The sequence below is a fragment of the Schistocerca cancellata genome, chromosome 8 (genome assembly GCF_023864275.1).
Source record: "Schistocerca cancellata isolate TAMUIC-IGC-003103 chromosome 8, iqSchCanc2.1, whole genome shotgun sequence".
Classification (NCBI taxonomy): domain Eukaryota; kingdom Metazoa; phylum Arthropoda; class Insecta; order Orthoptera; family Acrididae; genus Schistocerca; species Schistocerca cancellata.
This window is the reverse complement of record NC_064633.1, coordinates 434868253-435156610: the sequence shown is the minus strand read 5'-3', so window position 1 is coordinate 435156610 and position 288358 is coordinate 434868253. Positions and strand designations below refer to the sequence as shown.

Sequence of the window (288358 nt, the reverse complement as noted above, 5' to 3'; positions counted from 1 at the left end):
ACGGAGCTAAGCATTCCAACATTTACATTGCTACCCAGTATTTCAGTCCCTTTATCGTCCGTAAGTGACTGGACAATAACTTTTGTACTATGTACAGCCTTTATATGTGACTAAAATTTATTTGAGTTTTTTGAAAGAACGTGGCCGCCTGCTTCGTTTAAACTTATTATGCAGTAGTGTTTGTTTCCTTAGGGGTTTATTTACAGTGAGTGTATACCATGGAGGATCACTAATTGTTCTACATGTGCATACCTGCCCATTGAATGGTCAACTGTCCTTTTAAACTGGAGTGATAGTCCCTCTACGTGCTTCTGCCCTGAGTTAACAGTTACAGGTTGCTCAGTGACACGAGACACTACTGGTTTATTGTATGTTTTATTGAACATACAGATCTTTCTAATTGTATTCGTTGAGCTTTGCAGTTTGGCAGTCACTGTTACTACAGCTGCCTCGAGGTCACTGATACCACTTTCGATGTCGACATCCTCAAAGATATCGTGTATAGTAGCTGCTATTAGATCTAATATATCTCAGTATTGAGTGGGCTTCCAAACCATATACTTGTTGCCATTAGATTTTATAAATTTCAATCATTAGTGGGTTTACGAACTATCTGTTCTAGGTATGTTTTAGAGAAGCTTTTTAGTAATGTTTCACAGGTTCTCTTGACACGCCAACAACCAACAAGAGTGTTGTCACGCTTCTTGACAGTTGGATGATTAAAGCCCCCTCCGAAAACCAGCGTTTGATCGGTGAACATATGCGATAGTAAACTAGGATTTTCTCTAAAGTTTTCGAATACATCAGGATGGTGAGTGTGGTGATCGATAAAATGATGGAATTACAATGTTATTGGCTTGCCACATTCTTATGACCTGACGTTATTCATATTTTCGGGTGACATGGGTGTATGAAAGGCACACTTTTAATTAGTCCAGTATTTTGATTTAAGCTAGACGTGCAGTGTCAATAGTTTATTACGTCGTAGTTAATCTGTGAGATTAACATTAACATATTAACATTAAGATATTAAAAATTAATATTATTCTATGCTTCTTACATTAAGATTTTAATGTTACCTTCTTCATAACTCTCTGACTGAGAGTTTCGGGTAGTATTGAGTTAGAACTCATTACGAATTATGAGACTGCGACGTATATACTGAGAGATTTGTCTCCAGGGCTAGTGAACTACTGGTAATACTATTTCGTCCAATGAACATTATTTTTATTATTGCTTTAGGAATTCTTTTTACTTATTTTAAACCAGTAAGATATTGCTTCTGTTATTGTGACCTTTTAAAGTAGTTATTTCTAAAAAAATCTTATGTACTCGGAGAGTGACTGTGATCAATAGTAGTGTGTTAATAAACAGTAACACAGCAAAACCGTCGTTATATCTTCACAAGCTCCAGCTTCCTCCAACCCATTGACATTGTTGCTGCTAACGCCAATTCCTCGGCATTAGCCGAGATTTTTCATTATTGTACTTACGATTGAAATAGTGGCCAGGAAAGTCAAATACCAATATAGATAAATAGGTAAAATGAGAGTAATTCGTGGGGATTTGTACTCAATCAGTTTTACATAGCACGTAAATGGAAAGAAGTCGCAGAATGCTAAAACATTTTTATTTTCTATAACTTTTTGAAAACTGTGTTATCAGCAACAGTCGTCGTTGACTGATAAATTGCTCAGTGTGGGAGAGTCTCTATGTAATTTTGTAAGCCGTCTGCAAACTGTCTTATTAACATTTCCATTTCGCCGCCCACCAATGAACTGAAGCTACCCAGGCCTGTGTACGAAAGTTTTTCACTGACCCAGCTATTCACATGTGACCCGTAGTTCTTCAATATGTCGTTCACCATCTTCGCAGTCAATTTCACTCCTTGTCGCACCATGAAGTCCTGCGTCCTCGGTGACATGTTCAGATATTTGTCGATGACGGACCTCACAAGCTGGTACCTTGCAATAAGATCCTCCACACTCCTCCGACTTCGCGGATGCGGGTCATCCAAGTGTTGTAGGCCCTCTAGTTCAAACGAACGTGTTATTAGTGACTACGGTAACGGTTAAAGTGTAAAATTCTCATCAGTGAAACACATATAACCACGCATTTACTCACCAGGTGAAGGGTAATTCACATCTTCAGTGAGAGGTTCGGTGTTATCTTCCGTGTGGAAGCTTCTACCAGAACCGAATAGATACTTCGGTTTGTATTGTAATTTATTCAGCAATAAAGCGCTGATGGGTGCGAGGTACTGGTCCATAGGAATGCCCGGTGGTAAATGTGACAACGTTTGAATAAGATCTGTAAAAAATAACAACACTGCTTTAGCATCTCCTGATGTCGCTATGAGGCGAAATGAAATTGAAAAAAAAGGATCTAGTTTAATATCCTGTACTGTGTAACATTTGCGAGTTGACTATCACAGAAGCCGATTGGGAGAGATATGACAGAAATGAGGCGACATATGGCGATAATCTTCTACATTGGTGCTCAGCAGCTTGTAACAACTGACAAAATGTTCAGGTTTTATTTCATCAGTAAATGCGAATTTCACGACCGCATTAATGAGATCCAAGACACAGGGAAGAGCATCATAAACAGTAAATTTTTAAGGTGTTTAATGAAGATCGATTTCAGTTATTGTACAGCTATTTTCACTGCAGTCATATCCAAGTCATGACGACTGATCGTAAATAATATCGCACGTGGCTCCACATTGCCATTACAGATAACAAACTCGATGAGTTTAACTGTTTGTTATCTATAACGGCAATGTGGTGTCACGTGCGATTTTTCTTTTAAGACGAGTCATCTTGACTTAGATGTAATTGCACTGAATATAGCTACGGACAGCTGAAATCTATCTGCATTAAAGTGATGCCCTTCCTCCTGCCTTGGCTCTGATTGAAAATATGTAAGTTTACGTAAGCTGCCCAGTTGACAGAATTTTTTCTATCGGTTGTTCAGCTAGTATAGGGCGCACATGTCCAACATCAGTGACAAGTCATACATTGACTGACAAAAAAAGTGAAGCAACCAGAAGACATGGTCGGATTTCAATTAAGTTTCGTATACATACACATCATCGGCAGTAATGCCAATTATTATAGAGTTCTAAACACATATAACAATGCATTTACTCACCAAGTGAAGGGTAATCCATATCATTAGTGAGAGGTTCAGTATTTCTTTCCGGGTCAAAGCGTCGTCCGGAATTGAATCGGTACTGTGGTTTATTTTGTAATCCATTCAGTAATAAAGAACTGGTGGCGGGTGCGAGGTACTTAGCCTCAGGAACGCTCGGTAGGAAACGTGGTAATATAGGAACAAAATCTGTAAAGAACAGAACCGCTTTAGCATCTCCTTATGTCGCTACGGGATGAAATAAAATTGCAAACTAAGATTATGGTTTAATATCCCATACTGCGTAACATTTGAGAGTTAACGTTCCCAGAAGCCAGTTTGGAGAGACACGACAGTAATGAGAAATGAATGACGTTCGAGACGAAATGTGGTGACAGTCTTCTACATAGGTGCTCAACAACTTTGCAACAACTGAAAAATCTTTGATTGCATCAGTAACTGTGTATTCCACTACCGTATTAATGGTATTCAAGATAGGAGGTAAGACATTATTAATAGCAAATTTTTTATCTGTTTAATGGAGATCGATTACAGTTACTGTGTAGCTATCTTCAGAGCCGTCATATCCAAGTCATGATGACTGATCCTAAATAAAATCGCACATGGTATCACTTTGCCGTTACGGGCAATAAACAGTTAATCTCAATGAGTTTAATTGTTTGTTATCTGTAACGGGAATGTGGTACCACGAGTGATTTTTATTTTTAAGATGAGTGGCCTTGACTTGCATGTAATTGCACTGAAGATAGCTACACATAGCTGAAATCAATCTGCATTAACGTTTATGACAAACGGTGCCCTTCCTCCTGTCTTGGCTCTAATTGAAAATGTGTAAGTTCACGTAAGCTGCGTAGTTGACAGAATTTCTTTCTATTGGTTGTTCAGCTAGTATCGGGTGCACATGTCCATCATTAGCGAAAAGTTATACATTCACTGAAAAAAAAGCGAAGCATCCAGAAGATATGGTCGGATTTCAATGAAACTCCGTATACGCACACACCATAGGCAGTTGTGTAAATTATTATAGAAAAAATGGCTCTGACCACTACGGGACTTAACATCTGAGGTCATCAGTCCCCTAGAACTTAGAACTACTTAAACCTAACTAACCTAAGGACATCACACACATCCATGCCCGAGGCAGGATTCGAACCTGCGACCGTAGCGGTCGCACGGTTCCAGACTGAAGCGCCTAGAATCGCTCGGCCACTCCGGCCGCCCAAATTATTATAGAGTGGTTATCCTTTATTAGATGTATATTTATTAAATGAACAGTACGAGGTATCAGTCGGCCGCAACCGTAAACAAACCCCGCCTCCCTCCTGAAGGGAGCGGTGATTCGTTTTGTTGTGGCGAGAGTCACATTCGAATCCCTTTATGCTCCAGAATTAGTCTCTTCACTCATTTCAAAATGAGAAAAAAAGCAGTATGCAGTTCAAATCAAATCTGAGTAACAACGTATTTGTTAGCAGCTATAGCGCAACTGTCTGGTGCGGTTGGCATTGGTAGTTTAGGACCGACCTCTACCTTTATCTTACGCAACTGTAGTTCAAAACACCTAAAACTGCCACGGTGTCCGTATAGCAGTCTTGTTCGCGTTTGCTGTTGGTACTATGCCTGGCAGGGTGTATACAGGGCGTAATCCGCGTCAGGTGTTGAGTGTTCATTGTGAAGAATGCGTACGAGCTGCGCACTCGTTTGAGGCAGTACTATCAACAACTGACAACGTTTGGAAGAGGCCTGGTTGGGAATCTCCAATTGGCCAGCTGGTCCAGTAGTCCAGTATGAGGCGTTCGGATGTGACAGTGGACCGATTTTCGAATGCGTGGGAACGCGAAAAAACGTTGCGGGCTACCGATCGTGTTGGCCTAGTGATTAGCACACTGGATTCCCATTCGGGAGGACGGTGGTTCAAATCCGCGTCTGGCCATTATGATTTAGTGTTTCCTTGATTTGCCTAAACTGCACAACCAAATGTTGCGATGGTTTCTTTGAAAGGACACGGCCGACTCCCATCTTCATCATTCCCTAATCCGATGGGACCGATGACCTAGCTGTTGGTCCGCTCCCCCAAATCAGCCAAGGAAGCAACCAAGGCTCCAGTCGACCACATATGATCACGACAAGGGAGGGTAGCCTTACTGTGCACGAGCATATCGTAAGCCATTCACACTGGCGTTTTCATCCGGGAACAGATGAAGGCCTTTGTACAGCTATGCTCAAAAGTATCCGAACGGCTTGAATTGCTTTTCACCTGATTCGTATGCAACCCACACAACGCAGCTGTCTAGCAGGTCCTCTAATCACTCCTCGGTACAGTCGTCTGACTATTGAAAATTGTTCCAACAAGTCACCACTAGAAAACACTGCTCTGTATCGCAATATCTCAGGAAGTAACGATATACCACGATACTACAAATATCAGGGAACACCTTATCACAAATAAGACTGTCCTTAAGGCTTGTAAGCTCACAGTTATTACAATAAATGACATACCTGAAATGTTACCACTCTCATTATTACGTCAGATAGGTAATGCACGTAGTAAGTTCGTCGTATTCATGATTTGCTCTACAAAGTAACGTACCGTACTTATTATTTAGCACAATTTGACATTAAAAATTGTAATTATTCACGAGCAGCTAGTTCAGAATATGTATGAACTTCAAATGACACGAAGAACCGTCTCGTTCTGCATATGGATTCAAACCCAGGTCATGCAGACTAAGCAAAGATTTCGTGACTGACGGAAACTAACAGTCATTCCTGACTATGCATACAGAGAGTGATATACCTCGATTTTAGACAGTATCAGTTAGCAAATATCAACTTTAAATTACATAATGTAAACATTTTTAATGGACAGAAATTCCTACCAAGCATCTGTTGTCGCTGTTAACGAACTACGGAAGATTTAAATATTGTTTCTTCACAAGTAACTTACTTGAAATGGCTTGAGGTAAAGCTTTTTGTCGGACAGGGATTCGAACCCAGAACCTAATCAGTTTGCTATCGAAGCACAATCAACTGTGCGTATCGGATTTTCTCGGCAGTAGGTAGATGTTTGAACTGAAATGACGAGACAAAACATTAATTTTTTCCTTCCCAGGACTCCACCCCGACACCTATCGCTGTTATATTCTAGAGAAAACGAACGTTAAATATGGGCTTGTTACAGCAGCAGCGACATGTGAGCAAGTTTGAACTAGAAATAATATGACGAAGAGTTCAGTGCAGACTGGGAATCGAACCCCACACATATCAAAATGGTTCAAATGGCTCTGAGCACTATGGGACTCAACATCTTAGGTCATAAGTCCCCTAGAACTTAGAACTACTTAAACCTAACTAACCTAAGGACATCAGGCACACCCATGCCCGAGGCAGGATTCGAACCTGCGACCGTAGCAGTCCCGCGGTTCTGGACTGCAGCGCCAGAACCGCTAGACCACCGCGGCCGGCCCACACATATCGTTGTTGACTACACACAAAGGGTCGTCAACTACCGAATTTTTCTCCACCAGCATCCCTGAATTTACAGTGATCTCGCAAATTGTCCTGTGTCTCACTGGGAGTCAAAAACGTCAGATATCGTTAGTGTTGACAACGAATGAAAATACATTAAAAATGAAAATTATTATCCACCAGCAGATAGGTGTTCTCATACTACAGCTTCATAATGCATAATGGAAACTTTAGTGCTGGGTCATGATTCGAACCCATTCACGCGCAATATGTGGAGATGTTGAAGAATATGCAGTTCTGAACAAACAACAATTTGTAGTCGAGCTGTATTGTCATGAAGGAATCAAATTCCGCGTTAAGAGCGGTCTGAGTTTCATTCCCAGTTCAGAACCAGATTTATCGACCTACAGAAGCTCAAACAGAAGATGTAAAAAGCGTCCTGTGACCCTACATAACGTATGTTTCGTCACTATAAATAAATAACTAGTATAATAATGGTTACTGGTGACAGAGTATCTATAAAGTCGCCACTCCTGACTTTATTGTGGTTCAACCTAACGTCTACTTGGTAGAGAACGGATATCATGATTAATGTAAACTTTAGACCACAATGGTGTTATACCTTCTCCACTTGGCGTAGCCAGAAGAGAATAGAATCTGTCTCCCTCTATCAAAAATCATCAGCAGAAGCTGGTATCGATCCCAGCCCAGAAGTATATGAAATTATTATCAATCCAACAGACCACCGAATTCTCTGCGCAGAAGGCCACACTCAACCAGAATTCTGCTACACAGGCTCACTGTAGTGGTTTGTAGCATGTTCAGTACATTCATTTACTTGATTGACCGAATCGCCATGCACTAGCTGCCACAGCTACCCAGTGCATACATTCGACTCTATTTTGTTATCACCGAAATAAAATCACGTAACTGCCACCTACACAGAACTGCCTACAGTGTAGGATGCAGAAATTTAAATAAGAAGTGTTCCTTTCCACTTGAGCTACTCTATTGTGCTATCTGTTTGTGGAAAATATCATGGAGTGCAAAAGAATAGCTGTAACTGTCTGTCTCTCCGAAGTCTAGATCCATTCATATGCATTATCTCACAGCACTGTGTAATGCGGAAGTTCTGGAGGAATTCTTATTGACCTCTGGAATATATAGAGTTACGTGTCAGTCAGTCTGCTTTCGGCCAGTGAGCGGCGAGGACGTCTTGTTTACGCAGAGTCGCGAGCGCGCGTAGTTTGTTTACTTCCTCGCCGCAGCTAATACTCGCGTCCGTTAACATTGTGTCGCCATGGCTCATTCGTACAGAAAAGCTACCATCAAGATTAGCTTCCAGCCCGACTACGCATGGTCACGAGCCTTTGAAGTCGAACGATTAATCCGTGACGAAGTTCAAATACCAACACCACACATCATCGGTATCCACCCACCCATCACAAGTAGCGTCGTTTACGTCAAGATGGCGGATGACGAGTGATGTCACGCAGTTGTAAACAGATGCGCGAACACTCTCCAATGGTCACATCAGAGAGGTTACTGTTGCTGGACTAGGATTACGCACACTAAGAGTCTTCGAACTCCCTTTCGAAGTGCCACCTGAAGTCGTTACCTCGGCTTTCCGCCCTTACGGGACGGTAAGTAGCCACGTGACCGAAAAATGGAACACCTTCGAGACGTACCAGGTCCTCCACGGCGTCCTACAAGTGAAAAATTAATTAAAGAAACATGTGGCATCCTGCTTAGTCATAGGTGGCTGTCGAGCAATAGTAATGTACGACGGCCAACCTCGTACTTCTTCTGCTTGCGGCCAGGAGGGTCATGTGCGCTCGGCGTGTATTCAACGTCGAGTTACACAACTTCCATTAGATGACACGACACCATCTCCTACGCTCACGGCCCTCCCCCTCAATTACGCAGAGGTGACACGATCGACCGTCATGACAGACGACAAATCCCCTGGACGACTGGAAGCGTTAGAGTGCACACCTGTCGCCAGTCCTAGATTGACCAACACAATTACGTTGTCCACAGAGATTGAAGAACGCCGCCCATCGACTCCACATGAAGTTTAGGACGAGAGATTGGAACTCGACACTAGGGTTGTACCGATCTCTGCCTTTCTACCTGAGGGGGATGCGATACGGGAACCACAAACTCTTTCGGACACAGAAACCGACGTCCGCAAACAAAGGTCACCGATAAAACATAAAAAGCGACGTCGCACACCATCAGACGATTGCCTCCAGCGGACGTCTTCTCCAGTTGACGACCGGACGGCCGACGAAACGACGAGGAAAATGGATGACACGAGATCGCCCTCACCTGTCACTTTGTCTGATTTTGACAAACCCGATTCCGCTCTCTCGGGCAAACGGATGGTGAGCACAGCGCCCGCCGTTGGTACACAACCGGAAACAACTGCGGATTCTCCTTTAGTCACTCAGCCCACAAGTGTTCTATTGCAGCCACCGTTAACTTACGGACTTTGGGCGGATGACACTGAAGACGATTCTACGGCCGCTGTGTGGATGAGGGGAGGGGTCTCTCCTTCCACACCTCTGCCCCTCCCGAGTAGCAACAGATGACGGCGCGGACGCTGCCAGCAGATCACAGGCCCCACCTTTTACGGCGACAATGACGGCGGCCCCCACCGTAGGAGACGATCTACAGACCTATCGCTTAACGACCATCAACATTAACAGCATTCGGACACGTACGAAGTTGTCGCTGCTCCAAGACATGCTCAATGCAACAGACGTTGACATTGTCATTCTCCAAGAAGTCTTCGTCGCCAATTTCCCGCGTATGTATGGTTATACGGCTCATGTGTCCCACGCCTCGCCAACTAATAGTGGAGTCGCATTTCTCCTCAGAGAGAGCCTCGAGGCGGAGGAAGTCCGATATCACCCCGACTCCGGAGGAATGGCCGTAACGGTGCAATGCGTCCTGTTTACCAATGTGTACGCCCCTTCCGGAACAAATCACCGTCGTGACCGATCGCTCTTCTTCGCAGAAGGAATAGCACCGCATTTTCAGGGCAGGCACGATGACTTGATATTAGGGGGCGATTTCAATTGCACCCAAGCACCTAAAGATCAGCTGCCACGCCATTCACCGTGTCCCGAACTTGGGACAGTCATCGGCGATCTCCATCTGGTAGACACATGGGAATATATCCGAGGAACTAGACCGGGATACAATTTCACGAGTCACTTGTCTAGTCGCATCGATAGGATATACGTCTCCCGTTCTCTCGCAGCAACGGTGAGTGACGTGCAGGTGCGGCCAGTAGCCTTTTCTGATCACGAGGCCTGTATATGTGCTGTCACCCTTCGTCGCCAACCGGTGTGGCACAGCCGACATCCCTGGAACTTAAACCTTGCTCATCTTGCTTCTCCGAATTGTCGACGCGCCATCGAAGACACGTGGAGTTTGTGCGTCCGCCGCCTCCCAACGTATCCTACGTCGATTAGTTGGTGGTTAACCTGCGCCAAGCCGGCCCTACGGAGAACCTTTATTACGTATGGTCGAGAGACTGCTGCTTGGAGTGATTTTTATTTCACCGTCCTTAGCGAATGCGCCTCATTGCCACCCACACCGGAACGACAGTTGACAGTTCAGCGTGCGAAAGCACAGATCGTAGCCAATATGCGCCGACACCTCGAAGGGATGATCGTCCGAGCGCGAACACAAGACAGACTCGCAACGGAGCGACCCACCATGTACTACGTCAGCCGAGAACATACACTGCGAAGACGGGCGCTGATACATGCCATCGCCACTGAGGACGGCCGTCATCACACCACACAACGCGATATTGCTGCAGCCTTCTTCGACCATTACGCACGACTTTATTCTGCTCAATGTTCCGACCCGACGACGGTGACAGCAGTCTCTCAACTGGTTTACGGCATTGTGCCACCGTATTTCCAAACTGAATTATTGAACGACATTACGCAAGACGAAGTTATCGACGCCATCGGTAAAGGAGCGGCGAATAAGTCTCCTGGCCCCCACGGGCTCCCTGTGGAGTTTTATAGAACTTTCCAGTATTTACTGGCTCCCAAGTTAACAGACATCTGTCGGGAGCTTATGTCCCCCGCGGTGCCGCTCCCTGCGACCTTCGTAGAAGGAATAATTATACCGGTTCACAAACCTAAAGGTGGGGCTCGAATAAAAGATTACCGCCCGCTAACACTCGTCAACTGCGACATGAAGATATTCCCCAGACTATTAGCAAACCGTCTACGACCAACCCTGCCTTATGTCATCTCACCAGATCAGACTTCCCTAGGGGGTATCAACAACATCCACACAGCACTATGTCGATACCGTGACTTAATTGCCCTAGCCAGGGCACGCCGCATCCCGGGAGCGCTGGCATCACTAGATTTTAGCGAAGCTTTTGATCGAGTGGATCACGCGTACCTAACGTCCGTTCTCCAGCACATGCAGTACCCACAGCAATTCACAGACGTCGTAATGCGCCTCCTCCGAGGGGCGACTTCCGAAGTGCTCGTTAACGGGCGTCTCTCGCAGTCCCTCCCGATTTTCCGCTCCGTGCGTCAAGGCTGCCCCTTGTCGACGTTACTATATGCTCTGGCACTGGAACCGCTCCTCTGTGACCTCCGTCAACTCCTCACCGGTCTTACCCTGCGTGACGTCACATTTCGCTGTACAGCAAATGCAGACGACCTGGTGCTCGTGTTCCGCAATCGCGACGATGTCATCAGAGCACTAGAATGGATTACCACGTACGGTGTGGCTTCCGGCAGCTGTCTCAACGTCGCCAAACGGGTCGCCATGGCCATAGGAGACGGCTTGACCCCAGCGTGTGTCGAACCTCTACAGCTTCGTGGCACTATCAAATGTCTCGGAATAGAGTTTCACGACGACATACGGCGCACTGCGGCTCTTAACTACCGCCGCTTATTACAACAAATTCGGGTCCAGATCTTCAAACTTCGTCTGCGGACCCTCGACATTCTCCAAAGGACATACTTCGTCAATGTTTACGTCACATCGCGCGTGTTCTTCCAATACCTTTACTGATGGCTCGACGTCTATTAGCGGCATTCGGAGCCTACGTCAGTACAGGCATGCTCTTCAAAGTCAGTTATGAGTCGCTGACCTTTCCTCCAGAAAGGGGAGGTCTTGGCCTAGTCCATGTCCACGACAGATCTGTCGCCCTGTATGTCAGCTCACACATCAAGCTGTGGCGCCACCACCCGGGAAGTTTGACAGGTTTGCTGTTGGAGTCCTTAGCTCCACCCTCCCTTTTGCCCCCACTGATGACGCAAGACATACCTCCATCCTTCTACTACTTCGGGAACATTTACATTGAACACAGCTATGTCCGTATCGCAGTACCACTGACGAAACAGGCGTCGGCGTGGGATATAAATCATGTCCTACGGCAGAGGCGCCCACCAAACATCGTGGAGACCAAAAGCCCTCAGGTTAATTGTAAGGTGGTGTGGAAGACGATTGACGCGGTTACATTGAACACAGCCGTCCGATTCACATGGTGCATCACAGTCAACGGTATACAGATAACCCGATCACGCCTCCACAAGATAAACATGGCGCAATCTCCTCTTTGCGTAGACTGCGGGATGCCAGACACGGATGAACACCGTCTCACATGTCACGCGGCGGAAGACGAATGGCGCTTGGTGCGACAAATCTTGTCGTATTTTGTACAAGTGACTCCGGAACACATTACACCCCGGTTTCTACTTTTTCCGGATCAACAGTATTACCCGCGCGCCAAGACCAACGCTGTCACGTGGATCCGTGCGCATGCGGTACACTACTTATTTCACGATGGACCTAAAGATGTATTCGACTTTTAGAACTACCTACAAGAACGTCATTGCAAGATCGTACGGAACCCAAAATACAGACAGTATTTTTCTAATTACAAAGGGAGTGCCCTACGCGACCCTCCACGCAGCTGGATCATCGACAGGTAGGAGAAGACACCCATTGAGTGAGCTGAGAAGACTATGTTCGATTCTCGGTGGAATAACATGACATACGTGAATACGTACCTGGATGATGAAGCGTAAGGAGAGTAGCGACACATCCTTCTGCATCATGTATGCAGCACTTTTATTTTTCGTTTTCTCCATATACTCGTACATTACCTCGGTTTAGAAACGTGCCGAGATATTGTTTCCTTTACTCAGAGCACGATGCGGTGCTAGATACATTTATTTTTGTTGTGGTATAAAGCAGAACCAAATTAAGAATGTATTAAAAACAGTGAATAAAAAAATGTAGCGTAATGGTAAGCGTCGAGCGCCATAGATAAAACGTCGCGAGTTCGAGTACATTCACTGCCACATTTTTTTGAACGCAATTCTGCTGTCTGCTGAAGTTATCGATCTCATAGAACTTTGAACATAATTCCCTTCACTTCTCAACCCAAAATAGTCGCATGTGGAAAACCGGCAAACTTCTGCGGCAATTTGTTCTTCGCAGGTTTAATAGACGACCAGGCAGCAGATGCATCTCGAAACTTTTGTATTATGTATGGGGAGAGCGCATTGTGCCAAAATACGTCAGAAAAGTATTTTCTACATTAGCTGTCGTGTGGTAGTGGCATTTTATTCTTCTTCAAACATGTTTGACAGCTTTAACTCAGAACAAGTTTTCTACATGCATCTAATCAATAAACTGCATGTGCGTTGTCACACTGTTATAAAGAACATCAGAGAATTCGCATATATCACTGATGATTAATTTATCTCTCATGTTTACTATTGTTTTAACAGCACTAAAAGAAACCTTACGAAAATTTTGCACTGTATTATAAGAAATGAAATTAAACTACCCACAATAACCTTACGACGAAAGTCTGTTTTAATAAAACTGAGTATGTGTACACAAGCGTGCGCCAATCGGCACGAATTAGAAAAACACTACTCACATAGATTTCAATTGGGACTGTATTTAATTAGAAGGCTGTGTCATACTCAAGACGTAGGCTAACGTGGCATTTCATAAATAAAGTTATGTATTCCTAGAAGCCCAAAATCAGCTTGCTAGCAGCGGAAAGAGGCGTTACCTGTAGTGCAGCATTGTAAGTTTTTCACCATTGCAGTATGAGCCGAAAGTATTTTCTTGTGATTTCCTCATCGGTATTTAATCTGACTGCTTGTAACTCTTCACAGAATGGATAAAAACGATATTGCTTACGAGACTGGAACCGCGAACCATAACTAACTCTTTTTCAGAGGTCAGCGTGTAACCACAGAGCCAACGAAGACGTATGTCTTTTGTGTTCCTTTACGAGGCCAATAACGCCTAGAACTCGTGGACAGCTATTCAAAGGACGTGATTAGTTGCGATTTCCACGTGCAACGACTTTCCAGGACTGAAAACCGTAAATTTACAATCTTTTGTTACACCTCAAGTTATAATATCTCAGATTATTCAATGGAAATGACAGGAAAAATCAAGTGAACTTTGAGTCTTAATTCCATGCACATCAGGAAGTAATTCGTCGATCACAGAGCTGCCAAACATACCCTGCCGTGTTGCCAAATCTCAGTTACAGTACCACCAGGAAGAAGACGAACCGATGTGAGGCTACAGTGGGCTGGGAAGTGACCATAGCTGGCGTCTCAAAGACGCAGCTGCTATGGCTTGGAATACGTAATGCGTCTGATTTGCATTTCAGTAACCAGGTTTGGGGACTGGAGCGTAGTTACCAATAATGCTCAGAACTGACTGCAAACTAAGCATCATTAATCAGTAACTCTCATAGTTGCTTTTACACTCCTGGAAATGGAAAAAAGAACACATTGACACCGGTGTGTCAGACCCACCATACTTGCTCCGGACACTGCGAGAGGGCTGTACAACCAATGATCACACGCACGGCACAGCGGACACACCAGGAACCGCGGTGTTGGCCGTCGAATGGCGCTAGCTGCGCAGCATTTGTGCACCGCCGCCGTCAGTGTCAGCCAGTTTGCCGTGGCATACGGAGCTCCATCGCAGTCTTTAACACTGGTAGCATGCCGCGACAGCGTGGACGTGAACCGTATGTGCAGTTGACGGACTTTGAGCGAGGGCGTATAGTGGGCATGCGGGAGGCCGGGTGGACGTACCGCCGAATTGCTCAACACGTGGGGCGTGAGGTCTCCACAGTACATCGATGTTGTCGCCAGTGGTCGGCGGAAGGTGCACGTGCCCGTCGACCTGGGACCGGACCGCAGCGACGCACGGGTGCACGCCAAGACCGTAGGATCCTACGCAGTGCCGTAGGGGACCGCACCGCCACTTCCCAGCAAATTAGGGACACTGTTGCTCCTGGGGTATCGGCGAGGACCATTCGCAACCGTCTCCATGAAGCTGGGCTACGGTCCCGCACACCGTTAGGCCGTCTTCCGCTCACGCCCCAACATCGTGCAGCCCGCCTCCAGTGGTGTCGCGACAGGCGTGAATGGAGGGACGAATGGAGACGTGTCGTCTTCAGCGATGAGAGTCGCTTCTGCCTTGGTGCCAATGATGGTCGTATGCGTGTTTGGCGCCGTGCAGGTGAGCGCCACAATCAGGACTGCATACGACCGAGGCACACAGGGCCAACACCCGGCATCATGGTGTGGGGAGCGATCTCCTACACTGGCCGTACACCACTGGTGATCGTCGAGGGGACACTGAATAGTGCACGGTACATCCAAACCGTCATCGAACCCATCGTTCTACCATTCCTAGACCGGCAAGGGAACTTGCTGTTCCAACAGGACAATGCACGTCCGCATGTATCCCGTGCCACCCAACGTGCTCTAGAAGGTGTAAGTCAACTACCCTGGCCAGCAAGATCTCCGGATCTGTCCCCCATTGAGCATGTTTGGGACTGGATGAAGCGTCTTCTCACGCGGTCTGCACGTCCAGCACGAACGCTGGTCCAACTGAGGCGCCAGGTGGAAATGGCATGGCAAGCCGTTCCACAGGACTACATCCAGCATCTCTACGATCGTCTCCATGGGAGAATAGCAGCCTGCATTGCTGCGAAAGGTGGATATACACTGTACTAGTGCCGACATTGTGCATGCTCTGTTGCCTGTGTCTATGTGCCTGTGGTTCTGTCAGTGTGATCATGTGATGTATGTGACCCCAGGAATGTGTCAATAAAGTTTCCCCTTCCTGGGACAATGAATTCACGGTGTTCTTATTTCAATTTCCAGGAGTGTATATTTCTTTCGTAAGTGTACTCAAAACTAAGAAACTCATTCACGGACGTTTTCGATCCTCACCAACAGTCGAGCACAACAAACAAACAAAAAATAATGTGTGTGCGTGTGTGCGTGTGCTTGTGTGTGTGTGTGTGTGTTTGTGTGTGTGTGTATGTGTGTGTGTGTGTGTGTGTGTGTGTGTGAGAGAGAGAGAGAGAGAGAGAGAGAGAGAGAGAGAGATAAAAATAAAAAAGAATGAGAGAGAGAGTGAAAAACTTTTCTAAAGAAATTGAATCATGGTATGTAAAGAAATCTTTCAATAAAATGAAACGTTCCGCATCATTTCAAAATGTCGCATTCCCGATCTATGGAAGATGTATTAATGTAATGTAATTTAATCGAATCTAATCATATCACATTGCTAACTAGTCATGAAAAGTCTTGAATTACCGAAATTTTTGCCAATATCACTAACCAAATTTAAACATGAAAATAAAAGACCACAGTTTTTGTAATAAACGTGGACTCCTATCAAGACCCTTTCGTCCCTGTTAGCTAACCACGAAAGATGTCTGATATACCTCCATTCAGAAGAACAAAGTGAGCATGCATTTAAATATGAAGCGCATGATGTGAAGTTCTGTGATGGAGATACGAACCAAACACATAATCGTATTGTTAACTAAGTAAAATCAGATGTTACTTATTGGTTTTTCTTACCAGCTGCTAGGTGTTTGAATCTAAAATAAGTATACAAATAATTGTGCTTGAGCGACAATCGAACCGCACACCAATCTTCCTTCATTATCATCCACGAATATGTGCGTCTTTGACCAGAAATAACGAAACCTATTGCGATTGTTGGCAACACATGAACAGACATTAAGAATGCACGTTAATTTTCACTAGCAGGCCGGTGTGCACGTGATAGGGCCTGAAATGAAATGACGAATATTTTTATACCGGATCAGGATTCGGACCCACATAGTTATCTTTGGAGGAGACCTAGAGAAGATTGCAGTCTTGTGAAAAGGAACGAAATGATTGAACTATACTGTTCCAAGTGATTGAAATGGCTCTGAGCTCTATGGGACTTAACTTCTGAGATCATCAGTCCCCTAGAACTTAGAAATTCTTAAACCTAACTAACCTAAGGACATCACACACATCCATGCCTGAGGCAGGATTCGAACCTGCGACCGCAGCGGTCGCGCGATTCCAGACTGTAGCGCATAGAACCGCTGGGCACCCAGGCCGGCCGAGAGATTGAGATCCCTGAAAGAGGATATACGAATTCGAATCCCAGTCCAGCACCATATTTTTCAACGACTCTAGTTCAATCAATTACAAGTAAAATAAGAGCTCCCTTCCTTTAAATGCCTATCAGTTCATAAAATAAAATAAAATTTTCTAATGTAACTAAGTTTACTGGCGACAGTATTTCTGTTTACCATTACTTCCGCCTATGTCACTGACCTGCGTTAACCGGCTCTACCCAGTTGGTAATGAAGAAACGTGATGTTTAATGCGGATTATGGATTATAACGTGTTTCTCTCGAGGTTCTCAGAGGTAGAGTAAATAAGTTTGTGGCTCTTAAAAGTAAATGTCTGCACCCACGCATTTAACCTGTGATAGCTCGTTCCACCAGAACATTGTGGCCACATTTGCCAGCCCCTGGAGTGTGCCGTAACGGATGATGTGCTTAGCTTACAATAATAGTCACGGTGAAAAAAATGCGAGTCTATTAAATGGTTAATTAGAAGCAAGCTTCTGACGCGGAGATTATGCTATTCTCATGTCAGCACTATGGAAAGACTCTTGTGAAGCCAATTTGAAATTTTCACTAGTCCAGCAAATTTCTTAGTTCCAGAAAATCCACTGTGAAGTGTGAAGTTACCGGATAACTCGATAGCACCGACATTATTACTATCGTTTTCTTCATACTGCTGCTGGAACACATCTGCTTGAAGATCGTTTATAGACTTTTGGTCATTATAGAAGTAGTTGCGCAAGAACAGGTCCTTTTCCTGTCTACGGAATCCTTTTGATGTTAATATAAAACATCAGCAATTACTCGTAGATTACATTAAAACTAAAGTAATAGATGAACACAATATCTCATAACAAAAACTCGCTGCCTTTCTTCATTTACTTGAGACGAGAAATGGCCGTCGAATACTGCTAAACAAAAAGCCAAGGGAACTTGCTGCTTTGCGATATACGTCGCTGTCAGTTCTTCCATATGATTTGGTCGACGTGATTTGCTTCAAGTTGTATATGACAGAGAATGTTTTTGAAAATCAATTATTTTCCTTTGCAATAAACAGAAAGATTAACATTCTAAGCTATCCAAATTCAACATTTGCGCAATGTTAGTTCAACCTTAATATTCGCTTCTATAATGAAGGAAAGTATTTCACAGTTGCAAAACCCACATCCGACTAGTTTACCTTACACTTAGTAGCTGACCATAAAGTCTAGCTCATAGTGACACTAAATTAAGAAACCTAACGTAACGTAGACTGTCTGTCCGTGCTCTTTCTCACCGGAAAATAAGCAATTCTCTCATTGGCTTCCGTAAGTACACTGTAACAGTAATTTCTGTGTGTATGCAATGTATACAAACTGCAGTCAAGACATCCTCCAGGAAATACTGCAGTCTACAAAGTTGCCAGATCGAGTATGTTGCCGGACATAGAATTCTGAGCGGAGGACGACTGTATTTCCACCTTACGTGATCGACTCGACGGACAAATTTTTGGTGTAAGACTGTTTTTACAGCTCATATTGCACGCCGAAGGCCCAGCAGAATTAAAAAAAAATTAGTTTATGACAGCAACGTTAACTATAGCGTTCGAAGTATTCATAGTATTGTATACGTGTGTGTAAACGCCCTCCAATGACCACTCAAGGAAGACTAGGATACACAGTCTAGCTTCAATATTATAAATACGCCTCAGTTTGTGGATGAACTCAGACTTAGGCTGATAATCATTTTGAATATTTAACAGTACTGTACCCATTGGTGTTAAACTCTTTTTCAACCAATGATTCCCACAGTTACAGTAACACTACTTGTGATGCCTCTTAGACAAAAAACTTACGGAGTGCTATCAGACGAAAAGATCAACCTGACACAAACTGTGTGAAGATTGTTTTACAACCTTCGTACCTGGATAAAGAGTTTTTCCTATTTGAGATATCTGTGAACGTTGGTGCATAAGACGATTTAAGAAGAAACTAAATTCCTTCAGCTACGTCAATGTTTAAGGAAATTGTCTCAACGGCACTAAATCGTGGTTTGTGAATCGTTTACCGGCAGTACTCTGCCGAATTTCGCAGTTTGGAAGACAAAAAAGCTTAGTGACAAATTTCACAGAAGGAAAAGGGGGACGAAATGTCTCTCTCTGGAAGGTCATGTTGTTTTATTTAAATGATTACAAAATCAGCTAAAACGAACAGTGAGGTTGTCAGTATAAGCATATGAATGTTATCAGTATGATGTAGCACTGCCAGGGGCCTGTAATGATAAAGGGGCCATTTAGGTAAGTCATATCGTATACAAGAGTGGAAGAGAGGGCACCACTAAATTCTACAATCCGTATGCATTGCATACACACAGAAATTACTGTTACAGTGTCCTTATGGAGCCCAGTGAGTCAACTGCATGACATAACTCGTCATCCACCATCTTGACGTACACGACGCTACTTGTGATGGATAGGTGGATACCGATGATGTGCAGTGTTGGTATTTAAACTTGGTCACGGATGAATCGTTCGACTTCAAAGGCTCGTGGTCGTGCGTAGTTGGGCTGGAAGCTGATCTTGATGGAAGCTTTTCTGTACGAATGAGCCATGGCTACCCAATGTTAACGGACGCGAGTATTAGCTGCGGCGAGGAAGTAAACAAACTACGCGCGCTCGCGACTCTGCGTAAACAAGACGTCCTCGCCGCTCACTGGCCGAAAGCAGACTGACTGACACGTAACTCTATATATTCCAGAGGTCAATAAGAATTCCTCCAGAACTTCCGCATTACACAGTGCTGTGAGATAATGCATATGAATGGATCTAGACTTCGGAGAGACAGACAGTTACAGCTATTCTTTTGCACTCCATGATATTTTCCACAAACAGATAGCACAATAGAGTAGCTCAAGTGGAAAGGAACACTTCTTATTTAAATTTCTGCATCCTACACTGTAGGCAGTTCTGTGTAGGTGGCAGTTACGTGATTTTATTTCGGTGATAACAAAATAGAGTCGAATGTATGCACTGGGTAGCTGTGGCAGCTAGTGCATGGCGATTCGGTCAATCAAGTAAATGAATGTACTGAACATGCTACAAACCACTACAGTGAGCCTGTGTAGCAGAATTCTGGTTGAGTGTGGCCTTCTGCGCAGAGAATTCGGTGGTCTGTTGGACTGATAATAATTTCATATACTTCTGGGCAGGGAACGATACCAGACTCTATTCTCTTCTGGCTACGCCAAGCGAAGAAGGTATAACGCCATTGTGGTCTGAAATTCACATTAATCATGATGTCCCTTCTCTACCAAGTAGACGTTAAGTTGAACCACAATAAAGTCAGGAGTGGCGACTTGTAGAAAATCTGTCACCAGTACACTTTATTATACTATTTATTTATTTATAGTGACGAAACATACGCTATGTAGTGTCACAGGACGCTTCTTACATCTTCTATTGGAGCTTCTGTATGTCGATAAAACTGGTTGTGCACTGGGAATGCAACTCAGACCGCTCTTAACGCGGAATTTGATCCCTTCGTGACAATAAAACTCGAATACAATTTGTTGTTTGTTCAGAACTGCAGATTCTTCAACATATCCACATATTGCGCGTGAATGGGTTCGAATCCTGGCCCAGAACTAAAGTTTCCATTATGTATTATGAAGCTGTATCATGAGAACACCTATCTGCTGGTGGATAATAATTTTCATTTTTAATGTATTTTCATTCGTTGTCAACACCATCGGTATCTGACGTTTTTGACTCCCAGTGAGACACAGGACAATTTGCGATATCACTGTAAGTTCAGGGATGCTGGTGGAAAAAAATTCGGTAGCTGACGACTCTTTGTGTGTCGTCTACAACGATATGTGTGGGGTTCGATTCCCAGTCAGCACTGAATTCTTCGTCATATTATTTCTAGTTTAAACTTGCTCACATGTCGCTGCTGGTGTAACAAACCCATATTTAACGTTCGTTTTCTCTAGAATATAACAGCGATAGGTGTCGGGTTGGAGTCCTGGGAAGGAAAAAATTAATGTTTCGTCTCGTCATTTCAGTTCAAACATCTAGCTACTGCCGAGAAAATCCGATATGCACAGTTGATTGTGCTTCGATAACAAACTGATTAGGTTCTGGGTTCGAATCTCTGTCCAATACAAAGCTTTACCTCAAGCCATTTCAAGTAAGTTACTTGTGAAGAAACAATATTTAAATCTCCCGTAGTTCGTCAACAGGGACAACAGATGCTTTTTAGGAATTCGTGTAAATTAAAAATGTTTACATTATGTTATTTAAGGTTGATATTTGCTAACTGATACTGTCTAAAATCGAGGTACATCACTCTCTGTATGCATAGTCAGGAAAGACTGTTAGTTTCCGTCAGTCAGGAAATCTTTGCTTAGTCTGCATGACCTGGGTTTGAATCCATATGCAGAACGAGACGGTTCTTCGTGTCATTTGAAGTTCGTACATATTCTCAACTAGCTGCTCGTGAATAATTAAAATTTTTAATGTCAAATTGTGCTAAATAATAAGTACGGTACGTTACTGTGTAGAGCAAATCATGTATACGACGAACTTACTACGTGCAACGACTGTACCGAGGAGTGATTAGAGGACCTGGTAGACAGCTGAGTTATGTGTGTTGCATACGAATCAGGCGAAATGCAATTCAGGTCTTTCGGATACTTTTGAGCATGACTGTACAATACTCTGTACCGTCGCGCATCGTTGGAGAGAGACCGGCGGCAGATACGCAACGGAATTATCGTCACACGAGTAGGCTGTTGCTAACGCCATAAAGCAGACGACTGCATTGCAAGTGGTGCTGTGACCAAGAAAAATGGATTACTAATTGTGTTCAACGATTAATCGCTATTCTGAACTGTCTCAGATCACTAGAGTCGACGTGTATAGTGGCGATCTTGGGAGAGGTCCCAGTATCCCAACGATTTATAAAGACACAGGCGTGTTACTTCTCGCAGTGTGTGCAACTAAGACTTCAGGTTGCGGCTGGCGAGGGTTGAGACAAATCACACATCACAATGGTACATCTCGGACACCCTGGAACTCCTTGAATTACCTCTCATGAGAGAGTATTGTGATGCCATTTTTCAATTCGACGGTGGTTGTCCTCTCATGGCATGTTTCCATATGAACACTCTCCTGATGATTCATGACCAGATCTTCAGACCTGTCCCCGATACAATACTTGTGGGAACAAGTGTGGACGTCTCCACAACTCCATCACCAGTAACCAGGATATTACAGACCTGTTACAACAGTTTTAAGCCAGCGTACCTCACAAGGCGTAAACCTACCCATTCGAAACAGCGAATCAGAACATGCATCCCATATAATTGTTTCTTCCTTATATTGTACGATCTATGTTATTGTATGTTGGCAAATAGCATCTTTGTGTTTCTGTCCACGGCCGGCCGTGGTGGCCGAGCGGTTCTAGACACTTTAGTTTGGAACCGCGCGACCGCTACGGTCGCAGTTTCGAATCCTGCCTCGGGCATGGATGTGTGTGATGTCCTTAGGTTAGTTAGGTTTAAGTAATTCTTAGTTCTATGGGCCTGATGGCCGCCGATGTTGCGTCCCTTAGTGCTCAGAGCCATTTGAACCATTTCTTTTTTCTGTTCGCATGCGAAACTATACCAAAGATGTTCATCAAAGATAGTCCAGTCCCCTGCATTTAACAAGAAACAACTCCTAGTCATGGTTTCCTGCCATATATACATTCTTAAGATCATTGCACAATTGTAAGCATTATGCCTCTCATCTTCTCTTCTGTACTACTCTGTTTACACATGTTACTAGTGTATTTGTCTTTAAAAGTCTCATGTTGTACAATGGAATTCATGATGTGCTCTACATATGAGACGTGGCCATTATTTAAGTAAAGGACGATGTGATGTTGTGGCTTACACTGTTTTAACCTGATAAATATGCATGTATATTGTGCACTTCCTTGGAAAATAATTCGTAACATTTCCTGTATGCTACACGTATATTATTATATGTTTGGATAGAAGCTGTGGAGATGGTCTGTGACTGAAGCCGGTCTATAATTGGGTTTTAATTAAAAAAAACAGCTGATGGTCAAATATGGTAGGTTGGTTTAAAAAAAAGGTGGAGGGAACCCAACTGATATGTCACCGCTCCCAGTCAAATATGCATATATCTGTGTGTGTGTGTGTGTGTGTGTGTGTGTGTGTGTGTGTGTGTGTGTGTGCGTGTGTGTGTGTAGCAAAAATTCTGTCACAGATAGGCGTAGTTGACCATCACCTGCATTTTTAAGTAAGTTATAGACTGTTTTTGTCACATGATGATGTTTGGTTTGGGGGGCGCTCAACTGCTAGGTTATCAGCGCCCGTACAAATTCCGAACCTTTGCTAAGCCCAATCTCGCCACTCTCATGATGATGATGAAATGATGAGGATAACACAGACACCCAGTCATCTCGAGGCAGGTGAAAATATCTGACCCCGTCGGGAATCGAACGCTCGACCTCGTGGTCGGGAAGCGAGAAAGCGATCGCGAGACCACGACCTGCGGACTGTTTTCTGTCACAGACCATATCCACAGATTCTACGCAAAGATACCAACAACAAAAAAAAAAAAGAAATACATGTGCATACAGGAAATGTTACAAATTATTTTCGAAGGAAGTGCAATATATACATGCGTACTTAACAGATTAAAACTGAGCCGCAACATCACATCTTCCATAACTTAAGTAATGGCCACGTGTTATATGTAGAGCACAGCGTGAATTGCAGCATATCACATGGGACACTCAAAGACGAACATATTAGTAACATGTGTAAACAGTAGTACAAAAGAGAATATCAGAGGTACAATTTTTACAATTGTACAAATATTTTTAGAAAGTATTTTCGTCATATGGCAGAAAAACATCTACATGAGTTCTTTCTTGCTAAACGCAGGCGATTGGACTATGTTTGGTGAACATCTTTGGATAGTCTCCCATGTAAACAGAAAAACAAAGATTCTTTGTGCTAACACAATAACATATATCTTACAATATAAGGTAGAAACTATTACAAAGTCCTAATGTTAGCAGCAGGATAATCATTGCATATACTCGATGAAATGTATGCAAATAAAAGTCGATTATATCTTAATCGAATAATGGCAATGATTAAACTACTGTTTAACGTTAGGGTTTTATAACGGTTTCTGCCTTACATTGTAAGATCGGTGTTGTATGTTTGTGGACAGAAACTTCGTTTTTCTGTTTACATGTGAAACTATATGAAAGAAGTTCACCAAAGATAGTCCAGTTTCCTACATTTAGTAAGAAACTTCTCATCCAGATATTTTTGTGTCACATGACGAAAATACTTTCTAAAGATCTTTGGTCAACTCCTCGATATTTTGTACAATTGTAACACTTATACCTCTGATCTGGCTTTCGGTACTAGTCTGTTTACTAATGTTATTAGTATGTTTACCTTTAAAACTCCTGTGTTGTATACTGGGACTGGTGCCATGCTGGACATATGAGACGTGGCCATTATTTAAGTAATGACTGATGTGATGTTGTAGTTTAAACTGCTTTAACCCTGTAAGTATCCATGTATATTTTGCATTTCCTTAGAAAAGAATTCGTAACATATCCTGTACACTACATATATTTTTTGTATCTGTGGATAGAACCGTTGAACAAGGTCCGTAACCGAAACGAGTCGACATTTGGGTTTTAAATAAACAAGTAGCTGATGGTCAAACATGCATTTTGTATACAAAACAACACATTTTTCGCTACTCACTGCTTTATTTTCCTGCCTACTGTCTGCCTACAGTACAATTAGTGACAAAAATGTAAACAAAAGTGGGTGCACCTAATTGTGGAATATATACAAACAGTTAATCGTTAGACTGATGATGCTTTCACTAATGGCGAAATCTTTCTGATACAGGACTGACACAGGACAAGAACCGCTACTGGTACTATCCCGAAATACTTCATGGAAAAATGCTTTCAAGGAAAATGAACATGCGCGTGCGTTGCGACCGGGTGAAGAATTATCTAAAGAAGTGTTGCAACAAATGATGATTTTGCCTACAACTTAGTTACTTGAGGAGACCTTTTCTGCCCATTTCAGTATTAAAATATTAAAGTGAAATCGTCTTGATATGGAATCAAGCGTAATATTGATTGTGTCAAAACATATTCCAAATTTCAGTGGAATCGTGGAAAATCAAAAAGAAGTTCGTTCCTGACAAGAGTGAGCCCACAAATCAGAACATTGTTTATCAAGTACATTTCTTTATAAAAATAGATCGATTTCCAGTTACTGTACTTACTGTGTTACATTACTGTATTTCCTGTGTTAGTACACTGTTACTCTGTAACTGTAAGTTACTATATTTTCAATTGAAATTTCATTCAGTACGCCACAATCATGTAACTTATAAATTACTTATCGCGTTATTTTTCTTGATGCTGTGGTCACCGGTGATTCTAATAAGCACATTTTCATTGCCACGTGAAATTTTGGATAGCGTTGCAAGGAGGTCCGCAGATCACTTTCCGAATAAACAGGCGGACCATGTTACCGCAATGCTTGAAAATCAACGGTATTATATTGTTCATACCATTCAAAAGAACCTGTAATTCCTCTTCACCTTCATTGACAATGTCAGTATTATCAATGAATATCATCAGTGATATAATTTCACGTAGAATTCCTATCCCTCTCTTACTTTTCTTTTATTTACGTTATTAGTTCTTCGATGTATAGATTTAACAGTGGGGGCGAGGGAGCTCTTCGTGCTTGGTCTTCCAGTCTTATTGTTTCCTCTTGGTTCTCGTAAATGTTGTACGTTATCCATCTTCTCTGTAGCTCACTTCTATTATGCTCAGAGTTTCAAACACTTTACACTATCGAGAGCTTCTTCTAAGTCAGATATTTCGATGTTGCTCCAGTCTTGTTTCCATTATCAAGCACAACATCGGGACTGCCTCTGTAGTGCCTCTTCATTTTCTAAACCAAAACTGATCGTTATCTAGCAGATCCTTAATTTTCATTTTCATTCTTCTGTATATTTTTCTTTTCAGGAACTTGGATAACTTAGTTGTTAAGCTGATTGTGCGATAGTCCCAAGATGTAGGCTCCATTAAGCATAAGTCATTATTGCTAAATGCTAACGTAGTACCTACGACGATTCGTGGTACCTTGGAGAAGACACCTAATTATTACTGCGTAGTACCATCATGTTAACCGCGCGGGGTAGCCGCGTGGTTTAGGGCGTCCTATCACGATTCGCGAGGCTCTCCCGTCGGAAGTTCGAGTCCTCCCTCGGGCATGGGTGGATGTGTTGCCCTTATCGTACATTAGATTAAGTAGTGTGTTAGCTTAGGGACCGATGACCTCAGCAGTTTGGTCATATCAGGTCTTACCACAACCATCCATCATGTTATGCTCAGTGACCTTGTACGCGAATTGTTTCCGAGACCTATTTTCCCCGTTATCCTATTCATAGTTGCCCTTGGTATTTCCATTGGTTTATCCTATATTTGTCACCATTTCACAAGTGTAATGCCATATCTGACACATCCAGTACCATGGCTGTACTTGTACGTGACCCTAAACCAGGGTCAGCCACGGCGCGCCTAACTTAACGCGTGCAGCGTGTGTTAGCCGTGGGTGTCTCCGTTTTGTTCGATTGATCCGGAAGTATTGCGGTGTAGCATTTTCGCGTCGCCACAACTCTCTGCAGCTCGGCAGAATGGTAGTATGAACGATGTTTACCCTTCGATATTTCTTCGTGATATGGAGGACAATCACAGGTCTACTTTGCAAAACACAGGCATTGTAGCAGTCTGTCGGGACAAGCCTTAAAAATTTATAGCTATGACAGAAAGGAGAGATGAGATTCTCAATAAACAGGGTGATTTTTCCACCGTGTACAAACTCTAAAAATTGATCGATGAGAGGATACGCAACAAAAAAGGTCAATGAAGTTATGTCCCCAAATGCATGGTTTCCATGCTAGAGACCATTTGTCCAATCACACTTTGTTACAGAGACTACGGATTAACACGCGCTGTACTACGCAGCCACAGTTACAGTACGCGTGATTTCCTCCTGGAGGGTCGTACTACTCCTCATGCGTTATGCCTATCGTCCTCTCGTGCCATGGTAATTGGCAATGTTGTGTCCGTTTCACTTCTCTGGCTAACTCACACTGTAGTGGATGTGATGCAGCGTTGTACACCATAAGTTGGTTTCGTATTCGAATAGAGAGCTTGTTACCACGGTATTCACATGCGGAAAGGCAAATGGCAATGGACGGTATGTAACAAGATTGTATCAGGCGACCTATCGCAGCCGATATCAGCTGCAGCATTCCACGTTAGCTATATGGTTTCGCCGTTTGTCAGAGTTAGGGTCGTTTCAGGAAGCAGGAAACCATGAAGGGCATACCCGAAATGGTCGGACACCAGACCTGGTGGAAAATGTGATTAACTCTGTAGAAGGCGACCATCGCGTTAGTACCAGGCAGTTGGTCCGCCAGTACAAGGTAAATCATGCGACCGTGTGGAACATTCTCCGTTACTACCCTTGTCACTTACAGCGTGAGGGCCTACTAGCGACAGACTTTCCACATCGGAAGTAGTTTTGTCAGTGGTTTCTTCACCAGGCGAATACGATTGGGTGTCGGTGCCACCCATCGTATTCACAGATTCACGGAGTGGTATCTTCAACATTCATAACAGTCATCTGTGTAATAGTATGCAGATCCCCCATGGTAAGGTGACAACATCGGTGCAGTCGGACTGTGTGCACCGGGATAATTGGCGACCATATTTTGGGACCAGCTACGTAGCATATCAGGCCGAAACTATCGGCGTTCCTTGTGGGTGACTTTGCGTCCCCTGCTGGAAGAAGTGCCATTGATGATTCGAAGGGTTATGGGGCTGGCACCTGACGGTGCTCCTGTCCACTTCGCCGTTAATGCCCGGACGCATGTAAATCGTGTCTTTCCTGGTCGATGAATCGGACGAGAGGATCCCGTTGCAAGGCACGCTCGTTCACCGGATCTCAACCAGTGTGATTTCTGCTTAGGAGGCCATCTCAAAAGTATCGGGTATGCAGAGCGCATTCCAGATGTGGAGACACTGGAGCAGCGTATTCATGCTGCCTTTGCCACTGTTCGGATGCAGCCTTGCCGATGTGAACGTGTGAGATAGAACGTGCCATGGCTGATGCAGACATGTGTTGAGGCATATGCAAACCATTTTGGACACATACTGTAACTGTACCTGCATGGTACAGCGCGTAACAATATATGATTGAATAAATGGTCTCTAGCATGCAAACCATGTAATTCCAGACGTAAGTTCATCAGACCTTTCTTGTTCCATATTCTCTTATCGATCAATCCCTAAAGTTTGTACGCGGTGGAAAAAATCACTCTCTATGTTATGTAGTCGCATAAGTGACGGATATTCCGGATTTGCTATAAAATGACGTTGCAATACCATGTAGTCAGAATTTACAGATTTAACTGCCAGTGAGAGGGCAAAAATTTACAGAGGTTGACAGACGGAAATAATTGTTCTATGCATCAAGAAGCAATATGCGCTAAATCCGCAGGCATGGAGGACGTGAACAAATTAGTGTTACAAATAGTTAAATTTCTAACAACGCACCCATTATTCCACTATCAGTGGTAATAGTTTTCGATGGAACAAAACAAATGGTATGGACACCATATAGTGCTGCAAAGTATGTTTATAAAGTCAAGCGGCATGCCTGGAGTGATTTTTCAAGTTAAAACACGCTACTGTTGATTTTACTAAGGGAAAAGGAGTGCAGGAATGGAAATGAGAACATCCGAAATCGATTGCCAACCTTGCCCTGAAGTGGACTTGACCGCACCGTACCCAGGTAACACATTGCAAGGACAGAAACAACAAATTTCTGATTTGATGGAGATCGTGATGTGGAAGAAACACATTGTGACACATAGTCCAGTTCCCTAAGTTCACTGGCGTTAAAGGAAATACAAGATTTGAAAAATTCATTGTGGCCTCAAATTATTACAAGGATAGTTTAGTAAACGTTTTGAGGACACTGCCAGTCATATATCATTTTCCTAGTTGTTTTCGAGACATTTTTGCGGCTTCCGTTGAAAGCACCCCTGTACATGCGCAGATGTAATTGATCGGTCTGCAAGGCACACGTCATTCCTTATCTTTAAAAAAGACAAATCCCTTTAAAGATAAAACTGTCAAGGTTGTCTACGTAGCTTTCCTCAAATACACTTTCCACGTCGTAATAATGAGGTTGCAAAGGTGCTATATAATTTCGAGCGATATTTGTGTGGTAGAGGTTTCAGCGATTATGAAACGAAATAAGAAACAATTATGTGGCAACCTGAGGGAGAAAATATGTGAAATTTCCTGTGTCTGTCCGTGTGCCTACAATTCGCACCAGATCGAAATTATGTGTCTGCAGGGCACCAAAAGAAATAATACTGAAAACTAGTTTTGTTTGTGTTCCATGCTTTCGATAAGCTTGAAATATAAAATCAAGTCTTATACAATGCGACTGCATTGCCATTTAAACGCGGCGCGTTCGGAGTCCCCCCCCCCCTTCTCGTTCACCCTCATCATGCTCAGACAGACTGGGGTGACAGTGGGACAAATGTGCCAAGCTGGCTGAGTGTTATGAATCTCACTCTCGTGCCAGGATAGAGCCTGCGAGTGAAGTTCTTGGCCACACCTGCTCTAAAACTTTCTTCACCTATTTCTCCATTTCACTCGCAGGTCTCTGAAACAAGATTCCCAGAAACTCGCATCAGTTCCAAAATCACCTATCATCCTTTAGCTTAGTAAATATCAGCACTCTGTGATCATTATTAGTATAGGCCTTGATCATACACTGAAGAGTCAAAGAAATTGGTACACCTGCCTAATATTGTGCAGGGCCTAAGCGAGTACGCCGACATGCCGCAACTCGACGTGGCATGGACTCGACTAACGTCTGCAGTAGTGCTGCAGGGCTGTCCATAAATCCCTAAGAGAACGAGGGATTGGAGATCTCATCTGAACAGCACGTTGCAAGGCATCCCAGGTATTCTCAATCATGTTGAGTCTGGGGAGTATGGTGGCGAACGGAAGTGTTTAAACTCCGAAGAGTGTTCCTGGAGCCACTCTGTAGCAACGATGGACGTGTGGGGTGTCGCACTGTTCTGCTGAAAATGCCCAAGTCCGTTTGAATGCACAACGGACATGAATGGATGCAGGTGATGTCACAGGATTCTTGCGTACATGTCACCGGTCAGAGTGGTATCTAGACGTAGCACTGGTCCCAATTACACCCCCCCTCCCCCCACACCATTACAAGGCCTCCACCTACTTGAAAAGTCCCCTGCTGACATGCAGGGTCCATGGATTCATGAGGCTGTCTCCATACCAGTACACGTCCAACCGCTCGATAGAATTTTAAAGAAGACTCGTCCGACCAGGCAATACGTTTCCAGTCATCAACAGTACAATGTGGGTGTTGGCGGACCCAGGCGAGGAGTAAAGATTCGTGTCGTGCAGTCATCAATGGTACACGAGTGGGCCTTCGGCTCCGAAAGCCCATATCGATGATGTTTCGTGGAACAGTTGCACGCTGATACTTTCTGATATGCCATCATTGGCGTATGCAGCAGTTTGCGAAAGGGCTGCGTTTTTGTCACGTTGAACGATTCTCTTCAATCGTCTTTGGTCCCGTTCTTGCCGGATCTTTTTCACGCTGCAGCGATGTCGAGGATTTGATATTTTACCAGATTCATAATATTCACGGCACCCTCGTGAAATTAATTGGTCGTACGGGAAAATCCCTACTTCAACGCTACCACGAAATGCAGTGTGCCATCGCTTGTGCAAGTTAAAACGCACTTCAGTCTTGATAACCTGCTATTGTAGCAGCAGTAACCGATCTAACAACTGCGCCAGACACATTTTGTCTTACATAGGCGTTGCCGACTGCAGCGCCGTATTCTGCCTGTTCACTTATCTCTGTATTGGAATGCATATATCTGTACTAGTTTCTTTGGCGCTACAGTTTGTATCTGTCTTTGTAAGCTAAGCAACCGAGTATATATTCCTTTACCTAATGATCATGTAATGGAGACGAGATCTTACTGCAACTCGTACTATTCTTCATCACGAGTAATATCAATAGATGATTCGCACAATCAGATGGAATTTGTCACAGGCCTCGAGAAGCGTGTCATCTCATTTATTTCCCTGAAGCCTGCCTACATTCATTAAACATTGTGCCATTAACTCTCTTGTTTGTTACGAGTTCCATCATTTTTGGCGCATTATTGTTCTTCAGTTTTCTCTGTTCTCTCATAGGTACTGGAGGAAGAGAGGAGGACAACTGTGTCATTAGAGACGGATCACAAGCTCGGATTAGGGAAGAGTGGAGACGCTATGCGGCCATGCCCTTCAGGAGGATTCACCCTGGCATTTGACTTAAGCGATTTAGGGAAATCGCGGGAAACATAAATTAAGATGGCCAACTGCATGTTTGAACCACCGTCTTCCGGAATGCGTGTCCAATGAGCTAACCATTGCGCTAACCTCCTCTATCTCGTGTATACTGTACAAATCAACAAAGATTTGGCATTAGCATTATGTCGGGTGTTTGTGTTGCTATTGTGAATTCCTGTACTGATCGGATGGGCCACCTGACGTACGTAGTTTCGAAACACACATACCGTTTCCTTAAAGGCCTAGTTCGCGTAGAACGTAAAGCACCGAGAGGAACGCATTATAGACACCTGTGGAACAATATAATTAACATCAATAATGCCACGAAGGACAGTTCTGAACAATGACGGCGTTCACGTCATCAAGTAATGCGTAGTACGCTTGTCAACAGCTAAATTTGATCGAGGTGTGGTAGCAATTGACAGGTGTTGTCGAACACATAAACGTCACAGTTCGTTCTAGTTCGGCCACATTCGACTAGTGCACAAAATGATTGATATCTACAACTTTTGATTGACTGTAAGCCTGGGCAGATCGCTCAAGAACGGCTTTCGTCATTCTGTGAGACTACAGGACGTCATATATCTGATCAAAGTGTTAGACGATACGACGGTGCGACTCTCCATTCCTCACGACTATGGAGAGCACTACGTCGTGCACTACACCACCACGGACTCAGAGATGGACACGAAATCATGCATAACATACGTCCCAATACTGGCGTACTGTTTTGTTCACGTCTGACACTCGGAAGTGTTGGTACCCTGATTATGAAAGACAATGTGTTTGGAGACAACCAGGTAATTTCTGACACCTACAACTATATGTTTTACATGTGCTACAAGCTGGTGCCGGACTGATGTTCGGGGTTGGCATTATCTGAGGCTACCGTACTTCCCTCTTCGTTGTTGAGGGAAATTTTACTGCTCTAGAATACAGGGACAAGTCTGTGTATCCAATAGTGCCATCGAAGAACCAACATTTTGCTGACACCTTTACCTTGATGGGTGGTAACTTGTTTCGTCTTCATCATGTTCTCGTAAAACTTACCTAGGATTACAAGAACGGAGTGCTTGCGTATTCTCCAGACAAGACCCCAATCAACCACTTGTGAGATCGATTGAGACGAAATGTTTTTGGATGTCAACAGCGACCATGTACACTGCACTACTCACGCAGAATAGACAATGAAGAATGGACGATTTGTCGCAGGGCTCTAACTTGACGATCTCAAGGACGATATAACACGAGAGATTCAAGTCTACATCCGAGCAAGGGGACGTTCTACCACGTATTGACGTTTCTTAGGAGTGCTGTGAAACCCCTGTCCTGCCCCCATGATTCTTCAATTTCACACATATCAAATTAATATATACGCAAGTCTCACAGCCAGTTTTAGTTTTCTGTGCCATGAATATCGGAAAGATAGGAAGGATGCAAAACTTTCGTTGCTGTATTTGTGATGTGGGTATCATGCCATGGCGTATCATTGTCATCAAGAAGAGGAAAGTGAGTGCTACGCTGTGGAATGTACATAAAACTAATTAAAATCTGAGTTTGTATCCTTCGCCATTGGTAGTGGGAGGTAAGAGACGAAGCCGATGTAGAGCTTGTATAAGATTCATACGTAATGACGTTAATCATTGCAAGAAATGATACTTATTGTGGTCAGTGAGTGAGCCTTTAACTATTTCATGTGGTACCTGGTTTACGCCCCTGTGGCCGTAGTGGAAGTCCTAATTTGGCACCTTCAGCTGACACTAGCGATGATGGCCTCGTAACTCCAGCAGACAATCCAGGCCGATTATGAGAAGTGTGTGTGACTTTACCTGTAACTAATAACATAAAAATTAGTTACTGAATCCTTCAAATATTGCTGAGTCTATACTTTTCTCAGTTTGCAGACGAGACGAAGTTCAAACAGAGTAAGATTAACAACACTACTATACAAAGCTTAAGGTCGAAACAGCTCAAGTAACGTAAGTTACGAACAAGTAGCCGGAAATTAATGACACTGCGGCAGAACGTTGCCAGAGGTCTCCCACTCGTGCACAGAAAACTGGATGACTCATGGCGCGAGGTCATACTTAAAATAGCGCCAAACGGGGCTGGACCCACAACACAAGGCAGTAGAAGGAACAGGGAAAGACAGTGTCATCAGCGAGTAGATGCGGTGTACTGTAATGGTGTTCATTACAAAAAGGCCCGGAGACAGCATTTGGTTGACTTAATGTGGGGAAGAATCATCAAGAAGCTAGAGGAAGGACGAAGTGTTACGGGTGTCTCCCAGGAAAGTGGTATTGCTCAAATTATTATTGTTTCACGTGTATGAGCAGCGTTCCAAACTGAAGGCACTGCTGCCCGAAGCAGACGAGGTGGTCGGCTGCTGTTAATTACAGCGGCGCATGATCGCTAATTGTGCAGCGGGCATAGAGGAACCCACGCCAAACCGCTGGTGCAACTGCAATCGCAACAGAACCACAAAGCACTCTATGTCATTTGCACGGTGACTGCGGCCGTCGGTCTCTCTACCCGACGACCTGTAGTTTGTGCTCCGGTGATACCCGCGTATCAGTGACACCGGATATGATGGAGCGAAGTGCTTGGGGACTGGACCAAAAAGGACTGGAGTGGCATGGGGATCACATACCCTGTTAAGCACAATGTTCCTCCTTCTGCCGTGTACAGGAGACCACCATTAATCCCGGTGACTTCAATATAATTAAAGTCTCCGAATAAAAATATCATTTGTGTTCGTCTCGTTCTTCTCTACTATAATGTAGCTGGTCTCTCTGTGTATGATACAAAGTTCATCGAGATATAATAGTTGGCAGTGACACAACAAGTGAAAATTACTTTCATCCCTGAGTCCCGCTATCCATCGTATTTTCTGGTGATTACATTTATCCTGGGACGAAGTGTCACATTATTACAGGATGGTGGACGAATATAAGACTATTCAGTATCATACCTGGACGTGGTTTTTGTGTGCGTTTTCCTTGCTTTGATGGACCCAGTATAATGTCTGCACTCGTCAGTCGTGATGGTTTTGCCATAAATCCTGGAATAGTTTCAGGGATTTTCGCAGATGTCGGGATGGTGATATCTGAAATAATGCATATCACATATTAAAAAAGATTACTTGAATACGGGATTAAACACACCGAAAATCTGCAGCATGCTATATTATCACGTAGTCACCACTTCTCCAACATTCTACGACCGATAAAATGTTAGGAAAAAAGATTGTTTCGACATTTTCTCATTATCGACAGTAGTCCTTCTAAATGTATATAATCCATTAATTGTCACAATGATAATCCTGTTTTTACTTTCAGTGTCCTTTTAAAAATTATAATTACGTTGCCAGCATTTGTTGAAAGTGAGAACAGTGAGGTATTCGTTATTAGGTAGAATGCAGCTCTTCTGATCTGTTAGGATCGACTGAGAAACACCTGTGAAGCGTGATGTTCTTTCTGTTTCTTTCTTGTCCACTTTACCTCAACACTCGTCAGAAATGTGATAGCCTTTGAAAAAAAAAATCCTTCATTGTACTGCTCATCTGTCGTCTTAGAGTACCCTGGATATCGAGGAGTCAAACATTAAATTAGTTATCCAAGCTTTAGGTGCGGGTTCTAGGATTTTTACGTGCCGCTATGTTAAGACTGTACTGTGAGTTCTTTGATTCGAAGGAAACAGACACCATCAGCTTAAATTGCCGTAAAACGCTACGAGTTGCTGAGATGGGTCACCGTCAGCCATCCCAGACTCTTACTGCGGGGATACTTGCCACAGTGATGACATTTCATTGTTTGATGACAAGTAGTAGCGAGTAACCGTACCGTACATAATCATCGCGCTAGCGGGTGTAGATGCCACTCACCGCTCGTCTTACGGCTCAAAGGTAAGTAAGAGTGCCCGACCACTTCTAATGGTCCTCGAACCATGGAAAAATGTCACTGCATTGCATTTCGGTACACATTGTCGGTAGGACACTAGTGCACCGAAAACTTCATCACCTTAACAAAAAAGGCAGCTGACGTTGCTGCGCTGTTGTGGAACACATATACACTACGTTTTTTCGGGTGCTAGGTACTGTATGTATACCTACAGGGGTTGGATCCAAATATGGAAACACTGCAAGAAATACATGCTTCATCATAAATGCAGGTATAAACCAAGCCTGTAGGTTTCACTACGAACCGCACTTGTGCAATATCCACAACATGTTGCAATTGTGTCAGTCGTGTACAGAACACTGATGTCTGCAGTTGAGAGTGTATTATATCAGTTCTAAGTGAATTCGAAAGTGGGCGAATTGTTGGTGGTCGTATGGTGTGTGCTCTCGTAAACAAGGTAGGGACGGTGTTTTGTGTTTCTAGAGACAGCGTACTGAGGATCTATACCCCATTCAGTGAAAGTGGAACTTCATCATCCGCTCTGTGACAACGCGGACGAAAGTATGCGCTGATTGACCGTGACAGTCACTGAAGTGAATTATGACGAAAAACAAGAGGACGACAGCTGCAAGAGTCACTGCATAGTTGAATTTTGCTCTCCCGAAACCTGTTTTTTTATTATTAAATAAAGTAACGGCAAAGGGAGTTCCAGAAGCAGGGAACTGGTGGGCGAGCTGTGATTCGAAAATTACTCATAGTGCTGCAAATGCCCCTAATAGGAAGACTGACTGTCGAAGGCATAAAATCTGAACTAAGGAGCAATGAAAGGCGGTAACTTGGATGCACGAGTATTGTTTCATATTTCTCCCACATCTGGCCGTGTTTACGTCCCAACAGTGAAACACGCGGGAGTTCGGTGAAGAATTAGGCAGCCATATCGTCTTATTCCATAGACCACGTGGTTATTCTCCAAGGACACACTACTGCCAAGAATTGTGTGACTATGTTGTCTGCCCAAGTGCATCCAATGATACAACCTCTGTTCCTCAATGGCGAATCTTTGGTCTAAGAGGACAGCGACCCGGTTCACACGGCTCTTCCCATTTTACCACAGCCCACAGGATCGCTGTAATATTGAGATCTGGTGACTACTTTTGAGAAGGGTGAGTGATTACTGTACACATAGATCATCGTCACCTGAACTTGACGCTATTTGGCAGAGAGAATGATACAAGATTCCCTAAACTACGCTACTGGCCATTAAAATTGCTACACCAAGAAGAAATGCAGAAGATAAACGGGTATTAATTGGACAAATATATTATACTAGAACTGACATGTGATTATATTTTCACGCAGTTTGGGTGCATAGATCCTGAGAAATCAGTACCCAGAACAACCACCTCTTGCCGTAATAACGGCCTTGATACGCATGGGCATTGAGTCAAACAGAGCTTGGATGGGGTGTACATGTACAGCTGCCCATGCAGCTTCAACACGATACCACAGTTCATCAAGAGTAGTGACTGGCGTGTTTTGACGAGCCGGTTGCTCGGCCACCATTGACCAGTCGTGTTCAATTGGTGAGAGATCTGGAGAATGTGCTGGCCAGGGCCGTAGTCGAACATTTTCTGTTTCCAGAAAGGCCCGAACAGGACCTGCAACATGCGGTCGTGCGTTATCCTGCTGAAATGTAGGGTTTCGCAGGGATTGAATGAAGGGTAGAGCCACGGGTCGTAACACATCTGAAATGTAACGTCCATTGTTCATAGTGCCGTCAATGCGAACAAGAGGTGGACGAGATGTGTAACCAATGGCACCGCATACCATCACGCCGGTTGATACGCCAGTAAGGCAATGACGAATACACGCTTCAAATGTGCGTTCACCGAGATGTCGCCAAAGACGGATGCGACCATCATGATGCTATAAAAAGAACCTGGGTTCATCCGAAAAAATATCGTTTTGCCGTTCGTGCACCCATGTTCGTCGTTGAGTACACCATCGCAGGCGTTCCTGTCTGTGATGCAGCGTCAAGGGTAACCACAGCCATGGTCTCCGAGCTGATAGTCCATGCTGCTGCAAACGTCGTCGAACTGTTCGTGCAGATGGTTGTTGTCTTGTAAACGCCCAATCTGTTGACTCAGACATCGAGATGTGGCTGCACGATCCGTTACAGCCACGCGGATATGATGCATGTCATCTCGATTGCTAGTGATACTAGGCCGTTGGGATCCAGCACGGCGTTCCGCATTACCCTCCTGAACCCACCGATTACATATTCTGCTAACAGTCATTGGATCTCGACCAACGCGAACATCAATGCCGCGATACGATAAACCGCAATCGCGATAGGCTACAAACCGACGTTTATCAAAGTCGGAAACGTGATGGTATGAATTTCTTCTGCTTACACGAGGCATCACTACAACGTTTCACCAGGCAACGCCGGTCAACTGATGTTTGTGTATGAGAAATCGTTTGGAAAGTTTCCTCATGTCAGCACGTTGTAGGTGTCGACACTGGCGCCAACCTTATGTGAATGCGCTGAAGAGCTAATCATTTGTATATCACAACATCTTCTTCCTGTCGGTTAAATTTCGCGTATGTAGCACGTCATCTTCGTGGTGCAGCAATTTTAATGGCCAGTAGTGTACCATACTGGTATCTCTCCTTTGGCAAAAGATTCCCGACTAGTCCCTCATTCGGATTTCCAGGAAGGGACTTTCAAGGAGGTGGTGGCCATGAGAAAAGTTTGGATAACCAACGACATTAAAACCTTCTTCGAGTTAGGGCGTGGACCGTAAGAGGTTTCATCGTAGTATGGAAGCTATAAAATCTGAAAAAAAAACAAAAGCCATGACACAATTTAGATATAGTGAAGGTCAGTGAAATGAAAATAAGACAAGGATTTCTCATCAGATGAGTATAGGGTACTATCAAAGGAAACAGCTATTGGTATAATCGGAGTAGAATTCCTTACGGATAGGTAGGTAGAACGGAGAGTGTGTTACTGCGAGCAGTTCAATAATAGGTTTGTTCTCGTCAGAATCGGCGGGAAACCAGCATCGATAACGATAGCTTACGTATACATGCCGACGTTGCAAGCCAAAAATGAAGAAATGGGGGAAGCGTTTGAGGATATTGAACGGGTAATTCAGAACGTAAATGGGTGATAAGCTAATAGTCATTGGTAACTGGAATGCGGTTGCAGAGGAAGGAGCAGATGAAAACATAAAGTGATAATATGGGCCTGATATTAGGAAAGAGTGTGGTGAAAAAAATAATTAAGTTTGGCAGTGAACTTCAGCCAGTTATAGCGAATACTCTGTTCAAGAATCACATGAGGAGGAGGTATACTTGCAAACGGCCAGGAGATACGAGAAGATTTCAATTAGATTACACCATGGTCAGGTAAAGACTCCGAAATTAGGTACAGGATTTTCGGGAGTACGACGGAGTGTGCTTCTGATACCACTAACTGATCCACCCATTTCTGTTCCATTCTGTTTAGCGCGTCGTCTACCGGTATCTGCAAGTGTGTCCCACTTCAAACTTTTTATGAGATTTGTAACGCTCTCGCGATGGCTAAGTGTACCAGTCAAGAATCTTGCCGCTCTTCTTTGGACCTTCTCAACCTCTTGAATCACACCTAACTGACAGTACTCTAAGACTGGACGAACTAACGTACTGAAGCTGTTTCCTTTGTTGAAGGACTGCATCGCCTCGGGATTCTACCAATAAACCGCACTCCAGAGGTCGCCTTGCCCATACTTGTTTAATCTAATCATTCCTTTTGAGATCATTTCGAATAGTCACATCCAGAAACTTGACTGATGTTACCGCTTCCAAAGAGTGACCATTTATTTTCTACTCATACATTAATGGGGATTTTCGCCTTGTTATGCGCAGTAAGTTACACTTACTAATATTGAGAGATACCGTCTGGGCCAGATGCCTTTCTGGCGTCTAAGGATCTTAACTGTTTTACAATCCTAGATACACGAAACACTGTCAGCCATCTTTTCGTTTGTTCGATAGTTGAAAGGGGGGATGGAGCTGCAGTCCTCTATCGTAAACGAGTATTTGAAAGCTAGGTTTAGAATTTCTGCCTTCTGTTTATCATCACCAGTTACATAACCCGTACTGTCAGCAAGAGAAGGTATTGAATTATTTGTAGCGTTCACAGACTTTACGTACGACCAAAATTTTTTGGGGTTAATTTTAGAATCTGCAGATAAAATATTGCTTTCAAATTCGTTAAAAGACTCTCTCATTGCCCTTCTGACAGCTGCTTTCATTTCGCATAATTTCTGTTTCTCAGCGGGGCAGTGACTACGTTTAAAACGACTGTCCAAATTTCTCCGCTTTCTCAGCAACTTCCTCATATGTTGTATCAAGGTGGATCCTTTCCCTCCCCAATGCTTTTGCTAGGCACATACTTCTCTAGCACATGCTGGACAATACCTTTAATTCCGACCAAAGATGCTTAATATCATTGTGTCCCACAGTGAATTCTTGGAGCTGACTACGAAGATATTCATTAATGACACTTTTATTTGCTTTCCCAAACAAGAAAACTCAAAATATTTTATTTTTTTTAATTTTATTTTTTTTTTTTTTTTCCTTGCAACTTCCACTGACATAGAAGCCACAATGACTCTAATACCTTCTTCTAGGTTAACTTCCTGAAAAATATCAGGTCTGTTTGTCGCCAAGATATCTAATATGTTCCCATCTCGAAATGATTTTCTAACGAATTGCTGACGGTTGTATGTTGAGAGCGCTCCTAGAATAACTTCACACGAATCTTTGTTTCTGCCCCCTGTGAAAGACGTGTAATTTTCCCAGTCAATGGATGCTAGATTAAAGTCTCCACCTTTTAGTAATCGATAATTTGGATATTTACTTCCTATGTACTGAAGACTTTCCCTGAAACGTTGTGCGACGCTCGATTGCCGACGGAAGAGCCTTTTCCACATCCTGGACAATGCCCCCCGGCAAACACACCGAGTGAACATTGGACTTCTTCCCCGCCCAAGCCGCTATGTTCCTAAGGGACTCCATGACCCACCTAACATTGGAGCTAACAAATCCCAAATCCCTACCCCCACGTGCCTGTCCGGCCCTTGCTGAAGTAGCAGCCACTATCCTGGCTGAAGGTTCAGTCTGATCCGGCTCAGCCCCCCCCCCCCCCCCAGCATCAGATAGCACACTGAATCTATTAGCAAAGTGCATGGGATATGGCACGAGCCTGCTTCCCCCATGCAGCTCTAGCCTTGAGGCTCGTGACCTCGACACTGTCCGCCACCCACACTGAGGTGAGAGTGGGCCGACCGGCTCAGCCGCACCTGAGGTCGGCTCAGCGACAGAGAGCTGTGACATCCCCCCCCCCCCCCCCTACACACTGCACATCTAGTACAGCAGAGGCTGCCCCACCGCACCCGATCCCCACCGCACCTCAAGGTGGCACTCTGGAGCTTGTTGACTGTGGCCAACAAAGCTTCCAGCTGCGTTTGGACTTCAACCAACTCCTCCTGCATCCGCACACAACAGACACAGTCCCTATCAATCTAGCTACTAGCTGATTTACTATAAAAAACTTAAGGAAACCTACTGTCACACAAGGTTAAAGGCTACACTCTAGTTGGCAGAAAGAACACTCAATAATCAAAATAAAAAATTATGGTAGAAAGGAGATCTGGTGCTTATTTTTATGCTAGGAGCTATTTAGTGAATATTAAGAATAAGACAGTGACCTACAGTAAACTGCTAGGGGTTATCTAGTGAATATTGTAAACGAATTAAATAGTGACCTACAGTAAGCTGCACCTTCTGCTTTCCATAAATTATAGAAAGGGAAAGCTAATTTCAGTGTAAACCGAGCACCACTGAATGACTCAATTTACTTTATACGGCCACTGTGGGTTTAAATATTAACATAGCAAATATGAGGACACAACATTTCGCACATCTGTCGTTGACTGTAAGGAAGCGAGTCGAGTTAAGTTATTCATAGTTCATCACACATTTGTGATCACATACGTTTCTTTTTGTCTTTTAAAACCATTTTCAGTAACAGACAGACATCATGATCGATGACTACTAACTAATTCAGGATGGGTCGATCGCGCGCAAAACAGATATGGAACTCTAAGAAGACATTAAGGCTCCGCCTATGACTTCATCAAAGTGTCCACGGTTTATAACATTCTGGAAGTGAGCCTGGAGAGAAAGACCAGACAAATAACGTGTTACACTCTTGTAAACACCATTTATTGCGGAATCTCTGAGCCTTTTTGCATCTATGGGAATGTTAGACATGGGGTATATCACTACCCCCACTGCAATTTTTCTTCCAGTGCTCTCATGTGGAAGATACGCACATGATTAGGAATCAGGGTCTCTGATACGTCAGGGACGCGCACAGCCTCGAAATTTTTACACAACAATGGGTTACCAGTTTTCATTACAATCGCCCAGCAGATACATGTGTACTTTTCGAAAGTAAGTGCATAAACTTGCATTTTTAACTTTGTGTTAGAATTGCTTGATAAACGCCGACCGGGGTGGCCGAGTATTTCTAGACATTACAGTCTGGAACCGCATGACTTCTACGGTCCCATGTTCGAATCCTACCTCGGGCATGGATGTGTGTGATGTCCTTAGGTTAGTTAGGTTTAAGTAGTTCCAAGTCTAGGAGACTGATGACCTCAGATGTTAAGTCCCATAGTGCTCAGAGCCATTTGAACCATTTCTTTGGTTGAGAAACAATTGTTGTTTATGAGGTTCGTTCTAGAGCCTTCCTAGTCGTCTGGCTGAAACCCAACTGAGGAATTGGAATGCCACCATGTGACAAGCCATGGTTCAATCGCCAAGCTAGTTTTTTGAATTGGGATCGATGTTTATGTGACTGCGATTAAGTGTCTCATGGCATAAAGTGTGTGCTGCATACTAAAGTGTAGAAATATTTAATGTAAATGCTCAATTGCATAGAACTCGTAGTGCTCATAAGGCGCTGGTGTGCAACAGTCATGAGTTGGAGCTCGTACAGAAACTAAAGTTATATGTATGTCATCACATTAACCTTGGTACAAAATGAAGGATACTCATACACCTACAAATGAGTAGCAAACTGTTACACGCCGTACCCAGTGCTGGTTGTTGTCCCAGTGTTTCTTGTTGTGAAGCCCCTGCATTAAGGTTTTCAGTCAGAACCTGCGGTTTTTCTACCGTAAGTACAGGAGTTAATACAGGGATCTCCGCAGATAACAGTCCCGTGGCACCTGAAATAAGAAAAATTAAATAATAATTTTGATTTTATTAAAAATGGGAAGAAACTCTTATTAATGTTGAACAAAACTTCATTTATTTGCTCACGAACTGTCTTTCGGCTTCTCAGGCCACCTTCCGGTGACAACTGAATGTCGCAAACATCGATAAATATGATGTGCGTCGTAAGACAGATATAATTAGTATAGAAGATACAAAAATGACAGGGTGTTTACACATGAAAACGTTAAAGTCTTTGTCACATAAATTTAAATATATTAATAAAAAAGAAGTAAACAAGGTTATCATGTGGAGGTGTATTTATAACTGATAAGACATAAGTTCAATCTACTATTCCTAATGAAAAATTAATTGAACGCTGGGAAATACGTAGATTGCACCTGATCATTTAATACTGTTATCGTTGACTTCCAGTAATTCCAACAGGGTAATGACGTAGAATGTGAAGTTTTACATTCTATCAAGAAAAACAGAAAGACAAACCTACAGGATATACTAAAAATCAACAAACATGTGACGCACAATGCCACATGTTGTCACCTGAAGATGGTCTGAAAGCCAAAAGGCGTTTCATGACCAAATGAGTATAATTAAATAGAACATTAGTAAGATTTTTGCTTATTTTTTTAATGTTATCATGTTCTGCCAAGCACCGAGAGATAATTGTGTTAATAAATATTAACTGCTGAATCCTTTGAATCAAGAGACAACGTGTAAGCAATGCTAAGCATTTTGATAAATTCTCAGAAATATGAAGGATTTAACTTTCGGAAATCGATAGTAAGTTTTTGTTCGATATCTGATGGATAGGTTATGATGACAGCATCTCTGATACTCTATTCTCCCGTTAAATGTAGGCACTCATACTGTTTCAGAAATTCCTTCAATTGAACGCAGTTTTCCGAAATTCCTTCACCAGGGAAGACGAATGGAATATTCCAAAATTTGAAACACGAACAGCTGCTAGCATGAGTTTCTTAGAAGTAGATACCTTAGGGGTTGCGAAGCAACTCAAATTGCTTGATACGGGCAAGTCTTCAGGTCCAGATTGTATACCGATTAGGTCCCTTTCAGATTACGCTGATACAATAGCTCCCTACTTAGCAATCATATACAACCACTCGCTCACTGATAGATCTGTACCTGCAGACTGGAAAATTGCGCAGGTCGCACCAGTGTTTAAGAAGGGTAGGGGTAATCCATCGAACTACAGACCTATATCATTGACGTCGGTTTGCAGTAGGCTTTTGGAGCATATACTGTATTCAAACATTACGAATCACCTCGAAGGGAACGACCTGTTGATACGTAATCAGGATGGTTTCAGAAAACATCGTCTTGAGCAATGCAGCTAGCTCTTTATCCGCACGAAGTAATAGCCGCTATCGACAGGGGATCTCAAGTTGATTCCGTATTTCTAGATATCCGGAGAGCTTTTGACACCGTTCCTCACAAGCGACTTCTAATCGAGCTATGGGCCAATGGGGTATCGTCTCAGTTGTGCGACTGGATTCGTGATTTCCTGTCAGGAAGGTCGCAATTCGTAGTAATAGACGGCAAATCATCGAGTAAAACTGAAGTGATATCATGTGTTCCCCAGGGAAGCGTCCTGGGACCTCTGCTGTTCCTGATTAATGTAAATGACCTGGGTGACAATCTGAGCAGTTCTCTTAGGTTGTTCGCAGATGATGCTGTAATTTACCGTCTAGTAAGGTCATCCGAAGACCAGTATCAATTGCAAAGCGATTAAGAAAAGATTGCTGTACGGTGTGGCAGTTGGCAGTTGACGCTAAATAACGAAAAGAGTGATGTGATCCGCATGAGTTCCAAAGGAAATCCGTTGGAATTCGATTACCCGATAACTAGTACAATTCTGAAGGCTGTCAATTCAACTAAGTACCTGGGTGTAAAAATTACGAACAGCTTCAGTTGGAAAGACCACATAGACAATACAGTGGGGAATGCGAACCAAAGGTTTCGTTTCATTGGCAGGACACTTAGAAGATGAAACAAGTCTACTAAAGAGACAGCTTACACTACACTCGTCGTCATCTGTCAGAATATTGCTGCGCGGTGTGGGATCCTTACCAGGTGGGATTGACGGAGGACATCGAAAGGGTGCAAAAATGGGCAGCTCGTTTTGTATTATCACGTAATAGGGGAGAGAGTGTGGCAGATGTGATACGCGAGTTGGGATGGAAGTCATTAAAGCAAAGACGTTTTTGGTTGCGGCGAGATCTATTTACGAAATTTCAGTCACCAACTTTATCTTCCAAACGCGAAAATATTTTGTTGAGCCCAACCTAAATAGTTAGTAATGAGCGAATCTTGATTGTATAGTGATAAGCTAAAGAAAATTATAACTGCCATGAAAGAATTACTAACCTATACACATAGCGCACACTTTCAATCTCTTGCGTGCAGCAGGTAATACGTAGGTCAAGAGATTCATGAAAGCACCCTGGTGGCACAAATTTGTGTTAGCTTCACTGTTATAGCAATCCGCTGTTCAACGGGGCCTCTTCGTAAAAATACAGTCTGTTCACAGAAAATGCAATAGTTAAGCATCGGCATTAAAATAATTCCGATGCCCTTCCAGATTTCTCATACGGTAAATGAATAGAATTCCCTGTTCTTGTGACACTACACATAGATATGTAACTCACAACATGTAGCTACATGTGTAGCAACGATAATCCTCTTTACCTTACCTTATTTTTTGGCTTAAAATAACTAACGGCTTTGCATAGATGGTGCCACAATACATATCATTGGTTATTTTCTTGGATTCTTGGTATGTAGCTTGAACAAAGAAACATTCTTTTTGACCAGAAATAGTCTAACCTTAGGTCGACAAGATGGCAGCGCCGTATCTTCAGACAGTTTAAATACAATATGGAAAGACAAAATCATCTGTCTAGAAACAATTCTTCAACACGCGCTGTTAAAAGCGGGAGTATTGCTCTTCATAAACATGGACACAAGTTACAAATTTGCTATGAAAGATGTGTGCATATTGAGTCCCACTAAACAAACTTACTTCATCGGAACCACAGTCCAATATAATCTCGTAAACTTACCTCCTCTTTCTCATAAAAGTTAAAGTGTAAGAATTGTAAACAAAATAGAATGACAATAACATAAACATGATGAAGTATGTGACTTCGCAGTACTTGATAAATTCGTACCCTCTCACAGCCTATAACACTACAGTTGAAATTGTGTAAAACAATATAATGTGAGAATACGAAGTCACGACCTAATTCACCTCGTATAGCACCCTGGAATTTAGCACAATGAAATAACATTGAACAGTTTCACCGCTAATTTTGCGCTATGGATAAAGTTTTCAACATCACAGTTTTACAGCAGGGAATGATAATTTCATTAGATTAGTACGTTCTATCAAAAGTAGATCGAAAACTAGCTGTGCCTTAACGCTCCTAACACTGTACGCGGGAGATGCAACTAGAACCAGAATTAACAGTTAATAACATAATTCCAGGCTATTATAACGTGGTCGTTTTGATTACTCTTTAAAGCCCAACGTCTCGTCCCCATGTGTGTTGTCGGTTGCCGTCATTCAGTGTTGCTGTGACCCCAGGGTGGGAGACTAGTACATGTCTTAATATGCTCCGGGATGCAGATGTCATTCAAAATGACATACTCGCCAGCATCCCTCTTCCCGAAATACTTGGGGTGTTTAATAATCTCTATACAGCCTTGCATGGTATCGGCTTCTAGCTGCCAGTACTTGCGTCTGATGATCAGCTGATCTTCAGTTCTGTTAAGGTCAGCTAAAGGAATATCAGCTCCTGCTGTGAGACTAGCCGCAAAATAAATGCCTTGATCAATAAGCATGGTCCCATGAGCAGCGACGAAAAAGAAACTATTAGAAGTGGAAGACTTTTAGAAAGTTACAGGGGAGACAACCGTATACATCTCAAAATTTCACATATATATACAGGGTGGTCCATTGATAGTGACTGGGCCAAATATCTCACGAAATAAGCATCAAACTAAAAAACTACAAAGAACTAAACTCGTCTAGCTTGAAGGGGGAACCAGTTGGCGCTATGGTGGCCTTCTAGATGTTGTTGCCATAGGTCAAACGGATGTCAACTGCGTTTTTTTTAAATAGGAGTCCCCATTTTTTATTACGAATTCGTGTAATACCTAAAGAAATATGAATGTTTTAGTTGGAACACATTTTTCGCTTTGTGATAGATGGTGCTGCAATAGTAAGAACCGTATAAGTACGTGGTATCACGTAATATTCCGACAGTGCGGACGGTATTTGCTTCGTGATACATTACCCATGTTAGAATGGACCATTTACCAACTGCGGTAATGGTAGATATCGTGTTGATGTATGGCTATTGTGATCAAAATTTCCAACGGGCGTGTGCTATGTATGCTGCTCGGTATCCTGGACGAAATAATTCAAGGTCCGGACCGTTCGCCGGATGGTTACGTTATTTAAGGAAACAGGAAGGGTTCAGCCACATGTGAAATGTCAGCTACGAACTGCAACAAATGATGATGCCCAACTAGGTGTTTTAGCTGCTGTCGCGGCTAATCCGCACATCAAATTGCGCGAGAATCGGGAATCTCAAAAACGTCAGTGTTGAGAATGCTACATGAACATCGACTGGACTCGTACCATATTTCTATGCACCAGGAATAGCATGGCGCCGACTTTGAACGTCGTGTATACTTCTGCCACTGGGCACAAGAGAAATTACGAGACGATGGCAGATGTTTTGCACGCATTCTATTTAGCGACGTAGCGTCATTCACCAACAGCGGTAACGTAAGCCGGCACAACATGCACTATTGGGCAACGGGAAATCCTCGATAGCAGCGACAAGTGGAACATCAGCGACCTTGGCGGGTTAATGTATGGTGCGGCATTATTGGAGGAAGGATAATTGGCCACAATTTTATCGATGGCAATCTAAATGGTGCAATGTATGCTGATTTCCTACGAAATGTTCTACTGATGTTACTATAAGATGTTACACTGCATGACAGAATGGCGATGTACTTCCAACATGGTGGACGTCTGGCACAAAGCTCGTGTGCGGTTGAAGCGGTATTGAATAGCATATTTCATGACAGGTGGACTGGTCGTCGAAGCACAATACCATGGCCCGCACGTTCGCCGTATCTGACGTCCCCGGATTTCTTCTGTGGGGAAAGTTCAAGGATATTTGCTATCGTGATCCACCGACAACGCCTGACAACGTTCGTCAGCGCATTGTCAATGCACGTGCGAACATTACCGAAGGCGAACTACTCGCTGTTGAGAGGAATGTCGTTACTGGTATTGCCAAATGAATTGAGGTTGAGTACGTACGTTCTGTATTTTAATTTAAAAAACCTACCTGTTAACAACTGTTAGTCTACAATTGTGAGCCATATATTGGTGACTATTACAGCGCCATTATCACCAAGCGAAAAAAGTGGTCAAACTAAAACATTCATATTTCTTTACGTACTTCACGAATGTGTAATAAAAAGGGGGGTTCCTATTAAAAAAAAACAGTTGATATCCGTTTGTCCTATGGCAGCGTCATCCAGAGGGCCAGCTGTAGTGCCATCTGGTTTCCCCCTTCAAGCTAGACGAGTTTCGTTCTTTGTAGTTTTTTAGTTTGACGCTTATTTCGTGAGATATTTGGACCGGTTACGATGAATGGACCACCCTGTATAACTTGAAAACCTACGCAAGACTAGGAAAGTACGTAGATAGTGTCGTTACATAGGAAAGGTAACCCTAACAACAACCACTGTCACTTATCTCTTTTGCCAGTCATATAAATTCTTATTTCTTAAGTTATATTAAAGCGTTTCAAACACCGACTTAGGAGTTGAGTGGTGACACGCACGATTCATGAACAGTCAGATATATGTAGTGTGGTGATCGACACCAGCCTTCAGTGTAGGAAGGTTGGTAATAGAATGGCATGTTTCCGTTAGATGCCCATAGTAGTCGCTTGGGTGCTGATGGACGCAGTGGTGCACGTCCACTGAGCCATACTGCCAGCAGCTCTTTACTGTAGGCGCCCTTTGCCGGCACAGTATAGGATGGCCTGGAGTATCTGCTCAGCCCAATTGGGCTAGTAGTCACTACACAAAGACCCCTTCGTTCATGCTTCATCCTTGTTGACAATGAGGTAGCTGCACTTAATGTCTTGTTCAATATTTAAATTTGCCCTCTTACACTCGGGGAAATACAAGTTAAGTATATCTTCTATTTGTTATTTTAACTTTATCACTAATCATTGCTACTCCTGTCCAGCTTTTATACGACAGTTGACGTACAACACTGTGACCAACATATCCGCGGTTTATAACATTTCAGAAGTTAGCTTGGAGAGAATGATCAGACAACTAATGCGTTACACTCTTGTAAACACCATTATATTGCGGAATGTCTAAGTCTTTTTGCATGTATGGGAGTGTTAGACATGGGGAGTATCTCTTCCCCTGCTGGAATTTTTCTTCCAGTCCTCTCATGTGAAAGATACGTATACGATTAGGAATCAGGGTCGCTGATATGTCAGAGATGCCCTCAACCACAAGATTTTTACACAACAATGGGCTACCAATTTTCTTTAGAATCGTCCAGCAGATAAATGTGTACTTTTCGAAAGTTAGTGCAACACCCTGCACTTTTAATTTTGTGTTAGAATTGGTTGAGAAACAGTTCTTGTACACGATGTTCGTTCTAGAGCCTTCCTCGTCGCCTGGCTTAAATCCAACTGAGAAATTGGAATGCTACCGTGCGGTAAGCCATGGTTCAATCGCCAAGCTAGTTTTGTGAATTGGGATGGATGTTTATGTGAGTGTGATTAAGTGTCTCGTGGCATAAAGTGTGTGCTATATACTAAAGTATGCAAATATTTAATGTAAAGGCTCGATAGCATAGAACTCGTAGTGGTCATAAGGCGATGGTGTGCAACAGTCATGAGATGGAGCTCGTACAGAAACTAAAGTTATATGTATGTCATCACATTAACCTTGGTACAAAATAAAGGATACTAATACATCTACAAATGAGTAGCAAACTGTTACACGCCGTACCCAGTGCTGGTTTTTTCCGTAGTGTTTCTTGTTGTGAAGCCCCTGCATTAAGGTTTTCAGTCAGAACCTGCGGTTTTTCTACCGTAAGTACAGGAGTTAATACAGGGATCTCGGCAGATAACAGTCCCGTGGCACCTGAAATAAGAAAAATTAAATATTAATTTCAGCTTTATTAAAAGCAGGAAGAAACCCTTCCTAATGTTGGCAAAACTGCATTTATTTGCTCACGAACTGGCTTTCCGCTTCTCAGGCCACCTTCAGGTGACAACTGAATGTCGCAAACATCGATAAATGTGATGTGCGACGTAAGACAGATATTATTAGTAGGGGAGATACAAAAATGACAGGGTGTTTACACTGGAAAACTTTACAGTCCTTGTCACATAAATTTAAATACATTTAAAAAAAGGAAGTAGACAAAGTTATCACGTGGAAGTAAATTTATAACTGACAAGAAATAAGTTGAATCTACTATTCGTCATGAAAAATTAATTGAAGAATGGAAAAAAATGTTAATTGCAGCTGATCATTTAATACTATATTCGTTGACTTCCAGTATTTCCAACAGGGTAATGATGTTGAATTCGAAGCTTTACATTCTATCAAGAAAAACAGAAAGATGAACCTACAGGATATACTGAAAATAAACAAACACGTGACGCACAATGCCACATGTTATCACCTGAAGATGGTCTGAAAGACAAAAGGCGTTTCGTGACCTAATGAGTATAATTACATAGAACATTAGAAGGGATTTTCCCTATCTTTTTTAATGTTATCATGTTCTGCCAAGCACCGAGACAAATTTAAGTTATTAAATATTAACTGCTGAATGAATAGACAACGTGTAACCACTGCTAAACATTTTGATAAATTATCAGAAATTCACAACATTTAACATTCGAAAATCGGTAACAAGTTTCTATTCGATGTCTGATGGACAGTTTCTGATGAAAGCATCTCTGATACTCTATTCCTCGGTTAAAACTTCGTTTTCATGCTATTTAAGAAATTCAGTCGACATCTATATTTTATAGTTGGATTATAACGGCTATGAAAGAATTACCAACCCATCCACATAGCCCACACTTTCAATCTATTGTGTACAACAGGTAATAAGGGGCCTGCATGACCATTCTTATTTACAGTATACGTATGTCAAGAGATTCATGAAAGCATGCGGGTGTCACAAATTTGTGATAGCTTCACGGTTATGGCAATATTCAGGTCAACGGGGCCTCTTCCGTAAAAATGCCTTCTATTCACAGAAAAGGCAATAGTTAAGCATCAGCATTAAAACCATTCCAATACCCTTCAAGATTTCTCTCGCGGTAAGTGATTAGAATTCCCTGATGCTGTGTCACTACACTTAAATACGTAACTCACAACATGTAGCAACATATGTAGCAACGGGAACCCTCCTTACCTTACCTTATTTAATGGCTGAAAATAAGTAACTGCTTTGCAGAGATGGTGCCCCAATACCTATGATTTGTTACTTGCTTGGATTCTTGGTATGTAGTTTAAACAAAGAAACATTCTTTTTGACCAGAAATAGTCTACCTTACGTCTACAGGATGGCAGCGCTGTATGTTCAGACGATATAAACACAGTATGGAAAAACAAAATCATCTGTCTAGAAATAATTCTGCAACACGGGCTGTTTAAAACGAGAATATTGCTCTTCATAAACATGGACACAAATTACAAATTTGCTATGTAAAATGTGTGCATATTCAGTATCACTAAACAAACGTAAATCATCGGAACCACAGTCCAATATAAACTTACCTCCTCTTTCGCATAAACGTTATAATGTAAAAATTAAAAATAAAACAGAATGACAATAATTTAGAAATGATGAAGTAAGTAACTGCGCAATGCTTGATAAATTCGCACCCTCTCTCATCCCATAACACTGCAACTGAAGATGTGTGAAAGAATATAATGTGAGAATACAAAGTCACGACCTAATTCACCTCAAATAGCATCCTCGAATTTAGCACAATGAAATACCTTAGAAAAGTTTCACCGCTAATCTTTCGCAATGAACAAAGTATTCAATAACACAGCTTTACTTCAGGGAATGATAATTACATTAGAATCGTACGTTCTATCAAAAGTAGATCGAAAACTAGCCGTGCCCTCACGCTCCTAACACTGTACACTAGAGATGCTACTAGAACTAGAATTAATGGTTAGTAAAAAATTGCAAGCTGTTATAACGTCGTCGACTGGATTACTCTTTAAAGCCCAACATTTCGTCCCCATGTGCGTTGTCGGTTGGCGCCATCAAATGTTGCTGTCACCCCAGGGTGGGAGACTATTACACGTCTGAGTCTGCTCCAGGATGCAGATGTCATTCAATTACCCGCCATCCTCCATCTTCCCGAAATATTTGTGGTGTTTAGTAATCTCTAAGTTCTTTCAGCATTGCTTCGCATGGTATCCGCTTGTAGCTGCCAGTATTTGCGTCTGATGATCAGCTCATCTTCAGTTCAGTTGAGGTCAGGTAAAGGAATACCAGCTCCTGCTGTGATACCAGCCGACAAAATATATTCCTGTCGCTGTGGCCGAGCGGTTCTAGGCACTTCAGTCTGGAACCGCACGTTTGCTACAGTCGCAGGTTCGAATCCAGTCTTCGGCTTGGATGTGTGTGATGCCTTAGGTTAGTTAAGTTTAAGTAGTTCTAAGTTCTAGGGCACTGATGACTTGAGATGTTCTAAAGATTTCCCTAGTGCTCAGAGCCATTTGATCCATTTGAACAAAACACGTATAATCTGGGCAGCTCGTTTACCTACCTGCACAAGAGTGGAAATATACGTTGATAGGCTCGTTGCTTAGGAACGCTGACTCTAACAACAACCATTGTCGCTTATCTTTTTTGCCAGTCATAATTTCTTATTTCTAAAGTTTATAAAGGGTTTTAAACACAGACTGAGAACTTGATTGGTGACAGGCTCAGTTCATGTACAGTCAGTCATACGTAGTGTGGTGTCACGTAATCGATACCATCCTACAGTGCATGAAGGTTGGTAATAGAATGGCAAGTTTCTGTCTGATGCCCATAGTAGTCGCTTTGGATGCTGATGGACCCAGTGGTGCACGTCTACTGAGCCATACTGCCACCATCTCAGCCCACTTGCGCTAGTAGTCACTACACAAAGACCCCTTCGTTCATGCTTCAGCCTTGTTGACATTGAGGTAGCTGCACTTCTTGTCTTGTTGCCATGTTTAAATTAGCCTTCTTACACTTGGAAAAATACAAGTTAAGTATATCTTCCATTGGTTATTTTAACTTTTTCTTTAATGATTTCTGCTCCTGACAAGTATTTCTACGGCAGTTGCCGTACCACTCTGTAGCCAACATATTCTTACCATTGTGTATGGTCTCATACATAACACATAGAGATGGAACCAGAAGACGATGTTAACGATCAATGGGTGTACCAGCAGGATTTCCACCTTCAAGAATCCCTCTGAGTCTATCGATCGACAGACCGATTTTGACACAACGTACTGCTGAAATGCCACAGGAAGACTGGGGAACTAATGCCAGTCAGTTACACTTACGACTGTGGGCGCTTATGGATAACGAAAATCTTTCCAGCTAGGCGACTCTACCGGATTTCGGAGTCTACCTGCCATTCATTCCATACGAATTTATTTATTTATACGTCTAGATAATATGAAAATGGACAGTAGTGAATAAGGTTTGCGTATTGACGTTCATGAATATTTATGAGAGATGAGTCGGAATTTCACCTAACTGAGGCCTTATCAAATAATGGTTAACGGATCGACCAGTGATACGCGTAAAGGAAATTTTCGTTTAGAATAAAGTGATTAATTTCTGTAAGTTATAGAAAGTGAAAGGTAATTTCAGTGCAAACCGAGCACCACTGAATGACTGAATTTACATTATTCTGCCACTGTATGTTTTAATATTATCATCGTAAATATGAGGACACATTATTTCGCACATCTGTAGTTGACTCGAAGAAAGCGAGCCGACCTAAGTGTTTCATAGCTGATCACACACTTATGATCACAGACGTTACTTTTTCTCTTTTAAAACGAATTTCTGAAACAGACAGACATTATGATCGAAGACTACTAACTAACTCCCAATGGGTCGATCACGCGCGTAGTAGATATGGAACGTAAAGAAGACATTAACGCTCCACTTATGACTTCGTCAACCTGTCCACGGTTTCCAACATTCTAGAAGTGAGCCTGGAGAGAAAGACCAGACTACTAATACGTTACACACTTGTAAAAACCATTTATTGCGGAATCTCTAAGCCTTTTTGCATGTATGGGAGTGTTAGACACGTGGAGTAAGTCTTCCACCCTGGAATTTTTCTTCCAGTGCTCTCATGTAGTAGATACGTACAAGATTTGTAATCAGCGTCTCTGATATGTCAGGGATGCGCTCACCCCCAAAATTTTTACACAACAATGGGCAACCAATGTTCTTTAGAAGCACCCAGCAGATAAATGTGAACTTTTCAAAAGCTAGTGTAACACTCTGCACTTTCAACATTGTGTTAGAATCGGTTGAGAATCATTTCTTGTATATGAAGTTCGTTCTAGAGCATTCCTCGTCGCCTGGCTTAAATCCTACTGAGAAATTGGAATGCCACCGTGTGGAAAGCCAGTGTTCAATAGCCAAGCCAGTTTTGTGAGTTGGGATGGATGTTTATTTGACTGCGATTAAGTGTCTGGCGGCACAAAGTGTGTGCTATATACTGCAGTGTACAGATGTTTAACGTAAATACTCAACTGCATAGAATTCGTGGTGGTCATTAGACGCTGGTGTGCAATAACCATGAGACGCAGCTCGTACGGAAACTATAGCCATATATAAGTATGTAATCACATTAACCTTCGACCAAAATAAAGTTTACTCATATATCTGCAAATGAGTCCCAAACTATTACACGCCGTACCCAATGCTGGTTTTTGTCCTAGTGTTTCTTGTTGTGAAGCCCCTGCATTAAGGTTTTCAGTCAGAACCTGCGGTTCTGCTACCGGAACTACAGGATTTAAGACAGGGATATCGGCAGATAACAGTTCCGTTGCACCTGAAATAAGATAAATTAAATATTAATTTTAATTTTATTAAAAATGATAACATACTTTTCCTAATGTTGAGAAAAGCTCACGAACCTGCTTTCGGCTACTCAGGCCACTTTCAGGTGACAACTGAATGTCGCAAACATCGATAAATATGACGTGCGACGTAACACAGATATAATTAGTACAGGAGATACAAAAATGTCAGGATGTTTACATTGGAAAACGTTACAGTCTGTCTCACTTAAAATTAAAGATATTAAAAAAATATAGGTAAATAAAGTAATCATGTATAGATAAATCTATAACTGACATACAATTAGTTGAATCCACTATCCGTAATGAAAAATTAATTGAACAATGGGAAAAATGCTGATTGCCGCTGATCATTTAATACTGTATTCCTTGACTTGTATTTCCAACAGTGCAATGATGTATAACATGAATTTTTACGTTCTATCAAGAAAAACAGAGAGATGAACCTACAGGATATACTGAAAATAAACATACACGTGGCGCACAATGCCACATGTTGTCACCTGAAGATGGTTTTAAGAAAAAATGCATTTCGTGACCATATCAGTATAATTTAGTAGAAGATTAGAAATATTCTTCCCTAATTTTGTTTTGTTATCATGTTCTGCCAAGCACCGAGAGATATTTAAGTTATTAAATATTATTTGCTGAATCCTAGAATCAAGAGACAACGTGCAAGTAGTGCTAAGCATTTTGATAAATTCTCAGAAATTTGCTGCATTTAACATTCGGAAATCGACAGCAAGTTTCTGTTCGATGTCTGGTAGATAGGTTCTTATGACAGCTTCTCTGGTACTCTATTCTGCCTTTAAAATTAGGTTCTCATACTATTTAAGTAATTCTTTCCACATCAAAAAAGATTACATGGACTTGAAAGAAACGTATATATGTATAAATGACTATCAGAGATATTGATGAGCGAATCTTGATTTTATAGCGATATACAAAACAAAATTATAATGGCCATAGAAGATTTATTAAATTATACATTCGAACTAATCTGCTAAGCTGTTATAAACACATCAGGAGTAATGTTCCTTGGTGATGTTACACTAAAAACGTTGGACAATTTTCCAGTATAACCATTCAGTTACCAGCTACTCAACAACATAGTTGTTTTAACTGAAGCACTACATGCGTCACAGTCCACATAGTTGCTGGAGGGCAGTATACAATTACAGGCATTGGAGAAAAGGAAGGAAACTTGGAAAATGGAAGGAAACATTGTTTGGGAAATGGAAATTTTATGATGAGGAGTGGAGTTCACCACTGAAAGTAAATTTATAGCTTCTGCTCAAAATTGGCTGGTTAGTAAAAGCTAAGAAAGAGTTATTAGACTTGAACTTAACATAAGGAAACATAATACATCTCACAGCCTTTGGAACACTAATGCCGATGAGCAGATTCATGGTCATGGCTGCAAAAAGAGAGGCGAAAAGTAACTAGAAGAACGGTAAAAAAATCTTGATGAGATTTCGGGAGGATTAGAAGGCTGCAACCGTCAAGCGGAATGGCAACAAGAACTCTCGTTATTCGAAGAAAATAAATAAATAAACAGAAATAAAATATCTCGCTATTCTGACACGTAGATTCCCAGAAAAATGACACCATAGTAAATTTAAACTCTAACACCGCTAGCCGGCTCATGCAGGTCCCCGCCTGATGACAGCAGAACCGCTGCAATCACTGCAAGTAGATGTTTCAACATTACTCCAATTATCAGCTCACAGAACGTTTGTACAATCACCATTGGACAACCAGCGGATATTTGGGCTGCGGCTTCAGTATTACGACAGGGTGACAATGTGAATGCTGAGATGGTCTAAAAAAGAATACTCCTCGTAGGTTTAGCGTCTTTGATCCATAATCGAAACTTTTTCGATCCCGGGTTCGAATTCCGCCGCTGCTTAATTGTGTATTAATAATCAGCATTGTCGGCCAAAGACTTCCGGCATGAGAAGTCACCCTCGTTCTGCCAACGGCCTTGTCAAAGAGGGTGGAGGAGCGGACAGAGGACCAGGGCACTCTTGTCTTAGAGGTGGGAAACTGCCCATAAAGGTGGAAGAATGAGCAGTAATCAACGGCATGAGGATGCAGATGGCAATGGAAACCACTGCATTAAAGAAACGTAACGTGTATCCACAGAACCTGAGTCTTATAACTGAAAAATATCATTATGATATCTCCACTGGCAGAAGTTCCCAGAATAGTCCCCCATTCGAATCGCTGGTAGGGGACTGCCAAGGGGGAGGTGACCATGAGAAAAAGATTGAATAATCAACGGAAGGATAACGTTCTACGAGCCGGGGCGTGGAATGTCAGGAGCTTGAACGTGGTAGGGAATCTAAAAAATCGGAAAAGGGAAATGCAAAGGCTCAATCTAGATATAGTAAGGGTCAGTGAAGTGGGAAGAAGACAAGGATTTTTGGACAGATGGATATAGAGTGATATCAACAGCAGCAGAAAATGGCATAACAGAAGTAGGATTCGTTATGAATAGGAACGTAGGGAAAAGAGTGTGTTAATGTGAACAGTTCAGAGACAGGGTCGTTCTTATCAGAATCGACAGCAAACCAACACCGACAACGATAGTCCAGGTATACATCACTAAGTCGCAAGCTAGAGATGAAAAGATAGCGAAAGTGTATAAGGATACTGAAAGGGTGATACAGTATGTACAGGGGGATGGAAATCTAATAGTAGAGGGGGACTGTAATGTCGTTGTAGGGGAAGGTGTAGAAGAAAAGGTTACAGGAGAATATGGGAATGGGACCAGGAATGGGAGAGGAGAAAGTCTAATTGAGTTCTGTAACAAGTTTCAACTAGTAATAGCGAATACCCTGTTCAAGAATCAAAAGAGGAAGAGATATACTTGGAAAAGGCCAGGTGATACGGGAAGATTCCAGTTAGATTACATCATGGTCGAACAGAGATACCTAAATCAGTAAGGCATACGCAGGAGCAGATATAGACTCAGACTACAATATAGTAGTGATGAAGAGAAGGCTGAACTTTACGACATTAGTCAGGAAGAATCAATACACAAAGAAGTTGTATATAGAAGTCTAAGGAATCACAAGATACGCTTGAAGTTCTCTAATGCTAAAGATACAGCTATAAGGAATAATTTACAGAAGAATGGGAATGAAAATTGAGGATGCGCTAGGTGACGATCACTTTGGCTTTAGGAAAAGTAAAGACACGAGAGAGGCAATTCAGACTTTGCGGTTAATAATGGAATCAAGCCTGAAGAAAAATCAACACACGTTCATAGGATTTGTCAACCTGGAAAAAGCGTTCGACAATGTAAAATGGTGCAACATGTTTGAATTCTGAAAAAAAGTAGGGGAAAGCTATAGGGAGACATGGGTCATTTATAATATGTGTAACAGTCAAGAGAGAATAATAAGAGTGGACGACCAAGAACGAAGAGCTACGATTAAAGGCGGTATTTGATAGGGATGTAGCCTTTCGCCACTTCTGTTCAATCTGTACATCGAGGAACCAGTGATGGAAATAAAATAAATGTTCAGGAGTGGAATTAAAATTCAAAGTGAAAGGATATCATCGATACGATTCGCTGATAACATTGCTGACCTGAGTAAAAGTAAAGAAGAATTACATGATCTGCTGAACGGAATGAACAGTCTAATGAGTACACAGTATGGACTGAGAGTAAATCGAAGAAAGACGAAGGCAATGAGAAGAAGTAAAAATGGAAACAGCGAGAAACTAAATATCAGAATTGATGGTCACGAAGCAAACAAAATTAAGGTATTCTGCTACCTAAGCCGTAAAATAACCAATGATGGACGGAGCAAGGAGGGCATCAAAAGCAGGCGAGCAATGGGAAAAAAAGGCATTCCTGGCCAAGAGAAGTCTACTGATATCAAACATCGGCCGTAATTTGAGGAAGAAATTTCTCAGAATGTACATCTGGAATATAGCATTCTATGGACTGCGTGAAAACCGGAACAGAAAGAATCTAAGCATTTGAGATGTGGAGCTACAGACGTCTGTTAGAAATTAGGTGGACTGATAAGTTAAGGAATTAGGAGGTTCTACGCAGAATCGGAGGGGAAAGGTATATGTGAAAAACACTGATAAAGAGAAGGGACGGGATGACAGGACATCTGTTAAGCCATGAGGGAATGACTTCCATGGTACTAGCGGGAGCTGTAGAAGGCAAAAATCGTAGAGGCAGACAGAGATTGGAATACATCCAGCAAATAATGGGGGACGTAGGTTGCAAGCTGAAGAGGTTACCACAGGAGAGAAATTCGTGGCGGCCCACATCAAACCAGTCAGAAGACTAATGATAAAAAAGGGGGTACGTATAAACAATAAACAAAGCCGGTCTGACTGGAAACCGACTGACTCTCGCTATGGTCCACAGTAGCATTGCCTCTCGATCACAATCCGATGGCGCAGCGTTTAGGCTGCTGCCGAGGCTGCCTGCTCGGCAAGCGCTTTACGCTCGTAGTCACAGTGTGTTGTTTACAAGCGTAGCCTGGACTGCTTGAACATACCATCACGAATGACCATATGTTCGACGCCCTTTCTGCCTCCTCGGTGTGAGTCTGCAGCAACACTGTACTCACTTGGAATCTAATGAATGGGCAGGGTGTCCCACAAAGGGCTTTACACTGTTTTAACTTTAATAACTCGAAAAAAATAAGAAACTGACAATTTTTTGTCCCGTTGGGGTCACGATATTACTAATGCTGTTTTACTACTGAATATGTTCAAAATGTTCTCCTTCGGCAGCAAAACATCTTCTGAAAAACTGCGGAACAGGTTGACGCGTATGTGTGATAGTTGCCATTTGCAGGCAGTCACAATCGCCCGTCTCCTATCACTCGTAGTATATGGCCTCATGGCGTAGATGATGTCCACGCAGAAGGAAACCTGACGGTGGTTAGGCAAGGACGCTTCCTCGTCGGCCTGTCCTCCTCTCAACAAATTGACGCACGTTTGGATGATAATGCGACGTTGCACCATCTTGATGGAACAAATCATTTTCATCTTGGTAAAGTTGGTGATGAACTGGTATCATTCGTTCCTGTAACATGGTAAGGTACTTCACACCAGCCAGTGCTCCTTGAAAACAGAATTATATCTTTCCCAGTATACGCAGTTATGACGATTGATAGTTCCATTCAATTTGAACGTCGTCTCATCGGACCAAACAGTTCATTACCACAAATCCATTCATAAAGTTGGAGGTGACTATCCAGAACATCCTCGTTCGTAGCCTGAGGCAACCTGAGGATTTCTATTTTCCACACTGCTTGCTTTAAAACGCGATGAATACTTGATTACAGTGTACTGATTAGGACACCGACATCGACATCTGCCACATGCGACAATGTCCAGTCAATCAAGGAACCGATTCATGGCCACAGCAGATCATTCTTTGATCAAAAGTTTCACGAGGGGATTCTCTAATTGCTCCAATATCAAAGTGGGGATTTGTAATGTCGAGAAATTGAACAAATTCCAGAATGTTCCAACTGTTTTTTTACAGAGACCTCGTGAATGTATTGAAATTTAGTGTCATGTGGCCGTGTTAGAAGCGTAGAGCTGAATCCGATTAAACTTATCTGGCCTGCCAAAATGATAAGTAACTTCCTTTCTGAAGTCACCTTGAATGAAAAATTTTGTGACTGAATTTCGGTATCGAAATTAAAATAAAATTTCGTGGTGCTTACATAAATATATTAATTTGTTTCAGGTATCAGCTCATAAATAAAATCCAGCAAAGTAATCCCTGAAAACAAGTCATTAGTAGGACTTAAAACCTGTTAGGGTTCAAATGTGGCATGGGTGCTACTAGCCCTATTATTTTGGTGAATCGCTGCAGTTTTAAATATGGTATTTTAGGCTTAGTTTATTCCAGAAGTTCGCACTGGATACCAATATAAATTTTTCATTCAAAAAGTGTAACCTCAGGACAGAAGGATAAGAAATCATCAAGCAGAAACTTTACAGTTTCTTTTCCAATTCAGCTTTGCTCTCTATCAGACGTTTTATAACACAAAGTGATATAACATTTTGGTCTCAGTGTTCTGCACCTATTTATATGCTAAAGACAAACACAATATGGAATAATGAATGTTTTTTTTTCTTCTGGTGTTGTGATCATGTACATCACTGATGCGTTTCAACTGAAGTGGTATACTTGGAATACTAAAGATTATGAGGAAAAAATATAGTGTGCAGCAGTATCCAAAATGCCTAAAGCCTAGAACAATAGTAGCAATGAAAATTTCTTTTTTTAAGATGAGTTATCACAGAGCATTATTATATAAGATATTACTGAATGAAAATGCAGAAAATATGTTAACTTTGATATTTGTCTCTCTCTAAGTTTTGCAGTGAATCTAAGTGAATTTATCGCTGAAGTGTTTCATCTTAGGAGCAGAAAATTGTAATATTTTAAGTTAAAATCTCATCATTATGAATGCCTAAAACTTTTGAAATGTGCACCATCATTATTTAACCATGTGTAACATTTATCTTTGGTGTAGTACCTCTTTATGTGTAGTACTGAACATGTCACGACCTTTCCGAAGTTGGGTGGAGACCATTTGCAGAAAAATACTCAACATAGTTTAATGAACATTATTTGCCATTCCTTCTGCATGTTAAAGTTGATTACAATATTTGTTTCCTCTTATAAAATAACAAATTATGGTTGTTGAATATTAATTTGAGGATTGCTTACATATTTAAATAAAAAAATGCACCTAAAATTGAGGTTTGTGCAAACCCGTTGGTGGTAACTCTTCAATATGGAGAATCTCTCCTGTTTTCATTGGTTGAATTATTAAGCAAAATTTTCTACTTTCTTGTGGTCAGTACCACATTTCCCATTTTAAGCTGTACTACTAGTTCCATAAAACCTAAGTTGGTTTAGAGAGAGATTGTGATTCACACAAACAAATATCTCGGATAGAGGAAAGCAATTACCAACCGATTCCTTTTTGTTCCTTAATATCTGTAAAACTCCTCCGAAATCCAGAGAGAGTTGGTGTGAGGCTAGTGTCCAATTTTTTAATGTGCTATATTTAGTGACAAATATAATTATGCCCAAGTGAAATGATGTAAAGAAAGCAATAACAAGTAATATTTCATTAAAATATGCTTAGGGAAAAAGTGAAGCTAAAAGAAAATTGAATCGGTCTGTGGAGAAAGGAACTAAGTTATTTTTCACCTAAATGTATTAAACGTCCAGGACACACTTTACTGTCAGGAAAGAAACTATATTAGGCTTCTTCGTATGAGAATAACACGAGGTAAATTTGTTACGTGCTGAAGAGAAACGAATGAACTCAGTGACTTAGTTCCTTTGTCCACCGCACGTCGCGTCCTGCCAACAGACTGTACTGTATTATCGGTGAGCCTGTACTACGCCACATTCGAACTAGATGGCGTTGGCTTGTATCGTGCAGGCGCAGAAGTCGTCACCAAACACAAAGTTGGCGCCAACTTCGTGATTTGTCATGGTTATTGTTCATTGTTGTTGTAAGTAATTGAACGCCATCTTTCGAAATGTCTCTCAAACGAAAGCGAAATAAACGTGAGTACTAGAAGAAGAGAATCAAGGAGGCTAGAGTTCGCGGGTTGTCTTATAATGACTACAGTGGGAAAGCAGCTCCTGGAAAATTTATCGCTGCTGATTGCAGGTAAGATATCATTACTGACATTTACCCATTGAAGAAGTTCAGTGATCCACAAATTTCATAGCATGTGCTACATGCTTTGCGATTACTTAATAAGTTACAGATGCCGAATGGAATGTTTCCAAGGTATCAGTGAGGATAATCGCATCGATATACTTTCAAACTTTTTATACATGAAAGAAAAAATAATGAGCATATTCATCTACAAGGGTTAATTGTGGAGGTTGACATTAAGAAAAGAAGCTCAAGAAAAGTTGTGAGTGACAACTATAGCATCAAGAAACAACTTTCCTCTGTTTACCAATTCATTGTTCATGGTAGAAGAGGTCAAGTCTACAAACGTTCTCTTCTTAGTCTTCGTGCTGTATCACAGAAACGTGTTTTTCGTATTTGCTATTTAACAGTTAAAGGTAAAACTCCAAAGGACATGCGTGGAACAAATCCAAGCACAATTAAAATTTCGGAAAATGTAATAAATTTAATAAATACTCACATCAAATCCTACCCACTCAAAGAAAATCATTATGCTGGTCAGGAAATGAAACACCTAGATGCACCCTTGGATCTGAAAACTAAGCACGAAATATTCCTTACAAAGTATCCAGAAGTAAATGTGAAATACGACTTCTATGGCAATCATATTCGTGACAATTATAAATTCCCTTTCGGTCGTCCCCAAACTGATGTACGTGGCAAATGTGAGGAACTTCAGGCTAAGTTAAAAGGTCCGTATATCTTTGACAGTAGTAAAAGAGCTGCACAACTTGAGTTCAATATTCACAAGCGGCGCAGCAGGGCATTTTACAAATTCATTAAAATAACTGAGCAATAATGTATGATCAGGGATGACACTGTTGGACTAGATTTCGACTTCATGCAAAACTTGCCTCTGCTATACATACCAATGCAGGAAACATCCGAGTTACGTTAGCTGTTGGTTCACTACTTCTGCATTTACGATATAAACTCCTGGCGTTCCACGGTGTGCCTGCATCCTGAAGGTGAAGCGAAAAAAATGAAGTCCCTTCATACCTGTACCACTACATTGAAAACTATGTATCGAAGAATGTCACAGAAGTACACCTGTTCTCAGACTGAGCAACTGGTTAAAATAAGAGTAATACCGTAGTAAGGATGTGCCTTCCATTGACAAACACTGAAAAACTTTAAAAAATCACTCACAAATTTCCCGACAATGGTTACTCTTTTCTCCCTTGTGACCGTGTATTTGGAGCACTGAAGAGACAAATACGGAAATGTGACGGAGTTTTCACTCAGAAAGAATAGGTGGAGATCATAGCAAACAGCATTTATGAAGTTGCAGTCGTTATGGTGGCTGGTGAAGACTTAATGGTCTTTGACACGTGGTGGTCTCGTCATTACAACAAAAAAACGCAGTCTACGGAAATTGCACATCTCAAGACGCCTCGTCAAGTAAAACAACATTTTTCTGTGGCAATGTTCAAAGAATATCGTTATGAAATACCGAAACTGAGTCGTGACTGCCAACTCTTTCATAAACCGTTGCGTCAGTAACTCCTTTAGTCTGGCAGAAACTAAACTTGCTTCGTTTCAAATTGGGTTGCAAAGCATATGTGAAGGGAAAGGTTAGAATGAATAAAAAAAACTGAAGAGATTCGGAAACTGGTTAAGTACATCCGTGAAGAGGCTGAGATTTTTTTATGAGGAGATATTGCAATGACCGACTACGATTTATATCTCACTATGATAAATTATGAACTATGCTGAACTTTGAATTCTATGTAGTTGTTTTCATGTTCAGTAGCAGATCATTTTCCATTAGTTAATCAATAAATTTGTGATTTAGGCCAGAAATATGTAATTTTCAGTATGTTATACTCACGAAACGTGCTAAATTCCGTTGTTAACTGGAGAAAAGAACTGTGTCATATATTTTCAATTTTTTTTCTGAAGACACTTTTTAGAATTCATGGAAACTATTTTCATTCTCAGCATGTATGGTTAGCGTGCAACAAATGTCGAAAGTTTCACTATTATCTGTCAATTAGTTTAACAATAAGACAATTTCTTGTCTCTCCTGAAAAGTAAGGAAAAGTGATATAGTTCCTTTCTTCATCGACCGATTCAATTCTAATGGTATCCGAATGATATATTCCATCGCTACTGACGCCAGAGATTAGCCATTAGATGAAAGATGCGAGATTTAAAAGAGGATGCACGAAATGAGTGGCAAAACTGTTAATATATCAATGCATTGTAACTATTTTTAAAAGTTAATAGGAGGATCTTAAATAATATCTGTAGAAAATAATATTATCAGTCGTTTTTTTGAGATATTCTGCCTCGTTTGAGAGTTATATCGGTGGTCAGGACATAATGTTTTAGTCTGTTGTATTTAGTGATAAATACAACAGCCACTGTGAGACCCAGAAGGAGACCGAAACATTGATTTTTCTCCAACAGCAGTAATTTTATACGTTATGACGCGGTACTATACCCAGAAAACTTTTACGTCGACTCACTCCGGTCGCGAAAGCCTACGCAGTCTTAATACAATTATGTCCTAGCTAACGGTCTTGCCGCAGTGGTGTCACTGTTTCCCGTCAGATCAGCGAAATGAAGCACTGTCAGGCTTGGCTAAAACTTGGATTAGTGACCGTCTGGGTCTATCGAGCGCTGTTAGCAAGTCGGGTGCACTCAGGCCTTTGTGAGACTTACTGAGGACCTAACAGACTGAGAAATAGCGGCTCTGGTTACGAAAATTGACAACGGCCGAGAGACCGCTGTGCTCACCGTAGTCCCCTCCGTACCTGCATGCAGTCACGCCTGTCGGCTGAGGATAACACGGCGGTCGGTCGGTGTCGTTGGAGATGGAAGGAAAGCAGTAACAGGTAATGTTTACATACCGCAAATTGTTTTACGAACAGTCTGTAAACTCCGAACATCTAAATGTTGTCTTTCATTACTTGTTTATTGCCGTGAGTAATTTTTAAATATATCACTTAAGACATCTCTATTTAATAGGAAGAACTTACTAAATTTTTTATTGATATAAGAAAGATAGAGTAACTGGTATTACAGCATTTTTCCTAGTTTTTGTATGATAACTGAAGATTTCAGATCCATTCGTGTCCTTTTATAGTTGTCTAAGAAGGTTCTTGATAGGAAAGTTAAATTCCATTCTTTAATTACTAAACCGGTTTTAAGTTTTAAATTTTCAGTACCTTTACTACCAAAGTAATATCGGATTTCTATCTTTAGCTCACCCAATATTTTCGTAAAGAGCGGAACACAAAGTAATTGAGGATTAGCAAAAATATTTTCAGTTTGTTACAATAATTTGAAATTACTGAATTTACCAAGAGAGTTGACTACAATAATTTGTTGAAGACACACTAAAAGACGCGAAAAACGCTGACTACTTGCTCAGAATCTGACTCACATAAAATTATTCACTGAGTTGAATGCAGAGAGTGCTCAAGACTGTTAAGCGTTCTTCTTGATAAACAGTGATTCCAGATCCACCGACCGAAATCCATGTCACTTGTGTGGACACTTGAAAGCTCGTGTTATCAAGGGACTCTTACTAGTATAAAGTATATCATACGACGATATATCGCTCTGATTACTCCGAATATGCAGTCGAACATGCCGTCTTAGTGATGTAGCATTCTTCTGAGTCGGTAGACCATATTGTACACATGTTTTCACTTATCACCATATCCTAGAATTACCTTTATCATATGTTTGATTGTTCCTCCTCTTTTCCTGTACAGACATTACATCCTAACTGCTTATTTCGCCATTTTTACCTGTTGGCAATAATGGGAACTATTTATTTTTCGGGATACTTCTCGATCGGACTAACTAATGAACGTACGTACGATGTTTCAGCTTCTTGGGATGCATACAGCCCGCAATTTCGACATCGTTGGCTGATCACAATAAAAGTTGGCAAATGAATGAATTTTTTTTCTTTTTTGGAGATCAGAAATTTCGACATCGTTTGACTGAACACAATAAAAGTTGGTGAATGTGTGAATTATTTTACAGGATTTATGCTGTCCTCCTTTCTTCAACTAGCCACTAGATGTCGCTGCAGCACATCAACATCTACATCGTTCAATCGATTGCAAAAATCATATCGATCCCTCAGTCCTCCATAATAACAAATAGTGATTGCGAGGAATGTGATTCATACATTGCCACTGAGTTTGAAATGAAATACGATTTTCATTTTGTTGAGTGCTGGACGTCGATATGAATAACAATTCTACTTTTGTTTGTAGGCGAATGACATTCCATTCTTCTTTGTTTACAAGGCAAAGAAACTGGTATCACACACAACTTAACTACCTTTGGACTACTCAGTTGTCAACAAGCATGCAGTAATAGAAATTACTTGAAATGACACCCAAAAATTCTATTTATACCTATGCAAATATTTTAATTTCATCAATTTGAACTATTATTCATATTTCGAAATTTTTCTGCAACGAATTGTAGGTTGTAGAATACACAGAGATTATCTTTTTTAGACACTGGGAAGAAAAAAGTCATTGGATAGCGATATCCACTTACACAAATACCGGTACTATTTCGTACACAAGGTATAAAAGGGCAGTGTATTGGCGGAACTGTTATTTACACCCCGATCGTTGAAGTGAAAAATATTTGCAACGTGATTTAGGCCACTCGATGGGAATTATCAGACTTCGGATGAGGAATGATAGCCGCGCGGGATTAGCCGAGCGGTCTAGGGGCGCTGCAGTCATGAACTGTGCGGCTGGTCCCGGCGGAGGTTCGAGTCCTCCCTCGGGCATGGGTGTGTGTGTTAGTCCTTCGGATAATTTAGGTTAAGTAGTGTATAAGCTTAGGGACTGATGACCTTAGCAGTTAAGTCCCATAAGATTTCACACACATCTGAACTTTATTTTTTGAGCAATGATAGTTGGATATATTTAGGGAATCTATTATCCCGAGTTCCACAGTGTCCAGAGTGTACCGTGAATATAAAATTTAAGTCATTACCTGTCACTACGGACAACGCAATGGCCGAGAACCGCCCCATAACGACCGAGAACAGCGACGTTTACACAGAGTTGTCAGTCCTAAAAGACAAGCAACAGTACGTGAAACAATAGCAGAAATCCATGTGGGACTTGTGGTAAATGTATTCGTTATGACGGTGGGGCAAAATTTGCATTAATAAGCTAGAGGCGTGTTCTAGGCGTAGCGCCTTTAATTTGCAATCAAAACCTTCTCGTCCGTGGGTTCAAAACTCGCCACCGCTTAAATTCTGATTAGTGATGAGCTTTGATGGCCGAAGACTTCTAGCAAGAAGTTACTTATTCTGCGGAAGGTCTTGTCAAAGATGGAGGAGGAGTGGACAGAGGTTCTAGGTACTCTCTTGTCTTTGGGGTGGGAAACTGCCCCTAATGGCGGAAGAATCAACCATGATCAACGGCATGAGGATGCAGAAGTCAATGCAAACCACTGCATGAAAGACACATATCGTGTATCCGTAGAACATGTGGTCAGTAATTGAAAAAAGTGCTATGGCGATCTCTCTCTTGGAAAAAGATTCCGTAATATTCCCCATTCAGATATCCAGAAGCGGACTACGAAGGTGGCCGTGACAGTGAGGAAAACACTGAATAACCATCGAAAGAATAACGCTCCACTAGTCGGGGCGTGGAATGATGTATAAGGTTGAACATGGTAGGGGTCCTAGAACTTTTTAAAATGTTCGAACTAGATACAGTAGGGGTCAGTGAAGTGAAATGGAAAGAAGGCAAGAATTTCTGGTCAGATGAGTATATGGTAATATCAACAGCAGCGGTAAATGGTGTAACGAGAGTAGGATTCGTTATGAACAGGAAGATAGGCGACATAGTATGTTACTCTGAACATTTCAGTGACAGGATTGTTCTTATCAGAATCGACAGCGAAACGAACACCAACAACTATAGTTTAGATATACATACCGATGTCACAAGCTGAAGATGAAGAGATATAGGAAGGATATTGAAAGGGTAATACAGTACGAAATGAGACATGAAAATGTAGTAGTCATGTGGGAGCGGAACGCAGTTGTTGGGTAAGGAGTAGGAGTAAAGGTTGCTGGAGGATACGAGTTTGGGACAAGGGATGGGAGAGGAGAAAGAGTAACTGCGTTCTGTAATAAATTCTAAATAGTTATAGCGATAAGTCGGTCAAGAATTACAGTTATAGCAAAAGTCGGTCAATAATTACAAGAGAAGGATGTATGTTTGGAAAAGACCGAGTGTTACGGGAAGATTTCAGTTAGGTTACATCGTTGTCACACAGGGTTCTGAAAGTGAATACTAGGTTGTAAGGTGTACCCAGGAGCAGATGTACCCTCAGATCACAATGTAGTAGTGATGAAGAGTACAATAAAGTTCAAGAGATTATACAGGAAGAATCTATACGCAAGGGAGTGGGATACGCAAGTGCTAATGAATGACGAGATACACTTGAAGATCTCTAATTCTGTACATACAGCAATAATGAGTAGCTCAGTAGGCAGTGCGGTTGAAGACATGTGGACATCTCTAAAAAGGGCAATCGCAGAACTTGTAAAGAAAAACATAGGTACAAAGAAGGTAACTGCGAAGAAACACTAGCTAGCAGAAGAAATACTTCAGGTGATAGATGGAGGAGGCAGGGAAATTCAGGAATATAGAAATATAAGTCGCGGAGGAATGAAATAAATAGGATGTGCAGTGAAGTAAGATGAGATGGGTGCATGAAAACTGTGCGGAAATCGAAAACGAAATGGTTGTTGGAGGAACTGATTCAGTATATGGGAAAATCAAAACAACCTTCGGTGAAATGAAATGCAAGGGTGGCAACATTAAGAGTGGAACGATAATTCCACAACTACACGCAGAGGAGAGAACGGTTAGGTGGGAAGAGTACATTGAAAGCCTCTGTGAGGGGGAATATTTGTATGATGTGATAGAAGATGCAAAAGGAGTCGATGTAGAAGAGATAGGGGATCCCGTATTAAAATCAATATTTATAAGAGCTTTGGAGGACTTAAGTTGTAATAATACAGAAGGGATACATAACATTCCACCGGAATTTCTAAAATAATTGGAGGATGTGGCAAAAAACGACTGTTCACGTTGGTGTGTCGAAAGTATGAGCCGGGTGATACACAATATAACTTTCAGAAAAATGTCATCCTCGTAATTCCGAAGGCTCCAAGAGCTGACAAGTGTGATAAATATAGCACAATCACCTTAACAACTCACGCATTGAAGTTGTTCACAAGAAAAATACACAGAGGAATGAAACCGAAAATTGAGGATGCGTTAGATGATGATCAGTTTGACTTTAGGAAAAGTAAAGGCACCAGAGAGGCAACTCTGCAAAAATGGTTCAAAAGGTTCTGAGCAGTGTGGGACTTAACGTCAGAGGTCATCAGTCCCCTAGAACTTAGAACTACTTAAACCTAACTAACCTAAGGACACCACATACATTCATGCCCGAGGCAGGGTTCGAACCTGCGACCGCAGCGGTCTCGCAGTTCCAGACTGTAGCGCCTAGAACCGCACGGCCACACACGGCCGGCGAGACAACTGTGACGTTGAGGTTGATAATGGAAGCAAGACTAAAGAAAAATCAAGACACGTTGTTAGGATTTGTCGAACTGGTAAAAGCGAATGACCGGGTAAAATGGTGAACGAAGCGCTAGAATTAAAAAGGGTGTAAGACATTTATATAGTCTTTTGCCTCTATTGTTCAATCAGTACACCGAGGAAGCAAGGATGGAAATAGGAAAAGTGCATGAGTGGAACTAAAAATTATGGTGAAAGGATATCTTTAATATGGCTCGCTGGCGACATTATTATCCTGAGTGAAAGTGAAGCTGAATTACACTACGTGCTGAATGGAATTAACAGTCTAAGGAGTACAGAATACGGATTGATGGTAAATCGCAGAAAGAAGAAAGGAATGAGAAGTAGCAGAATTGCCAACAGCGAGAAACTTAACATCAGTATTGATTGCCATCAAGTAAATGGAGTTAAAGAATTCTGTTACCTAGGCAGCAAAATAACCAGCTATGGACAGAGCTAGAACATCAAAAGCAGATTAGCACTGGCAATGAGAACTGCTAGTACCAAACATACGCCTTAATTTGTGGAAGATATTTCTGAGGCTGTGAGTTTGGAGCACAGCATTGTATGATAGTGAGATATGGACTATGAGAAAACAGAAATAGAAGAGAATCGAAGCGTTTAAGATTTAGTGCTATAGCCGAATGTTGAAAATTAGGTGGACCCATAACATGACGAATGAGGAGGTTCTGCGTAGAATCGGAGAGGGAAATAATATGTGCAAAACACTGACAACAGAAGAGAATCGAAGCGTTTGAGATTTAGTGCTATGGCCGAGTACTGAAAATTAGGTGGACCAATAACGTGACTAATGAGGAGATTCTGTGCAGAATCGGAGAGGGAAAGAATATGTGTACAACACTGACAAGGGGAAGGCGCAGGATGGTGAGACATCTGTTAAGACAAGGACTGTCTTCCATGGTACTAGAGGGGGCTACAGATGGAAAAACTATAGAGGAAGACAGATATTGCAATACATCGGGCAAACAATTGGGGACTTTGGCTGCAATAGCTACTCTGGGGTGAGAGGTTGGCACAGAAGAGGAAATCGTGGCGAGTTGCTTGAAACCATTCAGAACACTGATGACTGAAAACAAAAGAAAAAGGATAAGGCAGCAGATGACAGACACGAGTACCTCTGCTAACAAACAGCACAACAACGCTTGATGCGCATCTCCTGGCCACGCACCAATCGGTTGCAGCCTGTAAGACTGAAAAGCAGTGTCATGGTCAGATGAGCCCCGATTTCAGTTGGTAAGAGGTGATGCTAGGTTTCGAGTTTGAGCACACCTCACGAAGCCGTGTACTCAAGTAGTCAACAGAGCACCATGCAATTTGGTGGTTCAGATGTGTGTATATTACTATGGGACCAAACTGTTGAGGTCACCGATCCCTAGACTTACACACTACTGAAACTAACTTAACTAATAACAGCACACACACCCATGCCCAAGAGAGGACTCGAACATCCGGCGGGAGTGGCCGCGTAGTCCATGACATGGCGCCTCAAACCCCACGGAATTTGGTGGTGGCTTCATAACGGAGTGAGTTGTGTTTACGTGGAGTACACTCGGTCCTCTAGTTCAACTGAAACGATCACTGACTGGAAACGTTTATTTTGGGGTACTTGGAGACCACTTGCAACCATTAATGGATTTCACGCTGTTAAACAATAATGGAATTTTGTGGGATGCTAATGTGCCATTTCACCGCGCCACAATTGTTCGCAATTGGTTTGGAGAACATTTTGGACAATTTGAGTGAGACAACCATCCAGAATATCTGACATGAATCCCATCGAACATTACAGGACACAATAGGAGTTCAGTTCCTGTAGAATATGCTGCACCGCCAAAATTTTCACAATTGTGGAAAAAATATAGAGGTAGTATGGCTCAATATTTGCGTAGGGTACCTCCAGCGACTTGTTGAGTGACTGACGACCTTAGCAGTTAAGTACCATAAGATTTCACACACATTTTAACATTTTGAACTTGTTGAGTCCATGTCACATCGACTTCCTGCAGTATACCGGGCAAAAGAAGTCACGCGCTGTATTAAGAATATTCCACGTCATTTGTCTATTCAGCGTATATGCAGAAGTAAACAACGAAACAAGGGTACAACAATGTCCACCGGGTTTTGCTAGCAGTCATTATCTTATGAAAATAATTTACACGTGCAAAAATAGCTTCTCTTCCCTCTCATTTTATTTCCTCACAATCCATATACTCACTTAGTGAAATAATGTTCATACGTTTGAACTATTTCTTCATTTAATCTCGTTGCTTATTACCAGATCCTAATTTTGGCAGCTGAACGTGTTAAATGGCCCTCAGTGTTATCTTACTTTTAGTTGTCAAATTAATAATTTGATCTCTATTTAGCTCATAGTAACTCATACTGTTAACAAAATTGCTGGTCATGAAAATTTACCATTCATTCACACTGTAAGTATTACCCTATTATTATCTGAGCAGTTATTTATGTTCACTAGCTTTCCTTTCCAGTCATCCGTTCCTAGTACAAATTCCTCGTTCTTTCTGATATGCTCCAAATTTCCCACAAGAGCCATTTTCCTACTTTACTTGATCGGTTTCGTGAGAAATTTGCCTATTTTGTTGTTATCTGACATCGTTAAAGATGGAAACAATCGATAGGTAATTTAGAAAGCAGGGATTAAAAATCCTTGGTCAAGATCGCTAAAATATCTATATCGATAATTAGTTCCACCTCAATGACGAACCATCTTGAAATCCAAAAAACAGAAACATGCCTATAAGAGATTACCTATAATAAAATTCATTTGATAAATGCACTTGTATTGTACAATATACAGGCTGAGTCACCTAACATTACCGCTGGATATATTTCGTAAACCACATCAAATACTGACGAATCGATTCCACAGACCGAACGTGAGGAGAGGGGCTAGTGTAATTAATTAATACAAACCATAAAAAAATTAACGGAAGTATGTTTTTTAACACAAACCTACGTTTTTTAAAATGGAACCCCGTTAGTTTTGTTAGCACATCTGAACATATAGACAAACACGTAATCAGTGCCGTTTGTTGCATTGTAAAATGTTAATTACATCCGTAGATATTGTAACCTAAAGTTGACGCTTGAGTACCACTCCACCGCTGTTCGATCGTGTCTATCGGAGAGCACCGAATTACGTAGGGATCCAAAGGGAACGGTGATGGACCTTAGGTACAGAAGAGACTGGAACAGCACATTACGTCCACATGCTAACACCTTATTATTGGTCTTTTTCACTGACGCACATGTACATTACCATGAGGGGTGAAGTACACGTACACAGGTGGTTTCCGTTTTCAATTACGGAGTGGAATAGACTGTGTCCCGACATGTCAGGCCAATAGATGTTCAATGTGGTGGCCATCACTTGCTACACACAATTGCAATCCCTGGCGTAATGAAAGTCGTACACGCCGCAGTGTATCTGGTGTAATGTCGCCGCAGGCTGCCACAATACGTTGTTTCATATCCTCTGGGTTTGTAAGCACATCACGGTACACATTCTCCTTTAACGTACCCCACAGAATGAATTCCAGAGGTGTAAGATCAGGAGAACGGGCTGGCCAATTTATGCGTCCTCCACATCCTATGAAACGCCCGTCGAACATCCTGTCAAGGGCCAGCCTTGTGTTAATTGCGGAATGTACAGGTGCACCATCATGCTGATACCACATACATCGACGCGTTTCCAGTGGGACATTTTCGAGCAACGTTGGCAGATCATTCTGCAGAAACGCGATGTATGTTGCAGCTGTTTGGGCCCCTGCAATGAAGTGAGGACCAATGAGGTGGTCGCCAATGATTCCGCATCATACATTTACAATCCACGGTCGCTGTCGCTCTACCTGTCTGAGCCAGCGAGAATTGTCCACGGACCAATAATACATGTTCCGTAGATTCACTGCCCCGTGGATTGTGAAACCCGCTTCATCGGTAAACAGGTAGAACAGCAACGAACGCATTCTCTGTTAATGCCCATTGACAGAATTACACTCGATGATTAAAGTCATCACCATGCAATTGCTGATGTAGTGACACATGAAACGGGTGAAAGCGGTGACGATGAAGTATGCGCATGACACTACTTTGACTCAGTCCACCGGCTCTCGCAATGTCCCGTGTAAACACGTGTGGGTTCGTGGCAACAGCAGCTAACACACCAACTGCACCCGCTTCTCCTGTGACGGGCCTGTTACGGACCCGTTTGCGTGCTGCGACCATACCTGTTGCATACAGTTGGCGGTAGATGTTTTGCAATGTGCGGCACGTTGGATGCTCTCTGTCCGGGTACCGTTCTGCATACACCCTGCAGGCTTCAGCTGCATTTCGTCGACACTCGCCATAGATGAGTATCATCTCCGCCTTTTCAGAGTTCGAATACACCATGGTCACAGTTCGTACAACACTACACTATCACAGACGTCTGGTAACACGGTATACTACAGTTGGTCTGCGTGCGGAGACGAATTCAGAATAACAATAGCAGCAAGCGCTACATGCGGACACTGCGACAGCTAGACCAAACCACAAGAGTGCACTACAGCCACACTCGTAAACACGGTCGTCATCGTAAACATGTCCCTGCAGATGCTGCTCACCTACCGTGGCCCGTGTTTGTTACAACACGCAACTGAACGTCGGAGGTTTCAAGCGTCAACTTTAGGTTACAATATCTACGGATGTAATTAACATTTTACAATGTAACAAACGGCACTTATTATATTTGTTTATATGTTCAGATGTGCTAACAAAACTAACGTGGTTCCATTTAAAAAAAAACGTAGGTTTGTGTTAAAAAACATACTTCCGTGCATTTTTGTATGGTTTGTATTAAATAGTTACACTAACCTCTTTCCTCACGTTCGGTCTGTGGAATCGGTTCGTCAGTATTTGATGTGGTTTACGAAATATATCCAGCGGTAACGTTAGGTGACTCACCCTGTATATGAATATGAAATTATAATTTTGTTCGGTGTGCGTATTAGCCAGTAGGCATTACATATCGTCATAATCTGTTGAGCTAGATCACCCTTATTGAACTGAAAGCCATATGGGTTTTTACATACAGAAAAATGTATTAAATCGTAACAAAAGTAAAGAAGTACAAACTTATATTAGGTCAATTGTGAGAAACTATTTTCTTATCTATTGTAAAAGGTTGTCATTGGTTTTCTATGACGTTTGCCATTTGTCATATATAGATCCATTGCTCTTATTGCCACACTTTTTCGTTAACACACGGTAACTGACAGCGGTAACAGTTACATATCCCGTATGGGGCTGTAAAGAAGACGTGTCGTTCGCAGTGTTAGCTAAAACAAGTACTAAAAGTTTCCTGTAGCTGGCGTTGCGAGAGAAATGTCTCTTTTACAGCCCTATTGGAGTACGTAACTGTTAGCGCTATCAGACACTGTGTATTAACACGTAAGTGTGGCAATATGGACACTGGATGTATACATGGGAAATGGCTAACATCGTACATTTTCTCTCACACACATTATTGTTTAATATTTTACACAGTGACAACTTTTTATTTTAAGTAAGTAACAGCTTGCTGCCATTTGCTATAATAGTATAATGCAGTATGTCTTAGTTTTGGTCTCGATGTAATATATTATTCACTATCTTCATACCCATAAGAGACGTCAGTTTAGTAAGAGAAACTGGCAGTGGCAACAGATTATGACTTCGTGTAATGCATGCTTCCTAATACACAAAGCATCAAACAATAATTTCATTTTGTATTTTTCGTATTGTACACTTTCATATAATATACATGTGTTGTTATCATTGCACTCTTATATAAAAGTTCCGGAATTTTCGATGTGAAGTTGGCTCGTCAGTGACCTGAAACAAATTATAAATATATTTTTGCGATCTTTACATAGGATATGTAGTCCACATATTTTGCCCCGAAATTGTTGAGTCTCTTAACAAACCACATCGTGGACTACGCTTACAAAAAGATTTCAGCGAGACCCTAGCTTACTTCAGGAGGTTTTTGTGAAGGAACTGGTCCTTATACGAATGACGTAGAGAACATAAAACTTTTTATTATTGGCATACTGTTTGTTTCCTCGATACGGTTTAGTCTTCCATGAAAGACAAGTACCTGCTTGTGAATTTGATAGCCTAATGTTCCTCTCATAATACTGGACTCCAGCGCCCTAGATCATTGACGCACCGTCCTCATTTAGGAGCAGTATTCGTTACATAAAAACTATTTGACGGCCACAAAAGCGTTTAATTAGAATTGGTTATAATGGAGCACGCTGTCTCCTGATTGCCACTGATATACGCTAACTCAAAAGCTACTACCCCAGAGTCTATGACTAATTAATTTTAGAATGTTAAGCACTTGCGAAGTATTGTTTTTGTCTTCAATGCAGAATACACGTATTCTAAAGCAGAGACACGTTCGTTATTTACATTCCTTCTTCAATGGGGAATGACTTTCTGTATCAAAGCCTCTTTTTTGGCCGTAACCAGTTGTATTAGCGATGCTCGACCGAGAAATCAGTAATGTAAACGGGATATCCTGAGGTTTATAATTTGAGTCTGAAAGAAGATCGAGCACATATCACCCAAGAGGCCCGAAACCTACCCAGTTCAAGAATGAATCACATTCCTGTAGACTGCGCGCTGTTTTCTGAACTTTCTGACAGATTAAAACTGCGTGCCCGACTGCAACTCAAATAAATAATCTTGCCATTCGTTGGGAGTGCTATAACCGAACGATCCATCCACACACGCTTCACCATCCGTTGTCACAGCTTTACTTCCATTAAAACCCCTCCCATATTCTCCAAAATTCATTTAAGTTCTCTTACACCCCTTGCTGTTCTATCACGTACTCGTGGATCCGTATTGGCAGATTGTGAGTCTGGTCTAGTGGGTGAGAATTTAGCTGGACAACAGTATGGCCGGAGGTTACAATTCTGGTCCGACAGAGAGTTTCAGTCCGCGAGGAAGTTTAATCCGTCCACTTGATTCTGCATGCCCAACAACGGCGTAACTCCATTTGACGAATTCCTATGGTACTGGGGTTTCTACGTCTCTTTCCATCAAATGGGTCATGAGTACCTCCGTTCGAGGAAAAGTGTTGCTGTTTGAGTGACGTGCCGTGATATATAATTTTGGGTTATAGTGGCCGCCGACAGCTGTCTTAGGTAATTATTGTAGACAGACGGTCCACATTGTTCCTAATCACTCACTACTTCAACATATGAGTAATCGTAACATCATGTACCCATTAATATATAGAGGGTTCAGACCATCTCGCACATACCGCGAAGATAACATGGGTCTACAAACACTACCATAGGACGCTGGAAGATTAGACAAAGTCCAATGTGCTTCCCATTGGTGCAGTGTTCAGAGATGGTACAAGATGATGGCACGTTACGAGCACCTAGGAAACCTTATGGCACGCAATTCGCACACTACACTCTCAAACGCAGGCGTTTACGGATTCTCGTAAAATCGCCTACATGCAAGCACTGGTTGGAGAGGTTGTCCTCCAGATGGACCCTATTGCGCTCATTGTGTGCATGTGATAGCCACTTGATCTGCCACGTCCCTGTCACCGTTTCATAGGCTATGGCCAGGCTGTGGGATTTCTAGGGTCTCAGTTGTCTTCCTATCCCCGCCCATAGCAGGGCACAGCAAGTGTAAAAGCGAGTCTTGTGACATGATCCAACGCCATTTGCCGAAAGGTGGAGGATGTCACATTAATGCGGCCACCTGTGAAAAAGCTAGACTGTTCACCTTTTGGAGCTCGGACGAGCAGGAAAAGAATCCACTAGTTCCGAAGGTACCGACAGGGATGTAGAGCCATTGTGGCTCCAGTGCTGCTGCCCGCTGTACCATGCTTCTTGTTTGAGGATCCGTTTTGCGAACAGCCCGATCGAGGTGGTCCAAGAGATTCTCAATTGGGATTAAATCCGAGGAGTTTGGTAGGCAGAGGAGTAAGCTACACTGAATCTAGCACTCTTGAATCCACGGTCGAATATTGAGAGGTGTGTTCGTTCTGAACCCATGGGGCTTCGTAGCTAAGACATGCAGTGATACCCGGCTGCTTCAAGCTCCTTTATGATAATCTCTCATTTATGGTCCAGACAGTACTATTGTTACCTCGTCATCGGTATAGGATGGCTCCATATTGCTATCCGCGGTGTACTTCAACCACAGCAGCATGCGAACAATTTACTAACTCAGCCATTTTGGAAATGGTTCCACCCTTGTGCAGAAAGCCAGTGTTCACGATGTTTTTGTCGTCAGACAGATCGTTGTGTTTCCTCAATGCAAAAACGGCTGCGCCGTATTCCCTCCCACACTGCTAGTGCTACCACCAGTCGTCTGTGAGTGGCTAATGCACATTGACATCGAACATTTACGGCAGTGACATTAATGTGAGTACACCATGTATTATGTGCTTGCTATTAAATAGGCCTTCTGTTACCTTTTCCATTGAATGTCACCACAGAACAGTAAGGGCATTCGATGAGGAGCAAGCTGTCGTCCTCAGCAGCACCCTGCCTTGAGCTGTATCTACAGAGAGATAACCGCAGTAATTACGTAGAAACGTATACGAAACACTGAACATAACGTTACGCCTTCTCCTCACTAGGAACGCAACGTCATTTACATTGACATATTTGTAAGACATCGAGTGATAGATAGGCCGAGATCCTATTGCCGATCAGACTTTTCCTGTATTAGCAGATATTGAGATATCATGGATTAGAATATATATACGTTGGCTGTAGGTGTTTCAGATCATGTTACGTCCCCATTGCCATCGGAACAAAAGTGAGTGTTTCAAAGTAAATGTAGATTTGTATAATTCCAACGGTCATAAATACATACAACTCGAGATTAAGTATATGAGTCATTGTGAAATATTTTCACATTCAGAACCGATACAGATACTGAAAAGCGAACCAAACGCAATGACATTAGTCCTTGAGAAAGCTAGGGTGCTCATTGCTGCTGAATGAGTCTCAAACTATACTATGAGGTACCAGATCCTGGTTCTAGTCCCAGTGTGCCTGGTTGTGCAAGTCCTGGTGTAATGTCTCCAATCAGCACGGGGGACGGTGCTGCCACAGCTCCAGGAGTAGATTCAGGCACATTAGCGGGTGATGGTGTAGCTGCATCTGAAATAAAGACTATTATCATTAACTTGAATAAGTACATGTACCTAGAGTTATATGTGTCGACAAGGCGAAGTACTGTGACTAATCTTTCCGCTTTCCGCGTGCCGTTACTTGCTCGATTGCTTCAAGTTTCTTTACTTCTTACACCTAAATTGATTAATGTCTGCAAGTGTACTACGGGGTGTTAATTTAGGTACATTTGCAGATTCCGGCATGATTGTATCTGATACACGCAATAATAAATCTTAATAAATGAATCCATGAACTCAGGATGAGGAACTTTGACAGGATGGAGTATTGTGATAAATTCGCTTGATGTCACAGCTGCTAACATTCGATGTGCAGAAACATGCACTCGATCAACATCTGTACAGCTTCTGTTAACTGCTGTAATTCTTTTCTCTGAGTTAAAATTTCATACTTTATTCTATGGTTCCAGTGCTATGTACGTAGAATAGACACTTTCGATTATAAAATGGAATGTCGTAATATGTTTTGTTTCTGTCAATGAGCAAATTTAGACTACATTTACTAAATCAATTGTCGTTATATGATTCAAATATTTCTTTCGATTTCTATTGTAGCTTGTACCAAACGTTTTTAACCTTCATTGACAAGCATAACAAAATTCATTCGTCGTAGGATAATACACATGGGGAAGAATAGTGCCCAGTTGTATCCCCTTGAAACTGGAAACACAGTGAAACTCGAAAAAAATGCGTTCAGACAGTTTTTATATATTATTGACTTATTTACATAAGCCAGTCGAAGTTTCTTAGCATTCCTGCACTCTGGAATTTTGTTGTGGTATGACAACACATGTCAATAATGACAACGAATCTTTACCATTTCTGCTTCAATAACTTTTTATCGAATACAGCATTTTAAATCAGAAATAAATCTAGTATTGATAACGTCGCGGCAGTTGCGGTACCAGTTCCAGATAAAACTATGCTCAAGGTTACGCCGTCCACTGCTGTTTCAGCCGTTCCAGATAAAAGCGGTGTATTTTCGTCTGTATCTACATCTATTGCAGTGTGACCTTCCTCGCCGTACTGATATGGATGACGCTGGCGCAGTCCAGTTTTAACTTCTTCTCATGGCATTGTCTCCAACTCAAATTCGACGACTTCTTCGTCTAAATCATCATATGCTGGATTTTCTCCGTATCTAATTTTATCTGCGGCATCTTGTCGAAACATTGTCCGTATACAATTATCTCTATTAACATTAAAGGTGTTTCCATGTTCCGCCATTTCAATATCGTCCACTGGTTCTGGATATAAAGTTCCTCTGTCGTACTGAATTGAACTATGTGATCCTGTGCTTAAATACTGATTTAACCACGACATTGTGCTGACTGAATAAAATATAGGAGATTCTGCAATTATATACATATTGAACAAAAAGGGGGCACTGCATGACGCTCGAAAACGAAAACTTTTACACGTGCCAACCTTTTGTTGGCGTGGGTGCTTGCTCAGATAATTGTCCTAAAAGGACAAATTATCTCAGCGGGCAGGGACCGCCGCCATGCTGACACTGGGGGCCCCGGTGGGTAAATGACCTTGGGCGCTCACGAAACGAAGACACGACGACTCGTCTTGTTGAGAGGAGAAGCTCAAACAATGTTCAAATTGCAATTAAATTTCTTGACAGACTTATACATCAAAGAAAAACAGGGAATGAACTCTATAGATGTAGCAGTCAGAGCGAACAGGCTTAGATGGTGGGGTCATGTTACACGCATGGGAGAAGCAAGGTTACCCAAGAGACTCATGGGTTCAGCAGCAGAGGGTAGGAGGAGTCGGGGCAGACCAAGGAGAGGGTACCTGGATTCGGTTAAGAATGATTTTGAAGTAATAGGTTTAACATCAGAAGAGGCACCAATGTTAGCACTGAATAGGGGCTCGTGGAGGAATTTTATAAGGGGTTTATGCTCCAGACTGAACGCTGAAAGGCATAATCAGTCTTAAATGATGATGATAATGATGATGACTTATACATCAGAAGAAGCTGACACTGTACAAGCCAGTTTTGTAAGATTTACATGCGATAGTCGAAAGTAATATAGCTGAACCATCCTCCCTGAGATATTGTAATTGATAATCCAAAGGTTCATTAATAAGTATCATCTTTTCATATGTGAGATCAATTTCTGAAAATACATTAAAGCATATTCGTTCCTGATATTCAAATTGTGCCAAGAAAATGGCTTCATGATGAATGCTAATTTTGTATGAATCACTGAAACTTGAACAGAGTAACTATAGGTACTTTTATTCTGGAGAAAGCACTGCAATATCTGAAGCAAGTTATCATTTCTCTATCATAGAATTCGTATCTTTATCAGAAAGTTTCTCTGCCTTTTGCTAATTGTTTGGGACTGTAGCTAGCCCTGAAAAAAGAGAAGAGTCTTGTTTCTACTTTCTGTTTGAGAGTGCCGGCATTTTTGCTGAATCTTAACATTATGTAGGTTGCTAGATGCCTGATCAGTTATAATTGATTGTGATTCTCCACTGCTAGCGCAGGCTCGCCAGTCTTTCGGGTCTAGTGAATAATCATAGAAGTTTAACTGCCCCCACACAGCAATTTTCTTAGGACAAGTGCATCATGTTGTGTTGCCGACGGCGCCAAGATTCTCCTTAAGTGAACCCCTCCATCTTCTTCAGACCACCACCAAACCACAGGCTGTTGTCTGCCTTCAGTCTTCTTACAAAAGCAAGTGAGATTTCAGTTCACCATGGAATGGTACGTTCAAGGTAATTAAAATTTATTCAAGTGATTCATTGCCCTTATTATAGATTTCATTTCAGTGTTAGTATCGTATCATCAACTTTCGTTGTCAGATGGAACACATTTGAGTGTGTAAATACGAATTATAGGAATTTCTATGGCAGACTGCTTTCAACCTTGTTCCCTTCCAATATAAAGTTACCATGCCTTTGATTACTAATTTTCAAACTAATTTCACTATCAGTGCACAGAGGAATCTAAAAGAAATAACTGTTGTTACCATGGTATCTTTATCCACGATACTTTCGCGTACTGGGGAGCTTGGGAGACTAGGACTTTGTTCAATCCGATTTTCACCTCAGAATATTAGAGGTTATGGGGTGTGATTTCAAAACAGTAACAAGTGGTCTATTTTTTACGTTTGTGAGTTGAGTGTTTGCATATCCGTTTTAAACGTAGTTTTGTGGTGAATAAGTTAGCTGCTGTATTTCTCAGACGCTGATGTGCTCCCACATGTCCAATAAAGTTTGTGTAACCATCAACAGTGGCGTCAGACAATTAGATCACAGCCGGCCGCGGTGGTCTAGCAGTTCTGGCGCTGCAGTCCGGAACCGCGGGACTGCTGCGGTCGCAGGTTCGAATTCTGCCTCGGGCATGGGTGTGTGTGATGTCCTTAGGTTAGTTAGGTTTAAGTAGTTCTAAGTTCTAGGGGACTTATGACCTAAGATGTTGAGTCCCATAGTGCTCAGAGCCATTTGAACCATTTGTGAAATTTCTTGTGAGTCTAGATATCCCACTCTCATGTTCCTGCACATGTTGCCCCTTCTTTTAACTTACTGGTTCTAACCGGATAGAAACGTACAGCAAATTTATCAGGACTACCTCTTGCCTACATGCGGTCAGTGTGTAAGTCGTTATCCTTTGCCTCTTTTAAATTCATTACACTGTATTCTCACTAACTGAACTAGCGAGTCCTATTACGGTAGTTGTGCATTTGAATTTCGGTCGTAACAATCAAGCTGTTTCGAAAACATCTTTTCTCTTTTATGAGATGCGGCAAATAAGTCAACCATAGTTGTTGGTTACGTATTATTTGTAAATGTCTCTTTGGCTAGACTTTTTCCGTACAGTCTACTAATTGATTCCTGTCTTTGACTTTGCCTTACCCTGTAACGTTTCGTATTGTTTATGTGGCAGCAATTTGCGTGTCCTGCCAGGATCTTCCGTAAGCTAGACGGTCCTCATCGTTAGGAAGCAGGTATCTTTTACTCTTCATGTGATGGCTATCTTAAATTTGTCGAGACGTGCCAAGACGTGTTATACCTACCAAAATGAAATCACTAGTTATGTTTTCTCGGACGCTCAGTCAGGAATATACGGTTATATCATTCAGTTCTTCTGATAAGCAGCCAGACACAGACGTATCTGTCTGTGAACAATGTATGGCTAATAGATTCCATTTCACATGTATATTAGCGTTGTTTATTTTTTCCAATGTTTTGGTGTGGTTTTATGTGTCTTGGCGTATATGTTGCTACAGTTTGGTGGATTTTGTGTAACTGAGGGGGACATTATATGTGTGATGAATTTCGGAAGTGAGAAAAATGTGGTTAGGATAATTCTGAGCAAATGGCTTCGACAGCTTTTTCTCTTAGAGAACTAGTTGAGGTTTTACAATTTTTTTTCTTTTTCTGTGACTAAATTGTTTGAGATGGCCTTTCATCATAGGTTAAAGACCAGCTGTAGGAGAGTAAGAGATGAGGATGTGGAAGAGATTGTATGCATTGAAGTAGGGGTTTAGTAAACCCTCTGGTACGTATGAGTAGAGCTGTCCCAGTTAACAGACAAATAACACTACGTGAAACAACCGGAGAAATCAATGTGGGTCATATAATTAACGTATCCGTTATGAGAGGGCGGCGAAATTTGACGTTAACAAGCCAGCGAATGGTCTAGGGGTGGCGTCTTTGATTAGTATTCAAAACGTCCTCAGTTCCAGAATCGTAATCCACCATTGCTTAATTTTTGATTAATAATCAGCTTTGGCGGCGCATCTGCAAGACCAAGAACTCCGGCACAGAAGTTACCATCTTTCTGCCAACGGCCTCGTCGATGAGGTCGAAGGAGCGGTCAGAGTTTCTGGGCACTCATTCCTCCTTGGGCTGGAAAACTGCCCCTACACGCGGAAGAATCAACAATGATCAACGGCAAGTCGATTCAGAAGGCTACGGAAACCACAGCTATAAAGACACGTGGATTTATCCTCCAAGCGTAGCATTTGCAACCAACGTCCTCAGTTATTTGCGGGATGTATTCCAGACTTTTCCTTCTTCTACTCCGAGGATACTTACTTCTACGTTACTCCTGTTGGCAGCTGTTCTCTATTCGAATTCTGGAATATTCACTTCGTCTTCTTTTGTGAAGCCATTTCAGAAGGCTGTGTTTAGTAACTCTGCTTTGGCAGCACTGTCTTCGACAGTACCTCCATTGCTATCGCGCAGAGAAGACATTCATTGTGTCTTGCCGCTGACATACTTCATATAGACCACAATCTCTTTGGATTTCCTGCCAGGTTTCGAGAAAAAGTTTCGTTGTGGAAACTGTTATAAGCATCTCGCATTGAAGTCCGCGCAAAATTTTGAGCTTCTGTAAAAAAAAATTCCAATTTTGGGGATTTTGCGTCTGTTTAAATTTGGCATGTTTGTTTCCTTGTTTCTGCAACAGTGTTCTAGCTTGTTTCGTGTACCAAGGAGAATCAGCTCCGTGTTTTGGTATAAATGTCTCAACTGCTGCCGATACTATTTCTTTGAATTCAATCCATATCAGATCTACACTGATACTATTAGTTTGGAATGAGTGGAGATCGTCTCTCAGAAAGGCGTCAAGCGAATTTTTATCTGCTTTTTGAACAGGTATGTTTTTCGCTTATTTTTGTAGGATTTGGGGCTTACAATATTCAACTTCGCTACAACAACCCTGTGTTTACTAATCCTTGTATCGGTTTTGATGTTCGTTATTAACTCAGGATTATTTGTTACTAAGAGGTCAACTGTGTTTTCACAACCGTTTACAATTGCGTGGGTTCCTGAACTGACCGCTCGAAATAATTTTCAGAGAATGCGTTAGCACAATTTCGGATGATATTTTATGCGTACCTCCGGAATGAAACATGTATTTTCGCCAACATATCGAGGGTAAAATATAGTCACCATCAACTATTATCGTATGATTCGGGTACGCGTTTGAAATCAAACTCAAGTTTTCTTTGAACCTTTCAGCAACTGTACCATCTGAATTGGGAGGTCGGTAAAAGGATCCAATTATTATTTTATTCCGGTTGCCAACAATGACCTATGCCCATACTAACTCACAGGAAGTATCTACTACAATTTCGCGACAAGTTAAACTACTTCTAACAAACACGCCACCACCAACCGTGTTTAGCCTATCCTTTCGGAACACCGTTAGGTTCATCCCAAAAATTTCGGCTAAGCTTATAACCGGCTTGAGCCAGCTTTCAGTGCCTAAGACGATTGAAGCAGCAGTGCTTTCCATTAGCTCTTGGAGCTCTGGTACTTTCTCAACACAGCTACGACAATTTACAACTGTTATACCAATGGTTCCTGTATCTACGTTCTTCCGGTGTTCCGCCTGAACCCTTTGTGACTGAGACCACTCTTGTGTTTTCCCGAGATCCTCTAACCTAAGAAAACGCCCAGTCCACGCCACACAGCCCATGCTACTGATAAACTGGAGGTGACCAAGAGAAAAAGATTGAATCACCCACGTAAGGATAACGTTCTATGAGTCGGGGCGTGGAATGTCAGAAGCTTGAAAGTGGTAGCGAAGCTAGAAAATTTGAAAAGAGAGATGCAAAGGCTCGATCTGGATATAACAGGGGTCGGTGAACTGAATTGGAATGAAGACCAGGATTTCTGGTCAGATGAGTGTAAATTATTATCAACAGCAGCAGAAAGTGGTATAACGGCAGTGGAATTCGTTATGAATGGGAAGGTACAGCAGAGAGTGTGTTACTGTTAAGAGTTTAGAGACAGGGTCGTTCTCATCACAATCGACAGCAAACCAACACCGACAACAATAGTTCAGGTATACATGCCGACGTCGCAAGCTGAAGATGAAGAGGTAGTGATAGTATATGAAGTTACTGAAAGGCTAATACAGTACGTGAGGGGAGATGAAAAACTAATAGTTATGGGGGGCTGGAGTGCAGACGTAGAGGAAGGAGTAGAAGAAAACAGGTTACCGAAGAATATGGGTTTGGGACAAGGAATAAGAGAGGGGAAAGACTAATTGAGTTCTGTAATAAATTTCAGCTAGTAATAGCGAATACTCTGTTCAAGAATCACAAGAGGAGGTGGTATACTTTGGAAAGACCGGGTTGTACGGGAAGATTTCATATACGTTACGGCATGGTCAGACAGAGATTCCGAAATCAGGTACTGGATTGTAAGATGTAACCAGGAGCAGGTATAACCTCAAGTCACTATGTAGCTGTTATGGAGAGGAGGCTGAAGTTTGAGAAATTAGTGAGGAGGTATAAATACGCAGAAAAGTGGGATAAGAAAGTACTAAGGAATGACGAAACACGCTTGAAATTCTGTATTGCTACAGATACAGCTGTGAGGAATAGCTCAGTAGGCAGTGTAGTTAAAGAGGAATGGACACCTCTAAAAAGCGTATTACAAAAGTCTGAGATAGAAACACAGGTACAAACAAGGTAACTGCGAAGAAATAATGGACAACAGAAGAAATATCTCAGTTGATCGATGAAAGAAGTGAGCACAAAAATGTTTAGTGAAATTGAAGAACACATAACTGTGATTGACGTAGGAAGCAAATGCGAAATTGTTGTGTGAAGTGAAGAAATGATTGTCGGAAGGACTGCCTCTGCATAAGAAAAAATTAAAACAACCTTCGAAAGAAATTAAAAGCAAGGATGGTTACCATTAAGGCTGAAATGCCTCTCTTAAATCCAGAGGAGAGAGGAGAGGTGAAGAGATTACACTGAAGTCATCTGTGAGGGGGAAACACTTGTCTGATGACGTGATAGGAGAAGAAACAGGAGTCGGTATAGAAGAGATAGGGGATCCAGAATTAGAATTAGAATGTAAAACAACTTTGGAAGACTTAAGGTCAAGTAAAGCAGAAAGGATAGATAACATTCCATCATAATTTCTAAAATCGTCGGAGAAGTGACAACAAACTGAATATTCACGTTGCTGTGTAGAATGTATGAGTCCGGCGACGTACCATCTGACTTTCGGAAAAATATCATCCACGCAATTCCGAAGACTGCCAAAGTTGACAACTGCGAGAACTATGCCACAAATAGCTTCACAGCTCACGCATCCAAGTTACTTACGAGAATAATATACATAAGAATGGGAAAGAAAACTGAGAGTTTGTTAGATCATGATCAGTTTGCCTTTAGGAAAGGCAAAGGCACAAGAGAGGCAATTCAGACGCTGGGGTCGATAATGGAAGCAAGACTAAGGATATGTGAAGACACGTTTATAGCATTTGCCGACTGGAAAAAACGTTCGACAATGTAACAAGGCGCAAGATGTTCGAAATTATGAAAAAAATGGGGGTAAGCTATAGGGAGAGATGTATGATATACAATATGTACAAGAGCCAAGAGGGAATAATCAGACTGGATGAACAAGAATGAAGTGCGCGGATTAAAAAGGGTGTAAGAGAAGGACGTAGTCTGTACATCGAAAAAGCAATCATGGGAATAATAGAAAGGTACAGTACTGGAATTTAAATTCAAGATGAAAGGAAATCAGTGATACGATTCGCTGGTGATAAGGAAAGTGGAGAAGAATTACATGATCTCCTGAATGGAATGAACAGTCAAATGAGTATATAACACGGATTGAGAGTAAATCGAAGAAAGTCGAAATTAATGAGAAGTAGCAGAAACGAGAAGATGGAGAAAGTTAACATTAGTATTGATGGTCACGAAGTAGACGAACTGAAGGGATTGTACTACCTAGGCAGAAAAATAACCAATGACGGACGGAGCAAGGAGGACATCGAAGACAGACTAGCACTGTTAAATAGGGAATTCCCGGCCAAGAAAAGTCAACCAGCATGAAACCTAAGGCTTAATTTTAAGGAAGAAATTTCTGAGAGTCTGCGTTTGGAGCATAGCCTGGTACGGTAGTGAAACATTGACTGTTGGAGAACCGGAACAGAAGAGAATGGTAGCGTCTGAAATGAGGTGCCATAGGCGGATGCAGAAAGTTAGGTGCACTACTTAGGGGACGAATGTGGAGGTTCTGCGCAGAATCGGGGAAGAAAGGGATATATGGAAAACACTGACAAGGAGAAGGCACAGGATGATGTGGCAGCTGTTATGAGTATGACATCATTGATACTAGATGGAAATGCAACAGGAAGAAACAGTAGAAGAAGAAAGAGACTGGAATACATCCAGCAAATAACTGAGGACGTAGGTTGCAAATGCTACGCTGGGAGGAGGTGGTTGGCACAAGAGAGGAACTGGTTTCGTGAACCATCAAACCAGTTAGAATACTGACGACTCAAGTTACAAACAAGGAAAAGGATTAATGTGAGTAGACCATGCACTATGCGGAATATAAAATGTGCATGCTGCGAATTCGGCCTTCTGATATGTTTTCCAATGAATGTCACCACACAACAATAAGGGCTGTCGATGAGGAGTAATCTTCCGTCTTCAGCAGCACTCTGCCGTGTACTATACCTACAGAGAAATAACGCAGTAGTTTGGTAGAAACGTATACGAAACACTGAACATAACGTTTCTGCTTATCCTCAGTAGGTAAGCAACGTCATTTACGTTCAGATATTTGTATGGCAAAGAGTGATAGGCGCAGATCCTATCGGCGATAACTGTTCCAGTATTAGCAGATACAGAAATATCATGTATGAGAATATATGCATTTTCGCCCATCCTCACTGTAATCGGGTCGAAAGTGACTCTTTCAACAACGATCTAGATCTGTATAATTCCAGTGGTCATAAATACATAAGTGAGACATTGTGAAATATTTTCACAGGCGGAACGGATACAGATACTGAAAAGCGAGCCAAACGCAATGATATTAATCCTTGAGAAAGCGAGGATTGCTCATTGCTGGGGAATGTGTTTCAAACTGTACTATAAGGTACCTGATCCTGGTTCTAGTCCCAGTATGCCTTGTTGTGCAAGTCCTGGTGTAGTGTCTGCAATCAGCACTGGTAAAGGTGTTGCCACAACTCCAGGAGTAGAGTCAGGCAGATTAGCGGCTGACGGTGTAGCTGCATCTGAAATAAGAACTACAATCATTAACTTTACTGAATCCATGGACCTAGAATTATGCGTATCGACAAGGCGAAGTACTGCGATAAATACTTCCGATTTGCCCGCACCTAATACTCTCCCAATAACTGCAAGATAGTTTACTTCTGTCATCTAAATTAATTAATGTCTGCACGTGGAATACTGTTCCATAACTCAGGGTGTTAATTTAGGTACATTTGCAGATTCCGGCACGATTGCATCTGATACACGCAATAATAAATCTTAATAACTGAATCCATGAACTCAGGATTAAGCATATTAACAGGATGGAGCATTTTGATAAATTCGCTTGATATCATAGCTGCCAAGATTCGAGGTCCAGATGCAAGCACTCAATCAATATCTGCACAGCTGCTGTTAACTGATCTAATTTTATTTCTCTAAACTAAGTTTCTGTATGTTACTATTTGGATCCAAAGCTATATACGTTGAACAGACACTTTCGATTATAAAATGGGATGCCTGAATGTTTTTTTTTTCTTTCAATGTCTAAAATTTGACTACACTTACCCAGTCAATTTTCGTTATAAGATCCAAATATTTATTTTGATTTCTATTGAAATTTGTACAAAACGTTGGTAACCTTGATTGAGAAGCGTTGTAGGATAATAGACATGGTGACGGATAGCACCTAACTCTATTTGACTGGGACCGATGACCTTTGCAGTTTGGTCCCTTTAATCCTCAAACCAACCAACCAACCATCTATATGACTGAAACAGGAAGAACATGGGTTCAGATTATTTTTATATATTACTCAGTAATTTAAATATACCAATGGAACAAAACTGTTGAGGCTTTCGTGGCCACTTGTTGACAAATTGCCTATTGGCTTCTGTCTCGGGTTCTTCGGCCGAAGTTCATCTAATGATTTTACTGACGTTTCACCAGCACGTGTGGCTGGCATTGTGGAGCTTCACCCTCCATTGCCGGTGGTGTACTGGAGCCGAGCTCGCGGCCGCAGACTGTATGTACCTGGCGCGCCAACGTCCGAGGGCTTCCTGCGGTCATTTCCGGTGCGTTTCTCCTCTTGCTACCTGCGACGGTCGTTCGCTGCAGTACGGGATGCCATGATCCGTTTACCTTAAGGTTCAAATGGTTCAAATGGCTCTGAGCACTATGGGACTCAACATCTTAGGTCATAAGTCCCCTAGAACTTAGAACTACTTAAACCTAACTAACCTAAGGACATCACACACACCCATGCCCGAGGTAGGACTCGAACCTGCGACCGTAGCAGTCCCGCGGTTCCGGACTGCAGCGCCAGAACCGCTAGACCACCGCGGCCGGCTTACCTTAAGGCTTTCCTCTTTCTTGTTGAAGCTCTTCGCGCGTTTTTGTATTTCTACAAGCGCGTGTGATAGTGCTTCTCTATAGTCAGAACTTCCGTGTCGGCGAATTTTGTTACGTGGTCCGTCTCACTCAGTGCGTGCTCTGCCACGGCCGATTTCTCCACCTGCCCTAACCTGCAATGTCGCTTATATTCTTTGATCCTGGTGTTGACTGACCGTCCTGTCATTCCGACATCAACTTTTCCGCATGTGCATGGTATACGTTACATTCCCGACATTGCAAGTGGGTCCCTTTTCTCCTTTGCCGTTCTAAGTCACTCTTTGATCTTCCTTGCCTGTTTGAAAATCGTCTTTACGCCATGTTCACGCAATATACGGCCGATTCTGTCCGTCACTGTGGGAATGTATGGCAGAAAGGCCGTACCCGAGATTTATTTTTCTGATTCCTTATTTCGCCAAGTGTTTGAGTCTGTTCCACTTCTAATATAATTTGTGGAGTACCCATTGCTCCTCAGAACACTCTCCAGGTGTTTCATTTCGCGTCTTTGGTGCTGCGACCCACATATTCGTCCTGCTCGCCTTTCGAGCGTATTAATCATGTATCTTTTCTGGCTCGGGGGGTTTGATAGTTTGTGCAGGTATCGGTCCGTGTGTGCTGGTTTTCTATACACGCTGTGTCCCAGGTTGTCACCATCCCTTGTGACCAGCACTTCTAGAAATGGCAGTTTTTAGTCCATCTCTACTTCCACGGTAAAGTTTATGTTTATATGGAGGCTGTTCAAGTGACTTAGGAAGTCTTCAACATGGCTCCACACAACGAAAGTTTTATCGACATATCTGTACCAAACCTTAGGTTTGCAAGTCGCCCATTCCAGTGCCTGTGCCTCGAATTGTTCCATGAAGAAGTTGGCCACCGCTGGACTAAGAGGACTGCCCATGGTGACGCCTTCCTGCTGCTCGTAGAAATCACCATTCCACGTGAAATAGCTCGTGGTGAGACATGCATGGAAGAGCTTTGTGATGTCTTGCGAGAAACTCGAACCGATATGTTCCAGTGCGTCACTGAGTGGCACTTTCGTAAACAAAGAAACAACATGAAAGCTGACCAGGATGTCGTTTGGTGCAAGTTTCTTAAGCTTGTCAATGAAATGTCCTGAGTCCTTTATGTATGCGTCAGTCTTCCCCACGTGTGGCTGGAATGGAGAGGCAAAGTGTTTTGCCAGTTTATTTGTTGGTGAGCCAGGAGCGCTAACAACTGATCTTAGTGGAACATTGTTTAATGGATCTCGGATAATCCATACAGTCGAGGTGGTAGGGCTTCTGTGTTGCGCAGGTTTCTCTGTATTTCAGCCGGCAGAGAAGACGCCTTGATTAATAGATTCGTATTCCGTGTGATACGCTGCGTCGGATCTGCGCTTAGTTTGCGGTACGTCGTCGGATCTAATAGGTCTCGGATCGCCAGTTTCGTAAAATCTTCATGCAATAGTTGAAACAAATAGAGTTGAACCATCATTGCTGATCTCTGGTAGCAGATACACTCTACAGAGGGAAAATCTCATTCTGGAAACATCCCTCAGGCTGTGGCTCAGCAATGTCTGCGCAATATCCTTTCTTTCAGGAGTGCTAGTCCTGCAAGGTTCGCAGGAGAGCTTCTGTAAAGTTTGGAAGGTAGGAGACGAGGTACTGGCAGAAGTAAAGCTGTGAGGACGGGCCGCGAGTCGTACCAGGGTAGCTCAGTTGGTAGAGCATATGTCCGCGAAAGGCAAGGGTCCCGAGTTCGAGTCTCGGTCCGGCACACAGTTTTAATCTACCAGGAAGTTTCATATTCTTTAATGATTTTCAAATGGTGCCAACAAAATTGCTTAATGATGAAGACTAATTCCTGGAACATCACTGAAACTTGTACGTAATGAGTGAACTTCAGTTACTCTTATTCTTGAGAAAGCATTGACATATTTTAAATACATCTGTCAGATTTCTTTCATAGAATTCGTCCTGTTTTCGGAGAATTTCTCTGCATTTTGCTAACTGTTTGAGACTGTAGCTAGTCTTGAGGAAATAAAATGAATCTTTTTTTTTCACTTCTACCCTCTGCTTGAGAGTTCCAGCATATTTGCTGATTCCTAACCTGATGTGGGTTGCCAGAGGCCTGACAAATTGCAGTTGAATGCGACTCTCTCATTGCTTGAGCAGGATTGCCAATTTTTTGTGATGTGGTGAATAGGCATAGAAGCTTAACTGCACCCATAGGGCAATTTTCTTTGGTCTTGTGTATTGTGTTACGTTGCCGACGGTGCGAAGATTCTCCTTAAGTGAACCCATCCATCTTCTTCAGATTAGCATCTAACGGAAGGCTGTTGACCGGGTCAAGTCTTGTTACGAAAGGTAAGTGAAGCAAATGATGTTGCAGTTCATCATGTAATGATACGACGAAGGAAATAAAATGTTATTTAAGAGATTCATTACTCTGATTAACGATTGCAGTTCAGCGTTAGTATCGTAGCATCAACTTCATTTGTCAGCTGGAGCACATTTGAGTGTGTAGATACTAATTATAGGACACTGAGGGACACTACTTTCAACTACCTTCCCTTTTAGAATTAAGTTACCATGCCTTTGAGTAATGATTTTCAAAATAACTTCACAGTGATCGTACGAAGGAATATAGAAGAAATTACCGCTCTTAACATGGTACCTTAATCCATGATATTTCCGGGTATTGGGGAACTTGGAAGAGAAGTAATTGGTGCTAATCTTATTTTCACTTCAGAATATTAGAGGTCATGGGGCTTGATCTTAAAATCAGTAACAAGTGGCCGCATTTTATGCGTTTGTGAGTTGAGTGTGTGCCAATCTGGTTTTAACGTAGTTTTGTGGTGAACATGCCCACCAAAGTACGTTTAACCACCTACAATGGTGCAGAACATTAGATCATAATTTTCTGAGCATAACTAATACCTGTACTCCTGACAATTTTTTTATTGATTTCCGATATACAAATTAAGACTTTTCATTAAGTTTTGCTCAAATTCTCACACATGTGCACCCACTAAATGGAGCTATCAATATTGTTGCTAAATGAATACATCACGCCCAATTTCACCGTTTTCATGATTTTTACATTAAATTAATGAAATCTTCTGCATCTTACCACTTGTAAGGAAACATAAACAAGCTTCCTGCCGATGGCACTGTAGCGTTCTTATTCTGGTCTGAAAAACGGAAAACTCCTTTGCAGTTCAGTTTGTATGTATGACTGTTTACTACTTTTCGAGGGTAATACACTTTACCACATGGTTATCTTAGAAGACACGATGCAGTCTGGTACTGTGAATGATAATGCGTAACTTGGAGATACATTCCCCGAATTTTACTGCGTAGCTGACTGTTTCTTTCCATGTTGAGAACAGACTGAATTGTCAAACTACTGTTTTTTTATGCTGCAAACTCGTTTATTGTTTAATGCATCTTGTTTGAAATTTCTTGAAAATCATGATCTCCTATTTTCATGTTCCTGAGCCTGTTGCTCTTCTTTTTTCAACTTACTGGTTCCTACCGCTTTGTGTAGTTTGAAAAGAATGTCAATTCAGAGACTACTGGCTGCTCTAGAAGAAAAGCAAACGTTTCAGGACTACCTTTTGCTCCATGAAGTCAGTATGTAAGTCATTATCCTTTCTCTCCTTCAGATTCATTAAGCTGTAGTAACTGAACTGGCGAGTTCGAATGGCAGTCAGTTCTCACCTTTTGGACGCAGGTATTTTTACTCTCCATGGGATTGCTGTCTTACATCTGTCGAGACGTGCCGAGACATATTATATCCACAAAAACGAAAGTAATAGCTCTCAAAATATCCACGGGTGTACTGCCTGTCTACAGTGTCCAACGGGCACAATATTTCGGCGATCATACATGTCGCCATCATCAGGTGAACTGACGGACTGAGCTCCTGTGAACGTGCCGGCACGGAGATCCGTACGCTATGGCTGCTCGCGGCGGCGGCCGATTTAAATACTCTCCGCCCGCGGCGCGCTCCCTCCGCTGTCCGCGCCCCGCGCCACGGTCGCGCGGTGGAACAGATTGCGACGGCGTCCGAGATGACGTCGGTGTGATGGCTCTGTCCGCCGTGGTTGTATGTGTCTTGGTGTAAATCTTGCGAAAATTTTGTCGATTTTGTGCATTTGTGTAACTGAGGGGATAATGATATGTGTGACGAATTTTGGAAGGGAGAAAACTGTAGTTAGAGTAATTCTGAGGAAATGGGATCTACAGCTTTTTCTTTTAAAGACCTGATTGTGGTTTTGCCTTTTGTTTTCTTTCTCTGTGACTAAGTTATTTGGGACGAATTTGCATGTCAGATAAGTGGCCGGAGACTACTAACAGGACAATGTGGTTCCGACTACCTGACTATAATCCATAACCAACACCCAAAGTAAAGAATATCTTATGGACTGCGTTACCTTCGAACTGAATGGTAGGCAATTTGCTTTCGAAATTCAGAAAATAGTATAAGTAATATATCTGGGTTTCCCGTCATGACTACCTACTCCCAGACTATACAAATGGGTATGCAAGATGTCGCAGCTAATGGGTTTACTAGTCACGAATCCATAATTTGATGTTTCAGGAGATTTGCTGTTAATATTTTCATTTCAGTCATCAGTGCTCTGACTGACTTGATATTTTCCGCAGGAATTCCTCGCCTGCGCCAGTCTCTTCATCTCAACGTGCATCTTGCGTCCTCAGTTATTTGTTGCATGTATTCACTCTTTATCTTCCTCCATAGTTCTCGCTCTCTAAGACTCCTTATAGTACCATAGATGTTACTCCCTGATGCCTTACCACACATTCTAAAACACTCCCACGTTCTCGTCAGTGTTTTTTGTATGTTCATTTCTTAGCCGACATTGCGAAGAACCTCTTCAATCCTTGTCATCTAGCCGGCCGGTGTGGCCGTGCGGTTAAAGGCGCTTAAGTCTGGAACCGCGTGACCGCTACGGTCGCAGGTTCGAATCCTGCCTCGGGCATGGATGTGTGTGATGTCCTTAGGTTTGTAAGGTTTAATTAGTTCTAAGTTCTAGGCGACTGATGACCTCAGAAGTTGAGTCGCATAGTGCTCAGAGCCATTTGAACCTTGTCATCGTTATGATTTTCAGTTTTCTTCTGTAGCACTATATCTCAAATTTTTCGAAACTCTTTTGTTTCCATGGTCCAAGATTGATTACCATACAAAGCTATGTTTCAAACGTACGTACATCGCAGAGAAGTCTTCCAGAATTTCAGACCTATGTTTGATATCGGTAGACACCTATTGGTTGCTAGTTTACTCTTTTCACATGCTAGTCTGGTTCCTTTGACATTATTTCTCCGTCCGTCATTGGATTTTTGATTCCAAGGTAGCAGAAGCAGTTTTACTTCGTCTTCTTTGTGGACACCAATTTTGATCTTAAGATTATCGTTATTTTCATTTCTCCAATTTTTAGTTACTCTGGTCTTCCCCCGTCTACTCTCAGTCCATAATCGGCATCCATTAGATTATTCATTTCATACTTCTTCGCTTCCACTGAAGGTAGCAACGTGAGCAGAGAATTTTATCTCTGATGCCTTTCAAAAAGAATTTTCATCTCACTCTCGAACGTTTCTTTCATATCCGTCATTACTTCTCGATGTACTGCTTATTAGTTTTTCAGAAGGTTTCAGTAAAAATATTTAGAAACAAGGTGAAATATTTAGGGAATTAAATATAAGGCTCTCGGTTACAACTGATAGGAAGCGAAGCAAATTCTTTCTGCACAGGTGTGGGAGGAACTGAAATAAGAACAGGTGTTGCAGCGGTATATATGAGCTTTAAAAAAAGCAGCGGAAAGGTAAACAGAAAAATGGTAGTTCATGGTAATATTGAAAGCGCAGGGAACACTGGGAGCCTTAGGGAGCCAGTTACAGAACAAGATTCTCTGACGCCATATTTCGAAGGTAAATTAGAAAGTTTTAACGTTAGCACCGACGGATGCAACTTTAAATTTGAGAAGTGGACTGTGTATAATTACAAGATGCCTAAATAAGTGAAACTTCAAGACAAGTCAGAACTGTGTGGTGGATCGGGACTCGGGCCCAGGAACTTTGCCCTTCGCCGTGATGTGCTCTACCGACTGAGCTACCCCAGCTGAATTCACAACCGTTCCTCATTGCTTTACTTCCTGCAGAACCCTATCTCCTGCCTTCTGAACTTCTTTAATTGCATTAAAAAGTTACCTATCAAACGCAGAGAACACTAGTGATGAGGTATTATCTGTTTCGGTAGCGGAATCTGAAAAGTTAAAAGCACTGCTAAAATTCAGGTAAGGACAATACGAATTTAACATGTGTCAGTGTGGAGGAACACATGCTTTACATGAGCGTCTCGCACAGGTAGAGCAGAGGACAGGATATACACTCCTGGAAATGGAAAAAAGAACACATTGACACCGGTGTGTCAGACCCACCATACTTGCTCCGGACACTGCAAGAGGGCTGTACAAGCAATGATCACACGCACGGCACAGCGGACACACCAGGAACCGCGGTGTTGGCCGTCGAATGGCGCTAGCTGCGCAGCATTTGTGCACCGCCGCCGTCAGTGTCAGCCAGTTTGCCGTGGCATACGGAGCTCCATCGCAGTCTTTAACACTGGTAGCATGCCGCGACAGCGTGGACGTGAACCGTATGTGCAGTTGACGGACTTTGAGCGAGGGCGTATAGTGGGCATGCGGGAGGCCAGTTGGACGTACCGCCGAATTGCTCAACACGTGGGGCGTGAGGTCTCCACAGTACATCGATGTTGTCGCCAGTGGTCGGCGGAAGGTGCACGTGCCCGTCGACCTGGGACCGGACCGCAGCGACGCACGGATGCACGCCAAGACCGTAGGATCCTACGCAGGGCCGTAGGGTACCGCACCGCCACTTCCCAGCAAATTAGGGACACTTGCTCCTGGGGTATCGGCGAGGACCATTCGCAACCGTCTCCATGAAGCTGGGCTACGGTCCCGCACACCGTTAGGCCTTCTTCCGCTCACGCCCCAACATCGTGCAGCCCGCCTCCAGTGGTGTCGCGACAGGCGTGAATGGAGGGACGAATGGAGACGTGTCGTCTTCAGCGATGAGAGTCGCTTCTGCCTTGGTGCCAATGATGGTCGTATGCGTGTTTGGCGCCGTGCAGGTGAGCGCCACAATCAGGACTGCATACGACCGAGGCACACAGGGCCAACACCCGGCATCATGGTGTGGGGAGCGATCTCCTACACTGGCCGTACACCACTAGTGATCGTCGAGGGGACACTGAATAGTGCACGGTACATCCAAACCGTCATCGAACCCATCGTTCTACCATTCCTAGACCGGCAAGGGAACTTGCTGTTCCAACAGGACAATGCACGTCCGCATGTATCCCGTGCCACCCAACGTGCTCTAGAAGGTGTAAGTCAACTACCCTGGCCAGCAAGATCTCCGGATCTGTCCCCCATTGAGCATGTTTGGGACTGGATGAAGCGTCGTCTCACGCGGTCTGCACGTCCAGCACGAACGCTGGTCCAACTGAGGCGCCAGGTGGAAATGGCATGGAAAGCCGTTCCACAGGACTACATCCAGCATCTCTACGATCGTCTCCATGGGAGAATAGCAGCCTGCATTGCTGCGAAAGGTGGATATACACTGTACTAGTGCCGACATTGTGCATGCTCTGTTGCCTGTGTCTATGTGCCTGTGGTTCTGTCAGTGTGATCATGTGATGTATCTGACCCCAGGAATGAGTCAATAAAGTTTCCCCTTCCTGGGACAATGAATTCACGGTGTTCTTATTTCAATTTCCAGGAGTGTACGACCGGTGGTGTTGGTAAATGCCGGCCGCGGTGGCCGAGCGGTTCTAGGCGCTCAGTCCGGATCCGCGCGACTGCTACGGTCGCAGGTTCGAATCCTGCCTCGGGCATGGATGTGTGTGATGTCCTTAGGTTAGTTAGGTTTAAGTAGTTCTAAGTTCTAGGGGACTGATGACCACAGCAGTTAAGTCCCATAGTGCTCAGAGGCATTTGAACCATTTGGTGTTGGTAAATGAAGTCATGATAAGTGTAATGACGATGGTGATAACTCAGGACACGAAGACGATTATAAATGAGGTCCAGAGGATTGTGAACTTGTGCCCGACTTCAATAATATTCTTGAGGTGGTATCTTAGCTGTATTTTCCCTTGGATGATGTGTAACCGTTAGAAAGTGAGATTCAAAAACCAAGTTCTTCAAACTGAAGCAGATGGTAGGGTTTAGAAGCCTATAGCTTTCAGCCATCGCCGTCAAATGGGATATCCATTTATTTTCTAATTAATTTCTTGCAAGAAACAAGGCAGGTCTTCATTTTTGTTAGTGTGAATTTTATCTTGTGTTAGGACTTTCTGGAATAGTGAAACATCAGTCCTGCATTTGACGTGAATTTTTTATAGAGGATAGCAGACAAGTTTAGGTACTATCATGCTCAAATGTATCCGAATTAGACGAGTTTCAGTGTACCGGTTTGTATCCAACCCTCATAACGTAACTTCTTGTAGGTTCTCCGCTCTTTTTTCGGTACAGTCGTTTGACTATAGCAGTTACAAGAGGCACTAGAGACAACTGCTCTGTATGGTTATCAGTCCGTATGCAAATCAATAAGAACACTCTGCAGCTATCTGGAAACACATTGTTAACTCTAATTTAGTACAATAAAATGTAACATTTCAAAAACCATGTTAGAACTTGAAATTACATGACGAAAATCTAACAATCACTGTCGTTGTTAAATAACTGCAAAAGATCTTAAATATGTTTTGAATTAAAAGTAACAAGGTGTGTTTACAATTGAATTTATTAGGGCTGAAATGTTCGTGATGGATTTGTTACTCAGGTGACACAGAATGACTATCCGTTCACGTGCCAGGGCACTGAGTTTTCCTGACTGAACAACTGTACGACTCTGGTGTTACGGGTTCTCTACTGACAACACAACACACAGCACCTCCTTTTCTACTGGCTCTATCCCGTGCTAGATCTTTCATCTCCATAGAACTACTGCTGCTTGCAACTATCTGAAGTTGCACTCAAAGCCTTCTTCTCTCTATCCGATTTCTATCAGTTAACTCATTTTACGTAACTGGCTACTACTTGACGCTTCAGGACTAACTGAACTCTTATTGTAATTGAACTGTGACGAAAAATTTGCTTTACCCCACTTTCACTCAGTTCCAGCTCATTTATTTCCTGATGCACCTATGTCATCTTCAGAATTCCTCTGTATCACAAGATTTCAAAAGATTAGAATTCCCATCTTGTTTGAAGAGTCTGCCCTCCACATTTCGCTTTCTCAAGCAGCTACATTCCAGACAAATACGTTCAGAAAAGACTAACATATTCGTTCGTACTATCTGTTCAGAGAGATTCGTACCAAATAAGTTAATAAAAAATTGTACTGATCGTCATGATACTCAGAGCAGGGCACAACAACGAAACAAGCCTGCCAAATTTAAAAGAACACAAATTCTCCAAGACTGGCGATGTTTTACTGAGACTCGAAATTTAGCGCGAACTTCTACGCGCAATGCTTTGACTACAACAAAATCTGACAGAAAATTCCAAGAGGTTTCGGTCCTATGTAAAGTACACCAGTGGCCAGACACAGTTAGCACCGTCACTTCGTGATACCAGTTGTAATACAACCGATGACAGCGCCACTAGAGCGGAGTTATTGAACAAAGTTTTCCGAAATATCTTCACCAAAGCAGATAAAAAAATATTCCACAATACTAATAAAAAAAAGCTGTCAATGAGCAACTTAGAGGCAGATGTCCTCGGTGTAGAGAAGCAGCTTAACTCAGTTAATAATGGCAAGTCTTCTGGTCCACACAGTATACCAAGTAGGTTCCAATCATAGTGTGCTGACACAATAGCCCATACACGCTATCTTATATAATCGCTCACTCCACAAAAAATCCGTACCAAAGGAAAGAAACTTGCAAATATCACAGCAATGCTGAACAGAGGAAATAATAACAGTCCGCAGAATTGCAGACCCATATCAGAGACGTCGAATTGCTGTAGAGTTCCGGAACAAATACTGTATTCGAAGATAATGAATTATCTCGGTCTGTTGACACGTACACAACACAGATTCATTAAGTATCGTTCTTGTGAGAGACAGCTACCTCTTAATTCACGTTCTATAATGAATGCTATAGATAGGAGATCTCATATCGATTCCACCTTTATAGATTTGTAAAAGGATTTTAACACCGTTCGTCTCGAGACACGTGTAATCAAATAGCTTGCCTACTGAGTACTGCTAAGTTCTGCCACTGGATTCGTGATTTATCTTCGTAAAGGTAGCTGTACGCAGTAAACGACGGAAAATCATACAGTAAAGCACAAATGATAACTGGCCTTCTCCATGGAAGCGCTATAGGCCCCTCTGCAATCCCTAATCTACGTAAATGATTTAGGAGAAAATCCGAGAAGCCCTTTTCGAATTTTTGCCGATGATACTGTCATTCATGCTGATGAGCTCCGAGTCAAGTGTCTGTGAATGAAACCTTACTGACGGTGGTGAGTCTCTCGCTGAGGTAGGACTTGGACATAAAAACGAAGCAACACAATTAAAATCTAAAGAAAACGTTGACATTAAAGCATAAGAATCTGCAGGTAGTCATCTTATAACGTTTCCAGTAGATCAGTATGTGCCGTGGACTCGTGACTTTCTTGGCGCTTAAGCTGTCGGCAAATGGGACGAGTTAGCTAACATGGACGAGTCAGTCTACGAGTTTCGTGACGTCACTTCCTGCTATATCACGGTGGGGACCCTTTACGTGACGTGAAACACAAAATAAGTTCTGCGATATTTCGGCGACGTGTCACGTAAAGTAGAACCAGTAGGTATCAATAACGTTCCATACGTCTCAAGCAAGAAGCTTGAGACCCGCTTAAAGCAAGAGGCCGTATTACAATTGCCACGTTTGGAAGAAGCCCGTATTCGATAGGTTTTATGTTACACCCCATGAATATATGTGGTTTGTATGCACACCACGTTGAAAGTGAGAACGTATCCCTATTGGTTTGATCTTTTGTAACAAAAAATGGCGCACTAATGGTTTAAGACTTTTCGTATTTACCTATTACCGCGTAATTACTCGCGTCTCGTTAGAATAAGCCGTTTTAACGCAACGGCACATTGAAGATCCGCAAAAAAAGCGTGTCGTTCACTTTAGGATTTGTTATAATTAAATGTAAATTCATAATATTTTGGCGATTAAGTCCTGTAGAACACAAAAAGCCAAAATAAAAGTCGCCTATAACGGAGGTACAGCATAGCATAGTGAGCAAAGTCACCGACTTTCAGAGCAGAAGTTAGATCGATTCAGCACCCTAGGCGAGTTATATGCATTTTTTTTAAACTTCACGTTCTCCAAACCGTTGTTAGACTTTCTTATGATGCTAACAGAAAGGATTTCTGTAATACTTGATGTTATGTAAATATAAATGCGTTCTCTGTCAGGAGTGTGTTTGTTTGATCTGTTGAACGTTTATAAACTGATGTCCTTATTGACTGGACTCGTCCCTATCCTTTCTCTCTGATTACTTGTCTATGAATACAGAAGTTTATACTTATGTATACCACAGACAGAAAAAGATGAATTGCACTTGCACAAGGGAGGAAATGTGCTTGTTAGTTTAGCTAACGTAAGAATTTTACGTGCGTCCATTTTCGTAAACAAACTTTATCGTTTGCGAGTCAAATGAAATGAATAACTGCCGCCGGAGAGAGTTGACAGCGTAAAATCACGTTAACGAGATCGTCCCGTGTGGCGATGGGGCTGTTTCTTTTGACTCGGTACACCACTCTCATGAGATTTTGAAAAGACCCACTATCGAAATTTCAGAACCTGTATGAGTTTTCCTCCCAGCAAGTGTATAACATATGAAGACCAGCAGGTCGAAGAGGTTGACAATTAACATTTCTGGGAGTACAACTCGATAGTAAATTCATTGCCGGCCGCGGTGGTCTAGCGGTTCTAGGCGCGCAGTCCGGAACCGTGCGACTGCTACGGTCGCAGGTTCGAATCCTGCCTCGGGCATGGATGTATGTGGTATCCTTAGGTTAGTTAGGTTTAAGTAGTTCTAAATTCTAGGGGACTGATGTTAAGTCCCATAGTGCTCAGAGCCATTTGAACCATTTGAGTAAATTGATTTGGGAAGAGCATACAACAGAACTACTGAAGCACCGAAACCAATCTGTATTTGGAATGAGATTGATGTGAGATTTAAGACATAAGAAACTTGCATACCTTACTTACTTTCATTCTGTTACATAATACAGGATCAGATTATGGGGTAACGCATCAAACCGAGCAAAAGTTTTAAGGTGGGAAAGCGTGTAGTAAGAATTATCTGTGATGTAAATTAAAGAATATCATGTAGAAACCTATTCATGGAACTTTTTATTCCAACGCCTGGTTCTTAATGAAATTTGTTGCAAGTAATATTACTCTATTTTCAAACAATGCTCAATACATGGTATCAGTACTAGGGACAAAAACAATCTACATAGAGACTTAAAATCACTTTCCTTGATCGAAAAAGGGGTTCAATATTCAGGAACACACATTTTCAATAAACTGGCAGCAACAATTAAAATCTTGTTTTCTTTTAAAACACGTCATAAACAGCGTATGAAAGACTTTGTCATAGGCAAATCCTTCTACTCTATAGAGCAAAATCTTAACTGAGACTGTGGTACAAGCTTATGCAAAAATGGCTGTTACATTTCAGTTTCGACAGAACTTTGTCACAACACTTAAGATTAATTATTTTTTGTATGAGAGATTTATTAAAAGTGCATACCAATGTTTCATCCTGACAGTGTATTATTTCTGTAACTATTATCAGTTCCAGTTTAGTGTAATATATTCACCAATTATCACAATCTCCTGGAAAATGATCAGGGTGGAAACCATTGTATTCAAATGTTTTCTGTTTTTTTACGTTATACTTTGTGACATGTTGCACAACGACGAGAATCATCTCTTTTTGTGTCTATGGAACGAAAACTGAATCTACTCTAACGTGATCTAAACCCTTCCGCGAGCATGTCGGAGTTAGCTGCTTTGTCCCGATTGCTGATGGCTTTAATTATAAATGCCCTGAGTGTGTGGCTGATCCATTAAATGCGTTCCAATGGAGGTTGTTAGAGTTGCCTAGTCGGAGGCGCAATGATCTAACGAGTGACTAATTTCATCAGGTTAGGGGACATGACGCAATTTTGGTGCTGTATAACTATGATGTCTACATTGCGATGACAGCTTTGAGCCCTGACGTCACCGAATCAGTAGCTTATTGGGGGGGGGGGGGATGCTTCCTGAGAACAGGTTGCGCTATTACTTTCTAGTTAGCCCTAAACTTCCTGTGAGTTTGATTGGTTGGTTTCCAGTATTGGAAATGACCTAACCCATGATGAGAATCATGTTTTGGCACCGTCTACTCCTAGAACACAAAAGAGAAGGTCTGCGGTCCTATATGGTCAGCTCAATGATTAACCAAATTAGACAGCATGGGGCGCTTGTTGAGGGATTGCCAGGTACTGCGACAAAAGGTGTGGCAGTGTTGGTGGCGCGTCGATGTAGGTCATTGTATGCGCCTGCAAAGGTTGATAAAACATTGGGGTAAGACCAGGGCTCTTGCACAGGCTGACTTACGATTCGTATGCATAACCATGGATCGTGAACCATTTTGTGTGTTGTTAGATTCTTATAGTAATGTGTCACTTGCGAACTAGCAATTGTACATTAAATTTTCTTGTATTTGTTAAGTTACCTAATATTCTGAGATCGAGTATGGTGTTCTACATTCCGAATGGGAATCAATTACCGATGGTTGTTAAGGTGAGATTGTAACTTAGCATTCACGGGCTCTCTTGGCTTACTGGGTTCACCATTACTGATGGGTGAAATACTGATGAGCTCCTAGCGAACGATTTCCTTGAGCACATCGGTTGCATATGTCGGAAAAGTGATTATTTTGATATTTAGACCAACTAAACGCATTTTTTGCGCAGTTTCTGGTCCGAACGTTGGGGTGCGTTGTTCAGACGGGTGCTGTCACCGTCTGATACATCCAGTTAGAATACTGATGCGGTATGTTGCTATTTGTAGGTGATGGAACGGTACCCAGAAATACTCACTGATAGACTACGGGCCACTGACATAATCCAGTATAAGATCTTGCTAATGGATTAGATGCCGGTTCAACGGTCAGTTACCATTTACCAACGCCAAACTTCAGGCAATTAAGAAAACCTGTTAATCAGCTCTTGGATGAAGGTATAAGTAGGCCACAGGTTTCGCCCTATGCATCACCAACAGTTTTGGTACCAGCCAGTAGTGGATTATGAGGTATTTATTCAGAGGGTGAGTCAGGAATTCGTACCATTGTGCAACACTGTATTCTTTTCATGGTCTCATAAATGCAGAGTGATTTCTGTGCTTGTTGAGGAAACTTCTCGTGGCCTGTATTTTATCATTAAGCTATAAATGTACGGTTTTCTTCATCCAATCGTTTAATACAAATCATAAATTCACTAATTTCCTCGTGTTTCGCTACAACTCTCCGAAAACTAAATTGATCTTCACAGTGTTCAACTTCTATTACCGTTGCCATTCTTCCAGAAATAATTTTTGTTGGTATTTCACAACCATGACTTTTAAAAGATGCTTTGGTAGCATTCAAACGTTCCAGAAACCCTGGAATGAAATCCCTAGTGCAGTTGCAAGATCCGAATGGCAGAAAGACTTACCTGACTCTAGTGCCGCTCCTGCCACTGAGGCATTTCCTTCAACTGGAAGTACCTGCTGGGGAGGAGGCGATACATCATTCTCCTCCGTTTTTCCTTTGAGGTTTACTTGTGGAAGACGCTGAAGAGCCTCCAGATGAGCTATCAGTGAATCATGCGTTACAGACGACTGCGAGTCACCTGCTGAGGTTTGACCTGGACATAAAAGCGGAACATAATTGCAATCTAAAGAAAAGTTTAGCATTAAAACATCAGAATCTGTCGGCAGTCTTTTTATAAAGTTTAAAATAGATCAGAATGTGCTGTGCACTCGTGACTTCCTTGGCTCTTAAGCCGTCGGCAAACGGGACGAGTTAGCTAACGTGAACGAGGCAGTCTACGAGTTTCGTGACGTCACATACTGCTATATCACGCTGAGGAGCCTTGTCGTGACGTGAAACGCAAAGTAAGTTCTACGATAATTCGGTGACGCGTCATGTAAAGCAGAACCAGCAGGTATCAAGAACGTTCCCTACGTCACAAGCAGGAAGCTTGAGGCCCGCATAAGGCAGAAGGCCGCATTATAATTGTCGTGTTTGGCAGAAGCCCGTATTTGATAGGTATTTTGCTACACACCATGAATATACGTTGTTTCTAAGCACAGAACACTGAAAGTAAGAACGAATCTCTGTTGATACGATCTTTTGTAACAAAAAGAAGGAAACATCGTACTAATGGTATAAGAACTTTCGTAATTAGCTATTACCGAATTATTACTCGTGTCTCATTACAACAAGCCATTTTAATGCAACGGCACATTGAAGATCCGAAAAAAACTTGTCGTTCTCTCTAGGACTTGATTTAATTAAAGGTAACCCTCTCCAAACCGTTGTTAGACTTTCTTACGCAATTAACAGAAATGATTTCTGTAATACTTGATGTTATGTAAATATAACTGCGTTCTCCGTCAGGAGTGTGTTTGTGTTATTGGTGAACGTTTATAAGTTGTTGTCCTTGCTGACTGGACTGGTAGCTTTCCTTTCTGTCTTATTACATGTCCATGAATACGGGAGTTTATATTTATGTATACTACAGACAGAAAAACATAACTTGCACATGTACAAGGAAGGAAATGTGCTTGTTAATGGAGCTAATGTAGGAATGTCACATTTCTATCCGTTTTCGTAAATTAACTGTATCGTTTGCGAGTCAAATTAAGTGGACAACTGCCTTCGGAGAGAGGTGACAGCGTAAAATCACGTTAATGAGATCTTCCCGTGTGGCGATGGCTCTGTTTCTCATGACTCTGGATACCACTCTCAGTAAACTTTGAAAAGACCCACCATAGGAATTTCAGAACCCGTAAGAGTTTTCCTTCCGGCATGTACATAGCATATGGAGACATGCAGGTTGACAATGTTAAATTTCTGGGATTACAAATCGATAATAAATTCAGTTTGTAAGGGCATACAACAGAATTACTGAAGCTGCTAAACAAATCTGTATTTGCAATGAGAATGATGTCAGATTTAGGACATATAAAAAACTTGCATACTTTACATCCTTTCATTGTATTGCGTCATAAAGGATCAAATTATGGGGCAACCCATCAAACCGAGCAAACGTTTTTAAGGTGAGAAAGCGTTTAATAAGACTCATTTGTGGTGTAAATTAAAGAACATCATTTTGAAATCTATTCGTGGACTTTTTATTCCAACCACTGCTTGTCAATGAAACTGGTTGCAAGTAATATAACACTGTTTTCAAACAATAGCTCAATACATAGTAACTATTGTATTGAAATGTTTTCTGTTTTTCACGTTATACTTTCAGACATGTTGCACACCCAAGAGAATCAACTCACTTTTCTGTCTATGGAACGAAAACTGAATATACTCTAACGTAATCAAATCACTTCCGCGTGCACGTCAGAATTAGCTTCCTTGCCCGAATTCTGATGGCTTTAGTTATAAATGCCCTGAGTGTGTCTCTGGCCCACTGGTGGAAACTTGTTTCATTTATAGGTGTTTCCTGCTTTTTAGAATTGTGTTTAATGCTGCTTGTGTGTGTGTGTGTGTGTGTGTGTGTGTGTGTGTGTGTGTGTGTGTGTGCGTGTGCGTGTGCGTATGTGTTTTACAGGACAGACGTTATTTAATACATTGTTTATTGAAAAAAAGAGTGACCCTCAGAGGGGGCCTTACGATATCCTTTAGTTGGTCTTGTTGCTCTCATCAGATGATTTTTGATAACATGACTTCCTCATACATATTTGGAAAAGATATCTGCCTATTAGCTGTTCACTATACTAGTGACCGGTGTAATAGTTTTATTGTTATTTACCTTTTTACCTTTTTTGCCTTGCACACTTAACTAACTCAGTCTCTACTTGTTACTGGGTATAGCCTTTGTTTCCTTCCATGTAACCCCTTGACATTTAAGTATAGACTTACATTTTGTGTTCTACGTTTCATATTTATGATACTGTCCATGTGCCGTACATATTTATAATTCGTTACCCACATGATTTATAGTCTCACAAACTTCATTGCTTGTACCTGGTGTGTTTGTTCAACGATAGCGCCATAAGGTTCATTGTGCTTATCAGTCACATAGCCCGCTTGCCGCAAAGGTTGGTTTGGACACGACGTTTAAGTCCATTACAATAATTACTAATAGGCATCTTGTATTCTTAACCAAACTTCAGGTCAATCCTAAAGCAGCTTCACCCAGTGTAAAACTTGTTTGCATTGCCACTGCCACTGGCCTTTGATTATTCTATCCTGCACCTGTTTCAATTATTTTTAAAATTTTTATTTCTAAGATTTGTGTTTATTCATGTCTATTGATTCACTATTCATCATTGCTCCCAGAGTCAAATTGTGCCATAATTATAATAACCGCCTCATTGGTACCAGAGTGTGGTTGCATATTAGTAGCAGACTTCTGAAGCTGTGTAGTGGTAGGATATGTAACTTTTGTTGCATGCTGTGAGTTTTGGTTCCAGATTATGATCAAAATGTGAACAGTCATGGATCACAGAAGTGTTACAAGAAGTACATGCCACATGGATATAGGGGGAGGAAAGGGATGACGTCGGTACACAGCTTTGACAATGCTTGTGAGGTGTGCTGGGCTGTTGCCTTATCATTATGGCTAACACTATGAACGAGGTTGTGACAGCCGCCTTTCTGGCATGAGTTCCAACATTGGAAAGTAGCAGGCGAGTGTACCCATCCACACTCCAGTGTTTAGAGCGCAGATTCAGCTCAGACATCTAAGTTATCTACTGCCAGACCTCACAATTTAAAATAAAGGCCCTAATCAGGAGGTAGCAATTGAAGAACTTCATGCTAAAGTAATCCGTCTGGAACTCGAGACTAGCTTGCTCTCTTGGCCTACTGCATTCACCATTATTGATTCATGGGCAGGCCAATCAACACTGAATGATCGAGTCAACTGGGTAAGGCTATAAAGAGTTGTGGAAATTATTTAACAAATTACTCAAACTACCATGGTTTTATGGTGAAGGGGATATCGATCATACAAACTGACACTAATAAACAAGTGGAAGACTTGAGCTCAACAGCGCATTTGAAAGATCAAGCGACCATCGACCTTTACTGATTCAGTATTTTTATCAGTTTACCTATCCCCTGACTTGTGGGAGGCTAAGTAGAACATTTCCGGAAGTTCTTGGTGTGGCTGATCCATTAAATGCGCTCTGACGGAGGCTGTTAGAGTTGTCTAGTCTGATTCGCAATGACCTTACAAGTGAATAATTTTTTCAGGTTGGGGGACATGACGCAAGTGTGGTGTTGTATGTCGATGACGTCTACATTGCGATGACAGCTTTGAGGCATAACGTTAGTGAATCAGATGCTCATTCGAAGAGATGCGTCCACAGAACATGTCAGGGCTATTATTTTCTAGTTGGTCCTAAGCCTTTTGTGAATTTGATAGGTTGGTTTTTCAGGATTGGAAATGCCCTCTTCAATGATGAGAATCATGTTTTGGCACTATTTTCTCCTAGAACACAAAAGCAAAATCAGCGGCCCTATATGGGCTGCTCAATGGTCAACCAAAGATCAGGGCGCTTGCAGAGGCTGACTTACCATTCATGTCGGTAAACATGGATCATGAACCAATTTTTGAGCTGTTAGGTTCTGATAGAAATGTGTCACTGGCGAACTGGCCATAGTACATTAAACGTTCTTGTATTAGTTGAGTTACCTGACATTCATAAACTGGGTATAGTGTATCACACTCTGAATGGGAGGCAATTACCGATGGTTGGCAATGTGAGATTTAACTTGCCATTCGCGGGATGTCTAGGCTTACTGGATTCACCATTCTTTCTGGATTAAATACTGATGGGCTACTAGGGTGCGATTTCCTTGAGCACATCGGATGCATATTAAACTAAGATGGAGAAGGCATTATTTTCAAATTTATACTAGACGAAACGTATTTTTTGTGAAAACCCTTGAACAAGTATCAGGTGCGTTGGTCCGATGAGAGGTGTCACCGTTTGATATATACAATTTGAATAAACCTACAGGATGTGGCTCGCTGGAGGTGATGGAACTGTATCCAGAATTATTCACTGATAGACTACAAGACACTGACAAAATCCTGTATAAGATCTTGCTAACGGATCAGGACTGAATCAGCAGTCAGGTACCATATATCACCACCAAATATGTGGGAGTTAAGGGAAACTGTTGGTCAGCTTTTGGATGATGATATAAGTCGGCCATAGGTCTTGCCCTATGCATCACCAACGGTTTTCATTTCCCAAACGCATTGGAGAGGGGTACCAGACATTAATGAATTATAAGGTACTCAAACAGAAGGTGAGTCAGGAATTCGTACCACTGTGAAACACTCATAATTTTTTTTACTTGTTTTACCAGCGCACAGTATTTTACCATTCTTGACAGGAATAAGCCTTACCATTAGCCGCCTCCTGCGAAAGAATCTTAGCCACTTACACCTTTTCATATAGGTTGGAACATCTTTGAATATAATCGAGTCTGTTCAGGTTGGCTATCACAGCACCCGTGCAAGTTAAAATTGCGTCTACATAATGTGGTAGTTTGTACTAATATCTTCAGTGAGCACCTGGGTCTTATAGGCCATGTCTTTCTCAGTTTCCAGGCAGTTGGACTAACGGTGAAACCTGATAATGTCAACATGTGCCGAAAAGAGATCTCGTTCCTTGGTCACCTTGTGTCTTGTGAAGGTGTGGGGTTGGACCTTCATCAAACTAAGGATGTTCATCTGATCCCCAAGCCTAAGGATGATAATGATGTAGGACGATTCGTAGAGATGGTGAATTTTTTCCGCTAGTTCTTTCCCAACTTTGCGTAGGTGGCTGGCCCTCGTAACGAACTGTGGAGAAAGAGTGACCATTTTCAGTGGCATGATAATCCACAGCCATCTTTGGATGCATTTAAGGAGGCATAGGCAAGTGCGCCCATCCTAGCTGTACCAGATGTCGACAGAGCGTTTATCTTGAAGATCGATGTTTGCTAATCAGGTGTTTTGGCTGCCCTGCCCCAAGAGAAGGACGGAGAGAGGAGGACTATCAGTCACGTCTCCAGCCATTATCTGTATCTATGGAACCCAGAAACTTTCAGTTAGCATCTGTACGGCATCTAATACGTCCTGTGAATTTAAAGGACTTTGCTCTAAGAGCGCTATTTTTCACTTAATCATCACTTCTTTCCACCCACTATGCTTCTTTGAGATGTGTGAACCGCAGTACTAAGTCATCGTTGATCATTTAGCACGGGAAGTTGCAGACAGTGCGGGATTAATGAACTGGGCAGCTTAATTTGTTTTCAACGGTGCTGTGGTGAATCTCTTCTGAACGCTCTCTACAAAGTTTTGTACGCATTCTATTTTAAGTCGCCACTTTCCAGTCTGTGGTCGATCAATGACCTCCTTCATGAAGACAACGATCCTAAGGTCATCAACAAGCTCTGGGAATATGCAAGAAATATCATCAGGCCTGCACTCCAGCGGAAGTAGCGTCGTAACTGCCGTCTGCTTCACGTCTGCTGTGCAGCGAGCTACCTAAATTTTAGTATTAACTGTATTTTTCTTACTTGTCACTTCTTCTTCTGTGTGTTTTTGCTTTTAGGAAGCTTTAATTGTCAAGTGCTAGTAATATTGTTCCATAGATTTCGTGTTTGTTTTCAATACAGTCCAGAGACAGGTAGTGCTATTTTCATTGTTTTCTACAAGAAGTGGCTAGCAACCACAGTTTAGTCAACAATCAGCCGCCTTTAGTGAATTAGCATAGTTACAAGTTGATTAACTCTCTACAGTAAATTGATTTCTTAGGATGGATAGGATGTGTGACTGCTGTGTACGGACGCAGGAGGAGCTGGCCACTGTTCGCGAACAGCTGAACGTGTTGATGGTCGCGGTCAGCCGTCTTCCGGCTGCTGCCTCGGAGTGTAGCGGCAGTGGGGAGTCTGGTGCGTCGCATAGTAGACCCCAGGTGTTACATGCTTCCCCACTGTCCCTGCTGTCGAGACATCTTCGTGGGTACCGGGCGCGGTTGGGCCAACCTCTCCCCAAGGGGAGTGGCGGGTTAAGCGGCGTTCGCGGCGCACGAGCCGGAGGGTCAATGTGGAGGCTGGCCGTGTGGTATCGCCCGCTCTGCCTGTGAGTGGACATGTGGCCGCTCCTTCAGCAAGATCCGAGCAGGCACACGAGGAGAGGGGTTTATTAATTATTGGGAGCTCCAACGTTAGGCGGGTGATGGAGCCCCTTAGGGAAATAGCGGTAAGGTCGGGGAAGAAGGCCAGTGTTCACTCTGTCTGCTTGCCGGGGGTCTCATCCGAGATGAGGAGGAGGCCCTGTCGGTGGCGATAGAGAGCACAGGGTGCACCCGACTGCAAATTGTTGCTCATGTCGGCACCTATGACTCCTGCCGTCTGGGTTCAGAGGTCATCCTCAGTTCGTATGGGCGGTTGGTGGAACTGGTGAAGGCGGAAAGCCTCGCTCGCGGGGTGGAATCAGAGCTAACTATTTGTACTATCGTTCCCAGAACCGATCGCGGTTCTCTGGTTTTTAGCCGCGTGGAAGGCTTAAACCAGAGGCTCAGACGATTCTTCGAGGATCTGGGGTGCAAATTTCTCGACCTCCGCTATCGGGTGGAGAAATGTAGGGTCCCCCTGAATAGGTCAGGCGTGCACTACACACCAGAAGCGGCTACAAGGCTAGCGGAGTACGTGTGGAGTGCACTTGTGGGTTTTTTAGGTTAGAGAATTCCCTCCCTAGGCCCGACTAGACGCCTCCTGAGACGCGGCAAGGTAGGAGTAGGCAAAATGCAACAGGGAATAACAATATTCATGCGCTAATAGTAAACTACAGGGGCGTCTATAGAAAGGTCCCAGAACTGCTCTCATTAATAAAAGGTCTCAACGCCCATATAGTACCAGGGACAGAAACTTGGATGAAACCAGACGTAAACAGTAATGAAATCCTAAACTCAGATTGGAATGTATACCGCAGAGACAGGCTGGACAGTGAAGGGGGAGGCGTGTTTATAGCGATAAGAAGTGCAATAGTATCGAAGGGAATTGACGGGGATACGAAACGTGAAATAATTTGGGTGAAGGTCACGGTTAAAGCAAGCTCAGACATGGTAATTGGATGTCTCTGTAGGCCCCCTGGCTCAGCAGCCGTTGTCGCTGAGCACCTGAAGGATAATTTGGAAAATATTTCGAGTAGATTTCCCCACCATGTTATAGTTGTGGGTGGCCATTTTAATTTGCCGGATATAGACTGGGAGACTCAAACTTTCATAACGGGTGGCAGGGACAAAGAATCCAGTGAAATTTTTAAAGTGCTTTATCTGAAAACTACCTTGAGCAGTTAAACAGAGAACCGACTCGTGGCGATAACATATTAGACCTTCTGGTGACAAAAAGACCCGAACTACTTGACACAGTTAACGCAGAACAGGGAATCAGCGGTCATAAAGCGATTACTGCATCGATGATTTCAGCCGTAAATAGAAATGTTAAAAAGGGTGGGAAGATTTTTTTGCTTAGCAAAAGTGACAAAAAGCAGATTACAGAGTACCTGACGGCTCAACACAAAAGTTTTGTCTCAAGTACAGATAATGTTGAGGATCAGTGGACAAAGTACAAAACCATCGTACAATATGCGTTAGATGAGTATGTGCCAAGCAAGATCGTAAGAGATGGAACAGAGCCACCGTGGTACAACAACCGAGCTAGAAAAGTGGTGCGGAAGCAAAGGGAACTTCACAGCAAACATAAACATAGCCAAAGCCTTGCAGACAAACAAAAATTACGCGAAGCGAAATGTAGTGTGAGGAGGGCTATGCGAGAGGTGTTCAATGAATTCGAAAGTAAAGTTCTATGTACTGACTTGGCAGAAAATCCTAAGAAATTCTGGTCTTATGTCAAAGCGGTAGGTGGATCAAAACAAAATGTCCAGACACTCTGTGACAAAAATGGTACTGAAACGGATGATGTCAGACTAAAGGCCGAAATACAAAATGTCTCTTTCCAAAGCTGTTTCACAGAGGAAGATCGCACTGTAGTTCCTTCTCTAGATTGTCGCACAGATGACAAAATGGTAGATATCGAAATATACGACAGAGGGATAGAGAAACAATTAAAATCGCTCAAAAGAGGAAAGGCCGCTGGACCTGATTGGGTACCAAGATCGATTTTACACAGAGTACGCGAAGGAACTTGCCCCCCCCCCCCCCCCTTCTTCCAGCGGTGTACTGTAGGTCTCTAGAAGAGCGTAGCGTTCGAAAAGATTGGGAAAGGGCACAGGTCATCCCCGTTTTCCAGAAGGGACTTCGAACAGATGTGCAGAACTATAGACCTATATCTCTAACGTCGATCAGTTGTAGAATTTTGGAACACGTATTATGTTCGAGGATAATGACCTTTCTGGAGACTAGAAATCTACTCTGTAGTAATCAGCATGGGTTTCGAAAAAGACGGTCGTGTGAAACTCAGCTCGCGCTATTCGTCCACGAGACTCAGAGGGCCATAGACACGGATTCACAGGTAGATGCCGTGTTTCTTGACTTCCGCAAGGCGTTTGATACAGTTCCACACAGTCGTTTAATGAGCAAAGTAAGAGCCTATGGACTATCAGACCAATTGTGTGATTGGATTGAAGAGTTCCTAGATAACAGAACGCAGCATGTCATTCTCAATGGAGAGAAGTCTTCCGAAGTAAGAGTGATTTCAGGTGTGCCGCAGCGGAGTGTCATAGGACCGTTGCTATTCACAATATACATAAATGACCTTGTGGATGACATCGAAAGTTCACTAAGGCTTTTTGCAGATGATTCTGTGGTGTATCGAGAGGTTGTAACAATGGAAAATTGTACCGAAATGTATGAGGATCTGCAGCGGATTGACGCATGAAGCAGGGAATGGCAATTCAATCTCAATGTAGACAAATGTAATGTGCTGCGAATACATAGAAAGATAGATCCCTTATCATTTAGCTACAAAATAGCAGGTCAGCAACTGGAAGCAGTTAATCTGGGAGTACGCATTAGGAGTGATTTAAAATGGAATGATCATATAAAGTTGATCGTCGATAAAGCAGATGCCAGACTGAGATTCATTGGAAGAATCCTTAGGAAGTGTAATCCGAAAACAAAGGAAGTAAGTTACAGTACGCTTGTTCGCCCACTGCTTGAATACTGCTTAGCAGTGTGGTATCCGTATCAGACACGCTTGATACAAGAGATAGAGAAGATCCAACGGAGAGCAGCGCGCTTCGTTACAGGATCTTTTAGTAGTCGCGAAAGCGTTACGGAGATGATAGATAAACTCCAGTGGAAGACTCTGCAGGAGAGACGCTCAGTAGCTCAGTACGGCTTGTGTTAAAGTTTCGAGAACATACCGTCACCGAGGAGTCAAGCAGTATATTGCTCCCTCCTACGTATATCTCGCGAAGAGACCATGAGGATAAAATCAGAGAGATTAGAGCCCACACAGAAGTATACCGAGAATCCTTCTTTCCACGAACAATACGAGACTGGAATAGAAGGGAGAACCGATAGAGGTACTCAGGGTACCATCCGCCACACACCGTCAGGTGGCTTGCGGAGTATGGATGTAGATGTTGATGTAGATGGTTGCCTGGTAAAACAAGGGTAGGCGTCCGACCTCGCTATGTTGCGGGGAACTGAGTCTACATGATGAAGTGTTGTACGAAAAGTTCATCTGGGGAACCTTTTCAATCGGTACCTCACCGATCTACCTAACTTTCAACATACTTCAGTCGCAACACGTCACAAATCATTCGATTCTTTTCTTTTCGGGCTTCCCCACAGCTCATGTTTCACCATCGTACTGTGTTTCAGACATAGGTTCCTAGATATTTCTTCCTCGAAATACGTCTTATGTTTTATACCAACAGACTTCCCTTGTCCCCGAATGCCCTTTTTGCCAGAGCTACACTGCTTTCTATGCCGTCCTTGCTCTCTCCGTCATGGGTTATTTTGCTCCCTACGGATCACAATTCCTTAACATCGTCTACTTCGTGATGACCAGTCCTGATGTTAAGTATCTCGCTGTTCTCATATCTGCTACTTCTCATTATTTCCAGTCTTCCTCAATCTACTCTCAATCCATATTCTGCAGCCATTTGACTCCATTCCATTCAATATTTTCTGTACTTTTTCTTCACTTTCACTAAGAACAGCAATGTCGTTGATGAATTGTATCGTTGACATGTTTTACCTAGAACTTTATCACGACCTTGAACCTTTCTTTTATTTCCGTAATTGCTTCTTCAGTGTATATATTGAACAGTAGCGCTGATAAACTGCATCCATGACCTCCGCACTTTGTAAAGCGAACCTCGTATTCCAGTCTTGTTATTTCGCCATGGCTGTCGTACATATTGTATATTACCACTGCCCTCCACCCTTTATAATGCGAACTTCGTCTTCCAGTCTTGTTCTTCCGCCATGGCTGTCGTACATATTGCATATTACCACTGCCCTCCACCCTTTTTAATGCGAACTTCGTCTTCCAGTCTTGTTCTTCCGCCATGGCTGTCGTACATATTGCATATTACCACTGCCCTCCACCCTTTTTAATGCGAACTTCGTCTTCCAGTCTTGTTCTTCCGCCATGGCTGTCGTACATATTGCATATTACCACTGCCCTCCACCCTTTTTAATGCGAACTTCGTCTTCCAGTCTTGTTCTTCCGCCATGGCTGTCGTACATATTGCATATTACCACTGCCCTCCACCCTTTTTAATGCGAACTTCGTCTTCCAGTCTTGTTCTTCCGCCATGGCTGTCGTACATATTGCATATTACCACTGCCCTCCACCCTTTTTAATGCGAACTTCGTCTTCCAGTCTTGTTCTTCCGCCATGGCTGTCGTACATATTGCATATTACCACTGCCCTCCACCCTTTTTAATGCGAACTTCGTCTTCCAGTCTTGTTCTTCCGCCATGGCTGTCGTACATATTGTATGTTACCTTTCTTCCCTATAGCTTACTCAAATTTTTCTTAGAATTTAGAAAGTGTTGTAACATGTGATCTTGTCGAACGCTTTTTACAAGTCACCGGATTATATGAATGTGTCTTGATCATTCTTCAGCCTTTTTGTCATTATCGATCGCAACGTTAGAATTGCCTCTCTCGTGCCTTCACTTTCCTAAAGCCAAACAGATCGCCGTCTAACAAACCCTCAATTTTCTTTTGCATTCTTCTGTATATTATTCTTGTCAGCAACTTGGATACATGAGGCGTTAAGGTGCCGTAATCCTCGCTCTTGTCGGCTCCTGCAATCTTCGGATTTGTGTCACAATGTTAGTTTGAAAGTCATATGATATACCGCAAGACTCATACATTCTAAGAACGAACTTGAACAGTCATTTTCTTGCTACGTTCCCCTTGCACTTTAGAAATTCTGACAGAATGTTATCCATCCCTTCTGCCTTATCCGCTCTTCAATCTCCTAAAGCTCTATTAAATTTTGATTCCAGTATTGTGTCCGCTATCTTTTCCACATTGACCCCAGTTTCTGGTTTTATTACGTCATAAGACACAGTTTCCCGCTCACAGAGATTTTCAGTGCACCCTTTCCACCTGTCCGCTCACCTCGCTGTATGTAACAGTGGCAATCCCTCTGCACTCTTAATGTTAACACAATTGATTTTAACCTCACTGTAGCTTGTTTTGACTTGTCTATAATCTGACGCAGGCCTTCAGTCAATTTTCGATGGCCTCACATTTTTCCTGTAGCTACTTCGCCTTATCAGCCATGAACTTCCCGGCTCTTTGTTTCATTCCTAAGTGAATTGTATTTCTGTGCCCCTGAATTCCACCTAACATTTTCCTACTTACTTCTTTCATCGATCTACTGAAGTCTTTCTTCTGTTACCCATGATTTCTTCACAGTTACCTTTTTCGTTCCTCTGATTTTCTTTATAACTTCTGTCATTTCCATCTTAGAGATGTCTATTCCTCCTCAACTGAACTGCGTACTAACTATTCATAATCACAGTATCTATAGCCTCAGAGAACTTCAAGTATATCTCTTCATTCCCTAGTATCCTACGCCTCTGTGCAATGATTCTTCTTCATTAGTCAAACTTCAGCTTACTCTTCATCACTACTAAATTGTGATCTGAGTCTGTATCTTTTCCTGGGTACGCCTTCGCCTAATATGTGACTGCAGAATCCCTGCCTGACCAAGATTTAATTTACATGATACTTTTCCTATCCTCCAGACTTTTTTAAGTATTCCTCCTCTTCATATGATTCTTGAGAGAGTATTCCAGAGGCTTAAGTTTATTGCAGAACTCAGTTAGCCTTTCTGCTCCCTCATTCCTAGTACCAGACCCACATTCTTCTGTTGTAACACCTTCTTCTACTCCCTCCTCTACAATCGCATTCGAATCCTCCATGGGTACTAGATTTTAATCTAATTCAAAATGGTTCAAATGGCTATGAGCACTATGGAATAACGTCTGAGGTCCCCAAGACCTTAGAACTACTTAAACCTAACTAACCTAAGGACGTCACACACATCCATGCCCAAGGCAGGATTTGAACCTGCGTCCGTAGCGGTCGCGCGCTTCCATACTGTAGATTTTAATCTACCTTTATGTACTAGAACACCTGTAAAATAATATTCTCGTATAATTTCTCTAACTCTTCATCTTCGACTTGCCACGTCGGCATGCATATCTGAACCACCGCTATCGGTGTTGGTTTGCTGTCGATTCTGCTTACAGTAACAGTATCCTTGAACTGTTCACAGAAACTCACTCTCTAACCTACCTTCCTATTCATACCATTTTCTGCTGCTGTTGATATTACCTTACACTCATTTGATCAGAAATCCTTGACTTGCTTCCATTTCACTTCACTGATCCCTACCTTAACAAGACTGAGCCTCATGATTTCCGTTTACAAACTGTTTACAATCGCTACCACGTTAAGATTTCTGAGATTTCACGCCGCGACTCATAGAGCGTTATCCTTTCATTAGTTATTCAATCATTCTCTCATAATCGCCTTAAGGGGCTCCGTAAAGGCTCAAAATCATGAAAAGTTCAATTTTTACTTTTTTGCGTTTTCTGAATCTGCCTTTTAATAGATATATAATTTATTCAATTCCGAAAACTACAACTATTTTTAAATTTTTTTTTGAAATGTGTTCTACATGGGCGTGACCCACTGTGGCGCTGTTAAACTGCTGTCAAATGGTGTTATTATTAACGTCCGTGTTCATCAGGTACATTTTAGTGATGTGAGATAAAGTATGTGTTGTGGCCAACCTGTGATGGTTCAATATATATCGCTGGTGTGATTGTCGATTGTTTCATGTTTATTTACTCTGTCGTTATCTCGAAAATATTCGTAATTAATTCTGTTTCTTGAGTCTCTGTTTTGTTGAAGTATAATAATGAGTAAAAGTAAAGTTATTAGAAATCCTCTGAAGGCTTTTAAGAAAAGGAGAAATGTTGGAAAGCCAAAGGTATGTGTTATTAGTGTAAATAATAACATTCTAACATGGTACGAGCGATGCTTGCTTTAGACAAGGAACGCCTTCGGGCTGCAGACAGGGCTGTAAAGAGTCTAGAAATACGAGCAAGAGTAAACAGGAGGAGGAACAAGAGGAAGCTGGAGGAGGAGTTTGCAGAGGATGAAGATAATCCATCCTATGGACCTGGAATGCACTAAAAAGTTAATCCAATCTTTGTCGCTCGATTCCCAAAACTTTTATATTCTCATACTAATTACATGTTTTCTAAGGATCTTCCAAACTTATTTGTTTCAAACTTTCAGTAAATGTTACATAGTACCTTCTGCATAATTTAACACAGCCTTTTTCCAAAAAACCGTATATTTTTGAATCTATAAATAAAAAATTGCAAAAAAATGTTGTGAATTTTCATTACAATTGAAAAAAAATCATCTTTAATAACCGAACTAAAATTTTGTAAAATCCCTGTGTTAAGTTGTAGCCCATATTCCAATAAATAATCTGTAAAAAGTTCAACTTCCTACCTCAAATATTTTGTGAGGAAAGATGTAATTTATAAGCATTATTTTAACATTGCAAGTATAGGGCGTTCCGGAGCCCCTTAACCGAGACAGACCTTCCCAGAGATCAGTTTGGGGAACGAAAGTCCGCGCCACGTTGGAAGGCGGCCCAGATTTCAGCCGTTCTGTGCAAACCCCTCCTCTGGCCACTGGCAGCCGATAGTATTCATTCTCTTTCCGAGCGGCTAGCAGCTAGTTACAGCTAGATAGCGAGTAACTCCCTCCAGCATGCTGCACTTTTGCCGCACCTTGAGATAAGCGAATTATTCATTCAACTGTCATTTTTTAAAATTTTTTTCTTGTAGCAGTATAAGTGTGAATGTGTATCTGTAAATTTTTGAAGTGCGATTAAAAAATAAAAAAGAGCCGGGTGACGGCAATAAATGTGAAGTGCTTCACAAGTAGGAGATGGGGACTATTTACTTCATTTATGACTTTTTCAAATGCGAATTTGAAAGCAGGTCTTCTACTGTTGACATTTGAAGACACAAGAACTGACTCCAGAACCATGTGGTGTCGGCAAGAGAACTATAAAGAGAATTGTAAACGAAAGTATCAGAATTGTAGGAACAGTAGAAAAACTTAGTTTCGTGTCGCCTGGAAAGCATCGAAATCGGAAGGAACCCTTGAAACAAATGGATGGTTTTAACAACGATGTTTTAAAGAGCTCCAGGTGAATGATGCATGCCCAATATCACAAAAACGTGTTACAGTTATGCAGGAGAAAATTAGTTTCAATGGTAAGTGCTTTATCAATTTCAAGAATTTTGAAAGACCTTGGTTCCTGATATGGTAAGAAGGGAGTTTTTAGCTGAAAGAAGTGACATAGGAGCGGCTTGAACTACATCCCATATATAGATTCACAATACAAGAGAAGGAGGTAGTTCAACATTGTATTACCTTGATGAAACATGGGACAATTAAAATCATTCCAGGAAGATCTGTTGGAAATTGAGTGATGGTGCTAGCGATTTTAGGGTTGTCATAGAAAAAGGTTCTCGGATAGTTATTTTGCATGCTGTCTCTTCTTATGGTTTTGTTTCTGAAAGTAAACTTGCATTTGTATGTAAGAAAAACAGCAGTGACTACCATTCTGAAATGAATGCTGTCAGTTTCGTGACGTGATTCACAATTCTTGTCATACCTTGCTTCGAAGTCGGTCATTGCCAGTTATAATTCAACTGGTACAGAGAAAACACCAGAAAAGTTGATATTTTCCCCTGGCTTAAAGATAAAAAGATGAAACACAGTAAAACCAGACTCGTGGCGATCTCCTGCAGTTCGTTAATTTATACAAGTAACGTGACAGGACGTACAAACTTGTCTTTCTTGCACGTGAATGGGGTCACACAGTTGTGCGTTTACCCACGTGTCACTGTCAGTTTAGCCCCACTGAATTAAGGCTACTGATAAGGCTACGTAGGAGAAAAAAAAATCCAATGTAACAATCACTGAATCGCTTATGCATGAGGAATATGCAACATCCAACCTGTAGCGTGGGCAGAGTCTGTGCGGTATGCTGAAAAGCTTCAGCAAGAATAATTTGACAGGGAAGTGATGATGGATATAGGTCTTGAACCTGTCATCGTAAATTTACAATCAGATTGTTTCGAAACATATTGAAATAGAATCTGTATAGGGAAATAGAATTTGGAACAAAGTAATAATATTTTTAGTTTTAAAGAATCGTGGTTTAAAAATGTGTTTGCTAACATATGAGTTGCGTATATAATAATGAGAACTTCCTAGCCTTTTTGATTAGGACTTTGTAACCTTTGAATTATGCAGACTATAATGTTCAACATATTGCCCAAGGAGAAATTAAGCTTCCCTCACCATGCTGAATGCTCTAATAACATGCGAGAATGCAGTTGGATAAATACGTGAAAAGTTCGATATTTCCACATGCAAACCCCAGCCATTTCCAAGGCATGATCTGAATAAGGCCGTAAAATGACAGTAACTGTTACTTGTCGAGGTATCGGTGGTTTTCGATGTTATCGGTCATCATTCCCTGCAGTTATTCGCAGATGATACTTAACTTTTTGCTTGATCAATGGATTATAAATGCGGTCTCTGACTGTAATGTCGAACGAGTTAGTTTACACTCATAATGCTCGTTAACAGCGATAAATATGACAACTTATCATCTTTACGATAGTCTTTAACTAGTCTTTTCTACCACTAATTCTTTTTTATGCTCAGTGATTACACTCAACTATACTCAGACACATCAACACCCACAACTTATACATATTTTTAAAAATCCTATTGCGCAGCAGTACTAGAGCAGCAAATATTATGATTTCGGTATGTGCTTGAAGTTAATTTTGTTGTGTATTAAATTTTTACTTATAATGCAGCTCGCATCGCAATAAACGATAATTATTACAAGGGTTTCAGTGATCTTGTCGTTAGACAATTGTCGTTTTGAGAAAAACTGTACTTCACTCCTTCAGAAAGCTGTGTCAGCTGTTCTCGCCTCCAGACTTCACGCAGAGTAAATCTGTTGAGCAGTGGACGCAACATTGTCACACCGTGAATTAGTATCTCTCTCATGACGACTGATCGAAATTGGTTTTAATATTTAATAATTCCCTCTCACAGATTTGAACATATAATACGATGTACCGTAGGCAAATGAACCTGGCTGTTGTCCGCAGCAACGCTGTTCGGCAACGTTGGCTTTGTTTGCCCGCCCTCTGCTGCCGCGCATGCGCAGTTCTCATCCCTTCACTACTCCGCCTCTATACGCGGACGCGCTGTCTTACTAAGTGCCACGAGCTTTAGTCCGGAATATTTTGCCAGTGTAGAGGTCATCATGACACTTTTTCAGTTACGCGCCACCTGTCCTGTGGATACACATAACGTATCTTTAATGTTGCGATCTCCATTGCATCTGCACCGTCATGCAGTAGATCATTGGTGATTCCTCCACCTTTAGGGGAAGTTTCCCATCCCAAGTATAAGAGAGTGCCGTTGACCCCTGTCTGCTCCCCCCCCCCCCCCCACACACACACACTTTTTTACATTTCGATCCGCTGAACAAGGAAGACCTCTAATGCCGGAAGGCTTTGGCCGCCACTTCTGGTGATATTTATCCGAAATTTAAGCTGTGGTGATGTTAAAACTCGGGACCGAGGACGTTTCGATGACTAATGAACGACGCTACTTCCAGACAGTTTCACTTCAATACCGAGAACAAGGTACTCCCCACTTCCTCTATTGCCAGGTCGATCTATTGTAACGTCTAGTCATTAAGTCCACATTTCTTAGGGGTGTTCGGATTCTTATGATCCTGTAGTGCATGAGTACCACGTGCCTCTGAACTGCCAAAGCTTCACAGGCAAGGACGCCAGAGTGTGCGATGGAATCGATAGGAATGTGTACGACTGCAGTTTTCGCTTCGGCCGTCCACGCGAAAAGGCGAGGCGACGGCGGCATTGGTGATGAGTCTAATACCTTTCCAGAGGCTTAGAGAGGGCGTGCCTGCTGTTTAAAGGGACGCTTAACCAACCGAAAGGAGTAGCACATCCCATTCCGACGAGGCTTGCCTCATCGGAGGCTCCATCCGACCCTCAAAGCGGACCGGTGTGGCCGAGCGGTTCTAGGCGCTTCAGCCTGGTTCGAATCCTGCCTAGGGCATGGATGTATGTGACGTCCTTAGGTTAGTTAGGTTTAAGTAGTTCTAGGTTCTAGGGGACTGATGACCTCAAATGTTAAGTCCCATAGTGCTCACAGCCACTGGAACCATTTTTTCGATCCTCCAACGAAGATGAGACGGCCTGCAATTACGAACATGGATGTGGATTCTGAAATTTGTTTGTCACGCAGATGACACTCCTCCTGCGTGGCGCCATTACTCCACCGTACCCGAGGAACATGGAAGAAACAAGAGGGAAGTCGCTCCAGGACAGAGGCCCAACCCACCAGCATGAAGCCGTGACCAATCGCGGTCGCAGTATCGACGATAGACGGCAAGAAGAGACGGTGACGGACGCGAGCGTGATGGGGCGCTCGTGGACGCATATTGTGGCCATAAGCGTCGCACGCCGCAACTCCGCTAAAGCTGTCGAAGGGGCAGAAGATGGCTGGACAGCGCGCTTTTTTTACAGGATCATTTAGTAGTCGCGAAAGCGTTACGGAGATGATAGACAAACTCCAGTGGAAGACTCTGCAATAGAGACGCTCAGTAGCTCGGTACGGGCTTTTGTTAAAGTTTCGAGAACATACCTTCACCGAAGAGTCAAGCTGTATATTGCTCCCTCCTACGTATATCTCGCGAAGAGACCATGAGGACAAAATCAGAGAGATTAGAGCCCACACAGAAGCGTACCGACAATCCTTCTTTCCACGAACAGTACGATACTGGAATAGAAGGGAGAACCGATAGAGGTACTCAAGGTACCCTCCGCCACACACCGTCAGGTGGCTTGCGGAGTATGGATGTAGATGTAGATGTAGAACTACACAAATCAATAAAATTTTGCATCACCTCGGTTCCCAGAACTTCTGAAGATAGACGTTAACTGTGGATATTGCATCACATACACAATCCCTTTGACTGTTCAGAGATGTCACTAAACCCGCCCAAAGATTTAAACAGTCATTCACCTTTAGACGGAGGTGGTCCGACAGCCGATCAGTTCGTCATTCCACCACGAAGGAGGTACACGGCTCATGTCGTCTGTAGTTCAACCATGCCTAGACGGCCAATACCGTGGTTCGATGGGGTCCGCAATGTTACTTTGAGCCAGCAAGGTCTCTCAACAAGGAACGTATCCAGTCATCGCGGAGTGAACCAAAGCGATGCTGTTCCGACATGGAGGATATACAGAAGGACAGGAACTGTCTATGACATGCCTTGCTCAGCCCACCCAAGAGCTACTACTGCAGTGGATGACCGCTACCTACTGATTATGACTCGCAGGAACCCTGACAGCAACGCCACCATGTTGAATAATGCTTTTCGTGCAGCCACAGGACGTCGCGTTACGACTCAAACTGTGCGCAATAGACTACATGATGCGCAACTTCACTCCCGACGTCCAAGGCCAGGTCGATCTTTGCAACCACGACACCATGCAGCGCGGTACAGCATGCTGAATGGACAGTCCAGGATAGGAACCACGTTCTCTTCACCAATGAGTGTCGCATAAGCTTTCAACCAGACAATCGTCGGAAACGGGTTTGGAGGCAACCCAGTCAGACTGAACGCCTTAGACAGACCATCTAGCAAGTGCAGCAAGGTGGAGGTTCCCTGCTGCTTTAGGATGGAATTATATGGGGCCGACTAACGCCGCTTGGTGGTCATGGAAGGAGCCGTAAGAGCTGTACGATACTTGAATGCCATCCTCCGACCGATAGCGCAACCCTGTCAACAGCATATTGGCGAGGCTTTCGTCTTTGTGGACGACAATTCGAGCCCCCATCGTGCGCAACTTGTGAATGACTTCCTTTAGTATAAGACATGGCTTGAATAGAGTGGCCAGCATGTTCTTCAGACATGAACCCTTTCGAACATGCCTGGGATAGACTGAAAGGGGTGTTTATGGACGACTGACCCGCCAACCACTCTGAGTGATGTATGTCGAATACCCGTTGAGGATTGGGACAATCAGGACCAAGAGTGCCTTGATGAACTTATGGATAGTACGCTACTACGAATGAGACATGCATCAATGCAAGAGGACATGCTACTGGGTATTACAGATACCGGTATGTACAGCAATCTGGACCACCGCGTCTGTAGGTCTCGTTGTATGGTGCTACAACATGCAATGTGTGGTTTTCACGAGCAATAAATTGGGAATAGGTATTGTTTATGTTGATCTGTACTATTTTGTCTACTGGTTCCGTAACTCTCGGAACCGAGGTGATGCCAAACTTTTCTTGATGTGTGTAAATGAATTAAAATCGTCAGAAGACCTGGACGGGTTGCGTTAGGACTTTCAAACTGCTCGGTTGGCCGCGGGGCATGATGGGAAATGGTATCCTCTGTACAGATTCGTTCAGCGACGAAGCCCACTTTCTTTGGATGGGTTTGTGAATAGCCAAAACTGGGGCATCTGGGGAACTGAGAATCCGCATTTCGCTATCGAGAAGTCCCTTCACTCTTAACGGGTGACTGTGTCGTGTGTATTGTGCAGACACGGAATAATCGGTGCAATACTCTTTGATGGTACGGTGACTACCGAACGGTACGTGGAGGATTAGAAGATGATTTGATCCCCATTATCCAAAGTGATCCTGATTTCGGCAAGATGTGGTTCTTGCAAGACGGAGCTCGATCCTTCCGAAGCAGGAAAGTGTTTGATGTCGTGGACGAGCACATTGGGATCTCAATCTTGGTCTGGGGTACGAAGAGAGCATTGGTATGGGCCTCGGGTGGCCGCCATATGCTCCGGATCTGAATGCGACTCCTTTCTGGGGGGCTGTAATAAAGACAAGGTGTACAGCAATAAACCCAAGACCATCACAGAAATAAAAACAGCCATTCAGGAGGTCATCGATAGCACTTCAGACGGTCATTCAGAATTTTGCTATTCGTCTGCGCCACATCATCGCCAATGATGGCAGGCATTTCGAATACGTCCTAACCTAAATCAGGATATCTGCAGTGACGTTTACATGTTGAATAAAGTGTGTGCATGCCGTAGTTTGTCACTAATTTACGTTTTATTCATATAGTTCAATAACTGCTACCTTGTATGTGTACCAGATCGTCGATATTTATAGCCCGCATGCAGTTTTACCGGAAGAAAATCGTGTATGGCTCCTGTTCAAATGATCAAATGGCTCTGAGCACTATGGGACTTAACAGCTGAGGTCATCAGTCCCCTAGAACTTAGAACTACTTAAACCTAACTAACCTAAGGACATCATACACATCCATGCCCGAGGCAGTATTCGAACCTGCGACCGTAGCGGTCGAACGGTTCCAGACTGAAGCGCCCAGAACCGCTCGGCCACAATCCGGCCGGCTATGGCTCCTGTCTCCTATCTTGTCGCCTTGATCATCTCAATCAAATATGAAAATAGTCTATATACTGAATGGTTAAACAGGACCAACAGACGCAATTATATAAGGATTCAAGTAGGAATCGATTAAATTTAAAATTTTATGACTTAATGACTGAACAGTTCCTTTCTACCAAAATAACAGTGCCTTTAAACAGAATTGATTTGAGTGACATTTTCCCTCTGACAGATTCTTCACAGTGACATGGAAATGAAGATGTCATTAACGGTGTATATCTGATTACTAAGTTGAAGGATGCAGATAATTAGGTTCAGTCGGACGCCAAGATCATGTAACAAAGTAATAAAAAAATAATAAATTATCATGGCCTTGTTTTTCCTGCATTTGGCAGATATCACGCGTCCCACTATAGGAGGGGCTATGCCAGAAAGACACTGGAGTTTCTTTAGGTGTGTAAGTTTTAAACAACCCGTGATAATGCGACAGGCCTCATTAAATGTGACATATATGTTCCTGTCATGGCTGGACTTGTGCCATGACGAACATAAACATTCATCAATGGAGTAACACGTCACTCGCGCGTGTAGTTCACAGGGCATGGATGCGCTCCGCCTTTGGTACCTGTATATTTCCGCCCTATGTTGATTATGGCAGACACTTTCTGAGTCATATTTAGACAGTGTGTGTTATATAGAAGCGTACAGTCCAGAGCAACTCCCAGTTGGACAGCGTTCCAGAGCAATTCCTTGTGAGATAATCTGAAGGGTTTTAGCTACTCAAACATTTTTTTGATGTTACTGATACATTTTTAAAATTGAAACGAAACCTGTACAACAGAAACACAGCTGTATTGTGCATCCAAACAAGAAATAATAATTTACAAATGAAAGCCACTACTCTCAAAATCGTGCTGACTACTTATTAAGAAGGTGTACGAAGGGTATAACTGTTTTATTACCTGGAAATAAAACTTCTCCAAACATGTTTCCGCCACGTACCCATGGTCTAGAGGTAGCGTCTTTGATTTAATAAGCAAAACGTCCTCGGTCCCCGGTTCGGATCCAGCCAGCATTGGCGGCCGAAGACTTCCGGCATAAGATGTCACCCTCGTTCTGCCAACGGCTTTGTCAAAGAAGGCGGAGGAGCGGACGGAGGATCAGGGCACTCTCTTGTCCTAGGGGAAGTAGTGATCAACGGTATGAGGATGCAGAAGGCAACGGAAACCACTGCGTTACAGACACGTAACGAGTATCCGCAGGACATCTGGCCTGTAATTGAAGAAGTGTCATGATGATCTCTCCATGGCAAAATATTCCAGAATAGTCCCCCATTCTGGTCTCCGGGAGGGGACTGCCAATGGGGAGGTTACCATGAGTAAAAGATTGAATAATCGACGGAACGGTAACGTTATACGAGTCGGGGCGTGGAATGTCAGATGCTTGAAAGTGGTAGGGAAGCAAAAAAAAAATCTAAAAATGGACATGTAAAGATATAGTATGGGTCAGTGAAGTGAAATGGAAAGAAGACAAGGATTTCTTGTCAGATGAGAATAGGGTAATATCAACAGCAGTAGAAAGTGGTACAAAGTGAGTAGGATTCTTTATGAATAGGAAGGCAGGCCAGAGAGTGTCTTACTGTGAACTTTAAAGTAATATGGTTGTTCTTATCAGAACTGACAGCAGACCATTGCCAACAACGATAGTTTAGGTATACATGCCGACGTCGCAAGCAGAAAATGAAGAGGTAGATAAAGAATATGTGGGTTTTGAAAGGGTAATACTGTACGTAAGAGAGATAAAAATCTAATAGTCATTGGAGACTGGAATGCAATTGTAGGGGAAGGAGGAGAAGAAAAGTCTGCAGGAGGATATGGACTTAGGTCGTGGATGAGAGAAGAGAAATGCGAATTGAATTCCGTAATTAATTTCAGCTAGTAAGAGTGAATACCCTGTTCAAGAATCACAAGTGGAGGATAAATACTTGGAAAACGCCGAAAACGCCGGTTGGTCTGTTTACACGGGAAGATTTCAGTTAGATTACATCATGGTCTGACAGAGATTCCGAAATCAGATACTGAATTGTAAGACGCACCCTGGAGCAGATATTGACTCAGATCACAATGTAATAGTAATGAAGAGTAGGCCGAGGCTTAAGAAATTTGTCAGTAAGAATCAATCAAAAGAAGTGGGATACGGAAGTACGAAGGAATGACGAGATACGCGTAAAGTTCTCTAAGGATATAGATACAGAGATAAGGAATAGCTCAGTAGGCAGTATAGTTGAAGAGGAATGGACATCTCTAAAAAGGGCCATCACCGAAGTTGCAAAGAAACACATAGGTAGAAAGAAGGTAACTGCGAAGAAACTATGGGTAACAGAAGAAATACTTCAGTTGATCGATCAAAGGAGGAAGTACAAAAATCTTGCGGCAAACATAGGAGTACTGAAATACAAGTCACTGAGGAATGAAATAAATAGTGCAGGAAAGCTAAGACAACATGGCTGTATGAAAAATGTGAAGAAATTGAGAAAGGAATGATTGTCATCAGTACAGAGTAAGGCATACAGCACAGTCAAAACAGCTTTCGGTGATATTAAAAGCAAGGGTTGTAACATTAAGAGTGCAACGCGAATTCTACTGCTAAATGAAAAGGAGAGAGCCGATAGGAGGAAAGAATACATTGAAATCCATGCTGAATGTATGAGTTGGGAGACATACAATCTGACTTTCTGAAAAGCATTATCCACACATTTCCGAAGACGTCAAGAGCTGACAAGTGCGAGAAATATCGCTCAGTCAGCTTCACAGCTATCGCATCCAAGTTGCTTACAATAATGATATACAGAAGAATGCAAAGAAAATTGATTACGCGCTAGATGATGATCAGTTTACCTTTAGGTAAAAAAAAAGCACGAGGGAGTCTGACTGATAATGGAAGCAAGACTAAAGACAACTCAAGACACGTTCATAGGATTTGTCGACCTAGAAAAAGCGTTCGACAGTGTGAAATGGTGGAAGATGTTCGAAATTCGGAAAAAAATAGGGGTAAGCTATAGGGAGAGACGGGCCATATACATTATGTACAACAGCCAAGAGGGAATAACAAGAGTGGATGATCAATAACTAAGTGTTAGTATTGAGAAGAGTGCAATACAAGGATGTAGCCTTCCACTCCTACTGTTCAATTTGTACATCGAAGAAGCCATGAGGGAAATAAAAGAAAGCGTCAGGACAGGAATTAAAATTCAAAGTGAAAGGATATCAATGCTACGATTCGCTGATGACGTTACTGTCTTGAGTGAAAGTGAAGAATAATTACTTGATCTGCTGAACGGAATGAACAGTCTAATGAGTACACAGAATGGATTGAGAGTAAATCGAAGAAACACGAAGGTAATGAGAAGTAGTAGAAATGAGAATATCGAGAAACTTAACATCAAGATTGATGGTCATGAAGTAGAGGAAGTTAAGGAATTGACCTACCTTGGCAGTAAAATAACCATTGACGGACGGAGCAAGGAGAACATCATATTCAGACTAGCACTGGCAGAAAGGCTATTCCTAGCCAAGAGGAGTCTACTAGTATCAAACGTAGACCTCAATTAGAGGAAGAAAATTCTGAGAACCTATGTCTGGAGTACAGCGATGTATGGTAGTGAAACATGTTCTGCGGGAAAATTGGAAAAGGAGTTAATCGAAGCATTTGAGATGTGGTGTTACAGACAAATGTTGAAAATTAGGTGGACTGATAAGGTAAGGAATGATGAGGTTCTGCGCAGAATTGGGGAGGAAAGGAATATGGGGAAAACAATGGTTAGGAGAAGAGACAGGATGATAGGACATCTGTTAAGACATGAGGGAATGACTTACATGGTACTAGTGGGAGATGTAAAGGGTAAAAACTGTAAAGGAAGACAGAGATTAGAATACATCCAGCAAATAATTGAGGACGTAGGTTGCAAATGCTACTCTGAGATGAAGAGATTGGAAGACGAGATTGATGACCCATGACCCAAAAAAAAGTTTCCAGTAATTCACTTTGAATGTCGATTTCTGTTATTACACAATAGATAAAGAGCTTGCTTAGTTGGCCGGTGGGTAGGAATTTGTTGAATGTCAGATGTATTGTGATAGTGTGAACAATATGAGCAATGTTGGTAGCAATCACTTAAATTTGAATAACTATTGCGAAAATCTGGTTTTCTGTCATATTTGCTTCGTTTGATGAAATGGTTGCTATACATACCTCGTTGCTTTAAGAGTAGTTCGAGGACTCCAGCAATAGCTGCTTCAAGAAGAGCATGTGGATATGGTGTTACCGGCTTTGATGGCGGCGGTTTTGTGACAGATGCTGGTGAAATTTCTTGCAAGTTGTCTGATGCTGGCGCCGGTGTCAGTGACGATACAGAGGGTGATTCGGTTTCTGGTAACAGTTCTGGCGTTGAATCTGAAATTTTAATAATTATTATATGCATTGATAATTTATAGGATAAAACGCAAATTATAAATTGAAAACGAGGAATCTTAGTATCATCATCTACGTAGAAAGTCACTTACAGTCATGTAGGTAAAGTACAAAGAGTAGTTACGAAACAAGGTATAACATTTGTAGAAGACATAAAATGATATAAATTACAAATGGCACGAATGAAGAAGCAGTTTCCATGAACTATATAGCTGTATATACGACTTCAGAGTGTTGGATAGCTTTTTTCTTTTGTGTAAGGTTGGCAGCACCAGCAGAGGAAGGTACATATTATGTGTCTGAGGGGGGGGGGGGGGGGATGCGGAAAGCATTGGAAAACATTGCAGCCGTCGTTGTAGTACGGAAACGGAGCGATTAATCTAACGTCGCAAAGGGCATAATCATTAGTCTCAGGGCCAAAGGTGGAAGCATTTCCTAAACGGCTAAGTTTGTAAACTGTTCACGTCTCACTATAGTGAAAGTAGCACTGGCGTCTACGCAACGCTGGTGCACCATGGGAAATAGATATCAGCGATGATCGACGGCTGCCAAGATGTATACAAATGAATAGAGGTGTAGCTGTTGAGAAACATTCCTCTCAGATGAACCGAGGGGTTACGAGCGTTTAGCGAACGTTACTGCATATGGGACTCTGCAGATGGTTGTTCTTGCACCCCTGCTGACTGCGGTTCATCGTCGACGAAGACAGGAATTTGCACGCTAGTACCGGAAATGGTCGTCCACTGAGTGGCAACAGGTCTTTTTTTATTTTTTTTCTCAGAAGAATCACATTTTCTCCTCCATCGGGGTGAAACGTCTGAAAGAAAACCCCTGCAACAATTGTCGGAAGCATCCAAGTCGGAGGAGGGAGCGTTATGGTTTGGGGAACGTTTCCGCGGCGTTCCCAGGGTGATCTCGTTATTTTCGAAGGCACATTGGATCAACAGAAGTATGCATGTATCCTTGCGGATCATGATCGTCCCTAAACGCAGTCTATTTTCCTCAGCACGATGGCATCTACCAGTAGGACAATGTAATGTATGACACGCCTCGCAGTGTGCAGGCGTGTTTCTAAAAGCACCAGGTCGAGTTCAGTGTACTCGCCTGACCGCTATACTCCCCGTATTTAAACTTAATCAGGAATCTGTGGGATCACCACAAGTGGGCTGTTCCCGCCAAGGATCCTCAGTCGAGAGAGAATTAGCGCAGCTGGCCTCAGCAATAAGAGTCGGTATGGCTCCACATCCCTGCTGATATATTTAAGAACGACAATGACTGTCTTCCTGCACGTCTTGCAGCAGTCAACACCGCAAAATGCGGCAGTTCAGGCTTTTGAAAAGTGGTCACATTAATGTGACTGGACAGTGTAAAATTATCTCGAAGCAGTTTAATGGAGTTGTAGTAAAGAGAGGCTCTGCAGCGCAAACTATACGTTTCGAAAAATACGAACTGTTTTCTACTATGAATCAAAGAATTACTTCGAAAATAAATTAAAAGTAATTGAAGGAATTGCTTAGAGCGATGATTATAGGTCTACCCTTAATTTGTAACATACTAGAAAAGAGAGACAGAGGACAACAGCAACCGTGTATTCTCCGCAGAAGACACTAAATCACACAGACGATAAACAAGACTCAAATAATCTACCTAGATTGGACATCATAGTTATTGCCAGCAAACTAAAATCCAGGAAATATACACCATCTTTCTACACTATGTGCAGACTTACCCATATTCCGTTCAACAGTAAAGATAATAACCCACCTTTAGAATAAGTTAGAGTGAAATTTATAGGATTTTCAGGATTCATGTAGCAAATTATACGTAGATCAATCAGGCACGGCTGTAACTAGTACGCTGATTGAACGTGAAAGAAGTGGGAGGCCGAAAATGAAAAATTCCACTGTTTCTGAACGTGCTGTGAGCGAATCTCTTTCTTAGGGTATCAAATGTTGGTTTCTCCATAGAGATAATAAAGGCAGAAAACTCACATTACTTGAAATTGTGGCTATCAATAACCATTACTCACTAATCCTGACTAAATCCGCAGTCATCAGATACAATCTTTTATTGATAGTTGCTGCTGTAGCAGCAGCCAATTAACATTTTACTGATCGTAAGATAATGCGCTTGTTGTAAACAGCACCGAGCGAGGTGGCGCAGTGGCTAGCACACTGGACTCGCATTCGGGAGAACGACGATAGAATCCCGCGTCGGGCCATCCTGATTTACGTTATCCGTTATTTCCCTAAATCGCTCCAGGCAAATACCGGTATCGTTCCTTTGAAAGGGCACGTCCGTCTTCCTTCTCTGTCCTTCCCTAATCCGATGAGACCCATGACCTCACTTTTTGGTCTCTCTCCCCCAAACAATCCAATCCAATCGTAAACAGTATAACAGTTCGCCACGTCTCCTGCCGACTTCCACTACCCCATTTACTTGTCCTCCACATTCACCAGTTATTTTGTCAGTATAACATAGCAGTATGTGTCAGTATTCACTTGTGTTGGGTGGTTTGGACTGCACATTCTTATGTACTTTCAGTCTTTACGTAAAATGTAGCAATGTAATAATTATATATTTATAACATCTCTGTGTAATTCATAATGCTTGTTTCCGTATTGATGTATAGTCCTTAAAGGTCATACACCTTTAGGACACCAAGCTTTGTACAACCACAAACTATCGTTAATGTTGTGTGCGCTGTCTGCTTGGTCTTGAGTTGTCTAAGGATGGCGTAAAAACTCGTGAACAAGCAAATGAATTGTAATTCAATTTAATTCTGGAACACCTACACGGGGTATTAAAATTTTAATATGTGTATGTTCCTCAGAGTACCGACAGAATATTAGGTAGATATGCCACCCTTGCACTTTAGTTTATTTCCTCCACCGTATTGCGAATGAATGAATACAGGTAACTTCCAGGAGCCAACAGGCATAGGAAGACATCTTAGTTTCAAGTACTATCCGCTTCGTACGTTTTAGTTATATTTTCACTTGTTCCGTCGTCATCATCAAGATACTGTTGTGTTAGCAGGCAGGCGTCTCCATTTCAGCCTTTCCACCACTTTCTTCTCAAGGATGCAGTATGTGCTGCCATCAAGCGCGTTGTCCGTGACCAGAAATCTCTTCATCTTTCGGTTCATCTCCCTTCCTATACACAACCTTAGGACTTTTTGTCCGCACCTTCTTTGTTGATTTACGTCCTATCCCGTTCATTTTACATCTCTTTACAACGCTGAGGAATTCTTTCTGAAGTTTAACTCTTCATAGCATTTGTTCTGTTTTCACCGAATACGCCCAGCTTATACATTCTGTTCCCCAGAAAGTACACATCTCAAAAGTCTACAGCCTTGCTCCGTCTTTCTTCCTCGTTGTGTTTGCTACAGCAATAACCAGGAGGGCACTCCGTACAAAACAATGTTTTCCTCATATATTCGACCTTGTTTACTTGAACATTATTGAGCCACAATGGGGCACTGTATTCTGCAGCAGACTGCACCTCACTCATAGGTGGTAATCGTAGTGAAAAGGGGTCCCTTTATTGTTCTACAAAGTATTTTACACAACTATGCACCGCATCCGAAGTTTCGGAGCGATATGTGTTGTATGTTGTCTATAGTTTAAAGTTCTGCTCATATGCACACGGTCATAGTATGGAAATACGGTGTAGTGAAAACTTAATCAGCGTTTGTGTTTGACTGTTATGTAACGTGCGAACATATGGCCTACGTCTTGGTAGAGCTAGAGTGAAGTATCCACTCACGAAAGTATGTGCAACAGTCAGCGTTATCACTTGTCTTGAGTGATTATTCATTGTGTTGATGTCAGCAACGCTTTTACCGTCACATATGTGAACTGCCCGAGGCTTGTGTAAACACAGCCTTACACTGACCTTTGTGCCCTGCTCTACGAGAAATTAAAAGACCACAAAATATTAATCAAGATTTCTTCCACTGTTCGTGAATGTACATGCAAGTAGTCACTTTCAGCAGGACAACGCTACACTACTCCTGCCTCCCGATACTGCCTCGGTTCTAACCATACTACGGAATGGGAAGACGGACCGTCTGAAGTATACTCAGTAAATAGCAATAGTGTTACCTTCTGCTTTATCATCAATGCACATCTGAAAATTCGTGGTAAATGTCAGCGAAAATTCGACCTACAAGTTTGGATTATCAAGGGTGGACATCGACGTCCCGACGTCTGTAGATTCGGTTTTGTTGCTATGGCGCCGCAGCCTCTTAGCTAAATCCAGTACGTTCGTGTTTGACGTAGGAAATATAGCTCCCGTAATGCCAAATTTATTTGTAGTCCCAGCTGCTATTCCCATCTAACATTTTCACGAAGAATTTCCTGTGGAGTTTAATAGTTGACCGGTACTCGTTACATATGAGGAAGTAGCACATAAAAATTCAGAATTCTTTCATACCTGTTTCCTCGTTTCCTATAAATTCATTTGCTTCGTTGTTCTCCGTTTCGGTTGGTACTTCAGTTGGCACTTCGGTTTGAGATGGTGTAAACTGTGTAGTCGTTGTTGGCAACTCTGACACGGTTGTACTTTGCGTCGGAGTTACTGTCGTTGCGTCTGAAAAACAAACCAGTATCTTTTTAAACAGAGATACATATACACATAATTATAACGTAGCAAAGAGACAATGTTGCCATGGTGAGTTATGCAAGTTAAATACGAATTGATTACTGTCTATAGGTCCTATACTTCAACTGAAGTCGAGTGGAAGTTTATCTGAAGAACTATTTAGTGTTTCCGACATTTTAAAGTGGTCGTATTGCACGTGCGAATGGATGGTCCGAACTATCGTGCAATCATAGCATCTTTTGTTCTCCTTGGTTCCCTGAAATTCGTTGAGAAATAAGGTGAACGGTTTACACAGTTTCAGCAGTAAAGGAATGGTAGATGAACTGAAAGGTGATGGAGTTTCGTCCTGAGTTGGTTGGTTGGTTGGTTGTTTGGGGAAGGAGACCAGACAGCGTGGTCATCGGTCTCATCGAATTAGGGAAGGATGGGGAAGGAAGTCGGCCGTGCCCTTTCAGAGGAACCATCCCGGCATTTGCCTGGAGTGATTTAGGGAAATCACGGAAAACCTAAATCAGGATGGCCGGACGCGGGATTGAACCGTCGTCCTCCCGAATGTGAGTCCAGCCTGAGTTGGTCCTCGTGAAAAGTATCATACATTTGCAACCACTTGCGAAAACATCAATAAAGTGCGCGGCACGGTGTTGGATGACTGGTGATTAAATGTATCTTTAGCAATATAATTTTCATGGGTTATAACGCAATGAAGATGAATGACCAGATATGAGGAAGTTTTGTGTTAGTTTGGTGCCACATTTATTGAATGATGATGAACAGTACGATGTATGATCAATATTAAAATTAGTGTAACAGACTATATAGTCAATTCATTCTCGTAGATACATCGTCGGGCCAATATTTCGTGTCAGGAACGAAGAAAGCAATCGAAGCAGGTTTGGGAAGCAGGTGAAGCAGAATAAAAGATATCAAAGCAGTTGTTATTCGTCGTGGAGTTTATTTATTACAATGTAAAGGCTTAACCTGTAACTGGTGAATACCAAGAGAGTTTTCTGAATCAGCTGCAATAAGAAGTATGTGACTGGACGCCAGTATTGTTAACAAAGAACGTTATCGTTTATCAAGGCAGTGAACACTTCTAGAAAGGTTGATTAGGAATGAGAAAATTGGACGACATGATGAAGGAAGCCCCTGTACAATAATACAGTTCATGAGATTTCACAACTTCCGACTTCCAACTATTTCAACAATTAAATTAACTTGTGCAGAGAGCATAGTGTGACTCCAATGAAGTCGATGTTTTAATCGCAGAAGCTTGTTGTGCATACCCTCCAGAATCATGCTTCCGGGATGTAAACTACTCTTTTTCGAGAAAGGTTGAAATTTATGTACTTCAAAAGAAGACTGCGTAGGAAACAAGGTCCACATAGGACACAGAACCACATTCCATCGTCACGATGAGAACTTTTCTCGTTGCTATCGTAACACAGCACACGCAAACGTAAAATTTGAAGTACTCAGGAGATGCATTAGCGCATTGGAGTGTGGATTTTTAGTCTTTTTCTTTTTAATTCGTTCTTTGTAATTTAATTACATGTGTTTCTGCGCGATCTGGCATAACCGCGGGAAAATCGTTGACTAAAGAGTCCCAGCACTGTTGTTGGTTAATGATATCCCGACAAAGTAATGAGCGTGATTAGATAATAATTCGACTTCAATGACACAAATTTGAAAACAATAATTTCTATAATTAAAGCTGTGATCCTGTTGATGACAGGCTTTAGATCCTGACAGTGGAAATTTTAGGGCCCCTACCCAAACTTCGTGGTCCAGGTCGGAATGATAGAAGTTGCTACAAATGTCAGGAATGTATCAGATTTAAAAAATATGCTACTATAAAGTTTTATATAAATGTGCGCATTACAAAGCAGTAGCCTAATATGAGTTGCCTTTGAACGGTGAGTGGATATTAAATGATTAAATTCACTGTTGCCCTCTGGTGTCGGATAACAAATTACCATTATAAGGTTTCCAATTAACGAGCAATACATTCTTGTAAATTATGTAGCTGTCAAAATGATATCATCCCTTCTACCAAAATTCCCAAGCCATAATTATTTGGATCCCCGCAGATATCTGCATAATATGAAGCATTCAGGTTCAAAAATCGTATATCAGCATTTTAATACACTGTACATATCTAAATTTAAATGTACTGAAAGCCTTAGAAATTTAATGTGTTCGTTCTTGTAGTAATTAAATGGGACGGAAAGGTCCGCTTTCCTGAGACAATTTTTAACATTGGTATCCTCCCAGTATCTGTTCTCTCTTATAGATCAACTGATCAGTTATGGAAGATTATTACATGTGGTATGCGTTGTTGTCCCAATCTTGTTATTTCAACAGGTTGGTTTAATAACACTTATGTACTTATTTATCAATTGGTATATAATTATGGTATATTTTAATAACTAATAATAGGTAACATTTATTGTCTCATTTTTGTAGATTTGTGAAAGAGTAGGTGAGCCACCTGGTTCTGTAGCTTATGAAAAATGATCGACAGCCAACCTTGAAATCGGCCCAAAATTAATTCTTGAAGAAGATGTGTCACTAACAAAGGCCTCACAAACTTTTAAATTGCGAAGAGGGTTACTGCGTAACGAAATTATAAGTAAAATTTTGGAAAAAATACCTGGCAGACAAACAGTTCTTACTGTTAATGAAGAATAAATGTTGTTTCTATAATATTAAGAATTTTGTCCTAAAGATGAGAACCAATTTTTGTACTCTCTAAAGATCTAAGAAACAATAGTAAGTTAAACATGTTGATATAATCCTTTAAAAACTGCTTCAATGCACAAGAAAATACGTTCTTGCTTGTGAGTGCGTTGTCGTTGATTAACAGGATATCAACTTCCAGCAATTGAAGTAACAAATCCATGTTCGAAGTGATGTCGACCATTGTTTGACTTTTAAGACTGACAATATGAAAAAAAGTAGAAAAGAATAGACGATACAAAAATATTTAATATGTTTTCCATAGTCTGTGATATCCTGAGTAGTCTTGAGAAAAGTTCGTCATCAGATACGTATGTAGTGTTGGTGTACTTTTGCAATTTTCTTTAATGTTCAAAGTCACTTCATTTTACGGTATTCTATAACAATGAGCAGTATGACTGTATTCATACTGTCACGGTACCTGTTTATTACATTCAGTCGTTTCCCCATATTTATTTACAGATGATATAATGAATCAAAATATATCACATTCCTTTAAAGAAATTTTCAGCACGGTAAGCCTGTCAAGGCTTCACTGTGTTGGCTTTTCACATAATATGGAGAAACGTAGGCTGTACAATTTGTTCAATGCCGAACTGGGATCGTCTCTGGAAGATGCTTTTGATTCCAGCTGGTAAACGTGAATAGACCTTTAGGATAGGCGTTATTAGGATCATATTTTGAAAAGTTCGTTTCCTCTGTTATCAAACTCTACTCAAAAATTTAATTAAGAAAATTATTGTCACACCTGGAAACTAAAGTTGGAGAGCTACTTGCCATCTTTGTTGAGATTTCACTATTATGTCTTGTTACGACAGTGACCAATAACAGAAAATTACTGGTTCGAGGGCGATATGGTTGACACTAATCATGATCCATGTGGACTAACTGATTTGTGTATCCAACCATCATCTCAAGGTTCGATCTGTGTGCTGAAGTTGAGAATATAGCTGGAAGATCTGAGACTCGTGATTAGAGCCATTCTCTCCGAACAGGATGTGCAGCTTTCAATGGCGTGAAGAACATTATCTTCTAAAGCAGCAAAATGGTTGGGGGAGCAGGTTTTGAAAGGCGTTTAAGTCAACATACACTGAAGCGCCACAGAAACTGGTACAGGCATGCGTATTCAAATATAGAGTTATTTAAACATTCAGAATACGGCGCAGCGGTCGGCAACTCCTATATAAGACAAGTGTCCGGCGCAGATGTTCGTTCGGTTACGGCTGATACAGTGGCAGATTATAAAGATGTAAATAAGTTTAAACGTCGTGTTATAGTCGGCGGACGAGCGATGGGACACAGCATCTCCGAGGTAGCGATAAAGTGGGGATTTTCCCGTACGACTATTTCCCCAGTGTACAGTGAATATCAGGAGTACGGTAAATATCAAATCCCTGACATGTCTGCTGCCGAAGAATTGCTCCAACGACGACTGAAGAGAATCGTTCAACGTGACATATGTGCAACACTTAAACCTGCTGCAAGTTTCAATGTTGGGCCATCAAAAAGTGTCTTTTTGCGAACCATTCAACGAAACATCTATGTGGGCTTACGGAGCAGAAAGCTCACTCGTGTACCCTTGATGACTGTACGACACAAAGCTTTACGCCTCGCCTGGGTTCTTCAACATCGACATTGGACTGTTGATGAGTGGAAACATGTTGCCTGGTCGGACGAGTCTCGTTTCAAATTGTATCGAACGGACTGACGTGTACGGCTATGGAGTCAATCTCATGAATCCATGGACCCTGCATGTCAGCAGCGGATTGCACAAGCCGGTGGAGGCTTTGTAATGGTGGGCTGTGTGCAGTTGGAGTGATATGGGACACCTGATACGTGTAGATACGACTCTGATAAGTGACACATAAATCCTGTCTGATGACCTGCATCCATCCATGTCCATTGTGCATTCCGATGGAGTCGGACAATACCAGCAGGACAATACGACGCCCCCACACGACCAGAATTGATACAGAGTTGCTTCTGGAACACTCTTCTGAGTTTAAACGCTTCCGCTGGCCACCAAACTACCCAGAAATGAACATTATTAAGCATATTTGGGATGCCTTGCAAGCTGCTGTTCAGAAAAGATCCCCATCCCCTTCTACTGTTACGTATATATGGGCAGCCATGCAGGATTCATGGTGTCAGTTCCCTCCATCACTACTTCGGACATTAGCCGAGTCCATGCCACGTCGTGTTGCGGCACTTCTGCGTGCTCGCGGGGGCCTTACACGATTTTATTCAGGTGTACCAGTTCCTTTGGCTCCTCAGTGTATAACCGACTAATCGTCGAAGTGGCAGGGCGATGTTTCTGTATTGCAAGTTTCAATACCAGATGGCCATAGTCGCCGTTCAATATGTTCCAGGTATCATACGAGTATAACAAACTGATATGTGAAATGGCAGGTAGTACATGGATACACGGTGCCTATTGTTTCTGTTTTGCAAAGTTTCAAGACAAGTTGGTAACAGTCGCTGTTATCAGTTATAACTGATGCATTTTGTAAAAACACCATACCATCTTGAGATACTTTATTTGTCGTCGAGAAGCCCTAAAATATACCAGTTTTGACGTTTTACTCCAGTGTTATTAGGCGACTAAAATGACCATAAGCCTTGTGGCACACTTATATTTACAAACTGAGTGACTCTTGTGTAGGTCTTCTGACCCCTAAATTTATCCATTTGAAAGGTTTCTAATAAATTAGTTGAAGAAATTCAACCTTTTTTGGTCTGCAGCTGTGTTTCTTCATGTAACCCTTGAGCGATGTTCTGGGTGTACTGTTGCCTGTGGAAAAGCACGCACCTAGAGAGGGAAATATTGTCTAACTAATCTGTAGATAGCAATCGAAACCAGGTAATATCGAACTCCTCAGTCAGTCCAGTAGGGACGTACGTCATTTGATTTATTGCTTTCCTTGCATTTATTTATCCTATTAAATATTTCTTATCATCTTTCTGAAAATCCATCCACATTTCTTTCTTACTTTTATTGTCATGGCTCCGAGTTTTACTAGACGTAAGTATTTTTTTTTTGAGATGCTGTAACGAACACTCTTTTCAGCTTCCTTTAAATGTGAGTGTTCACTAAATTTACCTTCATTTCATCACTGTTCATTTGCTTTTCTGTATTACCTGAAGCTGACTGGTAAACCACAGAGCTTTTTTAAAAAACCCAACCAATACTTTTTAATGCTTGTGTGTTGTACACTCAAAACGATTTATGCCACATTACAATATTTACAATATCTGAAGAATTAAACGTAAGATGGAGCTAAGATAAAATTAAATAATTACAAATATAAATGATACAATTTGAAGCATATGAGGAAATAACCTAGATGATTGCAGATTTTTAGGTTACAAATCTATTAATTTTTTGTGATTTTTAGCGAGTGGGGAAAGCTATAAGTCTTAGTCTTTAGCGTTTTCAAGGGACAGAGCTACATAATCATGGTGCGAAATAAGAATTTAAAACGTGTCGTGAATCATAGTACTGTGATATGTCGTTCCGAGTAAACAAGCTGGGTTCCTGAAGTACATGTTTAGATCTGAAGATGATCCTGAGCGATCGAAACATGGAATCTAATTAAACGTTTTCAACTAAGACGGTACATGGAATCTAATTAAACGTTTTCAACTAAGACGGTACAATAAATTTTCTTGAAAAATTGTTTTTGGAACTGGGACAGGTCCTAAGAGGGAGAGTAAAGCTGAAATTGGAAGCTGAACGGCCACTACGTTTTCAGTCAATTATAGAAAACATCTTTCACGTAATTTGGTAGTGGACAGGTATTTAGTGCGCTGGTTTTGAGGGGTCTGTGGTCAGCCCCCGAGCTGAGAGGTCGCAGAGTCCTAAACATTTTTGTGGACCTTCTGTAGTTATTGTTTTATGAAGAACTAGATTAACAAGCTAAATGTTTCTTTACAGACGTGAATAAAGTCCACGGAAATTTCGAGTTTTTGAATGAGAACTGAACCTTTATTTCGGAGGGTATTACATTCCTCGTCTATTACTATGTAGCTGTAACTATCACCTTTCTGAGTAAGAAATGTGATGAGGAATCACAAGCATTAATGATCATGTTTCTCTTCAGAAACTCGTTGTTAAGTGATAACAAGGGCGATTCTTTCAGGTTACGAGTCCAAAACTTCGGATTGCTTCTAAAGAGAGCTCGCGCGCGTTAAGGCTTAAAAGATTAGTACAAATTGAACTTGTTGCCGAACGACCATTTCTGGAACTTTGAGGTAAGGTGAACTAGGTATCAACAACTGAGTACTCAGACTGACAACACAGAACAGATATTTTATGGAAGGATATTTCTTCATTTAGTAGTTACTCTCAGACCTGATGAAATTAGGTCTGGTAGTAAATATAGGCACCTTGTTTACACGTCCTTCGCTAATAGTTTTTTTACAGCTTTCATCAGTTAAGTAGCACTGTTCACGCCAGCACAGACTATTTCTGAAGAGCTCCCCAAGGTGAGTAACTGTCGATGTCGCCAGGAAGACGAAAGAGGATGCGTCGCCTCGCTTTGTACTTTGGCAAACAAAACGAGTAGATAGGACAGGCCGGAAGTAATGAATGGAAAATGCAGTTATACCTGTTGTTGTCATACTAATAAACTGCTATAAAGTTAGCAAAATAAATGATCCGACCACGAGGCATTTTCAGCGATCGTGGTACGAGGTAGTGTTGAAAAGCAATGCCTTCGCATTTTTTATGTGAAAACTCTTAAACCGTCATAAATAAAAGAAGTTTATTAACACTTTCCATCTTTCTTCTTTATTTCTACAAATTTATTTCTCAATATAGCCACCCTGGCAACGATGACTTTTCTCCTAAAGAGAGACCACTTTGTTGATGCCACGAATGTGGAAAGTTTTATTTTGCTGACGGAGTCACAGTCTCACCTCCTGTGACTCCTCAAAAGTATTTCTTAAGTTTTGGAAAAAAATGAAAATGAGTTGGTGCCATGTCGGTATTATCTGGTGGATGACCTATGGCAGTGAAAGCTAGACGTCAGATTATTGCAGCAGTCGTGTCTGGCCTGGCACTGCCAAGCTGAAGGAGCAATTATGGCACACCATTTTTGGCGCACCAACATACCTATGTTACATACTGTCATGTTACGCTCTACAGTTCGCGGCCCAATAGAGGAAGAGAGCTGCAGATATGTATATATGAAGAATAATAACGCAGAATGTTAGTAACGTTGTTTTATTTAAAAATCCTTAAAAGTTTCCTCACAAAAAATAGGCCTTGTGTGTCGTATACATTTGTTCGTGATATTAATACGATTGTATTGAGATGTCTTAGAGATATAGTAGTTTAGTCACGCACTAATTCGAGCCATGTCGAGCTGAAAACTACCAGAGGATTAGGTAAACTTCAAAGGCAATTCACCTATTTGCTCGATTGAGGACGTTAGAACTAAGTGCTACTCCGAAATGAAGACTATCAAAGAGGACCCCTTTAATATAATTTAATACAATCCTCTTCAGGATTAGTCCTCAGCCGTGCAACAGCGGCAGCTTTGACTACTGTAGAAGACATTTCTTAGTATCTTAAAACATATCTTTTCATCCTCTCACCTCTTCTTGGCACTGTTTTCCACGTGTTTCCCACTTCCACGACACTACAGCGAACCTTCTCATTTCCTATGTTATCAGACTATCTAATTTTCAACACCCTTATACAGCACAATTATGTTCATCGTTTTTCCCACAGTTAATGACCCACTTCCGTACAACGCTCTGCTCGAAAATTACGTTCTCAGAAACATCTTCCTGAAATTACGATTGATGTTTGATTCTAGTTGACATCTTTTGGCAAGCAATGCACTATATGCCAGTGCTAGTCTCCTTTTTATGTCCTTGTTTCGTCCGTCACGTGCTATTTTGCTTCCAAGGGAGCAGAATACTTTCATTTTACCAACTTCGTGGTCCTCAGTTCCGATGTTAAGTTTCTCACTACTCTCATTTCTGCTTCTCATTACCTTCGACTTTCTTCGGCTTACTCTCGGTCCAGAGCTTGTTCTCATTAGGCTGTTCGTTACATTTAAGAGGTCATCCCTTTTTTCCGCAGTTCCACTGAGGACAGCCATGACAACAGCGGTTCAAATCATCATACCCTTTCACCCTGAATTTTAACCACACTACTGAAATTTCGTCATTTTATTCCTTGCTTGTTCGATGTTTAGACAGAACAGATGGGGAAATGCTACTTCCAAATACTCTTTCTAACCTGGTAACTTAGTTCTTGGGGTCTCATTCGTATTCTGCGCTCTTTATACTTGTACGTATTGTATATTACCATCTTAACCTGTAGTTTTGACTACTTGTAGTTAGGTGATAATTTCGAACACCTTGTGTATCGTAGCAAGTTATTACGAGATAGCATTAGATGCAGTAAGGCGGGCAGCCATGTAGCACGGTGGCTTCAGGATGGCTACGTTTTTTCTTCACTCTCACAGTGCAGCTGACGCTACCAGCCGTGAGAACGTTCTCAAGTAACATTCAGTCGGTACGCAAATTCATACCTCTTACGAATCTAACTAAACCATAGTAATTATCATCCGATTTTGTCCAAACTTGGTACGCAAGTCTCTGGAGTATCCTTTCGTCCAGGAGTGCTAGTTCTGCAGCATCGCAGGAGAGCTTCTGTGAAGTTTGGAAGGTAGGAGACGAGGATCTGGCGGAAGTAGAGCTGTGAGGAGGGGGCGTGAGTCGTGCTTGGGTAGCTCAGACAGTAGGGAGAGCGCTTGCCCGCGAAAGGCGAAGGTCCCGAGTTCGAGTCTCGGTCCAGCACACAGTTTTAGTCTGCCAGGAAGTTTCATATCAACGCACACTTCACTGCAGAGTGAAAATCTCATTATGGATATGCAATCTTTTGTTGTCAAGAAAGGGATCCTGTCAAAATTCCAGGTTTTTATCTGTTATAGTTACGGAGATTGAGAAAATTACTTAAATCTCCTAAAACCCACACTTATGTTTCAAAACTCAGTTATGAACAATAATCAAATGTCTTTTATTATCATCTGAAGTCATAACAAAGCTCACAGTATACATAAAATCACTTAAGTGGAATTTTCTTTTGAAAACTTTAATTACTCTATGTTATGTAGTATAAAAAATCATTCAAAATTATTATTTGCTTATTATTCTTTTTGTGTGTGAATACATGGAATGAATGAGAGAGTATATGCGGGACATACATTAAAACTTAATGTCATTTTATGTAAAACCTTAAAAAATTGAACCGTAGGAAAATTGTATTGCAACCACTACGCTGACGACGTTTGTCGATGTGTGCTTGCTTTTGTAAGAGAGCAGTCAGAATGAAAGTTTGAAACGGATAAATTTTCCTTATTAATTTAAAGACTATTTTACATTTAGTTCTATTTTATTAAACAATATATTAGAAACTGAAACTGTAATGAGTATCTGATTAGTGGTTGGCTAAGGCAAGTTTTGCCGTGAGAATGATCTGGAAGGATCATTCTCATTGGTCATTCAGATCAATAGCGAATCGCAATTAAGCGGCTCCTGCGTGCAGATAGTAGGAGAGGAGCATCGAGACAGTCTCTCGCTAACGTGCTTCCGAGTATCACCATTCTAGATGCCTTAGCGAAAGTAATATGTAAAATGAAGAGCTAGTGAGGTCATTTCAGTTAAAACGTGTCGTGACTAAAGTGGTTTAAGTTACGAACATTTTGAGGAACGTGTGATGTTCCGGAATTAATTAGTTGACGTTTTATAAGCGTGAGATCGTTTGGTGGTAGAGAAAATTCCGCGAGGCATATTCTATATTCTTTATGAAATAGTTTGGCGAGCACTTCTGACACAGAAGACCACTGAAACGACCGAGTGTTCTACTCGCTAATAGTGGTGGGTCAGTGACTGTTAGATCGCAAAATTAGTCGGGTCGGATTCGCCGAAATTCTGGCTGTTTTTTCGTGTGAAATATGTTCTACAGACAGCGAATATGGAATGATAGGGTAGTTATCATATTAAATACGGACTTGATAGCCATATCATTGGATTCTTAGTGAATAAAAAGCCGTTTTATATAATTTTCAAATGCTTACTGCAATTAAACTGCATTTTCCTATCGCCCGAAATTTGTGAAAATGAACTTACAGGAACTGATTTGGAACTTGAGTAACGCGGCCTCTGTGAGGTAGGTATTAGGTAGTGGTTTCATCAACGCTGCTTTACAGTGCCTAGCGTGTGTCTACTACTTTTTTTTTTAACTTTCATTTCTCCACCGGAAGGGTGGGGCGGGCTCATGGAGGGCTTAGTGCCGCTTTGGAGCGTTAGCTTATTCTTACTTTTTGCTATGGTGGCACCGTTTATTTTGTTACATTGGGGTTTGGTTCTATTTTGGTTGTAGGTTTTTATCTGAAATTTTTGCTCTTTACCTTTTTTTTGGTTTTGCTATCTTTTTGCACTTTTTTGAGCTGGGGGATATACACAACTCCGGTATTTACCTTACGGCTGAGGGAAAAACCCTAAAACCTCAGATGGAGTTGCGTTGTATTCCTTGCTTTTGTGTCTTCCTTTTTGTACTTTATAGTGTAGGTGTTGCGGTAATTCTTGGCCTTCTGTGATAATTCCTGTGTCTGTATGCTTCCCTGGGTAGATTTTTTCTGTCGCTAATACTGTGATAGGTAGTGGATACGGGTATTTGTATCTTGGTATATTCAGGTGATATGGAATTCTCTGTAGGAGTTGTTTTATGGTTTCATTTGTTTGTAACCTGTTGTTTCCTTAAGTGGCTATTTGTTTTATGAGTCTTTTTTCCATAGAGTCAGTCCAGAGCGTGGTGTGTAGTGTGGCTATCCGTTCATGAGGGATTTTTCCTACCGTCCTCAGTATTCTCCTGTCTGCAGATTTGATTTTGTTGCATTGGGTTGTGGTTCCGCACCATGCTATTGCGCCATATTCTAGGATCGGTCGTACATTCATTTTATATATGTGTAGTGTCACAGGTGTTGAGGCTCCTCCATTTCCATGTTGGAGTAGTCGAATCCTTGTTAGTTTTGCATTCGCTATTCCAATTTTTTGTGTGGTGTTTCTCTCCCAGTTGAGTAGGTTCTCTATTTCTAGGCCAAGGTACTACGCTGTCTTTGTAGGTTCGAGTCTCTGCCCCCATATTGTTATCTGCGCTCTTTTCGGGTCTTGCGTTTTGTCTTGTGTCAGGTGTCTATGCCTTATTATTAGTAATTGCGATTTTGTTGGGATAGGACGGATTCTCCAGATTGACATCCATTCTTCTAGTGACCGAATGTTTGTTTTGGAGGCTATTAGCTCTGTAATAACCTCCTGGCACCAGAAAGCCGTGTCATCGGCGTAGAACGAAAGAACAACCGACCGAACCTGGCCCGCCCCACTTGCAGCACCATCTTACGTTGTCGAATGCTTTTTCTTATTTAACAAATCTTATGAACGTGTCTTGTTTTTTCTTAAACCTCGCCTCCAGTATCAAGCGCGAATCAGAACTGACGCTCTAGTGCTTGTACCTTTCCTCAAGTCAACTCATTATCATCTAGTAGATCCTCAACTCCTTATACAGTCTTCTCAATATTATTCCTGTCAAGACATGAATGAAGGAGCTGTTAAGCAGATTGCTTGATAGTTGTCGCACTTACTACCCTTTTTTCCTTCGAGATGATATTTTTACGAATGTTTGATGATACGTCCCCACGACGGTTGATTGTCACTTCCTCCAACGAGTTTAGAAATCCAGGAGGAACATAACCTATAGATTCTGCTTAATTTCATCGCAATGTTTCCTGTGATTTGTCACTCTTAGACGCTAATAACTGATCCTCCGTGCTTCGCATATAGACTCCAGTTTCTTCTTGTGTCTAGTCATGAGAGACTTTCATCACATTGTGCAGGTCTTCAGTGTACAATTTCCACCTCTGCGTTTAACAGTACTATTATTGTTGACGTCCTTGATTTCTAAATTCACTGAATGCGGTTTTATTTTTTCTATATGCTGAATCGGTCCATTCACCGAGAATTTCTTTTACGCTTTGGGCTCCACAAAACTTCCTGTGTATTCCATTCCTAAGTGACTAATTTTGCTATAGTACTGTCTGTTCGTATATATATATATATATATATATATATATATATATTTGTATTACCTTCTTCCATAGATCATTCGAGGTATTTATTCTGTTACTCGAAGTTTCCACGCTGTTCTGTTTGTGCAACTTCTCAGGTTGCCCTTTTCAACTGGTCTGCCTATTCAGGTGTTCACTATCACTGTACCCAAATTCTTAGAGAATTTAAGCACTTCCGTATCCACTTCATTCCACATTGATTCTTCCAGATTATTCTCTTAAACTGCAGTCCACCTTCCATGCATACTCACTTGCGATCTGAGATAATATACTGTGTGATCATAAGTATCCGGACATCCCAAGAAAGATACGTTCTTCATATTAGTTGCATTGTGGTACCACATAGTGCCACGTACTCCTTATCAGTGACTGGGACACTCAGATGTTTAGGACGGGTGGTAGGGACAGAGATCGAGTGACATTATACTGATGCACCATCCGAAAATTACCTCGAGCCATTAAATAGAGAACCGACTCGTGGAGATAACATCTTGGACCAACTGATAACAAACAGACCCGACCTTTTCGCCTCTGTAAGGCCAGAACAGGGAATCAGTGATCATAAGGCCGTTGCAGCATCCATGAATATGGAAGTAAATAGGAATATAAGAAAAGGGAGGGAGGTTTAACTGTTTAGCAAGAGTAATAGGAGGCAGATTTCAGACTACCTAACAGATCAAAACGAAAATTTCTGTTCCGACAGTGACCATGTTGAGTGTTTATGGAAAAAGTTCAAGGCATTCGTAAAATGCGTTTTAGAGAGGTACGTGCCGAGTAAAACTGTGAGGGAATGGAGAAAGCCACCGTGGTTCAACAACAAAGTTAGGAAACTACTGCGAAAGCAAAGAGAGCTTCCCTGCAACTTTAAACGCAGCCAAAACCTGTCAGACAAAAAGAAGCTAAACGATGACAACATTACCGTAAGGAGGGCTGTGCGTGAAGCGTACAGTGAATTCGAAAGTAAAATTCTATGTACCGACTTGACCGAAAATCCTAGGAAGTTCTGGTCTTACGTTAAATCAGTAAGTGGATCGAAACAGCATATCCAGACACTCTGGGGTGGTGATGGCATTGAAACAGAGGATGAAACGTGTAAAACTGAAATAATAAACACCTTTTTCCGAAGCTGTTTCACAGAGGAAGACCGCACTGCAGTTCCTTCTCTAAATCCTCGCACGAACGAAAAAGTGGCTGACATCGAAATAAGAGTCCAAGGAATAAAAAAGCAACTGAAATCACTCAAAAGAGGAAAGGCCACTGGACTTGGCAGGATACCAAATCGATTCTGCGCAGAGTACGCGAAAGAACTTGCCCTCTTCTGGCAGCCGTGTACCGCAAGTCTCTAGAGGAACGGAAGGTTCCAAATGATTGGAAAATAGCACAGGTAGTCCCACTTTTCAAGAAGGTTCGTCGAGCAGATGCGCAAAACTATAAGCCTATATCTCTGACATCGATATGTTGTAGAATTTTAGAACATGATTTTGTCTCACGTATCATGTCATTTCTAGAAACCCAGAATCTACTCTGTAGGAATCAACATGGATCCTTGAATCAGCGATCGAGTGAGACCCAACTCGCTTTATTTGTTCAGGAGACCCACAAAATATTACATACAGGCTCCAACGTAGATGCCATTTTCCTTGACTTCGGGAAGGCATTCGATACAGTTCCGTACTGTCGCCTGATAAACAAAGTAAGAGCCTACGGAATATCAGACCAGCTGTGTGGCTAGATTGAAGAGTTTTTTGGCAAACAGAACGCAGCATGTTGGTGCCAGTGGAGGGAAGTCTGCAGTCGTTAAAGTAACCTCTGGCATACCACAGGGAAGTGTTATGGGACCATTGCTTTTCACAATATATACAAATGACCTAGTACATAGTGTCGGAAGTTCCATGTGGCTTTTTGCGGATGATGCTGTGTTATACAGAGAAGCTGCATCATTAGAAAATTGCAGGGAAATGCAGGAATACCTGCAGCGGATAGGCACTTGGTGCAGGAACTGGCAATTGACCCTTAACATAGACAAATGTAATGTATTGCGAATACATAGAAAGAAGGATCCTTTATTGTATGATTATATGATAGCAGAACAAACACTGGTAGCTGTTACTTCTGTAAAATATCTGGGAGTACACGTACGGAACGATTTGAAGTGGAATGATCATATAAAATTAATTTTTGTTAAGGCTGGTGCCAGGTTGAGAATCATTGGGAGAGTCCTTAGAAAATGTAGTCCATCAACAAAAGACGTGGCTTACAAAACACTCGTTCGACCTATACTTGAGTATTGCTCGTCAGTGTGGGATCCGTACCAGGTCGGGTTGATAGAGGAGATAGAGAAGATCCAAAGAAGAGCGGCGCGTTTCGTCACAGGGTTATTTGGTAGGCGTGATAGCGATACGGAGATGTTTAGCAAACTCAAGTGGCAGGCTCTGCAAGGGAGGCGCTCTGCATCGCGGTGTAGCTTGCTGTCCAGGTTTCGAGAGGGTGCCGTTTCTGGATGAGGTACCGAATATATTGCTTCCCCCTACTTATACCTCCCGAGGAGATCACGAATGTAAAATTAGAGAGATTCGAGCGCGCACGGAGGCTTTCCGGCAGTCGTTCTTCCCGCGAAACGTACGCGACTGGAACAGGAAAGGGAGGTAATGATAGTGGCACGTGAAATGCTCTCCGCTATACACCGTTGGGTGAGTTTCGGAGTATAAATGTAGATGTAGACCTTAGTAGTCGTTAGACATCGTGAGCGAGCAGAATGGGGCGCCCCGCGGAAATCACGAACTTCAAATGTGGTCAGATGATTGGGTCACACTTGTGTCATAAGCCTGTACGCTAGATTTCCACGCTCCTAAACATTCCTGGGTCCACTGTTTCCGATGTGACAGTGAAGTGGAAACGTGAAGGGACATATACAGCACAAAAGCGAACAGGACGACCTCGTCTGTCGACTGACAGAGACCACCGACAGATGAAGAAGGTCGTAATGTCAAATAAGCAGACACAGGAACTCCAAACTGCATCAGGATCCACTGAAAATACTATGACAGTTAGGCGGGAGGTGGGAAAACTTGGTTTTCATGTTCGAGCGGCTGCTCATAAGGCACACATCACACCAGTAAAGGTCAAATGACGCCTCGCTAAGTGTAAGGAACGTATACATTGGACGACTGAACAGTGGAAAAACGTTGTGTGGAGTGACGAATCACAGTACATAATGTGGCGATCCGCTGTCTGGGTGTGTGTATGCCGAATGCCGGTGAACGTCATCTACCAGCTTGTGCAGTACCAATAGTAAAAGTCGGAGGCGGTGGTGTTACGGTGTGGTCGTGTTTTTCATCGCGGGGGCTTGCACCCGTTGCTGTTTTGCGTGGCACTATCACAGCACAGGCCTACATTGATTTTTTAAGCACCCTCTTGGTTCCCACTGATGAAGAGCAATTTGAGGATGGCGACTGCATTTTTGAACACGATTGAGCACCTGTTCATAGTGCACGGCCTGCTGCGGATTGGTTACACAACAATAATATCCCTTTAAAAGACTGCCCTGCACACAGTACTGACCTGAATCCTATAGAACACCCTTGGTATGTTTTGGAACGCCGACTTCGTGTCAGGTGTCACCGACCGACATCGATACCTCTGCTCAGTGCAACACTCCGTGAAGAATGGGCTGTCATCCCGCAAGAAACCTTCCAGTACCTGTCTGAACGTATGCCTGCGAGAGTGGAAGCTGTCATCAATCCTAAGGTTATGCCAGCACCATATTGAATTCCAGCATTACCAATGGAGTGCTCCACGAACTTGTAAGTCATTTTCAGTCAGTTGTCCGAATACTTTTGATCACATAGAGTATCTGCTCATCGATGAGCCTTAAATCCAATACCCGCTTTCGCAATTTGTGTCGAATCATCTTCCCCAGTCTTCGCGGCTATTCCAAGTAATCTCACCGGACAAAAAAAATGAGTCACCCTAATGACACAGACAGAAGAATCGCTAAGCTATTACAGATGTCGCAGCGGTCGAGTCATGTGCTGAACCGAGTGGCCACTGCCTCAACGTCAGCATAAGGAAGCAGTGATCAGTGAGACACCGCGATCTGTAAGTCATTTGTGTTTCAAGTGGACATTGTACGTAAACACGGATAAATGTAAGGATATGACACTCTGGCAATATGGGGCCATGGCCGTGGCCATGCTCGTGACCGTAAGGTGAACGAAGTTGCTGAATTTGTTGGTGTTTCGGGGCAAACTTTTTAATGTGCCTACAAGCAATAGTGTAAGTCACGTGGCTACGAAACACGACGTGGGATTTGTGTACGGAAGAAGATCCTTGCTGGGAAGAATCGGAGATGCATTTCACGACTTGTGAATTAAAATCGCTTCCAAATCTGACAGGAGTTTCTGTAGGCAGTGACAGTAGGTCGACCCCAAACTGTTAGCAAGAGAGCATTGCGACAGGGTCTGCATGCAGTGGCCATTTGAAATCAGTCACCTCGTAAGAGTCCATTGCTCAAACAGGCACATAAAGACGACAACAGATACGTTTACCAGGCTGAAAGAATATGTGACTCTTTTTCTGTATTACCACTCGACTGTATTCCAAAATCACCTGACTTGAAAACCGCAGAAAATCTGTAGGATATACTGGAACGGCGGGTAAAATGCCGCCATCAGCATCCCCGCAATTTGGTGGAACTGCCCAATCGAATTCTCAGAGAGTGGCTGAAACTTAATCTGGCTTACCTGCATAAGCTTTTGGAATCACTTCCTAACCGATTCCATGCCGTTATTAAGTCCATAGGCGGAATCAGACGGTATTAAATCACGTTTGTGATGATTTGTTTATTGGTGACTTATTATGTCTGGAGAGCTTGTATCGTCTTCTGAAATTCGCGTTCCAGATGGCCTATCTTAGACGGTAAAAATGGAAATGATCGTATGGCTTTTTTGGGCGGGAGGCCCCATTCGGGGGATTTTGGCTGTCGTATTGTAAATCCTTTTTAGATGACGCCATATCGGCGACTTGCGAGTCATTGATGATGAAAATGATGATGAAGGACACACAACACCCAGTCCGCTGCCGGGAATCGAACCTGGATCCCCTGCGTGGTAGGCGGTAACGCTTTCGCTACGCTACGGAGGTGGACATCTCAGAGGGTGATTGAGGTTCAGAGTCGCAGACGCAGCCCTGAGACCATATTCTCTACAGAAGAGCCATGGGCATGTGAGCGGGTTCCAGCAGAGCTGTCCAGGAGTCATTATGGTAAGCTTAAGTTGCAGTACCAGTGTGATAGAGCATTGCCCGTCCTGTCAGTTTCACATTTACTGTACTAAGTGCATGAGCAGCCCGCCTGGCTAGCCGAGCGGTCTAACAAGCTGCTTCCCCATATTCCGCCTTAGCTACACTACGTCGGCGACTGCTGCGCAAACACTGTCTCCACGTCTGATACGAAACGCTTCCGGGGAGGGGGGAGAGAGTCCACTGGGGGCCGAATCGCACAATAACAGCCTGGGTCCAGTGTGGGACGGCGGTGGGGTGGGTGTAATGCTGTGGCCCGTTATGGGGTTGTGAACCACTGAGGCCTAGGGCGGAACGAAGCCTCGCCATTGTTTCCAGGTCCCCTGTTCAATACAAAAGTACATGAGCCTCTTTACTAACCAGCAGGTGTCCAATCATTGATTTTCTTTGGTGTTTACGAATTTTAGACCAAATTTCTGTTCAGTAATTTGGGTCTGAAAGACGTAGTTATCTCAGCGTAGTTACCTCACTACGGAAAGTTACTCCGAAAAACATGCAAATAATCTAGTAGTTAACCTTATATGCACTGAGTTTATAAATCTTTTACTAATGGTCAATAATCTATCTACTTTAACATCTCTTATTGAATAAATTATTGTGTTTAATGAAAGATATTTCGTGTTAGAAAACTTCCAATCATATTAAAATACAGTGTTGAATAAATCTACTCTTTAGATTCTATAGGTAAGGCCTTAGAAATCACATTATCCATTAAAACTGCGAATGTTAAAAATGGTTGACTTCGATATAAAAGGCGTGGCCAGCTCATAATTACTTTTCTGGAACAGGACAGCTTTTTGCATGGAAGTGGTTTCGCAACACTTTCGTTAGTTTGTGAGTCATTTTTTCTCGGTGCCGTCGCCATTGGCATGCCCCAACCAGAGTTTCAATTAGGGATTAGAAACGACTGCCAATGGAGTGATCATGTGGACACCTTTTCGAATTCAGGCTCTTTGTCCCGTGGACATCTTTTGTTAATATTTATTTTTCTTAGGAGCATTCGAGAATCTGTCTCCCCTGCCGTTTTTGCCCTCTTCACTTCCCTTTAGTACCTGGAGGGTATTCCGTGATGGCTTAACACACGTCCTACCATCCTGTCCTTTTTCCTTGTCGGTGTATTCCAACGTTACTTTGTTCGTGGAGAACCTCCTCATTCCTTACCTTACCAGTCCATACAATTTTCAACATTCTCCCGTGCCCCCAGCGTCATACTTTTCGATTTCCTTGCATTCCAGTTTTCCCACTGTCAATTACTCACGAACATACACAGCTGTGCTCAAAAGGCGCAGTCTCAGAAATTTCTTCCTATAATTAAGACTTACGTTTTATAACTGCAGACTTCTCTTACCCAGACCTCTCTTTACCTGTACTATTTCTACTTTTTAAGTCGTCGTTGTTTCGTCCGTCATTGGTTATTTTGCTTCCGAGGCAGCAGAAATCTTGACTTCTTTTACATAGTGATCAACAATTTTGCTATTTTCTAGCTGTTCCCAATTTTGGTACTTCTCATTACTTTTGACTTTTTCCGGTTTAATCTCAATCCGTCCTCTGTAACTATTGGACTCTTCATTCTATTCCTCAGTCTGTAATTCTTCTTCAACTTTGCTGGGGATAGCAATCACATTAGATTACCGGATCTTATCATAGATATCCTTTCATACTGAATGTTAATCGCTTTCTGGAAATTTTATTTTATTTTAATTATTGCTTCTTTGATGTATAGATTAATCAGTAGAAGCGAAAAACAACATCCTCGTCTTACATCCCTAATAATCCGATCTCTTAGTTCTTGGGCTTCCTCTCTCGTTGTTCCATCTGATATATTGTATACTAGCAGTCTCTTCCTATAGCGTAACCATATTTCTCACACCTTAGACCACCTTACACAATTTTACGTTGGCGAAAGCCTTTTCTAGGTCGAAAAACCCTATAAGCGTGTTTTAATTTATCATATTCCTTCGCTCCATCATTCAGTCAGAATTGATGCTCTCATGCCCTTACCTACATTGGACACCAATGATCTTAATCTGTTTATTAGTCTGAATCACACTATGTGTCTAACGTCGTTGTTCCAACCGTTAATTTTCTGTTTCGAAGTATCGGGAACGGTATGATCAGTGATATCTACTGCACCCAGACTTTAATCTGATGTTACTTCTTTGGTATAACTACACTCCTGGAAATGGAAAAAAGAACACATTGACACCGGTATGTCAGACCCACAATACTTGCTCCGGACACTGCGAGAGGGCTGTACAAGCAATGATCACACGCACGGCACAGCGGACACACCAGGAACCGCGGTGTTAGCCGTCGAATGGCGCTAGCTGCACAGCATTTGTGCACCGCCGCCGTCAGTGTCAGCCAGTTTGCCGTGGCATACGGAGCTCCATTGCAGTCTTTAACACTGGTAGCATGCCGCGACAGCGTGGACGTGAACCGTATGTGCAGTTGACGGACTTTGAGCGAGGGCGTATAGTGGGCATGCGGGAGGCCGGGTGGACGTACCGCCGAATTGCTCAACACGTGGGGCGTGAGGTCTCCACAGTACATCGATGTTGTCGCCAGTGGTCGGCGGAAGGTGCACGTGCCCGTCGACCTGGGACCGGACCGCAGCGACGCACGGATGCACGCCAAGACCGTAGGATCCTACGCAGTGCCGTAGGGGACCGCACCGCCACTTCCCAGCAAATTAGGGACACTGTTGCTCCTGGGGTATCGGCGAGGACCATTCGCAACCGTCTCCATGAAGCTGGGCTACGGTCCCGCACACCGTTAGGCCGTCTTCCGCTCACGCCCCAACATCGTGCAGCCCGCCTCCAGTGGTGTCGCGACAGGCGTGAATGGAGGGACGAATGGAGACGTGTCGTCTTCAGCGATGAGAGTCGCTTCTGCCTTGGTGCCAATGATGGTCGTATGCGTGTTTGGCGCCGTGCAGGTGAGCGCCACAATCAGGACTGCATACGACCGAGGCACACAGGGCCAACACCCGGCATCATGGTGTGGGGAGCGATCTCCTACACTGGCCGTACACCACTGGTGATCGTCGAGGGGACACTGAATAGTGCACGGTACATCCAAACCGTCATCGAACCCATCGTTCTACCATTCCTAGACCGGCAAGGGAACTTGCTGTTCCAACAGGACAATGCACGTCCGCATGTATCCCGTGCCACCCAACGTGCTCTAGAAGGTGTAAGTCAACTACCCTGGCCAGCAACATCTCCGGATCTGTCCCCCATTGAGCATGTTTGGGACTGGATGAAGCGTCGTCTCACGCGGTCTGCACGTCCAGCACGAACGCCGGTCCAACTGAGGCGCCAGGTGGAAATGGCATGGCAAGCCGTTCCACAGGACTACATCCAGCATCTCTACGATCGTCTCCATGGGAGAATAGCAGCCTGCATTGCTGCGAAAGGTGGATATACACTGTACTAGTGCCGAAATTGTGCATGCTCTGTTGCCTGTGTCTATGTGCCTGTGGTTCTGTCAGTGTGATCATGTGATGTATCTGACCCCAGGAATGTGTCAATAAAGTTTCCCCTTCCTGGGTCAATGAATTCACGGTGTTCTTATTCCAATTTCCAGGAGTGTATATTCACGTTGTGTAACTGAAGAATCATCAATTACTCGTATGCTATTGTAACAATGACGGCTCCAAATACCTGTGATCACTCATCGGTCATTTTAGTAAATCATCAAGTCAGGGGGACACACATCAGTCTTGTTAGTACATCAAATCTTCCTGGAGTCATATCGTTGGTAAGTTCATTATCTTGTGAAAAGCACCCGGATCTGACCAGTAGGTGCAATGAGTGGGCAGTGGGGGGGGGGGGGGGGGTCCTAGCAGTAAAAAAGGCGGTGGGGAGTACTGCATTACCTGCTCTGAAGCAGTAACAACAGAATTAGTCAGTCAAGAGAACTCAATGTTGTAACTTGATTAATAAATCTGTTCGGGACATCTGAACCCTTCTACATCCACCCCCAGATCAACTGTTGACTGTTGACGTGACAGTGAAGGGGAAACACGAAATAATGTCCACGATCAAGATCAGACAGATCTCATATAGTGATGAACAAACACCGTCAAGCATTACGGAAAATGATTTCAACAAATCGCATGAAATCAGCGAAAGGAATGACCCGTGAGCGACAAAATGCTACCATATGCCCAGCTAACACAACACCTATATGTAGTGAACTGAAAATAATGGGGTACTATGATCGAGGAGCTCCTCATAACAGACAAGTATCTGTAGTCAGTGTTAAGCGACGCTTGATGTTGTGTAAAGATCGAAGCTATTGGACAGTGGCAACATAGGATTTGGAGTGATGAATCACAGTGTACCCACTAGCAATCCAATGGAAGGTTCTGTGCATGACGGATGGTAGGAGAACGTTACTTGCATGATGTGAAGTGGCAACATTGAAGGTAGGAGGAGATTGTACAACGATGTGGGGGTGTTTTTCGTGTTTAGGATGTGGCCCCTTTATCGCACCTAAGAACATGCAAAATGACATCGGACATGAACCCATACTACAGTGCTGTATACGATGTACTGTGGAAGAACAGGTAGGAGACGATGGTTGTTTGAAACAGCGTGGCATTGTATCCTGTCATAAAGCAGCATCAGTGAGCTAATAGTTTGTGGTTAATAATATTCCTGAAATGGACTGGTCCTCCCAGAGTCCCAAACCGAACTGAATGGAACACGTATTATTTCAGTTTGAAAGTCAATTTCGCTCCATACCCTGGAGTCCAACATCAGTACCTTCTGTGATTTCGGCTCTTGATGAAGACAATAAGACACCTCACTGAAAGTCTCTCTGCCATAGTTCAAGTCGTCATAAATGCAAAAGTTGGACACGTCTCATTCTGATGACCAGTAATAGGTGTCCAGATACAATTCCACACTTCACGTAGTTCGTATAGAAAACCAGCGTCTTGTCTTCTAACATACTTGTATTTTGCGTTACATCTGAAGCTACACTTTCCAATCCATAACGTTCTCAGTTCAGTAGAATAGGTGCTGGATATGGTCTACTGTGTTCAGTTTTACATCTGGATGTTGTTGTCGTTATTTGTGTAATCATGAAGAATTTCAATGAGAGAATGGTTCAAATGGCTCTGGGCACTATGGGACTTAACTTCTCAGATCATCAGTCCCCTAGAACTTAGAACTACGTAAACCAAACTAACCTAAGGACATCACACACATCCATGCCCGAGGTAAGATTCGAACCTGCGACCGTAGCGGTCACGCGGTTCCAGACCGTATGGCTAGAACCGCTCGGCCACTCCGGCTGGCTTCAATGAGGGAGTTTGGGCCATGTAATACTGATATGGTATCGGTGAGAATAATTTTTGTTGTCTAGAAAGTGTATGTTAAAAGTTCATCGTAATCGTTAGGATGAATTCTGTAGCCTATTCTTTTGATATGTGCGAGCAGTGGTAAAAAGGATTTATTTTTAAGTAAAATGTCACTGAGGTTGTTTTCACGGACATTACTCTATCACTGCCCTCTGGTTGCTAGTAGTGAAAGGTATTAACAACACAATTGCTGGAAACTAGGGTAATATTGTCTATTGGAACCGTTATCGTGCATGTTATACATTGATGGCATAGGAACAATAACAATCTCATGCATATCGCAAGTGATGAAAATGTAGCATCAAACTAAAGTTCAAATGGTTCAAATTGCTCAGAGCTTTATGGGACTTAACATCTGAGGTCGTCAGTCCCCTAAAGCTTAGAACAACTTAAACCTTACTAACCTAAGGACATCACACACACCCATGTCCGAGGCAGGATTCAAACCTGCGACAGTAGCGGTCGTGCAGTTCCATACTGAAGCACCTAGAATCGCTCGGTCACAAAGGCCGGCAATTTGTAGTTTTAGGTTATTTTTATAATTGGTACTGCAATTAATGAAATATTCGAAATTTTAAAACATGTAATTATATCACATTTAAGTAAGAAGAATAGTGTTGACTTCCTTCCTGTACCTGAGACGCCACTCGACGCAATCCATATACTACTGCTAATGCAATATGCTGTATAGTTATCAACGAGGAAGCTCTATCTGATAAAAACTGAAGAAATATTCAGATGTAGACACTATATCATCGTGCTGCATTGACTGTCAACCTGTTCTTAATGTAGAGAAAGTCCAAGTGATTCACTTCAAAAACTGAAAAAAATGGTACATTTTGACCACAGACTTCAGTAGTGAGATATCTGGCCAAACAAATGTGTAGAAATGTTCTTGCGGTCTTCAGTTCTGAGACTATCCATACTACTGTATCCTGTGCAAGCTACTTCATCTCACAGTAGGTACTGCAGCGTACATCCTTCTGAATCTGCTTAGTGTATTCATCTCTTGGTCTCTCTCTACGGTTTTTACCCTCCACGCTGCCCTCCAATACTAAATTGGTGATCCCTCGATGGCTCAGAACATGTCCTAACAACCGATCCCTTCTTCTAGACAAGTTGTGCCACAAGCTCCTCTTCTCCCCAGTTCTATTCAATACCTCCTCATTAGTTATGTGATCTACCCGTCAAATCTTCAGCATTCTTTTGTAGCACCACATTTCGAAAGCTTCTACTCTCTTCTTGTCTAAACTATTTATCGTCCATGTTTCACCTCCATACATGGCTACGCTCTATACAAATACTTCCTGAAACGGCTTCCTGACATTTAAATCTATACTCGATGTTAACAAATTTCTCTTCTTCAGAAACGCTTTCCTTGTCATTGCCAGTCTACATTTTATATCTTCTCTACTTCGACCATCATCAGTTATTTTGCTCCCCAAATAGCAAAACTCATCTACTACTTTAAGTGTCTCATTTACTAATCTAATTCCCTCAGCATCACTTGATTTAATTCGACTAGATTCCAATATCGTCGTTTCGCTCCTGCTGATGTTCATCATATATCTTCCTTTCAGCACACTGCCCATTCCGGTCAGCTGCTCTTACAGGTCCTTTGCTGTCTCGGACAGAATTAAAATGTAGTCAGCAAACCTTAATGTTTTATTTCTTCTCCATGGGTTTCAATTCCTACTCCAAACTTTTCTTTTCTTTCGTTTATTGCTTGCTCAATATACAGATTGAATAACATCTGGCGTAGGCTGCAACCCTGTCTCACTCCGTTCTCAAGCATTGCTTCTCTTTTTGACCCTCGTCTCTTACAACTGCCATCTGGTTTCTGTAAAAACTGTAAATAGCCTTTCTCTCCCTGTATTTGACCCATATCGCCTTCAGAATTTGAAAGAGAGTATTCCACTCAACATTGTTAAAAGTTTCATCTAAGTCTATAATTGCTAAATGCTAGAAACGTAGGTTTGCCTTTCCTTCATCTACCTCCTAAGATAGCTCGTAGGGTCCGTATAGCTTCCCGTGTTCCAACATTTTTCCGGAATCCAAACTTCGCCGTGGTCGTCTTATACCACTTTTTCAAATCGTCGGTAAAGAATTCGTGTTAGTATTTTGCAGCCATGACTTATTAAAGCGACAGTAGTGTAATTTTCAGACCTGCCAACACTTGCTTTCTTCGGAATGGGAATTACTATATTCCTCTTGAAGTCTGGGGGTATTTAGCCTGTTTCATATATGTTGATCACCATGTGGTACTGTTTTGTCATGGCTGGAACTCCCAAGACTATCAGTAGTTGGAATGGAATGTTGTCTACTCCAGGGGCTTTCTTTCGACTTACGTCTTTCAGAGCTCTTTCAAATTATTCACGCAATATCATACCTCCCATTTCATCGTCATCTACGTCCTCTTCCATTTCCATAATATTGCCCTCAAGTACATCGTCCATGTATTAGATCCTCTATATACTCCTTCCAAGTTTCTTCTTTCCCTTCTTTGCTTAAAACTAGTTTTCCACCGGAGCTCTTGATATTCATACAGTTGGTTCCCTTTCGTCCGAAGGTCACTTTAATTTTCCTGTAGGCAGTATCTATCTTACCCTAGTGATATATGCCTTTGCCTCTTTACATTTATCCTCTATCCATCCCTGCTTAGCTATTTTGCGCTTCCCGTCGATCTCATTTGAGACATATATATATATATTTGAGACGATAGCTAAATTCAATATCTCTTCTGTTACCCGTTGATTTCTATTAGCCCTCGTCTTTTTACCTACTTGATTCTCTCCTGCTTTCACTATTTCACTTCTCAAAGATACCCATTCTTCGTCTACTGTATTTCTATTACATGCTCTTGTCAATCGTTCCCTAATTCACTCTCTGAAACTCTTTACAACCTCTGGTTCTTTCAGTTCATCCAGGTCCCATCTCCTTAAATTCCTAACTTTTTGCAATTTCTTCAGTTTTAGCGGCAGTTCAGAACCAACAATTTGGGGTCAGAGTCCACATCTGCCCCTGGAAACGTCTTACAATTTAATACCTGTTTCCTAAATCTCTGTATTACCATCGTATAATCAGTCTGAAAGCTTAGTTTGTCTCCAGGCCTGTTCCACGTATACAACCGTTTTTCGTGATTCTTAAACCAAGTATTAGCCGTGATTAGGTTATTCTCTGCGCAAAATTCTACCAGGCTGCTTCATCTTTCATTGCTTACCACCAGTCCATATTCAACTTCCACTTGTCTCTCTCTTCCTTTCCCCAATAAATATTAAATTATCATCTCCTTTAACGAGCCCAATAATGTCTTTAATCACATCATACATTTCTTCAATCTTCTTCTCATCTGCGGAGCTAGTAGGCATATAAACTTGTACTATTGTGGTAGGCGTTGGTTGCATATCTATCTTGGATACAATAATGCGTTCATTATGCTGGTCGTAGTAGCTTATCAGCGCTTCAATTTTTTTATTCATTATTAAACCTATTCCTGCATTTCACCTGTTTGATTTTGATTTATAACCCTGTATTCACCTGACCAGAAGTCTTGTTATTCCGGCCACCGAACTTCCAAAATTCCCACTGTATCTAACTTTAACCTATCCACTTCCCTTTTTAAATTTTCAACCCTACCTGCCGGATTAAGTGATCTGACATTCCAAGTTCCGATCTGTTGGAATGCCTGTTTTCTTCCTCCTGATAACAACGTCCTGCTGAGTAGTTCCCTTCCAGAACCTCCGGAATAATTTACCCAAGAGGACGTCATCATCATTTAACCCTCCGGTAAAGCTGCATGCCCTTGGGAAAAATTACGGCTGTAGTTTCCACTTACTTTCAGCCATTCGCAGTACCAGTACAGCAAGGGCGTTGTGGTTAGTGTTACAAGGCCAGATCCGTCCATCACCGTGACTGTTGCCCCTGCAACTACTGAAAAGGCTGCTGCCCCTCTTCAGGAACCACACGTTTGTCTAGCCACTCAACAGACACCCCTACATTGTGGCTACACTTACAGTACGGCTATCTGTATCCCTGAGGCACGCTAGTCTCCCCACCTACCTAAGGTCTGTGATTCATGGGGCGGGGGATGTAGAAATATGAAATAGAATTGAATTACCCCATGTCAGTAGGCATACCACGCGTGACTCTACGATTCACTAGTAGCAAGCGAGGAAAGTGAAGACTATTTACAAACGGACTCCCGAACCGAATTCTTATAGGTTCCACACTTCGATACCGCTCAGTTGTACAGAATCTATACCATACCATACGTTACTAGGCAAACTATGCGTCGCTCAACGATACATTAAAAAGTGGGGAATGTGCAGACTGTTTACAAACAGAAACCCGAACATAATTGTTAAAGGTTCCACACATCAGCCCTGCTCAAGTGCACAGCACCCATATCAGCTTCCACTCAAAGATGCATCGAGCGTGTGTGCAAAGATAGTGTGAGTTAACGAGCATTTCGTTTTCATTTAAATATATGGCCGCAAGAGTCAGCCTTCAGGAATTGTGAAACGAACCCTGTCGCCCAGGACCGTGTGCCACAAAGTGCGCAGACTCACCATGAGATGGGGAAATTCACAGGCGTCTATTAAGCTGAATGAGACTTAAACGCTGTACTTTGCGAGTGAGAGAGACGAGAACCTACGTCATATGGAAAGCCCGAAGAAGCAGTTCGTAGCGAGGGAGACGTAACTCTGTTAAATACGGTAGATCTAAGATTGTCCATAAAGGGAAACATTTATGAATACTATTTAATTCTGTAGTAATTCAGGGAATGAAGCCACAGTAATTTTAATCATAAATTTTCATGGTGATCTCAATAAACCTTGAATATTGGTCATATCTATTATAGTTTACGATTTACTGTTAAAATGAAATTAACGAATTTTTTAACAGAGACCTGAATGCTAAAATCTGAACGCTTTGGTCGATATTAACTATCGTCATTTCATATAGAACTGCATCATTAAGATGACAAATGTTGTAAATATCAGCTCTGTATTTATATTTGCTTAAAAGATATAGTAAATTTAAGTTATCAGTATTTTCAGTTAAGCATCATATCATCATTTCCTCCACACAAAACACATTGAACGGTGACGGCATGACACCTTATTGAATCATTAGGTAACAAAATATTTGTATTTGTTGTACAGTTTAGTGCATTATAGTTACTTCTGTTCTTTATTTATTTATCAGAAAGCACGTTGGTGTAAGACTACAGGTGGTGGCATTCAAAGCTAAGGACATGATATTGGTTTTATGTAAAAGAATTTAGCTTTTATTATGTAGTGAATATTATTGTTACTTTATTTAGAACGTGAAGGTGGTCAAGCATTGATTATTTAAATATGTTAAAATTTAAAATAGTGTAGAATAAGCCGTAGTCAATTAGATGGACGGCTTCAGGAAAGGGAACTGTCGTAGTAAGTTGAGCGAAGATGTTCGGTGCGGGGGAAACGCGGCCGGGGATGGGCAGAGGGACAGTGCTGGTGGAGACCCGAGAGCGGACGGTCGGTCTTTAGGTAGCTACGAAGTGAAACGACCTAGAAAATTTCGCGTTGTGTGGTATCGCGGGATTAGTCTCTGAGCGGTGAGCAGAGGCGCGTCTGGTGTAAACTCTTTATTTTTCGCTTAGCTAACAATGTGGAGTATTGGACTTGTAATTCGCGATGAGACTGTGAATGATTGAACTGTTTCAAATGGATATGAACTCGCGTGTAATAGTAATTCTAAATACGACCACTTTCACTATTAGTTGGCTTTCTACATAAATAAACATTAGTGTAATCAGATTGCAACATTGTGGTCTGCATCATTTATGGGCCGTTAATTTAGCTCCCGATATTGTTATGTGTTATATTAATGTTGTATGTTTGTACAATTTCGCAAACTTTCCTTCCGCCAAACCATTTAAGCAAAAGGTTACAAGTGTCTAGTTTAGGGCGTGTAATGCGACACGTGCGGTTCAATCCCAAGGCGAATTTGAGCCAAGACACTTTGGACGAAGAGGAGCCGAATGTGACCCCGAAAATCTTTTGGATGTTAGCTCGCAGTGCGTAATGAGATTTCTCACAGACTTATTTAGCGAAGGAATCTAACTGATGTCGTAGAACTTGAACTGATTTCGTTGTAACATTTTGTCAGAAAGCTTTTCTAAGCGAATCCGTAGATTCCTAAATGGAGAAAGTAGCTGAATAGTTAGCATTAGCGGGGTGTTGAACGATTTTGGTGTGCTCAAGTATGTTGCAGTGAATTATCTTTATTTTTGTGGTCGTCGTTGGTTGTTTTGATGGGAAGCACGAGTCTTTTGGAACTGCTTGCTGTTTGTGCCCTTGTGAATAGTTTGTCTTACAGGGAAAAGTCGGATCCTCCGATCCAGCGATTTCAACGAGCTTTACTGTTTCTGTCACAGACCGCTGGGGAACATTACCCATGACAGGTTTCACCAAAACAACTGAGGTGATTGGATATGATAAAGAACCGTGTCGGACCAAGTGAAAGTATTACAGGAGTCAAAAATTATAACAAAAAAATATTTGCACATATCAGGACCCTGGGCTAACACCTGCCAAGAGATCAAATAATTAGTGATCTCGATCTGTTCTAGACATAATTATAATATAAAGCCTGCGTCAGTTGGGTTGGAGTTTAAGTGACGTAATGTCTGTATTCCGATTAGTGTCACCTTCTGCACGCGAGAGCTTCAATCACATTTCTTGCAATAACTACGGCTCTTTAGCAAGGGAATATATTATGATCACCTAACATACCTTTCGGTTTGAAGAAAATTGATTGATCGGTGGTGCAAACTGTCTGTTTTCATTGTCTTCCGTCTCACTATACAGTATTCTCTTTTTCTGAGGTGTGATAATGAAGAAGTGTCTAAAACTGACACGCAGTTGTTACCGGCATCTCTTTCTCTTTCTTTCTGAAAGAATACTTAATTTTCCTCCTATTGCGGGGAGCCTACTCAGGGCTATAGATAATCAGGAAAACAGAGAAAAGTTCATTTGAAGAAACCGTTTTTCCATCGCTGACATATGACCCTTCGAATATGCGATGGAAATCAGTCATTGATGAAGACACATAGTTAAAGCGGTAGAAACGTACAGATATATCGTTTTACATTTTCAATCGAAAACTGAGATTTTTTAAGTAATAACATTGCATTATGTGTGGTTCGAGTCCGTGTACAAGACAGTACGCTGTGCTGCGAACGCAGTCCTAATACCACTTGCCCACAACCCCGTATCGTAAGGATTTTCCTCCTAATGTACTACTAATTCTTCGCTTCGTTGGAAGGTGTTCCTTGAGTAGCTTGGTGTACCTAAAAAAGATTTTCTTATTTTTCTAGTGCTCTAGCGTTTTCAACTGGTCCGAAACGATTTCTTCGTCACGATTTGCGTCTAGATATATTTTATCATCTAAGCTTTGCGACCTAAAACCTTTCACACGAGTGTCATTCTAGTGGATTCCTAACTAGCATGCCTGAACTGGGTGAAAGTGATGTGTCACAGTGGCTGACATCGTTAACTGATTAGATATATTATCCCGCACGTACCTTTTTCAGGTAAGTGTTCACCTCGCCCGGCGTCTTGAATTGGTTCGTTCGGTGTTACTGTTGCACTGTCCGCCGCTTCTGTTGATACTGGAGGTGGCGAGAGACTTGTCGCTTCAGTGTGTACCTCCACTACATCCGTATCTACTGTTGGTTCCCCAGGAGTTGTTTCTGAAACTGTTTTTATAAATTAAATTACTACTTCATTCACCAGAATGAAAACCAAATAGAGATTTCAGTTGAACATTAGGCGATAGGCGATAGGAGTATATATATAGGGCCCTTACGTAATAATACTGGAACAAAGTTATTTCTGATAATTTTGTCGTAACATAATAAACAGAACACAAATGGGAATAGGTAAAAGTATAGCCACATTATGTTGGCGGTTGAACGACTGCCAGTATGTCCTTCTTAACGAACAGGAATTCCATTTTTCACAGGTAGTGGCACAAATAAGATGCTAGACTCTCTGGATCGTCTGTTGTTTGATAGTATGTTTCTGTGAGAGCAAAGCAGTTAGCATGGATGCTCAAGACTGTCAATCCCGTTATCAACATAATTTAGTTGTGTGTAGACGTTAAATTTCGTTTGGAAGTAGCTTGTAGTCGCCGCTGGCAATACAGTCTTACAGTGAATAATAGAGTATGAGGTTACGCCTTTCTTCTTTGAACTTCGAGAGGCTATACGTTTACTCTTTCCCTTAAACCGTCCTCGCACGGGACGTGTTTCTCACAGGGAAGAGATCCATACGTAGTGTCCTCGGTTGCTGTATGCTCAGAAACGACCTGCCACATCTTACGAAACGAGATGCTCAGAGTGATTTGCGACCTCAGCGTTCTCTAGAGGCAGTCTGTGGCATTTGGTACGAAATGGACGCATGTAAATTAGCTTCTCTGCCATAACTCTGTAGAAGCTATTCATTAAGTTAGATTCATCTTCAACTCCTTTTCGGTTTTAAATTGGTTGTATAGTGTATAGCGTCAGTCTGCTCCTCCCAAGTATCCATATTCTCGATGCCGCATTGACTAAAACCACTCCTTAACAACATACCTCATCACATACGAGGGCTATTCTGAAAGTAAGATCCCATAGGTGGCGAAATGGAAAAATTCACCTCTTGGTGTAGCCGGTGGTTCCTCCATAACAAACCCTCGAAGACCCAGGCAATCATCATAGACCGCACCACCCGTTCCTTCCACCTTCATGATTTCTACCTCGCCATTTATGGCCGTCCTATCCACCTCACTCCTTCCCCTGAATACCTTGGCCTCACCCTCGACCGCCACCTCACCTGGACTCCCCATCTCCTTACCATCCACTAACTGAGATAAGTCTGCGGCAGTGCATTCTCTTTAAAAACAAACAAGCTTGCTTGGCTCCTAACAAATTTGAGTATGTAAACATGATAACTCATACTTTGACATGGAGTTTGGATGTGGACAAGAACTTGGAATAAATTATAACATCAAATGTGATTAGGTTTCTGTTGTTGTTGTTGTGGTCTTCAGTCCTGAGACTGGTTTGAAGCAGCTCTCCATGCTACACTATCCTGTGCAAGCTTCTTCATCTCCTAGTACTTACTGCAACCCACATCCTTCTGAATCTGCTTAGTGTACTCATTTCTGGGTCTCCCTCTATGATTTTTACCCTCCACGCTCCCCTCCAATGCTATATTTGTGATCCCTTGATGCCGTACAACATGTCCTACTAACCGGTTCTTCCTTTTTGACAAGTTGTGACACATACTCCTCTTCTCCCCAATTCTATTCAATACTTCATCATTAGTTATGTGATCTACCCATCTAATCTACAGCATTCTTCTGTAGCACCACATTTCGAATACTTCTATTCTCTTCTTGTCAAAACTATTTATCGTCCGTGTTTCACTTCCATACAAGGCTACACTCCATACCAATACTTTCAGAAAAGACTTCCTGACACTTAAATCTATACTCGATGTTAACAAATTTCTCTTATTCAGAAACACTTTCCTTGCCTTTGCCAGTGTACATTTTATATCTTCTCTACTTCGACCATCATCAGTTATTTTGCTCCCCAAATAGCAAAACTCCTTTACTACTTTAAGTGTCTCATTTCCTAATCTAATTCCCTCAGCATTACCCAACTTATTCGACTACGTTCCATTATCCTTGTTTTGCTTTGGTTGATGTTCATCTTATACCCTCCTTTCAAGACACTGTCCATTCCGTTCAACTGCTCTTACAAGTCCTTTGCTGTCTCTGACAGAATTACAATGTCATCGGCGAACCTCAAAGTTTTTATTTCTTCTCCATGGATTTTAAAACCTACTCCTAATTTTTCTTTTGTTTCCTTTACTGCTTGCTCAATATACAGATTGAATAACATCGGGGAGAGGCTACAACCCTGTCTCACTCCCTTCCCAACCACTGCTTCCCTTTCATGCCCCACGATTCTTATAACTGCCATCTGGTTTCTGTACAAATTGTAAATAGACTTTCGCTCTCGGTATTTTACCCCTGCCACCTTTAGAATTTGAAAGAGAGTATTCCAGTCAACATTGTCAAAAGCTTTCTCTAAGTCTACAAATGCTAGAAACGTAGGTTTGCCTTTCCTTAATCTTTCTTCTAAGATAAGTAGTAAGGTCAGTATTGCCTCACGTGTTCCATTATTACTATGGAATCAAAACTGATCTTCCTGCGGTCGGCTTCTACCAGTTTTTCCATTCGTCTGTAAAGAATTCGCAATAGTATTTTGCAGCTGTGACTTATTAAACTGATAGTTCGGTAATTTTCGCATCTGTCAACACCTGCTTTCTTTGGGATTGGAATTATTATATTCTTGAAGTCTGAGGGTATTTCGCCTGTCTCGTACATCTTGCTCACCAGATGGTAGAGTTGGGTCAGGACTGCCTCTCCCAAGGCCGTCAGTAGTTCTAATGGAATGTTGTCTACTCCCGGGGCCTTGTTTCGACTCAGGTCTTTCAGGGCTCTGTCAAACTCTTCACGCAGAATCCTATCTCCCATTTCGTCTTCATCTACATCCTCTTACATTTCCATAATATTGTCCTCAAGTATATCGCCCTTGTATAGACACACTATATACTCCTTCCACCTTTCTGCATTCCCTTCTTTGCTTAGAACTGGGTTTTCATCTGAGCTCTTGATATTCATACAAGTGGCTCTCTTTTCTCCAAAGGTCTTTTTAATTTTCCTGTAGGCAGTATTTATCTTACCCCTAGTGAGATAAGCCTCTACATCCTTACATTTGTCCTCTAGCCATCCCTGCTTAGCCAATTGGCACTTCCTGTCAATCTCATTTTTGAGACGTCTGTATTCCTTTTTGCCTGCTTCATTTACTGCATTTTTATATTTTCTCCTTTCATCAATTAAATTCAATATTTCTTCTGTTACCCGAGGAGTTCTACTAGCCCTCGTCTTTTTACCTACTTGATCCTCTACAGCCTTCACTACTTCATCCCTCAAAGCTACCCATTCTTCTTCTACTGTACTTCTTTCCCTCATTCCTGTCAATCGTTCCCTTATGCTCTCCATGAAACTCTTTACAACCTCTGGTTATTTCATTTTATCCAGGTCCCATCTTCTTAAATTCCCACTTTTTTGCAGTTTCTTCAGTTTTAATCTACAGTTCACAACCAACAGATTGTGGTCAGAGTCCACATCTGCCCCTGGAAATGTCTTGCAATTTAAAACCTGATTCCTAAATATCTGTCTTACCATAATTTAATCAATGTGATAGCTTCTAGTATCTCCAGGATTCTTCCATGTATACAACTATGTTTCTATACTGAAAAATTATCCTTTTCTTTGCTTCATTAACTATAGTTCGTTAGTGTTCGAACGTAAGTTGCCTTTAACATCAAATGAGATCATTTAACAAAAAAGCGGCTCGTGAAATGACGTTAAAAATTCAAAAAGGATTCCTTCACCCAAATTTAAACTGAAAATTATGCGTGGCTGTTTATCTTCCCCAAATCTCAAGTCTCAAAATGTCTAAACCAAGAATGTGTAACTACCAACTGCCGTAATAAAGTATAAAAGCTGACATCAGTTGCCTCAAAATAAATATTCTGCTATTACTCATCGAAATAATCATAATAAAATATTCTTCGCTGAATGCTTAGATCTCTTCTTTTCCTCAAATAATTAATCAGTAAATCAACAAGTTTCTTTCCCCAGGATATAATAGTAACCGTACCACTCGGCCTATGCCGCACTACCGCACATCACCCACCACTGCCGACTACTGTGTCGCCTCATCTCACGATTAACAGTGCTCACTATCTCCCGCACGGTTACATAGATGGTCCAAGTTGACGTCATTAGCAGAGGATGAGAATTGTTTTGTGCTGCATGTTATTTGTCTTTTCCCTAGCATTGTGTCTCTATAATATCTGCCTGACTCTGAATGTAGCTGAAAGTGGGTAGTTAAAAGTAATGCGACTGTACCAAATCCTAGGGCCACTACAGTGTGTTGGGAACTTTGGGAAGTAGTTGGCAGTCGTTAGTTAAAACCATAGCATAGCTCGTTCTTTCTTACATGAATGTGTATCAAGGTCAGACATAAAAACTGCTTATTCAGTATCTTGTTTGACTTAAGCGTCATATAGCTGTCAGTGTGCCACAGTGTAAGTCATTTTGCATCAGATGAACCTTATCCTGTAAATCAGATCAGTAGTGTTATTTTTGTTTGTACTATTATAGACCGAATTTCGATAAATTTTACACAATATTTTTGGGTTCTTTAAAGTGTGGCACACTGATTGAACTTTGTTCATCGACAAGTACTTCTTCACCTGTAGGTTATATCAGTAGAGCCATGCGTGTTTTGTAATGCTACAGAAAATAACGTTGAGACATTGTCATAACTAATAACGTAACTTTGATTTCTTTCAACTGTCACCAGTTGTAGGTTAACCTGAAAGTTAGATCAGCAATAGTACAAATATTATAGCTATATGTAATATTGCTGTTATAAAACAGTTAAGTTACAACAAAGGATTTAATGTGTTCAAACCTTGTCTTTGAGCAATGCCAAATAATAGAGAATTCTCCATGAAATTATCTTCAGCCCCCCCCCCCCCCCCAAAAAAAAAAATCATAAAATAATCTGCAGACCTCTATAAATGCATTTTGGGGATATTTTAATGCTTTTTATGAGTTGAACGGTATATTTTCGTGATACACAAGCACGTGTATTACGAAAATATACGGATTAACTGATACAAAACATTAAAAACAAAACAAAAGGCATTGACAGGGTTCGGTAGATAATATCATGGTAGGGGGAGGGCTGTATATAATTTCATGGGGAATTATCTATTATTTGGCATTGCTCAAAGACAAGGTTTGAACGCATAAGAGCCTTTGTAGAGTTTGAAATTATAAGCGCTTGGTATCATCAAAGATTCTGTGCTCCCTGGAGGCTTGCTTGGACTATCTATGCAACCATGAGGGAGATAGTGAGCACTGTTAATCGTGAGATGAGGCAACACATTAGTCGACAGTGGTGGGTGATGTGCGGTAGTGCGGCATAGGCCGAGTGGTACGGTTACTATTATATCGTGGGGAAAGAAACTTGTTGATTTACTGATTAATTATTTGAGGGAAAGAAGAGAACTAAGCATTCAGCGAAGAATATTTTATTATGATTATTTCGATGAGTAATAGCAGAATATTTATTTTGAGGCAACTGATGTCAGCTTTTGTACTTTATTACGGCAGCTGGTAGTTACACATTCTTGGTTTAGACATTTTGATACTTGAGATTTGGGGAAGATAAACAGCCATGCATAATTTTCAGTTTAAATTTGGGTGAAGGAATCCTTTTTGAATTTTTAACGTCATTTCACGAGCCCCTTTTTTGTTAAATTATCTTATTTGATCTTAAAGAGTACTTACGTTCGTCCACTCATGAACTGTAGTTTTTTGTGTATTACTGTTTATGAATCAAAGAAAGAGATAATTTTCCAGTGTAGAAAACTAATCAAATTTGATGTTATAGTTTATCTCAAGTTCTTGTCCACATCCAAAGGCCATGCCAAAGTATGAGTTATCATGTTTACTTACTCAGATCTGTTAGGAGCCAAGCAGGCGCTGTCTTTTTGTTTAAGAGAGCGCTTTCACTATAAGAGCAGGGTCACGGTGTTTCCATCGCGCAAAAAGTAAGCCAAAATTGAAAAATAATAAAAAAGGGAACATTCAGTTCTTCCAAGGCCATTATATCAGTTTAAAAATTTCATCATTCACAATTTTGGATTCAGACAGTATTCTTCTCATTACGAATTTTTAAACAGACAGGGAACCAGATAGACACTTAAAAGGTAGTTTCTGGCAGTCAGGTTTTGCAACACATTCTCGAAGTCGAATTCTAATGTTCAAAGTTTACGAATTCCTGTATTGAAACTTCACGTAAGCTTACAGACAGCTTATACTGCCAGCAAGAAATACTTCTAATATATTACAAAAATAATGTTGTTTGTATTAAAATAACGTTCAGCATCACTTTTAGTATAGTTTACTGTTATGCAGTGTCGGAAAATATAGCGTCAGTGCGTAATAAATATAGAGACGCCGTGTGCTAAAACCTATGTGTATTTTTCACAGACTTTTAGGGGTGGAAATAACATTTTGACCCCAACACAGACTTTTAGAGGTGGAAATAACATTTTGACGCCAACTGTGCAGCAGTAGTGCCAACAACCGAATCACGTGTACTTTGTTCCGATATAGAACAACTGAGACACGACAAAAGAAGGTGATTCTAAGTCTGAGGGTCCATTGTACCTTACACAAGTGTGGTACAAGACCGAACTTTGATTATAGATAATACAAATTGGTTAGATGCGGATATATTGAATTTTGCCTGCACCTAGTGTGGTACAAGTACAAAAATTTGCTCTTTGTCAGGTGGAAGGTACAGATAACAAAGAAGTGAACTGGCTATTTGTTTAAAATGGCTTTCTAATTACTGGGGTGGAACCGTCTGTTTCAGTGTAATGACTGGTAAAATTATTTCAGTAAGTGCGAGAGCAAAATACGTGTTAGCGAGCTCTCTGACTGGCTACGTGGCGTAGCTTAAAATAGATTTGAAAACAATATAATTGACTCCTAAACTGCTGGGCTGTGATTGGGAGCTCCAAATATGTGTCTTACGTTTCCCTTAAAAGCTCTCTGATTCGTCATTTTCAAGAAACGGATATAGATTAGGAGAGGGGAGTTACATGATGACGTGATAGAAATTGGTGTGATCATGGCGCTTACAAAAGCGGTACTGTTGTTGCTACAATTTTAGGATCGCTGGCTTATAAAGATGTTAGTATAGATCCAAAAAAAAAAGTGAGGTAAACGTGAGTTCTGAATTTGCTCTCCGTGTTTTGTGAGAATATAGTATAGACAAAACAAAAAAGAATTATCTACTAACCATGAACTCTAAAATGTAACCCTCAAGGGTGATGAACACTTGTTCAATAGACGAGATGTGTTTCACAGTAGCGAAGATGAATAAGTGGTCATTGGTATTAAAGTATGCATTTTAAAACCCAAGTTCACTGGACCTTTTCTCTTGTCTTGGTCAGTACTGTCATCTATAGTAGTTGTCTACACTACAATCTTAGCTAAAACAGTACCAATACGTCTTGGACTCCACTGTCAGAGGTTTCAGAACAATTATCGCCATTGATTTTATCCATACTGGATGAGAGGTCGTGTTTGTGAATGTCAATGTTAAAAAATATATCGGCTCAACCATTTGTTTATAGTGGAAAACACTAAGATGAACGCATTTCGGAAGTCAAGCTTCCATCATCAGAATAATAAAAAGTAAAAGAACGTGTTAAAATTCGCTGAAATGGAACATGCACCAGGCACAATAAAATTGATAATAAAATTATAACATCGTGGCTACTTCCCTTGTTGCAGCCGTGTCTTCCAAGGTGCATCTCCACGTAGTCGTCAAAAAATAAAAAACTCTAAAATGGTGTCGGCTATGGTGTTCAACATCTAACCACATGGCTCTCTCCTCTATCGTCGTAAACCGCCCGTGCGTCTTCGTTGATACCACACACCACGTAGCCAAACACGACACTGAAACGCGCGTGAGCTCACGCGCAAGTAAATAAGGAAGTCACAGAGATGTCTATACAAACACATAACGTATACATGTTCCACGGACCTCATGAAACGATGGTGGTATCCTGCCAATTGCTAAAAATGTAGTTACTAAAAGAAACCAGTGAAAAGTTTGAAAAAGTTATTTGTATCAACAGTTAGCTGTTCATTCAGTGTGTTCTGATTATTCACGCTATGTATCGTAATTTCCAGTTGCCAGGCGAAGCATTGAGGTGTATTTATAAGTACAAAACCTGATGCGAAAGTGGTTAAAAACAACAGCTAATTTAAATTTTAACAAAGCGTGCGTGACGTATAAATGTATCCCCAATTCCATCATAGTCAAATTATGTAATTCCAAGACCAATGTTCGTAAAATAGTGATCGAGAAAGGGCAGAAAGTTTGACTGGCAACGGAAACAAAATTCCTCCATAAGAAAAAAGATGTAATTAACGAACAGCTACTTAGGGCCCACTTAGAAGCGGCGAATGCAGTATCCAGTGCAACATGGAGCAATGTTATAGATGAAATAGACGAGAGGCTACAGCACGAATTCGTAAAAATAAAAAGCAGGCAAGATACTAAATTAGAGAGATTACGACAACAGTACAGCAATGGTAGAATAGAGAGAACGAAACAAGTAGATAGGTTCAAGTTTTACCTCAGGGTTGTTAACGAAACTGATATCGTTTTCAACGATGACGAGCTAAATTTACATAGTAAGTGGCTAAAATTTAATGTACAACCGGCTTTAAATAAAAAAGTAATAAAAGATTTGGTTGTGGCAATAAAAATCGCAGCAGATGTTGCTAAATTAATACAAATGAAAAAGGGCATGTGGGGCATAAATTAGAAAAAGCAATTAAAACTGAACAAAATAAAATTTCGAATAAAGCTTAGAGTCATAGTAAAGATTACAAAACTGTTACATCTATTAACGGAAAGCTTGATTCAAATAACGCAATCGTTACCAAAGCGGACAAATAAAATGTTATTGTTATTGTTAGTGAAGAGCAGTACATTAATAAAACATTTCAGTTCTTTTCGGAAAACAATATTATAGAAATAGGCATGGATTTAACAAAAAAGGTACAAGCCGAGTTAAAAAGCTATTGAAGAGGACTTTCTTCCTCTTCACAGAAAAAGGAAAAATACGCTGCTCCGTCATGAATCCGAAAGCTCCACGACTTAGATCTCAGTTTAAGGTACACAAGGAAAATTGTCCTGCTACAGTAATTGTGATTTCTAGAAACAGTACTTTATGCAAAATTACTATAATGCTCGATAAAATTTTAAAAGAATCTTTCGTGTTCGAGGATAAGTTTTCAATCAGTAATAATTCAACTTTGATAAATGACATTAAGGATAAGCCTATAGCTGACACGGCCCGCCTAGTATCTCTAGACATTATAAACCTTTATGCGAATGTGCCGGTAAATGAGGCCGCTTAGGTCATCAAAGAAAATTTGCTTAAGTACAAAACACTGTCTCAGCAAGAAATAGTCGAATTCATCGAACTGTTAGAATTCGTTGTGAAATATAATTATTTTTCTTTTAACAATAAATTTTATATGCAAAAAGATGGACTGGCTAAGGGTTCCAGTATATCTGGAACCACAGCAGACATCTTTATAAATCATTTGGAAAAAACACTCCTCGTTAACCCTCAACATAAAGTTTTATATTACAAACGCTATGTAGATGATACGCTGCTTCTTATTGATGGACAAGAAAAAGAAGTTGTAGAAATAGTAAATCAATTTAACGAGTTACACGGCAAAATTGAATTCACTGTGGAAGAAGAAAAAATATGGTGAACTGCAATTTCTCGACCTAAGTATCAGGAAACAAAATGGTAGGCATGTTTTTAAAATATTTAGGAAACCAACCACAACGGATGTGTTGATACAAAATAATTCCTGACATCCTAATAGCCAGAAACTTTCTGCTTTTAGAGCTTTGATAGATAGAGCCTTTAGAGTCCCTATGAATGAAGAAGACAGAACGAATGAGCTGAACATCGTAAAACAACTAGCCAGAGCTAACGGATATCACCAAAACGTTGTCAATAAAAATAATACGACAGAAACAGCGCGCGAATGCAAGGAAGTAAACCGCAAATAATATTACGAGAGTCACAATACCATACCTCGGTGATATTTCGCGAAAAGTGGCTAACATTTTCAAACCTTTTAAAGTTGATACCGCTTTTCAAACCAATAATACGCTGCGGTTTAAACTAAGATATAATTTACAGCAGTAAAGCGATAAATATGAGAGAGCTGGTGTCTATAAAATTCAGTGTAACATGTGCAAGGCAAGCTATGTAGGCCAAACTGGTAGGTCCTTTAAAGTACGTTACAAAGAACATAGCGATGCTTTCCGGCTTAATAATTTCGAAAAGTCAGCTGTAGCCACTCATATTTGGGAAATGGGACAGCCCATTTTGGGAATAGATCAGGATCTCGTTATTTTACAAAGACAGGACAAAGGCAAAAAGCTGGATCAACTAGAACAGCCGGAAATTACGATACATAGCGTGGATAATCAGAACACACTGAATGAACAGCTAACTGGTGATACAAATTACTTTTTCAAACATTTCACTGGTTTCTTTTCGTAACTACATTTTTAGCAATTGGCAGGATACCACCATCATTTCATGAGGTACTTGGAACATGTATACGTTATCTGTTTGTATAGATATCTCTGTGAGTTCCTTGTTTACTTGCGCATGAGCTCATTCGCGTTTCAGTGTCGTGTTTCACTGCGGGGTGTATGGTATCAACGAAGACGCACGGGCGGTTTACGACGATAGAGGAGAGAGCCATGTGGTTAGATGTTGAACACCATAGGCGACATCATTTTAGAGTTTTTTATATTTTGACGACTAGATGGAGATGCACCTTGGAAGACACGGCTGCAACAAGGGAAGTGGCCACGATGTTTTAATTTTATTATCAATTTTATTGTGCCTGGTGCATGTTCCATTTTAGCGAATTTTAACACGTTCTTTTACTTTTTATTATTCTGATGATGGAAGCTTGACTTCCGAAACGTGTCAATCTTAGTGTTTTACCCTATAAACAAGTGGTTGAGCCGATATACTTTTTAACAATTATCGCCTATAATTTTCAACTCGGTCGGTGCTGGACGGCGATCTCTTATCCCAAACTGATACATTTACCCTTCACCATCACCCATGAAAGATTGTAACATCATCACGGAATCACCCGGTATACGCACCGAAAAGTGTTCGACAATGCCAATTACTTGGAATGAAGATGGCTACAGATTATCCACCCTCATGTATAATCAATGACAGTACCTTCTTCATGATACGCTGTGTTCCCCAGAACACAAACCTCTGTCAATGGGACTACTAAGAGCGAACTCGATGTTAACTAACGGGTTATCTTCTCAAGCACAGATTACTGTAAAATCGCATGAGTTAGCTTGGAGCCGCACAAAATACAAGCCACAAATAGGTGCAGCGATTTTATCAATTTCTACCCTGATTAAACCATTAGGGATAGAAATGCAGTTGCAGGATATCTTCATACGGTTTTGCAATTGACTATTTAAAACGCTGTGTCACAGCCACAGTAGATTCATAATTTAATGCTATCACTGATGTGATATTAGCATAATAATGTTTGCATACTAATGTTTGCATAATAATGTTAATAATTAGTATTAATAATGTTTGTGGCCTTTGGGCCACACCCAAAATAACTTTCATCAATCATGGAAGTGTGTGATGTAAACTATTTTACCCAGGTGGACGCTCCACCGTACGCCAGTACGTCAGCAGACATTCGGATTCTGGGGAGTCTACAAAATTGCAGAAAGACAAGTCGGAGTGTCTTGGAATCTCATCCAAATTTCAACATAAGCAATCAACGTACCAAGCAACTTTCAATGCAAACTCATTGTTGAAAACCGGAAAACTAAAACATCTAAGAGATACACTAAAGAACCACAACGCACTCATAACAGCCATTCAAGAAACACGATACATGGATACAGTTACCTCGATTCCGAAGGTTTTAGGGTATACAAAGGTAAAGTGGGGCCGAGAGTAATGAAAAATGTACCACATGTTGGGGCAGCCTTTATAATCAACAAACAAATCTTGAACTCAATAGTTGGCTTTGATTCCCAATCAAAAATAATCTCAAGTCTTACATTCACAAGCACAAACAGAATCTACACAATTATCAATGCACATGGCCCTATAAACGAGGATAACACGAAAAACAAGGAAAAAGTGGAGGCCTTTTGGAATCATCTAGATGACATTATTAAGAAAATTCCAGATAAAAACATCATCATTCTCCTTGGAGATTTTAATGCACAGATTGGTAAAGAAAAAAGATATAAGAAAATAGATGGAAACTATCCTGCACACAAGAGAACAAACAGAAATGGTGTGAGACTAATAGAACTTTGCCAAGCTCACAATTTAATTCTTAAATCCACAGCTTTCAAGAAACTACCACGAAGACAAAAGACATGGGTATCCCCAAATCCTAGCCTTGGGGAATTTCAACTTGATCATGTGGCAATCAAGAAGATTTCTAACAAAGAAATCATGAATGTTAGGGTACTCAAGGGTACAAACTTGGATTCAGACCACTACCTTTCTCAAATTAAGTTCAAAGTCATACCGAACAGGAAACGCAGCATGAAACAAATTAAGGGCCGGAAGTATAGCACAGAAATAATATTAAAGTCACATGAATTTACAAAAGCAACAGAAACCATTCAGACACAAAGATGGGGGGCTATCAAGGAAAACCTCATTACTACAGCCGAACGGATAGCACCTAACAAAAAAAGTAAAAAACATGCCTGGTGGTCGCTGGAATGTGATGCCCTCATTGAAACAAGAAAACAGGCATAGCAAAATGCAATCACAGAAAACAGAAGAAAGTAGACTGAATTTCATTACAGTTAGAAAACTGGTAGATAAAAATATAAAAAGGATTTAGAAGACACATGAAAACAAAACTCTCCTCCAAATTGATGAATAATTTGCTAAAAACAACACAAGAAGCTTTTACAGAACTTTCAAACAAAGGTTATCAAGATACAAAGCACCCACCCTCCAATTTCGAGATATAAATGGGTCCATCGCTCACAACAACACGAAAAACTGCAAAATACTAGCAGGCTACTTTGAGAAACTCTTGAATTGTGAACCCATCCTTGAAAAATTTTAATCCACCACAAACAACCGTTAGAAACCGGATTCAGAACCACCGACGACTGAAGAACTACAGAAGGTCATTTCAGAACTTAAAAACAACAAGGCGCCCGGAGAAAATCGAATTGTGGCCAAACTATGGAAAAAAGACTGACAAAAATGCAGTTACATCCCTAAAGTGTGTTTTCGATCAAATCTGGAATGAAGAAGAGATCCCCGTAGAGTGGAGAACAGCTCTCATCCAGCCTATCCACAAGAAAGGTTTGAAGATAGACACCAACAAGTACAGAGGAATATCACTGCTTGATATAACGTTCAAGATTCTTTCTAAAGTCCTTTTGAACAGGGCAGAGCCGCAATTGGATCCGCAAATCGGGGAATACCAGGGAAGTTTTAGGAAGGGTAGATCATGTTCGGAACAAATACTAAATCTCAAAAACATTACGGCATACCAAAAATCAAGGGCAAAGACATACGTAACCTCCTTCATTGATTTCATAAAAGCGTATGATTCGATTGACAGAGAATCTCTATTATCAGTCCTGGAAGAAATGGGGTTGGATAAGAAAACAACTAATATTATAAAAGCGACTCTTACAAATACATTTTTGAAAGTTAAATTTATGGGCGAACTATCGGAACCCTTTCAAATAAAACTGGAGTGTGACAGGGCGATGGGCTCTCACCGTTGCTGTTCAATTGTGCGCTTGAGAAAGTAGTCAGATAATGGAACACAAATATTAGGAGTGGTATAAGACTGGGTTGCAAAAAGAAGAACCTTAAAGTAAATTGCATTGCTTTTGCAGATGATATGGCCCTGTTAGCTGAAAAATGGAAGAAGCACGGGAGAAAATCCTTGAACTAAAGAAACAAGCAGCTAAAATTGGTCTTCATATCTCCTTTGAAAAAACTAAGATATTGACAAACATCAAGCACTCATGTAAATACCTCAAAGTTCAAGAACAGAAGATTGAAATAGTAAAAGACATCAAATATCTCGGAGAATGGATTAGTTGGATTGCTGGGGAAAGCAAAGCAATGGAATCCAGGAAACATAAACTTGAATTGGCCTTCCAACTAACAAAAAATTCATACAACAAAAAATCCCTTTCATGGGGATCCAAAATTACACATTACAAGACAGTGATTAAGCCAGAATCACTGTATGCAGTAGAAACACTTAACATGAATTTCAAAGGCCAAATGGAGAAACTTGAGCTAAAAGAAAGAAAAAATTTAACAAAAATCATTGGGCCAAAATTTCAAGACAATAAGATCATGTACATCAAAAATGAAAAGAAGAAAATTGAAGAAAATTGAAAAACTTTCAGATTCTATGCGAAAAAGGAGATATGATTATTATGGTCATCTTCTCAGAATGATTTCCAACAGATTAACTAAACATATCTTTGACTTCTTCCGTAACCGAAAAACGAAGCCCAACTGGTTTAAAGAAACTGAGAAAGACCTAGTGGAATTAAAGATGTCAGATAATTCACTTATTGATCGAACTGCTAAATTAATTACTAAAGATGAAAACATAAGCTTCAAAGACAAATCCACACAAAAGTCATTACCCTTCATCTCGGAAGGAGTGAGGAGAAGAAGATTAGAAAGAATGAAAAAATACTGGGCGCTAAGAAAAGAACAACGTACAAAGAAATGATTGATCCAGCGTACCCCAAAGAGGGTGAAACGAAAGACGAAGAAGAATGTTAACTATCTGAGTAAATGTTTAATTGTTATGTTACACAAGACAACAGCTGAGGTCTTGTTATTTTCCTGGCTTTTGTAGTCCTTTTAACGTTTGTTAGAACTGACTGGATATCATCTGTTGAGATATGCAAGGCACGTAATTCGGAACTGTTACTGCATCAGTAAAAGTGACAAAGAAAACAAAATGGGTACCTGGTGCAGAAGTTGTCGGTGGCACTGCAGCTGTTGTTAGTTCAGGTACAGAAGGTTTCAATTCAGACCCATCCATAGATGAAACTGTGGTAAGTACTGTTGGTGTTGGCGTTATCGGTTCTGCAACAGAGGATAAAGAGTGCAATTAGCAAACAAAAGATAATGAACTGTGTTGGAACTGCAAGGTAACCACAAGTAACTATTTCGAAATCAAGCCACTAGAAGGATGTTGTTATTGTGGTCTTCAGTCCTGAGACTGGTTCGATGCAACTCTCCATGCTACTCTATCCTGTGCAAGCTTCTTCATTTCCCATTACCTACTGCAACCTACAGCATTCTGAATCTGCTTAGTGTATTCATTTCTTGGTCTCTCTCTACGGTTTTTACCCCCCACGCTACCCTCCAATACTAAATTGGTGATCCCTTGATGCTTCAGACATGTCATACCAACCGATCCCTTCTTCTGGTCAAGTTTTGCCACAAACGTATCTTCCCCCAAATCCTATTCAATACTTCCTCATTAGTTACATGATCTACCCATCTAATCTTCAGCATTCTTCTGTAGCATCACATTTCGACAGCTTCTATTCTCTTCTTGTCCCAACTATTTACCATCCACGTTTCGCTTCCATACATGGCTACACTCCATACAATTACTTTCAGAATTGACTTCCTGACACTTAAATCTATACTCGATGTTAACAAATTTCTCTTCTTCAGAAACGCATTCCTTGCCATTGCCAGTCTACATTTTATATCCTCTCTACTTCGACAATCATCAGTTATTTTGCTCCCCAAACAGCAAAACTCCTTTACTACTTTAAGTGTCTCATTTCCTAATCTAACACCCTGAACCTCACCCGACTTAATTCGACTACAATCCATTATCCTCGTTTAGCTTCTGTTGATGTTCATCTTATATCCTCCCTTCAAGACACCATCCATTCCGTTCAACTGCTCTTCCAAGTCCTTTGCTGTCTCTGACAGAATTACAATGTCATCGGCGAACCTCAAAGTTGTTATTTCTTCTCCATGGATTTTAATACCTACTCCGAAATTTTCTTTTGTTTCCTTTACTGCTTTCCTCAATATACAGATTGAATAACATCGGGGAGAGGCTACAACCCTGTCTTACTCCCTTCCCAACCACTGCTTCCCTTTCATGTCCCTCGATTCTTATAACTGCCATCTGGTTTCTGTACAAAAAGAAAATAGCCTTTCGCTCCCTGTATTTTACCCCTGTCACCTTTAGAATTTGATAGAGAGTCAACATTGTCAAAAGCTTTCTCTAAGTCTACAAATGCTAGAAACGTAGGTTTGCCTTTCCTTAATCTTTCTTCTAAGATCAGTTAAGATCAGTATTGCCTCACGTGTTCCAGTATTTCTACGGAATTCAAACTGATCTTCCCCGAGGTCGGCTTCAACTAGTTTTACCATTCGTCTGTAAAGAATTTGCGTTAGTATTTTGCAGCTGTGACTTATTAAACTGATTGTTCGGTAATTTTTAACATCTGTCAACACCTGCTTTCTTTGGGATTGGAATTATTATATACTTCTTGAAGTCTGAGTGTATTTCGCCTGTCTGATACAACTTGCTCACCAGATGGTAGAGTTTTGTCAGGACTGGCTCTCCCAAGGCCGTCAGTAGTTCTAATGGTATGTTGTCTACTCTCGGGGGCTTCTTTCGACTCAGGTCTTTCAGTGCTTTGTCAAACTCTTCACGCAGTATTGTATTTCCCATTTCGTCTTCATCTACATCCTCTTCCATTTCCATAATATTGTCCTCAAGTGCATCGCCCTTGTATAGACCCTCTATATACTCCTTCCACCTTTCTGCCTTCCCTTTTTTGCTTAGAACTGGATTTCCATCTGTGCTCTTGATGTTCATACAAGTGGTTCTCTTATCTCCAAAGGTATCTTTAATTTTCCTGTAGGCAGTATCTATCTTACTCCTAGTGAGATCAGCCACTACATCCTTGCATTTGTCCTCTAGCCATCCCTGCTTAGCCATTTTGCGCTTCCTGTCGATCTCATTTTTGAGACGTTTGCATTCCTTTTTGCCTGCTTCATTTACTGCATTTTTATATTTTCTCCTTTCATCAATTAAATTCAATATTTCTTCTGTTGCCCAAGGATTTCTACTAGCCCTCGTCTTTTTACCTACTTGATGCTGCCCAAGGATTTCTACTAGCCCTCGTCTTTTTACCTACTTGATGCTCTGCTGCCTTCACTACTTCATCCCTCGAAGCTACCCATTCTTCTTCTACTGTATTTCTTTCCCCCATATCTGTCAATAATTCACTTATGCTCTTCCTGAAACTCTGTACAACCTCTGGTTCTTTCAGTTTATCCAGGTCCCATCTCCTTAAATTCCCACCTTTTTGCAGTTTCTTCAGTTTTAATCTACGGGTCATAACCAATAGATTGTGGTCAGAGTCCGCATCTGCCCCTGGAGAGATATCTTGCATTAATTAATTTTAATCAAGGAAACGGTGCTCAGTTACGACTTACATAATCGGGAGGTTCCAGGAAGTGACTACTGCCAGTACCAGTTTCTTTTAACGTATCATGTGCAACATATTTTCTGAAACACAGACGCATTCCATACCGCACAAATGAAATTCGATAAATAGGTGATTATACTAAGGATTTCTTGATAGGGATGGCGCTGAACTTAATTTTTGACGGAGAATAATGGATACTGACTGATGGATGCCTTGGAGAAGAGCCTTGCACCATCTGTTCAAGCTTGTTATTAATGATATAGCAAATATTACTAACAGCAACATCGGACTATTTTCAGATTATACTATTGCGTGTGCTGAAGTACTTTCTAGAAACGTCCAATAAGACCTTGCAAAGATCTGAAAGGTGAGCAGATTGGCAACTTGCGTTTTATGTTCTGAAGGGTAAAATTATGCAACTCGCTAATCCCAAAATCGTTTTGTTAGCAATGAGCGCGATGCCAACTCACACAAATACCTGCGACTACAAGTTTGTGGACACATGGAATGTAATGATCACGTTAGTCTAGTGACAGGGCTGGTGTAGCAAGTGCTGTACTACGCGTTATTGATATGGTTCAAATGGCTCTAAGCACTATGGGCTGAACATCTGAGGTCATCAGTCCCCTAGACTTAGAACTACTTAAGCCTAACTAACCTAAGGAAACCACTCACATCCATGCCCGAGGCAGGATTCGAACCTGCGGCCGTAGCAGGCTTGCGATTCCGGACTGAAGCGCCTAGAACCGCTCGGTCATTGATATGATAATGGAAATATACAATAAGCTTAAAAAGGGCATCACTTTGAAACTCTCCGGTGACTCAGTCTATAATATTACTCACGTGTATGGATTTCACACGCAACAGGACTAACAGTTGGCATAGAACTTACATAAAGAAGTGCAGTACGAACTTTCATACAGTACCAGAAGAAAATGCAGCACCTTCAAGGACAAGGTAATTTTATTGACAAGCGATGTGGCTGTAATACACTATTGTAGAAACATGTGATAACGAATTCAGACTAAATGAAGCAGACATGTCACAGTAAAGGATTATCAAACCGTCTCATGAATGCACAGTGCTTTTTCCTGTGCCTAATACACAGGCGGGTATTCCCGCATGCGAACGATCATAAGGGTGGCAAAAGTCATCTTACGGTTGACCGCCTCAGGCTTCTTGCACCTTTTGTTGAATTTCACCAATTTTTCAAGCTCAGGAGAACGGATAAGTTCCTGCTTCATTAGGTCCCATACCTGTTCAATTGACAGGAAGAGCACGTGGCGTGGCAACAGCAGTTATGTGGACGTGCATTGTCCTGCTGAAGAAGCATATCACCTCGCTGTCGAAGAAAGAGCAGTCGCACATATGCAGTGTAAGAGGTACTGGCTACTTTACCCTCCATAAACACTAAAAGTGACCGCAGATTGTAACTGGTATTCCCCTAAATCACGAAGCCTGGGATGTGTCCTGTGTGTTGTTGGCGAATGTATTGGTTCAAATGGCTCTGAGCACTATGGGACTCAACATCTTAGGTCATAAGTCCCCTAGAACTTAGAACTACTTAATCCTAACTAACCTAAGGACATCACACACACCCATGCCCGAGGCAGGATTCGAACCTGCGACCGTAGCAGTCCCGCGGTTGGCGAATGTATTCCAGAACAGACCGCTCACCAGGTCTGTGCCTTATAGGCGTTCTTCGATGATTCTCATACAGACAGAAGCAACAATCTGAAACGAAAGTTCCGCCATTTAACTGTATAGTCGTTTATTTTATTGCACAATCAAGATTTCCGCCCTTGGCCGTTTAGAAGTACCACGATGTTGGGCATGATCTGATTTCAATGAAAGAAATCACATCTAAATAGATTAAATTTTGTCATATAACGCAGGGGTTCACAGTATAAAAAACGAGAACACATTCACAATATGCCTGGTAGGAATAAAACAAACACGTTTACCATACAGTGAATAATTGTCCTATGTGTGTGTGTGTGTGTTATCACAAATGTTTGTCTTGTTTCTGCCAGACACTTGGTGAAAGTGTTTTTGTTGCAGCATTATATAAGCAAATTTAACATATTTCGATGAAGACTTCGTTTATAAAAGTCCTATGATGCCCAAATGTGTGGTACCTGAAAATGGTCAAAGGCCAAAATCATGATTGTTAACTCTTTTCGTCCGAACAGGTCTCAGAAGGGTCAACGTTACCAACCGACCGCAGTGCCATCCTCAGACGAAGGCCTCAGTGGATATGGATACGGTAGGGCACGTTGTCAGTACACCACTCATCCAGGCCAAGTCGCTCCATTCAATGAAGTAGCTCTTCAAGTGGCCTCAAAAGGGCTAAGCGCGTCCCGCTTGCCAACAGCGCTCGATAGAGCTACACGGTCATCCGTCCAGATGCTAGCCAAGCTCGATAGCGCTTACTTCCGTGTCCTGACGGGAACCGGTGTTACCACTGCGATAGGGCCGTAGGCAAAATCAAATGGTGGAACATCCATTTCAAAAGTTTAGCCTGACTATGGCAGCAGACCAGGGTAAAATTAAGAACCTACTCTGATCACTGAAGACACCTTCCAGTCGACTGTTTCACGACACCAGAGAAGCCATGCTTCTGTGTGTCATAGTGTCAGTAGCGAGAGGCACACGTCGTACTGGTCCTGCTGCAACCAAACAGTTTCCAGCGGTCCATGGTGACGCATAAGGTAGAATATGGGCCCAGGTTTCTCCCCCGGATGAATTTCGGCCGGCCACTGCTGCTCGATAAGTGCGTCCTAATTGAAGTGTGTCTGTACTGCGCGGACTTGCAGAATCCGGTCTAAAGGTCAAACAAGATTTCACAGACCACTGCTGAAAGCAGAGACGCACCATTGATACACTGTGCCCAACATGTGCAGCATCCGTCGATTCGTCCGTCCAGTTCCAACAGATCCACAATGCGATGCCATAGAAGTGCCTTAAGTTGTTCAACAGGCGTAGGTACTTCCCTGCGGCGGATGGTTGTACTCCTGAATGAGTGTTCCAAACACTGTTCGCCCTTAAATCCAGCACTGTCACTGGATTCAGAGCTACAGCAGAGGGGCCACAGGCTGCTCTCTCGTCAGCGCCAACTGATTTATGATGAACGTTACAAATAAATCACTAACACTACAAGCCCTCAGTAAGCACATGTTATATTCTGGTGTCATTGAACAAAGTCCTTGAAGATGTTGCATCTTTCTTGGAATTGTAGTTTGGTTTGAACCCCTGCTTGAGCCTTAGGGAAATGCTAAAAATCCCTTACTGGTAGGCGTTTATTGATTGACGTCAGCTATAGTACGAAGGCCTACTTCAGTAGAAATAACCAGATTTAAGCATGTAACTTAGGAATGTATTACAGCTCCCACGTTTCTTTACTGCAGGGGCCACCAGGACGTGATTAAGACAGTTTACATCACACTCTGAGGCGCTAAGGAAGTCCTTTATCCTGAGTTCCATACATGAATGCAACGAGAAGCAGCCCTTATACACAGCACAACCACAAGTACAGAGATCTTCAAAGCGTAGGCATCTAACGATCTAACGATTGCTGGAGCTAGCTTGATCCTATGAATGATGCAAGTACGTAAATCGAAGTTATACAGCAATAGTGAAAACAGTAGAAATGTAAACAGTTCATACCTGAAGCCGGAGTCGTATGTAGTGCAGGTGCCGTCGTTGCTTCTGGTGAGTCATCAAGACCTCCTTGAACCACCAGTGTTGATCCATCAGAAGGCTGCGTTGTCACTATTGGTGTGTATGTTTCTAACTCCGGCGTGCTTGTAGTTTCTAGAACTGGTGATTATGAGAGTAGTTATTGTACAAAATAAAACGAATAATATTGGAATTGTTGAGCAATAGTGATCAAAAGACGTTTGCGAGATACTAGATGGTTGTTGAAACCATTTACCTAAAACCATCAGGCGAAAATGTTTTTATGCCGAGGAAGGTTCACCTTCCAAAAACAAATGGTGAGGTGCCAATGAATGCTGCCAATCCGGCTTTGCTTTGACGTATTGTCCCTTTTTCGATTTCGGGATTTGTAACACTCTAAACAGTGTTAAGATGGTTGCGGATATGAGAATTTAATGTTAGGAAATGAATGTTTCAGAAGTAAGATGTTTACGAACAAGTTATTCGTGCTAGTATTAATCAATTTCTTATGATCTCGACTAACAATTTCCTCCCCGTTCGACATTGGCGGCACTACCTTGAAAAGGAATACACAGTCGATCACCAGTGATGTGTCGCTAGACTACACTGGTTTAGCGGCTTGATTTGAAGGACTACAGGTGGTTGTAAGTTCACCCTCACAGCAATCCTTTAACTTATAAGCCTTTCATATGTCTATCTGGCTATGCATCCGCTAAATTAATCATACCCTCTGACGGTATTTGCGTTTCCTAGCTTGCACTGGAGGTTATCACTTTCGTGAGAATCTTAGGTAAAATTGGAATACTGAAATAATGTTATGAAATGGTTGCCACATAAATTATTGATGGCTGATTAATATATCGACGCAGGATTAATCTTGTATAAAAGCGTCAAGAATTTATTGATCATAAAACACAAGTAATGGAAAAGACAAATAAATCATTCACGTATGGCAATACAAATAGAAACAACAAATAATTAGCATTCCAATGGGTTGCGTTTGGTTGGCAAAGAGTACGGTTTACCTGTTTAATCTATTTGTCCTTGCTCAAAACATGGATAACGCAATTTAAAATTATCTAACGCTGAGTAGACTTTGAGGAATTCGTTCTACCCAGAAGTTATTCTGTATTAGTGCACCTGAGAACAAGTGTCCAGACTGTTATTATGTTTGCCTTAACAAGCTGGAGCAGCAATATTATACCTCTTTCTCGATGCTTAGCGCTGTCTCATGTCACGGTTGTGGCGCAAGCGTCTGCAGAGTTGCGATGTGCGTCTCTATAATCCGTTATCCCTGGCACGAAATATGCAAAGTCGTGGGCAATATCTATCTGATGGCGTCCTGAAACCTTCCAGCATGTGACGCACCTGTTAGCTAGTAATACCATTGGCCAATTTGACTCACTGATATAGCAGTGCACACAAAGGGATCAAACGTCAAGGTAGTAGACCTGATGGGAATAAGATTATCCTCGGCACAGCGAGTTGTCCAAGGTGACTAAGGTCTAAATGGTGCTGATAAGACGTCACAACATGCTCCCCAGTCAAGTCGAGTGACAATGTGAAGTCACGCTGAGCACCTGTGTCCTAAAATATAAGCGATTCACAACAACTGGATTCTGAATCAGAAACACCATTTCTCCATTTGTTCTTTTCCATCAAACCTCGGTAAATTTAAAAAGCACTTCCACGCATCTCCCCCCACAATGATTTTATGCCAATCAGAAGACTCCACAGCTACCATGGCTTCTCTCTAGCTCATTTGCTCTACTTTCCAGTCAATCCTAAGCAAAGGTAATGATATTCTTTCCCTGCTGGAGAGGCAGCCAGTCTCTGACAAATTTCAGTACCGGGTGGAGAAGATGTTACGCTCCCGAACTGTCTTCCCACAGCCACTTCAAACAGTGTGTTTTTATTTTTCTCATAGCTTTCAAGTGATCAACATATCTATTGCAGAGATCGTTACCTTGATGGGCTGAACGTTACACATGTTCCGCCACGGACCTCGTCTAAACTGTGAGAAATGCTTTTGTTTCCCAAAACAGACCATTTGAAATCCACCATAAATTTAGCGTTCCATCCTAAAATTAGTCTGAAGGCCTGAAGCTTTGCAAAAAACTCAGTAGGCAGAGGTACAATGACACCTGATGGCTCCATAGATAGCGTCAGATCCGCGGTGAACATCGAAACTCGTGAATTTTTATGTTTGTTAACTCTTTACACAAATTGGTATTTACGACACTGTCAAAATGCCTTGGCTAGGGGCCTCACTTCTCTCCGGTACCCCCGTCCCTGACGTGGCCAGAAACACCTAACAGGTAGATCTTGGTAGGCAGTTTTTCGCCTCTTCGGACAGAATCATTCTCTGCACATCGGTGCTAGAAATTCTTGGGAACAGCATTCTTTCCCTGGTAAGTGCTTTCAGGTGGTCGTCTCCCTAACAGTTGCACATGGCTTCGAAGCCACAAATGTCTACAGCAAGGTCCTGTAAAACGCTATTTCAAAGAGAGTTACCATATACATACCGGATCCATTAACAATGTACATGTTCCCAACAATGACTGCACATGTTGATAACTTCCTTTCGTCTCAAAAAAAAAGAAAAAAATCTATATTACGGTGCCATATCAGAATTAAAAAGAAGAGTGTTGTATATCAGATTAAGTGAAAGACTCACTTCCCCTCTCTCAGTGTCCGTGGTGTTTACCATTGGCCGTAGCTCTTTTCTCTTTGTCCAAGATGCAGTATTACTTGTTACACAAACATACGGACATTAATTCAGTATTTGGTTCAGTAGAACGTATTATTACGAAATAAAACCTAATATATTGAGAATTTTTTCCCTAGTGACGTGTGCCTTGTAGTGACACAGCGAAGTCAATGGAGTAACATTAAATGTGTTGCGTTATACTTGTTCATAAAGTGCAGGGGCTCGGTAACTCTCTTCACTTACGTTTTGAAATTTGAAGAATTACATTCCACGCAGACTGCTTGCTCCTTTTATAGAATATTTTTGTAGCGCATTCACGTGGGACGTGGGAATCCTAATAGAAGTTCGAGCCTTCAGGGACTCGGCATTTGTTTTCTAAGTACGGGCTTGGCTATCCCGGGATTCTTCAGCTGTGAACTGGTAGGCACCACCAGTTCCCTTTCACCTTAAGCTCTGACCATGCTTCAGCGAACACCGCAGGGCGCGGTGGTAGAGCGTGTGTGTCTCTGGGAATGGGGAACTTCGTTTGACCACCCGGATCGTGAGGATGGTAAAAATATTTATAAAAGAAACCCCAATCTCAAAGTGTGCTGCGCACTGATGAGATGCATGGCTGTTACGGTGCATCAGTCATTAGCGGGCGACCTGAGAGGAACCTGCCGCAGCTCAGTTGTATAACGCTACCCAGACATGAGGGACTCTGTGAGGGTGGAGTTTCCTCCCTAACTGTTCATGGGAACACCATGAAGAATAGATTTCATTCTTATAATCCCAAAGGTTCAAGTGGGCGGTTGGGCAGTCTTACCACCCAAATCCTAAAACGGCCTCATGTGGCTAGTCCACTTAGATCGTCTCTGAATATCGATGACAATATCCACAATACTAGACCACATCCTGTATGGATAGTGTTTTTGTTGTTATCAAATGTATCGAGGATCCTTTAGAAAAGCTGACGCCATTTTATGTCCATAAAGCACTCAAAGGACTTGTTCGGCCACTCAAATCTATCAATAGGCTACAGAATGGTACTCTTCTGCTGTAGACTGTGAAGGCTTCCCAAGTACAGAACCAACTGAATGCCTAGCTACTTGGGGAATAGCCGGCCGCGGTGGTCTAGCGGTTCTAGGCGCTCAGTCCGGAACTGCGGGACTGCTACGGTCGCAGGTTCGAATCCTGCTTCGGGCATGGATATGTGTGATGTCCTTAGGTTAGTTAGGTTTAAGTAGTTCTAAGTTCTAGGGGACTGATGACCACAGATGTTAAGTCCCATAGTGCTCAGAGCCATTTATTTGAACTTGGGGAATATCCCACCACTAACGAGTTTCACATTGGGTTAAATAGTGTTAAGGGTGTTGTTAATTCCAAGGACATTATGGGTATCGATAGGAGAGAACTACAAGTGGAGTGGGCAGTTGCACTGGTGATGGACGCCCAAAGTCTTATGAAGCGGGTTGATAGGGAGCTCCATAGGTCAGCATAATTTATTCTGACATTCAGTCATCTCAGGTTGCCAGACTGTATTTCAGCAGGATTTCTTCATGTTTAGGTCAGAAGGTACGTCCCCAATCGAATGCACTGCTTCAAGTGCCAATGCTTCTGTCACACCAACAAGGATTGTAACGGTTGGGTTACATGTGGCTGATGTGGCAGCATAGCATACGAACACGGTATCCAGTGCGCTGCGCCATCCAATTGTGTTAATTGCTCCCAGGTCCATCTAGTTTGGAGTACGGATTGTCCTGTCTGCACTGAAGAAAAGAAGATTCGGGAATTTAAAGTCACCTGTACTCTAATGCAAATGAGGAATTTAAAACCACTCAGACATCAACTTTCGTCTAGTCTTTCCCCTCCATGTTGATGCAGCCTGTCCAGAAGGTCAGTGTTAGCACCAAGACTGTGACTCTTAAGTAGGGCACATCTACCTGTAAATGTAGTTACCATCCTTTACTGCGGGTCCCTATCGCTAAAGTATTAAAGAATTAGCCCCATCATTGACAGAAAACCCTCACAGCAGACAATGGATGAGGTTCCACATGGTGTTTCTCTTCCATCAGCCTTGTCAACGTCCCCAAAATCTAAGCTGGGGTCGAAGGCCAAATGATCAAAGCAGTTCGTTCCGAAGCCAACAGACCATCGACCGTGCTGTCGTCTGATGGATCTGACAGAGATAATTTCATCGCTGCTATGGTCCTTGAAGTTTGCCCAAGTGTACCAGCGAGTCCCTCAGGTGATCCCATTTGTTGCCTTATCGCCACCGCGATATATCAAGAAGGGGAAAGACAGAGTAAATCCTCACCTTTAAAATGGCTTCGAAACTGCAGTGGAATATCAATGGGTTCAGGAGTCATGTGGAGGAACTGAAACTCCTAGCACAGGCGCGCCCCTTGTGCTTGTGTTTTGAAGAAACTCATTTCAAAGATAAAGACGTCCCTGTGATACAGTGTTATATGCTGTACATCAAGGATGACCTACTGGAGCCATGGGAAGGGTCACCATGTTCGTCCTGTGTTCTCTCCCTGGCTACTGAACTGCAGGTAGTTACAGTTGTAATTCATTTCCATTAGAGTTTTACAGTTTGCTCGTTGTATGTACCTCATGAAGCTGTAGCCTCTGAAGCTCTTATAGCTCTTGTGAAACAACTCCCCAACCCAATTCTCTTCGTGGGCGACTTTAGTGGCAATCACGTCTCGTGTTGCTCGACCACTAGTTGCCCTCGAGGTCGTGTTTTGGAGAGCCTCCAGATGTCTCATGTGATGCGAATTCTCAGCACAGCTCCTCCCACTCATTTCTGTTCAGCTAAGGGTTCATTGTCAGCCATTGATCTCTCTTTCTGGCTGCCCACACTCACAGGCTCTGCTCAGTGGTAGGTCACTGACAACCTTTATTCCAGCGAAACTTTCCACACCGCACCCCCCTACTGGATGGAGCCCCACCTGCAGAGAATCCACTGACATGAAGGGTCAGCATGGCTAATTGGAGGCTCTTCCGACAGCTGGCTGTGTTTGAAAACTGCGACAGCGTCCAGGAATGGGTGTACCACATCACACGAGAGGTCCATCATGACGCTGACCAATCAATTCCGCAGTCCCCAGGTCATCTTAGGACGCGACCTATGCCTTGGTGGACGGAAGATTGCCATTTATCCATTCGGAACAGTCATGTGGATTTCAAAGCCACCCTTCGGCAGACCCTCTTATAGCCTTTAGAGTGGCGAGAACAAAAGCCCGACGTATGATTAAGGAGAACAAGAAACGGTCATGACAAGCGTTTGTGGACTCCATCAAACGTTCCATTTGTCCTACGAAACAATGGGAAGAAATCACGAGTATTTGTGGTAAATACAGTCGTCCATCAATAGCAGCAGTGCTGACACGGCGATGTCTCCAAACAGCGCCCAAAGACATCTCTCAGACGCTGGTGGAAAATTTGGCACTTACTACTACAAATGGCAGCTAGGATCCGGCTTCTCGTCGCTACCATGCGACTGCAGAGAGGAGAAAGTTTTACTTTAGAGCTAACGATTCCGAAACTTACAACTACCCTTTCTCCATGTGGTAGCTGGAGTCAGCTATGTCCAAGACTCGTGATACCATATCCAGTCAAGATTAGATCCGGTACTGTAAGCTTAGAAATTTGCCAGTAGCATCGAAAGAAATCATTCTTGAATGTTTTAATCCTATATGGCAAACGGGTATTTTCCCCAATTCGTGTATAGGGACAATTTTGATACCTCTCCTCAAACCAGGAAAGGACCATACATGTCCCAGTAGCTATTGGAATATCGCCTTAACGTGTAGGAAAGATCCTGGAGGAAATGGTTAACGTCATCTGGTTTGGTTGTTAGAGACCAGACATCTCCATAGTCGGTCTCAGTGTGGATTCCGGAGATTTCGGTCCATTGTCGACCACCTGGCTCTGGTAGAGGCGGCTATTCAGCAGTCTTTCCTAAGCAAGCAGCACTGTATCGTATCGGTATATTCTTTGATATCAGTGGAGACACTGTATTCTCGCACAACTGCGTCAGTGGAGCGTTCGTGGCCACCTCCCCATTCTCATGCGTTCTTTCCTGTCTCACTGGTGTTCTAGGATCCGAGTTGGTGCGTCACTGTCAGTCGATTTGAACAGGAGAAATGTGTCCCTCACGGCATTTTTTGAAGTGTTACCCTCTAAGCCATAGTCATCAACAGTATCACGTTTATGATATGGAGTCCAGTACAGTGATCCTTACTTGTGAACGGTTTTTCTGTTTTCTGTTCCTCCTCGGTGTTGCAACAACGACCTGCCAGTTGCGACTTACACTGCGGGGTTAGATGAGTGGACTGCAAAAACAAGTTTTCAATTTTCTGCAGGTAAGTGTATGTGTGTGTTCATTTTAATAGTATTTTTACTTTACCTGTAATGTGTGTGAGGGACTCCATGCTACATTTTAGAGATTCAATGCAGTTTCAGGGCCTTATTTTTTACCACAGATTGGCGTGTTTTCCACATCTGAGATATCTGAAAGCCATATTTATTTCTCAACAAAGTCACCCTGGCGATGAATACGCTTCTCCCAATGAGAGACGAGTTTGCTGACGCCGTCAGTGCACAACGTTTGAATATTATTGTCGGAGCATAAGCACACCTTAGCTCGTACTGATTCAACAAACTGAAAGTAAGTCCTCGAAGATATTCTTAAACCACTGAAACCAGATGAAAATTAGATGGGGCCAAACGTGCTCTCTATGGAGGATAATCAGTGACAGAGAACCTAAGGCGCTAGCTTGTTGCAAACGTCACAACGCTTGTATATGGTCTGACATTGTCATGCAGAAGGAGATTGTGTTCGATGTAAGGATGAACTCCGCGAATTCGAAACTCGACTGCAGCATGGTGTTTCTCACGCACCCACACAGTTACGTTACACACCACCATGTTACACGCTACAATTCCGGATCCTCTCGCATCAGGGGAGTGCAAATATGCAGACACGGGAAATGAAGATATAAAATCTTAATAACATTAGTTATATATAAAAAGCTGCAAAGGTTTCACATAAAAAATTCTGAGGTCTCATCACAGCTCCCTTGTGCATTCTGCATGCCGTTTCCATTTCGGGTGGGTATTTTGTCCACATCTCAACGGATTTATAGTTCGAAATCAGAATGATTGCACTGTTTAATACTTCCTGATTTGGTGCATCACCTGCGTCTTTACAATCCGAAACATGATGTTAATTCTCCAGAAATACTTCATCAATATCAGATATGCTCAGTAGTGAGTCTGAGATTTCATCATCTTGCAAAGAGGCTATTATGTTGAGAAAAAACACAAAGTTTAAGAACTCTAAAGGGAGGATGCTAATGACGTGAGAAGAAGTGAATTTATAAAGTGATGTGGTTACAGCAAAAACACAGGACTGGCGTTCCCCCATCCCTTATTTCCACGGAAATAGACATTCTGTTGTTCAAAATAACGTTGACATCATTTCTTTACACCTGCCATACTGTAATTTTTTTCTCTATGAATATACTCCAATAAGGGGCAAATAGTCATTATTAAAGCATTATATTTCAAATATTGTTAACGAGCAAGAACCCTTGTGAGTCAAAATATAATCAGTACCTTACGACTGTTACATTCTGACTGTAATTATGGATCGCCTTCGTCCTCCACATCGACGACAATTACTTCCTCTATCACATCATCAGACAACCCCTCCCCTCGAAGAGGGCTTCAGTGGAGTCTTCCCACCGATCTGCTCGCTCCTCTACATTTAACGGTGGGAATACCATTGCATTCATAACATTATCACCCTTGTCTTTAAAGTCACAGAAGGTTGGTTTGATTTTCTATATACTGAGACAATCCTCCCGACGGTCATTTCTATTTCGGATTGTAATACTTCGTTCCTTCAGCCACTCTTAAGGTGTTTGCATTGCTTTATACCTGTATTTCCCCGAACATTTTTGTACTTCCTTCTCTTTTCGGTCACCTGGAATATTTCTTCGGTTGCCCAAGGTTTCTTTACAGTTACTTTCCTTGTACCTATGACTGTCCAACATTTCTGACTGTCCATTTCAAAGATGTCAACTCCTATTCAATTGAACAGGCTACAGTGCTATTCCTCATCACAATATCCACGTCTTTAGCGAACTTCAAACGCTTCTCATTACTCCTCAAAACTTCAGTATTGGACATGCCTCCAAACAGATACTTTTGGACGATGCTCTTAAACTTCAGTCTACTCTTGATCATTATTTAAGAGTGTTCTGAGTCTACATTTGTGCATAGGTTCGCCCTACAATACACAATCTGATTTCACTCTGGTATGTTCCAGCTGTAATCTTCCCCTGTATTTTCCAAGTATACTACCCCGTCTGATTCTTGAACTGATTATTCGCTATCACAATTTGAAATTTAGTGCAAAACTTCATCCTCTGTCATTACTGCTGTCAAACTCATATTTTTTTCGTAACCTTTTCATCTACTCCTGTCTCTAAAAACCACATTCGAATCGACAACGATTATTATACTTACATGTCTCTTTATGTACTGCAATATGCCTTCAATATTCTCAGGAACTTCCAAATTCTCTTCATGTACAGATTTCACTGCTAGAAATTTCACCTGAACTGTGGTTCTGGTTTGCTGTCGAATCTCAAAGAACAACCCTATTACTGAACAACTCATAGTAGCTCCCTCTTGTCCTACCCTCACGTTATACTAATTTCTGCTGCTGTTGGCATTACCCTACAGACGACTCACCAGACATTCTTACGATCTTTTCATTCCACTTTACTCATCCCCACTATATGTAGACTGTGACTTTGCCTTTAACTCATGCTCACCTCTCTTTTGTCTGTTCCCACGCGGATATCCAAATTGGGGTGTAATCAGGAATCTTTCACCAATGGAGAGATCATCTTGATATTTTTTCCGTTAAATTAAACATGTCCTATAGATACACATAATGTGATTCTAACTCAGTTGTTACTGTTGGTTTCTGCATCGTCATGGTGATAATTGCTAACTGTTTCGGCTTTTAGGAGCGATATCATGCCCAGTGGCAAGAGTTAGCCCTGAATCTCTGTCCGCCCATCCGCCATCGTTAATGACGCAGTTGACAGACAATGGACACATTCCTGCTGAAATTTATTCAATACTGAAGCTGTGACGGGGGTTTAACCCGGTCCTAGGACGTTTCGGTTACTAGCTAAAACAGTACGAATACGACTTGGACTCCATTGTTTCGATTACTAGCTAAAACAGTACGAGTACGTGTTGGACTCCATTGTCAGAGGTATCACAACAATTATAGCCTGTAATTATCGAATCGGTCGTTACTGCACGGGGATCCCTTACTTCAAACTGATACATTTACCCACCACCATTCTGTTGTTGTTGTAGTCTTCAGTCCTGAGACTGTTCTCCCGAATTCTATTCAATACCTCCTCATTAGTTATGTGATCTACCCATTTAATCTTCAGCATTCTTCTGTAGCACCACATTTCGAATACTTCTATTCTCTTCTTGTCCAAACTATTTATCGTCCATATTTCACTTCCATACATGGCTACACTCCATACAAATACTTTCAGAAACGACTTCCTGACACTTACATCTATACTCGATGTTAACAAATTTCTCTTCTTCAAAAACGCTTTTCTTGCCATTGCCAGTGTACATTTTATATCCTCTCTACTTCGACGATCATCAAGTATTTTGTTCCCCAAATAGCAAAACTCCTTCACTACTTTAAGTGTCTCATTTCCTAATCTAATTCCCTCAGCATCAACCGACTTATTCGACTACGTTCCATTATCCTTGTTTTGCTTTGGTTGATGTTCATCTTATACCCTCCTTTCAAGACACTGTCCATTCCGTTCAACTGCTCTTACAAGTCCTTTGCTGTCTCTGACAGAATTACAATGTCATCGGCGAACCTCAAAGTTTTTATTTCTTCTCCATGGATTTTAATACCTACTCCGAATTTTTCTTTTGTTTCCTTTACTGCTTGCTCTATATACAGATTGAATAAGATCGGGGATAGGCTACAACCCTGTCTCACTCCCTTCCCAACCACTGCTTCCCTTTCCTGTCCCTCGACTCTTATAACTGCCATCTGGTTTCTGTACAAATTGTAAATAGCCTTTCGCTCCCAGTATTTTACCCCTGCCACCTTTAGAATTTGAAAGAGAGTATTCCAGTCAACATTGTCAAAAGTTTTCTCTAAGTCTACAAATGCTAGAAACGTAGAGTTGCCTTTCCTTAATCTATCTTCTAAGATAAGTCGTAAGGTCAGTATTGCCTCACGTGTTCCATTATTTCTACGGAATGCAAACTGATCTTCCTCAAGGTCGATCTCTACTAGTCTTTCCATTCGTCTGTAAAGAATTAGCGTTAGTATTTTTCAGCTGTGACTTATTAAACTGATTGTTCGGTAATTTTTAACATCTGTCAACACCTGCTTTCTTTGGGATTGGAATTATTATATACTTCTTGAAGTCTGAGTGTATTTCGCCTGTCTGATACAACTTGCTCACCAGATGGTAGAGTTTTGTCAGGACTGGCTCTCCCAAGGCCGTCAGTAGTTCTAATGGAATGTTGTCTACTCCCGGGGCCTTGTTTCGACTCAGGTCATTCAGTGCTCTGTCAAACTCTTCGCGCAGTATTTATCTCACATTTCGTCTTCATCTACATTCTCTTCCATTTCCAGAATATTGTCCTCAAGTACGTCGCCCTTGTACAGCCCCTCTATATACTCCTTCCACCTTTCTGCTTTCCCTTCTTTGCTTAGAACTGGGTTTCCATCTGAGCTCTTGATGTTCACACAAGTGGTTCTCTTATCTCCAAAGGTCTCTTTAATTTTCATGTAGGCAGTATCTATCTTACCCCTAGTGAGATAAGCCTCTACATCCTTACATTTGTCCTCTAGCCATCCCTGTTTAGCCATTTTGCACTTCCTGTCAATCTCATTTTTGAGGCTTTTGTATTCCTTTTTGCCAGCTTCATTTACTACATTTTTATATTTCCTCCTTTCATCTATTAAATTCAATATTTCCTCTGTTGCCCAAGGATTTCTACTAGCACTCGTCTTTTTACCTACTTGATCCTCTGCTGTCTTCACTACTTCATCCCTCAGGGCTACCCATTCTTCTTCTACTGTATTTCTTTCTCCCATTTGTGACAATTGTTCCCTTATGCTCTCCTTGAAACTCTGTACAACCTCTGGTTCTTTCAGTTTATCCAGGTCCCATCTCCTTAAATTCCCACCTTTTTGAAGTTTCTTCAGTTTTAATCTACAGTTCATAACCAATAGATTGTGGTCAGAGTACACATCTGCCCCTGGAAATGTCTTACAATTTAATACCTGGTTTCTAACTCTCTGTCTTACCATTACATAATCTATCTGATACCTTCTAGTATTCCCAGGATTCATCCATGTGTACATCCTTCTTTTATGGTTCTTGAACCAAGTGTTAGCTATGATTAAGTTATGCTCTGTGCAAAATTCTACAAGGCGGCTTCCTCTTTCATTTCTTCCCCCCAATCCATATTCACCTACTACGTTTCCTTCTCTCCCTTTTCCTACACTCGAATTCCAGTCACCCATGACTATTAAATTTTCGTCTCCCTTCACTACCTGAATAATTTCTTGTATCTCATCATACATTTCATCAATTTCTTCATCATCTGCAGAGCTAGTTGGCATATAAACTGGTACTACTGTAGTAGGCGTGGGCTTCGTGTCTATCTTGGCCACAATAATGCGTTCACTATGGTGCTTGTTGTAGCTTACCCGCACTCCTATCTTTTTATTCATTAGTAAACTTACTCCTGCATTACCTCTATTTGATTTTTTATTCCTAAGCCTGTATTCACCTGACCAAAAGTCTTGTTCCTCCTGCCACCGAACTTCACTAATTCCCACTATATCGTAACTTTAACCTTTAACCATAACCCATGAAATTTTGTAACGTATTCACGGAATAACCCGGTATACGCACTGAAAACTGTTCGAGATTGCCAATTACTTGGAATCAAGATGGATACCGATTATCCACTCTCATGTATAGTCAGCGACAGTACCTTCTTCTTGATACGTTGTGTTCCTCAAAACACACCACCTCTATGAACGGGACTGGTGGGAGCGAACTCGATGTTGACTAATGGGAGATAGATTGTAAGTTAACTTCCCATGCACAGATCACTGTAAAATCACATGAGTTAGCTCAGAGTGCACAAAATACTACCCACGATCAGGTGGAGCGATTTTATTAACCTCTACCGCTGGTTAAACCAAAAGGGACAGAAATGTAGTTGCCGGATATCTTCATACGATAATGCAATTACTATTTAAATCGCTGTGTCACTGTCACGGTGGACTCATAATTTAATGTTATCACTGATTTGATATTTGTATAATGAAGTGAACTGTTTGTGTAAATGCTTAACTGATATGTTACACGACACAACAACAATGGTCTTGTTACTCGTAATTTGCCTACAATTATAGTCCTTTTAATGTTTGTTAGATGTGATGGGGTGCGAAATATTGAGATATGCAAGGTATATTAATCGGAGCAGTTGCTGCATCAGTAAAAGGGGCAAAAGAAAACAAAATGTTTACCTGGTGCGGGAGTTGTTGGTGCTGCTGCAGTTGTCGTTACTTCTTGGGCAGAAGGTTTCAATTCTGACCCAATCGTGGATGAAACTGTGGTAACTGCAGTTGGCGTTGGTGTTGTTGGTTCTGCAACAGGGGATAAAGAGTGAACTGTGTTGGAGCTACAAGGTAATTACAAGTACATTATAAATTGTTTCGAAATCAAACCACTCGAAGGATCACTTTGCATAAATTTATTTTAATCCAGAAAAAGGATGGTCAGTTATGGCTTCCATAATGAGGAGGTTCCAGGAAGGGACTACTGTCAAAATGGTTCAAATGGCTGTGAGCACTATGGGACTTAAGCCGGCCGGAGTGGCCGAGCGGTTAAAGGCGCTACAGTCTGGAACCGCACGACCGCTACGGTCGCAGGTTGGAATCCTGCCTCGGGCATGGATGTGTGTGATGTCCTTAGGTTAGTTAGGTTTAAGCAGTTCTATGTTCTAGGGGACTTATGACCACAGCAGTTGAGTCCCATAGTGCTCAGAGCCATTTGAACCATTTGAACAATGGGACTTAACATCTATGGTCATCAGTCCCCTAGAACTTAGAACTACTTAAACCTAACTAACCTAAGGACATCACACAACACTCAGTCATCACGAGGCAGAGAAAATCCCTGATCCCGCCGGGAATCGAACCCGGGAACCCGGGCGCGGGAATCGAGAACGCTACCGCACGACCACGAGCTGTAGAAGACTACTGTCAGTAGCAGTTTCATTTGACGTATCATGTGCATTAATACGTAAGGTCCAAACTGTGTAAAGTTTCTCTATTAAAATTGTTTGTTAGCATTTGTATTTCTATGATCTCTTTCTACATCATCGCATACAAATGAGTGGACCTTGGTAAACCCTGTGAATTGGAGAAACGATTTTGGCAGTTGCCTGGCCCCAAAGCGCTATCCGCTACTTCTGCTGATTTATCCGAATTCCTCAGTAGACTACTGTTGTTCCTTGTTCCTTACGTTTGATGTTTTTGTAGATAATATGTGCACTTAATCACTATGTGCAATGGATATCATATTTTCTGTCTGTGTCAGGTTTTAATTCCTTTTTCAGTGTTCAGATACTAACGCACCCCTTGTTTTAAAGCCACTGTTGATTCTCAAGCATTAGGTGAGGCAACCTTAGGGACAGAAACATGATTTGCTCTAGGGCCTAATTTTCTTAAAGCAAATGTTAGCAACGATGCTAATTTGGCAATGAATCCTTGCGTTCTGTAATAAAAAAGCGTCTGTGATGAAGTAAAGGATTTATCCCCTTGCAGGACAGTAGTAACACAAGTTGAACATGTTCACAGGGATCATTCCTTCCAGTTTTCTTCTACAACCGACAATGCAGGAATGCGGGAATATTTTATGCACGGTTTTTATACATTTACTGAGTTCAGCAGTTGTCATCACGAAAAGTAAGGCATTAAATTGTTACTGTAACATGTAAGTTTTTAAGTAAATAAGGTAGCCTGGCAGTTTTCATTCCATAAGATTTTTGACACATGATGGAGTTGAGTTACCATTGATCATGGAGACAAAGTAACATGATTTATTGCGTTGTGGACTGGAACCTGGAACCCTATGTTTCACAGGCAGTATCCTACATTTCCTGCAGGTGAACACGAATTGGTGAACACCTTTGGAATTTTTATACATATATATTTTTTTTAAAATTATAAGTCATCTGTCTTGTGACTATTTTGATGCGGGCTGTCACAAGTGCTGCTCCAGCGCTAAATTATTCTTCTCAGATTATCACTTGAACGCTACATGCTATTTTTAATTTTTTCATAAATTCGACTATCTTACACCAATTGACATTGCCGTATGCTTTTCTATGTCGACACGTCCTATGAGCGTGTCTTCATTTTTCTTCAGTCTTGTTTCCATTATCAAATACAACGTGCAAAATGTCGCTATGGTGCCCTTACCTTTCCTAAAGCCAAACTTAACGTCACCTAACAGATTCTCAGTTTTCTTTTTCATTATTCTGAATATTAGTCACGTCTGCAGCTTGGATGCATGACCTTTTCCGTTGATTGTACAAGATTTTTCGCACTTATGTGCCCTTAATTGCGTGGATGATATTTTTCCTAAAGTCTCATGGTATGTCGCCAGAATCATAAATTCAACACATCACACTATACAAGGTTTTGTTTGTTTTGGTTAGTATAGCTAAGTGTCAGATAGACCATGAGTGACAGAGCAGCTTGTGTTCCTGCTGCTAAGAAGGCGAGTACACCATCCGTTTGTTGTATATTTTTACGAGCTTCAACCGGGAGCGACTGCACTAATAGGAACAGTCATTGCTGTGAACACATGCGAACTGAGTTGGCGACCCTTCGCTCTCAGCTCCAGGATGCATTGGCTTCCGTCACACATCTTGACGCCGGTGCCAAGGGGCATAACTGTTGGGGGTCAGATGCGGGTACGCGAGATACTTCAAGCAAGTCCCACGTATCCCCCATTCGGTCCACTGCTGTGGCCACCCTATGTGCTGCCTGCACCGAGGTTGAGCCCTCACCCGTGGTCGAGTGGGAGATCATTCCAAAGTCTGGCAGGCAGTGAAAAACTTTCTGAGAGGCCGATCATACGGATTTTCTGGTTCTTTTGACGAAGAGGTTTCAGGCGTTATCTGTAGCTGACGATGTCTCTGAGCTGGATGCAGTCTTCCACCCTGTTCCAGAGGAAGCTTCTCGGCCTGCAAGGTCAGGGCGTTCACAGAGGGTGGGCTTGCTGGTAGTTGGGAGATCCAACGTTAGGCGCGTAATGGATCCCCTTAGAAACAGGGCTGCCAAGGAAGGGAAGGAAACCAGTGTGCACTCAATGTGCATACTGAGGGAGTCATTCCGGATGTGGAAAGGCCGCATCCGGATGCCATGAAGAGTACAGGGTGCAGCCAACTGCATATGGTGGCTCATGTCGGTAACAATGACGTACTTTGCTTTGAATTGGAGGAGATTCGCTCTGGTTTTGGGCGGCTAGCGGAAATAGTAGAGACTGCCAGTCCTTCTTGCGAGATTAATGCGGAGCTCACTATCTGCAGCATCTTCGATAAAACCGACTGTGGTCCTTTGGTGCACAGCCGAGTGGACGGTCTGACCTACAGGCTCAGACGGTTCTGCGACCATGTAGGCTGCAGATGCCTTGACTTGCGCCATCGGGTGTAGGATTTCCGGGTTCCGATTACTATGTTAGGAGTCCCCTACATACAGGATGCTAAACGGGTAGCGGCGGCTGTGTGGAAAGAACTGGGCGGTTTCTTAGGTTACAGGGCCACAGGGAACCACATAAAGAGTGACCATCTAAAAGGGGGCAGGTAAAACACAGAAAGTTAGTTGTAGAAGCGATCGGTATTGTAGTTGTAAATTGTCGTAGCTGTGTTGGGAAAGAACCAGAGCTCCAAGTCCTAATAGAAAGCACTAAAGCTCAAATAGTTACAGGTACAGAAACCTGGCTATAGCCGGAAACAAGTTCAGCAGAAATTTTAACTAACGATCTAACAGTGTTCCGAAAGGATAGATTAAATGCAATTGGTGGTGCAGTATTTATTGCTATCAGAAGTAGTTCGCCTTGTACTGAAATTGAAATAGATAGTTCCTGCGAAATACTAGAGATAGAGGTTATACTTGACAATCGGACTAAATTACTAATTGGGTCGTTTTACCGAACCCCCCGACCCAGAAGATACAGTTACTGAACAGTCCAAAGACAACTTGAGTCTCATTTCAAATAGGTACCCCTCTCATACAATTATAGTCGGTGGTGACTTTAATCTACCCTCGATACGCTGGAAAAAATCTACGTTTAAGGCCGGCGGCAGGCTTAAAACGTCATCCGAAATTGTAGTGAATGCTTTCTCAGAAAATTATTTTGAACAATTCGTTCATGAGCCCACTCGATTCATAGATGGTTGCGAAAGCATACTTGACCTCTTAGCAACAAATAATCCTGGACAAAAAGTGAGCATCGTGACGAATACAGGGATTAGCGAGCACAAGGCAGTAGCAGGTCGGCTGAATACCGTAACTCCTACAACCATGAAATAGAAACGCAAAGTATGTCTGTTTAAAAAAGCTGATAAAAATCCACTTAACGCCTTTCTAAGAGACAGGCTGCACTCCATCCGATCTCATCATGTAAGCGTAGAAAAGTGGTGGAATTATTTCAAAGAGATAACGTCGACAGCAATTCAGAGATATATATCACATAAATTAATACGACGGAACTGATCCCATGGTACACAAAACGGGTCAGATCGCTGTTGCAGAAGCAGCGAAAAAAGAATGCCCAATTTAAAAGAACGCAAAATTCTGAAGACTGCAAAGTTCTGCAGAAGTTCCAAATATAGAGCGTACTTCAATGCAAGATGCTTTCAATAATTTCCACAACCTAACTCTGTCTGGAAATCTGGCAGGAAACCCAAAGAGATTCTGGTCATACATAAAGCACACCAGTGGCGAGACGTAATCAATGCCTTCACTGTGCGACAACAACGGTGGAGTCATTGATGACATTGCCACTAAAGTAGAGTTATTAAACACGATTTTCCGAAACTCCTTCAGCCAAGCAGACGAAGTAAATATTCCTGAAATATAATCGAGAACAAATGCCGAGATGAGAAACATAGAAATAGATATCCTAGGTGTCACAAAGCATCTTAAATCACTTAATAAAAGCAGGGCTTCCGGTACCAGTCAGCTTCCTCTCAGAGTATGCAGATACAACAGCTCCATATTTGCAGTCAAAGATGGCCTTCTCAAAGATGGCGGATGGGTGGACAGAGATTCAGGGCAATCCCTTGCGACTGGGGCATGAAATTGCTCCTAAAAGACGGAACAGTAAGCAATGATCAATACCATGACGATGCAGAAATCAATGGTAACAACTGTGTAAGAGCCCCACAATGTGTATCTATAGGACATGTAGCATTTAACAGAAGTAAATATCATGATGAACTCTCCATTGGTGAAAGATTACTGGTTAGGCCCCCATTTGTATATCTGGGAAGGAACTGACAAAAGGGAAGTGAGCATGAGAAAAACGCAAAGGCTCAGTCTACATATGGTGGGAATCAGTAAAGTGAAATGGTAAGAACGTAAGGTTTTCTGGTGAAACGACTGTAGGTTAATGTCAACAACAGCAAAAAACAGTGAACGAGAGGGTAGGACAAGAGGCAGCTACCGTGAGCTGTTCAGTGATAGGGTTGTTCTCATCGGATTAGACAGCAAACCAGAACCACAGTTCAGGTAAAAATGGCACCACTGCCAGCTTGCATAAGAAGGGATAGGGGAAGTACATGAGGATGTTTACCGGATATTGCAGTACGGAAAGGAAAATGAAAATATAGTAATCGTAATGGACTGGAATATGGTTGTAGAGGATGCACTAGAGAAAAGGTTATGGAAAAGTATGGACCTAACACTAGTAAGAGAAGGAAATTCTGCACAAAATTTGAAATTGTAATAGCGAATAATCAATTCAAGAATCAGATGGAGTAGTATACTTTCACGGTGTACATACACGGTGACAGGGGAAGACTACAGCTGAAACACACCACAGCGAAATCAAATACCGTATAGTAAGGCGAGCCCATGCACAGATGTAGATTAAGAACAATAGTTTGCGGTAATAGCATACAATCAAGTACTCAAGTCGATCTACATCTACATGATTACTCTGCTATTCACAATAAAGTGCCTGGCAGAGGTTTCAATGAACCACCTTCAAACTCTCTGTCTGCCGTTCCACTCTCGAACGGCGCCCCGAAAAAACGAGCACTTAAAATTTTTCTGTGTCGGCACTGATTTCTCTTATTTTATTGTGATGATCATATCTCCCTATGTACGTCGTTGCCAACAGAATATTTTCGCAGTCGGAGGAGAAAAGTGGTGATTGAAATTTCATGAGAAGATCCCGTCGCAACCAAAAACGCCTTTCTTTTAATGATTGCCACGCCAATTCACGTATCATCTCTGTGTCACAATCCCCCCTACTTGGTGATAGTAAAAATGAGCTACCGTTATTTCTACTTTTCCGATGTAATTCGTCAGCCCCATCTGTTGCGGATCCCATACCTCACAACGATACTCCAGAATAGGGCGGACAAGCGTGGTGTAGGCAGTCTCTTTAGTAGAGCTGTTGCACCTTCTAAGTGTTCTGCCAATGAATCTGTCTTTAGTTGGCTCTACCCACAACATAAGCTATGTGATCGTTCCAATTTAGGGTACTTTAATAGTAATCCATAAATATTAAGTTGAATTTACAGCTTTCAGATTTGTGTGACTTATCGCGTAATGGAAATTTTGCGCATTTCTTTTAGTACTCATGTGAATAACTTCACACTTTTCTTTACTCAGGGTAAATTGCCACTTTACGAACCAACAGATATCTTATCTAAACCATTTTGCAATTCATTTTCGTCAGCTAATGACTTCACCAGACGGTTAATGACGGAATCATCTGCAAACAATGTAAGACGGCTACTGAGATTGTCTCCTGTGTCGTCAATATAGACCAGGAACAATAGAGGGCCTGTAACACTTCCTTGGGGAACACCGGATATTATTTCTGTTTTACCCTATGACTATGCGTCTGTTACTACAAACTGTGACCTTTCTGACAGGAAATCGCGAATCCATACGCACAATTAAGGCGACATTCCACAGGCACGCAGTTTGGTTAGAAGACACTTTTGGGGAACGGTGTCGAAAGCCTTCTGGAAATCAAAACTACAGAATCAATTTGACATGCCTTGTCAATAGCACTCATTACTCATGAGTATAAAGAGCTATTTGTGTTTCGCAAGAACGATATTTTCTGAATCCGTGTTGACTACATGTCAATAAATCGTTTTCTTCGAGGTACTTCATAATATTTTAGGTATGAATTAAACAACGCCTTCAGTCACAACTTGTTTGTGTTTTATTAACTACAGGATGCATTTCGGACACTGTGGGTCTATCGTCAGGTGTAATTTGTCTTAATATATGTTTTATTTTTTCTCTTGAATGACGTGAAATGCATATTCCTATCACGAAAAGGTTTAATGTTAGGTTATGAATTTCGTAATTCGAACTCGGAAAATGTGTGCAGAATAGTGGAAAATGAACAGTGTTAACTTACCACATAATCCAAGGAAAGCATTTTTAACGTTTTAACATAATGTTCGAATACACTACATGGTCGAAAACCCTATTAAAAATCCACGCTAGTGATATGGGCCTCTAATTCAACGGACTACTTCTTCTATTTTTGGGTATTGGTTTGACTTGAGCAATTTTCCAGTCTTTAGGTACGGTTATTTCTGTGAGAGAGCGGTTGTATATTCTTAGATGTGATAGGGTATGAACTATTGAGATATGCAAGGTATATAAATCGGAGCTGTTGCTGCATCAGTAAAAGTGGCAAAAGAAAACAAAATGTGTACCTGGTGCGGGAGTTATTGGTGCTGCTGCAGTTGTCGTTACTTCTGGGGCAGAAGGTTTCAATTCTGAGCCAATCGTGGATGAAACTGTGGTAACTACTGTTGGCGTTGGTGTTGTTGGCTCTGAAACAGGGGATAAAGTGTGTACTTAGCAAACATAAGACAATGAACTGTGTTGGAACTACAAGTTAATTACAAGTACATTGTAAATTGCTTCGAACTCAAGCCACTCGTAGGATCACTTGCATAAATTTATTTCAATCCAGAAAAAAGGTGGTCAGTTATGGCTTCCATATTGAGGAGGTTCCTGGAAGGGACTACTGTCAGTAGCACTTTCATTTGTCGTATCATGTGCCATTTTCTGAACCACAGGAGTATTCCGAAACGTAGAGACGAAATTCGAGAAATAAGAGATTAGATTAAGGATTTCTTCTTAGGGATGAAGTTGAGCTTTATTTTCGATTGAGAATTATCTATTGGATGGAGAGTGTCGTGTTTGCCACACCTGAGAGCCCTGAATCCCATAACCGTGAAACCACTGAATATCTTAAAGACCCTTAGCTACAGGTCTTGGGGAGCGGACAGGGCGCGTCCCGCCAGTTTTATTGGGCTTACGTGCGTTCGCAGCTGGACTACGGTGCATGATGTACGGATCATCTAGGTCTTCCTACTTGAAGATCATTGACGCTGTCCACCACGAGGTGCTGCGGCTGGCCACATGTGCTTATAGGACCAAGGCCGTACCCAGCACTGTGCTGAGACCGGGGAACCGCCACTTACCAACTGGCGGCGGCTCCTCCTTGCGCATCGGGAGTGTAAGTTACTTGCAGCACCGACCTCACTAGCACAGCATACGTTACTTGTCTCACCTTTGGAGCGCCTATTTTCCAACCGTCCACGAGCCACAGTGCCGTTTGGGATCCGCAAGGAGCGTGCGCTGCAGTCCCTCGGTGGTTGGCCAGTACGGCCCCAAATCCAGAGTTTTCACGGTCTGACGCCATGGTTACTGGAAAGGTCTAGAGTGATATTAGTTTTATCTGAGCGACACGACTATGGAGCTGTTTTAGAAGATGACTCGAAACAGTGGATTTCTGTTGGTTGTTCTCCCAGAGCGTGTTCTCAAGGTCCGATTACCTCAAGCGTTTACTGTTGTTGAAGCAGAATTGTCTGCGGTCTTGCGTGCAGTGGAGCAGATGAGACGTTCTTCCAGTACTACATTTCTTGTCTGTTCCGATACTCAAGTACACATCGTTTGTTGTAACACTGGTACACAGCAAATAAAATAGTCCAGACCGTCTAGGATCCCCTCCTCCAACTAAATCGACAGTGGAAGTTTCTGGCATTCTGCTGGACACCAGGGAATATCGGCATTGAGCGCCCGTAAGCACCAATTCATACACAATAGAAGTTCGGCAGTAAAGTGCCAAGTTTCTGTATGAAAATATTGTTTAACCATCATAGTAAATTGATAAATGTATTAGCCGCCCAGTACCAACTGTATAGATATTTGTGGTCAATTGTCACATTGGATTACATTAGATTAGATCCAGTATTCGTTGCATATACCCAAATATGTGATGGTTCTCGTTGGTGTGCGATGACACAGATTCATGATTAGTTGTATAGTTTGCTAGTATTGTTGTTTGTTTCATTACGATAGTCATTAAGAATCAACTTTACCTTATGATTACGAACTACAGCTGTCATGAGCTAACCTCACCATCCTCCAAGTATAGAAAATGTTTCTTTTTTCTATAGTTTAAGTTTATCAGTTTGTACATGTGAAAGCGAAATACAATTTCCAGTCAGAAAACGTAATTACCTGTCAAAAAGGTGAATATGTTCCCCAAGGATACATGCTTACTTGTGTTAACCTAATGTGCCTTTCACAAGTACGAGATCACCCAAGAATTGTCACGAAAACATTCCCCACACCATAACGCTCCGTTAGTCTGTCTGGATACTTCGGACAACTTTTTCTGGTTCACTTGGTTGTACACGTCAACGGTCATCTGCCTGATGTAGCGTAATGGGTGATTCAGCAGAAAAGGACACCTGTCACCACTCAGTGGACGTCCAAATACGATTTTCGCGTGCAAATTCCAGTCTTGGTCGCTGATGAACAGCACTCGGTATGGATGCTTGAACCCAGCATCAACTGAAAAGGGCTATACGCAGCAACGTTTCCTGAACGGTTCTGGAAGAGACACTGTTGATAGCCCTGGACTCACTCTGGCCGTCAGTTGCTCAACATATGTACGTCTGTTCTTGCTTAACACAACTCTGCAGCCGTCGTTCTTGCCTGTCATCTAAGGCCAGTGGTACACCACAGTTGCCTCGGTGGTAATTTCGGATATCGATATTTTGCCATACACGATGTACTTTAACAACGGCTTCACGACAAAGTTATAAGAACTTAGCCGTTTCTAAGTGTTTCCATTCTTAGCCTCAAACCAACGATTATGTCATTTTGGACGCCAGATACACTGCTCCGTTTCTGCATTACGACAACGACTGCACTGCTAACTGCGTCTGCCAACACAGTTTATATACTCTCCCCCCCTCCACCACCCCCCTTTCCTAGCGCTGCCACCTGCCGCCTGTAATTGGCTACTGCACGCTGACGCCACGACGTACATAGCAGTGGTAACATTAGTGTTTGTGGAACGTGTATTATTACCAGATGTACACTGACGCCTTACATAGCAGTGGCGGCATTAATATGAGTAGAGCATGTATTATTACCGCATGTGCATGGATAATTAAGCATCATATCCCAAAGACTGCATAAAAGCCTATTAGCGACAGACAGCTTGCTAAGAATCGTAGCACTAAAGTTTGAGGATCTGACATTATCTGATATATAAATAATCGGTACCAGTTCAGTTAACGATGAAATACAGACCTCGAATATGCACAGTGGGATAACTGATCGGTAAGCCATAAGTGCCTTTCTAATTATAAATGGAAAATAATACACAAACGCATGCTCGGTTATTCTGTTTAACTCTTCCAGACCCTCTGGCTACAACTGTGTACATTAAATTTTACTGCTTCTTAGCTGCGACAGAAGTATTGTTTCCCAATGGAAACCTGAGGTATACATTTGTGAATTTTCAATCTTTTCACCATGCGCTAGTACTGTCAACTATTGAAAATCTCTATGAAAATGTCAGCGAGTCATCATAGCAGTGTACAGCAACTCATGTCATCAGTATACACGGACGTCGTTGATTCGCTATATTCCAGTAGATAATCGAATATTGCTATCGTTATTTTGCATCGTAATTATTGACTGAAGATTTAGGTGTTTAATACAACAGAGAATATTTCGTAATTACTTTTTTAGTCTATAAAGTGAAGCCAAGTGTACAAAGTATGTTTTGAAAACGGATACATATTTTTGTATAAATCTTGCATCTAAAATCATTAAAAAGTCACCTGTGAGCATCACCACATAAAGAAAAATTTTCCGTTCTCTAGAAAACATTTAGTCTGAAAGGATTAAGGAGCATTAGTCAATGATGCACAGAATGTTCAGTGAATATTCTTCTGCCTGATAATGCTTGAAACATCGTCAGAGACTATGTAGACTCAGATAGTCATTTCTGACTTAAACGGGTTAAGAAACCTGAACTGTTTAGTGAGTTCGCAATGCCATAATCATAGGGGCTAACTTGAACTTCAGCTTATAGTGGCAAAAGTCGATTCACTTTCAGCCAGAAGTACTTATATCCTGCTACTCCCGACATTAGCAGTGTAACAATACAGTATCTGTATGTGCCGTAGCTGTTGGAAAGGTTTGTCATGTCATGTCAAATCAGTGAAACCATGTGTAGTATCAGTAATACTTGAAGGTAGTGGATGTCATTACTTCCTCTACACCATTCTCCTTGCATCTGAACCATGTTGTAGGATTAAGTACACAGAGAGTTTTGGGTCCAAAGTCACAACCGCCCCCCTCCCCCGGGCGCTCTCCAGCTCGAAAGATCCATTAGGACGTGGTAGAAAACGGGTGTATCACCTATGGTAGAGTTGAGACACAGCAGTAGCATATAATTTTACAGTGCTTACTCACTTCATACTTAAAAAGTAAACGGATTAAAATAATGACTAAGAAATGGAGGCAGGTGAGAACCTACATAGGTAGATGTAAATCTTTATTAAAGTGAGAGTGGTGAAAATTGCATCGCCGTCCAAGTTTTAGACCATTAGGCACTACATTTTTGACTCACCCATGCACAGATGAGGACTCATAACAGTATTAAATAATGATGAAGAGTAGACTGAAGAACTGCGCTACCGCTAAGGTCGCAGGTTCGAATCCTGCCTCGGGCATGGATGCGTGTGATTTCCTTGGGTTAGTTAGGTTTCAGTAGTTCTAAGTTCTACGGGACTGATGACCTCAGATGTTAAGTCCCAAAGTGCTCAGGGTCTTTAGAACCATTTACATCGTGTGTGTTCAATCATTCCAGCTCCTGTCTATAAGTGAGACGATGTGGACTGTCTGGTTTCTTAAGGCCTCATTGTTGAGAATATGCTGTTTTACAAGATCTTGGCCATAACGGCAGGTTAAGTTTTTCTTTGTCTTCTGAAGAATATCGTGTTACTTAATCCATGCATCCTAAACTTTCCTGTTCTTTTGGTCTTAAAGTCCCACATGACAGAATACAATACTTTAAAGGATGCAGAAGTGTTGTGGCAGCTTATAATTATAAATACAAGCACGCATAGCTGTTTCATTCATTGTGGTTGCGCTGTGTTGATCAGAATGTCATTATGCATACGTGTGATCTACAAATTCTGAGTAACACATTAGTAACTTTTGTAATTGATGTAACGAATGTACCACGTAAAAAATTAAATAACACTGGACCTCAACAATTTGATAATAATTCACCATATTTATTTCCTATTCATTTACAGGTGCCAGAGTATTGTTGTCTTAGGATAATTTATCGGCGAAGCTAATACGTTACAGTGAAGAGAACAGCAGCAGCACTGCGGATTAGGGTAAGTACGTTTAGAAGATGCGTAACCAACAGACAACTCTGCCTTGCACGTGAGTCATGCAGCCCTGTTAGACGTAGCCTTCCAGGTAAAGTCAGTGTCTCCCATAGTGCTTTATTGATTGGGATATGGGCAGTTAACTTCTCTCGATGCAAGGCAATATATTTTTTCCCGAGTAGTGCTAATCCTGCCGTTGTGGCTGAGCGGTTCTAGGCGCTTCAGTCTGGAACAGCGCAGGTTTGAATACTGCCTCGGGCATGGATGTGTGCGATGTTCTTAGGTTAGTTAGGTTTAAATAGTTCTACGTTCTAGGGGACAGATGACATCAGATGTTAAGTCACATATTTCTCAGAGCGATTTGAACCATTTGAACCAAGTAACGCTAAATCGAATTAATTTTTAACATGATAGATATTACTGAGGTTCCAGGGTCATGAGATCTGTAGACTGCTGTGTAAGATTGCACAGACAGGCCGCATTTTTGTTATGGAGCTTTTAGGGGGTGACGGTTTTTTTTATTTCATTTATTGGTAAAGCCCAAAATGTGTATAATTTCTCTGATAAAATTGTTCGTGAAAATTTCTACTTCCATGATCTTTTTGTACATCCTCGCATACTAATGTCGGGTCCTTGGTGAAACCTGTATGTTTTAGACACGATTTTGGCGGTTCCCTGGTCCCAAAGCGTAAACCGCTTTTTCTGCTGATTTATCCGCATTGCTCAGTAGACAACTGGTTATGCGTTGTTCTGTAAGTTTGATGTTTTTTTTAAATACTATGTGCACTTAATCACTATGTACAAGGGGTATCATATTTTCTGTTTGAGTCACTTATTAATTCCCTTGCAGTGTTCCAGTGCACAGTTGAAATATATGTATTGAGTCTAGCGGTTGTCAGCACGAAAAGTTACATGGGCTTAAATTCTTTCTGTTTGATGTAAGTTTTTACGTAAATAACATGGCAGATTTTATTTCATAACATCGGAGACGCATGATGGAGTTGAGCTAACAGTGATCACAGAAACGAAGTAAGACGACTTACTGCATTATGGACTCGAACCAGCAACCCTATGTTCCACAGGCAGTATCCTACAATTTTCTGTAGGTGAACGCGAGTTACTAAGAACCATTGGAATTTTTATAGACATATTGCTTTTTTAATTTATATGTCATCTGTCATCTGTCTAGTTTGATGTGGCCCATCACGAATGCTTCTCCGCCACTAAACTATTCATCTCAGAGTATCATTTAAACCTTGCGTCCTATTTATACTTTCTTGCAATTACGAATATCTTACACCAATTTACTTTGGTGAATGCTTTTTCTACTTTGATACATGAAATTAAGGTCTCTTCATTTTTCTACAGTCTTGCTTCCGTTATCAAGCAGAATGTGTAAAATGTCACTGTGGTGCCCTTATCTTTTCTAAAGCCGAACTTAACGTCACTTAACTGATTGTCTGTTTTCTTTTTCACTGTTCCGAATACTACTCTTGGCAGCAGCCGGGATGTAAGAGCTGTTCAGCTGATTGTACAATATTTTTCGCACTTACCTGCCTGTAATTGTGTGTATGATACTTTTTCCTAAAGTCTCATGGTAAAACGCCAGAATCATAAAATCTACTGAGCAACTTGAGTAGATGATTGTTTGATATTTACGAAAACAGTGTTAGAAATTCAGATTGAATGTTAACTTTCTATTGTGCCTCATTTAATCTCAAGTTATCTAGAGCTCTTCTAACCCTACTACAGTGTTTATTATGTACGTGCAATCAAGATCACGGGGTTAAAAAGCTACACTTTGTTTCAGGTAGATGCACTTCTACACATTTGTGTATTCAAATCATAAATTAAATTCTTACGTAGATAGTTTAGTGTATTACTTCTTCAAACTGCATAATAGAGTAGTACAGTATCATAACCGTATATTACAATGATTTGCGTTTCTGTTTTTCTACATTATTCCTTTTACCAAGAGTTTTTACACGAGTATCTAAGATGTTCCCTGAAAGTCATATATTTTTTGCACTTATCGGACTTCACTGAACTTTAACTTTCAGTTCTTTTTTCCACAAAGACTACACCTGCCTCTCTTCTTACTCCTAGCATCAATTTCTTATTCCTGCAGTGAGTCTACCAACATTTGCTCTAGGAAAAGGTCCTTGACTCCTCGTTGCCCAATAAATCTGTTGCTCGCCAAGATTTTCTGGGATCAGATTTCTTCGCGTTGGTATGTTTGCTTTTCGTTGAAGGCGGGTGGGCAAGGGGCGGGGCATAAGTAGCCCTGAGTAGCAAGAAAGAGTTATATGCAGATATATTGATGATATCTGGGAACACCATATTGTCTAGTGTGCCGGCAACTACTTTCGTAGCATTGCAGTGTTAATTTGAGGTTTCCTTTGGTGTTATCACTGACATTTTCATCGTAATGCGAAGTGCTATACAGAATAACATTTTTTTTACCTTTCTGAGGTATGTTTCAAGTATTATGCCACTAGTGAAAGCAAATGATGATAACCGTTTATTTTATTGTGATGTAAAGCTTCTTTTCCTTTTTAATGAGGGAAGTATTAACGTTTTACTTTTTTTTCTTGATTACACATTTATTTCTCAACATAGTCACCTTGGCCATGAATACGCTTCTACCAAGGAGAGACCAGTCTGCTGATACCTTCAGTGTAGAATGTTTGAATTTTTCGAACGGAGCCATGACTACTCATTTCCTCAAACTGATTCAACAGTATGAATGTGAAGTTCTCGAAGGTGTTCTTAGAGTTTTAGAAATAGATGAAAGAAAGATGAAGCCAAGTGTGCTCTCTAATGAGGATAATCAATGACAGTGAAGCTATGGCGCTGGATTCTTGCAAACGTCATAGCGCTTCTGTGTGGCCTGACATTGCCATGCTGAAGGAGAGTCTGTTCTATGTGTGGACGAATTCTTCGAATTGGATACTAGATGGCAGCCTGGTGTTTCTCACGCACCCTCACACTTACGTTACCCACCACCACGTTACCCGCTACAATTCGGTATCCTCTAGCTGCATGGGAGTGCAAATATGCAAACACGAAGAATGAAGATATAAAATGTTAATAACATTAGTTATATATAATAAGCTGCAAGAGTTTCACATAAAAAATGCTGAGGCCTTTTCACAACTCTCTTGTACATTCTGTATGCCGCTACCATTTGAGTAGGTATTTCGTCTACCACTCAACTGATTTACAGTTCCAAATCAGAAATATTGTACTGCTTAACATTTGCTGTTTTGGAGTATCAACTGCGTCTTCTGGTGAAGCTATGGTGTTACAATGCGAAACATGAAGTTAATTCTCCAGAACTACTTTATGAATATCAGATATATTCAGTAGCGTGTCTTAGGTTACATGATCTTGCCAAGAGGCTATTATATTGAGAAAAAGCATAAAATATATGAATTCGAAAGGGAGGGAGGAAGTGACCTGAGAAGAAGTGAATGACATTTTATAATGATGTGGTTACAGCAAAAACACAGTGACTGCATTACTCCATCCCTTCTTTCCACGGAAATAGACACTCTATTGTTCAAAACAACGTTGACATCATTTCTTTGCACCTGACTTAGTGTAATTCCGTTTCTCTGCCAATATACTGCAACAGGCTGCAAATAGTCTTTATTACGACACTATAATTTAAACGTGGTTAACGAGCTAGGATCCTTGTGAGTCGAAACAGAATTAACATCTTACGGCGGTTACATTAATACTGTAATACTGGATATTATCTCTGTTAAAGGCCACACGTTATATAGATACACTTTATGTGGCTCTAATACAGTTGGTCCCATTGGTTTCTGCATCGCCATGGTGTTGATCGTTGTTGACTGTTTCGTCTTTTAGGAGCAATTTCATGTCCAACTGGCAAGAGATTGCCCTGAATCTCTTTCCGCTCATCCGCCATCTTTGACAAGGTCGGTGATAGACGATGGACACATCTTATGTCTAGTGTCTACGGCCACCATTGGTGTTGAATTTAATTTAAAACTGAAGCAGTAGCTGGGTTTTAACTCGGACTCTGGATGTTTCGATTACTAGGCATACACCCTACCGCCAGAACTCTAGCCCTCTATCATCTTATGCATAATTAACCTACACAATCAGAAAAGGGAAAGGAGTCTATAGGTACACTATAGAGAAAAACTCCAAAGCTATGAGTTCCTCTTATTTATGTCCACAACATTACTGTGATGAGAAACATTTCCTCATGGTGGCAGAATACTCAGATACCGACACTCTAAATATGTGTGTAGCGTTTTCCTTAAAAGCTCCCTGATTGGTGATCTTCATGAAAGGGATACTAATTAAGAGAAGGGAGGTAAGTGATGACGTCATAGAAAGGGGCTGGCTTGTAACTTCATGTGTAAGGTACAAAGTGCAGTACAGTGCTTACACAGAGTGTCTCCGTGATGATGTTACCTGTGGTGTCACCGCCAGACACCACACTTGCTAGGTGGTAGCTTTTAAATCGGCCGCGGTCCATTAGTACATGTCGGACCCGCGTGTCGCCACTGTTAGTAAATGCAGACCGAGCGCCACCACACGGCAGGTCTAGAAAGACGTACTAGCACTCGGCCCAGTTGTACGGACGACTTTGCTAGCGACAACAATGGCGAAGCCTTTCTCTCATTTGCCGAGAGATAGTTAGAATAGCCTTCAGCTAAGTCCATGGCTACGACCTAGCAAGGCGCCATTAACCATATCTAGAGAGAGTCTCACTTGTATCATCAAGAATGCTGTATACAAATGATGGATTAAAGTTAAGTATTCCAGCAGCTACGTACTTTTCTTATAGCATTCATTACGTAACCTGTTTCAGACATAACGCCAGCCGGCGTGTGTAAACGCGTGCCTTTCGGTTACCCGTCACTGTGGACTGGCTGTCTTGTCAGTCCACAACATTACCAACACTTAGGGGTGACACAGAAGAGTTAAGTTCTGACTGTAATACAGGGCCGCTTTTGTCTTCCACATCGACGACAATTTCTTCCTCTGTCACGACTTCAGACAACTCCTCCCCTCGTAGAGGGCTTCATTGCAGTCTATCCACATATCTTCTCGCTCCTCTAAATTTAATGGTGAGAGTCCCATTGCGTACTTAATGTTGTCAACATTGCTCTTCATTTAGATGAAGTTGGATTTGACTTCTCTATATGTTGATACAATTCTTCCGACGGTCATATCGTTTCCATTTTCATTACTTCGTCCCTTCAGCGTTTCTTAAAGTGTTTGCATTGATTTTTACCTGTATTTCCCTGAACACTTTTGTACTTCGATCTTTTTTCGGCGAATTTAAATTTTTCTTCTGTTGCCCAAGGTTTCTTCGCACTAGCTTTCCTTGTACCTATGACATTTCAACCTCTGTGACTGCTCACTTCAGAGGCGTCGGCTCCTCTTCAATTCAGGAGCCTGCAGTGGAATTCCTCATGTTTAAATCCACGCCTTTAGCGAAATTCAAACGCGTCTGATTGCATCTCAGCACTTCAGTGTCCCAAATGCTTCCAAACAGATTTTTTTTGGACGACTCTCTTAAACTTAAGTCTACTCTTAATCGGTATTTAATACTGTTGTTCTGAGTCTACATCTGTGCAGGAGTACGTCTTAGAATACCGTATTTAATTTCGCTCTGGTGTGTTCCAGCTGTAGTCTTCCCGTGCCATCGGGTACTTTCAAAGTATACTACTACCTCTGACTCTTTAACTGATTATTTGCTATTATAATTTGAAATTTAGTGCAGAATTTCCTCTTCTCTCATTACTATTGTTAAGCGCATATTTTTTAATAACCTTCTCATCTATTCTGTTACCTGCAAGCACATTCCAATCGACTATGATTATTATATTTTCATTTCTCTTTATGTGCTGGAATATCCGTTCAATATCACCATGTACTTCCACTATCTATTCACGTGCAACTCGCACTACTGGCATTTTCACCTAAACTGTGGTTCTGGTTTTGCTGTCGAATCTGATGAAAACAACCCCATCAATAAATCTCTGACAGTAGCTCCCTCTTGCCTCTTGTCCTACCCTCTCGTTCACTAGTTTCGGCTGCTGTTGACATTACCCTACATTCGTCTCACCAGAAATCTTTACGCTCATTCCATTTCACTGTACTAGTCCGCACCATATGTAAACTGAGCGTTTGCCTTTTTATCTCATGCTCACTTCCCCTTTGTCAGTACCCTCCCAGATTTCCAAATGGGGGCTTAAGCAGACCTCTGAAAGTTTTCTACTCAACGATCGTAGTTAAAGTAGTACCAATAGGCCTTGCACTCCACTGTCAGAGGTATCCGAACAACTGTCGCCAATAATTTTCGACATTGTCGTCATTGAACGGGGATCAATTACCTCAAAGTGATTGATAAAAATGGTTCACATGCCTCTGAGCACTATGGGACTAGACTTCTGAGGTCATCAGTACCCTAGAACTTACAACTAGTTCATCCTAACTAACCTAAGGACACCACTCACATCCATGCCCGAGGTAGGATTCGAAACTGCGACCGTAGCGGTCGCGTGGTTCCAGCTCGAAGCGCCTAGAACTGCTCGGCCACACCCGCCGGCAAACTGATACATATAACCTACTCCATCACCCATGAAAGTTTGTGACATCATCAAGGAATCACCCGGTAAACGAATCGAATTTTGTACTAGAATGCCAATTACTTCAAATGATGATGTCTACCGTTTATCCACTCTCATGTATAGTCAATGACAGCACCTTCTTCAAGATACTCTGTGTTCCCCAGGATACATCACGTCTATGGATGGGACTGGTGAGAGCGAACTCGATGTTGACTAATAGGAGACAGGTTGTAAATTAACTTCTCAACCGCATTTTACTCTAAAATCGCACACAGCTGAACAACTCCACGAATAGGTGGAGCGACATTATCAACCGCTACCGCTGGTTAGACTAATAGGGACAGAAATGAAGTTGCAGGATATCTTAATACGATGTTGCAATTGACCATTTAAAACGTCGTGTCACACTCAAAATGGATTCATAAGTTAATCTGATCACTTATTTGATATTTTCACAACGAAGAGAAGCATTTGTGTAACACGTTAACTGATACGTTACACAAGACAACAGTTGTGGTCGAGTTATTTTCGTTACCATTGTAGTCCTTTTAATTTTTATTAGAACTGAATGGGTATCACTTGTTAAGATATGTAAGGTACCTAAATCGGAGTTGTAGCTACATCTGTAAAAGTGGCAAAAGAAAACAAAATGTGTACCTGGTGCAGGAGTTGTCGGTGCTGCTGCAGCTGTCGTTACTTCTGGGGCAGAAGGTTTCAATTCTGACCCATTCGTGGATGAAACTGTGGTAACTACTGTTGGCGCTGGTGTGGTTGGTTCTGCAACAGGGGATAAAGAGTGCAGTTATCAAACAGTAGATAATGAACTGCGTTGAAAGTACAAGGTAATTTCAAGAGCATTATAAACTCTTTCGAAATCAAGCCACTCGAAGGATCTCTTTCATTGGCTTTCTCTCGCCGTCAGTTGCTGTATAGTTTCACATCTGTTCACGCCTAGTACATCATTCCAGCCGTCGTTCTTGCCTGTCATCTACGGCCAGTGGTACACCACAGTTACCTCGGCGGCAATTTCGAATATCGCCATTTTTCCATACACCACGTACTTTAAACACATCGTCACCAGAGAAGTTTAAGAACTTTGTAGTTTCGGAAGTGTTTCCATTCTTGTCCTGAGACCAACGATTAGGCCCTTTTGGACGTCGGATAAGCTGCTCCGTTTCCGCATTACGACAACGACTGCACTGTTTACTGCGTCTGTCAACACACTTTATGTACCCTCTACTGCCAGCGCTGCCACCTGCTTCCTCTAAATGGCTATTGCACACTGACGCCGTATATAGCAGTGACAACATTAATGTGAGTGGAAAGTGTATTATTACCACATGTACTTGGAACACGGTTGCAACACAGCGTTGAGAAGTCCGATGTTCATGTCACATTTTTAATAAAATGGCCTAATTAAGTACAATATCCCAAAGAGTGCGTTAAACGCTCGAAGGGAATGACTTGCTGATGATCGTAGCACCAATGTTTGAGGAACTGACAGTATGCGATGTAGGAGTAATCGGTACCAGATTTGTTAACCATGGAATACACACTTCGAGTGATGCACCGTGGAGGTAACTCATCGGTAAGCCCTAGCTGCCTCTCTAATTATAAACGCAAAGCAATACACAAACGTATACTCAGATATTTTGTTTAAGGAACACAAGGCCATGATGCACACCTTGTTTCACTGAACATTGTTCTGTCTCATAATTCTGGAAACATCATCAGTGACTAAGTAGACACAGATAGTCATTTGTGACTTATACTGGTTCAGAAACCTAAACTGTTTAGTTAGTTCAGAATGCCATTATCATGGGGGTTAACTTGTGGTTTAGCTGATACTCCCTCTGATTCTCGAACTGATTATTCACTATTACAATTTGAAATTTAGTGCAAAATTTTCTGCTCTGTTATTGCTACTGTTAAGCGTATATTTTTCCTTAACCTTTTCATCTGATCCATTCTCTACATCCACATTCCATTATTATATTTTCATCTCTCTTTACGTACTGCGATATCCGTTCAATATCCTCATGTACCTCCATTATAGCTTCATATGTAGCTTGCACATCTTTCATTTTTACCTATACTATGGGTTTGGTTGGTGTCGAATCTGAGGAGACCAACCCTATAAATGATCAGCTCTCTGTAGCTCACTGTAGCTCCCGCTTGTCCTACTACAAGTTATGCTGTTTTCTGCTGCTGTTGACATTACCCTGAATTCATCTCAGCAGCAAGCCTTACATTCTTTCCATTTCACTTTACTGATCCCTACTGCATGTAGACTGAGCCTTTGCTTTTTTCTCATGCTCACTTCCCTTTTGTCAGTTCCCTCCTGCATATCCAAATGGGGGCTTTATCACCTATGGAGAGATCATCATGATATTTTTTTTCTGCTAAAGGCCACTTGTCCTATAGATATACATTATGTGGCCTTAAAACAGTTGTTCCCATTAATTTCTGCATCGTCATTGTGTTAATCACTGCTGCCTGTTCCGTATCTTAGGCGCAGTTTCATGCCCCAGGGGCAAGAGATTGCCCTGAATCTCTGTCCGCTCATCCACCATCATTGACAAGGCCGTTGACAGACGATGGAGACATCTTATGTCCAGTGTCTACAGAAACCATTGCTGATGATTTTTATTCAAAACTGAAACAGTGGCTGGGCTTTAACCCGGACCCAGAACGTTTCGATTACTAGTCGTTGACACTACCGCCATGCCTCTCTCCCACATTCATTTTATCTGTAATTAACCTGCACAGCCAGGAAAGGGAAACGAGGTTACACGTGCACTATAGAGAAATATTCCAAGGCGGAGAGTTCCTCTTATTTATGTCCACAATATTACTGAGATGAGAAAGTTTTCTTCATGATAGGAGAGTACACTGCGATCGATCCTCTAAATATCTGTGTTGCTTTTTCCTTAAAAGCTCTCAGAACGGTCAGTTTGAAAAAAAAGGAAATTTGATTAGGAGATTGGAGGTACATGATGATGTCATAGAAGGGGATGTGGCTTGTGACGTCATGTGTAAGGTACAAAGCGCAGTACATTACTCACACAAAGTGATTCCGTGATGATCTTACCAGCTCTCAGAGGCGGAGGAAAGGGGTGAAAGTTCCTATGCGAGGTACAAAGTTACAAAGTTACAAACAACTATCACTGCTACATCTGACAGTGGAAAACATATACTGGTACTGTTGTTTCTACAATTTTAGGATTGACAACTTCTAAAGATGTTAGTATGTACCAGAACATAAAGGAATAACTGGTAAACGGGAGTTTTGAGCACTTGTAAACCTTCAGAACTGTTAAGCTACAAGCACTTTGCTCTCCATATTTTTCTAGAATATAATATAGGAAAAGCAAGAAATAAATTATATAGCAATCATCGACTCTAAAGCGTACACTACAATGGTGACGAGCAGTTATTGAATAGATGAGATGTATTTCACAGTACCAAAGACGAACAAGTGGTCATTGCTCTTTAGGTATGTATTTTAGAACCCCCATTTACTGAACATTTTTCCATCTCTTCATCCGTACTGTCATCTCTGAAAATTGTCTACCCTACAATCTTAGCTAAAACAGTACCAATACGTCTTGGACTCTACTGTCAGAGGTATCAGAACAATTATCTGCTTAAAAATGATACATAACCCTACTCCATCACCCATAGGAGTTTGTAACATTACCACGAAATCACCCGGTATATGCACCGAAAAGTGATTGAGAAAGCCAATTACTTGGAATGAAGATGGATACCGATTATCCTCTCCCACGTATAGTCAATGACAATACCTTTATCAGGATACCACAGGACACATCTCCTCTATCACAGAGCCTGGTGAGAGCGTTCTCGATGTTAACTAATGGGAGTCAGTTTCTCAACACAGGTCTCTGTATAATCGCATGAGTTAACTTGGAACTGCACAAAATACAACATACAAATAGGTGGAGCGATTTTATGAACCTCTACCGCTAGTTAAACCAATAGGGACAGAAATGTATTTGCAGGAGACTTATTTAAATCGCTGTGTCACAGTCACGATGGATTCATAAATTAATGTTATCACTGATTTGAAATTTGCAAAATGAAGTAAACTATTTGTGTAAATGGTTAACTGACATGTTATAAAAGCCAACAAGTACGGTATTGTTATTTTCCTGGCAATTGAAGTCGTTTAATGTTTGTTTGATCTGATGGGATATCATCTGTTGAGACACGCAAGATATGTAAATAGGATCTGTTACTGCATCAGCAAGAGTGGCAAAAGAAACCAAAGCGTTTACCTGGTGCGGGAGTTGTCGTTGCTGCTGCAGCTGTCGTTACTTCTGGCGCAGAAGGTTTCAATTCTGACCCATTCGTGGATGAAACTGTGGTAACTACTGTTGGCTTTGGTGTTGTGGGTTCTGCAACAGGGTACACTAAGTGCACTTATCAAACAAAAGATAATGAACTGCGTTGAAACTACAAGGCAATTACAAGCACATTATAAACTGTTTCGAAATCTAGCCACTCGAAGGATATCTTGCATAAATTTATTTTAATTCAGAAACATTGTGGTCGGTTATGGCTTCCGTAATGAGGAATTTTATGGAAGTGACTACTGTCAGTACTAGTTTCATTTGACGTATCATGTGCTATATAGTTTCTGAAACACGGGAGCATTCCGAAACGGAGAAATGAAATTAGAGAAATAGGTGATTACACTGAGAATTTCTTGATAGGGATGACGCTGAGCTATATTTCGGGTGGAGAATTGTCAACTGGATGGAGAGTGTCGTCATTGCCACACCTGAGAGTCCTGTATGCCAGAAACCTGAAACCACTGAATATCTTGAAGTCTGTTAGCCACAGGTGTTGGGGAGCGGACAGGACACCGCCAGTTTTGTAGTACTTCGCCCTGCTTCATCATTGTTCCATTACACTTGCCATAATTCTTCCCCTCTTCTTTTAATTCCAGGCCTATCCCTGACATAAACCAACGTTGTTTCCGCCGGCTGGTGTGGCCGAGCGGTTCTAGGCGCTTCAGTCTGGAACCGCGCGACCGCTACGGTTGCAGGTTCGAATCCTGCCTCGGGCATGGATGTGCATGGTGTCCTTAGGTTAGTGAGGCTGAAGTAGTTCTAAGTTCTAGGGGACAAGTCCGATAGTTCTCAACAACGTTTCAGCAGGCAACGCCGATCAACTGCTGTTTGCGTATGAGAAATCGGTTGGAAACTTTCCTCATGTCAGGACGTTGTAGGTGTCGCCACCGGCGCCAACCTTGTGTAAATGCTCTGAGAAGCTAATCATTTACATATCACAGCATCTTCGTCCTCTCGGTTAAATTTCGCGTCTGTAGCACGTCATCTTCGTGGTGTAGCAACTTTAATGGGCAGTAGTGTATATCTATTATGACTACATGGTGCCACAAAGTCAAAATGACAATAGCACCAAGCAAGCCCACATATTTACAGGAGCAGTTCCATACCCAGCCCTGTGCTGCAACTGGCGAACCGCCATTTACTATCCTGCGGAGGCTCCTCCTGCTGCATCAGGCCTGTGAGTTCCTCGCAGCTCCGCCTTTACTCGCGCAGCATACGATTCTCGTTTGCCTCTCGGGTTCTTTTTTTCCAACTGCCCAAGAGCCACAATGCCGTTGGGGATCCGCATGCAGAGTGTGCAGGAATCCCTTGCTATGGAGACAGTATAGGCCTAAATCCAGGGTTTGAACCGTCTGCCACCCTGGTTTCCGGAAAGGACCAGAGTGATCTTAGATATGTTGTTGCACAGGATTGATAGCACTCCTACTTCCGTTTTTAAAGCGATGTTTTCTGAAATTTTCTCTGATCAGCACCACTATGTCGCTGTTTTTACAGGTGACAAAAACAGTGGGATTCTGTTGGTGGTTCTGTTGTTCTCCCAGAGTGTGTCCTCAAGGTCCGACTGGCTTAAGTGTTTACTGTCTTTGATGCAGAATTATCTGCGATGTTGCGGGCAGTGGAGCAGATGTGAAATTCTTCCGGTACTAAACGTCTTATCTGTCCTGATACTCTAAGTACGCTTCTTTTGTTGTAACATTTGTACCCAGCACCTGAAGTAGTCCATACCGTCCAGGGTCCCATCCTACAACTACATCGACGGGGGAAGAGTTGGCTTTCTGTTGGACACCAGCGCCCATAAGCATCATATCCCGCACTATAAAAATTCGGCAGTGAAGTACAAAGTTACTGTACGAAAATACTATTTCACCATGGCAGTAAATGAACAAATTTACTAACCGCACAGTACAATCTGTTTAAATGTTTGTGTTAATTGATCACATCGGTTTAAATTAGATTAGATGCAGTCTCTCTTCCACAGACCCAAAAATGTGATGATTACCGTGGGTGTGCAACTACTGAGATTCATGATTAGTTGTATATTTTGCATGTACAGTTGTTTGGTTCATTACGATATTCATGAAGACTCTACGTTACCATATCATTTCGACCTACAGCTATCGTTACCCAACTTACACCAGCTCTAACTATCGTAAATATTTACTATACTCTAATTTCAATTTATAATTTAGTGTACACGTAAAAGTGAAATACAATGTCCAATCACAAAAATGTGATCACCTGTCAAAGGGCTGAATATAGTCACCAAGGATACATGCTTACTTGTGTTAAACCAATGTGCCTTCTACAAGTACGAGATCACCCAAGAAATGTCATGAAAACATTCCACTTACCATAACGCTCCGTTATCCGTCTGGATACTTCCGATAATTTTTTCAGGTTTTGTTGACTGTACGCATTAACGATCATCTGACTAATGAAGCATATAGCGAGATTCAGCTCGAAAGGGCACCTGTCGCCACTCAGTAGACGTCCAAATGCGGTTTTGGTGTGCGAATTCCAGCCTGGTCGCCGATGAAGAGCAGTCAGAATGGGTGCTTGATCCAAGCATTTAGTGTGGAGGGCTAGACGCAGCAACGCTTCCTGAACGGTTCTGGAAAAGACTCTGTTAGTAGCCCTTAGCGATCTCTGGCTCAACACTTCCACGTCTGTTCACGCATAACACATCTCTGCAGACGTTCTTCATCCCTGTCATCTAAGGCCCGTGGTAAAAACAGTTTCGGATTTCGCCTTTTTTTTTTCATGCACGATGTATGCTAACCACATCGTCACGAGAAAAGTTTAAGAACTTATCCATTTAGGAAGTGTTTCCATTCTTGGCCTGAAACCAACGATTATGCCCTCTTGGACGTTAGATAAATAGCTCCGTTTCCGCACTACGAGAACGACTGGTCATTTTACTGCGTCTGCCAAACCTCTACTGCTAGTGCTGCCACCTGCCACCTGTAAATGGCTATTCCACACTGACGCCAAGCAGTACGCAGTAGCGGTAACGTGAGTGGAACGTATATTATTACCACATGTATGTGAAACTTCATTGCGCCTCCTCTAAGTGGCTATTGCATACTGACGCTGTATATAGCAGTGACAACATTAATTTGAGTGGAACGTGTATCATTACCACATGTACTTGGAACACGGTTGCAACACAGCGTTGAGTAGTCCGATGTTCATGTCACATTTTTAATAAACTGGGATAATTAAGTACCATATGCCAAAGAGTGCGTTAAAACCTGCAAGGGAAAGACTTGCTGATGATTGTATCACTAGTGTTTGAGAATCTGACAGTATGCGATGTAGGAGTAATCGGCACCAGATTTGTTAACCATGGAATACACACTTCGAGTAGTGCATCGTGGAGGTAACTGATCGGTAAGCCCTAGCTGCCTCTATTATTACAAACGCAAACCAATACACAAACGTATACTCAGATATTCTGTTTAAGGAACTTTAGGCCATGACGCACACCTTGTTTCAGTGAATATTGCTCTGTCTCGTAATTCTGGAAACATCATCAGTGACTAAGTAGACTCAGACAGTCATTTCTGACTTAAAGAGTTTCAGCAACCTGAACTGTTTAGCTGGTTCACAATGCCATAATTATGGGAGCTAACTTGTGGTTTAGCTAATGGTGGCAAAAGTCGATTGACTTTGAGCCAGAAGTATTTATATCCTGCTGCTCCCGACATTAGCAGTATAACAATACAGTATCTTTGTGTGCCGTAGCTGTTGCTAAGCTATTGCCATGTCATGTCAAATCAGTGAACAGTTGTGTAGCATCACTACTGCTTTGGGGAAGTGGATCTCATTCCTTCCTTTGCACCTTATCACCGTATCTCACCCGTGTGTTGGGATAAAGTATAAAGAGATTATTTTTTCCTATACCACCCAACACACCCGCCTCTGCGAGCCCGAAATTCCTCCAGGATGTCGTGAAAAAACTGGTGTATCCACAAAATGGTTAGGTTGAGACATAGCAGTAGTGTATCATCTCACACCTCATACTCATTTTCAGAGTTAGTAAATTTCTGGACCAAGATAATGATCAAGAGATGTAGTCAGGTGTGAACCTACACTGGTGCTTGTAAATTTTTATTATAGTGAGATTACTGAAAAGTGCGAGATACTTTACATTTGGTTGAGCGTAAATGTCAAATTTGATGGTATCTTGCTGCGGCCACATAAACGCAGAAGGGATTGTGTGTAAGCTAAGGGCAAGTCATCCCACATGTAGTTCAGAGTTCGGTGTCAGGAAGGCTGGCATAAAAATACTAGCAGGATCAAAAATAATGATATGGTGTAGTCTGCAGGTTTTGACAGCCCTTTGATTACAAACTGATGGAAATGTCGAGGGCAGTGCAGGATGGAAGGGAAAGATAGTTCACCCCTTGAATTACTCATTGTCTGCGTTCATCAGTAGCAGAAACTATGTCATGTACCATTCTGTGAGTATCTTCCCTGGAGCCATCAAGGTAGGCCATTGTATTATGAGAGAGAGGAATAGTGTTAAAGTGGATTTCTGACGTCACTGCAACGTAAAAATTTTAGCAGTTGGGGTGACGAGCCACTGTTAAGACTGAACGAACCTGGTGTTGGATGACATTGGACATGTGACTTTCAGCAGTTCCACAACTATGGCATAATAAGCTTTACTTTCACTCATGTCGAGTTACCAACGTGCAATCAACCAAAGATGCGTAGGCAGTGAATGTGATTGGTGTCGATCATGTATATTATGATTCGTGACAGTCTGCACAGGCTTAAACTATAACAGATAATATGTTAAGACATACGTCGAAACATGTTCCATCATTCCAGCTCGTGTCAGTAAGTGAGACTATGTGGGCTGTCTGGTATCTTAATGCCTCACTGTTGCGATTATGTTGTCATGGATGACCTTGGTCATAACAGCGAGTTAAGAATCTCTTTGTCTTCTGGATAATATAACCTCACTCATTGCCATCATATGATGCACTTTCGTGGCATTATGGTCTTAAAGTCCCTCATGACACAATGCAGAAATGATACGTCAAACTTTACTGCAGTGATGTGGCAACTTATTATTATAAATACAAACATACATAGATGTTTCATTCAGTGTTTTTGCCCTGTGTTGCTCGGAAGTAGGCTATGGCCATGTGTACTCCGCAAATTCTGAGGAACACATTTCTAACATTTTTAATGAATATAACGAATGTACCACGTACAAAATTAAATAACGCTGGACCTCAACCAGTTGATAAGATTTCACCAGATTTATTTCATATTCATTTACAGGTGCACTGTACTCAGCCAGAGTATTGTTGTCTTAAAATAATTTATCAGCGGAGCTCTTACGTTACAATGAAACATACTGTAAAGTAAGTTTAACGGATCGAAGGCATATGGATGGATTTAGTAGATGCAGCAACAAGAGATAGGGCTGTCTTGCACATGAGTCATGCAGCCCTGTTAGACTTACCCTTCCAGGTAAAGGCAGTATCTCCCAGAGTGCCTTATTGATAGGGACTTAGGCAGTTAAATTCTCTTGATTTAAGCCACTGTATTTTTTTCCCAGTAAGCCTAAATAAAATTAATTTTTAACACTAGAGTTATTAGCGATGTTCCAGGGTCATGGCATCTATATACCGCTGTGTAAGGTTGACAGACACGCCTAATTTAGATATGGAGCTTGTGGGGGGGGGGGGGGTGATTTGGCTCCTCTCTATTCTTTTTTTATTCATTTATCAATAAATTCCAAAATGTGTAAAGTTTCTCTGTTAAAATTGTTTGTGAGCATTTGTATTTCTATGATCTCTTTGTACCTCCTAGCATAATAATGACTGGACGCTGGTAAAACCTGTGAATTGGGTTCTACAGTATGAATGTGGATTTATCGAAGGTGATCTTAAACTTTCGGAAACAGATGAAAATAAGATGGGGCCAAGTGTGCTCTCTATGAAGGATAATCAATGACACAGTTACCTTTCATACCACCACGTTACACGCTATAATTTGGTATCCTCTACCTCCAGGGGAGTGCAAATATGCTGACACGAAGAATAAAGATATAGGCTGATAATGACATTAGTATTATTTAAAAAGCTGCAAGGGTTTCACATAAAAACGTCAGAGGCTCTTTTACCACTCCCTTGTACATTCTGTATGCCTTTATAATTTCAGGCACGTATTTTCTGTCTACCACTCTACTCATTTATGGTTCGAAATAGGGAAATTTTGCACTGCTTACCATGTGCTGTTTTGCTGTATCACCTGAGTCTCCTAGTGAAGACATATGCTACAAACCGAAACATGACGTCAATTCTCCCAAACTACTATATCAACATCAGATATGCTCAGTAGTGAGTCTGATTTTTCATCATCTAGCCCATAGGCTATAATCTTGAGAAAAAATGTAAAATATATGAATTCTAATTGAAGGAAACAAGTGACCTGAGGAGAAGTAAATAACATTTTAAAGTGATGTGGTTACGGCAAAAAACCAGTGACTGGCGTTTTCCTATCCCTTCTTTCCGCGGAAATAGACACTCTATTGTTCAAAACAACGTTGACTTCATTTCTTTACACCTGCCGTACTGTAATTTCCTTTCTCTGTGAATATGCTCCAATAACGGTCAGACAGTCATTATTAAAAGACTGTATTTTAAACGAGGTTATATAGCAAATAGGCATAAAAATAGAATCAACAACTTACGTCGGTTAGATTCTGACTGTAATACTCGATCGCTTTAGACCTCCACATCGACGACAATTTCTTCTTGTATCACACCTTCAGACAACTCCTCCCCTCGTAGAAGGTTTCAGTGAACTCTTTCTACCTATCTGCTCGTTCCTCTACATTTAGCGGTGGGAGTCCCATTGCATACTTCATGTTGTCACAGTTGCTTTTAATTTCAACGAAGGTTGGTTTGACTTCTCTATATAGTGAGTCAATTCTCTCGACGATCATTTTTTTTCTAATTTCATTACTTCTCTCCTTCAGCGATTCTTAAAGTGTTTGCATTGCTTTATACCTGTATTTCGCTGAATATATTTCTACTTCCATTTTTTTTCTGTCAATTTAAATTTTGCTTCTGTTGCCCAAGGTTTTTTCACATCAGCTTTCCTTGTACCAATGACTTTACAACATATGTGACTGCCCATTTCAGAGATGTCGACTCCTCTTCAATTCAACAGCCTGCAGTGGAATTCCTCATCGGTATATCCACTCCTTTAGCGAAATTCAAACGCGTATCATTGTACCGCAGTACTTCAGTGTCCCAAATGCTTCCAAGCACATGTTTTTGGATGATTCTCTTAAAATTAAGTCTACTCTTAATCGTTATTTAATACTGTTCTGAGTCTACACCTATGCATGGGTTCGCCTTACAATACAGTATCTAATTTAGCTCTGGTATGTTCCAGCTGTAGACTTCCCGTGTCATTGGGTATTTTCGAAGTATACTACTCCCTGTGGGTCTTGAGCTGATAGTTTGCTATTACAATTTGATATTTAGTGCAGAATTTCCTCCTCTGTCATTACTACTGTTAGGCGCATATTTTTCCGTAAGCTTTTCATATATTCCATTACCTGTTACCACATTCCAATCGACTACGATTATTATATTTTCATTTCTCTTTATGTACTGGAATATCCGTTCAATATCTTCATGTATTTCCACTATCTATTCACACACAGCTCTCTCTGATGTCATTTTTACCTGAACTGTGATCCTGGTTTGTTGTTGAATTTGATGGGAACAACCCTATCGCTCAACAGCTTACAGTATCTCCCTCTGGTCCTACCCTCTCGTTCACTATTTTCTGCAGCTGTTGATATTACCCTACATTCGTCCCACCAGAAATCCTTGCATTCTTTCCATTTCACTTTACTGATCCGCACTATATGTAGACTGAGCCTTTGTCTTTTTCTCATGTTCACTTCCGTTTTGTCAGTTATCTCCCGGATTTCCAAATAGGGGCTTAATCAGGAATCTTTCACAAATGGGGAGATTATCATGATGTTTGTTTTCTGCTAAATGCCACTCGACCTATAGATATACGTTATGTAGCTCTAATATAGTTGTTCCCATTAATTATTGCATCTTCGTGATATCGATCATTGCTGACTGTTGCGACTTTTAGGAGCAATTTCGTGCCCCAGTGACAAGAGATTGCCTTGAATCTCAGTCCGCTCGTCCGCTATCTTTGACAAGGCCGTTGACGTCCATTCTCTACGGCCACCATTGTTGATGAATTTTATTCAAAACTGAAGAAGTGTCTGGGTTTTAACCTGGATAAAAGAAGTTTCGATTACTAGGCATAGACACTATTGCCTGCCCCCAGCCCACTGTCATCTTTTCTGTAATTAACCTACAAAGTCAGGAAAGGGAGACGAGGCTATATTTGCAGTGTAGAGAATAATTCCAAAGTGGTGAGTTCCTATTTTTTATGTCCACAACATTACTGAGATGAGAATGTTTTGCTCGTGATAGTTGAGTACGTTGCGATCGACATTCGAAATATGTGTGTTTTGTTTCCTTAAACGCTCTTATATTGATAATATTGAAGAAGGGATATTGATTAGGAAAGGGGAGGAAAGTGATGACGTCATAGAAAGGGATGTGGCTTGTGAGGTCATGTATAAAGTACAAAGCGCAGTACAGTACTTACAGAGAGTGATTCCGTGATGATGTCACCAACTCTCAGGTGTGATAGAGAATGGTGAAAGTATCTGTTTGAGGTAAGGGAGCCTGGTCAGGAAACAAACAACTCGAAAGTTACAAGCGATCATCATTGCTACCTCTTACCGTGGAGAATATGTACTGGTACTGTTGTTGCTACAATTTTAGGGTACACAACTTCTAAAGGTGTTCGTATGGACCAGAACAAGATAAAAATGCCTGGTCAACATGAGTTCTCAGTGCATAGCTCAAGAGTATTGAGCAGTTGCCCATCATCAGAAATTATCTACTAAACATGGACTCCGAAATGTACATCTCAATAGATGAGATGCGTTTCACATTAGCGATGATGAGCAAGTGCTCATTGCTCTTAAAGTATGCGTCTTAGAACCCACGTTTATTTAACATTTTCTCTTGTCTTGATAAGTAATGTCATCTCTTAAAGTTGTGTACCCAACAATAAGTTTCGACACTATCGTTGCTGGACGGGAATCACTTACCTCAATATGTTACCTTTACCCTTCTCCATCACACATAAAAGGTGAACCCGACTACACGCCCTTCTCAAAGGTAACGATTTGGTGCACCAATTAATATACACTCCTGGAAATTGAAATAAGAACACCGTGAATTCATTGTCCCAGGAAGGGGAAACTTTATTGACACATTCCTGGGGTCAGATACATCACATGATCACACTGACAGAACCACAGGCACATAGACACAGGCAACAGAGCATGCACAATGTCGGCACTAGTACAGTGTATATCCACCTTTCGCAGCAATGCAGGCTGCTATTCTCCCATGGAGACGATCGTAGAGATGCTGGATGTAGTCCTGTGGAACGGCTTGCCATGCCATTTCCACCTGGCGCCTCAGTTGGACCAGCGTTCGTGCTGGACGTGCAGACCGCGTGAGACGACGCTTCATCCAGTCCCAAACATGCTCAATGGGGGACAGATCCGGAGATCTTGCTGGCCAGGGTAGTTGACTTACACCTTCTAGAGCACGTTGGGTGGCACGGGATACATGCGGACGTGCATTGTCCTGTTGGAACAGCAAGTTCCCTTGCCGGTCTAGGAATGGTAGAACGATGGGTTCGATGACGGTTTGGATGTACCGTGCACTATTCAGTGTCCCCTCGACGATCACCAGTGGTGTACGGCCAGTGTAGGAGATCGCTCCCCACACCATGATGCCGGGTGTTGGCCCTGTGTGCCTCGGTCGTATGCAGTCCTGATTGTGGCGCTCACCTGCACGGCGCCAAACACGCATACGACCATCATTGGCACCAAGGCAGAAGCGACTCTCATCGCTGAAGACGACACGTCTCCATTCGTCCCTCCATTCACGCCTGTCGCGACACCACTGGAGGCGGGCTGCACGATGTTGGGGCGTGAGCGGAAGACGACCTAACGGTGTGCGTGACCGTAGCCCAGCTTCATGGAGACGGTTGCGAATGGTCCTCGCCGATACCCCAGGAGCAACAGTGTCCCTAATTTGCTGGGAAGTGGCGGTGCGGTCCCCTACGGCACTGCGTAGGATCCTACAGTCTTGGCGTGCATCCGTGCGTCGCTGCGGTCCGGTCCCAGGTCGACGGGCACGTGTGCCTTCCGCCGACCACTGGCGACAACATCGATGTACTGTGGAGACCTCACGCCCCACGTGTTGAGCAATTCGGCGGTACGTCCACCCGGCCTCCCGCGTGCCCACTATACGCCCTCGCTCAAAGTCCGTCAACTGCACATACGGTTCACGTCCACGCTGTCGCGGCATGCTACCAGTGTTAAAGACTGCGATGGAGCTCCGTATGCCACGGCAAACTGGCTGACACTGACGGCGGCGGTGCACAAATGCTGCGCAGCTAGCGCCATTCGACGGCCAACACCGCGGTTCCTGGTGTGTCCGCTGTGCCGTGCGTGTGATCATTGCTTGTACAGCCCTCGCGCAGTGTCCGGAGCAAGTATGGTGGGTCTGACACACCGGTGTCAATGTGTTCTTTTTTCCATTTCCAGGAGTGTAATTCAGATTAGTAATTGTACCACTCGGTTTAGATATGTGATTTCCAAGCAGAGTTATGAGGAATGGGAAGGTACACTTCCATTCAAAGGCCAATATATAAACATTACACGAAATCAAAATACTTTCTTTACATATGTACTGGAAATGAAAGGATAGTTGCAAAATGTAGTGTAAACGAACACAGATTGAGAATCTGGATACAAATGCAACTACCATTTACTGACTGTATGAAGTTAATATTTTTATACCTATACAGACCAAAAACTCTAAGAATTTTTGAGAGTAACCTCTCGATGTGTAAGTCAACTGTGCCTGTGCATGAGGGATAGTATGTTGCAAATGAGTTACGAATTGGAAGAGTTCATCCACCCATGGCGGACTCTCCCGTTCAGTATGACAGTGCTGTGACGTCCTGAACAATTCGACGCCTTGTGTCCACTGTCATAGTTCGTTATACATAGCGACCCAACTTGTCAGCATCCGATTTTCATTTGCTTCCAATGCATTAAGAACACTTTCGAGGATTACATTTTGATACTGTTGAGTTGGTACAAGCAGAAATACGGTTATGGCTCCGCCAAAAATACACAAACATTCAAAAGTGTCCGTCTCAACAAGCTGGTCTCTCATTGGGAGGAATTTGTTTGTCACTAAGGCGACTATATTGAGAAAACAATTGCAAACAAAAGTTAAGATGTAAATTGTAAATACTATCGGTTTTATTTCTAAAGGTCTAAGAGTCTTCACGTAAGTAATTTCGAGGCTATGCCTGTCAGCACCTGAAATGACACTTCTCGCATTATAAATGAAAATAAGCCTTCCATCTACCAAAAATGTTGCTTACCAGAGGAATTCCTAATTATTTATCCAAATTTGCTTTCTCAAAGAACACAATGCTTGCATGATACGCCAGAAGGAAAAAACATATATGCTACTCCGCAAAACATTCTGGTTTACGATCGATATGTCAGTGATAACATCAAAATAAAGCCTTATGTAAGCTAAGTAAACTGTTTAAAATCATCCATGTCAAGTTAGAGAGAATGCCGAAGTAGTGAATTCTGTTTCGCAAAAAAAATTAACTTACGGTTGAATGTAGTATGGTTCTTGTTACAATAACAACATGAATGTCGATTTGACAAATATCGAGATAAGTGATCACACAACAGAAAAATCAACGGGACCGAGTGGAACACTTGTATTATACGTAGTGTTACTACAGAAGAATTTTGCCCTCTTTGTAGCATATCATATATAAAAATTGGGATGTGCGGTATCAGTGACTTTTGCTCGTCTTTATTTGAAAAGGAACCTTATTAACATGACTTCAATGAACAGATATTAGCATTTTGTGCATTCATTGACAATTGTATGATAAGTGATAATAGGTATACTTGAAAAAGAGGCAGCATGGGTTGTATATTTTTTACTATCGCAAAATCGATTTTCTGTCACTGAGTGACCATCTTCAGTGCTATATTGTATAAGTTAAATTTTTTTTAATTTTTTTTAACTTATACAATATAGCACTGAAGATGGTCACTCAGTGACAGAAAATCGATTTTGCGATAGTAAAAAATATACGACCAATGCTGTCTCTTTTTTCAAGTATACCTGTTATCTGGTAGTAGTGCACAAGACAACATGGAGTCGCCAAGCAATAAGTGATAATATTTGACGTCTGAGATGTTAATTCTTCTGTCTGTCTTTTAGCTAACTGAGATGGTTTGCGCTTGTAACACCATAACTGTAGTTCTCTACTGATTTATTTTGCTTTTGTTTCATTTAATATTACATCGTTAAGGTTCTGTAAATGAGTTTATTTGAATAGATAACACAAAATTGTATACTCCTCTCTTTGTAAAACTTTGATGCAATGCAATGTAGTATATCTGTCATTTCAATTCTTTGTCCCATTCGGAGGGAACAAAACTTACTATATATAATTGTAATTTCTGTGTGAATAATTTTTTTGTAGAAATGTCAATATGTGCAAATGTTCTGTTTTTTTTAATGTGTTTGGTTGCTGTTATGTAAACTGCTGATCCTCACTTAGGGTTCTTAGTCATACTGTATGTAAAAGTTGTTGTGGTTCCCCTCCGGAAAGGAACTATGTAGCGCGCGCAAATTGCCGTTGGCTTAGGTAGAAGAGGTAGAACAAGAGTCAGTTGCCTAGTTAGGCTGGCGACCGTTTTCTTTATCAGTTAAACAGTGCAGATAGGCAAAATTTTGTTTGTCACTGTTCAATTATTTACGTAATTCTGACTTTCATTTCCGATAAGCCACCTCAGTCAGGTACAACACGGTCAACATAACGAAATTCATCTCAGAGGGTAACACTGCTCTGTTGCTTTATACCATAATTGCTTTAACAAGATAGTTTTATTTCACGACCTGCCTACAACTTTAAGGTTATGGTACAGCAGTAGCAGACAGGAGAGTTATACGCTCATTTTTTTGGCATAATTTCCATGCAGCAACTTCATAATTCGTTCATCATCATCATCATCATCATCCTTTAAGACTGATTATGCCTTTCAGCGTTCAGTCTGGAGCATAGTCCCCCTTTTAAAGTTCCTCCATGATCCCCTATTCAGTGATAACATTGGTGCCTTTTCTGATGTTAAACCTATTACTTCAAAATCATTCTTAACCGAATCCAGGTACCTTCTCCTTGGTCTGCCCCGACTCCTCCTACCCTCTATTGCTGAACCCATGAGTCTCTTGGGTAACCTTGCTTCTTCCATGCGTGTAACATGCCGCCACCATCTAAGCCTGTTCGCCCTGACTGCTACATCTATAGAGTTTATTCCCAGTTTTTCTTTGATTTCGCCATTGTGGACACCCTCCTGCCATTGTTCCCATCTACTAGTACCTGCATTCATCCTAGCTACTTTCATATCCGTAACCTCAACCTTATTGATAAGGTAACCTGAATCCACCCAGCTTTCGCTCCCATACAACCAAGTTGGTCGAAAGATTGAACGGTGCACAGATATCACAGTGTTGGTACTGACTTCCTACCTGCAGAAGAGAGTAGATCGTAGCTGAGCGCTCATTGCGTTAGCTTTGCTACACCTCGCTTCCAGTTCTTTCACTATGTTGCCATCCTATGAGAATATGTATCTTAAGTACTGGAAAACGTCCACCTGTTCTAACTTTGTTCCTCCTATTTGGCACTCAACCCGTTTATATCTCTTTCCCACTGCCATTACTTTCGTTTTTGAGATGTTAATCGTCACACCATAGTCCTTACATTTCTGATATAACTCTGAAATATTACTTTGAAAACTTTCAATCGAATCTGCCATCACAACTAAGTCATCCGCATATGCGAGACTGCTTATTTTGTGTTCACATATCTTAATCTCACCCAGCCAGTTTATTGTTTTCAACATATGATCCATGAATAATATGAACAACAGTGGAGACAGGTTGCAGCCTTGTCTTACCCCAGAAACTACTCTGAACCATGTACTCAATTTACCGTCAACTCTAACTGTTGCCTCACTATCTATGTAAATACCTTTAATTGCTTGCAAAAGTTTGCCTCCTATTCCATAATCTCATAGAACAGACAATAACTTACATCTAGGAACCCGGTCATATGCCTTTTCTAGATCTGTAAAGCATAAATACAGTTCCCTGTTCCACTCGTAACACTTCTCCATTAGTTGCCGTAAGATAAAGATCTGGTCCTGACAACCTCTAAGAGGCCTAAACCCACACTGATTTTCATACAGTTTTCCTCAACTAATATTAGCACTTTCCTTTCAACAATATCTGAGAAGATTTTACCCACAACGCTGATTAAAGAGATAACTCTGTAGTTGTTACCATCTTTTCTGTTTCCATGTTTAAAGATTGGTGTAATTACTGCATTCGTCCAGTCTGATGGAACCTGATGGAACCTGAACTCCCAAGCCATTTAAATTATCCTGTGTAGCCATTTAAGACCTGACATTCCACTGTATTTGATGAGTTCCGACTTAATTTCACATTACTGATCGTATTTGCAGCTACATTGAGCAACTCTTCAAATTGTTCCCTCCATCTGCTCAAGGCATCAACAGGATTCACCAGCAGTTTTCCTGACCTGTCGATAATACTTGTCATTTCCTTCTTACCTCCCTTCCGAAGACTACTAATTACACTCCAGAATGGTTTTCCAGCAGCTTGACCCAAAGTCTCCAACCTGTTTCCAAAGTCTTCCCAAGATTTCTTCTTGGTTGCTGCAATTATCTGTTTGGCTTTGTTTCTTTCTTCAACATAACATTCTCTGTCTACCTGAGTTCAAGTATGTAGCCATTTTTGATACACCATCTTTTTCCTTTTACAGGCTGCCTTGACTGTGTCATTCCACCAAGCTGTTTACTTCATCCTACCTTTACACACTACTGTTGCAAGACATTCTGTAGCCACTTCTAGTACTGTGTCCCTGTACCTTGTCCATTCCTTTTCCAATGACTGTAATTGACTACATTCAACTAACTGGTACCTTTCTGAGATCACTGTTATGAACTTGTGCCTGATTTCCTTATCCTGAAATTTCTCCACTCTTATCCTCCTACTTATGGACCTGACCTGCTGCACATTCGGCCTCACAATACCAATTTCACTGCAGATTAAATAGTGATCAGTGTCATGAAAGAATCCCCTGAATACACATGTGTCCCTCACAGCCTTCCTGAATTCCTGATCTGTTATTATATAGTCAATGACAGATCTGGTTCCCCTACCTTCCGAAGTATATTGGTGAATGTTCTTATGTTTAAAAAAGGAGTTTGTGATTACTAAGCCCATACTGGCACAGAAATCCAAGAGTGGTTTCCCGTACCTGTTGGCCTCCATATCCTCTCCTAATTTACCCATAACCTTTTCATACCCTTCTGTTCGATTTCCAATCCTGGCATTAAACTCACCCATGAGCAGAACACTGTCCTTGTCCTTTACTCTAACAACTACGTCACTGAGTACGTCATAAAAACTATCCATCTTACCTTGAGCTGTCCCTTCACAAGTCGAATATACTGACACAATCCTAATTTTATTGTTAGATACTGTCAAATCTATCCACATCAGTCGTTCGTTTACGTACCTTATTGCAACTAGGCTGGATTCCATTTATTTCCTGATGTAAAACCTTACACCCCATTGTGCTATTCCTGCTTTGACTCCTGACAGGTACACCTTGTATTCTCCCTCTTCCTCTTCTTTCTCACCCCTTACCCGAATGTCACTAACAGCTAAATGTCGAACCCCATCTTATTTGCAGCCTTTGCCAGCTCTACCTTCATCCCAGAGTAGCCCCCATTGATATTAATAGCTCCCCATCTCGTTACCATTCGTTTGCCGAGTCCTATCTTAAATTCAATATTTCTTCTCTTACCCAAGGATTTCTACTAGCCCTCGTCTTTTTACCTACTTGATCCTCTGCTGCTTTCACTAATTCATCCCTCGAAGCTACCCATTCTTCTTCTACTGTATTTCTTTCCCCAACTCCTGTTAATTGTTCCCTTATACTCTCCCTGAAACTCTGTACAACCTCTGGTTTAGTCAGTTTATCCAGGTCCCATCTCCTTAAATTCCCACCTTTTTGCAGTTTCTTCTGTTTTATTCGACAGTTCATAACCAATAGATTGTGGTCGGAGTCCACATCTGACCGTGTAAATTTATTACAATTTAAAACCTGGTTCCTAAATCTCTGTCTTACCGTTGTATAATCTACCTGAAACCTGTCAGTATCTCCAGGCTTCTTCCATGTATACAGCCTTCTTTCATGTTTCTTGAATCAAGTGTTAGCTATGTTTAAGCTGTGCTCTGTGCAAAATTCTGCCAGGCGGCTTCTGCTTTCTTTCCTTAACCGCATTCAATATTAACCTACTACGTTTTGCTATTTCATTCCTTAACCCCATTCCATATTAACATACTACGTTTCCTTCTCTCCCTTTTCCTACTACTGAATTCCAGTCACCCATGGCTATTAAATTTTCGTCTCCCTTCTCTATCTGAATAATTTCTTTGATTTCATCAGAGATTTCTTCAATTTCTTCGTCATCTGCAGAGCTAGTTGGCATATAACCTTGTACTACTATAGTAGGCGTGGGCTTCGTGTCTATCTTGGCCACAATAATGCGTTCACTATGCTGTTTGTAGTAGCTTACCCGCCCTTCTATTTTTTATTAGTTATTAAAGCTACTCCGGCATTACCCCTATTTGATTTTGTATTTATAATCCTGTATTCGCCTGACCAAAAGTCTTATTCCTCCTGCCACCGAACTTCACTAATTCTCACTACATCTAACTTTAACCTATCCATTTCCCTTTTAAAATTTCCTAACCTACCTGGCCGATTAAGGGATCTGACATTCCACGCTCCGATCCGTAGAACGCCAGTTTTATTTCTCCTGATAACGACGTCCTCTTGAGTAGTCCCCACCCGGAGATCCGAATGGGGGACTATTTTACCTCCGGAATATTTTACCCAAGAGGACGGCCATCATCATTTAATCATACAGTAAAGCTGCATGCCCTCGGGAAAAATTACGGCTGTAGTTTCCCTTTGCTTTCAGCCGTTCGCAGTACCAGCACAGCAAGGCCGTTTTGGTTAGTGTTACAAGGCCAGATTAGTCAAACGTCCAGACTGTTGCCCCTGCAACTACTGAATAGGCTGCTGCCCCTATTCAGGAACGATGCGTTTGTCTGGCCTCTCAACAGATACCCCTCCATTGTTTCATAAAGATCGTTTATTGACACTTTGGAATGGCCCCTTGTAAGTCGTCAGATCTGCATACATCCATAAGTAGCAGCGTCAAAACGATGTAAATAAAGAACCGCCGTTCAGTATGACGCCAAACGTGACTGGAATTTGTGGAAGAAGGTGGAAACGTAATGTAAGCAAAACAAATTCATCGAAAATGTTACCACTCAGTGGTGCTGTAAGCGCCATAACTTAAATGGGTTCCGCTACAAATGACAGTTTCATACCAGTACGACGTATACGGTGTGAGCTGCACATTACACCATTCGTCTGTGGAAGGTGCATAACCGCCCAAGATTCAGATTCAGCAGCTGCGGCACTGTTTGGTAGGAAAGCCCATACACCGCATCGATGTCGTACTACATCAGATGGGAAAGAAACAGTTTTAACTGTCCCGCATTCAAAATCCACAAAAAACAGCTATGAAATTGGTATATTACTGTCTAAGGCCTCGGAAGACATTTTCAATGCGCTGTCTACTGTTTTCTGCCACAAGCTGAAATCGAGAATCAGCATGTTCCACAATATATCGAAATATCTCAGGCGTGACGTTCAGATTACGTTGCGGAATTCGTGCCTTCTGTTCAGCTATGTTTGTAATTTAAGCACTGAACACAATACCTTTTACATAACCTCAAAGTCAGAAGTCACACGGATTAAGATCAGGTGATCTGGATAGCCAAGTTCTAGGGAAACGACGGTTGATAATTCTAGCAATTCCAAAATGTCTCTGCAGCAGCTGCTTGACTGGCTGTGCAATGAGCGGAGAAGCACCATCCATCCGTATTGGCATGTACTTAGGGATGGAAATGGGCTTCGTCTGTCCACAGAATGTTTCATGGCCGTTCATCGTCCACTTCCATGTGAGCAAGATATTCTAGAGCAAACGTTTGTCTTACTGGCAGGTCATCATGAAGGAACTCCTGGAAATGAGTAATTTTGTATTCATAGCAATACTGGATGTTTCGTGGAATCTTATGAACAATACTTGGAGGCATATCCAAAGTTCTGACACTTCCCCGTGCACACCACTGCTCTACCCCTCATTGAATGCTGTGGCCACATCTTCTTCTGACGTCGGATCAAATCTTTTCCTCCCTCTGCTACAAAATCCTTCGATGGAATGCGTATTTCATAATTTCGTAATCTTTTTCTCCAGACCCTTGTCAGACCGCGAACTAACGCCTTTCTTCTTACCCTTATTTTCTGCAGAGCTACTGGTGCATAGTCACCGTTTGTGTAAGAGACTGATGCTACGATCTTCCACTGAAGCAGTCATGCCGAGCGTCTCAGAAGCCAACTGAGGAACAGCTATGTGCCCCTCCTCTCTTATTTCCTTTCATGCCTGTTAACAGTGACTGAGGCATCCACAGCGATTTAGGCTCCATCGCCATCGCCGTCATCCAGATGGTGCAAACTCCGATGATTACCCGTAATTAAAAGGCCGAAACTGGCCAGAACTTAACATCGGCTGCGATCTAGACTGCTGAAGGAAAATACTCATCTAATTATAAAAATAATAGAAAATAATGCAGAGGAGGTGTGGATGGATTTCGAGAGCGTTTGGATCAAACGGCAACAATTATAAAAAAAATCGTAATAAAATTCTAATTAGAAACACTAATGCCATCTTAGGAAGGAAAAGGAGGTACAGAGATGTTGTAGGGAGGTGAGCAGCACTTGCGGAGTTATGCGGAAATCATCATTTTAAGCATTTATTGCATTAATGTGGTATTTACAGGTAATCACGCTGAAACAGCATGCGTTCTAAGAAATGATGAGTTCAAAAAGGTACATGTATCACATTGGAACAACCGAAATAAAATGTTCAAACGTACCTATGTTCTATATTTAATTTAAAAACCTACCTATTACCAACTGCTCAACTAAAATTATGAGCCATATGTTTGTGACTATTACAGCATCATCTATCACAAAGCGAAAAACGTGGTCCAACTAAAACATTCATATTTCTTGACGTACTACACGAATATGTAATAAAAAATGTGGGTTCGTATTTGAAAAAACACAGTTGATATCCGTTTGACGTATGGCAGCGCCATCTAGCGGGCCAACCATAGCGCCATCTGGTTTCCCCCTTCAAGCTAGACGAGTTTCGTTCTTTGTAGTTTTTTCGTTTGACGCTTATTTCGTGAGATATTTGGCCCGGTCACGATGCGTGTACCACCCTGTGTACTTGCCAGGGTGGACGAGAGCGCTAATGCACTGCTTCCGGGACTCGGGCAGGCGCGCCTGTCCCAGATCGAATCCGCCTGGCGGATTAACGATGAGGGCTCGTATGCCGGCCAGCCTGGATATGATTTTTAGGCGGCTTTACACCCCGCGCTAGGTGAATACTGGGCTGGTCCCCACGTCCGCCTCAGTTACACGACTCGTAGACATTTGAATACGTTCACACTCTTCCACGGCTTCTACTAGACACAGAAAGCTGGGGTACACTAATTCCGACCTGCGGGGGGGGGGGGGGGGGGGTGTCGGCAGGAAGGGCATCTGGCCAACCTCATCAACTAACACAGCCAAATCAATTGTAACACAGCCGTCCCTGCGTGATACGTGACAAAGGCCCCAAGATATAATTTCTGTTACAATTATTTTATATTTTATTCACAGTGACCGTTTCGACATTAGAAGTGGCAGTAATATCTGTATAACTATCGCATTCACTTTTGAAAATTTTATCATATTTAAGCTCTGACATCCCACACATTCGTCATTATTGTCATCACAATGTAATTCCGCAAGAATTTTCATGCATTTTGTATCAAGAGAAATGAAATGCTTGGCACTTTCCTTACAAATAAGAGAAGAAAAATTGACATTCAAGAAATATTCATAAACACTTCTAGTTGCTTATGTGCAAGTGAATTAGTTCGTCAGTCAAAACCAGAAGACAGCCGGGAAAGATAATATCCTTCGTGTGTGGTTGATCGATCCTGACAAAGTTATCATGCCACCGCTTCACATTAAGCTGGATCTTAAATTCATCTCCTCGTTCACAAGTCCTTCCCGAAAATCTAGGTTCAGACACTGACAAAGATGGCGGACGTTTTCACCAGGACTTCTCGGTAATAGTTACGTTTCAAAGGTCGATGGAGTAAATGTAAATGTCGTGTGACTAGGGTCTCCAGTCGGGTAGACCGTTCGCCGGGTGCCAGTCTTTCGATTTGACGCCACTTCGGCGACTTGCGCGTCGATGGGGATAAAATGATGATGATTAGGATAACACAACGCCCAGTCCCTGAACGGAGAAAATTTCCGATCCAGCCGGGAATCGAACCCGGGCATTTAGGATTGACATTCTGTCGCACTGGCCATTCAGCTACCGGGTGCGGACGGTTGATGGAGTGTACCAGTGTTAGCTGACTACTGCTGGACAGTTCTGCGTGACATGCCAAATGCTGCGCGCAAACTCAAGTCTATAGCAAATAAATTCAAACCAAAAGTATCCTAGATTAAGGAAATTTCTAACGTGTCTGTGGATTTTATCTTGGAATAGATATGTGTGATGTAGCTCAGTCTCACGATTAGCTTAGCTAATGCCGTGTTCATTGGTAGCACATGTAACAATAACTGTTAAGTGAATTAGTACTGAGGGAAGGTACATCTAAAAAGCAGTGGGTGATAGAAATGGGTTCCATATTTTGAATCATCGTGTTTCTCTAGTCTTAGAGCAGACGTTGGATAGCAAGATATTTGAAAATTTGTACAATCTGTTTCTGAGTGTGATTAGTCACAGCCACAATGAAACATATATGGCAATAAGCTACTGCAGTGCATCTGCAGCCAGTTCCACAAGAGAGTGTAAGCCGTAATTTTAAATGTAACAAAGCGACATCTCTGGTAGTGGGGTCAAATCTATAATCAATGCGCTTTTACACAGTGTACGGACAAACAGTGTGAGAGTTGATTGTTTTGTTTTGTCAGTTGCAGTTTAAAATGGGAGCAAAATATCCGAAGCGTCACGAGACTGTGTTCCATATAGATCATCCAAATGAACCAAATCTTTCATATGGAGCTGCTGCTAAAAATTCTTAGAAAGTCAAATACATTCGTTGCGAATTGGGTCAAACGATATTTAGAGGTTGTAAACGTGGATGTTTTACCGGAGAGAGGGCTAAGGTCCCAAGCTATATTCGAAAATGGCGGCTGTTGGATTAACTATTAGGTAATTGTGCAATTATTAATAACATGTATTTTCAAGTAAACTTTTACTTATAATAGTGTGTTTTATTTCATACAAATAACGTGGTACACTTTCTTGTGGAACTGTCTGTACATTCTCTATGGCAACTGTTATACAGCATTCTTTATATATAATTAACTTCACCTAGAGTTCTCAGGTGCGTGTAGTAAATTATTAGCCAGTCGTCACTTATTCATAAGAATCCACAAGATAAAAAGTTACGGTCACCATTAAACCGGTTTCTCTTTGAGTGGCTGGACTGTCTGCAGACTATTCTTGGATTTACAGAATGAATTTCCGCGTCGGAGAGGCAGGAGCCCCGCGACTCTCGAAATTGTTCCGTACACATATTTAGTCTGCCAGGAAGTTTTAGTCTTGATATTACTAATCCGATGTCTTTAATATCACACATTTGAAGAACGTCGTTGGTGAATATACTACAGACTTGTGACTGAAGTACCTGAGGCCGTTGTGGGTGGTGGTTCTGGTGCTGCAGTTGCTTCTGACGTGCGGTTCGGACATCCCGCTTGTGCTGGCGGTGATATCTCTGCAGGCGCATTAGGTAACAGGAGTTGACTCAGCAGTGCTGGCGGATTTATTATTGGACTGGCTCCAGTCAATGGTCTCAGATTTGGGAATACACCTGGAGATAAAAATTAATGTTGATGAGGCAAATAAAAGTACATAGAAAAGTTACAGTTACGGTTTCAATACATTTAGCGCAGATGCTGTCGGAAAGTTCGTAAATATTTGGAGAAAGTCATAATTAAAAACAATCAAGAACTGCTCACGGAAAAAGCCTTTACTCACTATCAGTATCGACCTACATGGGGTATCATAAAATTATTATAAATTGTCGTCATTAGGAGGCAGTAGCTCTTGGTGGTTCTTAAACATCACTTTCTTCCATCAGGTTTTCAAAATTAATTTTTTCTCGTTGACCTGTTTCAAATGGGTTTGCATTCATTATTCAGTTTTAAATTATTCTGTCGTGAAAAACCTAAGGAAAAAAGTAATTTTCGCGTGATGTGTCATTGCGAAGTAACATAGCTCGATGAGACTTGAACATAGAAAGAACTGTCACCACACAATTCAGAAGCTAGCTGAAAGAAAATACGTCGTGAGACGAAACACAAATGACACTGGTATTCAAAGGGAATAATTATAATGAAGTGCCTCGGGTTTATGAGGGTTCTCTGCGCTTTATGAAAGGCAACTTTCTCCCATCCTCGCGAAACGGTTGGTAAGGAGTTCTTATGGTAGAACTTTCCAATCCTCCACTGCATGGTTGACAGCTGCTGGATGGTCTTTAATAAAAATTAAACAGCACTCTTAATCGGGTAAACCCATTTATTTAAAACTAGCTATGCGTTTCAGTGTGTGTAGACCATCTTCAGAGCACGTTCTGCAGTAACAGTATATTTAGAGACATAGCAGGATGATTGTAGGATGTCTAAACAAGAGCTGCAAATCTAAAAGTCACAACAGTAATTAACTGGTGATATACTTAAAGGTGACACACAACAGGCGTTGTCCGGTCCACCATCTTCCACACGATGGAGACAGTAGCCAGTCAGATACAATGTGAAGAGACGCATGACAAAAGATCTATACCTATGTGATTGTGGAACAAAAGTATAATCACTAGTACAATTACAATAGAATGTACTGCAGTATAAAGCACTTTGCTGAAAAGGTTATGATGGACATTATTTTAAGTGAACCAATGGCAACAGGTTGTACGAACAATAGCTGGCCTCCATAGGTCCTTGATGCTGTTACATGTGTCGTGAGACCACCAAGCATAAACGAGGAGACGCTGACGGTAGATAAGGCAACGGCTTGTAGAGCATTGACTAAGAGCTGTATTTCGTTGACACAGAATGATAGGTATTGAGTGCCCATGTTGTGCCAGTTATCGACAAACCTTCTCGATTATCTTTCCTGGCCTTCTGACTCACGTAATAACATCAAGTCCCCATAGAGAGCAGCTAGTGTTTGTAGAACCTGTTGCCTCTGTTTAACAGTTTATAATGTTATTCATAACGTTTTTGGTGAGCTACGTTACACAGCAGTAAATTCCATTGTAATTACACTAAGATTTATACGTTTTGTACTCATATTCTATACTACAATGAGGTATGTGCTGCTCTTTTGTCACGCTACACCTCACGTTGTACCTGATTGGCTACTGCTGACGTCACACGGTAGACGGAGCCGGAGCCTCCTCTGCTTAACCCTGCTTAGCCCGTAGCTTCTTCACGTTGTCCAGCAGCTAACATCCATGTTTCACTCATACGATTCCTGCTCCGTGTCATCGTCTCCGCCTGCTGGCTTTTGGTATATCATCAATTAATTACTGCTTTTCTTTTAGTCTTAAATTCAGTTCTCGTTTGGACATCCCTGTAAGTCCCTAAATTTACTCTCATTGCAGTGCAATAAATTTTTGTAGGTTACACACTTGGCATTGGCCGCTTATCTATTTTGCAAATTTTGTTTGTAGAAACGAAAGCAAAAATGAACTCTGTTTCCACTGAAGTATTGAAAAAATTTCAATCCCATATATTCGCGAAAATACATTTGAAATTATGAAACAGTCGTGCAAAGAAATATGTATATTGTATGAACGTGTTAGTGTCTTTAGCCCGGTTTTGTAATCGTCTCTATAGCAACGTCTCTTCATAGCTCTATAGACGACTATCGCTTTCGCCGACAGCCGTTTGCGCTTTGCAGCTGAAAGTAGTGAAAAACACTGTCAAGTTTCAGGGATTTCCTTAAATTGATTCGACTGTAAGAGTGTCTTAGCACTGAAGAACAAGTACATTAAAGACTTCATGCATGACATGGCGTTTTCACGCGTCTCAGTACTTATAACGTCATATCTCCCGATCTACTTGTCATACAATGATAGAATTTTGTAGGTACGTTCAGTGCCATACGTAAATAGTCAGCAAAATTTGTTACGAACAGAGATAATAGAAAAGAAGTAATACATTTAAACGTCACGCACAATGCTGCAGTTCTTCACACAGTTCCGTGTTTATAACATCTTATCTCCCGAACTATGAAAGATAGATGATTCCTACCCTCACAGCGATTATTGCCTGACAGTAAGAGATATGTGTGATCAGTCTGGTGGAAATCGGTCCAGGGATTCAGGAGGAGATGTGGAAAATACGTACACAAATACGTATATCTATCCGTTTTTATAATATGTATGGATTAAAGGCCATCCAGCAGCTGTCAGTGGAGCTTATGGGCGAGTAGAACGGTGTGCCACAAGAAATTTTTAAACTCGAGGCCAGCATTGATGCACGTTGCAGAACACGTCTGGTCGACCGCGCTGATCACACCCTCTTTTAACAACCGTTTCTTGGCAGCTGCAATATTAAGGACACTGTTAAAAACCGCCGTGAGTACAGTGTAATTATTGCCTTTGAATAGAAATGTGGTTTTTGTTCGTCTTATGGCATATTTATTTCTGTTACTTTCAGTACTATAGTGTTGTAATTCTCTCTGGGTATGGTACAAGTTTAATTGAGCTATGTTACTTGGCAGTGGCACATATGAAAAATTAACAGCGTTCTTAAATTTTGCACACCATCGTATATAATACTCCAAGTAAGAGCCGTGCTGTGCGGTTCTTGTTTCCAGTTAACTTCCTCTTTCCACATTGTATGTTTATAGAGTTCATATGAATGTACGTGATTTATACACTATGTTTGACGCACTTTCCAATTAAATACCAGCAAACAACAGATAGCGACTATGTGGAATGCGATTTCTAAGAGAAATTTAAAACTATCTTAAAGATTTCAATTGAGTGCCAGACTGAGACTCGAATACGGAGTGTTATCTTCCTCGGAGAGTGGTCCATTCACCTGAACTACGCTGCTACGCCACTTGGAAAACCTAAGGGCAACCGTTTACAAAGCTAGGAAGGTTATCGTTTAACGCCCTGTTGTTAACGATGTGTCTTTTCCGTTGAAACCGTTTAGCAAGTAGAGCTAGGCTATTTTAGGAAACTATGAGAATTCTAATTCTGGATGATCGGAGTGGCATTTGAAGGGCCGTTATGCCATACGCGAACCTAGATGTTTCACCACTATGCCAAGTCAGTTGCACGTAGGTGTACCTTCTTCTTGCTTTGTGCATTGCTCAGAACCCTGAAGTATGCAAACGGACGAGCTGGGCAGAGGAAGGGGTGATTAAACTATAACGCCAAAGTTAATCAGTATGAGAACTTTCTCACTCCTCAGTGCAAACTCCTACAAATTAACCAGAGGAATCTGCAAATAAATGTGCTTGAAACCCATTAGAATCATGCATTGTATGGGACAACAGTATTGCACGGAAAGGCTTTTCGTAGAAAAATAATTAACAGTTTCGGATCTAGAAAGTACATTCCTTCCAGTGAAACGCAGTTATATTTTGACAACAACAATGAACAAACGCTATTCAGAAGAATTTTTCCATGTTTTCTGAAAAACTGTTAGTACTTTTACATTAACAGGAAAAGGTAATGCAGAAGCACAATTGCAACAAATGACTGCCTCTTGCGAATGCTGCTACAAGTCTTAGTTTGGTTTTTATTTAATTTCAACGCATAGTTTTTAGGCGGTTTTCCACATCCCCCCCTAGGTGAATATCTGGTTGGTCTCCACATCCTGCCTCAGTTACACGGCTCGCAGACATTTGAAAACGTTCGCATTATTTCATGGCCTATACTAGACGCAGACAGCCAGGGTACAGTAGTTCCATCTCGGGGGTTCGGGCTGATGACAGGAGGGGCATCTGACCTCCCTCTGCCACTAACATCGCCAAATTCCATAGTCACAAGGGCGAACCCCCGTTGGAGTGGAACAAAGGCCCAAAGAAAATTATGATGATTTAATCTCGACGTTTAGGTTATCAATATTAGGCCACCGAGGATTGTCTACAGACCTCGGTGACGTAGAGGTCATGCTCACAGAATCGAGGAAATACAAATTGCAGACCTTCTCTTTCCAAATATATTGCAACGAAAATAAAACTAACTGAATCCAAAATGTTCCATGTAGATGACAAACTTGGATGAAGGAAGTGAAAAAATCCTTAGGGATGCATTCGAAGAGAGAACGTCAAGCTCAACAGAATACGATAGGAGAACACAGAGACACCGTAACAGAAGTTTGGACGTCGTGCAGGAAACTACGTTTCTGAACATACATAATTAAGGAAACTTTATTACTTCACCGTACGTCATTAGCCTTGGACATCAGCAGGGATATTAACACGGCAATAGTAGCATTCCACAGGAAAAGACAAACTTTAAGGACACGTTAATTACGTTGAAACTTCCGCGAAAGAAATGCGATATACGATTACCAAATGAAAAGTTAAAACTTAACCAATAAAGAAAGGAAAACTCCGAGGAATATGAAGACCTAGGTAATCAAATCACTAAATTCCTAATTAATGAGACCCCCACAATGTCAGTTACAAATTTCAGCTCTGTATGATGTCCTTTACCGAGGTAAACAAAAAGTGAACAGAAAGGTCGTGACTAATATGATGCGTATTCAATTGAAAGTTGATGGGTTTTATGAAAGCCATTATCTTATCTGCTCCTAACATGTGTCAAGACTGCAAGCATGAAGACACAATCACATGTTACCGGTCGGCTGAAATATGGAACTGCAGTGAAGGTAGTGTAGAAAAATTAATAACATGGTAAATAGTAGAGTAAAACGCAGGCTTCAGCTAAAGTTCCAGTTTCAGAACGCTATAGAAAGAGGTCCACTGCTGAGAATGACGTAATATTTGAACAGCACATTTTGAAGCAGGAAGAAACGTCTTGGAAAAAAATGGAAGAAAATTTCACCAATTTAAATGTGAGTATATGGCCACCAACAGATGCGAGTCTTACGGCTATTCCTACGGTTTCTGTCCGAGAGTCTCAGCACGTTGTCTCACTCAGGGATCGCACGCTGCTGGTAAAACTGTCTTACAAGAACGCTGACTGCTGGTCAGTAGCCCTGCAGAAGTTCTGGGCACCCAAGGGTATGAAGAAAGCCATTGATCATATGTTTGCTTAGGATCTCAAGGAAATGATTACAAAATTCTAAGAGACAGGTTCTTTTGAAGTGAAACGTGGCACAGGAGAGAAGCATTTGATCCGACGCCTGTTGAAGACGTAGTCACATCATTGCAGGAGGGGTCGAGAAAACGTGCAAGCGTGCAGTACACGGGCAATTGTCCGAATGTTGGACATGGCTGTGAGCACGATGCATAAAATACGAGGTGCATTCAAGTTCTAAGTCTCCGATTCTTTTTCTCCGGACTGGAAAGAGATAGAAACTTGTGCATTGTTTTAAAATGAGGCCGCATTCATTGTCAATACGTCCCAGAGATGGCAGCACCGTACGGCAGATAGAATTTTACCGCCAGCGGCGAGAATGAGAACTGTTTAAATACTTAAAATGGCGACGTTTTCCTTACTTGAACAGCGTGCAATCATTCGTTTTCTGAATTTGCGTGGTGTGAAACCAATTGAAATTCGTCGACAGTTGAAGGAGACATGTGGTGATGGAGTTATGGATGTGTCGAAAGTGCGTTCGTGTGTGTGACAGTTTAATGAAGGCAGAACATCGTGTGACAACAAACCGAAACAACCTCAGGCTCGCACAAGCCGGTCTGACGACATGATCGACAAAATGGAGAGAATAGTTTTGGGGGGATCGCAGAATGACTGTTGAACAGATCGCCTCCAGAGTTGGCATTTCTGTGGGTTCTGTGCACACAATCCTGCATGACGACCTGAAAATGCGAAAAGTGTCATCCAGGTTGGTGCCACGAATGCTGACGGACGACCACACGGCTGCCCGTGTGGCATGTTGCCAAGCAATGTTGACGCGCAACGCCAGCATGAATGGGACTTTCTTTTCGTCAGTTGTGACAATGGATAAGACGTGGATGGCATTTTTCAATCCAGAAACAAAGCGCCAGTCAGCTCAATGGAAGCACACAGATTCACCGCCACCAAAAACGTTTCGGGTAACCGCCAGTGCTGAAAAAATGATGGTGTCCATGTTCTGGGACAGCGAGGGCGTAATCCTTACCCATTGCGTTCCAAAGGGCACTACGGTAACAGGTAAATCCTACGAAAATGTTTTGAAGAACAAATTCCTTCCAGCACTGCAACAAAAACGTCTGGGAAGGGCTGCAAGTGTGCTGTTTCACCAAGACAACGCACCCGCACATCGAGCTAACGTTTCGCAACAGTTTCTTCGTGATAACTTTGAAGTGATTCCTCATGCTCCCTACTCACCTGACCTGGCTCCTAGTGACTTTTGGCTTTTTCCAACAATGAAAGACACTATCCGTGGCCGCACATTCACCAGCCGTGCTGCTATTGCCTCAGTGATTTTCCAGTGGTCAAAACAGACTCCTAAAGAAGCCTTCGCCGCTGCCATGGAATCATGGCGTCAACGTTGTGAAAAATGTGTACGTCTGCAGGGCGATTACGTCGAGAAGTAACGCCAGTTGCATCGATTTCGGGTGAGTAGTTAATTAGAAAAAAAAATCGGGGGCCTTAGAACTTGAATGCACCTCGAACTACGAAACATCCTGAATTGCTATCCACACAAAATCAGCCATTAGCTGTTTAGTTCCAGTTCAGGTATGATGTCTGCTATGGTTGCTTTGCTTCTTTACCATTGTTGTACAGGCACTGTGAACCACATGACCGCAGAAATCTGCCGCATTCGTCTTATTGTTGACGCTTGTAAATAATGCGGGAGGTGTAACATTGTGAAGAATGGCACTAGGTACCTCACGCCGATTAAGAATGAAATTTCTTTTCTGCAACTTTTTGCTGATTATTTCGATACAAATCTCCCACGTTCAGGACTTGCCAGCAAGACAAACGTCCGCACTGTCCTTTCATGCTTGCATGGAAGTAGACAAGGAATCCCCATGGAACATTCTGTGGCCAGACGAATCAGATTTCAAACTCTAAGGACATGTCAGTATGTAAAACTGCAGAATATGGTCAACGGAGAATCCTCACGTGAAGCAGCCAGTGCCACTCCATTCTGAAAAGGTGGTTGTGTGGTGGTTATTGTCGGCATCGTTTATCGTAGAACATATTTTTCCAGGAGATCTGTCTTGCGGATCCTGTTATCTGTACCGTCAATGGTAAACGCTATGACAGTCGTTTGCCAACCAACGTCAATCGGCACTTCGGCAACGTGGATCTGTGGGTAGGGTCGTTTTTAGACAAGATGGCTCTCCTCCACACGCTGCACAACCAGCGATGCGTCTGTTGTAGAGGCATTTCGGAAATTCTAGAATTATCAGTCGTCAGTTCCCTGCCACCTTGCCGTTCGGATCACCTGATGTTAATCAGTGTGACTTCCGGCTGTGGAGTTATCTGAAAGATGTTGTGTTCAGTCCTGCAGTTACGAACGTAGCTGAAGTGAAGGTACGCATTGTGCTACGCACTCGATCTGTTGCGAAACATGTTGTTTCTCGGTTTCAATTTGTGACAGAAAACGGTGGACGTCATACACAACTTGTATTGCGCCAGTCTCACGACAGTTATAAACCGACGTCATTTTGTTATTTATGTGGTTTTTTGTTCCAGGACAATTAAAAACCAAGGTTATTTTGTTTTTTTTTTGTCGTGTTTCTGGCTACAGGAAAATTAAAAACCGATTTCTCCCATCCAGTGGGATACTACTTTGCTGTGCTGCTTGATCTTACTGCATGGGCTTACCTAACTAACAGTGCCACAACTGTTGACTGCCAGACTTCTGCAGTAATTCACACTGAACAGTACCGATGGTATAATGTGCAGCTCAAACCACAGCCGTCGTATTTGTGACTCTTCTGTGGGCGATCCCATTTATGTTAAGACCAATACAAGACCATTTATCCGTAAAAGGTGCGTATTTTTTCCTTTCTTTTTCTTTTGATCAGTGACGTTTCTCCCTGCTTCATTAATATGCTGATCAAATACATGAAGTATTTGAAGTCATTCTGTACAGTGGTTCTCTCTCTACAGCGTTTTACAACTGGAACTTTAATAATGGACTCCCTGTATTAAACTGGCAAAGGCCTTGCCGCAGTGGATACACCGGTTCCCGTGAGATCACCGAAGTTAAGCGCTGTCGGGCGGGGCCGGCACTTGGATGGGTGACCATCCAGCCGCCTCGTGATGCCAATTGAGGAGCTACTCGACCGAATAGTAGCGGCTCCGGTCAAATAAAACCATCATAACGACCGGGAGAGCGGTGTGCTGACCACGTCCTCAATCAGGATGACATGGCGGTCGGATGGCCCGATCGGCCACTTGTGGCCTGAAGACGGAGTGCTTTTGTATGAAACTGGACCCTAGGTGCGCTGTCAATACCAGAGGTCACATAATGCATGAAACCCGGTGAATAATCTCCGTTTGTGTCCCGATCTCTATGGCAAACTACACTCATTGAAAGCATATATTTATTCCTGGCCTTCGTATAATCGAAGTGTCTGCTTATTATCAACATATCATTTTCGTCTCTACGCAGTTTTACTTGTTGTTGAGTCGATGGAAAGAGCTTAGCAGTAATGGTATTAATTGGACGTTTAGAAAGTATGTACTTGAAATTTGCCGCACACGTAAATCAGAAATTTCGGTTTATACAAATTAGGTGAATACAAATTTTTAACTGTAGTTATGCGCTTAGTGTTATTTTAATCACAAGGTATGGTCCAATCTGACATGTCGAAAACAGATATTTTTCATACAGGAAGAATACTCAGAAAGAATTCACTTTCACTGTAAGACTCTTAGCTACTAAGGCCCACTGCAAGTATTTTATAAAACTTACAGCGGTTTGTGCAGCCCTTCTTGTTTGGCGTGCCTGTTGCCGAATAGGGAGATGCAGCCATGACAGGACACATTATCGCCGCGTACTTCTAAGTCCAGATTGTACATACGCAGAATGTAAGCATTTAAACCATACAAAAAATATTTCTAATCACGAATTTTTTAATGACTTCCAGCTTAATCGTCAGCTAATCTGTTGCAGACCTAATTGTTACACAAGCACAGAAAAGAATATCGAAACAAGGCATGAGGTTACATTACAGACGACTTCAATCAATCGTGGGTTTGAAACATTCTTGACAGATTAAAACTGTGTGCCGGACCGAGACTCGAAATCGGGACCTTTGCCTTTTGCGGGCAAGTGCGCTACAACTGAGCTAACCAAGCACGACTCACAACCCGCCCTCACAGCTTCAATTCTGCCAGTACCCCGTCTCCTACCTTCCAAACTTCACAGAAGCTCTTCTGCGAACCTAACAGAACTAGCACTCGTGGAAGAAAGGATGTTGCGGAGACATGGCTTACCCACAGCCTAGGGGATGTTTCCAGAATGAAATTTTAACTCTGTAGCCGAGTGTGCACTGATAGGAAACTTTCATAACAGATTAAAACTGTGTGCCGGACCGAGACACGAACTCGGGACTTTTGCTTTTCGCGGGCAACTGCTCTACCAACTGAGCTACCCAAGTACGACTCACGACCTGCCCTCACAGCTTCAATTCTGCCAGTACCTCGTCTCCTACCTTCCAAGCTTCACAGAAGCTCTTAAGAGAACTTTGCAGAATGTGTAGTTACTCTTTCTGAGACGACTGGTAGATGTTTTGAATTCAAGCGGTTTTCCTACATGGGCACGGTAACGTGTGGCGTTCTTGGTGTTTCCACATTCTGGTCCACTCCTGCAGGTTCCGAGAAAAGTTGGGAGAAAGCCAAGTTAGAAAGCTGTTCTGATAGCAAAGAGAGCTTCAGTTTAAATTTAAATGTAACCAGGGCGTCATAGATAAACAGAAACCAAACGAGGCCGAAATTAACTCAAGGAGGGAAAAGCACGAAGGTTCTAATGACTTCGAAAGAAAAATTGTGTCTACCGATCCGACAGAATATCTTGGTCTTTGGTTAAATCAATAAACGAATGAAAGTGATCTGTCCAGACGCTATGACATCGAGACGGGGAATGACAATAGAATCCGCAATACCAAACGCTTCTTTGCATGTCTGTTTCACGAGGAACGTTGGGATGAACGCCAAAATGCCAGGTATCGAAATAAGACATTCCTACCTGGTTTTTTTGCTGGGCTACACCCCGTAACATAGCGGGGTCAGAGATTTCATCCTAATTCGACAGTGCTAGTGTCGCTGTCGCTGTCGCTGTCGTTTCTCCCTATGGAAAAGAATTTGTATAGTCCATCGGTTTGTACCACTTGAAAGAGTAAGGACTTTTCGAAATGTTTGCGAACAGAGTAACTAAGATGAGACATGGGTACCAGTCCGCTGTTCACCTTGTCGGATGTGGGAAACCACCTAATATCTACGTCCAGGGTGGCCGACACACCGGCCTTCGTCGTTAATCCGCCACACGGATTCCATCCAGGGACGGTGGGCTAACCCGAATACCGAAACCGACGTGTTAACCCCCGCGTCCATCCGGGTAAGTATCAAAATAAGAGACAAAGGGATGCAATTTCATCAGAAATCGCTCAGCACGGGAAAGGCAACTTAACTAGATGAGACTTGGCTCTGAGCACTATGCGACTTAACATCTGAGTTCAAGAATCCCCTAGAACTTAGAACTACTTAAACGTAAATAACCTAAGGACATCGCTCACGTCCATGTCCAAGGCAGGATTCGTACCTGCGACCGTAGCGGTCGCGCGGTTCAAGACTGAAGCGCCTAGAACCACTCAGCCACAGAGGCCGGCTAGAGGGGACTCCTACAAGGTTATACAAAGAGCGTGTGTAAGATGTCTACTGCAGGTCGTTAGAGGAACGAAACTCTTCCAAGTAATTGCAAAGAAAAAAAAAACAAGAAGTGGGAGTAAATAGTAGATGCGTGTAGGTCTCGCGCTCCGAGGGTTACGTACGAAACTTAATTACGTACACAGATAGTTCATTCAGCCTGGCAATCAACAAATTTTCCAGTCATCGATATTGGTAATGGAAAAATATTAAAATATTGATATATATGTGGCCATATCTATTGATTACATTGCCCTAGAAGCTTAAATATCTTACATCGCCAAGGAACTGTAGACCTTAGTAGGTGACGTAAACATCAACTTGATACGTCAACCTGTTCTTGAGAAAAAGGATTCTTAGTAGTCGGACAGACAGACGCATAGCTAAGTGATACCATAAAGTTTCGGTTTTTACCAATTGGGGTACGAACAGCAGAAACACGGGTCGTTCCTGTTTCGAAGAAGTATCATAGCGCGGACGCACAAAACTAAAAGCCTATTACTTGAGAGTCAGTACGTAATAGAATTGTGAAACGCGCCCTACGTCCTTACCTATAGGAATCAGTATGGGTTCTACAGACGATGATAGGGTGAAATACAGCTCGCTCGATTCATCAACGAGACTTTAAAAGGTGGTGTATATCGGTGCCCGGGTTGATGGCTTGTTCCTTAACTTGCAGAAGGATGTCGATAGAGTTCCGCATTTTAACCTACAGAATAAAATATTAGCGTAGGGAATATCGGAACAGCTATGTAATTGGGTTAACGAGTTCCTAGTAAACAGAACACAGCACGTCACTCTAAACAAGGGAAGAGATTTTCAGCTGTAAAAGTAACTTCGGCAATACCCATAGGGAATAGTATAGGAACACTGGAGACCACAACATCTAAATGACTGAGCGGTAACGTCAGAAGTTGCATCAGGATTTACGGGGATCAGATTTTACACATAGCAGTCCCAACAGACAGTCGCGAAATGAGTGAAGAGTTGGAGATGATCGAAGCTTTGGTGCAGCGATCGACAGTAAATCGCAAATATAAACGAATTTAGTGTGCTGGGCATAAACAGAAAGAAGCTTCATTACTGTATGATTACACGACTGGAGCATAAACAGAAAGAAGCTTCATTACTGTATGATTACACGACTGGAGAAAAATCATTGGAAGCAATTACTTCCACTAAATATCGAAGGTTACGCCATAGGATTGATTTAAAGTGGAAGAGTGATTTAAACTTGAATGACCACATAAAACTAAGAGCGGGTAAGGCTAAGGCGTGAATGAGATTCATTGGAGGAATCCTCGGTTGCTGTAACCAAGCGACAAGCGACCTTACAAGACTCACGTTCAAACAGTACTTGTATATTGCCCAGTCTGGGATCAGAGGAAAAAGAGAATATCCAAAGAAGAGCAGCTCGTTTCGTTACAGGTTTCTTTTAAAAGCGTGAAAGAGTCACGGCGACGCTCATCCAATCCAATAGCATACGCTGTAAGAGAGGCATTGTGCATCGCGATATGGTCTCCTGTTAAACTTCCAAGAGTGTGCATTTGAAGAAGAGGCAATGAATACCCTGTATTCGTCCAACTTACGTATATCTCGCGGAAATGCCATTGTAGTAAAAGTAGTTGGATTTGAGATCTCATGGGGGCTTTACAACCACGTCCTTCCAGCTGGCTATTCGTAACTAGAACAGAACTGGAAACACGGGGTGTGACACTGATTCACACAGTACGGTCTGGCGGTCTGTGGAGTATTCCTGTAGCTCTAGCTACAGATGAACTGGTTAGTAGTAGACGTATATCTATGCCACTATACGTCGATAAGGGTTTCACTTTATGTAAAAACACTTCACTGAGCAAACGTAGCTGCGAATCGTTATCTCAATATAAGCAGCTTCCTACTTACACAGAATGTATTGAGGAACTAAAAGCCGTGAGATAGGCACAAACGTTTTACCAAAGACATAAAAAATGCTGTTTTGCAGCTTGCCTTCAACTTAAGATTGGCTTATCTAGATATCTATTTCACTTGACTTGCCTCAGTGGCAATAAGGACCAGCAAAAAAATGTTCCTATCGGAGCTCAAAAAAGGCGAATATCGCTTTCAGATCTTCTGGCTATAACTGCGTACACTAACTTTTACTGTGTCTTAGCTGCAACACAATTACTTTTTCCCGATGGAAACATGAGGTGAACATTTGTGAAGATCCAGCGTTTCATCATGTGCAAGAGCTGCCAACAGTTCGGCATAACTATAACAATATCAGCAAGCCAATGTAGCAGTATTCAACTGCTCATGACCACCAGAAGACACGGCAGTGACTGGTTCGCTATATTCCACTGCATAACCTAATATTTTGTATGGTAATTACTGAATGTTCAATATAATGTTTATTAGAATAGAGATTATTACATTATTAGTTATTTTAGTGCATAAAACGAAGTCAAGTGCAGCAAGCATGTTTTCAAAATGGGCACACATTTTTTTTATAAATCTTGCATGTATTATTGTTAAAAAAATCACCTACAGTAAATTAAACAAGAAAGTTTACGCCATAATTTTAAATGGCTCTGAGCACTGTGGGACTTAACTGTTGAGGCCATCAGTCCCCTAGAACTTAGAACTACTTAAACCTAACTAACCTAAGGACATCACACAGATCCATGCCCAAAGCAGGATTCGAACCTGAGACCGTAGCGGTCGCGCGATAACAGACTGTAGCGCCTAGAACCACTCGGCCACTCCGGCTTACAATTTTAGATATAACGTCCACAGTGACATCTCTTATAGGGATCTCAAATCCGTAATCAATGCGGTTTTGCACAGTGTAAATATAAACAGTGGGAAAGCTGATGGTCTTGTTTTGTTGGTTGCAGATTAAAATGAGTGCGAAATATCTGAAACGACACAAGGCAGTGTTTCTTGTAAATTTTCCAAAGCTTTCATATGGAACTGCTGCTAAAATACTTATAAAGTTGAGCACATTCGTTGCAAAGTGGGTCAAACTATGCTTAGAGGTTGAAATGCGGATGATTTCTCTAACCCCCGCCCTCTGCCGTGCCTTCACCATTGTGTCCTTCCTACCCTCTATCTCTAAACCCTTCATCTTTTTTCCCAAGGTCGCTTCCGTCGACTCCCCCACCTGGCTGAAGCCCTCTCTCCCTCCATTTATCCCTCTTCTCAACTTTGATCCTCACCTCCCCCTTCCTTCCTCTGTCCTTTTCATGGGCTCCCTCACACCCTTCCGTTTTTATCCCAGCCTATCCTCTCTCTGCCTCCCTTCTCTCCCCTGAGTCCTTTTGCATTTCCCTCCTCTGCCTTTCACCAATCCCTCTTACATCTGCCCTGCTCCCCCCCTCCCCTTATAAGTCCTCTCTATCCGTCGGTTCCCGCCCCCCTTCATCTTTCCTCTCCACCCCCCTCTTTTCCCCTCATCTGTCCAGCCCCCCCCCCCCCCAACCATCTGCCCTTGGCTGTGGTGTGTCATCTTCATGCCGACTTTTTAGTGCAGTGTTTCCAGTGAGTGTTAAATGTTGTGCATCTTTTCCGAAGTATTGCGAACAGGTATCATAGTTTTGCTTGGTGTCATTTTATATCTCTTGTGAACAAAAACCAGACTGTCTCTGTGTTTTTTAATTGTCTGTCTACTAATTTACCTGTCTGCATTCTGTGTATTTTATTAGCATCATCTACCCTTTGTTTTATATTTTAACTTTCCACAATATTTCGCCGTTTTACAATTTAAGTCACCGTTTTATCGCCTGCTTTTATTGTTTCTTATCTTCTTCTGTAAAAATTCTGTAGATTGAAGAGCAGCGTACTAAGCTGCTGCCAGCCCGCCCCATTCCAGGGGAATCGAAATTCAATAAAGGAGAAAAAAGAGGGGCAGATGATTTACTGGAGAGAGGGCTAAGGTGCCAAGCTATAATCGAAAATGGCGGCGATTGGATTAACTGTTAGGTAAATGTGGAATTAGTAATAACATGTATTTTCATGTAAAGATATATTTATAATAGTGTCTTTTATTTCGTATAGATAACAGCATACAGTTTCTTGTGGAACTAACTGTATGAGCATTACCACATAAAACTTTTCCTTCCCCCAAGAATATATATTTATATCTGAGACGGATATATTCGTTTTCATTAAAAGTATCTGACTGAAAATGTGGCATCAGCTGCTTCTTTTTGCCATTCTGAGCTGCTTTAAAAATTTCCAAAAGCCTTCACATGCACTCTTTCTACCCTTCAACTCACCTCTCACTCCCACAAGCTCCACGAACTGTAACCTGCCCACAATAACTAGGTCAATGCTGTACGTCTCTCATACACACCCACTCTGACTTGCCAATCCTCGCTCACTCATTCACCTGATCACACATTCATTATATCTTTATGGGTCTGTGTTAATAAACACTGTCTCACAGCTCACTGCCACACTCTTCTTCGTCTTGTCCTACGAGTATTGTCTCCTCTGACTGTTACTGCCTCCCTCTTTCTCTGTCTCATTAAGACCTTCTCACATCTGGTGTCTTCTCACTGTCACTATCTCCCTCTTCCTCGCTGTTACCGTCATGGAATCGGTCTCTCATTATCACAGGCTCTCACCAACTTCCACTTTCTCCCTCTCTTTATTCCTCTCCAAATGGCACTATTCCCGTCAGCCTTTTCTTAACACGGCTCTGTCACTGTCAACTGTGTTCTACTGTCTACTGCCCCCCCCCCCCTCCCCGCCCAGTACTTTCGATACTCGCATTCGGGAGGACGACGGCTCAATCCCGCGTCCGGCCAACCTGATTTAGGTTTTTCGTGATTTCCCTAAATCGCTCCAGGTAAATGCTGGGATGGTTCCCTTCAAAGGGCACGGCAGACTTCCTTCCCCGTCCTTCCCTAATCCAGTGAGACCGATGACCTCACAGTCTGGTCTCCTTCCCCAAACAATCCAACCCAACCCAGTCCTTTCTGTTTTACTGCCATTGTCTTCTCGCTCTTTCTATACGACAGCCTTTTTCTACCATCTACCATTTTTTATAACTCTTCCGTCTCTTTCTCACTGCTACTGCTTCTTTCTCTCTCGGCATAAATATGCGCGAATACGTTCGCATGACGAAGCTTTGGGAAAATTATTGAACGTGTTGAGGCAGGTAGAATGATGCATCTGGTGCTCCACTTTTCAGTCAGTCTTTTAATAAACAGAAGCATAATCCCTGTTTTTATGTTTCTATAGGAGGGGGGGGGGGGGGTTTCCGCTGGTTCCCTTCCTGTCCCCTGCTACAGCGGGGTGTGTCACTCATATGAAAAGATCTTCATCTATCAGCAAAATCTTGGTAGTTTTTTTATGTGAAATTTAAACAACGCAAAACTATATAATTTTACGTCTGAGATCAGGTTTTCCATGCACAAAAGCTTTTCATGTCCCTCAGTAGCACAAGATGTTGATGTCCTCAGAATCCCTTCTGGTGATAATGGAGATACTTTACAGTATATTTCTCCGTGCTAGATCACTTTACAAACAATGTTTCCGCCTCTTAAATACCACTATAAAAGAATGTATAGGTACGTATGCGACAGCATGCGCTAATAGTGTGTTCCAAAATACCGCATACCTTTGCGTGTGTAAGTAGAGTAATTTTGAACCTCAGTACCTCGGAAAAGGATAGAAACATCAACTAAATTTTCACCTTTTGTCGTGATGGGATGTTAGGAAGATATGGTAAAAATTACAGCTATTTGCTATGCATAATCGTCTTGGAATCCGCACTCGGTTTTGGTACTCTAAAATCCTTTTATGGGGTGTTTCCCGACAATGGACAACGATTTTTGAAAGCAAGAATATGGCACTTCAATATAAATGCACAGAGAATATATTGTTAAATTTTGAGCTATTTGCGACGGGTATTTCTAGTTTAGCTTTCGCCTCAACCGGATTTTCAGTGCGTTCTCTACGTTTAGAAGGGGGATAACTTTGAACCATTGTATCTCGGAAACGGATACAGATATAAAGAAAACTTTCAAGGTTGTTCGAGATGGTGATATTAGGTACATATAGTAAAATTTTCAGCCATTGGGTATTCATAACCGTGTTGGAATCTGAGGCTCGGTTTTGCTAAGCAAAAACTAGGTTTATCAGAAACCACCCATGAACTAAATGGTGCCCCGATAAGCTCATTAAAGCGCACCGTACACCACATGTAATGGAAAGAGTACCAATCGACTTACACCATTTGCCTACGCTGGAAGAAGTGTATAATAATCAAGCTTTAACCCTGCACTGTAGGGTAATTACAGTAGAACGCACATTGTGTTATGTATACAAAGGATCCGTAGCCTAAGGGTTACCAGAACACTTTAACCGACCATTATATAACCAACAGAGGCCGGCATATGAGTCCAGGGAAACATTTATATGCGTATCGTTTGGGAACGTATTAGGTAGCTTAGCCTGTCACATGCGTGGCGATACGTTTTTTCATGGTGCCATTAATGAGAAAGTAAGAATTTACTCCTATGGTTTGAGTAAAATCCCTTTCTTGCAAATATACTACTGCAATCAGTATTTTTTGCCGATTTGTTTCTTTAATTCCAGCCAGTGTGCACAATAAATTGTCGTCAGGCTACCTATTTCCGTACATAACAGCCGTTTTCAGATCAGATGAAAACAGCAGAGGCAGTACATTTTTCTGATATAATTTAGACATAGTGGCGTCATCAAAAAACATAAACGAAATTAGCCAACTTTTCATCTTCGATGATGACAATTTGTTTTAAGCAAATTAGGATAATGTAAGGTTCCCGTCCAATTAACCACATCTGAAGATGATCATTGTGGACCGAAATCGATAGTTTATTGGGATCATCGACTGGCATTAAAGAAACGAATTCAATACTTTCTGGATCACTTCAAGTCCTTTGTACGGTGCTAATCATTCAAAGGTGCTACATCTCTACTCAGTCTTGAGGAAAGCTTTTATAATAATTCAAAGTGTCATCCTAAGCAGTATTGTATTATTTACCTGTGCCGTTTTTATTTAACTTGCTGTCGTCGATCCCCTGAAACAGAAAACAAAACCTCTCAGATTATACTTGTTTGGTAAAGTCCTATAGACATTTAATTGTTATCAAAACTGTGATATGGTTAAACAGTGATTGCACAGTTACATCTTCTGTAGTTTGCGGTAGTCTTGTCATGATTAAAAAGAAATATAAGCGTAGAGGACTATTAAAAATTTTGTATTTATTACGACATATTAGCACATGATACTTGAATGGGTATAGTAGACAACCGTAGGGCTCTTCAAAAACTGCGAAATTAATATTGCATGTACCTGACACCTTTCTTTTGGTCGTTCATTTTTATGACAATTTTTTGTCGTAAACAAGAGCTATAACGTCGAAACCTGGTGAACTCCTGTTCAGTATTACAAATGTGTAACTCTCTTTATTAATATCGAACTGTAAGCAAAATCATACTTCCAACACACTTCATGAAATTTGAAACGTGAAAGGAAACAGTGAATCTGAACACTGAGCAGTGAACAAATATACGGTACACAGATAACGTTGTAGCTTTATTTTGATTGGGCTTTAAATTTGTGGTGTCACCGCCAGACACCACACTTGCTAGGTGGTAGCCTTAAAAATCGGCCGCGGTCCGTTAGTATACGTCGGACCCGCGTGTCGCCACTATCAGTGATTGCAGACCGAGCGCCGCCACACGGCAGGTCTAGAGAGACTTCCTAGCACTCGCCCACTGGTACAACCGACTTTGGTAGCGATGGTTCACTCACAAAATACGCTCTCATTTGCCGAGACGATAGTTAGCATAGCCTTCAGCTACGTCATTTGCTACGACCTAGCAAGGCGCCATTACCAGTTACTATTGATGCTGTAAAACATGTACCGTCTAGAGCGACGTTCACCATTTATGGATTAAAGTTAAGTATTCCACCAGCTACGTCAGGTTTTTCTACAGTCTAATTTCCTTGTCCTGTTCCAGACCTCACGCCAGCCTGCGTGAGCTAAAACGCGTGCCTTTCGGCTTCCTCTCATACCGGTGTTGGCTCTCCTGCCAACCAACAACAAAATTAACAATGAATTGTGCGAATTATTTCAGATATATTACGGAACGACTTGAATCGATGTTGTATGACAATGCGAAATAAGATTTATTCAGGGAATACAATACGATTTATCATATACAAGACAATCGAAATACGGGACAGTACCAAATTTAAACATGCAAAACTGGATTGTAATAACGTAAAGAATAAGCGTACACTCGTAACTTTGAAGAAAAATGTATGAGGGCGTGCTGAAAAGTAATGCCTTAGACCTTATGTGTGGAAACTTTCAAAGCTTTTTAAATAAAAAAAAAGTCAGTAACTTTGTGTGTTTTTATTCTTGATGTCTACATATTCATATCTCAACAACGTTATTAACTTTCTGCATATTTGTTCTTGATGTCTACATATTTATAGTTCAACGTCGTTACCCTGGTGATGACCACATTTCTCGCAACGAGAGACCAGTTTGTTCACACCGTCACTGTGGAATGTTTGACTTTGTTGGCGCGGCACCAAACTCATATCGGCTTGCACCGCCCGATCACTATCAAAGTAAGGTCCTCAATGAATTGGTTTGAGGTCTGTAAACACATGAAAATCGGATGGGGTGAAGTCGGGACTGTATGGAGGATAATCGGTGACAGTGAACCTAAGAGGCCGTAAGATTGTTTCAGATGTCGCAGCGCACGTCTGTGGTGTGATATTGTCATGATGAAGGAGAGGGTGTTCCATGTATCCACAAACTCTTTGAATACGAAACTCGATTGCAGAATAGTGCTTTCACCGCACCGAAGTAATTACCTCACATATCTTTATGTTACGTGCTACAATTCGGTGTCCTCTAGCGGCTCAGAGCTGCAAATATGTAAACATCTTTATTCTTCAAGATGTAGATGTGTTATTTAAAAAGGGAGAAATACTTTTCAGCTCGCTCTCGTACCTTTCGTCAGATAAGTGAAGTAATTTATAGATGATTGCATTTTACAGGGAGAATAAAGCGAATTCTCTTAATCTGTAAGACGATATCCGTTTTTCATGAACATAGAATCCATACGAAATGGAGCAATATTGATAATAGGTTGAACACTCAATGCCCATGTGCAATAGTTTAGAGTTGAAAATTGCTGCGATATTAACATTCTAAAATTTTAAATTGATACAGTTACGCCGATAATACTCTGATGGTCATGGAAAAAAGTAAGGGGTCAATAGACAGAAACCACTGAAAATGTCATTGTAAATGGTAATAAGGTGGTTGTCGTCCGAATGACTTCTGTGAATTTCGACTGTAGAGGCTTCAGGATTGCAAACGTCAAAAGCAAGAAAAAAGAAACAAACAATCGTTTGATACAAGTTTTGTGTTTAACTTGTATAGATCGGATGGGCTTGAATGTTAATGAAACTAAAAATATATCTGGACAAGCGTGAAGTAAGTGTCATTCAGGGTAAGGAGAGGTAATTATCAACGAATTTAATTCTAGTCTACACATACGTGGGTAGAAGGTAATAATGAGAAATACTTTTCATGCCAGTTGTTATAAATGTAGTTTTTAAGAACATATCTCGTGGTGAAACTACCGTCTGGTTAAAACTACTTTATAAATGGACACAAACAGTTCTGACCACAAAAAAAAATTATTCCGATGGTAACCGGTTTCGGTCAGTTTTTTGCCATCTTCATAACATCATACCATGATTGTATACGGCGACGGTGAATGGAGTGGGGTTGTAGCTCCAAAAATGTCAACAGCTCAAGATATAGTTTCTTTTGGTGGACGGTTTGAATTCATGGTAGGAATCACGGTGTTGTAAGCACTTAAATGAAAAGGTCGTTGAACCTAATTTGCTTGTTTATCTCGTACATTACGTGTAATTTTCCCAAGCCAACTAAAGCCACCAATAGCGTGCCTAAGTTTGCCTTGCATATTTTCGTGATAACCAGTCATTTTATTCTTAAATCACTGAAGTTGGCATAAGTCTGCAGAAGATTCAGAGACCGTTAGTTCAAATTCAAGCCGAGACAATGATTGGGTGGAGGGACAGCAACCTGTCCCGCAGGCAGTGTTGGCGCCGCTTGCACGAACGCCAACCTGCGCACCTGCGGGCCGAACTAGCCCTCAGCCAAAAGACTGAGTGGCTCTCGCCATGCCCGCTTCTGACTAACTCGACTGCGGAGGACTTCCTGCTGTCGGAGGAAACACACAGTGTGCGTGGATGTGAAGTAACAGAACTGCCGAGAGGCGGCCTCTCAGCCTCGGTCCGTTGCAGTTCTTTACCTCTTGGCCAGCTAGCATGAGATGCCATATTCATAGTACATGTGCTTGTGTCCGTCTCTTTGGAAACATCAGTGTACTGTTACGTTCACCTTTAGCCGAGTCGTTTGAGGTACAAAGCTCGTAGCACTTACTTCCGTATTTAAGCTGCAAATACGCGATTTGGACCGCGATCAATTAGCTTCGCAGGATTTGCAATGCTAGAGCGGTTATCTTTGCCTCTCTGTCTCCGTCTGCTTTCTTGGGGCACGTCTTTACTCATGGCTCATTATCTTAGTTTTTAATTCTGTTCCTGGAGTTGCGTCTCTAATTTATCGCATCTGTATTCATTTTTGGGACTGGACCATGTACCATTATTCATTGAGCCTGACTGTTATTCACCTGTAGTCTACCCCTCTTCCCTTCAATAGTCAGCTAATTGTAACAGCCAATCTCAATCCTACGCCATGTCTCCGCAATATCCTTTGTTCCAGGAGTGCTAGTTGTGCAAGATTCGCAGGTGAGCTTCTGTGAAGTTTGGAAGGTAGGAGACGAGGTACTGGCGGAATTAAAGCAATGAGAAGGGGGCTAGAGTAGCGCTTGGGTAGCTCAGTTGGTAGAGCACTTTCCCGCGAAAGGCAAATGTCCCGAATTCGAGTCTCTGTCTGGCACACAGTTTTAATCTGCCAGGAAGTTTCAACATTACTTTTGATTTTATGTATTTATCTATTAGAAATACCTGTTCGCTATAGATTTCAGACAATTGCATCGGAGCTCGAGAAGATGCTCATATCAAGCGATGTAAGCAATTGGACAAAACATTCTACCGAGGAAATGCTAAGTTCTCCTATAACACTAGACATCGAACGAAACTTGGGTATAATCTTACCAAGCGGAAGCCTATCTGTAGTCAACTGTTTGGCTTTTCCGAGGTAAGAAGAAAGCATTAAAACTGGCTCGTTTCCGAAGTTCTTCCTATGAAATGATTTATTCCTTCGACCCCCACGTTTCCTTTAGGGCAATGGTCACCGAATATTAAGATTTTAAGATGTGCTTCATTTTAAAGGACGTTGGTGAACTCGACCGTGAGCTAAGTAAAGTTGACGGCTTACCATAGGGGCACAGGAGTATGTCACGCGGCTACGGTGGGGCTAGAGGATGTGAGATGGAGAATGTTTTATTGTTTGTCTTCGAGTACTGACAATTCACAGAAATGCGCCACACGTATCGATCAGACAGTATGTTGTAAATTTTTATGCGGAAGCAAACACCGATTCGTGAAAGTGCAATTTAGAGATAGTCATCGTCAAATGCGGTATATATTGGTAGCAAGGAATATGAAACTGATTTAAGGGTGTTGCAATAAAACGCAACGAGTCGAGGAAAAACGACATTCAAACATACAGTAAACATTTGTGACCATGTCTCACAATGCACAATTCATTTAAATAAAAGTAAAATTATTTTAATTAACGAAATGAATTAACCATCCTCCCACACTTACAATACAACCCTCACTAAGACGGACACCGAGTTCGAGAGCTTGCGTCCGGCGAGTTGGTCAAGTTTTTGCCGGGTAGAGAGTCTTTCGTATTGTGTCTGACGGAAGAGAAGAAAATCAGGATGGCAGTCGGAACTGAACGGCTATGGTGAGTGGCCTTTGCGTTGGAACCTAGCTACCTCCTGGAGGGCAACTGGTCATCACTGCCGACACACCATTTTTCTTGTGTGAGCGCTGGCGGCCGGCGTACCCCGTGCAGGGCGGTGCGACTGTTGACGTGCCGCGCTGCGCCAGCCTAGTCCTGCCCTGGCCGTACTCGTTGGCGCAGTGCCCGGATTCCTCTCGGAGAATTTGGTGCGACTCAGCAAACCCCCCTCGTTGTATCCTCTTCTGCACTACCGGACCAGTTCACCACAAGATTTTGCCTCCTTCGGGTTCCTTGGACGAGGAATGAGCCCCTTTCCGCTTGCTTATGTTTATGCGGAACATTATTTTTATGTTCTCCAGAGACTTGCCACCTTTCCCTGATGTTGGTTGTGTTTGAAGAAGCTTGGCGCCAGCCTCCCACTTGGTTTTTCAAACTTTTTGGTAGCGCCATGCTCCCATGTTTTACATTTAATATATTTTGAAAGCGTTTGTAACATCCGCTCAACAGTCTCCTGTGGCGAATTTTGGGTTACGTCTGGAGTAAATGTTTTCGTAAAGCTTTTTGGGCTGCCAACTTTAAGTAAGGTATAGCCTATTGTTTTGGTGAACTAAAATAGGGCCTAAAGGCCTGTGCCGGATTATAAAACACATTTTTTCACTATGTTAGTCTTAAGAAATGTGATCCGATTAATCAGTGGAACTGACTTCTTTCTTACAGCCAACAAGCTCTTTCGCGCCTTAGATACTAGAAAGCTTGCCTCTGTTAAATTATATGTAAGAGTGTGCCAAAAATACTCCATGAGGACAACTGAGGTTCTTGAGAACCTTTGATTTGGTCATTAAGCTAAATGGTTCAAATGGCTCTCACCACTGTGGGACTTAACATCTGAGGCCATCAGTCCCCTAGAACTTAGAACTACTTAAACCTAACTATCCTATGGACATCACACACACCCATGCCCGAGGCAGGATTCGAACCTGCGACCGTAGCAGTCGCGCGATTCCGGACTGAAGCGCCTAGAACCGCTCGGCCACCGCGGCCGGCCCATTAAGCTAAGAGACCCTTTGTATACCCTGGGTGGTGGAAACTAGTTTGAAGGTGGCTTCTGCATTTATAAAGTTGGTTGTGATACGTGCTCCACACTTAAGATACTAATAATGTAGATCCTCGGCCGGCAGCAATTCCCGGTTTTAGTGTGTACCCCGCTCGAACTGTTACCTTTAAGTAGCACCGCGAGAAGAGCTAAGATTCTATTGCGTTTAAAACTTAACTTAATATTAGTTATTTGGCAGCTTGTTGTCACGTGGCAGCTGGGGGGAGGTGGGAGGAGGGGGCGGGAGGTGAGCTGGGCACGCAGGTCTATCTCGAGTCCGTTGAGCTGCCTGTGGGTTTGTGCCCCAACCTAGTGTGGCGCTACTCATTTGCTGTATTTTAATTTTCATGTTATGGAGTGCCTAGGCATGACTTTCAAAGTTAATTATTAGTATTTCGTTGAATTGCAAATTTTTCAAAAGCTGTAAAATATTTGTAAAGTGTTTCGGCTCTGGTGTTGTTGTGGTCTTCAGTCTAGAGACTAGTTTGATGTAGCTCTCCCTGGTACTCTATCTTTTGAAACTTCTTCATCTCCCAGCAACTACTTCAACCTAAATCTTTCTGAAACTGCTCAGTATGTTCATCTATTGGTCTCCATGTACGATTTCTACCCTCCACGTTTTCCTCCAGTACGTAATTGGTTATCCCTTGATACCTCAGCACCTGTCCTACCAACCTATACCTTCTTCTAGTCATGTTGTGCCACTAATTCCTCTTCTCCCCAGTTCTAAAATGGTTCAAATGGCTCTGAGCACTATGGGACTAAACATCTGATGTCATCAGCCCCTAGAACTTAGGACTACTTAAACCTAACAAACCTGAGGGTATCACACACATTCATGCCCGATGGAGGACTCGAACCTGTGACCGTAGCGGTCGCGCGGTTCCAGACTGAAGCGCCTAGAACCACTCGGCCACAGCGGCCGGCAGCCCCAGTTCTATTCAGTACCTCCTCATTAGTTACGTGATCTACCCATTTAATCTTCAACATTCGTCTGTAGCACCACATTTCGAAACCTTCCATTCTCTTTATGTCTAAACTATCTATTACTCATGTTTCGCTACCGTACATGGCAACACTCCATAGAAATACTTTCGGGAAAGACTTCCTGACACTTAAATACGTACTCGGTGTTAACGAATTTCTCTTCTTCAGAAACGCTTTCATTGCCATTGCCAGTCAACATTTTACAGCCTCTCTTCTTCAACCATCGTCAGTTATTTTGGTCCTCAAATAGCAAAACTCGTCTACTACTTAGCAAAACTCGTCTACTACTTTAAGTGTCTCATTTCCTAATCTAATTAGCTCAGCATCACTTGATTTAATTCAACGGCATGCCATTATCCTCGTTTTGCTTTTGTTGACGTTCATCTTATATCCTCCTTTCAACACATCGTCAATTCCGTTCAGTTGCTCTTCCAGATCCTTTGCTGCCTCTGACACAATTACAATATCATCGGCAAACCTCAAAGTCTATATTTCGTCTCCATGGATTTTAATTCCTACTCCAGAACTTTCTTTTGCTTCCTTTACTACTTGCTCAATATATAGATTGAACAGCGTCGGGGATAGTCTGCACCTCTGTTTCACTCCCTTCTCAACCACTGCCTCCCTTTCATGACCCTCGACTCTATAAGAGCTACCATCTGATTTCTGTACAAATTGTAAATAGCCTTTCGCTCCCTGTATTTGACTCCTGTCACCTTCAGAATTTGAAGGAAAGTATTCCAGCCAACAATGTGAATAGCTTTCTCTAAGTCTACAAATGCTATAAACGTACGTTTGCGTGTCCTTAATATATCTTCTAAGGTATGTCGTAGGGTCAGTGCTGCTTCGCGTGTTCGGACATTTCTACGGCATCAAAGCTAAGCCGTGAATTATTAAACTGATAGTTCGGTAATTTTCAAGTTCGGTAATTTTCACACCTGTCAACAACTGCTTTCTTTGGGATTGGAATTATTATATTCTTCTTGAAGGCTGAGGGTATTTCGTCTGTCTCATACTTCTTGCTCACCAGATGGTAGAGTTTTGTCATGGCTGGCTCACCGAACGCTACCAGTAGTTCTAATGGAATGTTGTCTACTCCAAGGGCCTTGTTTCGACTTAGGTCTATCAGGGCTCTGTCAAATTCTTTACGCAGTTCCATATCTCCCATTTCATCTACATCTACGTCCTATTCCATTTTTATAATATTGCCCTCAAGTACATCGCTCTTTTATAGACTTCCATACACTCCTCCCACCTATTGATTTCCCTTCTTTGCTTGGAACTGGTTTTTCATCTGAGCTCTTGATATTCATACTGGAGGTTCTCTTTTCTCCAAAGGTCTCTTTAATTTTCCTGTAGGTGTTATCTATCTTGCCCCTAGTGATATGTGCCTCTACATCCTTACAGTGTCCTCTAGCCATCCCTGTTTACCTATCTGTCGATCTCATTTTTGAGACGATTGTATTCCTTTTCGCCTGTTTCATTTATTTACGGTAATTTTTATATTTTTTCTTTCAGCGATTAAATTTTGTATCTCCTCTGTTACCCAAGGATTTCTACTAGCCACCGTCTTTTTATCTACTTGATCCTCTGCTGCCTTCATTATTTCATATCTCAAAGCTATTTATTCTTCCTCTAGTGCATTTGTTTCCCCCGTTCTTGTCAATCGTTCCCTAATGCTCTCTCTAAAACTCTCCACAACCTTTAGTATTTTGAGTTTATCCAGGTCCCATCTCCTTAAATCCCACCTTTTTGCACTTTCATCAGTTTGAGTCTATAGTTCATAACCAATAAATTGTCGTCAGAGTCCATATCCGCCCCTGGAGACGGCTTACAATTTAAAACATGGGTCCTAAATCTGTGTCTTATCATTACATAATCTATCTTAAATATTCCAGTGTATCTAGGACTATTCCACATATACAACCATCTTTCGCGATTCTTAAACCAAGTGTTAGCTATAATTAAGTTATCCTGTGTGCAAAATTCTACCAGGAGGCTTCCTCTTTCGTTCCTTAACCGCATTCCATATTCACCTACTACTTTTCCTTCTCTATGTTTTCCTACTATCGAATTGCAGTACATGACTATTAAATTTTCGTCTCCCTTCACTACCTGAATAATTTCTTTTAGCGCATGATACATTTCTTCAATCTGTTCATCATCTGTGTTGGTGGTTGGCATATGAACTGGTACTATTATAATAGGCGTGGGCTGTATGTCTCAATAAAGTGTTAACTATGCTTTTCGTAGTAGCTTACCCGGGACCCTATTGTCTTATTCATTATTGAACCTACCCCTGTTTGACTTTGAATTAATAGCCCTGTCTTCACCTGACCAGAAGTCTTGTTCCTCCTGCCACTGAATTTCGCTAATTCCCACTATATCTAACTTTATTCTATACATTTCTGTTTTCAAATTTTCTAGCCTACCTGCCCGTTTCCTTGTTCCGATCCATAGAACGTTAGTTTTCTTTCTTCTGATAACGACGTACTCTTGAGGAGATCCTGCCCGGAGATCCGAAAGGGGGACTATTTTATCTCCGGATTATTTTAGCCAAGAGCACGCCATCATCATTTAACTGTACAATAAAGATGTATGTCCCTGGAAAAAATTACGTCTGTAGTTTCCCCTTGTTTCCAGTCGTTCGCAAAACCAGGACAGTAAGGCCAGATCAGTCAACCATACAGACAGTTGCCTCTGCAACTACAGAAAAGAATGCTGCCCCTCTTCAGGAACTATGCGTTTGTGCGGCCTGTCAACAGATATCCCTCCGTTGTTGCACCTACGGTACGGCTATCTGAATCACTGAGGCACGCAAACTTCCCACCAACGACAAGGTCCATGGTTCTTGGGGGTCGCTTCTGGAATTTCGCGCCTAATGGCTTTTCTTAAGGGTAGAACCTCAAATTTAATCTTAGATTTTGTTTTAAGGTGAGCCACCAGGGAGACAACAAAAGACCCTCTTGCCGGCATAGAATGTGCTCAACTGGTGGGGTGTGAGCTATTGAACTCGGCGCACGGCTCAAACACTTTGTGACTCAACGACAGCCACAACTTTGGGTTCAAAAATGGCTCTGAGCACTATGGGACTTAACATCTGTGGTCATCAGTCCCCTAGAACTTAGTACTGTTTAAACCTAACTAACCTGAGGAAATCACACACATCCATGCCCGAGGCTGGATTCGAACCTGCGACCGTAGTGGTCACGCGGTTCCAGACTGAAGCGCCTAGAACCGCACGGCCACGCAGGTCGGCCTGTACTTTGGGGTCGCAGAGGGTGGCGGAATTATAAAACAGAGAATAGTCGGCAACAAGTGTTCCGACTGATGTCGAATTACTATAGTTAGTCTATTCCTGGCTCGTAACATGCCATTTTATGTAGATTACCAATTAATAATAATATGGCTACGTATGCGGTCTGAGATGGCGCCCCACTATCTCAGTACTGGCTGTTTGGCAAATACTTTAGGCGCGTGAGGGATGGAGTTTGCGGACTGGTTGAGAACTATTAGTTATCTTAAGATCGTCGATGATATTAGAAAAAAATAACCGAAGACTTTGTATCATTCTTCATAATGACAAGGCCAGGTGTAACACTGCATTCCACACAGATAGTTATCTGGTGAAGGTAAACATTGAATTTATGCCGTTTTCTCCTGGTTAGTTGCCTAATTGATTCTTTTTATTTTTCTTTACGTGAAGCAAAGAATACAGGTGTAAGGAGATGTTGATGTCTTTGACAACCATATTTTGGAATTAGTATATTTATGATACGGATAAAGGTTATTCCCCGTTTTCAAATTCTATCGTTTGCAACTGAATTTTTTGAACATATCACGTTTTGCCTATTTCCACTAGACATTGTTGGTGGTCTATAATACAAAGAAAATTATTTATGTATATATATTTTCTTCAGCAATCTGTAGTGTTACTTGGTAGCACTTTTAAAATACTTAGTTACTTACAAAAAGTGGTTCTCATTTACCATCTACTTTCATTAGAGTGGGTAAGTGATAAATCATAATCGTATATTCGTAAATACTTTGACAATTAAAATTGTTGCCAGGAATTACTATGGATTACCTAATAAAATACGTGTAGTTGAAGAATTATCTTTATATTATAGACCACACATCCTGCCTATGAAAAACGGGACGTACATCGGTAACGTTTTTCACCTTGTTATTCATTGAAATCTACCTTTTTGAGTGCCGTGCCGAGAAGGAAAACGAGAGGATGTGCAAATTTTTTATGGTAATAGTAGTCGATGAGTTTGCACACATTTTCTCCATCTGACTCTTTTTCACCTTTAAGCCAATTACCTTGTTTGTACTTCTTATGACAGCCTATAGTACAATGAGTTAGCTCGTAGCAGAGCAGACTGTGCCAGAACTGAGCGAAGAAGCAGGTTTGAGAGAGGACGGCGAGGGCGAGACTTACTGCTGATACAAAGGGTCGTTCCACAAGAGGCCACACAGACCGTGATCGGCCGCTTGCAGCGGGCAGTTGTTACCCCTCAAGCTCCAGGTTCGGCGAAGACTCTCAACAAGTATTGTCGTCGCCGTTTTACTGCACTGTAAGGGGAAAGAGCGTTAAGCCGTCGGCACAAGGACCATGCTGCCGAACGTCAACGTTAAGAGTACCGAGTTCAACGTGCCGCTGAACGATCAGGAACGATGGAAATTGTGCATACGATATACACTCCTGGAAATTGAAATAAGAACACCGTGAATTCATTGTCCCAGGAAGGGGAAACTTTATTGACACATTCCTGGGGTCAGATACATCACATGATCACACTGACAGAACCACAGGCACATAGAGACAGGCAACAGAGCATGCACAATGTCGGCACTAGTACAGTGTATATCCACATTTCGCAGCAATGCAGGCTGCTATTCTCCCATGGAGACGATCGTAGAGATGCTGGATGTAGTCCTGTGGAACGGCTTGCCATGCCATTTCCACCTGGCGCCTCAGTTGGACCAGCGTTCGTGCTGGACGTGCAGACTGCGTGAGACGACGCTTCATCCAGTCCCAAACATGCTCAATGGGGTGCAGATCCGGAGATCTTGCTGGCCAGGGTAGTTGACTTACACCTTCTAGAGCACGTTGGGTGGCACGGGATACATGCGGACGTGCATTGTCCTGTTGGAACAGCAAGTTCCCTTGCCGGTCTAGGAATGGTATAACGATGGGTTCGATGACGGTTTGGATGTACCGTGCACTATTCAGTGTCCCCTCGACGATCACCAGTGGTGTACGGCCAGTGTAGGAGATCGCTCCCCACACCATGATGCCGGGTGTTGGTCCTGTGTGCCTCGGTCGTATGCAGTCCTGATTGTGGCGCTCACCTGCACGGCGCCAAACACGCGGGCTGCACAATGTTGGGGCGTGAGCGGAAGACGGCCTAACGGTGTGTGGCACCGTAGCCCAGCTTCATGGAGACGGTTGCGAATGGTCCTCGCCGATACCCCAGGAGCAACAGTGTCCCTAATTTGCTGGGAAGTGGCGGTGCGGTCCCCTACGGCACTGCGTAAGATCCTACGGTCTTGGCGTGCATCCGTGCGTCGCTGCGGTCCGGTCCCAGGCCGACGGGCACGTGCACCTTCCGCCGACCACTGGCGACAACATCGATGTACTGTGGAGACCTCACGCCCCACGTGTTGAGCAATTCGGCTGTACGTCCACCCGGCCTCCCGCATGCCCACTATACGCCCTCGCTCAAAGTCCGTCAACTGCACATACGGTTCACGTCCACGCTGTCGCGGCATGCTACCAGTGTTAAAGACTGCGATGGAGCTCCGTATTCCACGGCAAACTGGCTGACACTGACGGCGGCGGTGCACAAATGCTGCGCAGCTAGCGCCATTCGACGGCCAACACCGCGGTTCCTGGTGTGTCCGCTGTGCCGTGCGTGTGATCATTGCTTGGTCAGCCCTCTCGCAGTGTCCGGAGCAAGTATGGTGGGTCTGACACACCGGTGTCAATGTGTTCTTTTTTCCATTTCCAGGAGTGTATGTGCTTCAACGAGGTATGCGCGGTCGCAACGTGCTCGAATGGCAGTTGTCGCCTGTATCTGGCTCGTAAATCACACTGTTTACGAAATGGGGGCGTAAAATTCCCATGTTAGCTCTATTAGAACGTACTTTCCTTCCTTGTCCATATGCTATTCAGGTTGTTCTGCCTGCAGTACACATAAATAAAAACTTCATTATCCGTGAAAATATTACTAGGCAAAAAGGAAAGTATCATGTTCAGTTAGTAAGGACATCAGTTTATAAAAGTTCCACTACAAATAGTGCGATAAAAGTTTATAATAGTTCTCCACATCAGATAAAAATTATTTCGTCGTTCTCACATTTTAGTAAAACCATAAGATCATTCATATTTGATCACTGTTCCTTCTCAGTAGCGAAATCACTATATGTGAATTACAAAACTTAAAAGAAAAAAAAAGGGGAAAATATTTTACTGCAAGTAGAGCAAAGTGCCACGTAGATTAAGTCATGAGAACAAACTCACCCCTGAAGAGGAGCGCCCTTATACTTACATAAAATCGAATATTATAGGTTATAATTATATTACACCAATAAGAAAGTAATAGAACCTATTAAAAAAGTGATGGTTAGAAGAAAAAATATTTGAGACAAATAGTATGCGAATCTCCAAACCTTCAAATTTCCGCCATCAAACAGCCAGACTATCCAATACGCTAACGCTCTATTATATACGTTAAAACTGTATCTTTCTTGTTACATGACCTGGAAGCCTTAACTGCAGCTATATCTCTAATTGAAATATAAATACAACAGGTTTTACCAAGGACAATGCGTTTTTAATAAGTGGACTACTCTCATAATACGTCAGTTACAATAATTTGTTTTCATGAATATGACGTTTCTTGTCATTTTATTACAACCAATCGTACAATTAACAGCGGGTTTTCAAGAACTCCCGAGTTTGCTGGTACTCAGAAACGGCATCTATTCATACGGGCTTTAACTGGAAATCAATATGGCGCCTCACAACACTGCGCCGAAGTGAGATGGCGTGCAAGTGACGTAATAGGCGTTCTCCCATCTCATTGATCAACGTTCAACCGCACGTTCAGAATATCTGACATGGTGGATATAGCTCTGCACGTTAGGAAAGACTTTCCAACATGCCACCCACGCTGTGACGTCAGAAACTCGGCACGGTCAACGCTCAACGTTCGGATGCACGGTTCGTGTGCCGACTGCTTTACGCAACCCACGCTGGGGAGGGGGTTCTGGTGGAAGTCAAAATCTGAAAAATTTCGGCAGAGGGACGATGGAATTCCTCCCCCCCCCCCTCCCACTCTGACCACTGCTGTTTTATTTTACTCTTTATAGAGAAATTCTGAATCGAGCGTGAGAACGTTGTGATTACAGTAAAGTTTAGAAAGAGAAATGTTCATTGTACTGAACGCAAAGACGTCAAAAGGGCTGTAGGAGACGCTTCCTTGGCAAGCATATAATGTAACAACACACAGTAATGGTCAGAAATGTGTTTCGTTTTGTAATACAGACTCTCTGCACTATGCCCTGCTCTATGTTGTTAGAGGCACGCAGGAAATGATAGAGAATGGGGGGCTTTCGATACAGTTCCACACTGTCGCCTGATAAACAAAGTAAGAGCCTACGGAATATCAGACCAGCTGTGTGGCTGGATTGAAGAGTTTTTAGCAAACAGAACACAGCATGTTGTTATCAATGGAGAGACGTCTACAGACGTTAAAGTAACCTCTGGCGTGCCACAGGGGAGTGTTATGGGACCATTGCTTTTCACAATATATACAAATGAGCTAGTAGATAGTGTCAGAAGTTCCATGTGGCTTTTCGCGGATGATGCTGTAATATACAGAGAAGTTGCAGCATTAGAAAATTGTAGCGAAATGCAGGAAGATCTGCTGCGGATACGCACTTGGTGCAGGGAGTGGCAACTGACCCTTAACATAGACAAATGTAATGTATTGCGAATACATAGAAAGAAGGATCCTTTATTGTACGATTATATGATAGCAGAACAAACACTGGTAGCAGTTACTTCTGTAAAATATCTGGGAGTATGCGAGCGGAACGATTTGAAGTGGAAAGATCATATAAATTTAATTGCTGGTAAGGCGGTACCAGGTTGAGATTCATTGGGAGAGTCCTTAGAAAATGTAGTCCATCAACAAAGGAGGTGGCTTGCAAAACACTCGTTCGACCTATACTTGAGTATTGCGCATCAGTGTGGGATCCGTACCAGATCGGGTTGACGGAGGAGATAGAGAAGATCCAAAGAAGAGCGGCGTGTTTCGTCACAGGGTTATTTGGTAACCGTGATAGCGTTACGGAGATGTTTAACAAACTCAAGTGGCAGACTCTGCAAGAGAGGCGCTCTGCGTCGCGGTGTAGCTTGCTCGCCAGGTTTCGAGAGGGTGCGTTTCTGGATGAGGTATCGAATATATTGCTTCCCCCTACTTATACCTCCCGAGGAGATCACGAATGTAAAATTAGAGAGATTAGAGCGCGCACGGAGGCTTTCAGACAGTCGTTCTTCCCGCGAACCATACGCGACTGGAACAGGAAAGGGAGGTAATGACAGTGGCGCGTAAAGTGCCCTCCGCCACACACCGTTGGGTGGCTTGCGGAGTATAAATGTAGATGTAGATGTAGATGTAAAGTTTCATAATTTCCAAAGCCACAATCTGAAGTCTTTCCTTCGCTCATTTCCTTCCTTTTGCACCCTTCAGCCGTCTCCTATTTTCTGAGACAGACACACTGCTTTACGAGATTAATAAGCGTATCTCTGTCTGGCTGCCCTGGTAACGGACAAGACGTATTTGTGCTTCGAAATTAGCAAGTGAGGGCCGGCCATCTGCCTTAGTACACAGCTAAGCAGACAGTTTTCTGTTTCAACTTGAGTTGTGGCAGACTCTACTCTTTTACCCCCTCCCGGCTAGCCATGCGATCTAACGCGCTGCTTCCCGAGCGGGAATGCGTGCCAGTCCCCAGCACAAATCCGCCCAGCGGATTAGTGTCGAGGTCCAGTATTCCGGCCAGCCTGTGGATGGTTTTTCAGGCGGTTTCCCATCGACCTCGGTGAATGTAGCTGGTTCCCCTTATTGCGCCTCAGTTATACTATATCCGCGATTGCTGCACAAACACTGTCGCCATGTAAGCGTACTCTACCACCCTGGGTTCAGTGTGGGGCGGCGGTGGGGTGGGCGGACTGCTGTGGCCTGTTGTGGGGTTCTGAACCACTGAGGGCTATGGCGGTACGAAGCTTCTCCGTCGTTTCTAGGACCCCGATTCAATACAAAACAAAGCTCTGTTCATAACTGCAAGATTTGACAGTCTGCTGGTCTTGATCGCGGGAAGTGGAGAGATCTCAGGAAAACGTTTATTTACTGATCCATGTTAGGTGAGCTTTGACTCTAAGTGCGTCTTTATTCAAGAACTTCAGTCAGGTACCTTTGTTTTACTCTTCCGTGAGAAATTATTTTTCATTTTCTGTTGACTTTTGCACAAGTTCAGCGTCGTTCACTTGAACTTATATTGTGATGGTTTTTTTCTTTCTTTCTTTTTTTTTTTTTTTTTGAAACATTTTCAAGAGTAGGGCAGGTATAACCGTGTATCAATCACCGCCAGACGAATCTGTAAGCCTAGACCGACATGCGAAGCCAGCCGTCGCGGCCATGGCGCCGCTGTGCCGCCTCTCGCTAAGTATCGCTCAACTCCGGCATTGTAGTTAATTCATGAGAAAAAATTCTTGACAATTTCTCTCGGGTCTATAGATTTCTTTTCTCTTCAATGCACGAACCATTTCATTAAGGTCTGTAATGCACATTCCTTGTTATTCTTGATCGACAATTTGTCTCGTGAACGAGAGGTACGAAATCTATTGGTTTCTACACCTCCTACTCATCCTAGTCCAAACACAAGTCAGCTAATGCCACTAAATTGATTCTTATTTTCTAATCTAGATTACGCTTCGTGTTCAGCGTGATCAACAGTTGTTGAAGTCATGTTCAATGTCCATTTTTATGCAGTAAGTATAAACGGTATTCTTTTAACGCAACATTTTGTTTCAAGAAGCAGCACCATTAATTCCTGAAGTTTGTATGTTATGAATGCAGTTGAAGGAGGAAACAATTTCAAGTGACATAGGTCGCATGAGATCACAGACAGGAGCAAGAGTAGTTTGTGTTAAACACCAGGCTTTAACTGTCACAGGGTCAAATCATTCCTTTAGATGTTGTTTTTCAGTTCCCTTCACGGCTTTATCAGACGTTCAACCTGAGAGGAGCAGTGCGGCATTTCACATACGCACACACGGTTCAAATAACCATTCCAACCGGCATTTTGAACCTATTACGAATAATCGGAAACGATTGTTTGAAACAAAATAAGCAAATAGTTACAAAAGACGGATTTTTTGATACCTGTGATAAAAGTAAGTGAAGTTCGAACTTAGAAAGACACTCCTAAAGAAATCACACTATTTTAGGAAAAATACAGTTTTCATTCTGAATGTGTGAAAGTTTTACAGTGTGTAGATACATCCTTCCCGCTTGTTTCCAATCTTATTTCAACCTTTTCCCGTGAGTGGTGCAGTCACGGCATGTCCCCAAGATGGCTGCTACACTTGACGTTCGTCATAAGCAACGTGCTGTCATAAAATTCCTGTGCTGCGAGAACGAGACAGTGGGAAACATCCATAAGAGGTAGAAAAGATGTTGATCGCAGTAGACTTAGTGGGAGGGCAAGCAGGTTAATTGATTAAAGCGGGCACGGCAATACTGAAGATTGCCCTCGGAGCAGCAGGCCACGTACTGCACACACTCCAGACAATGGGCAGAGAGTTAACGAATTGGTGACTGCCGACAGACGCATCATAGTGAACGAATTGTCACGCTACGTTGGGATAGAGGAATGAAGTGTTTGCAGAATACAGAAAGTGTTGGCGTTACAAAAGGTCTATGCCAGATTGGTTCCCACGATGTTGACAGTGGCTCACAAAGAAACAAGAAAAACGGTATGCAGCGAACTTTTGGTAGAGTTCGAGAATGGTGGAGATGAATTTCTTGGAAGAATTATGACAGGTGATGAAACATGGGTCCATCATTTTTCTCCATAGACGAAGTGGCAATCAATGGAGTGGCATCATGCAAGTTTACCCAAGAAAAAAATTCAAAACCTCACCTTCTGCTGGAAAAGTTATGGCTACGGTGTTTTTCGATTCCGAAGGACTCTTGCTTGTGGACATCATGCCAAGTGGAACCACCATAAATTCTAATCCATATGTGACGACACTGAAGACACATCAAGCTCGACTGAGTCGTGTTCGACTACATCGGCAAAAGCAGGATGTTTTGCTGTTGCATGACAATGCACGGCCACATGTCAGTCAAAAAACCATGGAAGCGATCACAAAACTCTGATGGACTACACTGGAACACCCGCCTTTCATTCCTGACCTGGCTCCATATGACTACCATCTCTTTTAATAATCTGGAAGACTCTCTTCGTGGAACAAGATTTGAAGATGATTACTCCCTTGTGCACGCCGGACGAAGTGGCCGTGCGGTTAAAGGCGCTGCAGTCTGGAACCGCAAGACCGCTATGGTCGCAGGTTCGAATCCTGCCTCGGGCATGGATGTTTGTGATGTCCTTAGGTTAGTTAGGTTTAACTAGTTCTAAGTTCTAGGGGACTAATGACCTCAGCAGTTGAGTCCCATAGTGCTCAGAGCCATTTGAACCAGTTGAGCCAACTCCCTTGTGCACGCTGCCAAACAGTGGCTCTAACAGGTTGGTCCAGAATTTTACCATGCGGGTATACAGGCGCTGGTTCCAAGATGGCGTAAGGCAGTTGAGAGGGATGGTAATTGTGTGGAGAAATGAAAATATTGTTCCTAAAAGATGTATCTACACACTGTAAAACTTTGAAACATGTAGAATAAAAGATGGATTTAGAAAGAATAGTGTGCATTTCTTTTGGAGTGACCCTCGTACCAACGTAACATGAGTGGAAATAAATGTTTCCAGAGATGTTTCGAGCAACGTCAAGAGTGAATAAATTTTAACGGCTTACGAGTATATTTAGAGAGAAAATGAAACGGTGTGTGCCAAAGACGTCTTTCTTTCTTTATCTGTAGAAATTAAAAAGACATGTTATTATAAAGGACTGTGCTGATAAATCACTTCTACACTTCAACATACCAGCGAGGCCAGCTGCAAAAGTGTCCACTGGAGCAACATGGTGTCACAAGCGGCCCCTCCTTCCTGCCCTGCCCCGCGCTCTGCAGAGAGTGTGTGTGGATGTGGTTAATCGGAATAGCCAGTGGCACTCTCTCATTTAATTAAAGGCAGAACTGTGGAGGGGGAAATCCACATTTACGTCTGATGTGCAACGAACAATGAAATGAGCTACGGACGTTTATTTCTTGGGAGATGTTACGAGCGTATAATTTCCTGAATGGCGTCGACTAAATGCCAAAGCTACGACATAAACTTTTATCAAACGTCAGGTTCATTAATCATGTAATAGGTCACCTACAGTCATTATCTAGCAGATAGTTAATCTACACATAACTGAAAATATTGAATCAGTATAGCGATTTGCAATTTTTTTTACGCGAAACGTGTTCTTCACAAAAAATTTAGTAGTTTCGTAACTTTATCGGTTTTCCGTTGCTCATTAGCTGCTTCACAATTCGTTGAAATCCTTCTTTGCATCTAAATGAATGGCAGTTGGTTATTTGACTTACGCCTTTCGCTTCTTTTATTTGTAAAGCATTTCATTGGCCCAAGACGTATGTTTGCTTTATGTACATAATAAATGCTTCATATAGTTATTACCACTGTGATAGTATATTATATGTTCTCTAGGTATTTTCCTCATTTTTAGATTAGAAACAACTTTTTCAGCACAACTATCGTGAGGTTAAATTGTCATTTGTTGTTACCTACGACTTCAGATGTCAGTGCATGTATGCTGTCCTGAAGATGTGTATAATTACTCTGCAAATTCCCAACGGCCCATTTTCGGCGTTTTCTGGAGCACATTTACTTGAACACTTACCTCCACCTTCCAATGTGTACTGAATGTATGTGATTACAGAATGCAGTGTTGCCAACTGTCGTAGTGCATTTACTTTCCGGCTTTCGATTGGGTGTTGCGCTATGTATATGTGGTTTGACATTTGTTGTTGTGTATGTGTCTGTGTCTATTTGTTATGATATGTGAGTCTGTTATTCATCGTGTGAATGGACTGATTTTGTGTGTGTGTGTGTGTGTGCGTGTGTTTGTGTGTGTGTGTGTGTGTGTGATTGTGTGTGTGATTGTGTGTGCCTGAGAGAGAGAGAGAGAGAGAGAGAATGAAAATTTATTATTTTGTCTCATTAAATCTACATCTCTGTTTACCAGGTTTTTAGTGGTGATGAGTATTTATGTATCAATTTGATCATCAATTATTTTGTTTTTCATTGCAATCCCATGCCCCATTCCGTGTTGGATAGTTGACGTCCACGTTTCATCATGTTTCACCATAGATAAAATGACTATTTTCATACATCCAGCTTCTTATATGGTCTTCACACCTAGTTTAGAATTTTATCTGACTGCGGTTTGCCTGCTCCTTGATATTTATCTTGTTTGTCTACCTCTGGTTGTATGTGTGATTGGAGTGTATTTTCTTTCCTGTAAGCTATGTGAAATCCTTGTTTCTTCAGTATATTTAGTATTCTGTGTGTTAATTTGCTAAAGTGCACCATTTGTCTGTCTGTCTGGCATGTCAATAGTGGTACTGTTTTATGTTTCTATGGGTACTGTATAGTGGTTTTTGTATTCTCGAATTATTTTAATTGTGTTGTGAATTTGTGGCTGAGTCTTTCTACTATATGGTTGTTTAATCATTGTTTTTGGACCATAATTATATTTTTTGTAAGCATTTTTCATAGTTCCATCACTGAGTGGGACATCATTCAGTCTGTGTGAGATTTGTCAAGGGCCACATTTTTTGGAATTTGTAATTGCTTCGTCGTGGCTCTTGTAAATTTGTCTGTTACTGTTAGCTTTCTGAAGATGTCAAATATGTGCTTATTGGTGCCTCTCTTTATTGTTATATTAAACGACTATACTTCTTTAAGGTATTTTCTTATATGGTGAACTGAATGGTTTTGATCAATACTGTAATTTAACCTCATGAATTGTGTGTTGCAAACATGGTTTCCAACATTACAAACAAGATAAATGTTGTTGTTGTGTTCTTCAGTAACGAGACTGGTTTGATTCACCTCTCCATGCTACCCTGTCCTGTGCAAGGTTCTTCACCTCCCAGTACCTACTGCAACCTACATCCTTCTGAATCTGATTAGTGTATTCATCTCTTGGTCTCCCTCTACGACTTTTACCCTCCACGCTGCCCTCCAATGCTAAATTTGTGATCCCTTGATGCCTCAGAACATGTCCTACTAACTGGTCCCTTCTTCTCGTCAAGTTGTGCCACAAACTTCCCTTCTCCCCAATTCTATTCAATATCTCCTCATTAGTTATGTGATCTACCCATCTAATCTTCAGCATTCTTTTGTAGCACCACATTTCGGAAGCTTCTATTCTCTTCCTGTCTAAACTATTTATCGTCCATATTTCAATTCATACATGGCTACACTCCATACGAATACTTTCAGAAACGACTTCCTGACACTTAAATCTATACACGATGTTAACAAGTTTCTCTTCTTCAGAAACGCTTTCCATGCCATTGCCAGTCTACATTCTATATCTTCTCTACTTCGACCATCATCAGTTATTTTCGTCCTCAAATAGCAAAACTCCTTTACTACTTAAAGGGTCCCATTTCCTAATCTAAATCCTTCAGCATCACTCGACTTATTTGGACTGCATTCCATTATCCTCGTTTTGCTTTTGTTGATATTCATCTTACACCCTCCTTTCAAGACACTGTCCATTCCGTTCAACTGCTCTTCCAAGTCCTTTGCTGTCTCTGACAGAATTACAACGCCATCGGCAAACTTCAAAATTTTTATTTCTTCTAATTGGATTTTGATACCTAATCCGAATTTTTCTTTTGTTTCCTTTACTGCTTGCTCAATACACAGATTGAATAACATTGGGGAGATGCTACAACCCTGTCTCATTCCCTTCCCAACCACT

General features: G+C 41.9%; 1 protein-coding gene across 1 annotated transcript; it reads right to left on the bottom strand.

The window, feature by feature from the left end:
- Positions 1-79362: 79362 nt before the first annotated feature.
- On the bottom strand, positions 79363-241350 carry LOC126095615 (mucin-5AC-like). The gene is made up of 12 exons (XM_049910383.1): positions 241278-241350; positions 225575-225694; positions 221934-222053; positions 209653-209772; positions 202196-202315; positions 188862-189014; positions 182692-182811; positions 167466-167639; positions 131525-131725; positions 105723-105914; positions 89424-89558; positions 79363-79508 (listed from the first exon to the last, which is right to left on the bottom strand). The coding sequence occupies exons 1-12, from the start codon at positions 241348-241350 to the stop codon at positions 79363-79365; spliced, it is 1674 nt and encodes a 557-aa protein (XP_049766340.1).
- Positions 241351-288358: the final 47008 nt, after the last annotated feature.

Bases quoted from the DNA above. Each gene is read 5' to 3' on its own strand.
- LOC126095615 (XM_049910383.1), bottom strand. From the start codon at position 241,350: ATGGATAGTTTTTATGACGTACTCAGTGACGTAGTTGTTAGAGTAAAG. The intron at 202,316-209,652 runs GTACACATTTTG...CCCCTGTTGCAG, and splicing joins ACCAATAACTCCCGCACCAG to AACCAACAACACCAACGCCA. The intron at 89,559-105,722 runs GTAAGTCTTTCT...TTCTTATTTCAG, and splicing joins AGGAGCGGCACTAGAGTCAG to ATGCAGCTACACCGTCAGCC.